Below are 264681 nucleotides of genomic sequence, written 5' to 3' on the forward strand. Positions count from 1 at the left end.
CCATACCCAGAGCAGTGAGACTGCAGGTGGTACTAGTGAGGTGGTAGAATGGCTTCAATAAAGCTGAGATGAGTTGGGGTCCTCGGTTGAAAACAATGTCCAGGGAGAACACATGTAGACAGACAACATGCTGGAGGATGAGCTTGGCAGTCATGGCGGAGGATGGGAGGCCAGGCAGGGTGACCAACTGGACGGCCTTGGATAACCAATTCACTATGGTCAGGATGGTGTTAAGGCCCTCTGCATCCCACAGACTAGTGATGAAATCTAGGGCGAGGTGGGACCAGGGGCGCAGAGGTATAGGTAGGGGCTGAAGAGGACCGATGGGTGGAGTGGTGGGATACTTGGCCTGGGCACAGACAGCACAGTCCACATAAGCCCAAACGCAAATGAAAGAGTTTTGGGTCAGACGTCTATGCGTCCCAGCCTTGTTTCTCCACGGACCAACAGGGAAGTACCATATTGCTTCTGGGCGGCAGGACAGGGGCAGGTTTTGAAGGGGTGGTAGTGATGAAAGCTGTCTTCCACACGTTGCCCACTCAGATGCAGTTCAGACAGTATGCCGAGCGAAAATCGAAATTTTCATCAAGGGCGGAGCATCAAGGGTGGTGTTGGTGAGGGGAAGAGGTGTCTGGTTCTTGACTGTGATTTTATTGAGACCGCGATAGTCAATGCAGGGCCTTAACCCACCATCCTTCTTACAGCAGAGAAGACACATCCTCTACACCATCCGGATGGTAAAATATGTTTTGGTTCATCTACAAATGCCTGGTAGGGTAGAGACTCAATGTTCGGTACACTTGACAGCTTGGCCGGCCAGCAGTGAGAGCAGAAGGGCGATCTGTGACCAGGAGGAAGGGTAATGGCTAGGCTGCAACCCAAAAATGAGAGACTGGGTGGTGAGCAAAGGTCCGCCATTCCCCTCAGTGCCGTTTCAGCACTCAAGGAGAGCCAAGCTGGGCTCCGGACCTGGAGAAGGAGGAAGAGGGAAGTGTGCCACTGCTTCTGCTCCTTGCATCATGTAAACGCTGCTGCAGGTGGGTCAGAACAATGTACAGTCAAGGATTATCCAATAGTCAAAGTTGAGGAACAGGCAGTTGGCGTGAGACAGGATCAATGACAGAAGAAATGACCTGCAGCAACGGAGATAAAGAACGATGAGCTTGCAGTGTCCAAGATGGCCGCCAGATATTTATGTCTGATACCCTGGCTTTGTCTACTTCGAGGTGGCCCTCCCCTCGAGCGTCTGCACACCCCCTGTGGGTCCGGGGGTGTGGAATATAGTTCATGTGATAAATATTTACTACCGGACCTCCGGTAGTAAGTTTTTATAAAGGGCAGGAATGGTAAGGAATGTTGGCTGTTTTCATACTTAACTTTCAACAAACAGTATGGTCTGTTATTATCTCTAATGTCATATATGACCACAGTGAGAATGTAATAAACCCCTTTGAGATTAAGAACCTAAAGTTCTGGTTTAATTCTTTGGACCTTTACCACATACTTTCACTACTAATTTACATGTTTGGGGCAAAGGGGATGCTTGCAGTTGCAGATATTTTTATAGTTGCATGTGATAATTGACACAGATAAGAGGGAAAGTAAGTAAAGAACAGGCATATGGGACAATTGATCCATGTGCGGCTCAGAAGGGAACAAAGAATTGTGTACTTGTAGTCAACAGAATTTTGATGGGGTGGATTGCGCTGATGAAGTCAGACACCTGAGACTGTTCACTAATCATCATTTTTTACATAATTTGGTTGGTATTGAGGCTGCATGTCAGGGGAGAGCTGGTTCAAAGCAATTCATTAATTGTATTACATTGAATCAAAGCCACTTTAGGCATTTCTTAAAACCAACAGCCTGCAGGACGACATGAATAGAGCCGTGGAGTGTGTAGAAGGAAAGACAGTGGTTCAGAAGCATAAACGTGATTACAGTGAGCAGCCATTGGAAGAGCCATTGCTATTTGAAAGCACTGGTGCAATTTACTTCGAAAACATATATTAATCGTTGTTGTTTCTGATGTACTGAGAAGGCAATCTGCAGAGCTCTTACATTTACATTTACAGCATTTATCAGACGCCCTTATCCAGAGCGACTTACAATCAGTAGTTACAGGGACAGTCCCCCTGGAGCAACTTAGGGTTAAGTGTCTTGCTCAGGGACACAATGGTTGTAAGTGGGATTCGAACCCGGGTCTTCTGGTTCATAGGTGTGTTACCCACTGGGCTACTACCACCCGCTTATGTGTATAAATTAATGCAGTTCAACTTTTCAGAGCCCTTGGTATTTGAAGTGAATAGTTTTCTGGTTGTTCAGAGAGGATCCATTAAACACAAGAGACATTGAAAGTGACATTAAAAATTATGAAGGTTCATAATGAGCTCAAGCAAGTTACGGATGTCCTTACCTCCTTATCCTTCTCCAGGCACTGGTGGGAGGTTTTACCCTGTTCAGGATAAAACATACAATGAGTCTGATTTAAAGAAAGATATAAGTGCTATATTTACATTAATGGCATTTAACAGATGGCCTTATCAGGATTGACTGACAATCCCCTTTTTTCCACAGTTGAAGGAAGGAGGAGGACATTTGTGTCACGTCCCACAACACCAATGGGCCCCCTCTGGTGCCTGGAGTTGTCCTTAAATGCTCCTGTCTGATCAGTTGATTGGCACACTGATGATGAGGGAATAGGTAGGCGGAACCATCAATCCCAAACTCCACCCAGCAAACATGTAAAAATGGAAACACACACCAAACACAGAGCACCCCCCCAAACCACTCTACGGCCCAAGGGACATAACAATTTGTCAGAAGAACAATGGCTGATAAAACCACAAGCACATTAACCACATCTTCCTTGACATCAGCTGTTCTTGGTGCTCATTCTTGCAATGCATGTAGCTATGATGCATAGTTCATATTTCAGACTGGTCACACTGAGAATTTTGTATATGAACCAGTCCAGAATGTGTGGGAGTCATGGAGTGATATATGGAGTGATGTATGGATTTGTTGCAGGTGCTCTCTGGGGCTGTGTGGGATGTTAACAGAAGGCGTCGCATTTGCATTGTTCTGATGGTGATGATGTATAGTCATCATCATCTCCTTCTTTTGAAAAGGAGAGTAAGGGCATCACCTTGAGTCTATAACTTTCCTATTCAACCCTCCCACTGTTCTTTAGTCCACATTAGGAACGTCTGTCCGTTTTTTTAGTTTTCAGCATTGTCTCTTCCTCAGCTAAATTCTAACGACTTATACCAAGTTCCTTTTGGAAACCCCATGCTCTTCAACAGACTCCCTCAGCACTGAAGCCCCTCCTCCTGTTCCGGTTGTCTTTTGTAGAATATCTGGCATTACCTCTGTGTGACCTTCAGAAAACCTACTGAGCATGTGGGTCTTGTGTTTAGCCGCTGATGCTTCCTGTCTTTCAATTCAGAATTCCCAATGGATAATCCTCACCATGAAATTTATGCTATTGTTATATATCCTGGATATAGAAGTTTAGAAGATGTTCAGTTAAGGTCTCATTAATTTCCAGGGATCTAAGTCGGGGTTGCAGATGTAATGATGTTACTCTGCATCTCCAAACGTTGTGGTGTCAGATAACTGGCTGCCTGCTCATTGTGTGGATAACCTTCCCCCAGGCTCACTCCTTCACACACTCACATGCACATATGGTGACCAAATATGCGTCCTTGTGACCGTGTGACATATCTGTCAAGGTGGATTTCTGTCAAACTTCAGTCCTCTGGTTCCTTTCGTCTTTTCTTCTGCACCCTCACCATAAATTACGTAGTGGGTCCCTATGCTGTGGGGGGAAATAACAACATGGTATGTGGTTGAACTGCGATGGATTTACATTACGAATCCATTTTATGGCTACATGCCACATGAAGGGGAAAAAAATCTTTGTCCATTGAGCAGTGTGTGGAGACGGTGCTTTTTGCTCAGTGGCACCTTGGCGGGTCAGGATTTGAACCGGCAACCTTCTGATTACGGGGCCACTTTCTGCCCCTATATTGCCTGCCTACTCTCACTGTCGAATTAAGAAAACTGACATACTTGGCTGCAACTCGAGGAATAAGAATGAAAATCTTCACCGAGACAGAAGACCATCCGCTGCCATTTTAAAAGCCACTGTATGAAAAAAAAAAGAATATTCAGTGTTTAGGTAGAATAAGTGTTGGTCTGTGGACTGTTGGAACAATGACATTATTTTTAATAAGCCTGCACTATTGATCAGACTATCCAGTGGCTCGAGGTTCTTCAAGGGATGCAGATGTTTGCATGCAATTTGTGAGCAAACGAGAGGAAAAATTATTGCCGACTAAGAAACATGTTTGTGAGATGGAACGTTTTCATCAGTCCGAGATGTGCGGTTGCTGGTATTTTTGGAATGCCATCACGGTTGCTGGCTCAGTTTCTGCTGAAACCAACGTCTTGTGTCTGCGTTTTTTGTCTTGCACTTTTTTCTTTTTGATGTTTTGGAACTTGGGGGGTGAAATTTGCACGTGTGCGTATCGGGGCAGGGGTGTGAATGCTGTTAGAATTCCGCCAGGTCCCCAAACGCAAATATGCATTTAGAAGCCGATGACGTGGCAAATGTTTAAGAACCCAAACAAGTAATAATAACTAGCCAGTCGGACATGTTCAGGGAAAAGAGGAGATCTGGTCACCCTAACTATGCTAACTCCACACAAGTAAACAGCTCTGGTGGCCAATCAGATTTCAAGGGTGGTTGGTGCCACCCCCCGGCCACCTCTGTGGACACGCCCCTGCACTTGAAAGCCTTTTGACAATAAATCCATCGCGTTAAACTAATCTCAACTTGAGGCAATGCAAATTAAGCGAGGAGTGTCGACCCCTTAGTTCCCTCTGAGTCGTTTGCTCTGTGGCTTCAGTTGATGATCCTCACACTCCACCAGGAGATGATTTCAGGACCTTCTCATCCACAGCCCCTCACCTCACTGCATAGCTCACTGTAGCTTTAAGAGAACGAAAGAGAGAGAGAGAGAGAGAGTGAGATAAGGGGAGAGGGAGGAGATAGAAGAATACAGGAGAATTACAGAAGCCTAGAGTGAGAGAGAGAGAGAGTGAGAGAGCACTGATCTAGCATGAGCTAATTTATATCACACATCCTTAGCCTGGTGTTGAGCATCTTCTCTCTGAGCACACCCCCCACAAGTCTGTGGGCTTACACACACACACACACACACACGCTCGGGAGTGGAGCCATCTCGTTCTTGTAAAGAGAGAGAGAGAGAGAGAGAGAGAGAGAGAGTGGCAGCAGGGGGAAAAAAGGGAGACAAAGGGAAGGGGCCGGGAGCAGGAGACGAGCGAATCGGAATCAGAGACGGCGCGAGGAGAGACAAGCACGGCACGAGGGAGAGAAGGAGAGAGGACAGGAGGGAGGAGAGAAAAAAAAGAGGAGGACCAGGAAATATCACTGTCGGCAGAATGGGGAACGCTCCATCACAAGGCAGGTCCAACCTCCGTCACTCTCCATACTGATGTAGCAGGTGGTCCTCCAGCAGGTCCTCCTGTGTTGCGGCGGCGGGTGTGATTGTTCCCTCTTTTTAATTCAGTTGAAGGGCGAACGTGGTGAGCAGCGATGCTGGGAGCTGGTGATGCGGGTGGGTAGAGAGAGGTGGTGGGAGAGATGGAAGGGAGAGATCTGCAGACCCAACATCTGCAGCTGTCACCGGCATCTGAAACCCTCTGAAGTGTGTGTATGTGCGAAAGAGAGAGAGAGAAAGACAGTTGTGTTGAACCAAACCCTCTACTGTTCCGCACTGGTCAACACTATATTATATTAAGTGTGTGTGTGTGCATGTGTGTGTGTGTGCTAAAGGGAGGGATGAAGAAAGAAATATAGCAGGATGGAGGCTGAGGAAATGATGGAGGAGGACGAGAGACATGCGCTGGTGAACATTTAGGAAGCAGAGCCTGGGTGGAGGAGAGCATAGGAGAATGCAGAAAGAGAACAAGGTCCTGGGCAGGTGTGTGTGTGTGTGTGTGTGTGTGTGTGTGTGTGTGTGTGTGAAGGCAAAAGAACGAATGTAGAATAACAGGTCCATGGAGCCTTATTAAGCAGGAGAGGCGGAATTCAAGAGCAGGTGGAGGGACGGAGGGTGCTGAAGAATGGAGGCGGTGAGAGGAAGAGGAGGCAGGGCTCTGAGAGAATAAGATGAAAGAGGAATGGAGGGGTGGAAGGAGTGGCAGGAAGATGAAAGCCAGATTGGGGGGGGTTGAGGAGGAGAGGTTAACTCTTGGAGGAGGAGATGCCGAAATGCTGATGCTGGTCTTCCTCTGGATTTGCATGTTGGGTGTATAAGAAGTTCAGGGTGTTGGTCTGGCGGGTGATGGATCCAGCATGGTGGGACGTGCTGATAAGTGCATCTGCCTGTGTGACGTGTATTAAGCGTGTCCAGAGATGGTTTCATTGAAATTGCCATGTACGTGAAAACTTGGAAAAGTGCAAAGTGAGTCTGATTTCAACTGGCAATCCTGAAATAATCAAATTACTACAAATCTGAAATGTCAATATTATTCCATAATGTAAAGCCTGAGACTAGAACTGTAAATATTGGCCTGAGCCTGGTCGAATTCTGTTCGATTACAGCTCTACCTGAGACCTTCTGACTTTACTGTCCTTACTGGCTGGGATAAAATCAGTATATTTATCGAGGTCGCATCTAGTTTCCACACAGGTACATCAACATGTAGTACAACATGTGGCTTAGTACTGTGCCACCTTCTGCCTTTTATAAATCAGCATTATCTCCAGAAATTGGACAAGTGTTGACTTAAGATCATTGGACCTTACGGAGGTTTTACAGTCAAGTGTGTGTCCATCGTTGGATTAAGACCGTAATGTCTGAAATGAATCATATTCTCCTTGCAGTGTTTTTTTTATTCGTCTGGCTCAACTTGATCCACTGGGTTCATCATATTTACATCAGTCCATCCGTGTTCCAGCAGCTGAATGTTGCTTGTGGATCAGTTACAGACATCTGAGATGCTTTCCGGACGTTCTGCTGCTTGGCCAAATAAATGCCCCGGTACAGTTCACACACACCTTCTGGAAGACCACACCCGGAGGCTTTCTGAGCCCTGCAGCCGTCAGGAAAGGAACCATTTGGTCTCAGTATGAGAAGAGTCCGCACTCAGTGTGCTTGGTGATAGAACAACTTCTGCGTTTAGAAGTGCCACACCCACTTGTGCCCTCAGCCGTTTTGGCGGGGTTGATCTTCGCAACTTGTCAGCTCGGGATATTGGCCCTGGGAGCTTAGAAAAAACATGTGTGTGTGTGTGTGTGTTAGATTCTACATTCCTCTTTACACATTAAATATTACGCATCGTTCAGAGAGCGCCGCCAGCCTGCCCAGTCACATCACATACATGGAATCTCCCATCGGTCCGGAAGGTTTGTGTGCGTGCACGTATATATGCGGGGATAAAACACCTATTGCAAGCACATGCGGCGTTATACGGACTGGACGCGTCTCATTTCACGTCAAACTGAGGGATTGCACCATGTGTGTGTGTGTGTAGGTTGACATGACTGCGGACTGCATAGATGATGGTTAATGCACCAGGTGCTGCGAGATAGTCACCGGAGCAGTAGACACACACACACACACACACACACACAAACCTGTAGTTGGGAGTGTGTGTGTCAGGCTGAGAGGGATTTGTATGATTTAGTAGCATTATTGCACCTCTGAGTGCCAGCTTTTTGAAATAAACTCATGTAGACTCAGGCAGCGGTGACTTACAGCACAGGCCCCTCCCCACAATCCCCTTCATTCGGATTTAAGTGGCGCAGACCGAACTCCGGATTTATTTTTTTTACATTCAATTAAAATGCCCGTAGTGCCTGTCGCAGGCTCTGCAAATTCACTTCAGTGCATTCCATCTGGTCAGCTGTTATCGGTCCAAGAAAGCATGAAACCTAGCCGTGGTGGCTTCATGTTTGGGTTCCGTTGCGGTGTTGTGAAGTCTCTGGATAGACTCGGTGATACAAGCGAATGGTTAATAATGCAATTAAAAAAAAAAAAAAAGATTACCTGTATAGCCGGAGCCCAGCAGCAGGGGAACTTTTCATATTCGACATGCGGCAGCACAGATTTTTCATGTGTGCAGACAGGCCAAGGGTGTTTATTGTCATACTGATATCATGCCGGCATTAGCTAACGGACTATTTTTTTCCAATATCTTGGCTATATTTCATTTTTCCATTTAATGTTGCCTTTATATTCATAGCAGTTTGGTTTCTTTTATTGTCCTGCTTGATAATATGGCTAAACAGTCCAAATGGTCCTGGGAGTGTGCAGTAGTTTACAATAAATGCCCCGCCCCCTTCCTCCATAGCCCACTGGTTTGCACATTCTGCATTTTTTTTAAAATATCTGCCATCACACCTGCGTCCCCTGTCATTCCCATGCTGATGTTTGCACAGGAGGGGCAGTATCTCCGATGCATGTGACTTTCACACATGCAAAACAACGGTAAGCTCCTCCCCCATCGCAGGACATTTGCATAAAAACGTCACTGCGGAACATAAACAGTCTGCTCAGTATTTTGCAAAATTTTGCATAAACTCTGATTTGCAAACCACTGACACTCCATTTAGATGTGTGTGCATTGTAATGAATATGTGTGTGTGTGTGTGTGTGTGTGTGAGTTTGGCCTTCTTCCTCAGTGTACATCTCCTTTGTTGTTTGGAGCATAAGAATCCCGTCTCATGATTGGCTGATGATGACATAATGGCTGCTGACAGCGCGTGGCTCTGATTGGACTGGAGGAATATCACCACAGAGTGTCACCTCTGTTACAGTAAACCGACTCGTACCTTGCCCGCCGGGCGCAGTGCACCATGGGATTCACAAGTCCTCCGGTGTCACACGGCGATTTTCAAGGTGATCCTTTGCTCTTCGCGTTTCTCCCGCTCTTCTCCCACATCTCCATCCCGTTCTGTCATGCACATGTGCACGCACACACACACACATGTATGCACACACACACCCACACACAGATGCACATCCATTCATTTTCCCCTTTGCACAGCTGTAGAAGGTAATACCAACTTCATAATTCACTGACCTCAGCAACTGTAAAGACCATACCTTAAGGCAATGTCAATGAGAACACACACACACGCACACACACCAAGAGCAGGGATTGATGACTCTGCAGTTCACCCGTCAAATTATCCCGGGAGAGATCGATGGGCCACTGCTGGGACTCCCCCTCTCCCCTGATCTTCAGCCCTGCCCTCCTCTCGTTCCCGGTACCAAGCGCTGTCAGGACGTTTCCGGCTGTGATATGACGTAACACAGAGGTAACTGACGTTTGGGGGCGGGGTCTCCTGTGCGAATCGGACTGCTCTTCACCTGGCCCAAGACACTATTCAGGCAGAAGCTCAAGCAGTAGAAGTCCTTGCAAGGTCAAACGGGAGGAGAATCAATTCTGGCAATCATGTCAGATTTCCACCTTGCATTTCAGTACAAGTTGTCAGATTTTCATTTATCGAGATCGAATGAATCGCTTGAAGCGTCAAGTGTGGGGGTGATAACTCTAGGGCCTGTCTCTATGTGATTATGGGCTTTATAAGAAATTAATGTTGTTGTTTGCCACCCGCTGTTTCTGAAAAGCCGATCGGACATTTCGCTCACTACACCTCCGGTTTTCGCTGCCGAGATCCCTCCTCAGGCCACCAGCAACTGACCCGCGGTTGTGCCTGCAAGGCGGCTTCCTGTTTTTCCCATGAATAATTGAACGCGTCGAGAATATTACACCCGCATATCTGACCCATAATGCACCGCGCATCTGCCGCCGACGGCGTCTCCCTGGCTTGACTTCGGGCCAATCGATGCGGCCGGTGCTCCTACCAGCGGCTGCGGCGGGTTTTTATTCTCCTTTAGTTTAGATGTAGGAGAGTCACTGTTGGGCTTTAGGAGAATGCTGGCGTGGAAATTAGTACTGTACATACAAATGCCGAGAAGGTCAAATGGATTTTTCAAGTCGTATATCAATATGAACTCAGTTTTTTCTGAACAGTCATCGTTTTATAAGACTCTCACTGTGCTTAGAGCCAGTTGAGATCATTTTTTATTTTCCATTTCATTTCATTAATTTTTTTTTTAGACTTGAATTATTTTTGCAGCTGCATCATTTCTTTCTGCTCATCTCCCCCCTCGTATCTCCTCCATCCTTCCCCTTCCTCTCACCATGGCACTCTCGTTGCAGCTGCATAGCCCCGCGGCCAAGCCCATCTGCCTTCGGCTGCAGTGATTGGCTTCTCTCTGTCGCCGCGGAAACTGCGAGCATTGGGAGGGGTCTGGGTGCTGTGGCAACCACCTGGCTTTGTTGTTTCTCCTGGCTGCTGGTGGCTCTGTGGCTTTTCTTGTTCTGCCGCTGGTCCACATGGCCGAGCAGGACGTGGTGTTTAGTATTTGGCATAAATGGTCCAATCAAGGTAAATGCAGCAAAGAAGACGAAGTAAAGAACTCGACTTGAGATTCAAATATACGGGCAGCATACATCAGTGCACTTTTTTTTCAAACTGGCACTAACTGCTGCTTGTTCATTAGTGCGGGACAAGGGGACCTCAGGATTTTCACGAATAGTGAAAACTTCTTCTGTGACGTTGTGCATGTGACGTACTGACAGGCGCAGGTTTAGGAGATGAGAATCATCAAATATCAGCCTTGTTCCATTTTTTTATCATGTTCATAACATGTTATTGAAGAGCATCAAATAGTTACACGCCTAGGAAACACACTTACAGAAAAAATACAGAGCAGTTCTTCAGTGTTTTATATAGTCGTGGAAATCCTGAGGCCACCTGACTAGCGAAAAAAAACAGCAGTTACCAAACAGGCAATCACAGTTCTGCAAAGATCAAGAAGCCTTCATGATGCACGTTTCAAACTGCACGCTTCATGTGAACTGCAGCATCACAGCTGCAAGACGGACCTGAAAAGTGCTTCTGTCCATCTTTTCTTCTTTACCCTGAAAACACCTTTAACCGTTCTCCCCAAAATAGAACCATTCTGCACGCTCTTAATCATTGGTTGTCTGGGAAATGGGTCAGACTCGTGCGTGCACGCTCCGTGTTGTTTGTTCGTACCGCATGCTTTCAAATGCTTTTCTGCTTTGACAACCTTGCACTCTTGAACTTGTATCTCTGCGTCGACCCACCGGGAGCTACCTTGGAATCTATCAGCTATAGATCTGTAAAAAGGTGTGTAATGAAACATGTAAAAACGGACTATTCACTGGGCCTTTTTAACACGTAATGGCCACCTTTAGTTTCAGCAGGCTGGTGCATTGTGGGACAGCTGAGGGCGACTGCCCCCTATAACTAGTGCCTGATGATTCAGCATATTTAGCATGTGGCATATGCTGCTTTCTCGGTATGAACTCACACTGCCCTGTTCGCGGCCTTGCGTTGAGGTGAGAGCGAATGCTAATTTCCCCGTAAATCGGCCAAACCTCGTCCTCCGCCTCCACCCACTTCCCCACTCGATCCGAGGAAGGTCAATGAGATCAGAATCTAAAGGAATGCTTCTGTTTTTCGCAATTACAGACAATCAATTATTTTAATGCCTAAAATAGGTGTATTCCGGTCCTCACTCAATGTCAAATATTTACCTTCTTCCTGGGACTTGGGAATTTGAACCGACCCTCCCTGTTTGCTCTACCAAAGTGGTGGGGCAGTGGTGGCCAGCCGGTTAAGGAAGCGGCCCCGTAATCAGAATGTTTCTGGTTGCTTGATCACTTTATTAACCCTTTCTGAGCCACAAAGTAGAATTTGAAGGTGCCCGGTGCCAATCTGGCAATAGCACACTGTCGTATATACCATTCTTTTAATGGTATGAGACAAAGGTTGGGCTGTTTTGCTCATATTCTATATGCCCTGTGCAGAAGAAACACCTCCAGACCTTTGACAGCATTGACCGCTACCTCCACAGCCTTGTGCTCTCCATCCACCTCCACCTCATTAGCAGCTTGAGCCCATAAAAGCCGAGGTCCAGTGCAGAGATGTAGTGCAGGCCCCCCTTTAACCTTGTGTAGGAGGCGAGGGAGCCGGCGTCCCAGAAGGAGAACAGCTCCGCCTCGTATCTCTGCACTGCAATGTCGGCATTGGGAACCTGCAGCTGAGTTCCACTGTTGTGAGCTCATAACCTGTCCGGAGGCTCGTTCTTCTTAATGATATCTCCTCTTAATAACAACATGGCTGCAGTTCAGGAGCAGGCAGGAGACTGGATGGCTTGGCCACTGGACAGAATTTCCCTGAAGGGTCCTGGTCCGACTGGAGCTGCTTGTCCCGCCACAGTGAAACCCCTGACCTGGAGTAAATTGGATATGAATGCATGGTGCTAGCGTAGATTATTATAACTGGCAAATCGGCGTGTGTGCCAGAGCCTCAGTACGCCCACTGGCGTAAAACTGCAGTGAAGATGCAGCCGCCAAAGCCTGTCCAATCAGAGATCAGCCTGTTAAACCCGCCCACAACCCAACACCCACTGCTGTCTGCAACATGCTAGACTCGTTTTCTGACCAGGTGTCTTCATCTGTGCTCCAGCAGATGTGACTTTCCCACCGAGCAGGTGTGATGTCATTACTGTTAGGTGAATGTTAATGTGATGAGAACACACACACATACAAACACACACATACACAAACAGAGACAAAAAAAACAAAACAAAAACGCTGGAGACAACTGACTGCATTTCATATATAAGAAAACACCTGGTTGTGTTCTTCTCTCTCTCTCTCTCTCTCTCTCTCTCTCCCACTTCATTATTACATAATTAGTCTGTGACCTGCTCTGCTCATGAGGACATCATTGATTGTGGAATTTGCATGACAACTCATCCATATTTGACCTTTTGTTTTCTTTGATGGCTCACTCTGAAACTTAGCTGTCCGCATTAACGCTCAAACTTTTTAATCCTTGATAAATCCTTGATGTATTTGGACAATTTAAATATGCTAATTATTTTGGAATATTTGATGGTTACACACCCGACAACCAACTCTACATGTTACACACCCGACATACAACTCTACATGTTACACACCCGACATTCAACTAAACATGTTACACACTCGACATCCAACTCTATATGTTACACAACCGACATTCAACTCTACACATTACACACCTGACATCCAACTCTACACATTACACACACAACATCCAACTCTACACGTTACACACCCGACATCCAACTCTACACGTTACACACCCGACATTCAAATCTACACGTTACACACCCGACATTCAAATCTACACATTACACACCCGACATCCAACTCTACATGTTACACACACAACATCCAACTCTACATGTTACACAACCGGCATCCAACTCTACACGATTCACAAGACATCAACTCTACACGTTACATACCCGACATCCAACTCCACACGTTACAGACCCGACATCCAACTCCACACGTTACACACCCGACATCCTACTCCACACGTTACACACCCGTCATCCAACTCTACACGTTACACACCCGACATCCAACTCCACACGTTACACACACAACATTCAACTACACACGTTACACACCCGACATCCAACTCTACATGTTACACACCCGACATCCAACTCCACACGTTACACAACCGACATCCAACTCCACACGTTACACACACAACATTTAACTACACACGTTACACACCCTACATCGAACTCTACACGTTACACACCCGACATCCAACTCTACACGTTACACACCCGACATCCATCTATACACGTTACACAACCGACATTCAACTCTACACGTTACACACTCGACATCCAACTCTACACGTTACACATGCGGCATTCAACTATACACGTTACACACCCGACATCCAACTCTACACGTTACACACACAACATCCAACTCTACATGTTACACACCCGGCATCCAACTCTACACGATACACAAGACATCAACTCTACACGTTACACACCCGACATCCAACTCTACACGTTACACACACAACATCCAACTCTACATGTTACACACCCGGCATCCAACTCTACACGATACACAAGACATCAACTCTACACGTTACACTCCCAAAGCAAAGGCTCCAACGGCCATACTTGCGAGTTGTCTACAGCAGAGATCGTGTTTGTGATCATGTTTGTCACACACAACTGTGCAATTTACAACAGACCCAACTGTTACTTTACACAACCAACATACTTTTAGGAGATGTGGCTGATTGAATAAACAAAGAAAATCTCAGATTCCTCAGCTTGACTGAGTTGAACTGGTGTGGGGACCTGTGAACTGACATGGTGCTGAGTGCTGTTACCATAGAAACATGCACTGCGATGCAGCCTGTGTCATATGGTTGGTACAGCCGTCACGGTGTGACTGATCTTCAGATGATCACCATGTGTTAAAAGAGAAGCTTTAAATCAGCATAGAGGGTCATGCTGTAAGTTAGATGTTCTGGAAATAATAGATTACTTTATTTCAGCTTTCTACATTGTGTTGAAAAGCAAATGACAAATTACTGTAAAAAATACAGATGGAATCTAAAGGTATTTTAGTAACTTCAGTAACCTTGTTAAGTGGACTAAATTCGTTTTCACTCCAAATCCAGCTGCATGTGCTTTTTCGTTTAACAAATTCTTCTGCTCTGCATTCTGGTGGGTTTAGTGCCCAATCGATTTGTTTCTCCACCCATCCCATCCCCCTCTCCCCTTCCTGCCTTTCTCGTTAACTCGCCCACCCTACACCCCAGTGGATTTCTCTTTTTTACATTTCATTTAATAATTCAGCATGCAGAATAGAATAAAATCTATGCATGCAGTCTATTGGCTTATAATGATTTTAAGTGATATTACCATTTTAACACATTCTTCATGTTTTCTTTGGCCAGCCATGTTCTCCATGACAGGACAGTGCATGACAGGCCGTTTGCATGTCTCTGACCTCTGTTCAGTTCTAATATGAATTCAGCCCTTCCCCTACAGCCGCTCTGCCAGATCTAGTGCCCAGCTTTAAGTCTTTAAGTATTCCGCCACTTCAAACTGTCACAGTAAATAACAATTACCAATACACTTATAAACGACCTTGTGATCAATCCTTCATTACTGCCTCTAAACGAGCTAAGACTGAAGGAGACATATGACAGTTCAGGCTCAAAACTCAGGCTAGGGACGCATATATAGGGGGTATGTGAAAAACGGCCATATTTTATCTCATATGATTTACTCTGTGGTTACGTTTGGACACCAACCTTGTGATACAACTTCCTTGACTGTCACTCTCTTGCTGTATCTCGCTCTATGTGTGTGTGTATGGTAGGGGGCAGGGCTGAGTGTTGTTCCACATCACTTGAAAAACCTGCCACACACACACGCACACACACACTTGTTTATATTGTCCTCCAAATAAAACCAGGAGGTGAATAGACAGAGATGAAGGGGGGTCGCCTCCTCCAGGGCTTATCAGCATTTATTCTCAGACTGAATAACCCTACGACCCAACAAGAGACATGTGGGCAGAGTCTGTGTACAATTGCATGTGCATTAAGTGTGTGTGTGTGTATGTGTGTAACTGTATTACATACTTGGTGTGTATATGTGTGTTTGAGTACAGGGCAGACTGGTCAGTGTGTTCTGAATCAGAGTTCTATCTTGTCCTTGAACAGTCGCGTGTGTGTTTTGAAAGTAGAATCAGGAGGACCTCCAGTTGATTGGTCTACAGTGGGAGCTGGAGGACATGCAACGCTCAGGAAGTAAGTCCCATTTTTTCCACGATGGCATCACAAAGGTCCTGGGGAAACGCTGCGGTCCCTTGTGAAAATTACGGCTGAGCTGATTGGCGGATTGAGAACGGGGGGGGTTGCGATTACACCTCTGTGCTGTACATCAGGGTTTCGGCTGACTGAATGTGTGTATGTGTGTCTGGGTTCTACATGCTTGTACATTTATTAAAGTTTCTATAAAAAAAAAAAAAAAACATGAATTTCCGGTAAAATCAAGGTCGCTCTATTAAAACTGTTATTAAAGACTTTCACCTCACACTATTTCCAGAAATGCGAGCATGTGAATAAGCAGAGAAATCATATCATGCTCAGGCATGACAATTAAAGTAAAAAAAAAAAAATGAACAAGACATGATCCTTTCACATTTGTTATTGAAGTGCAAACTGTGGAATTACTGAATAGCTGCAGGGTTCCCAGAATGCATTAGTCTGAAGTTGGTATTTAGCGGTAATTGAGATGATGATTCAAAGCACCAACTTGTTATGAGAAATGGAGACGACGATCCTTGCAAAACCTTATAAATATTAGATTTTATGCGATGAGTTGTTTGGATTTTCCCTAAATTTTATGTTGTGCTTTTAGATCAACCTAAAAAATACGAATGTTTTTTGTTTTATAAAAGCATTATTATATGATGTTCAGCTACCTAATAATTAGGTAGTCATGGCAGGCTGTTAATATATATAAATGGTTCATTTATTATTGTACTACGGACCTTTTCTAAATTTGTAGCACCCATAAAATGCATATATATGGTCCTATATATGCATATTTACATTATCCCACTTTTTATGTTTTTTATCAATAATTGATGATTAATAGTTTGTATGAATTGAATTAGGCTTAAAGCTGTGATTGGTGATTGATGATCACGATGAAATTCAGCTTGATGTTGGTGAGCAGCTTATAAACGACCTTGTGATCAATCCTTCATTACTGCCTCTTAATGAACTAAGACTGAAGGAGACATATGACGGTTAAAGCTCAAAACTCGGGGTAGGGATGCACATATGGGGGTATGTCAAAAACGGCCCTATTGTATAGTTTTTTTGCATCTTTTTTGCATCTTTTTTTAAAATGGAAATGGAATACAGAGGTACACTATAATGTGAAGTGGTTCACTGTCTGGTTCACCTTGTGGAGGCCACTGAAAGTCAATCTTTTATAGGTCCAAAAACTGTTTATCATCTCCGGTGTCTTAAATTTCTTAAAAATCATGGAATGTATATTGTGAACAATTTGTTTGCAATGTTGTCCAGCCATAGTCCCAACTGTTTATTTATGTCCTTCTGTGGGGTGATGTGGTGTCATTGGTCATTGGTCATAGTGCACTGTGATATTTTGACTTACAAAACTCGACATGAGCAGAATGTACAGGGATGCCGGGTTCCCAGCATGGAGCATCTTGTTTGCTCCTCTCCAGGCTAACAGATGTTTTAAGTTCTTCAGATGACGGCCCTCTGGCCCCGAACTGACCCCTGGTATCTGTTACATGCACCGCGGCGCCCTGTGGTAGATGTGAATCTGGCGGCGGCCGCGGCACAGGCTCACTGCCCCACAGCCGGGCCGCCATCTGTCAGCAGCAGCACCCGGATTCCCCTTCGTCCTGGAAGGCGGCGAGCTCCAGCTGCAGAGGCAGCAGTGGTGGATGCCTGCTGGTCATACAAATGTTTAACGTTTGCTCCCTGCTACTGAAACCTCTCGGAGCCTGGATCCCTCACAAACCACACACCGCTTGGTTCTGAAGTCGTGGCATCTGGATCACAGAAACGGCTCATAATCGAAGGATCACTCGAGGATTATGACCATTGTGAATAAATAGGGCCACCTTGGTGATTTGAGAGATTCTTGTTCTTCTGTCTCCGCCAACATCACCACACCCCCAAATGAGGGGACACCTTTGGGCCATCCCTGTAGTAGAGGAACACTCTGTAGAACCTGGAGCCATGAAGCAAAGGATCCAAGGGACATACTTACATACAGCAGAGATCTTGTTTGTGACGTCCATCTTGTGTAAAAAGGGTATCAGGAGCGTGGAGAATGGAGGGAAAGGGAGGAGAAATGGGTGGTAGTAGCCTAGTGGGTAACACACTCGCCTATGAACCAGAAGACCCAGGTTCAAATCCCACTTACTACCATTGTGTCCCTGAGCAAGACACTTAACCATAAATTGCTCCTGGGAGACTGTCCCTGTAACTACTGATTTGTAAGTCGCTCTGGATAAGGGCGTCTGATAAATACCGTAAATGTAAATGTAAATGTAAGAAAGGGAGGAGAGGAAATGGACATTGGGCTACACCTGGGCATGTGACGTATTAAATCATCCAGAATGAGGAAGTAGCGTGAGGCTGGAAACTTTTGCATTTTGCTTCCTCAAGTTCCTCTCGGCCTGCCTCGATGACGGATGGAGGCGATGAGGAGATTACGTGTCTTTGTTGGAAATGAAGGCGTGGCGGAGCGCTGACAGGGGTGTCTGAAAGAGAGGGGAAGGGCGCGATGGAGCGATATGGGCAGGGAGGCTGGGAGTGTGGCTGATGGAGATAAGGACATGGAAGAGCACACAGTGAACATCAGCCGACGACAGACACACAGAGGGGGAGAGAGGCAGCAGGAGAGCGGACGGAGAAAAATGACAGGAAGCTTCAGGCGCTGGAGGACAAATGAAGGACAGACCGGCAGAAAAACTGATATGCAGCGACCAGTTAAACCAGCAAATCACTGGTAACAGGATGGAACTGAGACAGATGAAGACATCTGTCTCAGTGGTTTCTCAATAGAAAATTTAATAAAACAAAATTACAAGCAGCGTTTTATACAAAAAGTATACATACAATAGACGGGTAGTTTGTGTTTGCTGATCCGAACTGACTAAATGGCCCAACAAACAGCTCTATGTTACATATACAGGGAGTGCAGAATTATTAGGCAAGTTGTATTTTTGAGGAATAATTTTATTTTTGAACAACAACCATGTTCTCAATGAACCCAAAAAACTCATTAATATCAAAGCTGAATGTTTTTGGAAGTAGTTTTTAGTTTGTTTTTATTTTTAGCTATTTTAGGGGGATATCTGTGTGTGCAGGTGACTATTACTGTGCATAATTATTAGGCAACTTAACAAAAAACAAATATATACCCATTTCAATTATTTATTTTTACCAGTGAAACCAATATAACATCTCCACATTCGCAAATATACATTTCTGACATTCAAAAACAAAACAAAAACAAATCAGCGACCAATATAGCCACCTTTCTTTGCAAGGACACTCAAAAGCCTGCCATCCATGGATTCTGTCAGTGTTTTGATCTGTTCACCATCAACATTGCGTGCAGCAGCAACCACAGCCTCCCAGACACTGTTCAGAGAGGTGTACTGTTTTCCCTCCTTGTAAATCTCACATTTGATGATGGACCACAGGATCTCAATGGGGTTCAGATCAGGTGAACAAGGAGGCCATGTCATTAGTTTTTCTTCTTTTATACCCTTTCTTGCCAGCCACGCTGTGGAGTACTTGGACGCGTGTGATGGAGCATTGTCCTGCATGAAAACCATGTTTTTCTTGAAGGATGCAGACTTCTTCCTGTACCACTGCTTGAAGAAGGTGTCTTCCAGAAACTGGCAGTAGGACTGGGAGTTGAGCCGAAAAGGCCCCACAGGCTCATCTTTGATGATACCAGCCCAAACCAGTACTCCACCTCCACCTTGCTGCTGGAGCTCTCTGCCCTTTACCAATCCAGCCACGGGCCCATCCATCTGGCCCATCAAGACTCACTCTCATTTCATCAGTCCGTAAAACCTTAGAAAAATCAGTCTTGAGATATTTCTTGGCCCAGTCTTGACGTTTCAGCTTGTGTGTCTTGTTCAGTGGTGGTCGTCTTTCAGCCTTTCTTACCTTGGCCATGTCTCTGAGTATTGCACACCTTGTGCTTTTGGGCACTCCAGTGATGTTGCAGCTCTGAAATATGGCCAAACTGGTGGCAAGTGGCATCTTGGCAGCTGCACGCTCGACTTTTCTCAGTTCATGGGCAGTTATTTTGCGCCTTGGTTTTTCCACACGCTTCTTGCGACCCTGTTGACTATTTTGAATGAAACGCTTGATTGTTCGATGATCACGCTTCAGAAGCTTTGCAATTTTAAGAGTGCTGCATCCCTCTGCAAGATATCTAACTATTTTTGACTTTTCTGAGCCTGTCAAGTCCTTCTTTTGACCCATTTTGCCAAAGGAAAGGAAGTTGCCTAATAATTATGCACACCTGATATAGGGTGTTGATGTCATTAGACCACACCCCTTCTCATTACAGAGATGCACATCACCTAATATGCTTAATTGGTAGTAGGCTTTCGAGCCTATACAGCTTGGAGTAAGACAACATGCATGAAGAGGACGATGTGGACAAAATACTCATTTGCCTAATAATTCTGCACTCCCTGTATACAAATATACATTTTGACGCAATGGTGGCCTAGCGGTTGAGGAAGCGGCCCCATAATCAGAAGGTTGCCGGTTCGAATCCCGATCCGCCAAGGTGCCACTGAGCAAAGTACCGTCCCCACACACTGCTCCCCGGGTGCCTTTCATGGCTGCCCACTTCTCACCAAGGCGATAGGTTGAATGCAGAGCACACATTTCACTTTGTGCTGTGCTGCTGTGTATCACAATGACAATCACTTCACTTTCACTTCACATTTACATGTTCACTGTCAGATTAGGAAGCACCCCTAGATGGCATCATAGCCTAATTGTGAATGTGTAATCAACTAGTGATCCAGGTAATTTAGGTAAAAGAAGGACAACTGAATGAACTCCTTGCAGTTTTTCCCTCGTTTGTGAGTCTGTCTGTTGTTGGTTCAACCTGATCTTCAACCTCCCCAAGTTCTCCCACACCTCCCCTCTGCTACGTTCCCTCCACTGGCTCCCAGTAGCTGAACGCATCAGATTCAAAATACTGATGCTGGCCTACAAAGCCAAACATGGAGTAGCACCATCCTACCTCACAGCCCTTATTACACCTCACACTGCACCTCGTATACTCCGAGCCTCCAGTACTGCTCGCCTGGTCCCTCCATCTCTGAAGGTAAAAGGAAGACGCTCATCTAGACTCTTCTCCGTCTTGGCCCCTCGGTGGTGGAATGAACTTCCCCTCGAGGTCAGAACAGCTCAGTCACTGAGCACCTTCAAACGGCAGCTCAAGACCTTCCTCTTTAAATAATATTTAGATGAACTTGTAACTTTCTTGTTGTCGAACTTGTGTACAGAATCTACAACAGAGTGAATAAAAAGATTGTATTCATAGTTGGGGGTCCTAGTGAACCGGAATTGATCTCTTCATCAATGGTAACTTGAAAGCACGTTGTAAGTCGCTCTGGATAAGGGCGTCTGCCAAATGCCGCAAATGTAAATGTAAATGTTGGTTGTGTGGCTGGATGGTCTGGATGCTCGTGGTTGTCTTGTTTCATATTTCTGGAGTGTTGTTTTTGGTGCTGATCATTACTGAGCAGCAGCAGCAGTATCATCAGCGCTCTCAGAAATCCCCTCCTTCATCTTTGACAAGTCACTTTCCTTCATGTCACCTGTCCCTTTGGCAATGTTTCCTTCATGTTCCTCACTAATTATTCATTAAACGTCTCTCCCCCTGTCTCTCACGATGCACAGTCTCCTCGTTTGTTCAGCTCCGGACTCTAACGCGGTGTTTGTTCCAGACTAAAAGCCGAGTAAATGTCAAATGGAAATCTGGCACACAAATGAAGATCAGACACACACACACACACACACACACACACACACAGGAAAGGAAAGTGAAATGGCTCGATATGTGTCTCATCAGAAACACAGAGCTCGCATCATGGAGCGTGGCAGAGTGGAAGAATGCTGAAAGGGATCAATAGCTCTGCGACTGGAATACAAAGTGACCAATAGAATGAAGAGCTGGGGCGAGGTCAGGAACTGGTGTGGGGAACATGTCTGAATATTTTATTGAATAGGATGACCATAGTTTAGAATTTTGCTATTTACAGTCATTTGGACGTTTTCCACGCGGAACTCCATCCACGGTCTGATCGGATTTGGAGGAGGGGTGTACGGCGTGTGGGGCAAGCTGCACAGTAGTGGAGGTGATGGACTCGTTCATGGAACATTTACCCACCAGTGGAACATCACACCATTGTGGCCTAGATGCCTGAAGACTGTGAAAAGGAAGTCCAAGGTGATGCCACCTTTGTCACGCAAGCAGACACACACACACACACACACATTAAAAGCAAGGTTAGTTACACAAGGTTAAATGTTAAGGAATCGTAAACATGGATATTTTAAAGCACTATTGCCATGGCGACACTTATCCTTAATTGTCGAACATTATGGCTGCCGCTGATGAATTGCTTCTGCAATCGACCAGTCTGTCGATTATTTGTGTTCCATTAGTCAAACATTATTCCCCTCGTGCATCCACCTCTGCTCCTCATGGGCGTGGCTCCTGTTCCAGACTACCGTTCCAGTGCAGTTACATTTACATTTAAGGCGTTTGGCAGATGCTCTTATCCAGAGCGACTTACAACGTGCTTCCATGTTACCATCGATGAAGTGATCAGTTCTGGTTCACTAGGACCCCCAACTATGAATACAATCTTTATTCACTCTGTTCTAGTTTCTATAGAAGGTTACAAGTTCATCTAAATATTCTCTAAAGAGGAAGGTCTTGAGCTGCCGTGTGAAAGTGCTCAGTGACTGAGCTGTTCTGACCTCGAGGGGAAGTTCATTGTGATGGGCTGATGGGCTGCCATCCAAGATGAGATGTCAGTTAGACATGCTCAGGGACATGATGGTAGTAAGTTGGATTTGAAAATGGGTCTTCTGGTTCATAGGCGATTGTGTTACCCACTAGGCTACTAACACCCCAACATTCTAACTAGTTTAACTGGATAATGTGAACTAGACAAGATTTTGTTGAAATTTTTTGGTTTTAAGTACATTTTTAAACTTTTGGTCCCCCTCCAGTGTGCCAGGTGATCTCCGCAATCAGCCAAAATGCCCAACCTGATGTGAATGGATATGGAAATGTTTCATTAGTTATTGCCTACATGAGATTGAATCTGTAGAGCCTGACATGCTCTCGTGCCTTGTTTGCTTAGTGCATGTAATTCATGGCGTCGGTCCACAAACGCCAAGATGTGAGTGAAGGGAGTCTTTTTTTGCTGCTGATTGGCTCTCTGACTGAATTCAGGGTTTTAATGGGGTTTGGGTATTAACAGTAATCAGACGATGGCCGATGAATGGTAGGGAATTTGAACGGCCACCTCTTCTTTTAGAAGACTTCTCATTTTAATATGGCAAAATCAGACCGTGGCAAAAGATCTCTCTTCCAGCTCTGACCATGTATTGGTCAATTGTGGGTGAAAGTGCTGACAGTTTTGATATTGTTTCGCTGTAATGGTATTTAGGTGATTGTTTTAATTGTAATGTGGTGGTGTGATCCCGTTAATGGTAATTGTGTTAGCTGGTGGTTAATGGTGCTAGCTGTAATGTGATGGTGTGATGGAGTTAAAGGAGATCAAGTGATATTGTTCGTGTGATTGTTTTAACTGCTATTTCATTGGGTTGTGTTAACAGGTTGTATAAATTAATGCAATAACCAATGTGACTTTGAAAAATTTATCATTTACACTTTACTTCACATTTCACAATATTCATCTCGTCAATACTTGCAATTAGAAGATGAGATCTATGATGAAGCTACCTGGAACTGTGATGATGTGATTTAACACTGCAGTTACTGTGATGGTGTGCCATTTTGCACGTTAAGAACAACGCACTAGTAATAGGTAATGGTTAAAAATGCATGTTTGAAAGTGTGAACTGTTTGTGTGCGAGTTACGAGCTGAAGCTGCCTGAATGGCTGATGCTGGTTTCGATTTCGCTTTCTGCTCACAGTGAGGTGTGTGTGTGTGTGTGTGTGTGTGTGTGTGTGTGTGTGTGTAGGTCTCTGTGAGATAAAAGGGAATGTCTGAGATCAGTAGGTTTGTAGGAACGGATGGTGGAGGAAGGGGAGAAGAACGGAATCTGAAACAGACAGTACCTGCTGTGGAGAACCAAATGAGCATCAGCAACCATCAGGATACTGGTGTTCACTCAGCTTCCTCCGTTCATTAAAATGATGAAAACTTATCATGGCATCCTCTGGTTCTGGGTTCTGATTTTCATTTATTTCAGATAAAGCGGTCCAGTCGAGCTCAGGACACTCGGGGGCTGCAGTTCGAGAACTTTGTATCAGGAACTCAGCAGATAAAATGAACCACACTACAGTGTTTGTTCAGTTCAGTGTTTGTTATTCCATGAAAAGCCTGAAGCGTTTCCCATCTGTACTTCAGAGCAGCGTTCGTCTCGCAGAACAAAAGCAGAACAATTTAAAACCAGCCTGCCGATGCTCCGCAATTAAATTCTAGTAAAAATTAATTAGTCACACAAAGTCAACATTTAGTTACCATGGGGTGCAAACGAGGCTTTCTCTGTTTCGTACAGGGAATGGATTTTCAGGGAGAAACAGCAGGACTGGAGCAAAATGGGGCCATGTGCTGCCCATTTTACAGACGATCCCATCGAGGGAACACACACACACACACACACACGGTGCTGAGAACACAGTACTGTAATGTTGTCATTTGGCTAGTTGTGTAATTGTTGCTGGCTTCAGTTTCCTTGTTGGGTGTAAATTCTGGGTTCGTTTTCTCTCTCTCTCTCACACACACACACACACACACACACACACACACACACACACACACACACACACACACACACACACATGGTGCTGAGAACACAGTACTGTAATGTTGTCAATTGGCTAGTTGTGTAATTGTCGTTGGCTTCAATTTCCTTGTTGGGTGTAAATTCTGGGTTCGTTTTCTCTCTCGCTCGCCCGCTCTCTCTCTGTGTGTTAATTGCCTGTGTAGACGGGTGCGTGTTGGGCTGCAGGATGTAGGTTAACACTAATGGTTTCCTGTTGTCTCTGGTTTGGGAGAGTAATGGCTCCTTGGCTACAGCCTCTCGCTGTAGAGCAGCGCCTGTCAAATTTAGATGTTTGTACAAGCATGAAATTACTGACGTGAGTGTGGAGGATTTCTAAATGTGTGTGTGTGTGTGTGTGTGTGTGTGTGTGCGCACGCTCTGAAGTGCAGGCCAAGTCTGAGCTTTTAGTTTTTTTGGATGTTCGCTGGAAACACTGGCTGAAGTGCCAGAAAAATGACTAGTACATCCACCGATATATATGCATGTATACACTTTCTCCAAAAATATTGTATTTTTGCGGATATGCAAATTCATGTGTTGGTCTGAATATGCAAATGAGGTTATACATTCTTAACCTTGAGTTCTCCAGAATTACTATTTTATTCCTGGTTATTTGCGAAGGAGAAGAAAGTCAGTCGTGACCTTTTTACTTTAAGCCAAATTAGATATGATGAATATTTTAGTTTTGTATGTGAAGTTAATGAGCACAAATGTCAGGTTTGACTGATGCCTGGATGGATCAATCACTGCAGGGATACCCGTGTCAGCAGCTGCCCTCACAACCTGTGCACCGAGGTCTTAATTAAGTACCGCTGTTACGTCTCCCATAGGCGTGATGTGACTCCGCCGCTGAATGTGATATGAGCTTCGTTCAGCATTCGCCCGCGTAGCTGCGTTAATCGGGGTCAGTGCTGAGCGTTTACACTGGAGTGGAAAACCGTCAGTTACCTAAAGACTTTCTTTACACATCCAGCACATTAAAATATATATATATATATATATATATATATATATATATATATATATATATATATATATATATATATATATATATATATATATATATATATATATATATATATATATATATATTACCAACATTTACACTACTGAATAAGAAAACAACACAATTATTTCATGATTTGCCACACATGTATGTATATCCAAATGTATTTCTATATCAAAATTAGAATTTAGTGGAGTAATGTAAAAAACAGTCCCCATAATTTAAAGTGATCCTAGAATTTTTTTAGAAAAATTGTCATATCAGGAAGCTCCACCAGATGGAGCTGCCTGCCTGTGAATTTTGTGATGAGATGATGCATGAAGAGGTGAGTACTTGAATGACGGTGAAATTTAAATTTCATGCGCCACTGGATATACATGATATTTTACAATTTTCCAAACTGACAAAAACTGAGATTTCTATCCGCAGACCATCAATATGAGCAGATTAACCCCTCATCTTTTTTCTGTCCCATGTCTGTGGGTAAGGAGAGGAATGAGGGAGTCTGAGAGACAGACAGAAAGGAACATGTGAACGGACAGAAAGAGAGAGAGAGAGAGAGAGTGAGAGAGAGACAGACTGGGAAGATTGGCAGCGCTGTCTGAGTCTCTCTCTCTCTCTCTCTCTCCCTCTCTCCCTCTCTCTCTCTCTCTGGGACCGGCTGAGTCAGAGTCAGTAGTGTCCTGGAACAAGGCACCGACAGACGGATGTACGTACAGCGTGATGGAGCGATAGAGCAGAGACACACGGCCGACAGAAGCTGGGGTCAGGGGAGTGGAGATGGAGAACGAGGAACCTGTGGCACCAGGTCGGCCGTTTCTTTCCTACTCCTAAATTTCCCATCGTCCCCCTCTTCTTCCCTGTGCTGCTGTGCTGCGTTCCAGCGCTTTGCTTCAAGTAGTCGGTGTTCTGGACTGTCAGTGCTGTACTTTCTCCTGTGCTTTGTGTGTGTGTGTGTGTGTATTACTACAAGGACGAAATCCCCCTGCTAGGGTGCTACTTTGTGTGAGTTTGTGACTGTGAGTGTGAAAGTATCTGCAATCTTGCAATTTTAACAATGAGTGTGTGTGTGTGCATTACAATCTGTGGCTGTAGATTTCATCAGTGTGTGTGTTTTGTTGTAGTCTCAGTTTGTTGTTGAGGTCATCTACACACGTTCTACATGCATGTGTGTTATATGCATGATTGTAGATGCCATTGCCGTGATTGTTAATATAAACCAGTGTGCTTTTTTGATGCAGTGTGTGAATTGTGGACCTGTGTGTGTGTGTGTGTGTGTGTGTTATTCTCCTCCCCTCTAGTACTGGAGTAGGTAGATGGAAATAAAAAACCTGCCCACCTGTCTGCTTATCCCATCCAAGACCTCCTGATGGTGAAGCGAGGGAGAAACAGACAGAAGGGATTTACATTTTCAAACAAAATTACATTTTAAAAAAAGCTCACACCTGTTTTTATATGAAGATGGCTTCCTGTGTGTGTGTGTGTGTGTGTGCACATGCATGTTAGTGTGTGTCTGTGTCTCCAGACGCAGGGAAGCAGAAAGGGAGATGGGCCCGTGAGCTGAATACTCCAGTCAGCCTTTCAGAAGAGCGAGCGAGAGAGAGAGAGAGAGAGAGAGAGAGAGAGAGTGGACGACAGGGAGAGGCAGAGAAATGGAGCGAGCGAGTGAGCGAGCGAGGAATAGATGGAGACGGGAGGATGTGGAAATCCTGGGAGGTCTCCGCTCAACTGTGAAGATTTATTCTGTACAAAAAACCAGCAGCACAAGCAGAAAGCTCCTCAGATGGAGGGAGAAGAGGCCAGTTTATTTAGAGAAGAATTAGGATTTATGGACGTTATGTGACATGGAACAAACAAACTGATCCGACTTGAATGCTGGCTTTACAGTAAGTTTAATGCAGGGTTCCTGCGCAGCGTCCTGGCCACCGATCTGCCTGCGTCCACGCAGTAGACATGCAGCCGGGCTCAAAATGCAAATTATTTTCACTGAGCAGCTGAACATATGCACAATACACACAATACACAGCAGAGTGGAGTCCAGAGCCAATAGATGGAGCTATAAATACACAATAACGGATGTGGCGATCACAGTGCCATAGAAGAAAGTACAAAAATGCTGTACGTAGCATAAAACAAGAATAAATAAATAAGTATAATAAAATAGATGTCAAAAATAGGAACTATATGTACAGTGTACAAGACAATATGAATATTAATGGAAATGCCGTGGACTACATATAAAACACAAGGGCTAACATAGCCAGCACCTATATAATTAGACATTTTTAGCTATATTGTATAATTCTACTGTATAATATGAAACAGTCTTATTGCAGTAATTGCATTGTTATCAGATAGTCCACCCCGGTGTCGTCTCCCGTTAATGCAGTCCCGGTGATGGTGCCTGTTTTAATTGCTGGCTGGTCGTGCCATCGCTGCGGCTATAACGAAGCTCTGGAGGACCTTCACTAATGAGGCCTAGCCGTGTAAGAATAGTCGGTTTACACCGTAGGTTTGGGGTCACTTGGCGTGGCACATGTTCATCATTTTTCAGCAGAATGTTGCTGATTTCATGCTGGCTGTTCCAAAGGACCGCGTACGGTGACATGTAGCATACATACATAAAACATACATTCAGACATTGTGACTCTTTACAAATGTGTTCATCACCATGATACAAGCTTTGATGTTTTTAATGATTAAATTACTGTGGTGTAGGTGAAATGAGCACTCGGTGCTTGATTGTGCATGACTGCGGGTGTCAGTGTGTTCATGTTTGACTATGCATGTCTGGTGGCGTTGAAACAGTTGTATATATAGTCGTGTGAATGTATATATACACACTCACACACACACACACACACACACACACACACACACACACACACAGTTCTGGTGTGTTACCTAGTGGGAAACACACCAGAAGTCCCAGGTTCAAATCCCACTTACTACCATTGTGTTCCTGAGCAGGACACTTAACCCTAAATTGCTCCAGGGGGGACTTGTCGTGCAAATTCTTTCCAGCACCGAGCGTCTGAGGAGCCACAATGAGAAACAGTTAAATTAATTTAGTCAGGCTTTATTTACATGCGCGCGTCAGAAGACTCGCTATAAGAATCTCCAAAGGTCTGAACACAGTGACGTGTGTGTGTGTGTGTGTGTGTGTGTGTGTGTGTGTGTGTGTGTATATATATATATATATATATATATGGTCAAGTGATTTCGCAACCAAAGCACTGGTGTTTTTTGAGTCTGCCGGTACTGTGGTCAAATTAGCTCACACATTCTTTAGAGATCAGACTGTTGACCACGATTAAGTTAAGTTAGCTTTGCATGAGAAACACTTAAGAAACACTTTTACAGTCCCTCCTGTAAACACTCAGGGTTAAGTGTCCTGCTCAGGGACACAATGGTAGTAAGTGGGATTTGAACCTGGGTCTTCTGGTTCATAGGTGAATGTGTTACCCACTAGGCTACATGATAAGATTGATATCTGTGTTTTTGGTGACGTTTTGTGTGATTACAGGCATCTGGTTGCTGGTTAGTGGACATTCGCCACAGAATGTGTGTAATCCTACGGGGCGGCCTCGTTAAGCAATTAGCCTCCCTCCACTTTACCTCCCTCCACCTCTGCCAGCCTTGTGCTAATCGTGGTGATTGGGGGCATCGTTGCTCGCAGTTTTTACCACAGCTGTCACACACACAGAGCTACACCATATAGGAGAGACAACTGACTCACACACCCACACACACATACACACACACACACAAACAAACAAGTGGGAGGAAAACGAGACAAAATGAGTTGTCAACTTGAAAGTTCTTCCTTGAATCCAGTCCCAGAAAGTGTGTGTGTGTGTGTGTGTGTGAGTTTAATTCCACCGACACCATCTGACTCACACGCAGGCAGCAACAGAAGTAAAAATGTAATCACAGCTCTTTCTCTCCGTCATCTCTCTCTCTCTTCCATAATTGCTGGTATTGCAGTAATTTGCGACGGAGGGGGGGGCGGGGCCAGGCCTGCATGCCAAACTCAGGTTGACGATTATTGGCACTTTGGGGACAGGCCACGGTTGCCAAGGTTACAAATGGCAGATTGTGCATCTGTTTTATTCTTCATTCGTTTTCATCGACCCTCATACAAGAAATTTTACTCTTAAAAAAAATTGCCCGTTGGTACCCAAGAGGGCACCAAGTGCACTTTTAATCCGAACGTCGGACAGTAGGTGTTGTCCACAAGGCTCAAAGTTGTCCCAGTGGTCCTACAAGGGTCTCAGTCACCGTTTTTACAGAGAGAACGGCGAGTTCCAGGCGTTGGCCTCATTCAGACCGGAATGCACCACATACTTTAATAACCACCCAGGTCAGGTATGCTGTGGCGCTGACTCACCTTCACGTCTGTGGAGGTAGCTGAGCTTGGGTTCCTGCTGAGACCCAGATCCAAACTATCCGATCTGTCACGCTCCACCTCGCACCTTGCGAAAATACGTCATGACGCCAAATTCATAGAGAGAGAATAAAGAGAGAAAAAAAAACTGCGCCGAAAAAAGCATTGTGGTAGAAATTCTCCTGATAATTGTGACCAGGACCTAATGGCCAACCTATTCATATTTCTAATTCTGGGATCGAGCATTTTTCTCGGCACAGATTTTTATTTTAATTAAATTGCCCAGCAAAAAAAAATGAATCACTCAATATGTTTTTTTTATGTACTTAAGCCTGCTGGTTTCCTAATTAAATTTTTTTTTTCAACCCAAATACTAATTTTTGGTGCTGAAAACAGCATTATAAAAAATATTTTAAAAAGTCGAACCGGCAGTCAACTTCATGTCGTGGCGTGTGTTTGAACAGTGCTGCGCTCGAGCTGCAGGTCAGAGGTCACACAGGCAGTAGGAAAGTTTCTGCGCCTCCCTGCACAGTGGGCGCGGTGAAACCCCAGCTGGGCGAGATTTAAAGAGTCTGGTTGAAAGGTTCATCGCAGCGGGGCCACAGGCGTTATGCAAATCAACAATATGTTGCGAGCGGCGCGCTGATGTTCACACTCCTGCGCTGGGCTCAACTTCCAGGAAGTGATGCGGCGTTTCTGAATAAATTAAACTGACTCCCAACGTGGCTGACGTCGGATCTTTGAGGATCACATGGGTTTTCGCTAACAGTACACACACACACACACACACACAAACTTCCATTTTTTCATCCATGTGGTGAGATTCCATCCCAGTCAGCTTCAATGGAGCCACAGAGCTTTCTTCATGCTGGAGCGTGAACCTCAACCTCAATAAACGTAAAACATAGAAACAAAGTACGCATGATTACACTGGACAGGACACACAGCACACACGCCCGAGGAAGACATGATGGGTCGTTTTACAAGGTCGTTTTATACAGACACCACCAGGCGAACACCCAGGAATTAATCCGGATCCAGAGCACCCCACTATGTCAGTCCACGGCAAGAGTAGAGTAGTTTCGGTTTTGGAGTTCAGTATGGTGATCACATTTTTCATGTACTGCAGTAAACCTTCGCTCAGGAGCCATGCAGAGCCATTAGGCATCACAAAAAACAAGCAAAAAAAAAAGAAAAAACTCTTAAAACATCATGCTGAGCTCAGAAAAGCCCCAGCAGAAGGTACCTTTATTGACCAAGTCCACATCGGTGGCGGGTGACAACGTGACGCCACATTATCTTAGCACCGCAATGCAAGTTTTGTGTCTTGACATTCCGATTTTTCATGCTTCCATGAATATTTCACTAGACCTGAAAACTGAATTCAGTTTTTTTTTATGTTGCGTCATTGGAATAAAGGAAATAATGGCCAAGATCAAAAATCATTTGAGATATTTCACAGTTTTTAAACTGAAATATATTAGTAATTGTTGAAAGTTCTAACACAATTTATGGAGAAGCATATGTTCCTGGCCTGCATGCTACAGTGGAGTGTCGTTTCCAACCTTTATGAACTGTTTTTCTTCCACATTTTGGCCAGTGATTGAATTAAGATACCCTGAATTTGTTAAGACTTTAGCGAAGTTGCCAAAGAACGAACTCCTGCAGGATGTGGCCCGCTGTTTGCCTTCTTTGTTAACCAAACCAGGCAAATGTTGCCGCCCACAAGCTTTGTCCAATTCCAGGGAATCCTGTTCCAGTTCCACACGCGTGGGTGTGATATTCAACTTCAGACCTGACATTAAGGAGACACGGTCATTTTGACATTGGAGGTGCGTTGTCATGGCAACAGGGACGTTGGCTTCATCCCTGTTTGGCTCATTCAATCCAGCTGGACGTTCTCTACGAAAACCCACCCAGGCAGCCCCGCCCTTCCTGGTCCCACAAACCAGTGCTGCAGGGATCCTTGCAGCAAAGAGAGAATTGAACATAGACATGTAAACATGGACGCCGCTTCACACACTAACTCCTACTGGATGGAAAACACGAAACACTGTGCAAGTCAATGGGATTGGTGGCTCTCAACCATTTGTCACATATATTGGCTTATATTGGGTTTTGGTTTTTATGTGTACGATTTAACACTGATCCTCACAGTCCCTTGGTCACTGTTGGCGACAATTAGTTTACTGAACTACATTAAACAGATTTTTTATGCAACAAATTAATTAACATTATGTATATGTATGTATGTATGTAAATACATACACAGACACACACACAGATTTTACACATTTTAACTGTCCATAAAAGAGTGCAAACGTAGTGTAGCTACAACAGCCTCCAGAGGTAATGTTTCATACAACTCCACGCAGCACAATATTCAGGCATTTTTATTGTAGTGAATGTTTGAGTGACTGTTCACAAATTTAACTATTGTGGCAACTCAGGATCCAGAGGGTGATGGCGTATGGCAAGAGCGGTAGTAGCCTAGTGGGTAACACATTCACCTATGAACCAGAAGACCCAGGTTCAAATCCCACTTACTACCATTGTGTCCCTGAACAGGACACTTAACCCTGAGTGTCTCCGGGGGGGGACTGTCCCTGTAACTACTGATTGTAAGTCTCTCTGGATGAGGGCGTCTGGTAAATGCTGTAAATGTAAAATGTAAATATCTTTGTAGTTTTGTGCCTCCCAGCTTGTTCATACTTACAGGATCATATTTCAGATCAGCCATTTTCCTTCCACTGCAAGGCCGTGGATACTAATGGTGTGCGTGACGCTAGAAATTCTGCCTCGTGCTAGAAACAAGTGGCTGTTGAGCACTTTAACTAGAAAAACCTGCTGATTTTGAGCAAAATTTTCATCCAATTGAAATTGAGAGCCCGTTTTCACCTCCCTGTTGAACTACAAGCAGCTCCCTGCACGCCCAACGCCCAGCTTCTCAGCGTCACATTAAATGTGTTTGTAATAATTCCTGCGGATGTGCACCCAGATGCTAATTTCACGTTCGTCTCAGGTATCGAGGAGCCTTATCGAGGACTTTTAAAAGCTCAACTTTCTTTTTAAAAACCACCCGAGACAGGGAAACTAGAGAGAGAGAGAGAGAGAGAGAGAGAGAGAGAATCTAAAGGTTGTGGCTGGAAACAGAATGGCCGACCTGTTGCCATGGAGACGGGGCGGCGGAGGCAGTGGAGGTATGTCATCGTTACAGGGGAGACTGATGAGCTCCTTCCGTCCTTTTTCCATTAAAAAGTTCCACCCAGCCTACAGGCTGCCGGCAAGGTGCGTTGGCCAAAATTGCTGCCTTCGTTTGATATGATTAAAGTGTGTGTTTGCTGTCTCTCACACACACACACACACACACACACACACACACACACACACACACACACACACAGAACTTTTCAGACCTTTATCTGGGCGAGACTGTGCCCCGCATTAGTCATTATAGACTCATAATTACAGAAAATGCTTCAAGCCCCCAAAACAGGTTTAATGGGTCACGCCGGCTTGTGTCGGATAAAATAATCGCGCACGGAACGTTAGTTCCGCTCAGAGATTAATTAAACCGGGGAGACCGGAATAAACGAAATAAAGAGAGCGGCCGCTGCTCGGAGCGGATCTCCACAACGGCAGTGTGGAGGGGATCGATTCTTCCAGGCTCGCTGTCAGGCCTGTCTAACCTGCACTGTGAAGAGGGAGGAGGAGGAGGAGGAGGAAGAGGAGGATCAGCGGTGCAAACTTCTTTACCTCTTGTCTCACACCAACACACACTCTCTCTCACACACTGTCAGCCACTTTCATCAATACGCCTCCACGTTGTTTTTCATCCCGTGTGTTAAGTGGTCTTTTTGTTTGTTTTGTTCTAATAGGTCACCCACGCAACCAATCCCACAATGCACTGCAGCCGTGCAGGCAGTTGGATCAAATGTGCACAAGGTTGGGCAAAGTACTTTGAAAAGGTTGTGATGAATACTCAAAGTCAACTTTATTGTCATCGCACCATATACAGGTACACAGAGAGGGACATGATGCACATAGAACAACACGCAACACAAAACACGACAATGGACATTGTGCACTGACCCATGATATAGCGCAGGTGGAGACAAACTAGACAAACCAGGTGGACAAGTAGCAGCAATAAGACAATAGTGAATGCAGAAATGTATTCTAACGAGATAGGTGATGAGCTACATCATTTTTTTTTATTTAGCGTTTTTATACATAATATGATACTGTGGATATCATTTGTTTGACGTCTCTCGTGGGTCTTGGAAACTTCCATGGATATCTCAGAAACGTGCGTGATTGTGCGTGAGCGCGTGTGCAATTGTGCATGTCAGGCGGTGAATTATTAATGATAACAGATGTGCTCCCTCATTATCGTGTTCGCTTTCTAGTCAACTTCTGCTACACACTCAGCTTCCATTGTGTGCGTGTGTGTGTGCGTGTGTTTGTGTAAGTAAAGAGACACTTCCTGTATGGATTATTCTGCCGCTGCCTGTGTGTTGAGACATCCTGATTCAGACACTCTGCCCTGTGAGTTGCTTTTTATTAAAAATGCCTTGTAATGGAATCTAAGGTCTATGCAGTGTATCCTGCATGTGTGTGTGTGTGTGTGTGTGTGTGTGTGCGCGTTATAAATTCTTGACTTTATGTGCCTGTATTCACGATCTTCTACACAAACACGTAGACTCTCTGTAGGACTCAGGATTCAGGAGGGTCACCAGACGTCCCAAATAGAACAGTCCTGGTTTTTCTATGCGTTGTGGGGCCACGCAACAGAGGAACAGTGTTGATGTTAACCAATGTGGCTGTGAATAACAATCCTGCGTGAATCTTTCTCTCATTTACTAAGGAAGCTGGACTGGCCCCACATCAAGCTTCTAACCCACACAAGGTTCATTCAGCAAAGCCTCACGTCCATCCTACCACAATGCATCACTTACCTGATCTAATATATAAAAAAAGGACATTTTATGTTAGAACATTTTAATAAAAACTGTATTTTGCACAGTTTATATGAGTGCATTTTCAGTCATCATTTGTCTGCAGTTTGATAAAAATTGTCACGAATTGTGCAAAAATTGTGCAATGGACTTAAAACCGTGAATCGTAAGGAACTGAGGTGAAAAATGCTTTAACATATTTTATTAGTGCTTACATGCTGTGTGCTTTCATATTTTGTGCATTATTGTATTTAGTAGATACTCCAGAGTGTTGCATCTTGTGTGTTTCCTTCGGGATAAAGGAAGTTTTGCCATCGGGCACGCCGCGTTCTCGTGTAGCTACCTGGCCTGGCATAAACGCTGCATCAGTCTGACGGTGCCCCACGGGGTTTGTTTCCAATCGCGGTCATCGTGCCGCCCTGTTCCATGCGGCCACTGCTGTTCCAGGTTACAGCCACCACATTAGATGCACACACACACACACACACACACACACACACACACACACACAGGCTGCTTTCTGGTACTCGTCTGCTGGGAACCAGCAGGCTGTTTATTCTGCACGGCTGACTGCGCTCCAGTCCGAAGCCTCCACAGTTCTCACGAAGACGAGGGAGGGAGGTGGTGGCGGCGGGGGGATGGGCAGGGATGGCGAGGGAGGACAGTGGGGACAAACACTTGTTTAGTTGAATTAAGTAGGAGTGTTTTCTCCTCACACGAGGATTGGACAGACTGAGTAGCAGCCTCCATCTGCAGAAGATCCTGTCAGGTTGTGTGTGTGTATGTGTGTGTGTGTGTGTTTATGCGTACATGCACATAATTAACTATTTCTGTGCCTGTGCTGCAGACGTACGATTGTGTGTGTGTGTGTGTGTGTGTGTGAGCATGTAAAGTGTGTGTCTTAATGGAGCTGCTGGAGAGAGTGCTGTTCCTCCATCAGCTGGACGGCTCCTGGGCAGAAGTAACAATCATCCCGCTGAGGGAGGGGGGTGGGGGTACAGACGGAGCGAGGGAGTTAAGTGGAAAGAGAGGGCAGGTGGGGACCAGGGACAGAGCACTAACCTGTTATGCATGTCTAGCATTGTGTTGGTGTGAATTATCATGCATTTTTCCTGCTGGTACACTGTCACCAGCACAAAGGTACTCGCCAGGAACTGAACTTTTTTTTTTTTTACTTTGCCTGTCAGTCATATAACCAGTTTGATACCAATGGCATGAAACAGAATATACGTTTGCTGGTAAGGCAGCAGATCCGTAATCAGAAAGTTGCTCGTCCCCACACACTGCTCCCCGGGCGCTGGTCATTGCTGCCCACTGCTCACTCAGGGTGATGGTTAAATGCACTCTATGAAAATTACTTCATTTTTATTTAGAAAAAAAAGTGAAGATGATTAAAATTCATCTCATGAAATTTAAATGATATTGGATATGCAGGCATTCTATATAAGACGTAAAGTTTTGGGGACGTTCAGGAACGTAAGGTAGCACTTCATGTTGGGTTTTGGCATCAGACGTGGTCCTGAGGTGATGACACCATAAACAAGTGGAATTACGAGAAAAGAAACCAGATGTAAACCGAGGAGCAGGGAGAAGAAAACCCCAATGTTGTGCGATTGGGGAGTTTTGAATTGAAAAATTTGGCAAAATTTGCTCAAATGCGGACACTGATGAACATTACTTATCAATGTATGTCTTATAAAATAATAAAAATCAATTAATCAATTAATACTATCTTATTAAAGCCTCAACCAATGACTCACATGTATAGTGGTGCTGGACAGAGCCCACCCAGTAGGGGGTACTCTAACGTTCACAGTGTCTTCAATTAGGTTAGAAAAAGAGACCAAATCGAGCGTTTACCTCTGACATCTCCGGCCGGCTGTCTGTCAAAGCTTGCAGGGTCAGGTGAAGGCCTGGAAGGGCAGAACGAGGATGAATGCAAGCCCGCAGGGTCTGATGTGCGTCTGGACTGTTCGCTGTTCTCTTCTTATGGGCTGCTGTAGCAACACATGACCCCCGTCGAGCTGTCTGCTGAGATGAGTGCTGTCAGTTTCTACTGAAGAGAGAAACGATGTTCGTTCCAGTCTGAGCCTTTTTATTATTATGCCTAAACGGGGGGATTTTCAAATTGGACTCACATTTGTGTTGTTTGAATAAATGGTAAATATAAAATGAAGTGATTGTCATTGTCATGACACAACGAAATGTGTCCTTTGTATTTAACCGTCACCCTTGGTGAGCAGTGGGCAGCCATGACAGGTGCCCGGGGAGCAGCGTGTGGGGACGGTGCTTTGCTCAGTGGCACCTTGGCAGATCGGGATTCGACCCGGCAACATTCTGATTACGGGGCCGCTTGTCCACCACTGCCTTATGAATATGAATTTGAGGCTATTCGTGCTTACTAAAATACTGCACATATTTTACTAATACCACTGTCATTGCGACACCATTGTAGCCTAATACAATAAATGACACATACGTCATACTCAGGGATTTGGCCTGGCAGCCGTGGTCATTTTTTCAACGAGGAAGACATATCTTCCAAAATCCTGAATTGCTTCTGAATTTTTCATTACAACTCGATAACATCAGTTTGAGATTCCTCTCCTTTTCTCCCTCTGCTCCATGTCAGTGTTCAGATCTTGAAATGTGTGTTCAGTAAAGGCTGCATCAAGCAAATAAAGTTTAAGATAAGATGGAGGTTGCGGGTCGGTGCCACCGTGCCTTCATGTTCCTCTAACAAGTCTAATGTCAGTACTAAAGATAGATCATTTTTATATATACAATGCACAGCCGGGCGGAGTCAAGACAGTGGAAGGCACAGTAGTAAAGGCAGTGCAGAGGAACAGTGATCACAGTGCAAGTGCAGAATACTGAAGCCATTATAAAATATACATTATACTATAAATGACATAATATAAATAGAACATTCCGTTGCATTCCATCGGCTGCTCCCGTTCAACCAGTTTGGCTGTGTGCACGATCGACTCGAATCGAAAGTTTCACGCAACCCTCCGTATCGCAGCGGGAAGCATTGTGCATTCATCATTACCGATGCGCGAGCATGTTCCCGCGTTCCCGCATGATGCGCGAGCTTGGAACGTCGTCGTTGAGGGATATTTGGGCGGGAATTGATTCGTGCCTCAGTGTTTACAGCTGCTCGGTGCCCGTGTGGGAGTCGGCATTGATTCCGCCTGTCAGGCTTTTATTAGCCGGTGAGTGGGAATGGATCACCGGTGTCGGCCGCCGTGTTTTAATCAGACCGGGTCGCGTTCTCCTGCCTCAGGGCTGTCCTGTCACTCTGGAAGTAGAGGCGCATCCGGGCACGGGCGGTTAATACGTCGCTAATTATGAATGCGGCTGAGCTTACGGGACGAATGAAACCCGTGACGCTCCCGCTTGCACCTTTCCGGCCATTCGGCCCCCCCTTCTTCGCGCCCCGTGGTCGGCAGCTTGAGGAAACTAGCAGAAAGGACGAGGGGGTGTGAGAGCAGTTTTACTTTAACGAGGCCTACTGGGGAGCCGCAATTCATCTGGGGGTCAAAGGTTAAAGATGCGCCAGTGGTGACGGCTGCCGCAACCGTTGCACCGCTCTGAGCTGTATGTCCCTTGACACCCCTTACCGTCTTTACGAAGGAAATTCTGTGAGCCTTAGATTTTAGATCGAATGCAGGATTTTAAACGCGGCGAATAAAGAACCACGTCCCCCCAGGATTTCCCTTTTTTCGGGGGGTGATGAAAATAACATATGTTGCGGCGATGTAAACTATGGTGGCCAACAAGTGCAAAGGGAGACCTTACATGATGCTTTGTGGGAATCTAGGATGACGAGATTTGACAAAGAAAAAGAGGACACATTAGTGTCAATCAAATAGTTTGTGGAGGGATTGTGATGCTGAATCCTGCTAAAATTATTCCCATAAAACATCAGATACGTAAATCCGGTCGATCGTACGTGCCCTTTCTCTTTTGAGTGTTTCAGTGGTCAGTAAAATGCTCTGCGCGTGCCACGAATTGATTAAATCCTGGACAATTCTAAAACCCTGGCAAGACGCAATTTCTGGGTCTCAAAAAGATGACATTTCTTGGGAAAAGAAGACGTTTGGACTTTCTTCTTCATTTAATATAAAAGTTCTCTGAATGGAAGGCAAATGGCGACGAGTTGAATTCTAAACTAGATCCATTTACATTTACAGCATTTACCAGACGCCCTTATCCAGAGCGACTTACAATCAGTAGTTACAGGGACAGTCTCCCTGGAGCAAGTTAGGGTTAAGTGTCTTGCTCAGGGACACAATGGTAGTAAGTGGGATTTGAACCCGGGTCTTCTGGTTCATAGGCGAGTGTGTTACCCACTAGGCTACTACCACCCCACAGATCCCAGACAAATTTGAAAGAATTCCCACAAGAATTCATATTCTACCCCGATTGTATAATAACGCAACATAGTAATGGATTGAGAGTGGACATTTACAGAACGTCCAGCTTGTTGCAGCCCATTTTTTCTGAACTTTTGCATTTCGTTTATGGTAAAACTCTCTTACTGTCAGCTGCCTGCAGCTCTGTTCACCACCAAATCTACTCCCTGTTATCGTGCAGTTTGACATTAACGCTGTCAGCCAGAGGTCATTATCAGTCCTCAGCCGTTTATTAGCAGTGCATTCAATGCTAACGATATTAAAGGAGTGGTCACACTGCTGATGTGTTTCAAGCTCATCCGTGTCCTTCATCCATTAAGTGCCGATGAGAAATGTCCCACAACAGTCCGGATAAAACAAGTAGATGTCACTTGCGACTGTCACCAGTGGAGATGCAGAGATGGCCAGGTGGGAGGGACTTGGACTTCAAATGGAGAAACTGCAGGCTTTGTGTGTCTAATGGAAGGAGTAAAAAATTCTTACTAATTGCAACATGTTAATCCTTCCCTAAAATTCACATTGTCTGAGCTGGATCATTGGATGAAAGCTGATCTTCAGCTATGTCAAATTAAAAATTTCATAAACCCTCAGGTTTAAAAGGGATTATGCCTTATACAATTGTAATTGAGAGAATTAAATTAAATCTATTTATGCTGCTCGAAACCTGAAGATGTTTCTGAACAGCTGCAGTTGGAATTGGGTTAGAAACCGAACACCTTTCACTGTGCACCATCATTAGCCAACGGACAGATAAAAATGTCACTGTTGCTCATCACTGGTTTGATGATGGACCTTTCGTTCTGGTCATGAAGATCCCCGAATTTGCTTGTTAGAATCAGGAGCATCTCATCAGCAGAGTGGTTATGGTTGGGAGATGTCCACCAGATTCACCTGTTGCATTGTTCGACCTGTTCGGGAGTAACGGGATTGGAAGCCCACATGGAGAAAGATCTACTCCATGGCCAAGAGTGCGTGTTGATGGAGGTCGTGTTGATGTGGACACGCTGCAAGGAGCATTAACACATCTCAGCCAGGAATACCCCTCCAGAGCTCGTGTAATTATGAAGCCCATTTGCGGCGTGGCCCCTGAGGGCTGGCGCTCTCTTCATTTGTTATCGATAGAAGAGGGGTGAATGGGGGGGGGGCGCTGTGCTAATAAACTAACTCGCAGGTTTAAGAGTCTCTTTGCACCGCGCGTATGGACGCCACCGTATGGAGTTTGCAGATTACAGTCGCTTAGTTGGGATTTCATGTGGCTGTTTGGTGTAGATCAGCCCGGGCTTTATTCTGCTTATTTTGTGCTCATGGGGATCTGCTGCAAGTGCTTTGATGGCGTATTAAATAGAGATTATTGCAGAATTCTTGTCCAGTGTTCAGTGTTTACAACAGATAAAGTGTGTTCTGTCGGCGGCAGATTGTTGCTTTTTTTGAAAGGTATTCTCTGAATCCTGGAGGGAAAAAGATCTGATTCATTTCTGATGATTTCATGATGCATTGAATCTTATTGTTGTGTTTCAGTATATTAACTTTGGCTGATGCTTCTTTTTCAGCCAACGCTGGGGCCTGCTATCCCAAACAAGGTAAAAGCCTGCGTCTCTGTCAGCCAATCACATTCTGTCGCTTATCGCCGTCACTGTAACGCTCCATTCGTCCCTCTGTGTGCTGTTTGTGTGTGTATCTCGTCGGTAATTAAACAACTCGATAGATGAACCGCGGCATTTGGCAAAAGCCAACATGTTGCACAAAGAGCGTAAAGCATTAAGCTTGCATGATCTCCTAAAGTGAAAAATGCAAAAATGTAAACCTTATATTCATTTTAAAAATCTGGAGACCTGTGCACCGCTCTGTAATTATTGTCGAATCGGCAGTGGGACCACTCATCGAATTCAGAATGAAGGTCCTGTCGCTACGATGGCCCCGAGGGCCATTTCAGGTGGCGGAAAAGGTAAAACCACATTTCGTGTTTGTGATTGGACAGTTCTCAACGTTGTCATTTCCTGGTCGTCCCTTTGCTTTCCTTGCATTTTGCATCGTTCGTTTTTGTGGGAAGAACGTTCTGTAATTCTGAAACCCTTCAGGGCCACCGCGTGTCACCCTGTTCTAACACCACATATTTTCCTTCCTCTAATCGGCCTCATGGAGCACGTGTATGAACAACGCCTTGTGTATTTACTGAGAATACGCATCGTAGTCTGAAACTCAGTCACGAAAAACCGCTCGATTCCACTTCGCGGCTTCTTCCTGCGGCGCCTCTTGACAGATGGACTGGGTGGGAAGCAGAGACGCAGAGGAATAGGGACGGGAGAGAAAGTGGAGATGGACGAATAGATGGATGGAAGTGCCGTGAGAGTAGTGATGGAGTAGCAGCGCTGCCAGCATTGTAGGTGCGGGGCTAAATGGATTTGATTTAAGCCGCGGTAATCTCTTCCCGTAGGCCCTGTTGAGTATTTTTACGCGCGCTCAGAGAGTGATGAACCGCGCTTCGGATGGAGAACAGGTGAAAAGAAATGAAATGTCCCGCTGAGACAATTTCTCTGCAGCAGAAATGTTCCGGGCTCTGGCTTTTTCTGCTGTTAAACTCCGGATCGATAATCCTCTCCTTCAAAACGTCTAACATCTCATCCGTCTCTCTCTCTTTCTCTCTCTCTGCCCATTGCTTTTCTGTGTTTGTATGTGTGTGTGTGTGTGTGTGTGTATGTGTGTGTGCTGACTGACCCATGCTCCTCATCCTGTTCCCACCCCTTAAAGATCCAGAACGCGGGGGTGGCAGTCACATGATCTCCACAGATGACCTGGAGTACCCGCGGGAGTACCGGACCCTGGGCAACGCCCGGCGCTTCTCCAACGTGGGCCTGGTGCACACGTCCGAGCACCGCCACACCGTCATGGCGGCCCAGAGCCTGGAGGCCCTGACCAACCTGCACAAGGCCGACATGGAGCGCAAGCGGGACGCCTTCATGGACCACCTGAAGAACAAGTACCCGCCACAGAGCTCCCTGCCGCCGTCGCCCTCGCCTTCACACTCCAGCATGAGGGGGGCACCAGAGAGGAGCGCCCGAGAACAGGTGAACACACACACACACACACACACACACAAACACACTAAACACAATCTTTGTTCTCTAGAATTTCCATCAATTTTTTATTTTAAGGGCTTAATCTGCCTCAAAGCTACAAAACTGACTAATGGGCTGTGTTTGTTTCATTATTCTGAAGAGAAAATAATGATTAGCAGCAATTAATTGCTTGACTTCAGGGTGTGATGCTCTAATAGGCCTGCATTAAAATAATCAGGGAATTTATCGAGGGAAAAATTATCAAAGTTTTGGTAAGTGGAAGCTTTTAATGACTCAGCTTCAGATCTTTCCCCGTGTTGAGAAACTAATATTTTTGAAAATTGTATCTGGAACCGCCTTTTAACCCAGAGGTGTGTTGATTAAGCTGCTCTTGTTAGAAACAGAGCCACAGCCAAGAAGCGTTATCTATTCATAGGAAATATTTATTAAAAAGAAGCCATGACTCAAGACAATTATTGAAAATCACACATAGCTGGATACCTGGGCACCATTGAACAGACTAAAAATTATAATCTGTTCACATATGCCATGGATGACTGTACCGGAACAGACAATAATATTTCTAAAGGACAGGAAATTAGTTCTGACGGTAGATGGGGGCTTTTGTTAATTAGTAAGGGGCAGTGGTGGCCTGGCGGCTGAGGAAACGGACTTTTTAATTAAAAAGGTGCGGCCTCAATCCCAACACAGTGCCCACTGCTCACTAAGGGTGATAGGTTAAATGCCAAGGTCAAACCGTATGCTGAGCTTGCTGTGTATCACAAGGACAATAATAACTTTGGCTTTTATTATATCAATTGTCATCTGGAAATTTGGGTGGACAAACTGAAATTTCTTTTGTATTCATCTGCACCTAAATTATTTTCATGAATCTCAGATGATGTATTACTTCTCTTGAAATATGGAAATGTACTGCACTACGCTGTCCCAGCAGGAGCCCGACTAATAATAAGAACAGTATAACCGAAAATAGAAGGGACTGGTTTTAACAACATCAGAGGGTCACCGGGAATGTGCTCCTTCTTGTGTGAGGAGCTTAAACTGGATATCTATCCTAACTAATGCTAATTCGCTTTTCAGCTGAGTGTAAGCAAAATAGTCCAAGGTCAAATAATATGGCAATCGTGACATTAATTCTTACTTGCTTTCTCACATTCCCACATACTTAACCAGCGTTGATGCACACTGACTAATGACTGCAAGCAGGCGAGCTAGTACATCAGAAACCCTACATTGTACTAAATACTTTATTTAGCCCTTGAAATAACTGAAATAGATTCATCTGTAATGACAAAAACATTATGATGCGACTTCTGTGACCTTGACAAAATTAACCCCAAAAAGTCAGGATGGCCAGCATAATCAGGGTTTTTGTGGATCTTAAATTTGATTTTCTGAGATAAAACTCCCGAACTAGTAATCTTTTAATGCAGAGTAAGATAAAATACAATTAATATTAATGAATAGAAGAGCATATGCCCCTCACAGTGTCTATCTACATAGGACAAATGTGTACACATTAATGCGGGGTCTTAAAATTGGTGAAAGGAGCCATAAAAGATCTTAAAAAGTCTTAAATTTGGCTTCCATAAACCTTCAGAAACCCTGATAATATGTGTATGCTAGTTGATGAGCAAGTTTGAGTTCGGAATGTTTCCACACTGGTCATACCATCTACAACCATCGAAATCCAGAACAAAGACTAGCGGCATATGTACATATGTACAGATTCATCTCTGGTCTTCAGTTTTACTGTGTACACTTTTAGACTTTAGGAAGCTTCACAAAGCTGTCCGTGGATTTCCCCAGATGGCAGGATGAATTTCTATAATTTATGGAGAGGAGTCTTTTTTTTGAAAGAGCAGCCGAGGCTCAACAGGTTCCAGCCACTGTTCCATCAGTAGGTTTTCATCCAGCCTGCCACACGGCTCCCACCTGAGAGCGTTTCTTCTCTTTCTTTCCACGTCTGTCTCTATGAAAATGCTTTAGGCACATGTATGCAAAGTGGGAGAATGAATGTGTGTGTATGTGTGTGTTAGAGAAGGGGAGGTAGGGACCGAGGGAGGGTGAAAGGCAGGTGGAGTCCGTAGTTGCTATGGCAACCTTTGCCTTATAAGGCTCGCGGTGATATCACGTATATCACATTGCAAAGGTCGGTCTACCGAGAGAGAGAGAGAGAGTGACGGCGATGGGGGAGGAAGAGAATGTGTAGAAGGAAGGAAGAGCCGGTAGACGGCATGAACGACCACTGAAGAGAAAATGGAGCAAGGCGGAGACAGAGGAGGACCGGAGGGTGGAGTGAACGCATGACAAAACGTGGAGGAGCGGCATCCAGGGAGCTAATTACGGCGGCAGCAGGGCAAGAGTTAACACCGGGGAGCGATGGTGTAATGAAATAAATAAAAGAGTTTCTGCCGTCACATGGGCTCGGGGAGAGAGGGAGAGGAGGGCAGGAGGAGGATTTGGTGCACCTGCCTGGTGTCTGCCCGGAGAAGGTGCATGCACACGGGCTCGGACACACACACTCGCACACTCACACACACACACACATGCAGTGGCATTGCAGGTGAGCCCATGCTTGAGGGATCCTGGAGGCTTTCGAGTGTGTGTTGTCGTGCATGTCAGTGTGTGTTTGTTGGTTTTTGGCTTGCAGTGTATTTGTTGTGGTGATGGTGGCAGGTGTGTGTGTGTGTGTGTGTGTGTGTGTGTTGTTGGCTGCTTAGTAAATGAATGACAGGGAGAGAGAGAGAGAGAGAGAGAGAGAGAGACCCAGAGAGCGGGACTGTTTTGCATGCGGGTCAGATGGTGTGTAGCTCCTTTCTGTCCTTCTGTCAGAACCCCTGTGCTGGGGGAATCATGGTTGTGTGTATCTGTGTGTGTCTGCATTGATCGGTCAGAGAGAAAGTGCAGGGGGGTGTGTGACCACGTTCGCGGCGGTCGTAAGCCGTGCACTGTACATTAGGGCTCCTGCAGCAGTTCATTTCCCATCATGCAGTCAAGCTGTCGATCTGCGCCGGGGTTGATGTGAATGAATGGAGATTTTATTCCATCTCATCCTGCGTGGAAAGTCAAATCACTTCCCCTGGTTGCTCTGGTGTTGGGGTGAGTGTGCAACAGCTGAACGAGCTGGAAATGGCTGGGAATATTTCATCTACTAAAAATTGCAGCATCAGCTGGCGACTCTTTAGGGATGTCTGTGTATAAACTACTGCTTTATTCACGTGTATAAATCTAAATCAATCAGTGAAGGGTTGGTTCCATTCACAAGATGGGCAAAAATGTCAGGTTTTAAAGTTGATATGGAAACATTTGAATTTCTCTTTTTAACATTCAAATGATTGGATGAGGGAGGGGTCACGACCTTATTAAGCAGTTGTGTTGCTCATATTGGCTGAAAGTTGTATTATGAATGAAGATGTAGCTGCAACATTCATAAATGGGTGGTTTGAACCCATTTATAAACCCATACTGTAATACTAAATGAACAAAATATAATGACCTTTAACGGCTACGTCAATACACTGGATCAAGGATCATTGGATCTTACAGTTGAATAATTTAATGTGGTGTTATACTGCTACATAAATTAAATCAGATTTAAATTGGCATCAGATATGGCTGAATTCTACACAACAGCACTTTTTGCTGAAGCCAATCTGTATGTGTTTGTGCTTTGCTGTACAGGGGTCAGAGGTCATTCTGCTTCCTTGCACTATTATAATCAGAACTTGCTTCTTAAATACTGATTTCTTGTGCATTAATACTGTGAGCAACATTAACAGTGTAATAAGGGGGAATGAAGAGATGCAACATTGGAGCGATGATCTCATGAGATGTTGTCATCATGATGCCAGGAAGTTATTTTGGTTTCATTCCAGCATTACTGTATCAGTTCAGAATAGAAACAAGAACTGAGAACTCTAGTAGACCAGGGTGTAGTTGAGGTGTGGCTCATGCGTTCATTCGAACGGTGAACTGATAAATAAAATCTAGTTACACCCAGCCAGTTTGCCCTGTGCTCACTAGGTACATAACTCTTTCTCATTTACCTTCACATCAGATCACAACACAGAGTCTGCTTCGTGCATAAGGGAAGAGGAAATAGAGACGTCCATGAGAGCTGTCTTGTTCATGGCGGGTTTAAATGCCAATATCACATTAAATTGTTGTGATTACTTAGCATTGAAATGAATTAACGTGCATTTTGCTTACTGTATGCTCACACACTGCATCAGTGTTTGATGTCTGCTGTGCAAGGAGCACACAATTGGCAACCAGTTGTCCACAACATTATAGCCCCATGAACTGCAATAAATCTGACTGTCTGGCCAACTTGTATTGGACAATTGCATGAATTGAATTGATTTGCTGGTGCTTAGTCTATGATTGATCCACCCCATTCCAAGTCACCCTTTGCTTTACACTAAAAGAGAATTTCAATGAAGTCCTCAATTCCAAAATGCTTTAAGAGTATGACTGAACAAAACACTGATCCATGAAGTTCGGTAGCTCCAACCTGGAAGACTATGGTTCAGAATACTCATATCCATAACTACAGGGCAGAAGAGCTGAATTCATTTAAAATTTACAGCATTTGGCAGGCGTTGATATATACTAAGCACTAATTTTCTCAATAAAAGTCAGTCAGACCCTAAATTGGGCCATATTTTCAGAGGCTTTTGTAAATCAAAAGTACAATAATTTAGTGGCCTAAAAAATAGCAATGCAGTTAATTTGCCTTTAAAAAACACCACAAAATTAATATTTTTGAGGATGCAGGGACATGTCCAGAAAGTGAACCACCAGAAAACGGTCAGAAAGCCCAATTAGAACAAAAGAATAGAGTCCTGTGTCTTTAAGGGGGAATTTATTGTCAAAGGTTAATCTCTGTCTACTTTTTATATCTACTCTTTATATGAGACTGTGTGTGTGTGTGTGTGTGTCTAGTCTACACAGTTCTGTGTAGTTGGTGTATTGAAAATATGGGCTTGTGTTGATAGGAGGTTATTTTCTCTGCTGCTGGGGCCATTTAACTGTAGATGAATGATAATGTTTCTATACCCCCACATTCAGGACACATACACACACATACACAAAGGAGAGAGAGATTCTAACCCTATTCTTCGTCTAGACCGAACTCATCAAATATTCAGCATGTGTGTGTGTGGTGGGGGGTGGCGGGGAATTATCAGGTTGCACAGAAACCCTGTATCTCTGTTGCGTGTGTTTTTTACCTGGCCTTGTGTGTGTTGTGAACGAAATGTTTCGCATCTGGTCGGGATGTAGTATAGCGTCTGATAACAGTTACTTAGATGTGGCTTCCCTTTGGAGGAAAGTTACCTGCACATGAGGCGAGAATGAGGAAGGGGGATTAACATTCATGAATTCGGCCCATTTTTCACCTTTCCCACCGGTCCTAGGTCCTGTGTGGGTGGGTGACGGAGCTCATTATTGGTCTCCCACCCAGCAGAAATGGGGAAGAAACAGATATTAGCCCCATTGTTCTGAGGCCGGGATGAAATGTCTGAAAAATTGGTCCGCGGAGAGATTGTGACCCACAGGGAGTTTAATTGAATTCCTTTCCATCTTATGTAGGCCTTTTTTGGAATGTGACACAAACGTGGCCGGTCACCATGGTGACCTGTTACACCAGTTGGCGTAATCTCTGAGTTAGCAATGATGGTCTAAAGGTCAAAAAATGCACTTTGAAATGAATTTGAACGTGCATGTGCGCACATGTGTGTATGTGATTGTAGAGAGAGTTTGTGTGTATATGTGTGTGAGAGTGAGTGAATGCTTTTAAGTATTAACAATAGTTTTTTTGTGTATTTTGTGTATGACCAACTCTCTCCTTTTCTATCCATAGCAACAAGCAAACTACTGGAGTTTTAAGGTCAGTACTGGATATTTCCCACAACTTTATGTGCTTTTAGAAAAAGCATTTTTGTCCTTGTGTTGCTGAAACCCTTTGTCACATGTCTCTGTGTGTCTATGAGTGTGTTTGTGTGTGTATTGTGAAATTTAACTCTACTGACTTTCCTTTAATCCCACTGGGCTCAATTACAAATAAACACACACACACACACACACACACACAAACACACACAAGGAAACATATTTGTTGGGAATATGTCATAATCTTCACTGGGACATTTTAAATTGTGAATATTTTTTTATATCAATGAATATAATGAATACCATGAAAATGTGACTTTGTGAGATAATTTAATATTAATACGAGTTCCCTGAGCCTGTCTACGATCCTGCAGTGGCTAGAAATGGCGATAGGTGTAAAGAGTGCTTTGGTCATTCTGTTTCGCCGTTCAGAGAGCAGCAGCTCAGACATGTCGGATCTGGAATTTTTCCACTTATGCCGTCATAAGGGGAAAGTGGCTGTAATTCTGTAAAGAGACTTAAGATACAGTATTAGGGGACGTTAAGACTTACATTGCAGACTTATTATTACGGTAAATACAGTTAATACTACATATACACCACATTGCATGCCTTAATGCATATGCAACATTGTGTGTGTGTGTCCATATGCCTGGTGAAAGTTTTGTAAACAGCACTGTGAAAGTGTGACCATCTGCCCACACGCTGAACAGTGCTGCACTGTCACTCTTCACTTATGATGCTGCCGTTTCGCCCTCTCATTGCCGGTCTCTTTTATCAGCGCTGCTATATTCACATTTTATAGACGAGCTGAGCATCTTCATCCATATCAGTGCATGCAGACAGGACCTTTTGACAAATTAACGGACTCTTAAACATTCCAATTTTTGTGTATGTCTATTACTGTTTTTTGTGTGGTGTGAAATTGACAAGGGAACTTCAGAACTACAAGTGAATGGGCCTTTAAAATACTTCACTTATTTCCTCATGAAAACCTTTTGATACCCTGGAGAATAAAGAACACCAAAAAGATATTCATTGGTATTAATTAATGTTATTAATATTGGTATCAGTTTTCAACCCAGAATTTCAGGACATCCTCTGATCTGATACTTGATTACTTTCTCTTTTTTTAAGAAACACATAGTGAATGAAAGAAAGTAAATGTCACTACTCTGCTTTATTTCACTGAACACTGGCAACAATAGAACTTCAAGATCCATCGAAATAAAAAGCAGTGCTGTTGAATTTGTTTTTTTTTTTGTGCCACTGATGGAAAGTTTAATGCCGTTAACACTGGTGACTTGTGGACGCTCAGGTCAGGAAATTGATCAATCTGGATCTTAAGTGAAACACAGATCCAATACAACTGATCCCATCCCCTTGGTGACAATGACAGATGATCTGGCCATGAACACCCTGTATTACAGAGCAATTAGCCATAAAAACAATGTCAATTGACTTTAGAATGATCTAAATGTTAAGTTTTCTTTGCGATTGCTGCGGATGGATTCAGAGCTCCTTGGATTTCTACTGAAGTGGTGTTGGGTTAAACCCAAGCTCTCAGACGTCAGTCTGTTTACGTGTGGGAATTGACCCTAACTGAGTTATCTACGGCCAAACCGAGTTGGTTTTCATCCACAGTAAATGGCTCTTTTCTTTAATCCGCATTACAGCTGGACTGGCATGATGCGTCCATCTTGTTCTCCTGAAACGCTCCCACAGCAGACATCAGCAAACCTGGTGCTATAAATTGGGCTCTTGAGGTGGAAAGAAGGTGGCCAAAGTGCATTATTAGAGAAACCAATTCCAAAAGGCTAACCAATCAGTCCAGAAGCCCAATTGGATGAACACATGTTGAGGTCAGGGCGGTGAGATTGCAGAACAATCAGGTTCTTAAAGCTGGGTAGCCAGGACATAGCCAGGACAGTGCAGAAAACAATCTTCAGACATCTTCAAACATTAATGTATAATTCAGGGTATGTTATTTGATACCTTATTGATAGTGGGAGGGGCAATAAATCAAAACATGTGCTGTTACCTTTGTGAAAAGCTGAACACAATATTTTCCATGCACTAATAAAGTGAAAATGTTTATAATGTTTTAAATTGCGGTTTAGTAATTTCAATGATCTCCTTGCTTATTTCATTTGCTGGATTCAGGCTGGTCCTGAACCGCAGTGGCATTATCCATAAACAGCCATTCTGGAAGAGACTACCGTCCCTTCCGATCAATTCAAATTACATGACAACCACTGCAGTAATTAACCAATTAAATAATAACCCAGGTGGTGACTTTAATGGTTGTGATCATATCATGTAGTGGTTCACTACCTTTAAAACCGCTGTTCCACCTGAGAACGGCTGTGTTTCGATTTATGGTCGCTGTCTGGCTGAATTCACGCTTTAGTCAGACATTGTTTTCACCCTGCCTGTAGTTTTAGCAACACCTTCACCATTTGTGCACGTTGCTGGGCTGCAGGCAGACAGTAATTGAACCATCAGTGTGTTCTTGGCTCTCAACTCTGGGCTGAATTAGATGGTCATCACACTGCTGTCAGCCAAAGCTTTTTTATTTTTGCACGTCGAGTTATTTTCCGTTCGCCTCGTTTGCGCGATGCTCCTCAATGCAGCTTCATCGTATCAAGCAGCACCGCTGGTCTCTCAGCCTTGAGACGATACTCATGAGTCCTCTTTACGGGAGATGTTCCCTGGAGTTGCATTATCGAGTCACCCATTTAGAGGGTTGGGGAGTAACGAGTTACGTTACTTAATTACAAATGTGATTGAAGTTCATTATGTTACTGTATGTAAAGGTGTAATTAAACTACAGTTACAAAAGTTACAGTTACAAGCTGTACAAAAGTCCGCGTGCTGTATCCACACAGCTCTATGTGTTTATCACAACTTTATATACTATGTGAGTGCCAAAGAAGGGCTGCTGCCCATTTTACAATTAAATGGACACACCAGAGTTGACACATGGAATTGTTGTCACTCGGTCGTCACCCTGTAAGGTAGTTTTCATCACAACTGATGGCGCTCCAGCGCACCAGTACTGCACCAGTACTGCATCAGTACTGCCTGAGTTGCATCCGAGTTGCTGACACTGCATCCATCAAACCTATTGCCAGCTACCTGTGTTCTCCACTTGGTGCCAGTACCCATGTGGATCGTATTGTCTCTGCAGTAGTAGCACTGTTCCACTTGGATGGCTCGGCTGTTGAGAATGAGAGTATCACACTGCAAAATGACATTGAACTGAAATCCAGGGCAACACCTGCATGAATGGAGAGTTCCAGACATATCCCAACCTGTATGGTATGGTACAGGTGTGTTTTGACAGAAACCACGACAAACCATAAAGCCTCACATTATTTTTTACCTAGAATTTTTATATACGCCGCCAGAAAAGCACCAAGCAACGGCATTATGATGTAATCAGTTATGTTCTGCATTGATTATAAAATTACTTTCAACACCTTCAATACTGTGCAAATTCTATGCATTATATGGGAACTAAGTGGTCAACTCCGTGACCCTTGTTGTGCTCTGGTAAGACCGACAGGTTTTCTGTACTGTAGGAGTTCAATGTCAGACATGGTTATATCATGACAGTAACAAAGAAACCCTTGACAGTACAAATAAGGGATATTTGGTCAGCCGGTGATGGCACTTCCATTTCTGTAAAATACAACCAGAATAGAGAGAGTGTGGTAATGCTGCATCACGTCACTTACAAGCACTGCAATGCAGAATGGACCAATCAAAATACAGTTAATCAATCAATATTTTAATAATATTGATCAAGCTCTAATTATGTGAATTCGTTCCTCACCATGTGACGTAGTACATGTTAACCGATTTGGTTCTTGGAGGACCAAGAGTGAGCCAACATTTCTGCAAGTTAAAAACTATCACATAGCCTCATCTAGGGCAGTGGTGACCTAGCAGGTAAGGAAGTGGCCTCGTAATCGGAATGTTGGCTGTTCGAGACTAAGGTGTCCTGGATCCAGACACCGTCCCCACACACTGCTCCCCAGTGCCTGTCATGGCTGCCCACTGCTAACTATGGGTGATGATAAAAAGCAGAGGACACATTTCGTTGTGTCACCGTATGCTGTGCTGCGGTGTTTTATTTTACAAAACACAAAAAGCCACACACACAGAGCCATATATGAAAATGGGAGAAAGAGATTTAGATTTGAATAAGAAAAAAGTGGGGACAGACTTGCATTTCACTGTGTGTGTGTGTGTGTATGTGTGTGTGTGTGTGGCTGCACTGCTTCTGTCCCCTCTGGTAATTAGAAATATGTCTGGCTGTCGCCGCTTTAGTGCTGCTGTAATAGGAGTGCATTTATCCAGCGGTGCTGCACAATTCATCACCCTGGCGCGTCACCTCACACACTCATGACGGCCCAAACACACACTTACACACTCATCAGCTACTCACCACCCCCCTGCTCTCCAGCCAGAGCCGCGTCAGGGTGGCTGAAGCAGAGCCAAACAGAGACAGGAACGCCCGTGCTCTGCATCTCTGACCTTTGACCTGCCAACCGTTCGTATTTCTGGATTTTGCACCAACTGACTCATTCAGTTCAGCCGTTTCTGCAGCTTCCCACAACCATAACGTCCCAGCTCAATGCCTCATGCATTATTCACAATGCTGCGTGGAGGACGCCGGGCTGCACCTGTTGTGTTCAGCATGTACCCGGCCCACTTAACGTGGCCCACGCGCCCCCAGGACACGTTTTCCCTCGGCCCCTCGGTGGAGTAAAGCGTTTCTGGAACAGGAAGCATCGTGGAACACAATTTCACCAGAAAAGTGTTGGACCTTCTGAAGTCTTGGTGACTGCTGCAGGCAAGATGGCTTGCGTTGTGTTGTGTTGTTCCTGTTCATGCAGGGTTTTTATTGGAATTGTGTCTTGTGTTTTTGTCGTGCTGCCGTGTTTAGTTTATTGCTGTGTTGTTTGTTCTTGTGTTGTCTAGTGTTGGGTTGTTGTCGTGTTGCTGTGTTTAGTTTATTGCTGTGTTGTTTGTTCTTGTGATGTCTAGTGTTGTGTTTTTGTCGTGTTGCTGAGTTTAGTTTTTACTGTGCTGTTTATTCTTGTGATGTCTCGTATTGTGTTGTTGTCGTGCTGCCGTGTGTAGTTTTTGCTGTGTTGTTTGTTCTTGTGATGTCTAGTGTTGGGTTGTTGTCATGTTGCTGTGTTTAGTTTATTGCTGTGTTGTTTGTTCTTGTGATGTCTCGTGTTGTTTTGTTGTTTTGTTTTCGTGTTTAGTTTATTGCTGTGTTGTTTGTTCTTGTGATGTCTAGTGTTGGGTTGTTGTCATGTTGCTGTGTTTAGTTTATTGCTGTGTTGTTTGTTCTTGTGATGTCTAGTGTTGTTTTGTTGTTTTGTTTTCGTGTTTAGTTTATTGCTGTGTTGTTTGTTCTTGTGATGTCTAGTGTTGGGTTGTTGTCGTGTTGCTGTGTTTAGTTTATTGCTGTTTTGTTGTTCTTGTGATGTCTAGTGTTGTGTTGTTGTCGTGCTGCCATGTTTAGTTTTTTGCTGTGTTGTTTGTTCTTGTGATGTCTAGTGTTGTGTTGTTGTCGTGTTGCTGAGTTTAGTTTTTACTGTGCTGTTTATTCTTGTGATGTCTCGTATTGTGTTGTTGTCGTGCTGCCGTGTTTAGTTTTTGCTGTGTTGTTTGTTCTTGTGATGTCTCGTGTTGTTTTGTTGTTTTGTTTTCGTGTTTAGTTTATTGCTGTGTTGTTTGTTCTTGTGATGTCTAGTGTTGTGTTGTTGTCGTGTTGCTGAGTTTAGTTTTTGCTGTGCTGTTTGTTCTTGTGATGTCTAGTGTTGTGTTGTTGTCGTGTTGCTGTGTTTAGTTTATTGCTGTGTTGTTTGTTCTTGTGATGTCTAGTGTTGTGTTTTTGTCATGCTGCCGTGTGTAGTTTTTGCTGTGTTGTTTGTTCTTGTGATGTCTAGTGTTGGGTTGTTGTCATGTTGCTGTGTTTAGTTTATTGCTGTGTTGTTTGTTCTTGTGATGTCTAGTGTTGGGTTGTTGTCGTGTTGCTGTGTTTAGTTTATTGCGGTTTTGTTGTTCTTGTGATGTCTAGTGTTGTGTTGTTGTCGTGCTGCCGTGTTTAGTTTTTTGCTGTGTTGTTTGTTCTTGTGATGTCTAGTGTTGTGTTGTTGTCGTGTTGCTGAGTTTAGTTTATTGCGGTTTTATTGTTCTTGTGATGTCTAGGGTTGTGTTGTTGTCGTGTTGCTGAGTTTAGTTTTTACTGTGCTGTTTATTCTTGTGATGTCTCGTATTGTGTTGTTGTCGTGCTGCCGTGTTTAGTTTTTGCTGTGTTGTTTGTTCTTGTGATGTCTAGTGTTGGGTTGTTGTCATGTTGCTGTGTTTAGTTTATTGCTGTGTTGTTTGTTCTTGTGATGTCTCGTGTTGTTTTGTTGTTTTGTTTTCGTGTTTAGTTTATTGCTGTGTTGTTTGTTCTTGTGATGTCTAGTGTTGGGTTGTTGTCATGTTGCTGTGTTTAGTTTATTGCTGTGTTGTTTGTTCTTGTGATGTCTAGTGTTGTTTTGTTGTTTTGTTTTCGTGTTTAGTTTATTGCTGTGTTGTTTGTTCTTGTGATGTCTAGTGTTGGGTTGTTGTCGTGTTGCTGAGTTTAGTTTTTGCTGTGCTGTTTGTTCTTGTGATGTCTAGTGTTGTGTTGTTGTCGTGTTGCTGAGTTTAGTTTATTGCGGTTTTATTGTTCTTGTGATGTCTAGGGTTGTGTTGTTGTCGTGTTGCTGAGTTTAGTTTTTACTGTGCTGTTTATTCTTGTGATGTCTCGTATTGTGTTGTTGTCGTGCTGCCGTGTTTAGTTTTTGCTGTGTTGTTTGTTCTTGTGATGTCTCGTGTTGTTTTGTTGTTTTGTTTTCGTGTTTAGTTTATTGCTGTGTTGTTTGTTCTTGTGATGTCTAGTGTTGTGTTGTTGTCGTGTTGCTGAGTTTAGTTTTTTGCTGTGCTGTTTGTTCTTGTGATGTCTAGTGTTGTGTTGTTGTCGTGTTGCTGTGTTTAGTTTATTGCTGTGTTGTTTGTTCTTGTGATGTCTAGTGTTGTGTTTTTGTCATGCTGCCGTGTGTAGTTTTTGCTGTGTTGTTTGTTCTTGTGATGTCTAGTGTTGGGTTGTTGTCATGTTGCTGTGTTTAGTTTATTGCTGTGTTGTTTGTTCTTGTGATGTCTAGTGTTGGGTTGTTGTCGTGTTGCTGTGTTTAGTTTATTGCGGTTTTGTTGTTCTTGTGATGTCTAGTGTTGTGTTGTTGTCGTGCTGCCGTGTTTAGTTTTTGCTGTGTTGTTTGTTCTTGTGATGTCTAGTGTTGTGTTGTTGTCGTGTTGCTGAGTTTAGTTTATTGCGGTTTTATTGTTCTTGTGATGTCTAGTGTTGTGTTGTTGTCGTGCTGCCGTGTTTAGTTTTTTGCTGTGTTGTTTGTTCTTATGATGTCTAGTGTTGTGTTGTTTTTGTTTTTTAGTTGTTTTTTTATTGTCATAATGTGTTTAGTATTATCTTGGTCTGCTTTGTGTTTTTACAGGCCAGTGTAGACTTGATTGCTGTTGTGTGTAGTGCTGTGCTGTACCCTTTAGTGTTTTGTTTATTCTTGTACTGTTCTTTGTGTTCGTTGTTATGTTGTTATTTAAAATCTTGAGGTTTGTGTGGTTGTGTTTAGTTTTGTGATGTTCATTGTTTTGTTGTGTTGTTTTTTTGTTGTGTTTTGCTGTGCTGATTGTGGCCATTGTTCACAATAAATGGTCTTATTAGAGGCACATAGTGGGGTAATCCATCACTGACACCCCCCCCCCCCCCCCCCCCCCCCCCACAGACACACACACACACACACACACATAGGAAAGAGAATCCAGTTTTTGCAACATATTCCTTAAAAACCTTCCTTGTCTGTCCCAGTCAAATCAAAGCAACATTTTCTGCCTCCTCGAGGTTTTCTATTTGCAGGGATCAATATCACTTTATCTGAACAATCAAATAAATCACTTATCAAATAACAGACCTGCTGATGGACCTCAGGGTTTTAATAAGCTGTAAATACAGAGGAGCGAGGCTTTTAAACGCAGCACTGCTCTGAACTCGATACGATCGTTGTGAAAAAGTGACACAGCACGCAGGTCGCCACAATGGTTCACACAAGAGCTACACAACATTGAACACACACCACCAAATACTCACCTCCGCACGTGTCACTTAATTCTTTACTTACAATTTTGTCATGATCGGACTGTCGTATTGTCGATGCTGTGCCCCTAATTGCCCTGATTGTGTCATACCTGGGTATGGTTATAAATGCGAGCCCGTCGGGTCATGGTCAGGCTCCGGCCCGTGTTCGTTGTACGTTGTCCATATGCGTCCGTCCATCACCACAGACATGCAGCATGAAAAACTCCTGCATGCATTAAAGGAGTCGGGAGGGTTTTTGTTGGCGTTTAGCCAAAAATTTCAGTGAATAATTTTTTGCAAATTAAAGTTTGTGAATAATCGCTTTATTATTTTAATATACACGTGGAGGAAGGTTGAGTTTTACGTTTTTGTTGTTCCTCTCTCCTTCAGAGCCGAAGTCCACGGCACTCCCAGTCCACCCAGTCTGGCTTGGCTGACCAGGCCACCAAGCTGTCGTTCGCCTCTGCCGAGTCGCTGGAGACCATGTCCGAGGCGGACATGCCGCTGGGCTTCAGCCGGACCAACCGCTTCCGCCAGAGCTTGCCGTTGTCCCGCTCCGCCAGCCAGGCCAAGATGCGCTCGCCAGGTCAGACACACACACTTCACCACACAAGGACACACAGGGGGCAGCGGTGGCCTAGAGGATCAGAAGGTTGCCGGTTCGAATCCCGATCCGCCAAGGTGCCACTGAGCAAAGCACCGTCCCCACACACTGCTCGCCGGGCGCCTGTCATGGTGCCCACTGCTCAGCAAGGGTGACGGTTAAAAGCAGAGGGCACATTTTGTTGTGTCACCGTGTGCTGTGCTGCAGTGTACAACAATGACAATCACTTCACCTTCACAAGAACACACAAGCGTGGACTCATCTTTTTGACTGCGCTGACCACGACTCCTCATCTGGGGTCAGTTTGGCTTCTTGTCTCGGTCAGTCCCCAATCAGGTAGATGGAGGCTGTCGTCACCTCTGCCTGGTCCAGCTGGGTCACCACAGGGACGCAGCAGGGAGACGTGGGTTTCCGACCGCACTGCTGAGTTCACGCATGGACCGTGACGGTACATGAAATACAGGAAATAAAGAGCTGTGGTGCTTGTAGGACATATATTTTTTATCATAGTTTTCAAAATAACAGTAATGAAAATATTACAGTATTACAACTTTAAAACCTTTTTAAATTAATATTTACATAGCCACAGCTTGTACTTTTTTTTTTGGACTAATCGAACCCTGGTTGGTGGTGGTATTCGTAGCGAATCGTGATCGGTCGCTCTCCTGACACATTCTCATCTAGTACAAGTTATTTTTTCATCTTTTACGTTCTAACCGCTAAACTGAAATCTACATTTACATTTACAGCATTTACCAGACGCCCCTTATCCACAGCGACTTACAATCAGTAGTTACAGGGACAGTCCCCCCCTGAAGACACTCAGGGTTAAGTGTCTTGCTCAGGGACACAACGGTAGTAAGTGGGATTTGAACCTGGGTCTTCTGGTTCATAGGCGAGTGTGTTACCCGCTAGGCTACTACCACCCATATATTATATATATATATTTTTTTTTTAAAACGCTTACGAAATAGCTTCAGAACTGAATATAATTATCAGGTTGTTATGTGTGTGAGCAGAACCACAAGTAGGTGTTGTGCTGTAAATTTATATACTTTTCTGGTGATCATTTGTTCATTTATTACATTTAATGTCTAATGTCCCAAGAGGGTTAAAGCTCAGTAGTCAGTTTAATGTCTGCTGATGTGGAGAACGTAATAAAGTTCCAGATTGTAATACGTCCTCTCCTCCTCTCTCTGTAGGCGTGCTGTTCCTGCAGTTCGGCGACGAGACGCGGCGCGTGCACATCACGCACGAGCTGAGCTCCATGGAGACGCTGCACGCGCTCATCCTGCACATGTTCCCGCAGAAGCTGACCGCCGGCATGCTCAAGTCCCCCAACACGGCCATCCTCATCAAGGACGAGGCGCGCAACGTCTTCTACGAGCTGGAGGACGTGCGCGACATCCAGGACCGCAGCATCATCAAGATCTACCGCAAGGAGCCCATCTACGCCTCCTACCCCGCCTCCCACCCCGCCTCCCACCTGGCCAATGGAGACCTGCGGGTGAGCTGGGGAGGGGCCGCTGGGACCAATAAGAGGCATTTACTGTAAAAGCGGTTCAAAAAAACATATTATAAAATAATAAATAGGCTGTAATAATGTGCAATCAAGGAATTATAGCTCATTAAAGCAATGCAGAAATGGTTTTAATAAAAGCAACAATACATGCTGGGACCCCAAAACCAGCCTGATGGAAGTCTGGCATGCTGGGGATTTTTGAGATTGAAGTGTACAAAATGCACAAACGTACCAAAACGTGGACGCACAAAAGCAGGACACGGTTGTATTCTGCTGTAAAATACTCAATCATCTTGCCATGACAAGCCGGTCGCATCTTCTCAGAGTGCTGGAACAGTGTCGCTGCAGCGCAGGTCCTCCGCTCTGGAATTAGCTGCACTTTCGGCTCCTTTCGGATGATTCAGAGGCGTAGTTCTGGGAAACCGTCCAGGGTCAGAGTTCAAACGGAACGTCTGGCCGCTCGCCTGTGTCGAGTCCCGGGTGGTCCGGGCCCCTGTTTGGAGGGATGGATTTTCGGATCGGCCAGTTAGCTTCTGGGTGTATTATGCTCCTCTCCTGCCATGCAGCATGAGACGAGGGCTGCGAAATGAAATGTGTGTTTGAAGCGGCTGTTTCGTTTTTCCCCAAAGCGCGACACTCCAGGCTTTAAACAAATATAATGAAGCACAAGCGTTCTCGCGACTTAAGGCGGCGCTTTGAAGAACATCAACGCGGCTCAGTGGCATCTTTGTTCTTATGGAGAGTAAAAGTGACGAACTCTGTCTGCTCTCTAGCTGCTCCTGCATGTGTGTGTGTGTGTGTGTGTGTGTGTGTGTTTATAGGCAAGTCTCTTATCTAAACCAGCGTTTAGCGCCTGGGCGGCCTTCTACATGCACAGCGTTGTGCTATAGGGATTTTCACTATGAGTTTCCTGGAAAAACTAATAAAGGTGCTATGTGGTCCACGTCCCTTTCCTGCGTGTCCAGGTCCAGTCATCACGCATGAAGGTTTGTCGCTTGTGTCTTGTGTCTTGCTCAGGGACACAATGGTAGTGGGGATTGAACCTGTGGCTTTGTGGTCTCCTGGTTTGTAATTGAGCTATTAAAAGAGTTAATTCGGCGTATTATAACCAGCACTGAGAGGCTATAAAGACTAGAGTGTGTTGAGAAGGATGGACAGCTGCAGCAGTTTTGGGCAACTTTTACAGCAACGGTTCAGATTGTAAGTGCTGCCAGTGTTCTCGGCCGAACCCAGAAACTGTGAAGTTAACAAAGCGCCGTTAAAGGCACCGGGAAAGGCGCGTCACCGCGGATTAATGGCGAAAAGAGCCTGAGGAGTGGCGACAAGCAGTAACGGGGAGCGAGTGGGAGCCGTGACAAACAGAAGAGGAGCGAGCGAGGCGGTGGAGGAGGGTAGACTTGAGTGGCGTGCACATAAAAGCGGCCCGAAACTCCCGGGACGAGGCAGATCCCTTCACAAAGGGCCAGCGAGAGAGGCGGGGATGGGGGCGCTTGAAAGGCGGCGTTCGCTGCTCGGGTGTGAGTTTCCTTCGGTTTGTGCCGATGAATAGAGGATGAATTGGGCTTAGAGTTCTGTCCTGCTTTCAGAGAGCCGGGGAGACGAGGGGACGTACGTGCACCGAGGCCGAGGAGCTCGGCTGAACGGTGCCTGTCATGTAATCCCGTGATACGCCCGTGGCTTTAAGTGGGCCGGCCGAGCGGGCGGGGCTGGGCTACAAGGAGCGAGGGAGGACTAAATGTCCAGGGCCTGGTTGCATTTTACTTCTGCCGAGATCAAAACCATCTCGAAATCCTGGAAAACAAAGAGATTGATCAAGTTTATCAAATCATTGGTGACCATTGATCACAATAGTAAGGAGGTCTTGGATCGATGCTTTTTCATTTACTTTATTGCACTACAAGATTTACTTTATTACTACAAGAAATCCTCGCTACGGTGCACATTTCTGATGAAAAGTCAATGCTGGAGAATAACGACTGTGTCACGGCCAACATACCACCTCCAGCCCACCAGAGGGAGCTAGATCAGCCGGGGAGACGGCAGCCCCGTTAGCGGAAGTGAGCTTTGTTGAATTTAATTCCCAGAGACGCTAGCCTTCTTTACAAACGCCTGAATGATTCTTTGACCACGACCTTTGCCTGTCCTCGACCTTGAGTTTGCCTGCCCGATACTATATGTTACACAACCTTCCTGCCACCCAAGACGCCCTCCCACCCAACCCATGCTCCCGGGCCGTCATCAAGAGTGCCGTTTTCCTGTTTTCCTCTGCCCCGGTCCACCCCAGCCTCATCCAGTGTCCCCTCTCCCTGTACGACGACTTGTCCCCCCGCTCCAAGCACGTCTGCAAGTGCGTCCCCGAACTTGCACGTTGACAGACTGTTTTAACTCACCAGTAAACTCTGCCAAACAAGGAAAGAGAGTGAAGTGATCGTCATTGTGATATACTGCAGCACAGCACATGGTGACACAATGAAATGTGTCTACTGTATTTGTCCATCACCCTTGGTGAGCAGTGTGCACCATGACAGGCGCCCGGGGAGCAGTGTGTGGGGACGGTGCTTTGCTCAGTGGCAACCTTCTCAAATAAAAATGTATTTGTCACATACATAGTCATACACGGTATGATATGCAGTGAAATGCTTTTAGCGGCTGCTACAGACCACAATATTGCAAATGTTGCAAGTATACAATGAAAACCAATATGCAAATATTGCAAACATAACCAAATATTACAACATAAAATATGTGTAACAGGTAGGGTGAAGGTGTGCAAATGAGTGAAAGTCAATGTATAAGATTAAAAAAAAAAAAGTGAAAAGAGCTGAGATTGTGCAAAGAGAAAAAAGCGCAAAGATTTTGTGCAAAGAGTCCAGAGCGATTGAAAGTGCTGGAGTGTATTGGAGTTTGATGTACTGTTGTTGTTGAGAGCTCGGATAGCCTGCAGGAAGAAGCTCCTCCTCATTCACTCTGTGTTGGACTTCATGGAGCGAAAGCGCATCCCTGATCGCAGCAGAGAGAAGAGTCCATTTTTGGGCGGCTGAGGTCCTTCACTATCTTCCTGGTCCAGCACCACTTGCTGTAGATGGATTGAAGCTCAGGGAGCTTGGTACAGATGATGCGTTCAGCTGATGGAACCACCCTCTGGAGTGTTACGAACCGGTCTAGGGGCTCCGGCCCGTAACAAAAGAAAGGACACAAACGTAACCCTACTATGACGAAACGGATAATTTTAACAAGTATTTTATTAACTACTAAATATATAAATAAAGAAGAAATACATACAAAACGAATTACAACGAATAACAGCAAACAAAACAGGAAAACAGAGAAAAACAAACAAACACCGAAGCAGGCCGACACAACAAGTTGCGTCGCCTCCTAAGGGGAAGCGCAGGGGAAACCGGAAGTGATGTCAAAGGGAAAGGGTAGAAAGGCGGGTGGGTGGATGGCACGGCAAGCGCAGCCCCGAAAAAGGAGACTGAGGCTCCTTTTATTCTGTCTGTCCCACAGCAGGTACAGGTGGGCTCAATTTACAATCACCAGGCACCTGCAAACAACACAAAACACAGAACAGAAACACACCCCAAAATACCAGGACGTAACAGGAGGGCTCGCCTGTCCTGCATGGTGCTGTTCCCGAACCAGGTTGAGATGTTTCCCATAGAGTTCTAAACAAAATCAAAACCCAAAAACAAAACCCTGGGGCGGGGCCGCCTCCTTAACCACTAGGCTACCACTGCCCCAGGTTTATAGTTGTGGAAGGGGGGTTAAAACAGCGTTTGGGATGTTCTCTGCATTTCCGTGTCGACACTGTTTAGAAACTGAAAACCTGCTTTAGACCAAAACGTTCTTGTGTGGATGCCATAAAACAAGTCGATAAAGGTGCCAAAAATCGACTCATAATAACAACAAATAGTAGCAGTTTCAGTATGTGTGTGTCCATGGTAACTGTGGGATGTTTTTGCAGAAGGAGATGGTGTACAGGTCACGTGATGCCTCCCCGACACGGCGGCTCAACACACTACCTAATTCCTCCAGCGGTGGGTCTCCAGCACGCTCACGCCTGTCCTATAGTGGCTCTGGACGGCCCCCGTCCTTCCCGCCTCACCATCACGGCCCTCGGCGGCCGCCGCAGCCGCCCAGGGCCTGTCGCCGTCCCCAAGTGCCATCCTGGAACGGCGGGACGTCAAGCCAGATGAGGAGGTGGCGGGGAAGGGCATGATGCTGCTGAAGAGTGAAGGCCTCTATGCCGATCCTTACAGCCTGGTGCACGAGGGTCGCCTCAGCATCGCCTCGACTCAGTCTCTGGCCGCCCTCGACCCCTTTGGCTTCCCCCCGTCAGGTGGAGGGGGCGGGAGTTTGTACCGCCGCGGTTCTGTGCGCTCACTCAGCACATACTCCGCAGCGGCTCTCCAGGGGGACCTGGACGATACGCTGTACAAGCCTGGTGCCGGGCCGCTCTACGCCGACACCTACGAACGCGCCTCCACGCTGGGCATGGGCTTCCGCCTGCCCCCGTCCTCGCCACAGAAGCTGAGCAGCGACGTTCAGCTGCGCGACCGGGACTCCTTCTCCGGCCCGCCGAGCCGGGCCTCTCCCGTGCGGCAGACTTTCCGCAAGGACTCCGCCTCCTCGTCTGTGTTCATGGACAGCCCCAAGTCCCGACCCGGATCCAGCTCAGAGCCCCTCGCCCTGCAGGGGAGCGTGGATGGGAGCAGGGGCTCCCCGCTGCCTGGCGCGGAGACAGAGACGCGGTGAGTGGCCCTAAGCATGTGTGGAGGCACGAAACGGAACGTTGATTCGTGTTCACTGAAACTAATGACTAGCTCTGCAATTAACGGTGTGTGTGCTCCACAGGGACCGTATGGAGGCCATGGAGAAACAGATTGCCAGCCTGACCGGTCTGGTTCAGAGTGTTCTGACCCGAGCGCCAGACAGCGACAGCACGTAAGAGGAACAACCCCATCCTAACACTAATCTAGCTCCTTAAACCGATCTGAAACATACCAATCTCTTCTAACAAGCCTTAAAGTCTACATTCAATCCTCCCACATAAAACATCTAATCTCATGTCTTCCCAGCCTTGTTTACCATTAATATCTACTAATCTGTCCTATCTCTCAGTCTAACCTTCTCATATTTTTTATGCATGCATTTAAATGCTATTTAACTATTATCTTACTTCAATGGCATCACAATTCTTCAATAATTTATTTTTTACCTTTATTTTTTAAATGTTCTTCAGGAAGAGTTTAAAAATAACTATTCTAATCTATTCATTCAAATATTAACAAATAGTACTTTTTGTTTCGAGGCAAGATGCAACGAAAATGCTGGTCATGTGATGAAAACTACAACAATTTATATAATGTAATATTGTTGACGAATAAAAAGTAGAGTAAATGTTGAAAACACATAATAAGAAGAAGAAAAGAGAATGTGTGGTCGAAAAACATCAGGAGAAATGCGGCCACTGGAACAGTAAGAGTATACTTGGGTCTATAAGATAACAATAACATGATAATAAGATAACCATGTTTTAATTGTGAAATGGGTTTGGCTACAAGAAAATTTTGTTTGTTCTAGGAAGTACTTGACTGGGTTAAATAAAATTACTTAAAAAAAAAAAAAACTAGACTAAAATGTCATCAGTTTTTGTTGAATAAGACTAGACTAAATTAGTCATGGATAATTTTGACTTAAATAAGACTAAAATGCTCAAACGTTTAGTCGACAGAAACTTGACTAGACTAAAATGAGTCTGGATGTGACTAAGACTAATAAAAACTAAAATTGACGCGAAGACTAGAATAGAACTATAATTTCGACAGGCCGCCCAAAACAACTACACGTGTTAGATATTTAAAATGAATAAATACAGTTAGCTGTACGCTGTATTCAGAGGTGGTGCGAGTACCGTGTTAGTACCAAGGTTATTATAGTTAACGAAAACGAACGATAAAACTAAAACTAGAATTGAAAAAGCATTTTCGTTAGCTGAAATAAAGAGTTAAAAAAAAAAACGAAAACTAACTGAAACTGTTTTGTGTGTATACAAAACGAACTTAAACGAACTATTATTATAGCAAAAACGTCCTTCGTTTTCGTCTTCGTAATAAGCCTTTTGGGTTGAATTAAAATCTATTTACTTCAAGCTGCCAGTTTTAAGCCAGGTTTTTGACCATTATGGTAACACGTGGTCTGTGACGTCACGTGTCCATAGTCGCCGGCTAGCGTGATGGCTGCAGCGAAAAGTCGGAAGAAAGCAGAAGAAAGTCCTATTTGGGATTTCTTTGATTATGACAGTGGCAAAAATAAAAGTAAGTGCCTTGTTGTAGAAGCAGGTGATACAATATGTGGAATACTTCTCAAGGGGAAAAACCCCACGAATCTGAAAGTCCATTTGAAAAGCTCAGGCAAAAAGGCGAACCAAGAGTACCTGAACAAGCTAGCCTCTCGCCTGCCCTCCCCCTAAAGAGAAGCGGTAGCCAGGCCAGGTAACATGGGAAAGGAACGTGATACTACAGCATCCATAATGGACCAAGTAGCTGCTGGCTAGTAAATACGCAGGAACACCACAAATGAGAAGAAGCATTGGTAAATATGTTTATTAAGACTGGAATGTCTACACGACTGTGTGACTCGATTACCTTCAAAAAGTTCACCACTTCACTCGAACCAAAATTCAAAACACCCGGAGCTGCAAGAGTCAATAACCTTATCTGAGCTAAGATGGATAAGGCTATTCTGGTGATTTTGATTCATGCACCTGACAAATATCCTAATTTACAAAAAAAAAAACTAAAACTAACACTGTAACTAATAAAAACTAAACTAAAACTAAGCAATTTCAAAATATCAAAACTAATAAAAACTAGTAAATCTGCCTCTAAAAACTAATTTAAACTAACTGAATTTGAAAAAAAAAAATCTAAACGAAATAAAAACTAAAACTAATGAAAAATCCAAAACTATTATAACTGTGGTTAGTACTACGGCTGTATGATCCTCAGATGCGGCCTGCTGCGTCTCTGCATGATGGCGGGCTGCCCTCCAGACCACCAGGGGGCGGACTTCTCACGGCCCTTCCCTTTCTCTTCCAGCGAGAAGACCGAATCCACCAGCGATGGCTCCGCCACAGGAAGTGAGTCACTGCCATGTGTGTTAACGGGAACACACTCCTAATACCTAACTTTTACCCAGGAGCTGCACACTGCCCTGCTGACTCTGATGGGCTTTATCAGTCTATCTATCTATGTATCTGTCTATCTATCTATCTTGCCTTGTGAAATCTTCAAAAGCTTTAATCTTCAAAATGAATTAAATATTTTAAGGTTGTGCGATAATACAGTTTAAATGCACTGTGAGTGTTAAGCGGTATTTAAATGTGTGCTAACTGATTTATCCATCTGATTTTCCTGGATGTTTTTGTGATGAGCCGACTGCTTCTGCATTGCAGCTGGCAGACGGAAAAAAGCAGGTAGCACTCTCTCCTGGGCTGGATGTACATGTCTACCACTCCTGTGTGTTTTTGTGTGTTTTTAGTCCCAGAGTGTGAAGGAGAATAGGTTATGTCTACTTTAATTCTACCATGGTTGAGTAGATCTCTTTTCCTGACATTCACTCAGCTGTACTCACCGAGTGTGTGCTTATCTCTCTCTCTCTCTCTCTCTCTCTCTCTCTCTCTTCTCTCTTTCTCTCTCTCTCTATATGTATATGTGTGTGTGTGTGTGTGTGTGTGTGTGTGTTAAAAAGAGAGATAGAGCTCTTCTCCTCAAATAGCATTTCCAGGACGTGTTCCCTATCTGTCTCTCTCTGCTGCATACTAATGCCCCCTGCTCGCCCCAGCGTGTCCACCCCTGTCCTCCACTCACTCAGAGACCGCAGCCCTGCCCCATACCCACTAATCCCGTCCACTCATTTTGGCATGGAGACCCGGTTACTAACCGATTTTGCTCTATGTTCAAGCCTTATGGTGCTTTTTTTCACGTGTATTGTTAGTTAGTTTGTCAAGTTGTCGAATATGGCATATTGACTAGCTGTTCATAGAATTTACCTTCAATTCTGGTAACACTGGACTCAATTTTTTCTGATGGCAATAATTTGTACAGACTTTCATTTTGTAACAAAATTTTCCATTTTTCTGCCAAAACCTTCAGTTCCACGTTTGACCACTAGTAGGATACTTAAAATATGCACACAGTTGAAAATAGGCTTTTTAAATAAAAAAAACTGCCCTTTTGTCCATCTGGAAGGGTAACAGAAGCAGCTGTAGCAAAAAAGTATATCCACTCCACTTGAGCTTTTCTCCGAATCAGAACATTAAGGTAAAGTCATCTAGAACCTCCATAGGTGATGGAAGTCCGGGAAGCCGACGATCTCTGTGCTTTGCTCTCTTGCTTCCGCTCACAGTGTACGCCGGCTGATGGATCACAAATATCTGAGCTTTGCCCTTTGACCCCTAATTTGCAGCTCTGACGCCGTCGGCTCCTCTGGCCCTGATGCCGCCGCCCCCCTCAGGTGTGAACCAGGCTACCACGGTAACCAGACTACAGATGCAGCTGCACCTGCATGACCTGCAGCAGAACGCCACCGACCTGCGCAAGCAGCTGAACCAGCTGCGCAAGATGCAGGTACCCTGACTGTTCGAATAATATCGATGAATAAGAAATTCCACATTGTTTTAAATAACGCTCTGCTAATATAATTAATAATAGACCAGTTTAAACTGGTTATTAATTGAGCACTTGACGCATTGTAATAATTCATGTAAGTTAAAAGAGAACTTATTAAAAATGTATTGCACATTTGGCAGTCGCATTAAAAGTCCATTAATAACTGAAGTGGCTTTAATGAGGAGGAACAGTTCGTAAGCGTGTTTGCTCATGATGTCGTCACATCTTGTTGTGAGACGGCATCTTCAGTCCTGCACCCGCAGACCTCCTGCTAGAATATTCTCAGTACAGCTCTGGAGTGTAATGACGTTATGCCGCATGTGACCGATGCGAAGGTTGAAATGAGAAGTGGCTGAATGGAGCCCAGTTATCATCCAGCCTACATTATGCCCAGCAATTCATCAGAGCAGTGAGAATTAAATTAGAACACAAAGAGGGAGAAGTGGAGAGCAGAACGGGCCAGATTAGTCCTCTCACAGAATGCCGAGGCCCAATCTTTGCCTTTTGACCTTACCATGGAGATAACCAGACCTATGAAATAATATGCTATATTCACGAATAGTGCAGCGTTATAAAGACATGTCTGTGTTGATGCATCAGTTCTGCATCTTTACAATAACTTGTCAAGAACCTTCTAGTCTGTGAATGTAGGACAACTCCACTTTTCCAGGCATATAAATATTTAATTGATCTTTAATTTTTATACATTCTATAAATTCAAATTTATTTAAACACTAAAGTTTATCAATGTAGAATTTCTCCTTTATATCATATACATATATACACACTGATTATCCATAACATTACACAAAACACTTAAACCTGAGTTGCTCCAGGTCGGGTTGCGTGGTCCCTGTGGAGGACATCGTTGCTGTGATGTTCTGCTGGGACATCATGTGGATGTTACTTTGACACGTACCAACTCCCAACATGGTCACTGACCAAGTGCATGCCTTTATGGAAACCATCTAGACCTTGACATGTCCGGGGTATGGTTGTGGCACGATGGGTTTACTCAGTATTAGGCAGATCGGCAAGACGGAATTGGGGTGCGTGTGCTTTTCAGCTGCAGAACCAGGACTCCCTTCGCTCCATGCTGAAGAGGACGGAGAACGAGATCACAGTCAGAGTGTGTGACGCCCTGCGGAAACAGGAAGACCCTCTTCAGAGGCAGCGTCTCCTAGTGGAGGAGGAGAGACTGAAGTACCTGAATGAGGAGGAGCTCATCATCCAGCAGCTCCAGTAAGTTACAGACAGTGTCAGATGATTTTGCTCCTGGGATTCATATGAAGTGTGTTTACAGCCTGAAGAGTCAAAAAACAAGACGTTTGTCCTTCTACAGTGACAGGGAATCCTTTTACCATATCTGCATTTATAAAATTGAAATATACACCAAAACCTGTAGCTCACAGTGATAATTAGGGTTGTTGAAATGAATCGTATAATTGATGCATTGTGTGTAGACGTACAGGATTCTTCACTGATGCAGTGCAGAAGATAATCGATAATGTCATAATCATGTTGCTCCAGGATGGAGATCAGCCTTGTCCACACGGATGTTCAACATGAACGGCATCTGAACACCATACGTGTGTTTTTTAAAATGAAAGTGATTGTCATTGTGAAACACTGCAGCACAGCACACGGTGGCGCAACAAAATGTGTCCTCTGCTTTTATCCGACAGAAGTTGACAGCGAGAAAACGTTGCATGCAGCGTTAATTTGACGTGTGTGAACGAGGCCTTAACTCTCATCTCACTGACATATTTGAAAACATAATGTGAAGTCATGTAGAAAAATGTATTGGATGCATCGTGATGCATCAATAATCAGGGTATTGATTATCGTAATCGAATTGCGAGACCAGTGACCTCTAGTGCTAATAGTAACACATTTCAGCAAACAGACCACTGTTTTATTCCCATGATGCTTTATGGCATTCACGGCCATTTTGTGAACTTGCAGCGACCTGGAGAAGTGCGTGGAGGAGATCCAGAAAGAGTCGTCCGTCAACCACAAGCTGGTGCCGGTGCAGGAGCTGGAGGAGAAGGCCTCGCTGCTGAGGAGGTTGGGGGAGACGCTGACTGAGCTCAAGGGTGAGCTGATGCACCCTGGGAAAATTGGTCGTGTGTAGCGAGGGTGTTACTGTGAAGCTTCTCCGTTCTTTACTCACACAAACACACACGCAAACCCAGACACACTGACATCCTTCTCATTCCCCTGAAGAACTCTCTGTAGATTTCCATGTTTTATCAACTGGATAAATGCCGCGTATTCGGGTTCAGTGGGGTGATGACTGAGGCGCCTTACCACGGCACAGGGTGGTTTTACTAATCTTCTTCATGATATAAAATGTCCCTCTGGGCTCTCCTGCTAACCGTGTCCTCATCTAAAGGTCAGTTTGGTATGAACCACGCCTTCGTCTATAGCGCAATGCTAGTCTGTAGGTCAGCCCTCTATTAGCCCTGCCCTTTTCTGAATGAACCCCACCCTCGTGTGCGGGTGAGTTTGGTAATAACCCCCACCCTCGTCGTAGGTCAGTTCCCGACGCTGCAGAGTAAGATGCGGGTGGTGCTGAGGGTGGAGGTGGAGGCGGTGAAGTTCCTGAAGGAGGAACCACACAGACTGGATGCCCTGCTGAAGCGCTGCAAAAGCATCACGGACACGCTGAGCTTGCTCCGCAGGTACGCGCACACACACACACACACACACACACACACACACATACCTACAGACGCACTAGTAGCCATGTGTTTTTCCCTATAGGCAAACCCAGGAGGGAATCTGGAGGAACCAGGACAGCATTTCTAGCCCCTCCCCCAAACTGAGCTCTGCCGTCACCGGCGGCGATGACTGCAAGAAGAGCAGCGAATTCGACACGCCCACGAGTCCGCCGCTACACATACATGATCTCGGAGGCGGGGTTAACAGTTTGTCTAATTGGAGCCCCCATTTGGGCTCGGCACACACCCACAGCCACGGGAATAGCTTGTCGTCAGGGCAACGTGAGCCGGACGCAAATACGGGCAGCAGCCTGAAGAGCAGAGCACTGGAGGAGCTGGGGGTTCGAGGAGTGGGGGACAAGAGTCTGTCTGTGGAGGTCCGGCTGGTAAAGATCCTTCCTCCTGGTTCCTAAAACATAAAAAACACTGTAAAACACCATGCATGTTGAAAACTATGAACAGACTAATCCTACTTCAGATCTGAAAATATGCATGTCTGAAAATAACAAAACTGCATAAAAAAGTATCTGGAGCATCCTTTTACCAAAAAAGCATTCATATTTTTTTTATCCTTGACACATAAAAAACAATGTTCTTTAATATGCATGAGTAAAATGCATGAATTATACATATCAGTTTAAATGTAGGGCTGTCAGTCACGATTATAGTTTTCTATACTATTTAAATCTATTACAGATAGTACAGTGTGGGAAAGAGGCTCAGGCCGTAATGTCTGCATAAAAGACACGCCCACTGTCAAGCGCAACAAGCAAACAAAATGCAGTTGTTCCTTTTATTTTAGCTCATTAAATAATTAAAACAAATTGCCAGGTGTAATAATTGTCTAATCGTGTTGTAATTGCTCGCTCAGGCCGCAGAGCGGGACTGGGAGGAGAAACGGGCCAGTCTGACCCAGTACAGCGCTCAGGACATCAACCGGCTTCTGGAGAAGACGCAGGCCGAACTCATGAAGGCCATTCCAGACCTGGACTTCGCCGCCAAGCAGATGAAGCCCGTCGGTGGCTCCACCCAGGGCACCCCGAGCAGCCCCGCCCCTGAGACCCGCTCGGCCAAACCCCAACACGTCGCACACAAGAGCTCCAGCAAAGAAAGCTCCTCAAGACGCGGGTCAGGTCAGTTCCGCGCATCACCCCGCCTTAATCTGCCATGGAGGCCTAGCGGCTAAGGGAAGGTTGTGAAAGGTCCAAATCTTGAATCGTCCCCACGCCCTGCTCCCTGGGCGCCTTTCATGGCAGCCCACTGCTCACTAAAAGTGATCCCTTTAACTAATCTCTTCGATGGAGCATGAGTGAAGACAGCTTGTCTTTTGGTCTTAGCTGCGTTTAAGGTGACACTTGTCACATGGTTGTCATGGGTCTCCCTCAGACGAACTGACTGTGGCGAGGTACCGCACAGAGAAGCCTTCAAAGTCGCCCCCGCCTCCTCCGCCCCGACGCAGTTTCCCATCATCCCCTGGGCTGACCACACGCAGCGGAGAGACCCTAGTGCCTGGCAAGAGCATGAAGGTGTGTAAGAAACTGTATATACATGTGTGTGTGTGTGTGTGTGTATGTATATATATATATATATATATGTATAGGTGTGTGTTACAAAAAGCTGTGTAAACCCGAGGAAATTATACAAGAACAAACACACATAGTTTGTGTGTATTTGGTTAGGTGTTAGTGGTAGTAGCACAGTGGGTAACACACCCACCTATAAACCAGAACAGCACAAAGTCCTAGCTTCAAACCCCACTTACTACCATTGTGTCCCTGAGCAGGACACTTAACCCTGAGTGTCTCCAAGGGGACTGTCCCTGTCACTACTTATGTGTAAGTCTATGTGTAAGCTGTGGACAGTGGCGTCTGATAAATGCTGTAAGTGTAAATGCAACTGTGTGCGCAGAAGTCAGAGTCGGAGGAGACAGACTCCCAGAAGCCCCATGTGAAGCTGAGGAGGAGTGTGTCGGAAGCCCAGCGGCCTGCCTCCACCCCGCCAACCATGGCTGGAGACAAGGAGGGAGGAGACAGCGAGCATCCGGCAGAGCTGGAGGTACATACACAGCCAGGACATGGACCTGATTACACATTTCTGATGATCACCAGTTGACCAATAAGAATGCTTGAATCAAAGCACTGGTGGCATGTTAACTGGGCGTGGTCAAAGCGTATTAGGTGGGGGTGACAGGAGGGGGTTTTAATGATCCAGAAACATTTACATTTATGGCATTTATCAGACGCCCTTATCCAGAGCGACTTACAATCAGTAGTGACAGGGACAGTCCCCCTGGAGCAACTTAGGGTTAAGTGTCTTGCTCAGGGACACAATGGTAGTAAGTGGGATTTGAACCTGTGACTCTGTAGTCTTCTGGTTCATAGGCACTAGGCTACTACCATCCCTTGGAGAGCTGGAGAGCTGTCTTTCAGCAATACTTACAAACCAATAAAAAGGGTTGGGTGAGTAGTCAGTTCTTCCTCTCCAACATACAGATAGCTAGCAAGCAGAAACTTCTTGTTTATTTCTGCAGAAAACATCTCCTAAAATCTCTTTAAATATAAAGAAGAAGTGAAGGAGAAGAGAGACGAATTAAAAATGAAGAGTTTCTTCCTTGACTGAGATGATTCAGTGTAAATGAGATAAATGTGCTGAATTATGTACACTGTTGTGGCTACACTGGCCCACAAGTGGACTCAGGGAGCAGCTGTGGAGGGCTTGTTAGGTCTCATCTGCGGACAGACTGCGTTCTTCTGGCTGACCGGGTGTTAGGGTCGACCAGCAGGGGCTGTGTTGCCCGGGGCATGACCACGCCCTCCACACGCTGTGGACCAACCAGCCTTGAACTGCAGCTCACGGTTAAAAGTAAGGTAATGAGGCCTGAACGTGTCTGTGTGTCTGAGAAGATGACGAGCTGACGGAGGCAGTGCGATGCTTTGTTCAGTGTTCTGGAGGGGAAGTGGAGGTGTGAACCTTCACTGGTCTCAAGCGAACACCAGTGAAACGCCAATCAAGCGGATCTACAATGAGCACCAAAAACGCTCAGAGGGCGTTTTTTTTTTTTTTTTTTTTTTTTTTTTTTTTTTTCAAACGTCTGTGTGGACGAGGCTGAACTCCTACCCATAGAGGCACTGGCACTGTTTTTACACCGCTGCCAGAAAACCACCAAGCAACGTTATTACAATGTAATCTATTATGTTCTGCACTGCACTGAATCGTCCACCTCTGCATCGCGATGCATCGATTATGAGATTCCTTTCAACACCCCTCTCAGCTTATAAGACTTGTACCAGATGACGTCTTGGTGCCAGATACTGGAGGACGTGGACAGAGGACTTGAGTAGACCTCACAGCTACTTTGCACAGTATTCAGTATGCAGCAGGTGGCGTTAGAGTTGCTTCTGACGGGTAAAGGCTTCCATAGCGTTAAATGCTTGTGTCAGTTGTGACTGGAGATCCCGGTGATTCACGGCGTGCTCCCTCACTCTCCCATATAATGGAGCTCTTGTGGACCGGTGTCAGGCTGCCGGCCAGCTGCCAGTTGGCAGAAGCAGATGCTTCTCAGCAGCCCTCGCAGTGGTTTCCACCGCTGTTTAAAGTCGAGTGTGAAACAGGAAGCACATAATGAATTGCCACCCAGCCCTCTCCAGACACCAAAACCATTCTAGCTGGTAACTTATCCAGATAGTGCCGCCCCTGGTGATGTAACAGACAGAAGAATGCTAATGAAGCCATGCCCCGCCCCCTATTTTACGCCATTTGTCCATGTTACATCCATTCTTTTCTTATGAATATCTCAAGGGAATTTCTTGTAATTCAATATAAACTCTACTGGAACTCAAATATGAGTTGAAAGGTCAAGGTTACAATGGCCTTATGTTCTTCTAAACGAATGCATCAAGGAAATTTCTTCACATTAGATACAAACTGATCAGTTTGGGGCTTGCAGTTTAAGGTCACATGACTATTCACATGACTGGGAATTTATCCGTGAGTTTAATCACAGGAATAATCCACCCATATAAACACATTTTGGTTTAATATAAACGCACTGCACTGGGCGTTTGGACTGGGTGTGGTGTGTTCATATGTTGTTATGATTCGGCATTGCAGGTATCGTACTCTACACACACTCTGCGGATTCCACACATAGTGCTGACTGCGTATGAATCAAGCCCCAGTGCTGCGGTGGAGGCTGTTCATAAACCAGTTCATCACAGATCAGCAGGAAGTGACATCATTACAGGAAATGCTGTGAGTTGTGGAGTCACGGCTGCCGGTCCAGTAGTCCCGAGGACATCAGACTTAACCAGAGGATCCCTATCACTCCATACCGGCATTCAGGCATCTGTCCCAAGCTTGTCCACAGGCTTCAAGACTGGGGACAGAATCATGAAACAGGCCTGGACAATGGAGCTCAGGGCTCAGCAGTGGTGTGAGGAGGAGGAGGAGGAGGAGGAGGCTGGTTCAGAATCCAGACCTAAAGCTCCAGCAGACATCCGCAGCCGGACTTACCAGAGACTGGACAGTCTGGAGGAGACCATCCGGGAGCTGGAGAACACCCTGCAGGAGATAGGTGCCCACCCCGGCATGGGACCTCTTCTTCCCCTCACCTTTTCAGCCGAGTCCCCATCTGGACAGACCCACGACACCTCAGCAAACCCAGGACATGCTGCCGGGGAGATGAAGAAGCCCCCAGTGCCACCAAAGCCCAAGGTCCAGCCCCACCCTCCAGCCGTCCTCTCTGTCCTCCTCCTGTATTTTTGGGCAGCGAGGACTCGGCTCCATCTGAATTTAGACCCCAAAGTTTCATATAAAATAACTTTAAACAAGTGCCAGTATGTGGTACACTATACATCATATTTTAAATTCCATTTTATAAGATTTGTTTTAGAGAATACATATAGATACGTGTACATTGGCATGTACATTGCATTGTTTAAGTTTTTATGCCTTTTTGACCATTTTGTAAGGCCCACATCATTTAAAAAATTTCAATCATGTTACTTACATTAAGAACTGAATTCAGATTGAGCAAAAGCTGACCGTACGAAACTGGTGGCATGGGTACATTATGTACTTTTTACAAAAATGAAGAAAGAATGTCATTGTTAACATTCTTTTGATTTGTTTTGTGCAGCCTGGGATTATTCAGTATGAGTTTAATCGAACGCGTTGCCTCAATCAGCAGCTGAGTTTGTTTTTGCCTGTTTTTTTTTTTTTAAACTCAAAATTAAACGTGCCTGCTCAAAAGAAAGATGTATTTGCTGATTATATTTGCTAAAGTAAAACCCATCTGCTGATTAACCTGTTAGAGTTGCTAAAGTGAAATCTGTCTGCTGATTGGCCAATTTCTACCTCAGTACCTACACCTCTTTGTTCTTATTGGTTCATTTTCTTCCTCAGGACGTAAACCTCTCTGCTTAATGAGCCCATTGCTGTCTGCTGATTGGCCCTTTTCTACCTCATAAGTTAAACGTGCCTGCTGATTTGTCCTCTTCTCTCTTAGCAAACACTGTCTGCTGATTGGCCCTGGTGTTCTGGCATTTCCTCACTGTAAACCGGGATCATTACTCTATCTCCCCAATAAACTGTCTTTTCCACCACTGCGCTTCATCTTCTTGTCTCTTTTGTCCCGCCTTGGTTCTGCTCTCTGTCTGGTTGTAACCTGTGATTTATGGCCTGTAGGACGAGTAGAATGAACAAGACTGGAGTTCTGGACCTGTGCCTTTTTTGCATGCATGAATTGATGTTAATATGAGAGGGGCAGTAATACCTGATCTTTCACTTCACTTCTTCTACTTCCCCCATTTGCCTGCACTCCTTCACTCCTGTTCTCTCCTCTCCTGTTGTAGAGTGGTAACATCGCCTCCTCTGGCGGGGGGAAGGTCATGCACTCGTCTGCAGCATCACGTCTTAAACACCTACAGCAGAGCAACAGTGAGAGGAGCAAACTGGCCAAACATTGTGAAGACCTGCTGAAGAACCAGGGCCAGGTATGTCCACAAATTCCCAAACTGTACACTTAAATGAGGCATAACAAACCAAACCAGCTTGAGGAACTCACCAAGAACAGGTATGTTCGAGACCATTAGCGTAAATCACGTTAGTCCAGCCTGCATGAGGACATTCTCGGGAACCAGGGCCAGGTATGATCATGCCAGTAAGTGCATGGGTTTTATTAGGAGCAGAATGTCTAGCAGAAATTGCCTTTCTTTAGCATTTACATCAAATTTGTTCTTGTGACAAATATATTGTGGACCCCGGATGCTCCTGCTGCTAAATAAGACTTGATGCATGTTTAAGGAAGCATCAAATGAAAATTTTTTAATATCGAGTTTTTTTTCTAGTGATTAGGGTGGTGCATTAAAGTAGATAATTACATCCTTGTCCATGTTAATTAGTGGCTCTATAAGTTGCTGGATGCATTACCCAGGGGTACCCAATGCTGTTTGTACACCCCTCACATATCTGTGAATGTTTGATTATATCTTTCCTTGGAACAACACTGAAGATATGACACTTTAGTTACAATATAACGTAGTCAGTGTGCAGCTTGTAAATTTACTGTCACTTCAAAATGAATATAAAACACAGCCATTAATGTCCAAATTCTCCCGCGCCGAATTAACTCCCTTGGGCGTGGCGTTCACTAGAACTTCAGAAAAGAAAGTGTGTGTTCGCGCGTATCACACACTACTTTATGTATAGTTTCATCTTTAGTTGCAGTAGAACAGGTTATTATAATGAAGAATCATTCCATTTCTGTGTGCGTTTAACTGTGACTGTGACTTCGGCATCAAAGGTAAAACTCTGGGGAGTCTGTGGCTCTTAAACGCTCCCAAGATGGCGATCATTGAAAGGCGTCCCGCAGGGCTGAGCAGGGATAAAAACAGATAGCGGCGATGCGGGAGCTCCAGGAGTCTGTGGTTCCAGCGCTAATTTCACACTTAACATAAGCAGCTCCATGGTAACGATGTGATGGGAGAAAAAGAACGTGCAGGCTTTTGAATATCTGACAGCTTCATGCGACAAAATGCAGAATAACACAAATGCATTCTGCAATATGTTTTATTAAGATGCAAGTGTGTGAGAAAAAACACACACATGCTTGAAAATACATCCATCACGTGTCACACGTGTGACCATATAGCCGTCTGGATTGATTCATCAGTCAAACAACTAAGAATCGATGATGTAATCGACTGATGTCAATATCAATATACTACTTCATTTTGACACTCATACCAGCCATGCTCCAGGGGTAAAATCCATATCCATTGAAATGAAAAGAATCTGCTTAGATTAATGCTAATTTCTACTCATGTTCACAACCTGGCAACCATTGTGTTGCTGAAATCACTTACTTGTAGATGCAGACAAATACATTCTAACATTTTGTACTCTTAGCCATGAATTTTAAAGGGATTTAAAGGGAGAATCATATGGGCTGGGCGTAAGTGAACTTTTTGGGTGAAATTGAGATATAGATCAACTCTGCCAAAAGGATTTGAATAGATTCTTAATTAAGTTAAAAATGGACTTAACATGGAACACACAGAAGTTGTTTTTGAACAAAATGATCCAAAAATGTTTTTTGAAAGTGATGTAAAATATTTTTACTGTGTGTACTGTTCTCCATGTATTTCAAAAAGTTTTTTTAAAGCAGTTAAGGAAGCAGCCCTTTAATCAGAAGGATGCCGGTTCGAATCCAAAGTACCGTCCCCGTCCCCTGTCATGGCTGTCCACTGCTTACTAAGTGTAATGGTTCAATGCAGAGGACACATTTCATCGTGTGCACCGTGTGATGTACTGCAGTGTATCACAGTGACAATCACTTTACTTTTACTTTACTTTACTTTATTTAGCAGACGCTTTTGTCCAAAGTGACTTACAATAGGAAGACACCAGCAATTCTCGTTCGATTTCTATAGAATATCGAGTCTACAAACTAAGAGCCCTGATAAGGCTTAGACTTGTCATTGAAGAGCATGCTCGGAGATTGTTGGGTGCTAGACTAAGAAAAATTATAATGTATTTATACATTTTGTATTTGTTTGTTCAATGTGTATGCATGTGCTTGTGTAAGTGTTAGATTTGTCTGTAATATTTTTGGAATAAGAGGGTTTTCACCTTCTTCTTAAAAGTGGTGATAGTCTCGGCTAGTCGTGTGGAGGAGGGCAGGTTGTTCCACCAGCCAGGGACAACAACGGAGAACAGACATGATTGGAATCGGAGACCCCGTGAAGAAGGAATTTTTTAGTCTCCTTTCGTTTGCCGATCTGAGAGAGCGTGCAGGAGTGTAGCTAGGTAGTAGTGTGTTGATGTAGGAGGGCGCAGTTCCATTTACAGCCCTGTAGGCAAGCATCAAGGATTTGAACTCAATGCGAGCAGCTACCGGGAGCCAGTGGAGGGAGGTAAGAAGAGGTGTAACATGGGTGTATTTTGGCTGATTGAAAATGAGACGGGCTGCCATATTTTGGATCATCTGGAGTGGTTTTATGGTGACTGCAGAGGCTCCAGCCAGGAGAGAGTTACAGTAGTTGAGTTTGGAGATGACCATTGCCTGGACAAGGAGCTGCGTAGCCTGTTGTGAGAGAAAAGGCCGAATCTTGCGAATGTTGTAGAGAGTGAACCTGCAGGATCTGGAGATCGCAGCAACATGATGGTTCAAACTCAGTTTGTTATCTATCCAAACCCCAAGGCTTTTTGCAGATGCCGTGGGTGTTAACAATAGCGATCCAATTTGAATTGAAAGGTTTTGCTGAGGAGAATTGTTGCCCGGAAAGATCAGAATCTCAGTTTTGGATAGGTTGAGTTGGAGGTGTCGCTCAGACATCCATGCCGATATGTCTGAGAGGCAGGCCGAAATTTTTGTTGCTATAGTAGCATCTTCTGGTGGGAATGACAGATAGAGCTGGGTGTCATCAGCATAAGAGTGATAGGAGAAGCCATGTGATTGGATGATGTGACCAAGTGAGCGAGTGTATATTGAGAACAGAAGGGGGCCAAGGACAGAGCCTTGTGGAACCCCTGTGGTTACCTTTCAAATTTATATCACTGCCGCATGTCAAATTGTGGGCTTTTTTCTGCTATTTGATCTTTGACTTAACATTTGAAGAGAACTGATGGGACCCAAGGAAGGTAGTAAGTGTGAAGTGTTTCGCAGCATGGCAGAATTTGAGGATTGCGATGCATCATTCTTCCGTATAAGCAAATTTATATCACTGCTGTGTGTCAAATTGTGGCCTTTTTCTTATCCTGTAAAGTTGGCTACATATCAATTATGCCCATTTTGTCTTCCCCCCATGAAAATGTCCAGTAACCATCTGACAAGTACTATATTAAAATTTTATTTGTCTCGTACACAGTCATAAACGGTATAATATGCAGTGAAATGTGAACTACTAGTGTTTGTTTCCAGGAATGCAGGAGTCGTTTTGAATATCATCTACAGGAAAAAACATGATAAGGATCAGTTAAATTCTCCATCTCCTCCTCCTCCACTTTTCTCTCCCTGTGTGGACGGAGCGACTTCTCTCACTCGCCCGCAGAGAGGAACATTAATCGCATTATTTCAGCACCCTCCACCCGCTCTGCCCCCCATCGGCCGTCCACTCCGCCCGCAGCTCACATCAGCGGGTTGTTTTCCTTAACATGCACATGGGCCGGCGTGGAAAAGGCCGACGTCCCTTCTCTTTAAAAGACACGCCGCAGAGCAGCTGGCGTGTGAGCGGAATGACAAGCGCGCCATGAAACCAGGGCAGCGCACGTCCCTTTCTTCTCCTTCCCCCTTTACCTCTGCGGTTGCTGGAATATTGATTTGAATAATAAGCAGATATTTGAGTTAAGACTCATTACTGCTGTCGTTGTCTGTTGGCACTCAGACTTGTCCTCGGTGGGTGTCGGCCCCACAGACGAAGGTAATCCTCCCTTTGTGTTTCGTCCTGTTTCTGAGGACTAATATCAGTATGTGACCTCTGACCTCCGACCTTCTGACCCCATGGCCCTCGTTTTGATGTGACTCCTCGTGAGCTGGATGCTGCAGGGGATGCGGGTGGAGGGGTCTCTGCGTATGCATGTGTGTTGATTGCTTTTTCATGTTGAAATGGGAATAGTTTTTGTATTGACCCAATTTCCCCATCATTCTCCTTTTCCCAGTGTCTTTAGCCCCACGGACATATTGTAACTTGAACCAAAATTAACACTATAATTTCATCACATCTTAAAATTCAGATTTTGTGTTATGTGGTGATATGTGTCAACTGATCACATGTTCATTTTGCCCCCAAGCCTTGTGGGCACTTGTATGTGTGCGTGGAGAGAGCTGGAATGTCGAACCCTCAGCATCCCGGTTACAGGTGTGCCGACCGGTCACTGCTCGCTTGGCCGATGCTCTATCCGTTCATAAAACGCGTTCAGCTGCGCTTGCACGAGGGAGGCCTTACTGACTCGGGTCTGCTCAATAGAGTCCTTTAAATAATGAAATGCAACAATCTACAGAATATGTGCTCTGGTCTGGATTTTGCTGCTTCTTTGCTCAATGTTGGCCCAAGCGATGTCGACTGAAACATGGAAAATATCGCTGCCGAAATTGTAAGGGAGGTTTTTGTGTATTTATTTGAACATTCAGTGTGTGGAGTCAGTGTGAGGGAAAGATGATGATGAATGGTAACCATGGCCCTGTGATAACACCGTGATGTCTCTCTCTCTCTCTCTCTCTGTCTATCTCCACACCACTCCTGGCGATGACCCGTTTGTGACCCTGTGACCTATGACCCCTGTGACCCGGTGGACCAGCAGCAGTGAGCCCTTCCCTCCTTTCTCTTGTTAACATGAACATCACTCAGTTGCCCCACTTCCCCGGTTCACACTACTAAAAAGTCCTGAAAGTGCATTTCTGTGTATGTGTGTGTGTTTATTTTATTTATTTGTCAGCCTTAAGTGTGTGTGTGTGTGTGTGTGTGTGTGTATGAGAGAGAGAGGGAGTGATAAATGAAACATTTATTAAATGACACACCCAGCATTTTCCAGATTTATTTTCTATCACATTCCCATTTTCTCTGGAACATTCCCACATTCCACCTCTCTCACCCTCCCTTCCTCCTCCACCTGTGACATTGGTGCCCATAGGCTCTGGGCAATGCCAGCTTCGCTGACCCGCTCCTGCGCCTGCCATCAAAATCCGCCCCACAGCGACCCCGCCAGGAGGGGGCGCTGTGCTTCGCGCTGAGTTCCCCTCCCAACTGGGCAAGGGCGCTGCTGGCCAGCCTGAGTCCTGAGGCCCTGCCTCTGCCCACCATCAGCGCCGTGTACCGCAGGAGCAGCCGAGGCGCCGAACCTCTGCCACGCCCACCCGTCGCCCCAGTGCCTCCACCCCAGCCTCGCCCTCCCCATCCGCCTTCGCCCTCTCCTCTCTGAGCCTCTGATCACGGCCTGCAGGGCACAGGGCACAGCAGCAAGGCCCCGCCCAACGCCATCTCCCCTGGCAACAGAAAGGAAGCAGGAGGACTGCCCTCATGCCAAAGAAAATGAAGAAGAAACCCGCTTTTCATTAACGAGCGTGAAACACGCCAGAGGAAGTGGACTTTTCGGTTCCATTTTTGTAGCACTTACTTCATTCTCCTCACTGTGTCATCGGCACGTTCCGGAGCGAGGCAGACCTCGGGTCCATCTGTGGTTCTGCCCCCCTGAGCCCAGCGCTGCCATGGCTGCCTGCCCGGCTGCATGCCGTCAGATGGGCTCCGCGCTCCGCCACCTGGCCGAGTTGGACTGAGTCACGCGGTGGAACCCGGGCCCTGTCCCCCATGCCAACATCCGTCAGTGTAAAGCCTAGACTGTGAACGACGTTATACCAAGTAGAGTTGCAATAATCACGATGTGAATAGTTTTTTGTGTGTACTCAGATTTTTATCACTCTTTACGAATATAACCATACTCACCTGACAGAATGTGAACAAACAGAAACATTAAACGGAACCAGTTATTACAGATGGTGGAACGGCAAAACTCTCCGAGAGCTCGTCTAGATGAAAAATGGTGCTATTGTTTTAAAATGTTTGTAATCAAAATTACCATATCTGACAACTTAAAGCCCAAAACATTCCATAACGTCATTCCTATGCCTGGTTGCCATAGTGACCCATGTGGAGGCTCCATTGGCTCCCTTCGACAATCATGATCTGCACAGACACAAACCCAGACAGCTTTTTGAATGCAGGACAGGGGAGTTGGGTAGAGAAGCACAAGTCCAAATGATTCATCATTACTTATTTTTAGCATTATTTTTTAATTATTCTCACTATCATTATGTTTTGCAAGCATTGTGCCCCGCAACTTGGTTTTTACATGAGGACCAGGAACAAACGCCACTTTCTACTGGTCTTATTATGATAGGGACTGAACGTTTTTTCTGAAGATTAAACCATTAAGCACAGTGTCCATATTGTCCCCCTATCATGAAAAATTCTCTTTGTGAGATGATTTAACATTAATACGAGTTCCCCACGAGCCTGTCTGCAGTGGCTAGAAATGCCGATAGGTGTAAATAGTGCTTTGACCTTCACTGCTCAGAGAGCGGTCGGATATGGAATTTGTCCCCTTATGTTCTCATAAAAGGAAATGTTACACGACTTCCTGTCTGCACCAAACATTGTGTTTGGTGAACGGTGTTGATGACGTCAATTCCGCGAATGCCCCCTCAACTTCTATAGGCCGCTGCAGTTCTGCACCACGGCTGAATTTTGGACGTCAAATACAATATAAGGGGACCAGCAAGACAGAAATAAAAGCAAAATAACATTTGATGTCAGGGGACCTTTAAACACACACGTCCCACTACGTCCCTTGTTTTTAGTCTTATGTTAAAAGTTTGCCTTTGGTGTTTGGTTTGCGAGATACAGAGTCTACAAAAATCTACAAGTATGGGGCAAGGGAGGGTGAGAGCCAGAGGAAAATGTAGAATTGAAAAAGGGAAGTGATTGAACTAAAATCAAATAATGTCCTGATCTCATGAAGGGGGAGACTCCCTTCCCACCTCTTTCACTAATTTTCTGTCAGCTAGACGTGAAAAATAGCCGCCATGGTTTTGTCACTTTCGTTTGTAGTAGGGCGTGCAAGTAATGTGTCAGCCTCCTCCGCATGCACGTTAGGTTCTGGTCTGGTTCCTCCTCGAGATTTGCAGCGGTGTTGCAGCAGCTTGTTCCACGTGAGCCCTTCCGCTATTCTGAGATCCGTGAGTGATGGACGGGGCGTCTTTGTTGGAGCCGCGGTTCTTTGTGACTCACTGGAGACGCTCGTGCTTGCATTGTGCTCCGTGATTGAGCGTCTTATCTGGCAGTTTGTCCGGTGGAGAGCGGCACAGATAATGACGGAGATGACAGCAACGTTCACTGCTCCAGCAGTCAGTCGTTTCTGAACAATAGTTGTGCAGAAAACTTTGTGGGTAAAAAAAAAACTTACATTTTTCACCAGGCCTGAAAGAGAAAGGTCCAAAGATGTTGGGGCCCAGCACTCCAGTCAGACGAGAGAAAAGCTCTTATTCATGCAACAGTAGACACGTCCACGTCCTTAAGCCCATAATTCCCAGAGCCCAGCCTGTCTTTACTCATCCTGCTCCGCTTCGCTGGGGATGCCAGGCTGCGCTGACCATGCCGGTTTTAGCCCTGCAGAAACAAGTGGACCTCTTTATTCTGTGTGGCGGAATTCTGCAGAGGTTTCTGGGTCTTCGTGTTCTAGGGGGACTCATAACTCTGCAACATAGCGAAGCCACATTAACAGAGTGAAACGCATTCATGTGCCTTCATGTGCGATCACATGGAAATGCAGGTAAAGACAGTCGTTCCCTTGATGACACCCAACATAGAAACATGGGCAGGGCAAGCTATCAAATTAAAAAATGACCATCATGTTCACTAGGTCCACTGAATAAACATATAGTTGGATAGTTGGAGGGTGGCCATTTTTTCAAAATATATCTCCGCAGTTAAACTTGAAGTCCATTCATGAACTGCCTGTAAATTACCCTGGGATGGTATGTTATCTCAAGGCTAGAACATGGTCTCTGGGCAACATTATGTCTCCTTTCTGTTGCTATGGGCTCTTGTGGCACACAGTGAGGCATCACAGCATGCTAAAAAAAAAAAACATTATGTCAAAAAATGTACCTTTATCTGGTTGTTGTGACCACCACCAATCAGTTTTTTTTATATTTAGCCAACGATATTATCGTTTTAGGACCTCTCATCTGGATAGTTAAGGTCATTTTATGTAAAAAGGTCAAGAATTCTGACAATGACACAATAAAGCACTTAAGAAACATCAAAAGTGCAAACACTTGGCAACAACTTACCAATGAACTGGACTCTGAAGTAAGCAAACAGAGTCTAATAAACATGTTTTGACCCATAATTTATTTTATCCATATTGCTGAGCCTTCTTTGTAAATATGCACTCTCTCTTTTTCTAACTCTGTAGAAATATATACAACACAGATCTTATTTATTCATGAGTAAAACTTTTATATTTAGTTAATCTATTTAATTTTCTGTACAGTGGAGTCATATACAGTATGTAAAATATAGTTGGATTTTTTATATTTTGCTTTTTTTATGAGATGAGTTTAAAAGTTGTATCCTGTGTGGGTTTGTCTCATTACGATTCAGTTCTGGAAATGCGCACTTGACAGCCTGACAAGCTGATGAGGATGTGACATCCAAATCTGTCAGTTCGTGCCTCCTCTGTGAGACGTAGGTCTTCTGCACACACTTGGCATGGCAATTAATAACATTGGTAATGTAGTGTGTAGCTCTGACAGCCTCAGCTGGGTTTGCTTTGCTCAGAATTTTGCTCTAGGGGGCCAAACACCAGCAAGAACAGTTTTTTTGGAGCAAAGCATGACTGCCAGTGTTTATGAATGAAGGAGCCCACATGGCAATTCTAGGAAATGACTTTTTTTTTTTTTTTTTTGGCATTTGAGGGCCTCTGGTGGTGTTCTATGGTGCTGCAGCAGTGTGCAGCCTCCGTGTTGGGGGCCTCTGGTGGTGTACGATGGTACTGCAGCAGTGTGTAGCCTCCGTGTTGGGGGCCTCTGGTGGTGTACGATGGTACTGCAGCAGTTTGCAGACCGGTCATTTCCATCTGAACACCTGTGAGATGTCACCCTCCATTAGAGACTAGAGGCTAAAGGTTCTGATACACCGCTGGTGTCTGGTCCTCCACAAGAAGAAACACGTGACTGAAAAGCTCACAGGCTCAGTTTTTCTTCCTCTGTGTTCTCCTCTTTAGCCAAAAGACAAAAATGACAAAAAAATAAAATGGAAAAACACAGTCAGATGTTGACATATATAATATGACCATAAATGAAATGTTTGGTTTGGTTCTGTACAATATTATTTGTGGAGGTGTTTACATGAATGTGTGGATATTAAGAACTGCATCACATTTTAAAAAATAATAAAAAACCTAAGCTAAAATTGTAATTTGTAAATAGACCAAGTAATTTTAGAAAGTTCTACAAAATGTTATGTCAAAAATAATGTTTTATTTAAGAAAAAAATATATATGATGGCATCAAAGGTATATATGACAAAAATTATAATAGAAATGCATGTATATTCTTAAGCAATCGCACGGTGCAGTTGAAAAAATGAAAAATGTCTACATGTTTTCTTCTAAAGAGAGGCTAGCTGAGAAAAGTGCAAGTGTCAAGGTTTACAGCTGTAGAGTAAAAAAAAATATATATATATATATATATCTAATAATAATTTAACAATTTAAATCTGGTAGTTCATGTGACGGGCATGTCCTGTTTTATTGTGTTGTGTGATGTGCTGACAGGGTCTGGGTGACGAGAACCGTACTGAACTTCAGAGGCTGTGCGCCTACCACGACTCCATCGAGCAGATAAACCTTTTTCCTATACAGTGATCCTCCACCATCTCTAGGCAAATGTGATGTACTGTATGTGAAAAGAAAACAAAGGAATTCATCCATATAAATGATCTAGAAATATATAAACGCCTGCAGATATGAGTGAGTGCAATGATTACTCTGTGAGACGTGTGTTGGTTTATTTATTTCTTTTTTCCTTTAATTCTCCCGTGCGTGCAGAGACGCCTCCTTTTGTACATATTGCTGTGGTTGTGTGTAATAAAGTGAGAAACTCTTGTACAGATCAGGCGTTTGTGTGTCCATTGGTCATCATTTTACAGACGGAAATGATGATAATTGCTAAAATATATATTTACATTCTGAGCAGTTGTAATATTGTTGAAATGTACAACACCGACTAGTGAATAATATGTATGTTTGATTGGGAGAAGTCTGGGGTTTTATGCTACATACAGTACTGGATAAGTTTCTCAGCTCCCCAAAGACATCAGAATACACATAAATATAAACCCAGAGAATGAAAATACAACCGATATGAAAATACCAATGTTCTGATCTCTGTTTTGGTGGAAATACTCTTTTTTTAACTCAGATTTTTTACTCAGTAATGTGGCGTTAATGTAATAATTGTGAAATTTGACAAAATACAAGACACAGGTGAGCGTGTGTTCATGTGTGTGTATGTGTGTACACGGTACAAAAGTTATATTACAACAGGTAATTAGAAAGAGTAAAGAGTATGTGCTGCAGAGTCAGGTATCCTGGCGCTGAGCCGCTCTGCGTCCATCTGTCCGTCGGTACGGTTGACTTCTCAGGTCTGGAACACAATCAGGATAATGTGACAGATTTAATAATAAATTAAATGCATGAATGTACCATCATTGTTAATCATGCCGACTTGTTATCATATGACGACTCATTGTGACAATAATTGTAGCCTTTGTGACTATTAGGTGCTGCTAAAAATCATCTTAATTCCCCTTAAATGACCATTTGTAATCCCTCATCTGCCGGTCTTCCTACCTGTAATGATGTCCTCGATGGCCCCATCTGTCACCGGCTGCTTCACCTGCCTCTTCTTTAGCTCAGCAAGGAAGTCCATCTGCGGCATCATGGGCCTCTGCAGGGCAGCATACAGCAAGCCAACATGGTTAAATGTATTCTTGTTAACATGGAGTGTGTGTGTGTGTGTGTGTGTGTGTGTGTGTGTATGTGTGCACGCAGGAACCTTTGGTCCAGCAGCCTCCTTCTTAGCTGGCGATGGATGAGCCTCCTGCTGCTTTTCCTCATTACTCTGCTGCTCGAGCTTCTTCTTCTGCTCATTGTCTTGTTCAGCTTGCTGTGTCACACACACACACACGTTTCAGTTAAATACAACAGACATCAAAACAACATTCAGATTTTTTTCTGAGCATTTCTCTCACCTTATAGGCTTTAATGAACCGAACGAACAGTGGGAAGAACATGGAGGGCTGTGTGGTCTTGGGGTTTTCACCAAAGTACTCCACCGCCTCTGCATACACCTCCTACAGATGAGGGGAGAGATGATGGATGCCTGTACACTCAATATTTCTACACACTGACCAAGGGTGGATAAAGCACATCTCCTGTGTTGCCCTTCCCCATTCCTGAAGTATGTGTGTCTGCTTTCTGACCTGCGCAGCTTTGGCATCTTTGGTGATGAAACTGATCACTTGGCCGTTGACCTTGTTGAACTCCTTCAGGACTGGGTTGTCATCCTGGACCAAGAACTCCTTCTGTGCTACCTCCATCCCACGGTCCAGAGTGCGAACGTCTTGTACCACACTGTCCAGAGACACTAAGAAACAAACAAATGCAAACACAGAAACATTTCATGTTAAAACACAGCAATTCTAATGATGCATATGAAAGACCAGCTTTACATTATATCCTAGCAGTGGTGGACAAAGTACACAAACCATCACTCCACTTAAACTACCACCTGACCTAACCACACTAAAGTAAAGGTAAAATATTACTCCACTTAAACTACCACCTGACCTAACCACACTATAGTAAAAGTAAAATATTACTCCACCTAAACTACCACTTGACCTAACCGCACTAAAGTAACGGTAAAATATCACATCACTTAAACTACCACTTGATCTAACCACGCCAAAGTAAAGGTAAAATATCACATCACTTAAACTAGCACCTGACCTAACCACACTAAAGTAAAGGTAAAATATCACATCACTTAAACTAGCACCTGACCTAACCACACTAAAGTTAAAGGTAAAAAAGGCCCCTTAAACTAGCACCTGACCTAACCACACTAAAGTAAAGGTAAAATATCACATCACTTAAACTAGCACCTGACCTAACCACACTAAAGTTAAAGGTAAAAAAGGCCCCTTAAACTACCACCTGACCTAACCACACTAAAGTAAAGGTAAAATATCACATCACTTAAACTAGCACCTGACCTAACCACACTAAAGTTAAAGGTAAAAAAGGCCCCTTAAACTACCACCTGACCTAACCACACTAAAGTAACGGTAAAATATCCCATCACTTAAACTACCACTTGATCTAACCACGCCGAAGTAAAGGTAAAATATCATATCACTTAAACTAGCACCTGACCTAACCGCACTAAAGTAAAGGTAAAATATTACTCCACTTAAACTACCACCTGACCTAACCACACTAAAGTAAAAGTAAAATATTACTCCACCTAAACTACCACCTGACCTAACCACACTAAAGTAACGGTAAAATATCCCATCACTTAAACTACCACCTGACCTAACCACACTAAAGTAACGGTAAAATATCCCATCACTTAAACTACCACTTGATCTAACCACGCCGAAGTAAAGGTAAAATATCACATCACTTAAACTAGCACCTGACCTAACCACACTAAAGTAAAGGTAAAATATCACATCACTTAAACTAGCACCTGACCTAACCGCACTAAAGTAAAGGTATTACCACCAGTCAGCCATAGCAACTATAATCACAACACCGTTTTCACCAATCAAACCTAGCCATGCAGTCACATGACCACATACAAACCATGGCGATTTATAGCAGCACAGTCTCATTTCAGAGAATGAAAATGGTCAGATGTGAATGTCTACTGTGCTAAAAAAAAGTTACAGAAAGAAATACAGAATCCCGGTCTTTCATATAAACACTTTAGCATTTGTAAACACTTTGTTAAAAGGTGCCATACTAGGTGCCTAAATGGACCACAATACATTTTCTGTAGAGGGATTAATTAACTGTTATTAAACACTTTCTTAAAATGATCATAATCAAAAAGCACTCTTTATACATATTATCCATTTATAGCTTTAGCCATGAGAATTAAAATGTAAAAGTCCCTCAAAATGCTTTTATAAAGCAACTTCTGTTCAGTAACAATAAACAGTTACTTAATTACTCCACCACTGAATCCTTAATTTAATAAAATGTCCATACCCAGAGCAGCCTTGTCCAGAAACTTGAGTTCTGAGTGGAAGGACACCAGGTCAGGGTACTTCTCCTGAACCATGTCAACAATGAAGTTGAGCAGAGTCTGAGAACGATCCGTGGACTTGGTGTCTAGCAGCTGCACACAACATGGGAGACAACAGATTGTTTATGGTCCACATCCGAGTGAAGAAAAGATGTCTGAAACTCCACTAAAGTGCAGTAAACGAGTCCAGTCCATGTTGATTGTGCAGTATATACTGGTTAATTGGTTCTAATTAGATGAGCCTCTCAGGAGCTCACCAGGTCCAGGCTCTGCAGACGGAATCCAGAGGCAGCACCTCGTTTGCTGCTGTTCATGTAGTTTCCAAAGGCGAGGATGATCTGTTGGTGACATGAACATCATTGTTCACACAGCTATGACAGAACAGCGCTCATGTGGCATCTGCATTCTCAGAGGTGTAGGGCTTTCTAGAATCACGCACCTCCAGGATCTTCTTAAGCTTGCTGGATGACTTCAGAGACGTGGATGCAGAGATGATGGCATCAAGTTGCTGTGAATTTAACATCAGCGAGATTTAAGTTGACTTAAAACTAAATCATCAATCATTAATCATCATCAATCATTAAAACTAAAGGGGAAAACCCCAAAATGTAAGAGAACCAATCAGACTTGGGGACATATTTTACCATAGCCTGTGGGCCTTTTCACTGATGTCACAGTATTTGTGTCTTCTGGGTTTATATAAATCCATAACTACCCATCCAGCCCTTTTTGCCTCGATTTCAGAAACCCATGAGACCAACTTTAATTATGCCTTTAGAAAACAAGTTTAAAAAGGGAGGAGCCTGTAGGCATGGCTTAAAGCTCTCTCACCCCAATGTCTTCTCTATAGACACCTCTGGACCACGTTCACTACCAAGACCTACATTTCCAGTGGGTGATCTTATAATGAGTGGACCACTGATGTCATAGTCATGCTAATCATGTAAAGGTGAAGGCTATGGGAGAACAGACCGGCTGCAGGCGTTTGATGGACTCTGGAAAGTTGCCCATGAAGGTGAGGGTGCTGATTCGCTGGGCCAGGCGAGGGATCTTCCCAAAGCGCATCATAAACTGGTCTTCTTCAGACAGATCTTCCAGCGGGCGGCCTTCGCGCTCGTAGTTCTGCAGCAGCTTCAGCTCATATTCCGATGGGATGAAGCGCTCCAGCAGTTCCAGGAAGTCTAGACTCAAAGCCTGCTGGTCGTACCTGAGGGAAGTGAAGAGAAGAAAAAGAAGAAAACGCTGGAGACTGACAGTCCTCCATTAAAGTCCATTAAATTTATTTCGAGGTTGTGCATACGTCTCAATGGCGGTGCAGATGTCTTGTGGGCTCATGCCCCCCTTGCGTAGGGTGATGGCGAGGTTTTTGGCCTTGTTGGTCTCCAGCAAGGACACTTTGCTTGGGGCCTGCTTTGCCACCTTCACCTTCAGCGTCGACAAGCTTGCCGCTGGACCCTGAGCCTTGGTCTTAAACTGTTCTGCAAATCTGTCCATGTTCAGCTCCTGTGACAAGTTACAGAATATATCTTGCATTGCACGTTATAGGTTTGTAGAGTTACCCAGCAGTACCAAGCTTGAGGAACATCCTTGTTCACACATCAGATGAAATGGCGAAGAGGTTCCTCTCACCTCTAGGATCTGCTCATCGTTGAGCTCGTTGAACACAGTGCCAGAGACCTGACTGGGCTTCAGCGCCTGCCAGTTCAGCACAGGCATCTGGAACTTCGTCTTGATTGGCCTGCGACTCGTACCACCTACGAGAGCAGGAAATGCTTCTGTAAAGCAACCTGTCCTGCACACACGCTTCATACGCAGTGCATGTGTTCAGGATGATTTTGGAGTTCTAGATGCAAGACCGATCAGAACTCATCAGAAGGAATGAAGCTGTCTGGTGGCGAATTGCACCGCATCAGACCGCGAGGCCCTACGTCTGACAATGAGGACAGCCGAGAAGAGTCTCTCTTCCCTCCATAATGGTCATTTAGCAAACAAGCTTGTGAAGGACTTTCCTCTTTGGACTGACACACACACACACACAAACACACATACTACCACTTTTATATTTAGAAAATATGATCTATCATTGCACTATTCCATTTTTGACAGCGGTATTTGCACTTTGCATCTTCATTATTCATTTCACCAGGTTAGCTCTGTATGTGTCTTCTTGTTTGTCACATGTTTTGTTATGCCTTTATATTATTTTTGTCCAATGTTTTTTGCACTGTATGTAGACGGTGCACACGTGCATTTTATGTCAGTACGTAACTGTGTTTAAATGTTAGATGTTTGTACTGTCCAACGTGTATGTAGCTGAAATGACAAAAGAGCTCAACTTGAAGTAGAACTTGAATGAAGAAATGCAACCAACCTGGACCTTCCCCACCAAGAACTCCAGGAACTCCAGGAGGCGGGGGTGGACCACCTCCAGGTGGTGGCGGAGGGGGCGGAGCCCCGGGAGGGGGAGGCGGGCCTCCAGAGACCGGTGGGCCGGGAGGTGGGGGAGGAGGGGGTGGAGGGGGTGGAACTGCGGCGTTTGGCAGGGGTGGAGGGGGCGGTGGAGGAGGGGGTGGAGGGACCATGCCTGGAGGAGGAGGTGGGACTGGAGGGGAACATTCGGCTGCAGCCTCTGTCAGAATTAAAAAATGTTTCTTTTTACTATGGACAATCATTCTCTCATAAGATGTTCAACAACATTTGGAGAATACATGGTAAGAAGCTCACCTGTGGCATTTGTGGAGGTCTTCTGAGAATTGGCCTGAATGATGGGAATGACGTGGATCTCTAGGCTCCCAGATGGGTGCCGTTCCAGTCGGATCAGCCCCTTGTCCTGCAGCTCCCTCACCCGGAGCTGCAGCTCCGATTCCTCCTGGGCCTGCCCCCTCTCCTCCTTCCCCTCCTGTGTGCTGCTCCGCTCGGACCTGGACGGCTTGGAGAGTCGCTCACGCTCCCGCTCCCGCTCCCTCTCCAGCTCTCGCTCTCGCTCCCTCTGCTGCAGCAAACTGACCTGAGCACACGACTCCTTCAGACTCTCCTGAGGGGTGAAGAGGAGAGGAGACAGCTTCACGGCCCCGTCCCGCCACTGACCCCAATCCATGTCATGCGTCTGCCTACGTTACCTTCAGAATGGCGATCTCCTTGGTGGCCTGCATGAACTGCTTCTCCAGCTGTGACAGCTTCTCCTCAGCTTCTCTTTCACACTCTTTTAGCCTCTCAGTCAGCTGTCCAACACACACACACACACACACAATCTCCTTCAATATTATTTCATTGACTCCTGTCCATGATCTTGTTTAGTTTGTGTTTTACCTGTTGGTTCTGCTCCTGCAGATCATCCACATGGTCCAGAATCCCTCCCCGGTTCTCTGCATCCTCCAGCAGGGTTCCCACATCAAACACGTTGTCCAGGTAGGCCAGGATCTGGACCTGCAGCTTCTCGCTCTCTGTGTTTTTCAGCGTCTGCTTGCAAGTGAAAAGGTTGTTGGTTGAGTGGTTGAGCCTCAGGCATGCTCATTTGCTAGCGGTGGCGTCAGCCGCTCACCTCCAGGTACGTGTCCAGTCCGAGCTGAGTGAACTCATATTGCAGATGCACTCTGAAGTTCATGTTCTCCACTGAGTGCACCACTATGTTAATGAACTGCATGCAGGCCACCTACGGGGCGAGAGCAACATGGCTTGCTGTTTGTTCAGTATAATGCCGAATGGGAACGCTGGCCGTTTGAATATTAAACAATGAAATGTGATACGAAGGCACCCCTCATTGTAGCACCGAAACGCAAAACCCCAAAATATCTCACAATCACATCAGCGTTTTTCTTGGCAGGGACGTCCAGTTTGTGCTCATCTCCGGGTTGTTGTGTGCGTGGGGTATTTGTACATATACGTGTGTTTGGGTTCTGACTCACCATGAAGTCGATGTTACTGTCGTCGTGTTGAAAATACTCCATCAGCTTCTCAAAGCGCTTCTTTTCTGCACTCACCTGGAGGGAGGTGACAAGAGAAGCACAGAGTGGCACGATGCTCCTGGCTGTCTGCGCCTGTGTTGCAAAACTAACCGGACCTCACGTATTTGATACAGTTCCAAAAGATTTCTGTGTATTATTCCCCATTCTATTATGTTGAAATTTGGAAAATGTCATGAGTAGAAAGTAGAAAGACAGCCAAAACGGGTTTGTACTTTTTTACGCTCAGAAAATATATATTTATTTTAATTTTGCCACTAATGTCACGTGATGTACATTATCTTGTGTTTTATGTATTTTGTTTTTTTATTCTACACACTTTTACAGAATTTATTGAATGTGTTGAATTCAGGTTTTTTTTTTAGCTGTTTCTTCACCTCTTTGAAGTTATCAAAGGCTGAGATGATGATGTCATGACCTCCCCTGACCAGACAGACTGCAGCCAACAGCTCCAGCACCAGAGCTTTAGTCCTGGAGGACGATTGAAGATGCCACATTTGCATCACACTCATAAATCATATTGCAATTTTAACACACACACAAGTTGTACACAGAGCATGTGGTACCTGGGGTTCTTGTTGTTAAGACTCAGGGTGATCTCATTGACGCAGCGAGGATGCGTCATGACCAGATTAAATCCAGACTGTGAACAGCAGAAGAGAGAAGAATTAATGAGGAGTCCCATCAGCCTCCCTCGACTTACAGGGAAAAGAAACCAGTGTGTGGCTTCCTGTGGCTGGCCCAAATTTATATGTATATGTTTTGCATGGCTATGATTTTCAGAGGAAAATGTATATTTGTCAGTAAGGTTGTGGATTGTATTCAGACACGTTTTTACAGTAACATTTCGGAATGACAGCCAGTGGTAAAGTGTGTGCATGGGTACCTGGTAGTTCATGATAGCACGAAGACACATGATGCAGACGTGAACGTCCTCCCTCTGACTGGCCAGGCGTGAGCTCCTTATCATCTTCCTACTGTTGGCCAGAGAGTTCAGCCTGGGACGAAGAGCAGGAGACTTGAGATTGCATTTACATTTCTTCTTCTTCGTCTTCTTCTTCAGTCACTTTCCTTCACTAAGCCCACGTCTATCACCATTTGGAACAGTGGAATTAACTTCTCCATTGACTTTTGGACTAGTTGATGGGAGTGCTACCCTCCTATTATTGTGATGAAAAAACAGCAAACATCAGCTCAGATGTTAAAACCCAACTGGTCGTTCAGATGCTCATCACACTAAAGATGTCGTGGTGGTTTGCCATATGAAGTTTAGTCTATGTCTAAATATCACTTTAGTCATATAGATGCTCAATACATGTGTTGGTGGGGGGGTTGCATGCTCATTGGCTGGGCTAAGTGTCATTGTGACAGAGGATGTTTGTGTATGCCCCGCCCACAATATTCAAAAAGGCTTGATTTGGGGAGACGAGTGTGTGTTGTTTGGAATTTCTCACCAATTAATTTATACATAGTTTAAACAAAAGGGTGTGGCTAGCTGTTGCTTTGGATGCTGTTTCCGGCATAAGATCATTTCCACACTACCAGTCAAAAGTTTCGATACACCTACTCATTTATGAGTCTTGCATTTTTTTACATTATAGAACAAATCTGAAGACACAGGACTGTAAAATAACATACGTGGTTTTATGTAATAAACAAAAAAACAGTTGAACATTTGCTTCCCACCAAATCATTTATCAGACGCCCTTATCCAGAGCGACTTACAATCAGTAGTTACAGGGACAGCCCCCCCGCCCCCACCCCCTGGAGCAACTAAGATGTTAAATGTCTTACTCAGGGACACAATGGTAGTAAGTGGAATTTGAACCTGTGTCTTCTGGATCATAGGGAGCTTTTTCTGTGATGATAGCATTTCACACTCATGTCTTCTGAGACACAATCTTAAATAAGACAACCGTGATGGTTTCCAACAGTCATGAAGGGTTATGTTGAACACTTTCTTATCATTCACTCATGTGAATGGCTTTTGATGATGACAATAGTAAACAAAGCAGCCATGAAGCAGCCATGGAGGTAAAAAGAGTGAACAGATTCATCACACAGATTCACTTTCTCCTGACACAACAAATACTAAATATGTTTCTTGCATTGGATTCTTAAAAAATGGCTCCATCTTAGTCTCCATACAACCCACAGAGTAGGTGCATCCAAACATTTGAGAGAAGAATGTGGCCAAGGTGACACTTACCCTGCAGTGACCCGTACAGTGAGGGCACGGGTCGCACGGGACATGCTATGGGTGGGCGATCGCCCGGTGGTCTTTGGCAGGTCCTCCAGAGACCGATCCATGCCCCGCCCCCTCTCAGAGATTGAGCCCCCATTCTCCACAGCCTCCCCATCACTTCTGAAAGACACACACATGCTCAAATGAACATTACATGCAATGATACTAAATTAATTTCATATCTTTGTACGATATTGCATGATTGCCAACTCCGGGCCAGGAGAGTGGAGGAGTTTAAGTATCTCGGGGTCTTGGGGGATTGGGGAACCGACCTGTCGTGGTGAAGAGGGAGATGAGCCGGATAGCAAGGCTCTCGATTTACCACTCGATCTACGTCCCAGTCCTCACCTATGGTCATGAGCTTTGGGTAATGACCGAAAGAACGAGATCGCGGATACAAGCGGCCGAAATGAGTTTCCTCCGTAGGGTGGCCGGGCGTGGCCTTAGACATAGGGTGAGGAGCTCGGACATTCGGGAGGGACTCCACATCGAAAGGTGGTTCGGGCATCTGATCAGGATGCCTACTGGACGCCTCCCTGGGGAGGTGTTTCGGGCATGTCCTACTGGCAGAAGGCCCCCGGGTCGACCCCGGACACGCTGGAGAAATTATATCTCCAGTCTGGTCTGGGAACGCCTTGGGGTCCTGCCGGAGAAGCTGGTGGAGGTGGCTGGGGAGAGGGCTGTCTGGGATTCCCTATTTGGGATGGACCCGGATAAGCGGAGGAAGACGAGGACGACGCCGATCTTTGTATGAATAAAAATAAACACAGTAAACCACTCACGGAATATCACACTGGGCATGGGACAGATAATCAACCAGCACATCAAGTCCGTGGTTCTGTTCATTCAGAAACTCCTGAGCCCAGCTGAAAGACAGTATCATGAAGGTATAGTGCAAAATATTAGGTTGCGCCTGAAAACGTGAAAATTGAGCAGGGTGGAGTTAGTTGTGCCTCTCACCCTATGTGATTGGTCCTCAAGGAGATCTCCAGCTCTCTCAGAACCTGAGTAGATTCCTGGATACGCCTTTTAAACTGGAGACAACGAGAAATTTTTTAATTGAAATATGTGAAATCGTGACCCAGGAACCCACATTGCCCCGCTGGACGAAACAGAAGGACACAAGCTGAAAACACACATGAGGGAAGTAGGGAGATGTTGGGGAATTGGGCCCTTTGTCACAGGAGAAATCTGCATCGGGTACCAGGATGCTTCTGCTGGTCCCCTTTAACCCACCAATCAGACGTCATGCCTGTGATTACGACACGTGATGAAATGAGAGGGTTGGGGAGAGGAACCGCTGGGAGGAAGTGAGAAGCTCGAACGAGGAGGGGGCCGCAGTTATCCACTCACCCGGCGCGCTACTCCACCCTGGTCTTGGTAGAAGCTCTTGATCTTGCCGACGTAGGCCGACGGAGGGTTCTTCACCTGAAAACGCTCCTGGGGGAGGAAGAATGTGCAGAAACGGCGACGTGGGTCACGTTGCCAGGGCAGCCACTGTGTAATTCTAAGAAAGGCATCAGGGCGTTGGCAACGGTTGCCACGGCGTTGAGTAAATATTGAGACAGGAAGCGTGAAGTCAGCACTTCATGCGGTTTCCTGGATCTGCTGCGTTCTTCTCCACCTGCTTCTCTTCATGCAAACTGTCCCCCGACTATCCCACAATTCCCCATTGTAACTGCTGCGAATGTCTAATTCCTTCGTGTGGGGGTTTGCCTCATTTTAATATTTATCACCATGGCATTTTCAAATAAACAAGGTTAATTCTGAAATAAAATAAAATTTTCTACGCTGGTCTGGATTCCAATAAGTGTCCATGAAAACCGCAGAATGCATGCTCAAACTGTGCTAGCCACGTGTTAGCGAGCTAATACTGAAGTAAAAGAGGTAACTCTGCATCTGGAGTCAAATTTCGTTGATGTCACATGTTATATATAATGTGTGTATAATATGTAAATGTAGTAATGTAGTAAGTAATGCTGTAGAGCTTAATTTAGCTCTCTTATAGCAAAAAGAGAAGAATGTGTGTTTCTATGTTGTCGGTTCTCTTGGTTAGCAGGTCTGCATGTTTTTAGCACTGAGCCACACCCATTAGCCCATTTCCTGTGAATTTAGGAGGCCGAACACCCCACCCTGATAACTCCTCACTTCCTGCTGTGTGGTTGAACCAGAGCAGAGGTCGGGTCACATCTACCACAAACCTTGTATAACCTGTATCATAATTATAAATCACACACTTCATCACACACTTCATCTCCATGCCGGCCCTCAACCTCTCATCACCATCTGGGCTCTTCCAGAAACTCATATAGAAACACACATAAAACCCCACTATACACCCCCACTTACCTGATCACAGATCAGCTCCCATTTCTTCTCACTGTCGTACTGACTGAGGAGCTTCATCTTATCCGGGGGCAGGTTCATGGAGTCCTGGGGACAGACGGACAGGTTTCTCAGCATATTTCAGGCAAGATGTTTGTGAGGTTGCTATTTCCTATAGCAGCGTTCACTCTACCAGCCAGTCTTTCTATTTAGAGCTAAACATCTCGCCCCATGTCTGTGGTGACTCTCTACATCTGTAGCTCTATCTGTGATCACAAACCTGCAGACGATGTGAATGTTCATAGGCCAGTGTTCTCACAATTCTCACATTATCTTTTATAATGACACGGTCACGGTCACCCCGTTATGTGGACGGTGATGCTTGGAAGCCGGTTGTGGTTTCCTTTCTCTAGATGAACACCCTGCACACTTCGGAAAGTGAGAACGGGGGCAGGGTGGAGAACCATGAACTGCTACAAATGTACACCCCACCCACCCCCACACACACACACACACACAAACTTTGAAACTTTGTTTCAGAGTCGTTGTTCTGTTGAATCAATAAGTAGATATTATGGCATGAAAACGTTTGGTTACCATTGCCAACAAAAATATCAGGAGATGATAAATCGATCGCCAAAAAGCATCACGTTTTAGTTTTTTTATGCAAGGCTTTCATATTATTTTGGTTTTGCACAATTGTAGAGTGAAAAAGGAAAAAACACCATGCAAAGGTTGGGTTACCTTCATTAGATAATGAAGCTGTGATTTCTTCCACAACCAAATCAGTAAGCATCTAACATGACTTGTGCAGACCCAGAATACAAGACAACATCATTTTTACAACGTTCCAGCCAAAGGTGGAGGGATGAATAAATGATCTCATGGTCGGCGCTAACTGTGGAATGAGCCCACGTAGACACCCCGCAGCACGTGAGCTCTTATTTGTTCTTTATTAGGTTCGTCTATTTCACGGCGGAGAAGAAAAGAAGAAGTGAACTCTGCTGACGAAAAGCAGAACTGATGTCAGTCTGTGAGAGATGCTCAGGTGGGAGAGTGTGACCGGAAAACTGTGATCTCTCACACGCTCACAAATGCATCTTTTTTTTAAAAAACTTGTGACGTTTTTGCGTTTAAGTATTGCGAAATACACACATTTACAGCATTTACCAGACGCCCTTATCCAGAGCACCTTACAGGCAGTAGTTACAGGGACAGTCCCCCCCTGGAGACACTCAGGGTTAAGTGTCTTGCTTGGGGACACCATGGTAGTAAGTGGGGTTTGAACCTGGGACTTTGTGACCTTGTGGCTACCTACGGACTTTCATTCCATCATAAATTAAACACAACCTGGCTGCCTGAAATTGGGAACCTCTCACTGAACCTCTCCACGGCCTAAATTTAGACCCTCGACCTCCCGACACACAGTTCTCGTGCCCTCGACAGATGCTCTCCAACACTAAACCCCCCAGAAGAAAGGCCCGAGTCGAAGGCCAAACCGTTAATGGAGTCTCATCACTCACCAGCACCACACTGAAGCGCTCCTCCAGCTCCTCCTCGGCAGGCATGGGGAGTTTGGGATGGGGCGAAGGCTTCTTCTTCTTCAGGGTCGGGGTCGGGGTGACCCCGCTGGCTGCGCTCCTGCTTTCCCGGCCTTCCGTCTGCTCCATGCCGCCCGCCGCATTACCCATGACACGCGGCCGGAGAAACGTCCACCACAGGCCACTTTCACCGAGGGCGGCGTTGAGCAACTGCACCAAACCCCAGCGTGGCGGAAGTGAGTGTGGACTTTTTGAGTGCTCAGTAATGTCCACCTGTCCACTGGAACGACAATGCGAGCAAATGTCCAGAGAGTCGGCTAGTTTCACTTTCAGCTGCTCAACCTGCCCGAAGCCAAAATTCCAGAACGTCCAATTCTTCTCCTGGGGTCACACACAACGTCTATTGAGCAACATCCTCCGTTTCAAAATGGAGGAAAAGTGTCACCGCAGCCGTCAAGCATCCCAGAGCAGTGAAGAAACGACCCTCTGCGCCCCGACGATCACCTCCGTTCGACAGCGCAGGCCTGGCCCGTGTAGGAGGCGGCATGGCGTGGCATCCTTCCTCACGCTCTGTCCATGAGGTTCTTTAGGAAATAAAAAGGTAGAATGCGCCAGATAAAAACGTCCTGCGAAGCTCTCGGTGTGAGAGGAACAGGGGGAGGGACGTTGGTTTTTTTACTCAACGTTCAGCGCTGCAAGTGCACAACCACAAAAGCAGAAGAAACAGCTTCCTGTATGCAAGTTAAAAACTAAACGGAAGAGGGGAGAAAGAGAGAGAGAGCGACAGTCTGAAGCCACCAAACCCAAAATGAGCCATGAGTTTTTTGGAGGGAAACGAATTGAGATGCCATCATAAAAACATTTTTTCTTTACGGTAGGGACGTTTCACTCTGCATCCACAGAGCTTTGTCAGTCTGAGGGAAGTTGGCTTGTGACCCCAAATTTATCCGCCAGGTTGGTTTCACCTCAGTCCCGCCTTGAATAGGCTCGACCCGCTTAATGGGTGCCAGGGCGGGGCTGTCACATCTACCCACCCCCCTCGCCCTTTCTTTGTTCCACATAACGAGCCTATTTGAGGCGGGAGTGGGGTGAAACCAACCTGGAGGTGGTCACAGGCCAACTTCAGGCCAAGTTCTGTGGATTGAGAATGAAACGTCTCTACATTAAAAAAGAAAGTCCAGTTGCCGCGACTCAACTTTCAGACAAATTCACCTGGATGAATCTTCACAGACATCATAATAAACAGTGACGTCAACCAGCATTGCAACTTTCTCAGCATCAGCAGGTCCTTCCTCAACACCAACGTCATTGGAGAAAATAGCATCCCCAGCTGCCATCCTTAAAAAGACGGAGCGTCCTGAAATAATGAATCGCTTTCTTCTCTCAGTGTCCAAACGCACAGGTTCATGGTAAAAAGGCGGTGCATCAGAAGAGCTGAAATACGAACTTAAACCTTGAATAAAACATACCAATTAGCTTAATAGGGCTACAGAACCGGTAATCACCACACTGGGGAGTTATTCACTTGACCAATCGTGTGGCTGGGGTGGGACAAAATATACCATAATCCTTCCTTTATACATGAATACATGTACACTTACGGCATTTAGTAGACGCCATTTATCCAGAGCAACTTACAACCAGGGGTTAAAAGTGCTGATGGTGATAATGATAACCGCATTCGGAATTCTTACACATTGCAGTTTTTTAATCACAGGTCTGTTGTGTGGGAGGTCTGTGATTGAACACACATGTACAGTACAGGCCAAAAGTTTGGACGCACCTTCTCATTCAATGTGTTTTCTTTTTTTCATGACCATTTACGTTGGTAGATTCTCACTGAAGGCATCAAAACTATGAATGAACACATGTGGAGTTCTGTACTTAACAAAAAGTGGAGACCTGGCCTCCAGTCACTGGACCTGAACCCAATCCAGATGGTTTGGGGTGAGCTGGACCAACAAGTGCTAAACACCTCTGGGAACTCCTTCAAGACTGTTGGAGAAGCATTTCAGGTGACGACCTCTTGAAGCTCATCGAGAGAATGCCAGGAGTGTTCAAAGCAGTAATCACCTTTTTTGTTAAGTAAAAAAAGGTGAAATAACTGAAAACATGTCCGGCTCACCCCAAACCATCTCGATTGGGTTCAGGTCCGGTGACTGTGGAGGCCAGGTCTCCACTTTTTGTTAAGTACATAACTCCACATGTGTTCATTCATAGTTTTGATGCCTTCAGTGAGAATCTACCAACGTAAATGGTCACTAAAATAAAGAAAACACATTGAATGAGAAGGTGTGTCCAAGCTATTGGCCTGTACTGTATGTTTTATATAGTTGTGCTTGAGAGGCACCACTGACCAGAACATAATTCAATAGAAATGAGTCAGGGGAGAATGGGAATCAAACTCTGGCCATTCAGGAAAAATAAGAAAATTAAAACAAAGCGTATAAATATTACAGCCAAGAGTATAAAACATATCACCACATACACTGTTTGTTATGTCAAGCTACCGGTGTTATAGTAGAATCAATATTTTTTGCCAAATGTTTCCTTTATTGTCCTGTTCAAACATGAAGCCATAAAGTACAATCAGACGACATCGTTCAGCTTTATTGTGACGATCATGGCGTGCACGTTGTCGCGATACCGCCGCGACTGGGGTCAGGCGGCAGTTCCCCGCTCTGTCCGCCAGGGGGCGACAGAGGGATTCTGCTCGTCCGCCTCCCGGCATGCCTTGCGCCGGCCGTGCGGCAACAACATGACGGAGAAAAGCGCCTCGCCGGAGGATCCGTGGAGCCGAGTGAGTTAAAGTGCGCAAACTAACTAGTTAAACTCCGCCAAACCGGCCGACGGTCCGGCCCGGAGTGGAACTCGGGTTGGAGTTGTCGTCGGGCGGACGGTCATCCGGTTTCTGTTTATGTTCTGGTGAAAAACAAAGAAAAAAAAAGAGCTAATGAGCTAACGGGCTAACAAACACAACGTTCCTTTGTCCCAGATTAAACTTTTTTTTTTATAGATATATTTTAAACACGTGTTACTCGTTTCTCTGGATAATTACCAGTTAATTACGATCTTTTTGGAAACCCCGAGGCTGTGCGCGGCGTTATTTAACCCCGCGACTTGCTCTGCAGGGTCTGCTGGAGGGAATAATTTGTTCATCACGCGAAGGTTAAGCGTTGTGGAGCCGGGCCGGGCGAGCTTTTAACGTTCAGGGGCCGCGCTGCCTTTTAAAACGTGTCGCACGGGTGACGTGGGGGTGGAGCGAGTGTCACTGTGGAACTCCTGACCATCACCCTTGGCGAGCGGTGTGTTGGGACGGTGCTTTGGCTCAGTGGCGCTTCGGGGATTCGAACCGGTCCGCTTCCTTGCCCGCTAGGCCGACCACGTGTGGAATAGAATAACTTTTGTTGTCACTACACGCATGTACAGTGAGGTTTAAAGCAGCTGCTTCGGTGCGGACATGAATGTAGTAAATCGAGCAAGAATATAGAAAGACTACAATAAGGGCCAGGCAGTACAAAGTGAAGTGACAGTGACAGCTATGTACGTATGGGAAGAATACATGAGTGCTTTTACATTTTAATTTAAAAGCATTTGGCAGACGCCCTTATCCAGAGCGACTTACAACGTGCTTCCGTGTTACCATGGATGAAGTTATCAGTTCTGGTTCACTAGGACCCCCAACCATGAATACAATCTTTTTATTCAGTCAGACAATAAGAAGGTTATAAATTAATCTAAATAATCTTTAAAGAGGAAGGTCTTGAGCTGCCGTTTGAAAGTGCTCAGTGACTGAGATGTTCTGACCTCGAGAAGCTCCTTCCACCACCGAGGGGCCAAGATGGAGAAGAGTCTAGATGAGCGTCTTCCTTTTACCTTCAGAGATGGAGGGACCAGGCGAGCAGTACTGGAGGCTCGGAGTATACGAGGTGCAGTGTGAGGTGTAATAAGGGCTGTGAGGTAGGATGGTGCTACTCCATGTTTGGCTTTGTAGGCCAGCATCAGTATTTTGAATGTGATGCGTGCAGCTACTGGGAGCCAGTGGAGGGAACGTAGCAGAGGGATGGTGTGGGAGAATTTGGGGAGGTGCTGCTGCATTTTGTATTAGTTGTAGAGGTCTGATTGGGCACCTAGTGTTTAAGGAACCGGCCCCGTAGTCAGAAGGTTGCCGGTTCGAATCCCGATCCGCCAAGGTGCCACTGAGCAAAGCACCGTCCCCACACACTGCTCCTCGGGAACCTGTCATGGCTGCCCACAAATTTCACTGTGTGCACCGTGTGCTGTGCTGCTGTGTATCACAAGTGACAATCACTTCACTTAAATTTTTTTTTTTTTTTAACATAGACGTAGACCAGCTAGAAAGGAGGTGCGTTTTATTTACAGTGTTTATTATATATAGTATGTTTGGGTTACATGTTATTGCACATTAGAACTAGTTCACATTGTATTCACAAGTATTCGCAGTACGTGGGAACCCGCAGTAAATGTCGATTTCAGCTTTCGCTTCGGAGGAAGGCCCTGCTGAACTAAGGAGGAAAAGGAAACGAGCGGGTTGGATGGAAATAGCTGAATGTTGCATGCTGAGGTGTGTGTTACACGGGCGTTAAGCACGGTTTGGCGTAGGCGGCAGAAATGTACATGCAGTTCACCAGGTCTGTATCCTGCAACCATCGCATCAATAATTAACGGAACGGATTTGGATGCAATACCTGCGTAATTGTACAGGGGCAGCGTTGCGAGATCCGCACTCAACAGATGACTGTTTTAAGATGCAGGTATTCATTCTTGTCTTTGGTTTGCGTCATTGACACTGACCCCTGGTGGTAAGGAGTATTACAGATTACAACGCATGGTACGGATGCACATGTATCAGCACAAAAGTTGATGTTTGTGCTGATATACTTGCGTTCATACTGTGCATTTTTGATTGCACAAAAACCGGCAAAAAGAATGCAGTATATGGGCCGCGGCTGTACGTACATACATATGTGCAACTGTGCACGGATACGCATGAGTAGCTCATAGCTAGGGTGGTAGTAGTGGGTATTACACTCGCCTATGAACCAGAAGACCCAGGTTCAAACCCCACTTACTACCATCGTGTCCCTGAGCAAGACCCTTAACCCTGAGTGTCTCCAGGGGGGGATCGTCCCTGTAACTACTGATTGTAAGTCGCTCTGCATAAGGGCGTCTGATAAATGCTGTAAATGTAAATGCCTGAGCAGCCATGCTAGTGGTATGTGATTAAGTAAAAAATGGGCGTACTTGACTACTGTCTTGTACAAATATAAATCTCTTATTCCAGGTGTTCAAAAGTTCGCAACATTATTCAAATGGGCGCATGCACACAGCTCTTTTACCTCGTCAAGAATATTTAATTTACACATTTATTAACATGATGGTCAAAGTTGTTCCACACCCCAGAAGGTGCCACCAAGACATAATCGCCAGAGGCTCGAGTCCGTTTCAACTCCGCACCTCCTCACAACAATCTCGCTGGTCGAGACGCATGACCTGCCTGCTCATTTAGTGAAAGCGAAGTGATTGCCATTGTGATACACAGCACAGCACACACAACAAAATGTGTCCTCTGCTTTTAACCATCACCCTTGGTGAGCAGTGGGCAGCCATGACAGACGCCCGGGGAGCAGTGTGTGGGGACGGTGTTTTGCTCAGTGACACCTTGGCGGATCGGGAACCTTCTGATTGCGGGACCGCTTCCTTAACCGCTAGGCCTATGCAAGTCAGTGTAAAAACCCATCAGGTTCAGGCCTTACAGAACGAGTTCAAATAAGAGAAGTCATAATTCTATACCAATCTTCAGCGGGCCAGATTAAAAAGACCAACTTTGTCCACCCGTGATTATATGATTCCACATAGTCCTTCTCAAGTCTTTTTTTTTTTTTTAACCTCTACTCATGGAAACTGGAAGTCAGCCGTTCAGTCGCACATTGCTAGATGAACGCTGTCCGACCCTAAATGACGGTATCAATATGGATGATGTTGAGTTTACGGGTGCCTCACATGATTTGCATCTCTTTCTTAGGAAGTGTTTTGCAGTTCTGTGAATGATTGGTGGAAGTTCGCCCTTTTTTGTTGAACTAGAAATCATTTGCTTTTTTTAGGGAACTCATTTAGTTCCTACTCCAGCGTTGGGATCTACACCACTATCTAGGAAGGGATGTGGGTTTCCGTCGATTGGCCGAATGCATGATGCAATAGTGGACTTTAAGATGCGCCTTCTGAAACGTCTCTTCGATGATGATGATGAAATAAGCATGAAACATTCACTAACTGGATCTAATACGGTTTTACATTTACTAACTGGATCTCTACAGTAGGCCTTTCATGATACTGAAATGTAAAAAAATGAAAGAAATGTATTTTAAGTTTTTGAGCCAAACAAAAAAAAAAGGCACTCCTTAGTTCTCATGCTGCAAAAGTGGAAAATACATTTGTTTTGAAATGACATGATTGTAAAATATGCAGACAGGAGGGAAAACATAGGCAATTTTACAGTTACCTTACTTATAAAAATATTCATATTACGTTTGAACATCAACTGTATTCCCCTCTCGTAACTCACGTATAATTTCGGAGTGATCGTCCGAGATTCTTCCATAGTCTTGTTTTACTTTTTCTAGCAAGCTTGGTGCTGCCGAATTAACGCCGGAGCTGCTTTCGCCCGCTGCCATATTTAAAGTTAGTCTCTCGCGTAAACATCGGGTCCTCCAGGTAGCCGAGCGAGGGGCTGCCCACAATGCCTGTTCAAAATTGTTTTAGTCTGCCGGAGATTTGCATTAACAGGCAGGCGCAAAACTGGCATTTAAGTATCTATACAAAATTGTAGCGTTGATTTGTATCTGAGAATCAATTTTTGACAACCGTACAGTACCTTTTACATGATTGGAGTGTTTGTAGGTGGGGAGGTGAGAGAGTGAGTGAGTGAGAGCGAGCGAGAGAGAGTGCCATTTTTCACAAATGCCTTGTGTGTGTTCTAATTTCTCGGCGGCTGCCCTGTTCACCATGACCCAGCAGGTAGAGGCGTCCTTCAGCGACAACGGCTTTGAGCACAGTGAGTAAATCCAGGACACTTGGTTAGCATGTAAGCAGTGGGTGTGGTTTTTTTTTTTTTTTTCTGGCCAGAATTCACCAACCTTAAAATGTTTATAGCATATATGTTATCAAGGATAAAATGTTTTTTTTTTTCTGTGTCCTCAGACTTCCTGGCTGAATGCGTCCGCAAAGGGACTGTCGTCTCCCGGGCCAACAGCATCGGCTCCACCAGCGCCTCCTCCGTGCCCAACACAGGCAAGATGTCCTGTCTTCATACTTGACTTGTTGCATCATGGTTTATAAAACCCATTTTTTTTGGATCATTGTCTCTCTTCATCTTCCAAAGGCTTTTTCTCTTCTCCTTTTTAAAGAAAAGGGCATGACTTTGATTGTCTTTAATGTTTTTAACACTTAAGAACCGTCCGGAACTTTGTTCATTTTTTCCCCTTGGTCCTTTTCAGATGATGAAGACAGTGACTACAGACATGAGCCCACCTATAAGGAGTCGTACAAAGACCGGAGGAGGCAGGCGCACACGCAAGCTGAACAGAAACGCAGAGACGCCATAAAGGCTAGTCAGAACAGGAATATGTGTGTGTGTTATTACTTGCATATCTTCCATATCTGTTCATATTATGTGCGTTTGCGTCCGTCAGAAAGGGTACGATGACCTGCAGTCCATAGTGCCCACCTGCCAGCAGCCGTCTGAGTTTGCCATGGGAACTCAGAAGATGAGCAAAGCCACAGTGTTGCAGAAAAGTGAGAACACACCACGCACACTTAAAGTACATACACAACTATCAGGTCCATCCATTTGAATTGGTGGGCATAGTAATTATTTATTAATTTATTTATTTCAATTGGTCCCACTAAACACAGTCTACAACTAGACTAAAATATTATTTATAATTTTTTTGATATGACATATGATAGTATGATTAATAATATCACTATTATATTGTTTTTAGATTATATACTGTATACACTATATATATACTAAATATACCCATAGACAGATATATTATGATATTGCTGCTACTTGTCCACCTGGTTTGCCTCATTCTGCTTTATATTATGGGTCGGTGTACAGTGTCCTTTGTAATGTTCTTCTGTCGTGTGTTATTTCCATTTGCATCGTGTCTTTTTGCACATTGTCTCTTCCGTGAATGGGCAAAGCTTCTCAATCTCGTCTCTCTGTGTGCTTGTATATGGTGAGATGACGGTGAATCAGAATCAGAATTAAGCTTTGTTGCCAGGTACGTTTACACATACAAGGAATTTGTTTTAGTGGCAGAACTGTACAGTGCAACAGAATGACAGTGACCAGACAAGATTGGCGAAGTTGACTTTCACTAATCTTTACCTACGAACAGGAAACTAGCCCCGTAGTGTTGAGTCATTTCCAACCTACAAGCAGCGTCCACATTGCGGGTGTCCAAAATACAGTTCAGCTAAAGCGGTTTTCTTTTTTTTTGTGTGTGTGGTTGTAGCCATTGACTACATTCAGTTCTTGCACAAGGAGAAGAGGAAACAGGAGGAGGAGGTTTCCACGCTGAGGAAGGAGGTGATGGCGTTGAAGATCATGAAGACGTATGAATATAAGAAAAATAAGAAAAATCCAACTTGTCACCATATTTGAAAGCACACTGGGATGTATAAATGTAAAAATGTGAATGACAGGAATTATGAGCACATCGTAAAAGCCCACCAGAGCAACCCGCAGCAGGGCGAGGATCACGTGTCGGACCAGGTGAAGTTCAGCGTCTTTCAGAGCATCATGGACTCCCTGTTCCAGTCCTTCAGCGCCTCGGTGTCCTTCAGCAGCTTCCAGGAGCTGTCCGCCTGCGTCTTCAGCTGGATTGAGGAGCACTGCAAGCCCCAGGTACCGAACCCACCCTCATCATCTCTCTCCGTCTCGCTCTTTTACCTTCCATCATGAATGACTAAATATTAGGCTGGTGTTGCATGATTGGAATATCCTTTCATCAAAATCCACTTCATTTGTATGTAAAAACATTTCCAGTATATATGTACTACATATGGCAGCTTTTTAATCACAATGAGAGTAAAACCTTTGTCGTTGTGACCCAACAGAATGTGGTCTCTGCATTTAACCATAACTTTTTAGTGGGCAGCCATGACAGGCACCCAAGGAGCAGTGTGTGGGGACAAAAACATTTATTTCTTATTTAGCCCATAATCACATACAGTATGTCTCAATGGGCTTTGACAGGCCCCACAGTTGACACACAACACACTCGACCCTGCTGCACACAAGGAAAAACTCTCGGAGAGAGAAAAAAAGAAAGGAAGAAACGTTGGGAAGGAGAGATACAGGGTAGAGTGAGCCTGCAAGTGGTGTCAGTGCCGGGTTGGTGATGGTTTGTCACAATAAGAGAAAAAGTTTTAGAGGTGGAGAAGTCCAGAGTGTAGTCCAGTGTCATGGTTATGATGCTGCTGGTCCATTCGAGAATCCCTGACGCTGTAGTTGTTACGGTGGTGGCGGCTGTGGTGACCCTCTGGTTCGTTTCTGGCGAGTCCTCGTTCAGCAGTTGCCAGGAACCAGGATTTATCTGCTGGTCTCTTCACTGGACGGTGCCTTGATGATTTGGGATTCGAACCCGGATTAGGAAGGTCTGTTGTAACCTGATGTCAGGCCACAAAGACTCAATGAGACGTCTGTTTAGTGCTTTGATGTTGGCATTGCTGCTTCCCCAAATGTGTGTGTATACATATACATACCTACACATATACGTGTGTGTGTGTGTGTGTGTGTGTGTATATATATATATATATATATATATATATATAGAAAATGATGGCATGCTGCATGAGAACAGGGTTGTTATGCACGTTTCTGTTTCTTCTATTCCAGACCCTAAAAGAGTTTGTGCTTGAGGTCCTCCGTCAGCTCAACACGCAGCTGTACTGATGCAGCATCAGGGTGGTGGTCCCACCCACTCAGCCTGTTTTCACAGCTCTGCTCTCAGCAGGAAGGACGCGACCCCATTTCTGTTCTACACGTGGTTTATCCAGGTTCCAGCTTTAACTGCTCTGCTGACTACGTTTCTGGGTCCCGAAGGAGCAGCGGTGATTAAAAATTCTTACCATAATCTTAGACCCATGCCATGGGATATATTCTTTTTTTTCTTGTTTTTTGGCCCATGTGACGTTTCATAGCTTCAGCATTGGTAGCCTGTTTATCTGGATTCGTAAAAACCTTTTATGCCTACGTATTTTCAAAGCTTGAGTTGTCAACACAGCGTTGATTTATGTAGTGATCAAGCTGTATATTTTGTGTGTGTATATTTTAAATGTCTGCAGAAACCACCCAGAATAAAAGTCATGTCCTCTCCCCAATTTATGTCCAAAAGAGAGCCACATAGAATTAACATATAATTAGCAAAAGGACAAAGGACAAGTCCTTTTTTAATATAATGATTTTTAACACATTTTCTACTGTGCCTTTAAGGACAAAAAAAAAAAAAAATACTCTTTAAGGCCTTCAGCGACTGGCAAAAGAATGTAGCAACACTGAAATAACCCTCAGACGAGGAACTGCTGCGGCACAGACATGCGCCGGGAATACCGACCGCATGCGATTTAAAAGTTTGAAATGCTGGAGGAAATTTTGTACGCATACATTTTGCAAACTGAAATAAACTATTCAACAGAACGTGTGCGCAGCGTCGACTTTTTACACACACACATGCGCCATCTGTACCGGGCCCGCTGGCCAGAACTGATTTGGGGTCAGTCGTCGGCTTCCATGGCAGCGAACAGCAGCCTGTGGGGTCAGAGGTCAGGCAGGGTCACTTTGCAGTCCTCGTCCGTCTCGACACCAGCCTCCTCCTGACAGAAACGGGGGTCGGGAGCAGGAGAGCGTGATTCATCCTAATAAAACCTTTTTAAATTTACGTAACGGGCCGATTCTTACGTTACTTACCAAAAACTGCTTCTTGCTCTTGGGATAGCCCTCCAAAATGGATCCAATCATGTCGGACACCTAAATGAACAAATGTAATTTATTTAAATTATCTAAAAAAAAAGAGGACAATAGGTTCAATTTAGAGTGAGTTATACAGTATGTGGGTACCAGCCGTTTTCTTTTCCTCCACTCTTTCACATACGTGTTCCTCTCCTTCAAAACCTGGTGGACAGAGAGGTCAGAGGTCAACTTAAAAAAAAAAAAAAAAAAAGTAGAGGTTCACTACTGACTCGTGTTTGAAACGAATAAGACCTTTTCCGTCTCCTCTGGAGTGACGTGATTTGCGGCAGACTTGATCTTCTGCAGGCGCGCCTGGCAGCCGTCGCACTCTTTCCTGAGCTCCGTTATCTCCACGGCCATCTCCTGCGTGGTGAGGGACCTGTTCAGCTCCTTCACGTCTGCGAGAGAAGAGCCCGCGAGAGAAGAGCCCGCGAGAGAAGAGCCCGCGTGATTACCGGTCACTTTCGGCAAGCCGCCCGCGGCCCGCGTGTTCATTACCCGCATCCAGCTGCCTGCAGGCCTGCGCGAGCGTCTGCAGCTGGCCGCTCAGCTCCGAGATGCGGCCGTCCATGGCCTTCAGGTCGGCGTCGCCGACGTCCGCGAACTGGGCCTGCGGGCGGACACGACGTAGTGCCGATTATACACACTTATACGCGCTCAAAAGCACGGGTTCTATTTCAACAAAGTTGTAAAAAAAAAAAAAAAAAAAAAAGTTTCCAATCTGCTGAAGTGCAAATGTCAGCGGCCAAACCAAACGGAACCGACCTGGTCTGCAAAGTAGATCTTCTGCTTGCCGTACAGCTTCTCCCTGATCTTCCCCTCCTGGGAGAGATGCTCCACAGCTTTGACCACTGCCTGCACGTCAGAGGACATCAAATCCTAGATCAACCCGAACCTTGGCCAGCTTTCAGTGGATCACTGCGCCCTTCTGTCTTTCCGTCCAGGCAGACGAGTTTGACGTTTCGGTCATCTTTACGTAGTTTGTATTAGAGTCAAGACCGGTTTATTGTCACAGTATAACGTGTATTTAAATAATGTTTCATGTATATATGTATATACACACAGCATTTACCAGACGCCCTTATCCAGACTGACTTACAATCAGTTGTCCCCCACTGGACACACTCAGGGACACAGTGGAAGTTAGTGGGACTTGAACCGGGGTCTTCTGGTTCACAGGCGAGTGTGTTACCCGCTAGGCTACTACCACCCTGTACGAGGGGAATAGGAGACCGAAGCTGGGAGTGTTCGAAAATATCAATACAGTTTATCGCACTATTTTACGTAATCGATACAGGGACATCAAATATCGATTTACTCCACAGCGATGAGTCAGCGTGCGCCTCCTGCAGGTGGCGCTGTAGGTACTGCTTGGCATCTCACAAAACGCGACAGACCGAATTTTCACATTTTCAGCGAACCGTAGAATACCGCAATACGTGCGATATATCGTGACATGATCGTAGCCTCGGGACGAATCTCCTGACCCCGAACCAACAGGCCTACCGCTTTCCCGAGGCCGTGCTGCTTCTGCAGGTTGCAGAAGACATCCTGGGCGCTGTAGGGTCTGTTCTTCTCGTTCAGGTAGGAGAGGACGAGGCCGGCGGCTGCAGGAAAAACACAACGACTCCATTACGTTAAATCGTCCTGGACACGGAGCGGACGGACGTCCTTTTACGGACCCGACGCGTCTTTCTTGCTCATCTTCCTTTGTTCTTCTTCTTCTTCTTCTTCTTCGAAGAAAACGTCTTGTTTGGGGACCGGTTCACGCCGCGGGACCCAGCGGATCCCCCGCAACTCTCGAGATTCGCGCGCCGCGCTGCATTCTGGGTAGCCGGTGCTGGGCCTATGGAAGGCCGACGGGGCCAAAACAAGTCATTTTAGATGCGGATTGTTACCATAGAAAGGGAATACCGTAAAAAAACCACACCTGCGACGTGACAAACCACCTTTACCAGTGCTGATGGTGGTCAATTTAATAATAAACCATGTTGCTTGTGTTTTATTTAGAAAGATACACTCCATACAACTATTATATTATAGATGGATCCATTGGATCAGTCAATTATATGAAATAAAATGAATGCATGAGGGCATAGAATAAACATATTTAATAGCAAACTGGAAATATTTCTTCAGGTATATTTGCTTCAGGCACCATTGCATAGCTGTCGTAATCAGAAGGTAGCTGGACCGAATCCCAGACCGCCAGGTACCTTCACACTGCTCCTTTGGTGATGCTGATAGCCGCCAACAGCTCACCAATGACTCCACTTCATTAGAAGATGCTCATTAACGTGAACGAACAAAAAGCAGCAGACCCGTTCTCAACATGTCCAAGTCAAGTTTGGTGGACAAACTACATCCGGCTCGTTGGTCTTTTTAATCCAGCACAATGAAGCTTGGTATAGAATTGGCAAAATAAAGTCATAATTATGAATGCTCACATTGGAATTAGTCCTGTAATGCCTGGCGTTCCACCAGGTGGTGCAATAGGCGCAGATGGAGCTGAAAGTGGGTTTTTACACTGACTTGAGCGGTAAATGAGCGGTCAGATTATGCGTAAACTGTGTTTAACCTCATATAAAACATCTCAACATGCAAAATTCAACTATTTACATCCAACCCGCTCATTTCCTTTTTCTTTCTTAGTTCAGCAAGCCTTTCTCTTAAGAAACACAGTTCCCACTAAAAGTGAATGTAAACATTGCCTTTTTAATATTCATGTCTGACATGTATGCATCTGGTGCTGGTCCCGAGTCAATGTGGCCCCTGAGTTTAAAAGTTTGCCCACCCCTGGCCTAGCCTAACACAGTCATTTTTACCACTGAAGTAAAAGAAAAATGAAGTACACAAAAAATTTATCCAGAATGAATCATTTACTAATTTTTGCACATCAAAACATATAAAAAAAAAACTGAGTAAAACAGAGGAAATTACACATTGCTTTACACAATTTTCAATCAGCACTCTTATAATGAGAGATTTTTTTTATTTGAATTAAAAACACAGCAGGGATGTATGCAGGTAAAACCCGTACACCTCCTTTTAACAGAAAACTCTGAAACTGTGACCTGAGGTCAATCGTTTCTACTGAACTGGGGCATTCTTCAGTTCCATAAACTACACTGTGCATAAAACTATACACACAAAAGAAAAACAAAATCACTTTCTTTACAACACAAGGGCTTTTTAAACTGGTATAAAGTGGCTCAATTGAAGTCCATTATAGGACCTTTTTCCAGAGTGCTCTCGTTTTATGCCTTCAATGTAAATGGGCAACAAAAAGGACACTGGCATTGGTTTTCCAGCTATGAAACGGTTATTTAAAAAAAAAATAATAATAATTCAAAGGACAAAAGAAAAACACTGCGCTCTTCATAAAAGACCAATTTCTGAGCTTCAATTTTGTCCTAAAATTGTGAGGTTTGCACCGGGCTCATTGTTCACCGTCCTCATTTCTAATAAGAGTCTGCTGTAAGGTGCAAAAGGTCATTATTTGGTCAAATTACATTTTCTGAATAACAGACTCAAAGCTTTCTTTGGGTGGCAAATATATAACTGATACAGCTCAAAATAAATGTTGGACATTAATATTTCTAAAATAATAAATAATTTTTTAAAATAGTGCCTAAACATCCAGTATGCTTCACAGGACCAAATGATGATGTCTGTGGTGCAACTAAACAAAGGGGTTCAGCAGGGTCAAACAGCTTCATGCATCGATTTAAAACCAGCAAAAAAAAAAAAAAAAAAAAAAAGCCCACAGCAAACCAGCTACGAAAAGAAAAACAGAACACCACACTAAGAACGAACGTGTGTGCGTATGTGATTTTAGAAAGAAAAAAAAAATAAATGCCTGAAGGCAGATTGACCATTTAAAAGAATTAATAAAAAGAACAAAAAAAAACAAACACAGTTCTGCAAACATCTCAGCAATTCTCATAAACACAACACCACAAATGTAAAGGTTTGAACGTGTGGAGTTTTGCTGTGGCTGTGAGGTAAGACCCGCCTTAATAATATCAGCGTTTAGAACACAGCTGAAGAAAAAGACCAAACTTCTCACATTCCTTACAAGCTCGCAGCTTCCTTTTCCTCTACTTCGGCTAATCTAAATCCAGCAACATTTCAGTCTCAGAACAACTGACAAGGTGTCGCAGCAACACGGTACAAAACAAGTGAGCGCGCCACTCAGGTCGCCATCCAAAGCACAAACGATAAATATGCCTCAGCACTGACCGCAGTCCTTTACAAACACACACTGACACTGGGAAGACTGGGGACCTCTACAGAGGGGCCATAAGGGGGGCCATTTATGGGTTTCTTATGTAACGGCCATAAGAAACCCATAAATCTCAAAGAACACCTTGTGGCGATTTAAAGGAAGTCGATTGAACAGTCATGTGACCGCCTGTCACCGCCGGCGTATCGGGGCTCACAGTTTGGTTGGAACAGCTCGGGGTGGGCGAGGTTATTGCTGTCATGTGCAGATTTGGAAGGCTGGACGCAGGAATGTTTCGTTTGGTCCCACGAAGGACGTGGACTTTTTTTCCACGACGGCGAAACCGGTTCGATCCCCTTAATAAAGTTCGGTTTATTAGGAGCTCTCCAGAAATGCAACTATCAATCAGGTCATGCAATCTGCGGTCATGTGACGGTACTGTTTTAAGACGTTGCTTTGTATTTGGGACCTTCATTCTGAGTGAAATAATGACAGAAAAGTAAACAGAATCAGAAATTTCACAGTGATGTCCAACTGTGTCCACACACACACACACACACACACACACACACACAGGTAAAGTTCTGCATCTCACACACATGTTGGGGTGTCGCGGAAGACATGTTCTGTCTCTACTGAGGTTTGCCCAGCAGGTTGGACAGAAAGCCAGAGTCCCGCTGGTGTGACCCGCCCCCGCGGCCCCCTGCCGACCCCCCAAACGGATCCATCTGGTTCAGCTCTGATTGGTCCAGCATCTCGAAATCCTCTCCGTCCAGATCGGTGTCCAGCTCGGAGCTGTCCTGTTGCCGGTAGGCGCGAGCGCGGTGGTCCCTGACTCGCGGCTGAACGGCGCTGGCCAGCGCGGCGTGGATCATCCCGGCGGCGATGTCGCCCGCCAGCCGGCCGCTGAGGTCGGCCGAGGCCTGCCGCAGCGCGCCCAGAGACAGATCCAGCTCCTCCTCGGGGTCCGAGTCCAGCAGGCCCGACTCCAGCTCCTGCAGGGTGGAGCGCCGGACGCCCGACAGCCGCGCCGAGCCCAGGCTGGGCAGACCCAAACTGGGGTCGTCGTCGTCCTCCATCAGGGTGGCGTCTGGGTTGATGGAGGGAAAGTCGGGCAGGTCACAGGCGAAGGACTCCTCTGGGTCACTGTGCCTGTCCAGGTCTGTGGAAAAACCAACCGGGTGGAATCTCCAACGAGAAGAAAAACGTTTTAATAAACAAGGGTGTTGTCTGACCTTCAGAGCCCTCAGTGAGGGGCGTCTGACCCCTGGAGAGATTGAAGGTTCCATTCTCCGTGTAGGAGACCTCGGCATCGGAGTGCTCGGAGTCAGAGATGTCCAGTTCCTTAGCAACCACGGCTTCATCAAACTGTAGAAAGGAGAAAAACAGAACACAGAGGAGATCACCACAGGTCACCAAAGATGGAACAGTCCCACCTACAGTCGTCTCTTCCTAATTACCGTGGGACAGAAGGCGGCGAGCTCCTCCTCGCTGTCACTGCAGTCAGCCGCGGCCCCTCCCGCGATGGGCTTCCGCAGGACTGGAACACGAGAGGTCAAAAAGGTCACGTTTAACCAACCGTCCAGAGGGCAAGCGGCCGGACACTCACACTGGTTGTCGATGGGCTTGGACATCATGTAGCCCCGGGGGCTGAAGTCCAGCCACCGCAGGGCCGGCTCCAGCCGCTGCCACAGGCGATGGTAGGCGGCCAGCGGAAACAGCAGAGCTGCCAGCACTGAGAGAGTAAGGAGATTAATTAATACGCTGCACTCGCTAAAATCACTGAACCATGTGGACTTCCTGTAAATAAAACAACGCTGAAAGGCCTCCGTCCAGCAGATAGCACCGTTTTGCATATAGTGTTTAATCTCTCTCCCTCGACGCAAACTAAATGGAACAAATTTCACGTGCTTTTGATGACACAATCTTGTCTCTTGTGATATAAGACCACGTCACATGACCGCTCCCCGCACGTCACGGTGGTCCAGAGCGTGGACTACGTTCTCCAGAGACAGCGGCCTTCGTCTACAACAGGGAGAGCAAGTCTCCACCATGGCTACGGGGAAGCTGAACGCGGGGGAACGGCGACGCGCTCGCCCGCCAGACACTTCCAAGCCCGAAAGGTCGACGTTGGGAGACTCTGCCGTGGAACAGAGGACCATGGCCTTCGACGGATCGTGGCAGATGTACACCCAGGAGAACCAGGAGGAATTTTTTAGAGCTGTGTGTGAGTAAAACCATTAAATAATTAAATGCCATTTAAAAAAAGCACTTGTTTTCACGGGTAATTAACCAGATTTGCATCCATAACGAATGTGCGACTAAGCAGATACAAGACTAATATCGGATAAAGATAAAACGACTGTATCTCGTTTTCACTGGGGATCCCAAGCTGTTCCCGATGCAGTTATCCGGATGATCCGAGACGTAAAACCTGTGACCGTGATCCAGCAGAAGGGGGACGACATTAAGGTGACCATGAAGACGCCAATCCGCTCCCAAACAAACACCCTCACCCTGGGCAAGGAGGTGCAGGTCACAACCATGGAAGGAAAGAAGGTCAAGGTGGGTCCAGAAAAGTTCCCGGTGAGACGACATTCAAATGATGCAAAGTTTAACCACAAAACGTCTGCGGTGGTGGTAACACTCCCACACCCACAGTGCACGAGCAGGATGGAGGAGGGGAAGATGATCTGCGAGACGGAGAAGTTCACCCACACGCGCGAAATCCTGGGTGACGAGATGGTGGAGGTCAGTCCGCATGAGATGCCACACAATTTCAGCCAAAATAATTCAAATCGAAATGACATCAAATGTGACAACTTTTATATTCATTAGATAGAATTAAAACCACCCGATTTCTGTAAACATGGATATATCACTCCAATGGAAGTTCTGGGCTGCTTCTGCAATTTTTTTACTTCCTCTCTGGCTTTTCAGACCCTCACTGCTGGATCTGTGACCCTCACCAGGCGAAGCCGGAGAATGTGAGAAGCTCCCTTATCAAAGTCATAAAACGTTTCCGTCCTTGATGACTCGACAATAAAAGCTAAATGACGGTAAAAGCGTTCGCGTTGTAGTCTGTGGATCAGGAAGCACGTGGAGTTCCAAGCACATCGGTACAACAGAGGCTGAAATCACCAGACTAGTCACGTCGCAAAGCTGCGTTGACGTATGGACCATCAGACCAGCTAACGCTGCACTAGGCAGGCTGTCCACTGCTTCATCCAGCACGAGGAAGACTGTTGGGACCGTCAACAAGCAACAGTATCCCAGGTGACACAAACATGGAACAGTACACACACACACACACACACACACACACACACGTAAACTGGAAATACAGAGAAGGATCATCCACAATTAGAAAAATAAAAGGGGTTTTATAGCATTTGATTAATAATGGAACTTCCTAAGCTTAAATAAAGCTTATTAGGTCAAAAAATGGTTTTCAAATCTTCAGCCACTATTAAACACAGGGGAAGGTCAATTTGCAATGAAAGTCTTCTTCACATTACTCACTTTGGAAAGCTGATAAATGGATATGTCTTATGGTAATGGAATTCTGGACTAATCTGAAATTAGCCATTTCCAAAATGGAATTGACACACACACACACACACACACACACACACACACACACACACACACAAGTTTAACATTTCCTCTCATTCAGTCCACCAAGTAAACTGCACTGGAACTGAACTTTTCCATCTTGGATTTTAAGACAGGGGGGAGGGCTCACCAGACGAGTAGAAGAGTAAAATTCCAGGGATGTAGCGCCCCACTATGGCCAAGAGCGTGAAGACTCCGGAGGTCAGCACACAAAACTGAAAAAAAAAAAAAAAAAAACAATTTCATTAGAGAAAAACAACAGATAATATGATGGTTTTAGGCAGAATGAAAGGAGAGCATTAAAATAAATAAATAGATAAAAACATTCCCAGGTAATAATAAAATGCCCACCTTCCCAGGACTTCGCTGTTTGAAGTGGATGAGCCCAGACGCACAGGAAGTGGCCGTAACCCACACCTCGGCCATGTGCTGGCAGAGCTCGGGCACGCTCAGCGTCCCAGGCTGAACCAGGCCCCAGCTGACGGGACCAAGACACCCAGTTAGTGACATCATCACCCCGCGACCTGACACTGATGACGAAATCCCACCTTACCTTTCAGCCCCGCTGTCGTGCAGTCTTTTCACTGCGGAGAGGCAAAGACGGCAAAACGCGCGGTGAAGTCTGGCTGCTCTTATTTATTCACGGATGCGATTCCATTATCCAAAATCAGAAAATTTGCACTGAAAAGGTGGGGCTCAACGCACCTTTGATCTCAGGCCAGATCTTGTTTCGCCAGGTGTCGACACACACGGCCAGCGCCAGGCCTGAAAAGAGGAGGAAGAACAGGCGCAGCGACGACAGGGCGAAGAACCTGCAGAACGGGCAGAGACCTTTACACACACCAGCTCATTTCAAACAAACCAGTGCTGAATAGTCCATTCATTGCGTTCCGAAGGCAACTGAGTTTGACAGTGAGAGGTGACGAGGACCCGTCTGTTGACCCCGGGGCCACCCGGCTTCTCAGGCTGGGAAAGCGCACTCGTGCAAAAGAGGACACTGGGAGTGACAGGTCTGGGCACGGGTACCATGAACATCTCACACAGCTGCTTCCAGTCGGGGGTGAATCAGAGTTACGATTCAACTTTACACACCACTCTGCATGACTGATGGTGCATCTAGGCGTAAAAATAGTTAATCGGCTAAACCTTCAGCCCCTAAACATGAGCAAACAGCCATAATTATCAGCATAAAACCTGTAATCTGCAAATTGGCAATTCTATTTTGGGCAAATATTTTTTAATTGATGCACTAGTATTTGCACAAGTTGAATAAGGCAGGTGACGTTATATGCAGAACATGATTCTCTCTCATTCCAGGTTTATCTGGAAGTGCTAGTAGCCTAGTCGGTAAGACACTCACCTAACTACCAGAAGACCCAGGTTCAAACCCCACGTACTACCATTGTGTCCCTGAGCAGGACACTTAACCCTCAGTGTGTCCAGGGGGACTGTCCCCGTCACTACTGATTGTAAGGCGCTCTGGATAATGTAATGTGTTCTGGTAGGTGCTCTTCACAGTGACAGAAATTTGAGGAAAATCAAGTAAAACCAAACCAGAATCCTGATTTTAATGCTGTGCGAGAAATAACGTGAAAATCGTGTGACCAGACTGAGAGAAATGGTAAGAACTGTGCCGACCCAGAGCTCCCTGGGGTCATTATTGCCCGTTGGCTTTGGCTTAAAAACCAGCGGGAGGTGCGAGTCGGCACCTGGCACCGGGATTTGTGTCTGAGAGTCGTGGAGGAGACCGACTTTACCAGACTTTATCATACCCACGCTGGTCAGATGATGAACGGGGTGGAGTCGGATCTAATTAGCTTCAGAGGACACGGGGGCAGGAGAACTGGGGCGGAGCAAGAACGGAAGGACAGCTGGGATAATCCAATAAAGACCGCATGCCTGAACTCCTCCAACTGGCCCTCAACTTCGACCAGCCTCGACAGTTAACTGTTTACTCAAATTTCAAAATACCATTATATAAAATCATAACTCTGATGCTAAAGAACATTAAAAAACAAATACGTTCTGTTGATTGTGCATTTATGTACTGGAACCTTGCAGGTTCAGCAGGGTCTGACTCAACAAGAATGAAACCATCAGCAGGCAGAAGGATCTATTTCCGGTGTAGCCCACCTCGGTGTCCGGTAGCAAGCGGTGAGTGGCATAGCCCAGATTCAATTGCTCTATATTCACCACCAGTTTATAAAAAAAAAAAAAAAAGGGGGGCCCTAAAATTTGGATTAAAAATTAAATTAATTCCCCCTCCTAAATCTTTCAGCTTTACTTAATGCTTTTAAGAGTGTCATTTAGTTCATTTAGTTGTGTATTGGCAAGGAGCTCACGATATGATACGCACCACGATACACAGGTCACAATACGACATATTGTGATATACTGTTACTGTAGATACCGTGATTGTTCACTGAAAATGTAAAAACTGCTGAAATACAAAATGCTCTGCCTGAAATGGCAAGTATCCAGCTGTGCAGCGCCATCTACAGGAGTGGAGGTTGTAGTCGCACACTGAAAAGCAGAACCATCTTTTGGCCAAAATTGGCATACTAAAATATTGATGTTTGATGCCCCTGTATTGATACAATATCGGCACATAAAATATGCCGATATGTCGCTGTATCGATATTTCCTAACATTTTTGTAAAACCTATATTGTAATCCATTATGATTGGCTCAAAGGAGTTCCAGGAGTAAAATGGGTGGTAGTAGCCTAGTGGGTAAGACACTCGCCTGTGAACCAGAAGACCTGGGTTCAAATCCCGCTTACTACCATTGTGTCCCTGAGCAAGACACTTAACCTCAAGTTGCTCCAGGGAGACTGTCCCTGTAACTACTGATTGTAAGTCGCTCTGGATAAGGGCGTCTGATAAATGCTGTATATGTAAATGTATATGTAAAACAATTGACCATACAAGTCATACTCATTCCAGGTGAAGGGATTTATTAAAGTAGCAATAACGGGCCCAAGCATGAACACCCAGTATACTATAATGATAGACTGGTAGATGTATAGTGGGCAACACACACTGTTCTGTGTCCCTAAAATCTCCAAAACCCTTCTGTCTAAAAGAGCCTGGGCCCTAATAAGGAGCCACAATATAAGTGACTGTTTTAAAGTGGACGGAAAACAAAGAGAGGCCGACTTAGTCTGGAACACAACAGAACAGTTTGTTCTTAATACTTTGAGACCTTTTGTTCTTAATAGTCATGGCCAAACTTCAGTTCAGCCATTCTGGCAGTCAATCTGAAGCTGACATTGTATGAGCCGAGAGGGCAGGACGACATTAACTGTGTCTTTACTTACCTGCTTGTGTGAGATGCGTAGAAAAGCTACAGCGTAAAATGATTAGCCCTTTCTATTTCATTTTACGGCACCATGGCCCTTTAAAAAAAGGGGGATTTGGGCTTAATCCGAGTCGGGGAAATAGTCCGATCCACCACTGGGCCACAACGCCGGTGATCTACATTTACGGCATTTATCAAGACGCCCTTATCCAGAGCGACTTACAATCAGCAGTTACAGGGACAGTCCCCCCCGGAGACGCTTTAAGTGTCTTGCCCAGGGACACAATGGTAGTAAGTGGGATTTGAACCTGGGTCTTCTGGTTACCCACTAGGCTACCACCACCTAATCTACTGGGGCACTTACCTGCCGACACCAAACTTGTCATTCTGAACTTTGTTCTTCCCTGACAACAACCATATTAACAACTTCGTCTGCTACATTATTATCTTCATATAAATATATATGATTGTTGTCGCACTGACCAGAACAGCGCGTTGACGGCCGCGTAGAGCAGCAGGCTGTGCAGCGGTCTCTCCCACACCAGGGCGGCCTGCAGGCACGTCGCCAGCCGCTCGTAGGGCCCCAGCGTCTCCTGGAGCCGCGCTCGGACCGCCCGGACCTGCGCGTCGCGGTCCTGGGAGCACGGGCGGCTGCGCAGGGCGCCCGCCGAGCCGCCGGCGTGGGTCATGGGGCCGAAAGTGGAATTAAAGTCCGAGGACAGCGGCGGCGAAACGTGGTCGAAAGGAGAGAAGAAGAAGAAGAAGAAGAACCAGACGGAGAAGTTACGAAGCCAGCAGGCTGCAACGCGTGGCCGCCGCCGTAATCATCGCAGCCTCATCGCAAGACACATCCGACCCGAGTCCGGCCACCGAGCGCCTGTTCGTCCTCCGACGGGCTGTAAAGCCAGAGGGCGGCGGGGCTGTGGAGATTAGTATCGGGTCACGGAAAAACAACAACAGCAGCAGCAGCTCAGCCGCGAAGACTCGCCCGGCGTCACGGACGGCGACTTCCCCTCGGCGCGTCCGAAGAAAACGGTTCACAGCTGAGCGCCGCCAACATGGCGCGACACCGACCGCCGCGACTCTCGCAGGTTTCGTGACTCGAATTCCGAACGAACCCGACCGACAGCCATATCCTCCGAGGACTCGGCCCGTCCAACCAGAAGCGTCGTCTCTTCTGGCGAGGCATTCTGACCAATCACGAATGCCGTGTCATGTGCCGCCCAATCGTCTGCGGCGTCTACGCTCACGACGGGCAAGATCCTGGATCAGATTTCATGACGCTAACAGCGTCAGAGAAAGCGGGGGTGACCTGATCTCAGATCAGCGACTTAGCGGGACAATTTGATTTGAACTGCATAGACATTCAGGTTAACTCATACAATCGCATGAAAGGGCGTTCTGACAGAAAAATACTAATAAAATACTAATAACTCTGAATAGATGGCTGACTTATGTGTTTTGTTAATGAAAATGTCAAAAAATGCTCAAATATATTTAATATTTTTAAGTTGTTCACAACCATCAGTTAAAAAAACGAACTTTTTTTTACAAGTCAACTGTATTTTGTATGTACACTTGTTTTCATTGTCCTTTCAAGTTTATATAAATTATCTGATTAAAAAGTGAAATTGGTGTTTTTAATGCCATGATTGTTTCACCAAGGAACGTTTTCTCACTAAATGTAATCTTTTTTTATTTGACTGTGAGCTGGTTTTGGGTTAATCCAATGTTCTTGAAATACCTTTCTTGCATGTTAACAAATATGACATTTTAATCGTAAAATGCAAATAAAATGTACTTTATTTACCATAAAAACATGATGAGTTAGCATGATTGGTGTGAAAGATCCCCCTTTATTCAGATTCAAGTTTTCAACATTTCTGTTAGCATGCCTGATGTCCCAGTTTGGCTACATAATACCTCAGTAGTTGAAATGGGATTCCAATTAAACTTTTGAGTAAGAACAAATTATGTTATGTAACATAAAAACCGAATTAGAAAAACTTTATTTTTCCTGGAGGAAATTGTTTGTGTGGTGAATGCCATATCACACAGACACAGAGAGACTCAGGGCAGTAGAATAATGCAACAATAGAGTAGGATAATTACAATAGTAAAAACTAAATAAATGAATTTAAATAAAATTTAAATCAGCGTAAACATATAACTTTAATATGACGAGTTATAATATTGCACATAAGATATAAACAGTAGGTTAAGCATGATATAGAAGACAGCATACGGTATTTTACATAATATTTGGTACATGGTGAAATTTAAATAAACTGAAGTACTGCACAGATTATTTTGTCGGTGAGTGTCTGAGGGAGGAGACACTATGGCAGATGGCGGATGGAAATAAGGCGGTCACTGGAGCGCCTTAAGATGGTCATCCTGTGGCTAAAGGTACTTCTTCTCAGATCATTTTCCACCCTGTGGAGTGGGTGGTCTACACTGCCTATGATAGACTGAAGTCTGGATGATGTTCTCCTTAAATTCCTTATTTTGCCATTTTCTGTTCTATTTTATTTCCTCTCTTATTTCATTATAAAACTTTTACTGTGCACAGTCAAAACAGGGTGGTTCAGGATGCATTTCACCTGAACATTTGAACGGGGCCCTTTGTGATCCTTTTTTTTCCCACTCCATAATCTGCATTTCTCAGTCTGAGACAGGTGAGGACTGCAGAAGGGGCAGTGGTGGCCTAGCAGTTAAGGAAGCGCCCCTGTAATCAGAAGGTTGCTGGTTCAAATCCCGATCTGCCAAGGTGCCACTGAGGTGCCACTGAGCAAAGCACCGTCCCCACACACTGCTCCCCGGGCGCCTGTCATGGCTGCCCAATGCTCACTCAGGGTGATGGGTTAAATGCAGAGGACAAATTTCACTGTGGGTCATTCTGTTAAATTGTTAACTGTTTAAATTTGTAAATTTGTACATATATACAGATATATATTTATGTTATTTTTTGCGATGCTATTACCTCTGTTTTTGCTGCTATTACCTTCTGCTTCTGTCCACTTTCTGCCGTGACAAGTGCAATTTCTAATAAAGGTTTATCTTATCTTATCTTATCTTATCTTATCTTATCTGTGGGGATGTGTGTAAGTGAAACCCTATTCAGTGTGTCCTCAGGGGGGCAGCGTTGCTCGTTTCATAAACTTTGATCCCCCTCTTTCAGAGTCAACAGGCCTGTCTGAATATTTAGTTATACTAATAGTTCATCTAATTCATGTTACACATCATATCTACATATATGTATGAAATGGGCCACAATTAAAGTTTCTTGAAAACATGAAAAATGTAAATAATGACGCCTCTTGGTTTTCCTTAAAAATTTATTTTAGAATATCTTAAAACCATTAAGGTAGGACACAGCAAATGAGTTGAGCACCACAGCTGAAATGACGTAAATACATTTTAATACATTGCATATGACATTTCCTGAAAAACTCAGCCAGTGAAACACCGCGAGTGGCATCATGAAGAGCAACTGTTCGAGACAGTTTTAAACAGTGCATTTAATACATTAAATCAGCAATATACTTAAACTGAAAGTCATTCCTTTCATTGTCAGATAGAAAGCGCACAGTTGCTTTCTGCCCTCTCGCTCTCTCTCGAGGGGTGTCGGGATGGTGCCACGGGAAACAGATGTCTCAGCCAGAACTGCAGAGGACAATGGCCGGAAACACGTTTTTAAAGGCTGTGCACATTTCTCCCCGTGGTGCCATTCAACTCTGACCCATCAGAGGAGCCCACGAGAGCCACGCCCGACACCCTTAACCTGTAGGCTTCAGAGTTGATGAATGATATTCCCACATCCTTCCCCAGAAGCCTCGGCATTTGAAATAATCCCCAAAGATGTCTCAGGCAGGACATGCTCCTAAGGCGTTTTAAATATATAACATGAATAACGTTACTTTAGCAATGGGTCATATTTATATTTGGCTTAATATTCATATTCAAAAGCAGAATGCCTTTGGTCTTAGCAAGTAACACAACTTTTGTCAACACAATCATGCCCTTCATATTCAAGTGCTACAAAGACTATAAAAAACAGATCTGAATTCTGCCTTCATCTAAAGGATGTGAGAGCCAACATATGGTTCCAGTTTCCCAGGCAGGATTGGCCTGCAAACCAAAGGAACTTTTACATCATGCGCGGCACAAAATAGCGTCAGCGAGCGCGGCCACGTGACCAGGCACAAACTGCAACCGGGTTCTGGTCCTGGTGCGCTCTGTCCTCCAGGCAAAATGTGAAACAGCGAAATGAGGACAAGAGGGCTCTAGACAGAGCGAGCATTTCAACAGGATATGTGGGAGGGGACTGCGCCTTGATGGGCGGGGCGAATGCAAAGTGAGAACGCGCGGCATCTATGAGCCAAAAGGGAGTGGATTTTAACAAAATGGTGCAGAAACCTTTTTTTTTTTAGCACTTAAAATTGCCTAAATGATATTTTCTGGGTTTGCCATGCATTATGTTATAGCATGTAAAATTTTAGAACATTGAAAAAGGAATATAAAATTAAGTTTATTCTTTGGGATGCCCTAGGAATACTGACAAAATCCTCTTCTGTAAGGTAAAAAAAAAAGGGTAAAGTGTCCAAGTGTCCATATGCAAATAATCCTCCACATTCTGTATAACCTACCAACTGTGGTCCTCATCACGACCTCCCATCTCCGTTCTTGGTCTTCAGCACCACGAGCAGCACCATAGCCGGGATGAGACAGATGGGGGTCATGGCCAGAGCAAAGACGATACTGGGGTCGGGGTCTTTCAGCTCCTCTGTGATGCACGTCTGAAAATAACTGGTGTGGATCTCGACAAAAACTTCCTCCACCATTGGATTTGGCCAGGGGATACGCAAACACTCTGCGATTCTCTCTGTGCACAGCGTGAACGTGTTGTAGAAGCTGAGGGAAAAGGAGAAGGAAAAAGAATGAACGACTAACCAAAAACGACATTGTAAAGGCGAACGCACCACAAACCTTTTGACTTCGTTCCACGTGCACTGGCCGGTGTGATTGAATGTTGCCATCTGCAGCTGAAAATCCAAGTAACAGGCGTGCTCGTGTAAATACTGGTAGCAGTTCATCACGCCCGTGATATTCAGACAAACGGACTTGACCTGCTGGCAGAATAAGTGCTCGTCGCTGGTGGCTGCGGGACGGACAACAACGGGCGGTCCGTTAGGCCCATGACACGAAACAACAAGGATGATCACAGTGCAGACGACTAGGCAATGCATTGATCAAATATCAGTATTCTGATGAAAACATGTATTTTTTGGAAACAAGTCACTTGTTCCTTTGGTCATAAAACAGACCCCATCCATGTTAATCCTGATCTGTGCTATTGCTTGCACATAGATATGAGAGAGAGGGAAAGAGAGAGCTATCCCATCATGCACCTTGTCCCCCTGAGGTCTGATGGACCAGCATCTGCAGCCTTGCGGTCACCAGCGCGTACGAAGCGCGCAGGGGCAAACCCCCCTGAGACGCCGCACGACTCCCACAATCCCCAGCGCGGCCTCGGCCCGAAACTTACCGGCCAGCAGCGGCAGGAAGACCCCGAGCAGGCCCGCGCTCCCCTTCATGTCCGCGGCGGCGAGTATCCGAGCCGGCCGAGCAGCGCGGGGCATTACGGGAAGGCGGACAGAGGCGTGGAGCCCGCGTTCCAGATGTGTCCGGGGCGCCCGTCCCGCCTCGTCTTTCCTGGGCGGGACCCCGGCCCCGGCCCCGGTTCCGACTCGTTCCGGCGAATTTGCGGCTTTTTTTTTTTTTTATTTTAAAGACCGAGGTTTGGGTTCGTTTCAAAACTAAAACGAGCCGATATTGGTTAACGGCACGAAACGCAAGAGACGTAGAACTTTGGCTTCCGCAATGAAAAATAGTTCCCGCCATGCTCTGGCCGTTTGCGTAGTTGCCAGGCAACAGCGCTTTGCGTTAAGGCGATCAATGAAGTCAATTGAACGGTTTTTGGTTAACGATTGACGGTTATTAAGCCCAAGTTGCCCGATTCATCTCCATTTTCAACAAGGCTTTAAACCAATCAAGAGTTTAGAGCTGGAAGCGAGGCGAAGCATGCCATGATTCTATAAAATACTAACACATCTGCTCTTAACCACCACCCTTGGTGAGGAGCGTGTGGGGACGGGACTCGAACCGGCAACCTTCCGATCACGGGGCTCAGAAAAAAACGAGATCAGCGATTTTAAACCACCGGACTTAGAATTTTCAAACGAACACCGCACGTTCTCCCGAGGAACCTCTAAGTGATGTTGAGAATGGGGTTCTGCTTCTTGTTCTGGCACACTTTTTTGTATCTTTGAGGCCTGCTGGTCCCAACCAGCAACACACTCTTATCATTTCTTCCCGAGTTCCAACATATATGCCCTCCGTGCAACTCGCTTCCCGTGCCAAGCTTTGTTTTATGTCTAATTTACGGGAAAAAAACGGGCCTCCTGTCCAGACTGAAATTAGGAGGGGTGCAGGCCTATCCCTTACACATTATGCACAGCTGGCCAGCAAACGCCCTCCAGATTTCTGCTGGACTTCAAAAAGATAATAATGTTCTGCTGTTCTTGGCAGCCAGCTCAATATCTGTTGTGTTTTTCTCAGCAAGAGGCCAAATTCACCTCTGAAACAATGTGTTTATTCTTCAGGGGCTCTGAAGTCTCCTGTGGATTGCTCAGATGGAGGATTTAGAGGAGAGACCAGATGTTGGGAAGTCATGGATACTGTAGAGGAGCAGGGGAAATATTCAAACCATCTCTCCTTAAGCTCTAGGACTGTAGAGGAGTAATTAGTGAAACGCAATTAACACATTTTAGTTCATTACCAGTATCAAATTTTGTTCATTACAACGGTGGCTGTAAGTCTGTCCTTTTGAGGTGAGACCCTAAATTAATGCAGTTCGGCAGCATATGCCTCATTTGCTAGACTTGTTTCGCCCTTAAACAAAACAGATCGCTACGCCACATTGTCATGGCAACAAAATGTGGAAAAAACGAAGGCCGCGCCTCATCTACATGCATTCCAGCCCGCTTTCCATCCATCCGCTCGTGTGTAAATTTATGAAAAATGCATTTGGGATCGTTGTTGTTGAAGGCTGGAGGCTGCAGAAGGGCGGAGGAAATGTGGAGTGGCTGAGTACACAAACATCGACTCCTCCTCTCAGCAGGTTTACATGAGTCCAGAACAAAAACAGGCGAACACTGCCCCAAACGATCGTGCAATGTGTCTTTTCCCCACTGAACAAATCATTTTAATATCTCTCTCTCTCTCTCTCTCTCCAGGGGGGACTGTCCCTGTAACTACTGATTGTAAGTCGCACTGGACAAGTGCATCTGATAAATGCTGTAAATGTTAAAAAATATATATACATACACACACACACACACACACACCTTCTCATTCACACACCTTCTCATTCAATGTGTTGTCTTTCTTTTCATGACCATTTACGTTGGTAGATTCTCACTGAAGGCATCAAAACTATGAATGAACACATGTGGAGTTATGTACTTAACAAAAAAAGGTGAAATAACTGAAAACATGTTTTATATTCTAGTTTCTTTGCTCTGATTACTGCTTTACACACTCTTGGCATTCTCTCGATGAGCTTCAAGAGGTCATCACCTGAAATGCTTTTCCAACAGTCTTGAAGGAGTTCCCAGAGGTGTTTAGCACTTGTTGGGGTCCAGCTCACCCCAAACCATCTGGATTGGGTTCAGGTCTGGTGACTGTGGAGGCCAGGTCTCCACTTTTTGTTAAGTACAGAACTCCACATGTGTTCATTCATAGTTTTGATCCCTTCAGTGAGAATCTACCAACGTAAATGGTCATGAAAATAAAGAAAAAACATTGAATGAGAAGGCGTGTCCAAACCTTTGGCCTGTACTGTATATATACACACACACCTGTATATTTTGTCTTCAAGCATCAAGGCAAGGCAAGCAGAGTCCATCATGGATCTGATCTTGGTCTTTTTTAATAATATGTGACTGTTCCTTCTGTAATGCTAATCTGCAATCTCGTGAATGTCCCTACAGCTGAAGACAGGTCCTTGTTGTTGGGAAAGATGTAGCGGAATATTTAGTCTCTCCTTTGAAGGCCACGAAACAAGTCAGAAATTGTTCGAAAAATTCAGAGAGCTGATTTCAGTTTTAGCGACCATTTTAGCCTTATATCTGTATGTCTGGGTCATACTGTTCACTGCTGAGGTTGCAGATTTGTATCTGCTCCGAATAGACAATGGAAGGATTTCTGAGGGATCACATTACACGAGCTCTCCTCAGTCCCGTCACTGGCTGCGAGCGCAGCGATCTGCATTCGATTGTCATTCATGTTCCAGATGTTCATGCAGTCCATTAGAATAAAAAGATAGACGGGACAAAGGCACACAATAAACAGGACACGCATCATGACTGCTTGCAACATTCCTCTTGTTCCTTCCTCATCCTTCAGCCTCATACTGTGACAGCAGGAAATGAGGTTTAATTCCTGAAGGTCTTTCCTTGCTCCAAAAAAGCTCCAAGATGGCCAAGATGACATGAATTGTTGCACTAATCTAAAAATGAACTACTTACCTTCAGTCAGTGTTGCATTTGAGGTGACGACGGTGGGTTTCATGGTGTAAGTCTGACATTTTGGAAGAGAAATGTAAATGATTCATAATAATATTATTAAAGGACCCAGAGTTAAAGTGGAAAAATATGAACAGGAGTGAATTTGGACTCTCACCTTCATGTCGTTTTCACTGACAATGGCCATTAGCTGCCCAAACAGCAAACCTGGGAGCGCCACTGCGAGGAAGGGACATCATCGTTTCATTAGTACGCATTCCGAAAAAATCTCCGTCAAGAATGCAGAATGTCAAAATCTTCACCCTGGCACAAGACCATACAGCCCGAGTACTTCAAAACAGGAGGAACCGTTGTGGGTAAGACACGTGACTATGAACCAGACGACCACAGAGTTCAAACCCCACTTACTACCATCGTGTCCCTGAGCGTCCCTGTAACTACTGCTCTGGAAAAGGCCGTCTGGTACACGTGGGGTCACGTAGCTCATCATGTTAGAAGACCACCTGCTTTCTGAATTGTAAATGGTTCTCCGCGACTCGTAAAACGCCATCCTGTTGATCTTGTTTGATTGTGGAAGATATTCTTCTTGTTGTAGAAACGTTTCGTAGAGGAAAGACAAGCCAGGAGGACAGAGAGGAAAAGAGCCGCATCCTCCATCCTCGCCTGTTCCTGTTCTACGCTTGTTTTTCATCCTGTTCATGCTTTTTAAAAAATTATCTGTAAGAGATCTGGCTGAACTTTCCCTAAAGTATGCTGGTGATGAAATTCCTGGAACTGGGAGACGGTGGGAAAGGATTCAAACTGATAATGGGTTTGAGGTGGCGATTTTTTCGAAACCCTTCCAGATTTAGGCTTAAGGGAACAGCAAATTTGTGACACAATTGGTTTGATAAGTCCATGTAACAAGTAATTTGTGCCTAAATAAACGTGTATGTATATATACACAGGCATGTATTTGGCACACATTACTTAATTCTGTCACAAACCTGATGTCCTAGTGAAGAATGTCTGTTTCATGGTTAAGGAGAGCAGTGGAGCACCTGACGTTACCCCAACCTGAGCTGTGATCAGAATTTTTATTACATTTTATCAGAAGTAGTTGACATGGTTGTGTCACTCGTTTCATGAAAAAATACTATAGCGACATAGAAATCTGTTTCTTTATGTATGAAATCTTTGCCTCTACAGATGAATGTAAAAATCAATAAAGCAAAATATTTCACGCCGCTCACTCACCGCAGAAGAGAAGCTCTGACGCAGGAGGCGAGTGCTTCATGTTCCCCGTCGCGGCGAAGCCTGAAGGTCGGGTGGAGTGTGAGCCCCTCGGCAGGACAGGCACATTTCCTCAGGTGGGTGTGTGAACACACACTGGCACTGCAGACCGGCAGCAGGGGGAGGGCCCATCTGTGCCCCGCCCCTCTCGTTTTCCCTATACACTCGTAATAATTTCATAATTCACTTCTGTCTGTATTGCATTATAGGCTTTAGGGCTCATCTTGCAGGTCATGTGACCTCAGATTTGGCGGGTAACATGTTTTATCAATTCATCTGTGTGTAAAAGTGTGAGATTTCTGTTGTTCCAGAGTGTTTCTTAATGGTGACGCTGAGCTGTCTGAGGAACATTTGTGTGAAGAATCATAACTGATGACATGTCCTCTCCCCACTGAGTCCCGGAGGAGCGTCCTTCCCAGATAATGACGTACACACAGCCCCATCCCACATACACACACACACACACACACACCCACACACATACACTCAATCACATACAGCCTTATTACACACACATACACAAATACACACACACTACAGACCCGCTCAACAACGTTCTTTCACACACTTTCAGACCCTCGTGCACTGACACACACACACAGTCAGTCATTCACTGACACACGTACACGACCCTGCGGCAGGGGTCCTGACACAAATACACAAAACACACACTGATATGTTGAGACACACACGTCCCTATCCACGCTGCTGACGCATGTTCAACGCAGCCGGGGGGATCTGGCACAGACACATATACACAAAACACTCACATCCACAGGGGAGGCAAAGGTACACACACACACACACACATAATCATACACAAACACAGCGATCACTCAGCATATTCATCTCCCCCTCAGCTGGGCTCGGGTCAGGCCCTCACGAAGATCTGAGAGACAAAAATGTTTCCACATTTTGTCCAGACCAGTGTTGAGTGTTTCCCGGCAGCTGTCTTTCTGTTGTTCTTTTTCCTTTTAACAGATTTAATTACATAAAGACACCAGTGAAGGGACAGGGGGGTAAATCCTGGATGACAAATGAAAGTGAATGAGTATTTTGAATCAGATGTGGGCTGCTACTGGAAACCACTGGAAGGAAAATGGAATTGGGTTGGCATGTGAGAACAAGTTGTGCAACGGCATTCTGGATCAGTTGGTGAAAAAATGGCACCGATCTGAACAAATAGCTTGTGTGGTGAGCCAACCCAACACAAAATCGTTACTTCCAAACCAACTCAAACAAAAACCCTTATCCCTCAATCTTACCCCATAACCCTTACCTCCCAACCAAACCCAACCCAGAACCCTTTTCACAAAAGCCAAGCCAACACAAAGCAAATTTCTTACCCTCAACCCAACCCAGCACCATAACCCTTACCTCCCAACCAAACCCAACCCAGAACCCTTATCACCTAAGCCAAGCCAAACCAAAGCAAAATTCTTACCCTCAACCCAACCCAGCACCATAACCCTTACCTCCCAACCAAACCCAACCCAGAACCCTTATCACCTAAGCCAAGCCAAACCAAAGCAAAATTCTTACCCTCAACCCAACCCAGCACCATAACCCTTACCTCCCAACCAAACCAAACCCAGAACCCTTATCACCTAAGCCAAGCCAAACCAAAGCAAAATTCTTACCTTCAACCCAACCCAGCACCATAACCCTTACCTCCCAACCAAACCCAACCCAGAACCCTTATCACCTAAGCCAAGCCAACCCAAAACCGTTACCCCAACCAAACCAAAACCATTACCACATAACACAAACTAATCTATGACCCTTTCTTTCTAGCCCATAAACCAAAATTAGCTCAACCCAAATTCATTTTGACTCCAGTAACATTATACTATTTTAACGCTGTTGCCAGAAAAATGAAATCAGTTAAATCAATTGAATAGTGAATTCTTAAACAAATCACAACTATTATATATGATATAGTTCTTAACTTATCAGTTGGGTAGACTAATTCTGACAAATCACTTCCTTTTTTAATAGATTCTTCATTGGTCGCTACCATGGTGCAATCTGATGTGAGTCAGGAACTGTTGGTCTCCAACAGAAAGTGGACAGAAAGTGCTCAACACATCTGCGAATAGTTTATCTCATTCACAGCTCCAAAGTCTGAGCAACAAAACATACTTTTTAATGTGTGGTGGGTTACATTAGCAAACTCACAAATTGCAAGTTACAAAATGCTTTATGCGTGGAAATAAATCTGAGTCCACAAAGTCCACAAAGCTGACCCTCACCCAGAAATCCAGCAGTGAGTTCACTTCTGCAGCCCAACTGAAAAAGATACAAGTCGGATGCATTTCAACATTTTTGTAAAATAAACCATTCTGAAATGTGAAACTTTTTAGGAAGCTATTTTTTCATGTTTCAACATCTATATTGAGTGAATTAATATGTTGGTATGATGATACATTAAACCAGATTTTCCAAACACAGTTAAAATTCACAGAGTGCTGGGAGACCTAAGATTGGTGAGTTGGACCAGAAAAAGATGTACTAAAGGGTCACTCAAAAAATCAGAACCATCAGAACCAAGCTAGAGGGACTGAGGAAAGACTCAAGTCATCAGTATACATCCTGGAGGAATTTCCTGCACAAAATGTATAGAAAGCATCTATGTTGAGGAGGAGCCTTCTGTAAGGGTCTATTGAGACAGACTGTTTGTGGTTTTGGGCTATGCAAGACAAAGTGCTATTTTTTTAATGCTCCAGAAACACACACACACACACACACACATATATACAGTACATGTTTGGACACACCTTCTCATTCAATGTGTTTTCTTTATTTTCATGACCATTTACGTCGGTGGATTCTCACTGAAGGCATAACACATGTGGAGTTATGAACTTAACAAAAAGTGGAGACCTGACCTCCACAGTCACCGGACCTGAACCCAATTGAGATGGCTTTGGGGTGAGCTGGACCCCAATAAGTGCTAAACACCTCTGGGAACTCCTTCAAGACTGTTGGAAAAGCATTTCAGGTGACGACCTCTTGAAGCTCATCAAGAGAATGCCAAGAGTGTGCAAAGCAGTAATCAGAGCAAAGGGCGGCTATTTTTTAAAAATTCCTTTTGAATATGATGCCACAAGCTTGTTCATTCATCTGCAGCACCACTGTATTTCACCATTTTAACATTTAAGCATTATGGAACTACTTTATTACTTTATTAAACTGACTCAATTGACACTTTTCTAAAATTATTTTCCAACATACTGCATGAAATGGGTCTCGGTTGTCGTCAGCGTTTCTGCCATCTACCGTTGGGCGGAGGAACTGCAGCTCCTCTCCGGCTCGGATTGAGGGAAACTCGTGTCTGTGGACTATTTCATGTCACATAATATTAATTGCGAAGGCTTATTCTGTATTGGGCTGAAGTCTAGGTTCATAAATTCAGCCATATGCAGGACATAAACAGGCTTTGATCAAAAGTTTGCCTGTGGCCTCCTCGGTTATACCGACATCGCCTGTATGGGTCGTCATCAAAGAAATGAAACTGAAAGCTGGTGCCTGTTTCAGAACCGAAGAGAGGAGTAGCTGGTGAGTTGGTCTTTTTAACGTCTGGACGTGAGAAGGTTTATTTAAACGGGGCCGATCTAATTAAACACACACACACAGTTAAACAAGCCCAACGAATTATTCAGGTGAAGTAGACGCAGCATTCGTTGCAGACGTTGCTCTCAAAAGTGAAAGAATCGAGGGGCCAGCGCTCGAATTAAAAGTTCATTACAGATTAAACCACAGTCGCGGGTTCTTGTGTCCTGTAGTTTATGTTCGGGACGAATTTTATAATTCTGTTTTTTTTACAGGCGTAGGTCGCGTAAAGTCTATTTTTCGAATCTTGTTCTACCTGTTAACTTGTTTACTTGGAACACCTTTAGTACAACAGAATGATGCACTTCCGCTTCTGATTATCGGGTAAAGGGTTCATTTGCATGCATCTGATTTTGTGTGAAATTGATTTGACATAATTAAAATATCACATATGACGTATTTGATACGAGTTTCCCTTGTCTTATCGAGTTATCTATATGTATATATATGTTTTTTAGTTTTACACCCGTTTCACAGGACAAGCGACGTCAATGTCGTCGGACGAGGTAAATAAGAACGGAAATAAACGCGACAGACGTCGTTCCAGCCACTAACTGCGCCTGCTGCTGCTTGCCGATTGCAGGATTTCTCCTTAATGGACCAGGACCCGCACTCCGAGCTGGACAGAATCAGGAAGGAAGTCGACAAGTTAAAGGTGCGCTGACGCAAGGCGCGCTGACGTCATTTGCGTGCGCGCCCCCGTCAGCGTCAGACGTGCCATCAGGCGCACAAATGGTTCCTAAATCTAAACAATCAATTACATAACACGTGGCACATGAACTGTGAATTTCATTACTGTAATTGAAACTGAATAGGATATTTGAGTTTAATATTATACATTTATGCTATGAAAATATGTGTGTGTGTGTGTGTGTGTGGGTGGCGTGAACTTTGACCCCCCTCCCCAGGCGCAGCATGACCGCGTTATTGGTGAGCAGCGTGACCTCAATGCTGCCCAGGAGTCCCTGCAGCACTACACCCAAGAGTTCAATCAGCGAGCAGCCAAAATCCGGGCGTCGCTGCAGGATGAGGAGAAGAAGAGGGGGGAGCATCTGGCAAATGAACAGGTCTCCTCATCTATTCAGACAAATCCACCCACTGGATTATCTTTTTGGTAAACAACTTGTGCACATCAGCCAGTATGAACATTAAGAACCATTCATGATTGCCCATGGATCATGGTCTTTAAACGTTTCTACACACCTTCCAGCCTTGTTGGGCAATACAGGAATTCATGACAGCTGAAAATGGGATATATTCATCTGAATTCTTTAATTCACCAAGTGTCAGATGAAGGAAACTGTAGGAGCCGAGAAGATTCCTGAACGTGGCCTTTGGTGTCTTCGCAGGGGAAAGTCGGTGCCCTTATGGAGGAGAACAGCCGACTGACCTCTGAGATCACAAGACTGCAGCAGGCGAGCAACCAGCTGGACCAGCAGAACCTCAAACTCAGGCAGCAGACGGAGGTGGGCTGACTGGTTTCCAGTATGGTGACCAGCTTGGTTAAAGTTGAACTTTATTGTCATTTCAGATACACACATGTTAGACGGTACATAGTGAAGCGAAACAACGTTTCTCCAGAACCTGGTGCTAAATGTTTAAAATACTGATGGTGGCCTACAAAGCCAAACATGGAGTAGCACCATCCTACCTCACAGCCCTTATTACATCTCACACTGCACCTCGTATACTCCGAGACTCCAGTACTGCTCGCCTGGTCCCTCCATCTCTGAAGGTAAAAGGAAGACATTCATCTAGACTCTTCTCCGTCTTGGCCCCTCGGTGGTGGAATGAACTTCCCCTCGAGGTCAGAACAGCTCAGTCACTGAGCACCTTCAAACGACAGCTCAAGACCTTCCTCTTTAAAGAATATTTAGATTAAATTGTAATTTTCTTGTTGTCGAACTTTGTGTACAGAATCTACAACAGAGTGAATAAAATAGATGTATTCATAGTTGGGGTCCTAGTGAACCGGAATTGATCTCTTCATCGATGGTAACTTCAGCACGTTGTAAGTCGCTCTGGATAAGGGCGTCTGCCAAATGCCGTAAATGTAAATGTAAATGGTGCTACATGTAACATTTAACCAACGTAACATACAACGTTACAAAGTTACATAAAGTGCACGTGTGTGACCCAGTCATTGAGACACGACACTGAAGACTTCTTCGATACATGTACGATGGTGGTGGCCTTGAGACATGTTGGAATAACGGTGGGGCTCAGTGAGATGTTGAAGATGTCTGTGAGAACATCTGCCAGCTGGTCTGCACATTCTCTGAGCATCTTCCAGGGATGTTTGGTCCAGCAGCTTTTCAAAGACTTTTCCTCACGTCCGAGTTTTCTGCCCATGTGCACGATTTGCTGCTCTAATGGCTCGAGACAGTTTATCCCTTGCTGATCTTAGGGCCACCTTGTCACACTTCCTGAAGGTGGAGTCTTGAGCTTTCAGCAGCTCACGTACAGATTCTGGTGAAGTTGCTGATGTAGTTACTCCTCCAAGTTGATGTTGTCGCCGTTGGTTGCAGCCTCCCTGAACATTTGCCAGTCAGTGCACTCAAAACCATCGTGGAGAGCAGAGATGGCTCCTGCCAGCCAGGTTCTCACCTGCTTCAGAACCAGCTTAGTGCGCCTGACGAGCATAACAGTATAACAGCAATGTGGTCTGATGGGCCGAGATCGGGGCGGGGCTCCGCCCGACACGCACTGGCGACGTTGGTGTATATGAGATCCAGTGTGTTTTGCATGGCCGAAATCTCCGGCGACAATGAACAGTCCGTCCAGCTGAATGGCACCTGTGAGCAATTCTAGAGCTAATGAGTGTGCGAACTCGCGGTGATGCCGGACGTTTGCTGCCCCAAGGTGTCCACGGCCGTGCCAGAGAAAAGAGTCGTGTTCACTGGAGAGGCGGCGCAGCCCGATAAGTCGAGGGAACAGAGGTTTGACATGAAGTCCAGGATCGTGTATCCTATGGAGGGAGGCTCCACACTCATCACTTTCGAAGATGACGCTGGTAGGTCAGGTGGTTGGGGACCCATCACTAGCTGACATACAATGTAATTATTCAAATACTTGCTAAAAGCAAACTGCCAGGCACTCTAAAACCCTTCCTTTTGTATTTCGCTTTCTTAAAATCTCATATTTAGTGCTTTAGAGCAAACATTTCATCTTTAGAAGACATTTATCATTCATGATTTCAGAAGACGAACACCTTCATAAAAGTTGCTCTCATCAGCCGTGCTATGCGGTAGTGAATTAGGTGAATCTGATATTTCACCACTTGTACATCGATCCTCCATCTCTTTTCCCCCCAGTGGCTCAGCACATACTGACCATGAAGCAGCACAAGGTCCCGCTGGATGGGAGCATCGCCCTCACGATGGAGGCGTCGCCCGTGTATATGCTGGTGCCCGACTTTGTGATGGTAACACAATAGGAAAATAATAATAAAAAAAAAACTTCATCTATACACACATGTAAGATTCAAATAGACATTGAATCTGCATTGGCAGTTATCATTTAAATGGCCGGTTCGAATCCCGATCCCCACACACTGCTCCCCAAGGGTGATGGTCAAAAGCAGAGGACACATTTCATTGTCTCACCATGTGCCATGCTGTGTATCACAATGATAATCAATGATAATATCAAACCATTAAAATTAAGGGAATGTTTGAAGAGAATAAAGTTCAATAGAATAGGAAGGGACCTTCATTGCCTAGTTATAAAGGGTTGCCAAGTTTTGAGAGTAATAATAAATAAAGATATATATATATTTTTTTGGTTTTGTCACAGTGAAAGTGACACATCTTTTGTGTTCCCATGTTCCCTTACACACTTCCTGTGTCCTGTTGCCTCAGATGGACACTCAGGTGTGTCCCCGCCGCATCCTGGTCTCCAGCCTGCCCAAGAGGGAGGAGGAGCGCACCATGGACAAACTGCAGATCCACTTCTCCAGGAAGAAGAATGGAGGCGGCGAGGTGGAAGATATCGACATGCTGCACGACTCCGGCAACGTGGTCATCACTTTCGTCGAGAGCGACAGTGGGTACCACATCATGGTTTACCTCTCCGCTCGGGTTTTAGCTAGTGTTATGACAAAGCTTAGCAGAATGTGAAATGTCCACATTATGAACAGTTGCCAGAGGTCTGACGGACAAGCAGGACCATGACGTGGAGTTTGAGAAGGGCAAGAAGTGGAAGGTTAAGGTGACGCCTTTCCTGAACGGTGAAATCACCAGCCTCAGGGTAGGAGGACAACATCTGATATGTCTGCTTTGTGGTCAGGCATTCCAAGTAAACTATCTATCCAAAAATGTTGCCTGTCAATCTTTTGGCTGCTTCAGATGCGAAACTCAATGTGCCAAAACACGGTTCTCCTGACGGGCATCCCTCCAATCATGGAGCCCGACAACCTGCAGGACCTGCTGGAGATCCACTTCCAGAAAACCAGCAGCGGTGGAGGAGAGGTGGACGCCATCCTCTACAACCCCATAGGACACAGGGCGCTGGCGGTCTTCGAGGACGCCTCCAAAGGGACCCAGAGCCAGTGAGATGTTCTTGGATGAGGAGTCCAGTTACCGTTTACTGGATGAAGTTGCCTTACGCAACCGCTCTTTTAAAATGTAAATATTCTTCACCTCCTTTTTAATTATCTGAACTCATCATTAATCCATTAGCGGTCATGAACTGTAAAAGTGCTTCTATTAAATTTCTTTAAAGGTTTGCATGTCTGTATCTGGAAGTTTCTCAGGAGAAAACAATGGATTTATATGGCTATTGTGACATTTAATAACTACATATATTATATACTGTTGCATGAGCTCCGGTCCCATTTTTTTATTCATCATGTCGTTTTTACTAGCCGTTTGATCTTTTGTCATGGCTTTGTGACATATATTCATGAAAAATTAAACAGAAATGACAACTTGGTCAACAGAAACGTTGAGAACAAGACCATCCACTCTGACTCATTCTGGATTTATTGCAAAAATACACGTAAAGGACAGAATGATATCACCACCATACATTATACCGCCATACGACAGCTAGCTGAAGCCCCCAGTGGAGACAGAAACCTTCAGCAATCCCACGAGGCACTTGCAGTGAAGAACAAAAAAATGTTTTTTACTGGAGGTAAATCAATAAATCGATAGGTTGAGATTACAGCTACACACAGAGAGACCTTAAACAGACCCTAAAAACAATGATAAGATTAAAAAAAACAAAAAACTAGAAGAATTCATGTCTGGGATGTAACACTTATTTGCTCCACCGAGCTGGTTCATTATTGTGCGTGCGAGTGTAACGCCACCTCTACGTTCTAAACACTTAAGAAGTGACCGCTTTTAATCCAGAGTAACGTGTGCATGCCGCACAGCGAGGCCCAGAGTCTGCTCTTTAATAAAGGAGTAGAATGACATCAGAACGACAGAATTCCTTTCATCCTGATGATCGGTGTGTTTTTGGTGCACAACATTCTAGCAACTTGCTGAGCACAGATCACGTTTTTTCCCCTTTTCTTTTACGTGCAAGAGGTGGATTTATTTGGAAAGATCTCTACAAAGATCTCCCGTTGGCTGGAGGACATCCGAGAAAAGGAAAAGCGCTCAGCTTTAAATGCACAAAATGTCACACGATTGTGACGACATATCCATGCACGCTCCAAAAAGTGGACATGCAGTGCTACAAGTGATTGTCGTCATTTGTTTAATTAAATATGAGCGATTTGGTGCTTCTATGTTGTGTTAGTCTACTGTCGTTGTGATCTCAGACTTCTGGAGCCCACCGCGCATGTTGCTCTACTGATGCGCGCGTCAGACGCCACCCAGTGGAAGACAAAGGAACTGAGACGCAATAATGGCTCAAGATTTATACAGACGGAACGCGAACGGCGTTAAAACGCGGCCTGATGGGTTGGTTAATTTTAACCCCATCAGGGCCTATAAATACCCTACTGTACACTTCAACACGAACTACGCGTCTACAGAACACGGAACAGCAACTTGTTCATTGTGCAATGGTTGTGCTTCATGGTGTGTGTGTGTGTGCAGGGGTTAGGAAAGCTCTGACACTTGTGCTACAATGATTCATATTTACAGGGAACGGAGTTCTCTGTAGGGGGCGGAGCTACAGATACATTCTATAAAGACGCGCACATGTTATATGTATATTTTTTCTGGAGGATTGTTTGTGAATATATATCTTACTGTTTAAAAACAAACTACACACATAAACACAAAGAAAGTTAACAAAAGAGTGGTCGCCAGAGAGTAGCCCCCTTCATCTCTGCCAACCAGCCAATCACAGACAGGGGAGGGGCCGTCTGGAAAGTACATTCATAGCCCATGTTTGAAGAGGAGTGGTCCCACGGGCGAGGTCAAACCACCAGTGGCGCCCAGTCCCTCAGGGTACGCCCATACTGGAGCAACAGGTGCGTGTCAGGGGGTGTAAGGGAGGAGAGTCGGAGTTAATTTAGGATCAAGATCTCAGCGTGACATGTGCAGGTCAGGAAGAGCGACAAACACCTGCCACCACATTCCACGTTTCCACCACAACTTCATGAAAATACAGCTCTTGTCCGTCTCTTACCTGAATGTCAGTGAGCTCCGTGTGGAACCTTTTAGCCAAGTCTGGTCCGTTCTGCATGGTGGGAATTTGGTACGTCTGGTGAAGAAGACAGGAAGAGGGGAAGCGGAAGGTAAAGAACCTCTGTCACAACATCTTCAAGTGAAAAAGTGAAAGTGAAGTGATTGGGAAACACTACAGCACACGGTGACACAACGAAACGTGTCCTCTGTATTTAACCATCGCCCTTGGTGAGCAGTGGACAGCCGTGACAGGCGCCCGGGGAGCAGTGTGTTTGAGATTCGGGATTGCTTTCTGATTACAGGTCCGCTTCCTTACCCACTAGGCCACCACTGCCAACTTCAAGTCACACATACACACACACACACACACACACACACAAACAGGGGAATGCTGTACAGGGTATATCTGCAGGTTTAAGGAAGCCAAATTTAAGAAGTTCCAGCATCAACTACACTTGTCAGTTTTTCTCGCAGACACAGTGAGGGCTCTTCTATAATATTAACAATATTAATTGCATTTTATCTTAAGTAATTAATTATTATTATTTGATCTAATTTACCTTCCATTTAAATTTTATTATCCATTTTTTGTTATTTTTCTTAACAGATTCATATTACCTGTAGCAAGCCACTAGGGGGCAACTGTGCAGAATGTCATGACCAGCGGATTACTGACAGACTGAAGGCTTGTTTAAGGATTTAGACAAAAAATATATGTAGGAATCTGATTCAGTAATATCAGAGAATTTCTTTATGTAAGAAGAACTCCAACTCTCAGAACACGTCCGCCGGTGAGAGCAGAATTTAGCAGTGTAGCACTGCATTATTTTTAAGACCTTTGAACACTGGATTTGTAATGTCATTTTGTAATTAGTCATTTGTAATTATATTTAAGGACTTCATTTTGGAAATTACAATTTAAGACTTTTTAAGGATCTGTCGAATTTATATATTACACACATGCGCACACACACACACTTCAGAAAGATAAGCACACACTGTAGACCTAATTAGACTTATTAATAATTACAAAGGAGCACCTTCTAATAACTTTCAGCACATTCAGAATTCATTTATCAGTAATACATTATTCATAATACTGTTCTGTCATAATTGTGGGTCATATACGTGTCCCATATATTCTCAGTGCATAAATTTGACGAATGAACACTCACCTGATGCAAAACCAAAGCAGAGTGAAGTCATATATAAAAACTAGAATTTTTATATACGACTTATTTTTTTTATTTTATTATTGTCATCACTTTACCTTTCCTTGGTACAGCAGGCTGCCAACGGGGCAAACAACACAGGCAGTTCCTGCACCGAACACCTCCAACACCCGCCCATCGGCAAGAGCGTCCAGCAGCTCCTTCATGGCGATGGTGCGTTCAGTCACCCGAAATTCACCCTGAAGGGAAACGCGATATCAGGAACCTTTCTCCAGACATTTCCTCATTCCACCCCCCTGCCTTACTCACCCACTCCCGCGCCAGGTCCAGCAGGGACTGTCTGGTGACTCCTGGGAGGATGATGCCGTCCAGGGGCGGAGTCACCAGCTCTTTCTCTGCAGGAACACAGAATCCATTTACTTTCCACAATGATGATGCTACAAACTTTCAATAAAGTAACAGAGTTAGTAACTTCATTTTAAAATTGTCTAGTTACCACGGAAAGTTTTTTAAAAATATGTAAAAAATGTGGCAGGCATGGGTCCGCCTCCTCCTTCGGAATCAACTTCCACGTTCTTGGGGGCATAGTGTACATTTAATCTTTTTTTTGTGAGTCCTTGTGCACAGACACACACCTCCACTCTTGGTGGTCCAGTAGATGAAGAGGTTCATGGTGCCGACCTCAGTGATCTCCTCCTGATCGCCATAGAGCCACAGGACCTGCTGACAGCCCTGCCTGATGGCCTCCTGTTGCACGGCGATGGTGGGACCGTAGTTTCTGCGGAGGCAGGGGGAAGAGACTGGACAATGAGCTTGGACAAAGACCCGTTTACGCTCTACAAGTCCGAACTCGCCTGTACTTGTGCACATTTTCAGAAAGCTTGCCAAACCGATCAGTACAGCTAGAAACATTTATTGATTTTTTTTCAATTGATTGACAGCTGTAGTGAAAAGTTTTATAAAGGGAGCACAAGTGAGCCTTAACACTACACAGACACACACGCACACACACAAAACACCCTCTTCTGCTTGGTCCAGATATTTACTAGTCACATGTCCAGGTGTTTTGCAGCGGCCTGTTGTCCCAGAGTGGACAGAACGGCCCATTCAGGACGCCCCGTGACTTTAAATAACGCTCCGGCTCAATGGCTGCCACGCCCCGCAAGGTTACGCAACACCCTGCAGCCGGACGGGGGGGCAGACTTTAAAGTGCTGAAGCGTGCCTCAAACTTTCCACCGCTTGCGCGGACACCCACCCCCGGTACCCAGCATGCTGTGCTGTCGGGCGCATTTATCTCGCTTTGACTGACAGCCTCTCAGCTTTCACTGCACCTTACAATGAACAATGAAAGAGAAGGAAGAAGCATGGACGGAAAGAGCCAAGTCATGTTTGACAAGGTCACGGGGACAGAAGACGAAAAAAAAACAAAACAAAAAAAGTTAAAAGACACCAAAGACATTTTAACCTTCAACTTCGCCTCGCACGGAGAAAGGCGGAGCGCATCGCTGCAACAGAAACACACAGGCGCCATCAGTGACGTTCTAACACAGAGACTTTGTTAAGGACCGCCTCACCGGTTAACACACGGACACTGAGCGCGCGACCTCTTACCCGACCGCCGGAGCGCCGCTCGCCGGGCTGGACTGCCTCACCGCCGATCATGCAAGACAAAGAGAGGACCGCTGACCGACACGCCGTTGATGGGCGCCTAATTATTTCCAAATGCTCATTACATGGGATCAGCACGTGATAATTGTGGGTCATGGATAATCCTTCTCAAATTCTCATCATCATCATCTTACAATTAAAAAACTTCCTGGTGTCACAAAACGGAAGTGTTCATAGTGACAACGTTCCAGACAGAACTAGGCTTGTCCTTCACACGTGGCACAGAGAAGTGAATTTCACCACAATCTTCCCGTAATAGGAATATCTGAACGAAACTCTCTCTTTCGTTCGTCGAGTTTGGAATTTTTGATCCTCAAAAATGTATTGGCCTGTGTTGTCACTGGTTTACATTTACATTTACGCCATTTACCAGACGCCCTTATCATGTAGATACAAGGACAGTCCCCCCCTGGAGACACTCACACGATGGGACATGATGGTAGTAAGTGGGGTTTGAACCTGGGTCTTCTGGTTCATAGGCGAGTGTGTTACCCGCTAGGCTTCTACCAGCCTTTGGTTAAAATGTCTGCCCGGTAACTGGGAGAACTGGAAGCTCCAGCAGGTCAACGTAGTGAAATAAACTAACGAAGACTCACCCTCCCATCTTGTACGACCCCACGCCTCCCCTCCAGGCGCGGACGTAGCTGGGGTCTGCCAGCAGGGACACCGGGTTAAAGGCCCCGGTGGTGAAGTAGGGTCCCACCGGCCCGACGATGACGAAGATGAGGGCGTGGCCGGCTCGCGCCACGCCCAGGGACGGCTGGGGGGGCGACGGGAGGTTATTTTTTTATTTATCAGGACAGCGTGCGCGTCAGTCTGCGAGGAGACGCCGGCGCAGGCCCACCTCGGTGCCGATGAACGTGGGTCTGATGTAGAGGCTGGCGTCGGTGGAGTACGGCACCCACTCCCTGTCCACCTCGATCAGCTTCTTAATGCACTCCAGCAGCTCCACCTTGTCAAAGTCCTGCAGAAACAGGGCGGGGTGATGATGGGAGCAGAGTTGTGGCCGGGGGACGCCGGAATGGGGTGGGGGACGGACTCACGGGAAGGCAGCTCCTCTCCGCCGAACGGTGCATGCGCTCCATGTTGAGCATCGGCCGGAACAGGCGGATCCGGTTATCCGCGCCGCGGAACGCCTTCATCCCTTCAAACAGCTGTGGAGGAATAAGACGGCGGATTTACGAACCGGGCCGGGCCCACAACTTCTCGTTTACTACGTTAACGGACGTTACTTTTAATGCTTCAATCGGCTCCGGTTCTGACTGGTCTCCACAGAGACAAACGTTTAAAGAGCAAATGACAGAACCAGAACCTGACCGGGCGGGCCTCACCTCGATGGAGTAGTGCAGCGCCGACGCCGCCGGGTGCAGGGACAGGTTCTGGAAGGGCTTGATCTGCGGCGCCTGCCAGCCGCCCTTCTCCGACCAGTTAACCGTCAGCATGTGGTCCGTGAACTGCTTGCCGAACAGCAGGGAGGCCGGGTCGGGCTTGGGCTTCAGTGCCGGACAGCGCTCGACGGTGAGGTCGGCGGCCTGAGAGGAGGAGGAGGAGACAGAGAGGAAGACGAGGAGGGAGGAAGACAGCAGCAGGTGAAAGCAGATTGCTGTTCATTATTATCGATTGCACTCATCAATTTTCTCGCTACAGTTAAGAGCTTTTAGTGGATTGGATTTGGCTGAATTTGTTAAGATGGAGGGAGCAGAGAGGGAGGAAAAGGAAACAGGGCAGACAGAATGGGTGGATGAAGGTCAGACGACGTTAAAAATGTGGCGTTAAGTGCAAGAATGTCCTTCTCTCCCCCCCGGGCACCAGCAGCGTGTCCAATCACGCAGAGACACCTCCGACACCCATCAAAGAGAAGAGGCGGAAGACCTGGACACACCTTGAAGGAGCTGGCGCACCTCAGCGGCCAACAGGAGAAGGGGCGGGGCCGAACGAAGCGCCCATGGAGACCCTGGGCGTAAAAGACACATAAAATGTGCACTAAATGACTTGAAATATACACAGAACAGACACATTTATAACAATTTCACATTTAACTTCATTTCAGTTCAAATAAACTGAAAAACCTATTTTTTCTCGAATGCAAATTTTGGGAATTGTGCATTTGCAGTAACTACAGTCCGAAAAACTCCCAGCGACTAAACTTTTCCAAACGAGTGAATAACTGCAGCAATGCAACGCATGAAACGTGGGATTCCAGTTATATATTATCTTTATTTATACAGAATAAATTAATTTTTCATTCCGGTTGAATTTCAGGGCTTGCGCGCGTCCGCAGTTTTTTAAAAGTGTTTTTTTTTTTTAAATCGCCCTCCGTTCTCCCGCCAGGTGGGGGAAAAAAAACGAGATAAACGCGTGTAAATGATTGACGCCGCAGGAGACACTCGGCCGGAGACGCTCTTTGGACTCACCGTCCTCAGCGCTGCCGCCATCGCCGCGGTGCTGCTGGAGCTGACGCGTGTCGCCGCTAAACCGTTCCGGCAGGAAGCAAGTGCCGCGAGGCGCGTTCCGGACGGCGGTTTCCGGTTTAGCGGTAAACTCCGCTTTCTGGGAGGAGGCTGGGGTGTTTTTTTTGGTGCCACCGATACATACAAGACCAGATATTCGAGTCTTGATCAGAGCGAACAATTTATCTCGTGGAAGGACGTGTCACATGATTACAATCCTCTCGATGCCGAGGGATCTAACGGGTTAACTGCATCGTTGTCAGGACACGTGTGAACTGCTGCATTACGACATTATACTTTTAACGCGTCTGTCATACGGGTTTTTTTCCCACCTTGACGGGCTTTCGCAGTTATATGAGGTGTGTCGCTATTTCCAAACCATTTTCAAAGTCAAATGCCGTGTTATTCGCACGCGCCCACGGGGTGGTGGGTGTGGCCCCTCCTCGCAACCTGATTGGTCGAGACATGCAGACCAACGTCAGCCAAAACAGACCGGGGTCATACGAGTTCACTCAGCTCAAAGCGGTTTATTCCTCTTCTCCTTCTTTCCCGTTAGATGGGGGAGGGAGGGGGGCATATGCCTCCTTCTCCCAGCATGCATAGCGCGTCCCCTCACTGTTGTGTGTTTGTGAGAAGTGAAATTACATTAAAAACCAGAGATGAAACCACTCCAAATACGGGACCGTTTCCTAAAATCCCGATGAAGCCAAACTCTCCCTTTGATGGGGGTAAAGTGGACTGTACCAGTTTAAAATTTATTTTTATTATTTTGTTCATTTGTTTTCTTTATTTATGTTTTATTATCATATCCCCCTTTCATAGTAAAGTTCTATTACTGACCACAAAATATTTGCTTTGTAATATTAAAACACAAAACTGGACGAATGAACTGTTTAATGTTTAATAAACATGTTTAATGAAGATGCATCGGTATTCGAACTCTACTCAATTTTTTTATATCATTGATCAATAAAAAGATTTGATTAACAGCGACATAACATAAAAAAAAAACAAAACAAAGAGGCATGGCACAACAAAGAGGCAAGTTACAAGAACAAATAGTTTCTTTTAACACGAGTAGATTACTATTGTAGTTACATGGAAATAATGAATGTAAAAATTGTACCAATGTTACCAAAATGAAAGAAAAGAGAAAGAGGGATAGAGGAAGAGTGAAAAAAGCCAGGAACCAGGCTTCAGAGAGGCGGCCTGGTCCTGGAGAAACAGGGGAAGAGAGAAAAGCCCAGAAGCTGGGAGAGATGGAGGAGGAAGAGACTGCATCCCACCAGAGAAAACTATTTTATACTCTGTCTTTGACACCTCTTGCTTGGGTTTGTCGGACAAAAGCACAAAATGGCACGGACCTGGAATTTCCCATCTTACAGACTCATCGTCAGATTTTTTAAAAGCAAGAGGCATACGCAACAACATACGTCGAACGAACTTCTAACTCGCAACAAGCTTTCTTACTTGGAATGAATCCTCATCGATGTTCCGGCATTGAAACGTCATCTCTGAAGCTCATAATTCCTCACACAACACCAGAGTGCAGATCAGCATGACGTGATTCATTCATTATTGAGTGTTTATTTGTGCATGAATGATGAAGTGAAATGATGAAAATGTTACATTTTGCTGAACCGGAGTTCAAATTCACATTTTCTGATTTGTAAACAGCTTGAGCCGGCGCGGTAGCGTTCAGGAGGGAACCTGGCTCTTGAAGCCGTAGTTCAGCTCTGCCCCTCCGCTCAGGAGCAGATCGATCCCGGTGCAGAAAGTGGCGTCTGCAGCCAGGAACAGGGCGGCCAGTCCACTCTCTTCCTCCGTCCCCATTCGGCCAATCAGCTGTTAGATGTCAGAGAACCACAGGTAAATATCATTCAAAGGCCATTTCCTTAGCTAAACGAATGACAGCTAGTTAAATTGTTAAAGTGAAAGTTAAAGTGAAGTGATTGTCACTTGTGATACACAGCAGCACAGCACACGGTGCACACAGTGAAATTTGTCCTCTGCATTTAACCCATCACCCGGATTGGGACGGTGCTTTGCTCAGTGGCACCTTGGCAGATCGGGGTTGAACCTTCTGATTACGGGGCCGCTTCCTTAACCGCTAGGCCACCACTGCCCCAAACTGATAAATGCAACCGAAACATTATGACGGTGGAGACTGGGGACGCCCTCCTGCCACATCTGATAAATAAACCGTAAACAGTCGTAGGCACCCCAGTTGTAGAACAGAAGCTCTATAAGAATGGCGATGGAAGGAAGGAAAGGAAGTGGAGAACTCGCCTGCGCATTCTCTCCGTCTTTGATGGTAGAAGACGGGCTGTCAGTCTGGCCAGCGAGTTCCTCCCACAGCGGCGTCATCACGTTGCCCGGTGAGATACTGTGGGATTAACAGGAAAAAGTACGCTTGCCCTGACATTGCACTTTTATTTATTTGGAGAACAGCGAGAGTTTGGTCGTCTTTGCTTGTGACCATAAGATAAATATGAAGGAAGATAGAAAACTTTTTTATTATCTCAGTCACAATGCAAACCCAAACAAATCAGAGGAACCTGGATGTAATGTAAGCACAGATTAAGAACCCTGGACCAAGGTCAGCCCGACTAAACGGGCCAGCGTACTAAATCCAGGTAATGAATGTCACCTTAGAGGCTTACAGGGACATTTGAGGTCAGAGGAGCTCACCAGTTCACTCGGACCCGATAGCGGCTCTCGTCCACAGCCATGGCCTTGGTCATGGAAATGATCGCCCCCTGGTGGACAACAGACCGAACGTCACCACACAATGTTCAATCGGCGCCGCTTGAGCAGACCTTCTGCTCACCTTGGTGGCCACGTATGGCGCAGCGTCCCTCTGACCAATCGTAGCAACTAGACTGGACAAGTTGATGATGTTTCCTTGTGTTTGTCGCAAGTAGGGCAGGGCATACTGCAGCAAATATTTACACAGTCACCACACTGACAGAGCCACGCCCAATACCAGCACGTTCACGTGTACAATTATTTACTTGATCATATTATCTCCATAATATAATTTTATCTCCAGGAATTCAGAGTTATAATGTATGTTATTGTTCTATTAATCCTACTATTTTCTTCTTCTCTAGTAATGAATCAAGAAATCAACACAATCTTTAATGCAGAAATCCTTCAGCGTTCATTTCTAATTCACCTTGGAGGCTAAGAAGTAGCTGACGAGGTTCAGATTGAGAAGGTCCCTGAACTCCTCTGCGCTGGTCTCATCAGTGGGTTTGTGCGGAGGGTCTGAAAGAGAGCGGTAAGGTGTTTGCACTGCATCTGCACCTCACCCTTCCACTGTGATTTGTGGAGTGTAACAAAAAAAAAAAAACTCTCTTAAAAGAGACTCACGCCAGCCAGCGTTGTTCACCAAGCAGTCGATGCGTCCAAATCGCTCTAAAGTCACGGAAATCAGACGCTGCGGAAAAAAAAAAAAACTTCATCGCTCATGTAAAAAGTTTTTTTTTACCCAGTATTTATTAGTTTATTTTTCATTTAGAATTTATTTGAACCGGCCTATACTGACTTCATACTTTAATTATATATTATACAGTACAGGCCAAAAGTTTGGACACACCTTCTCATTCAATGTGTTTCTTTATGTTCATGACCATTTACGTTGGTAGATTCTCACTAAAGGCATCAAAACTATGAATGAACATGTGGAGTTCTGTACTTAACAAAAAAAAAGGTGAAATAACTGAAAACATGTCCGGCTCACCCCAAACCATCTCGATTGGTTTCAGGTCCGGTGACTGTGGAGGTCAGGTCTCCACTTTTTGTTAAGTACATAACTCCACATGTGTTCATTCATAGTTTTGATGCCTTCAGTGAGAATCTACCAACGTAAATGGTCATGCAAATAAAGAAAACAAGTTGAATGGGACGGTGCGTCCCAACTTTTGGCCAGTACTGTACGTGAGCATGGAAGTCCTGCATCCACAGAAAAAAGATTAAGTAACGCAGCAGGAGAACACTGACTGTACACGTCTAAAGGTGAGTAAACGCCATGCCTTGATCTCTTCCTCTTTGGTCATGTCACAGGACACGAAGACACATGACCCCGGCCACGCCCTGTTCACTTCCGCCTCCAGAGCCTGGCCCGCGTCCGCTGCAGTCACATGATCCCAAGTAAACAGAACGTTACACAGAGTAGAACATAGATCACACACACACACACACACACACACACACACGCCACTAGGGAGTCGTTGTTAAAGCTCATGAACTAAATGTAAAAATGGCTGGGTACCCACCTCCTCTCGCGCAGAAAACAACTTTGGCCCCGTTTTCAACTGCAACACAAATTCGCGGTCAGACAGTTTGCAAACGGCTCCGGAGTTGCAAAATTAAAAAAGTTTCTCCTCACCGAAAACTTTCACGACGCCCCTGCCGATCCCCTTCGAGCCGCCTGTCACGATGGCGACTCTGTCGCGATACCGCTGCGCGCTGGACATGGCGACCTGTGCTCTCGGGTTCTCCTCTAAAATAATGAAGGCGAGAAAAGATATATATGTGTGTGTGTGTCTGTGTGTGTGTGTCCCGTGCGAAGCGCTCCTTCCGCCCTGGCCGGTTTCACTTCATTTTGCAGCGACCCGATTTTCCAGTCTGACAGGTCTCAAAGTTCGGGGACGTCACGCGACTCCGGCCTTTAAAATTTACATACACACACACCCTCATATATGCATACATATACACACACCACTCATACACACACACACCCTCATATATGCATACATATACACACACAGCACTCATACACACACACACTCATATATGCATACATACACACACACACACACGCACACACACACATCCTCATATATACATGAATGCACACACACACACACACATATATATACATACATACACACATACACACACACTCATATATGCATACATACACACACACGCACACACACTCACACATGCACACAAACACAGACTCACACCCCTCATACACACACACACACCACTCATTCACATACGAACACATGCCCCTCATACCCACACACACACACACACACACACACACACACACTGCCAGACTACAGTCACCACAAAAAGTGGCAATACCATATTATATTATAATATATTATAATATTATAAGTGAATAACGTTGGTTCAGGTAAAGCATTCTAGCATTTAATTCTGGAGATATGAAATTATAGTGTTGCTGTAAAATTGCTGAAAACAGTACAGGCTACAATATTTTTACATTCCATTTACGGCATTCACCTGGTGCCCTCGTCCAGAGCGACTTACAATCAGTAGTTACAGGGACAGTCCTCCCTGGAGACACTCAGGGTGTCCTGCTCAGGGACATGATGGTAGTAAGTGGGGTTTGAACCTGGGACTTCTGGTTCACAGGTGAGTTACCGACGAGGCTACTACTCTATGATAGACATATGATACAGTACGTGTGTGGAAATTTGTAAAAAAAAAAAAAAAAAATATATATATATATATATATATATATATATATATATATATATATATATTTCTATAATGTTTATATAATTCATTTTTTGTGAGTCATTTGTAGGGATTGTGTGAATTTTTTTTTTTTTATATTTGTGCTCTAGCATGGAAAGTAGGCTTGGAAGGAGGACGGTGGGCACCAAGCGCTGACATTTGAGGGGCTCCGCATGATGGCTATGCAGAAGTTGGGGTGTGGAGGAGGGGGAACTGCTGGATTGAATTTCGACCAGACAGCATTCAGGGAGGGCAAGGAGGCTGACCCGCACCCAGAAGCAACTCTATTAACCGCAGAGAGCGCCATCGGACACATGCGCTCACCCTTCGGCTCCTGAACCCAGGGTAAAGGGCGGGGGGCACGAGGCTCCCCCTGTTGGACGGAGGGGGGACGACAGCTGAGATGGAGACGGGCAGACGGACGTAGACCCGGCCGCCCCATGGTGTTTCGGCAAGTTAGTCTCACTTCCCACTAGCTGATTTACCAAAGGTGAGTTGGAGAACAGGACACACACACACACACGCACACACACACACACATTCTGCTCTTATACGTCTATGCTTGATGTCAACATTTCTACATTTTAAATTTGAAGCAAGACAGAAATATGAATAATTGCTGGCAGAAGGGGCAACAGCACATGTAATTCGATGAAGTGCTAGTTATTTGAATGTAGATAATCTATATTTCTGCACTGCACAAAACTATACTCTTTTCATCCATAGCATTATGACGGCATAAGTCATGGTAACGGAAATGATTTTGTCGTTGCGATGGCATCTGGTGATGGGTGTGATATATTGGACAAGCGAACATTTTCAGCAGGATAATGGCTCGAGGACGGTCGGAGACATGTTGTGGGATGTCTGTGGGACGTGCTGGAAAAAAAACAAATCTGATCCACGGAGGCACAACCTCACAACTTACCGGATCTGATATCGATGGACCGGGGCCAAACGCCACAGCAGATACCTTCAGGGGTCTAGATGAGTCCATGCCTGGATGGACGTTTATTGTATTGTGCTTTTTCCTTTTAGGCGAAGGAGAGAAGGGAGCCCGACTCGAGCGAGAAAAGCCTCGTCTGAGGATGGAGAGCCAAGAGAAAGCAGGCGAGGACGGCGGGAAGGCGGGCAGCGGCAAGGCCGGCGAGATCGCCAAGCTCAGCAAGGACCAACGCAACAAGGCGGAGAAGGGCGAGAAGAAGTGGCGGGGAGGCTGGGCCCTCAGCGAGCGCCTGGCCATCAACGTGTCCGGCATGCGCTACGAGACGCAGCTGCGCACGCTGGCCCAGTTCCCCGACTCGCTGCTGGGCGACCCGCGCCGCCGCCTGCGCTACTTCGACCCGCTCCGCAACGAGCTCTTCCTGGACCGGAACCGCTTCTGCTTCGACGCCATCCTGTACTTCTACCAATCAGGAGGACGCCTGAGGCGGCCAGCCAACGTGCCGCTGGACGTCTTCATGGACGAGTTGCGCTTCTATGAGTTTGGGGAAGACGTCATGACCCGCTTCAAGGAGGACGAGGGTTTCCCCAAGGAGGAACCCAATCCGCTGCCTGAAAACGAGATGCAGAAGAAGTTCTGGATGCTGTTTGAGCACCCGGAGTCGTCCAGCGGGGCCCGCATCATCGCCATCATCAGTGTCCTGGTCATCGTGGTGTCCATCCTCATCTTCTGCCTGGAGACGCTGCCGGACTTCAGGACCGAGAAGGAGCTGAGAGAGGTGAGAGAAGTCGGCGTGCGATAATGTCGGGATCAGGGGATAATGACAACCGGTGACAAAAGTCACACGGTGGCAGATAAACGCCGGCCTATTCCAGGTCTGTTGACAGGACCCCGGTCCTGGGAAGGCCAGGGGCCATGTAGAGCCGCAGCTTGTGGAAACAAAACCCCGAGGAGGTGAGGCCCGAGCCAGGGCTGACAGATGTGGGAACGAACGGGTCTCATTACTGAACACAATCCCAAACACTCACCCTGCCTCGTCTTAAATGTCAAATAATCCGAAATGCATGTGGTCATGTCTCCGTTTGAGACTCTATAATTTGATCAGGCCTTCCAACAATGTCACGTCACAACGGACGATGAATAAGGATGAATCTTAAACCGCCATGGCGGGGCATCTGTTCATATTCCATCTTCCTACGTTTTCTTTTTTTTTACCATATTGGCCAGAATATAAAATTACACCAAATGTAAGACAAAAAAACACACATACTAAAAAAAACTGTCATATTCGGGCAACTTTTAGGCAACATTTTCATCTAGAACGTCGAATACTTAATATCTAGAAACAAATATGAATAAGATTGATTATGGACAATGAATAATACTAAAGTGAACATCCATTAAAAACAAGGTTTTAAAAGTGTCTTTTCACCTAAAAACGTAGAGGCTGCTTGTTGGCACATGTGTTTACTGTCCGTCATGTGTCCATCATGTGTCCACCAACCCCCTTAAAATCGCAGGCCAGCACCTGTAGGAAAAGCGGGGAAGGGGAGCGGCAGGTTAACTTTATTTTTGCCCCGCCGTTAAATTTGATCCACACGGACCTAGGGCACGGTGCAGAGGGAGGGACAGGGAGGGAGCGGTGACAGAAGCCGGCAAAAGGAGGAGAAAAAAGGCGGCCTTGGAAGAGAAGTGATGACAAAATGGCTGCCGATGAATCAGTAGAGGGTCGGACGGAGATGGAGGAAGTGAGCGGTCAGGGCGTGGCCGGGGAGTTAAGCGAGTTTCCTACCTGCTGTCCAACTCTCCCGATCATTCCTGAATTCTGTCGGGGAGCGGCAGCCGCAGGGCAAGAGCTGATGGGGCAGATTTTGATGTCCCGCAGAAGAATCGCTGGCAGCGGGGAAGAGTAAGAAGAGCGGGAAGGCCGCATCTCAACTTACACCTTCGGGATCTAACGGGCTAAATTTAGAGGAAGGGCAACGCTGGGAGAACATCAACACATAAATGGTTCATATTAATAAACACATTGACTCACACGCTGAAAGTGGGATGGAAAAATGTGGTTAGGCACACCTATCTGATGCCTGAGCCAAGATGTCCTGACAAGGTGTGCGTGAGTGTATGTAGCACTGAAATATAGCCAGGATCAGATGGCGTTCCAAGTCAGCCAGATCATTAACTTAGACTGCTTTCCGGTCTTATCACGGATAACCGATGGTGCTATAAAATTACAACGACTGTAAGCAGATCCATCCTCAAATCTCATGAGCGTCATAAGCAATAGCCTCCAAGATTGTCAAATTCATCTTGGGGTTTATGGTCCTTTTCTACTCAAACTCACTGTAACTGCTTCGATCTTGATTGAGACGGAAGGGACATGTGGAAATTGAGCTGAACTTGTTTTCGCAGCGAATTTCCAGGACTCGTGCCCGAAACGGCACCTTTTACACAGAATTCACAGGTCACAAGTTCCTGTCTTGGTTTTGGTAAAGACGCTGTGCGGGTGTGCAGTTAAACCGAGGGCTCGGGTTCCTGAGGCATGCGCTGGTGTACTGTCACTTCCACACTTCCGACAACGCCACTCTTCTGAGAGCGGGTATATATAGAAGAGCACATTTCTACGCCTGGATGTGAAATCATTACAGATGAAAAGTTTACAGAAAAACATGACAGAATGATTGAATGAATAAATGACAGAATTCTGATTACTTTACCACTCATTTAGTTGGCCACAACGAGAGCAATAAACTCCCAGCCTTGTGATACTATTATATTGCAGGCCTTGTACACAAAGCTACCTTGGTAACATTCATTTAAAAAGGGTATTTCTGTTTGTATATTGAATGTTTCGTGTTGTTCAATACATATTTAGCCCAATATTTCATTATTTATTTTATTGTTTACTTATTAGCAATCGTTTGGGATTAATTCTTAAATTTGTATAATTGATTTTGATACATTAAATGAAATGCAGATATGGCAGTTCCATTTAATGGTGCCCCATTTTGTTACACCGATCAGCCTCAAATAATTATAATGGTGCATTTATAAATCAACAAGATTTGTTTAAATATTATCAGTAGTGGACAGTAACAAAGTAAATGTAATTCGTTACTGTACTTAAGTCATTTTTTGTGTATCTGTACGTTACTAAATATACATATTTGTACTATTTACATTTCTAGAGAGTTTTTACTTCAACTCCAGTACATTTCAATGTCAAATATCTTACTTTGTACTTAACTACTTTTTCCAAAGGCCATCCAGTTGTGTCAAAGCCAAGATACCCATGTCACTATTGATTGTAAGCTCTTCTGCATAAGGGTGTCTGATAAATGTCATAAATGTAAATATATGATCATTTTAACATTTATCAGTGGCGGAGTAATTGATGGTATTCCATAAAAAAGTGACAGATTCATTTGACCTAAAATGAATGGATTTAACCAGTAAATAAAAATGAGACATTAGAGCCACAATAAATCACTGTACTTTTACTTTTGATTACTTTTACATTTACTCAGCATCTGCTTTTCCTCCTTTCCTCTCACAGCAATATTATTTTCAGCCCCACCCTCCAAACTCCAACAGCACCCAAATGAGCCCACCATCATCTCCTTTCCAAGATCCCTTCTTCCTGGTGGAGACCACGTGCATCTGCTGGTTCTCCTTTGAGCTTGTCATGCGCTTTTTCTGCGCACCCAGCAAGATGTCCTTTTTCAAGGATGTGATGAACATCATCGACTTCTTCGCCATCATTCCGTACTTTGTCACGCTAGGCACAGAGATCGCAAGGTCGAGGGGCGGCGGCACGCCTACTATGAACCTGGCCATCATCCGCGTTATCCGTCTGGTGAGGGTTTTCAGGATCTTCAAGCTCTCCCGACACTCCAAGGGCCTGCAGATCCTGGGCCAGACGCTGAAGGCCAGTCTGCGTGAGCTTGCCCTGCTCATCTTCTTCCTCTTCATTGGAGTCATCCTCTTCTCCAGTGCCGTTTTCTTCGCTGAAGTGGACAGCCCAGGCACAGCCTTCACCAGCATCCCTGAAGCCTTCTGGTGGGCTGTGGTCTCCATGACGACAGTGGGCTACGGTGACATGTACCCGGTGACTGTGGGTGGGAAACTGGTGGGCTCCATGTGCGCCATCGCGGGTGTGCTGACCATCTCTCTGCCTGTCCCCGTCATCGTCTCCAACTTCAGCTACTTCTACCACCGAGAGATGGAGTGCGAGGACAGCACTGAGTACAGCCACGTCAGCACCTCTCTCTGGGAGGAGGAGGACGAGGACGAGGATGATGAAGAGGAGGAAAGTCCAGGTGGGGAGGGTGACTACGCCCCCTTGGAAGGGGGTGGTGGAAGCCCAGGGTGCACGGGCCTCTGTGGACCCGTGAATGGGACTCTGCTGGCGGGACTCTGCACTGGTCAGGGCCGAGAAGTGAAGGTGGGGAACATTTGCCTGCGGGAGCCACAGGTCACTCAGGTATGAGAGAGCGATGGAGCGATGAGAGAGGGAGTACAAGATGGTGGCCATCATAGCAGTAACGGAACCTGGAGAAAAGAAGAATGGAGAGAATGGAATGGACAGAAGGGTCCAGGAGGCTGGTATTTACATAATTGTACTTACGTACAATAATCCACGTTTGGATTAGATCCTAAAGAATGGAAGCGCCAGAATTACACATTTAAAAATGTGTTCATATGCCGTCTTAATGAAATCATAGCAAGTCTAGTATAATGTTCCAGATTTAATGTTGTTGTAGACTATTTAATATAATGTTACTAATACATATACCACAATATATTCTATTTGGGTATTTACTTTTTGTAAAGCTTAAAAACTGTTTGAGGGATGCTTGAAAGCTGATCTAGAATGGTGTAATATACCTTTTTAGCACTTGGGCATTGTAAAATATTTGAATGTGTAGGCTGTTGAAAGGGTCAGTATGCATATATCAGTATGCAGCAAAATATTAATGTGTACACTGTGACACACTAAGCTTTATATATATATTCTTAAATTTTAATGTTGAATGTGTTTCATCTATAATAAAAAAATATCCTGTTGTAAACCCGGAAAGGGAAGGTTGCATAGTACACTTTGGTGCTGAGCTTCTTCACAGCATCATATAATATATTATATATTATTATATGACAATAATACAAGAAGACAAAGACCATTCTTAATTAGCCTAACTTCCGGTTTGCAATAAAATTTCACGCCGTATTTGATTATATTATTAGTATAATTTATAGACTGCTTTAGTTTATCTAATAGGTAACAGTTTTGATGAACCTACTGACACAACAAAAAACACTGTCATATCTGAAATCTGATTGGCTTATCGCATTAAGATGTACCCTGAGGGGCCAAATTCTGTGTCCTAATCTGTCCCTTGCTGACTACCTTGCTGAAATATAATATGGATATTTTTTATTGCACGTCCCGAAGGTGGCAGATAAGCGTAATGGCAAAGGAAGTTTGTTCTTAAGAAGCATTTTACTAAAACGTTTCACTATTACATATAATATTACTTCAAATATTATTTAATCCTAAACAAAAGCTGTGAGGAGAAAAAATACACCGCTTGTATGGCAGCCATTTCATGTCTAACTTCAAGACGGAGAAGAGTCTAGATGAATGTTTTCCTTTTACCTTCAGAGATGGAGGGACCAGGCGAGCAGTACTGGAGGCTCGGAGTATACGAGGTGCAGTGTGAGGTGTAATAAGGGCTGTGAGGTAGGATGGGGCTACTCCATGTTCAAAATTTGCAATTCAAATGCTATCATCTGAATTGTTTACTGAGGCATATAAAGAAAGATTATTTTTTCAGAGCTGAATATAAAGACATTATAAATTATGATAACTGATAAAGCGAGACAACAATTACAAGACAGTAGATCAAAATAACAGTTTGTAACCAAGTGACCACGTCAGATGCCAGGTAACTACTGTCAGATGGCTTTAAGTAAAATGCTAAGTGTATTATTGCTAAACTTTGACTACAATCTGAAATGGATTTCTTCCTTAAGCAATAGCGGCTGTGTTTAGTTAAACAGCAGCAGAACGTCACCCCAGCTCAGCAGCTTGCTGGGTTTCATTTACTTCCATTGGTTTTTGTGGGTAGAAATGGTGAGCTGAAACAAAGATGTAAATCTAGAGCAGAAGTGACCGTCTTGTCCCCATTCACACTCCTTTCTATTTAACCGGGGGCAATACAGTATGTGGCCACTAGTGGGTAGGACGATACAGGTGGAGCCAGAACTTGAGATTCTTGTTAATGTGCAAGCTTCACACTGCGACGGAGCATTTCAATACAAGCACACACAGTACATGCTCGCTCACTTTTATGATTTAACTGGATTTTATGTTGAACAACACTGTAGTTGTTCAGATGATTCAAATGAAACTAAACTGCTTTTGTAGCTGATGAATTATCAGTCTGCTGGTCGCTGATCCGGTCAATTATTAATAGAATGCAATGATAATCTGGACAAGATTGCACTCTCAGGGTCATCTTTCCTTATAAGGCATGCTAACCTGCAACCCCTCTGTTCTCAATGACGTCCAGGGTCCCCTCACTAACGTCAGATCCCCTCATAATTACCCAGAGTGCTTCGCTTCCGTCTGGGAGGAATGAGAAGGACTGACGTCTTTCTGGCCATCTGCCGCCCCTCTCCCACCCTGTCCTTCCTTACACTGCCCTCTTTGCCTTCTTTGAGCGGATTAAAGGGAGTTGTGTTTCTCGCGGTGCTTTGTGGTGTTCAACAGCATGCAACCACAGAGAGATCTGAGCAAATGACAGATGCATAATCAATCAATCAAATCATCAATAAAAAAAAAATGAAGACACTAATGGAACCCAGTAAAACGCCAGTAATCAAAGGCTGTACATCTGTTATAAATTCAAATAAATCTCTTGGATTTTATTGCATACCGCACACACAAGCTAGAGCGGGAACAGCTGTGTTGACCTTCCATTGGAAATGAAGAGCATTTCAGACAGAAAGGAAACAGGAGAATATTAATTAGTTAGATAACTAAATAAATGCAAATACATACAATAAAAGAGCAACGAGAAAACAAGAATATTACCACATCAACTGATACCTGAAAAAAAATGACAAAAAAGTGCAGCTGAGAAATTAAAGAACAAGCCACCACCGTAGCATACACCACACAACAAGAACATAAGAATTTGCGATTATCAGCCAAATAATAATATTAACAACAGGTTTCACTGAGTCTATGTGAGTGGAAAAAACAAGGACGAAGCGAGATATCAAGAGAGGGTGAAGGTAATGCCCATCTCAGCAAACAACACATGGCAGTGGTTCATAAAACTGACCGTACTATTCTCTGCACATCCCAAGAAGATTGGGTCACATTGCACACGTCACCCAATGAGATTAGCTCAGCGTGAAAGAAAAGGATCAAGGATGGTGATTCTTTTGTTGCTAGCTTTCACCATTCTTCCCCTTAAAACTCGGGTGGGTCGGTGAAAAATCTGATCCTAACATTCTAACCACCTCTGCAATGGTGTAGTCATGGTAGCAGATGGTTAAATTCCATGGTTATCGAGCTCTTCCTGTGAATGTGCTAATTGCCTGGCACTTTCAGTAATCGTGCCTGATAAGATAAGTTGACAGGGAAGACCTGCGTGCCGACGGGAAGAGGCTTCCACTGAATGCAGTAAAAGGAGGTAAGGTGGAGGTAAAGGTGAGTAGCGGACACAAACACGGGGCTAAGGCTCCCAATCGATGAAGTTGTTGCTATGGTAACAGAGTGACAAGATGCCCAAATGACTAACATGCACCCACTGTGATTGCAATTCTCTCTCAGTCAGGACACTGCACGCCTGGCGCAGTGCGGAGTACACCGAGGGAAGTGTGGGAAACTGCCGCGGGCGGAGTCAGGGAAGGTCGCACGGTGGGATGGCGTGTCTCCGGTCGTAGGCGGTGTCATCGCTCTCTTCCCCGTCGCTGCCTTCGTCCAGCGCCCGCTCCTTCTCCTCATCCTCCTCCGTCTCGCTCTCTCGGTCCCTCTCCCTCCTGCGCAGCCGCTCCCGCTCTCTGTCTCTCTCCTTCTCCTTGTGCGCACGTGGGAGGGTGGGCATCTGCAGAAAGAAGAGCAAATCCACGCCACAGCGATCAGCCAAATGAAACCAAGACTGAAGAGCTCAACCCAGACCAGAGACTGAAAACGAAGAGCAAACCCACAGCGAATGATTCCAGACAGTTCAACCAAAACAGTTCAATACAGAAAGAACACTCAGGTGACCACAAAGCACGGGAACATGGCTTGTCTGGAGCTCGTACCTGATTGTCGTATGAAGGCAGGGCGCAGTACCCGGGCTCGTTCCGGCGCAGCAGCCGTGGAGAGGGCCTGTGGAACGGCCGGGGGGAATGGGAGCAGACGGACCTGGGGGACGGAGAGCGTCCGGACATTGTAGAGCGAGGCGACGGCGTGCGGATCGCGCGGACCACCGGGGAGTGTGAGGACGTGTGGTTGACTTTGGGGGGACGAGGAGAGCGCGGGGGCAGCTCGGGTGGCTTCATGGGGTCCACCAGGTCCATCTCAGTCAGAATGGGAGGAGGCGGATGGAACTCGCCCTCCTCTGTAAGTGGGATGTCGCCATCAATCTCAGCCAGCTCCGCTTGTGATAGGAAATTTACGATGCCGGCACCGAAGGAGTCTCCCACTACGTTGATGGAGGTGCGCATCCTGTCCCTGAAAGCATCAACACGTCATTGTCATTCACCACATTCATATACATCAATCAGCCACAACATGATGCGACCCATGACGTGAATAGCGCCTGCCAGTGGGTGGGGACTATTAGGCGAATTTGAGCAACATTTTGATGGCTAGATGTCTGGTCGTCGCATTTCCAAATCTGCAGCTCTTGTGGGATGTGTGGGATCATTATCGAGGTGTTCAGCGACCTGTCACCTGACAGTGTCTGGGCAAGCACTTTGACACAAGAACACGTTAAAATGTGACGGAGGGAAGTTAGTGTGGACGTGGCCCATAAACAAGTAAGGAACAGTCAAGTTCTATAGAAACGCTTGACCTGCAGAACCCAGTGAAAGATTAATTGAAAATCCCATTCTAAATTAGATTAATTGAAAATCCCATTCTAAATGTTTAAATTGCATTTGTACCGTTGCTTACATCCAACCACTGAATTACTAGAAAAGAAAAGTAAGTATCAGTGTGTGTGTGTGTGTGTGTGTGTGTGTGTGTATGAGCCGCTCACAGAAGCCAGTCCACTGCGATCAGCAGGCTGATGTCCTGTGTCGGAAGGCCTACGGCCGTCAGGATGAGCAGCATGGTGACCAGGCCTGCGCTCGGTATACTGGCGGCTCCTACACTCGCCAGCGTTGCCGTCATGCTGCGGGGAAACCGAGAGAAAATGTCAGGGACGAGGAACAGGAAAGTTGTGAGCAGATGTGATCGGCCGAGGAAAAAAACGACGCGGAGACCACACGAGGGAGAGTTTCATTTCTGCAGGAATGGTTCTGCACCATTAAGACTGAACTTGCCTGAGTTCTGTAATTAATTAGCCCTAGAACCCTGGAGTTATGGAATGTAATATGCTTCCCCTCTGTTAAACTCCATTCATATTAATCTGCAACATGACTGGGAATAGAGACTTGCTGATTAAAGGAAAGAATTAACAGGGCAAAGCTGTGCACTTCATCAGATGCTTTTAATTTTGAATCCAGAATAAATAATTGGGGTGTGTTACGCATTGGCATTGGCATTGGATGGATTTTTGAGACAAAGCAGGACTGGAAGACTGTTTCTCTCAGCCATAGATTGTTCTGAGCTGCTCACACATCACATCACAGCTCTCATTTCCACAATGTCTTTTGACGTTTCACTCATTAAAAGAGCATGAGAAGGCTTTAGACAACATGCAAATTCCACACAGAAAGAACCAAAGTCATCAGATCGTAGATTACCTCACTGTGGCGATCTGTCCTCCATCCAGGTCAATGCCGTTCATCTGGGCAATGAAGATGGCAGCCACCGCCTCATAGAGCGCCGTGCCATCCATGTTTATGGTGGCGCCAATAGGCAGCACGAATCGTGTCACCCGCTTATCGATCTTCAGGTTCTCTTCCAGGCACCGGAACGTGACAGGCAGTGTCCCGGCACTTCAACAGGCAAAGGGGTAGGCAGAGAGGAATCTGGTCTATATTCTTTGTCCACCATTGAACAGGTAGGTTGAACACTGAACAGGTAGTGTTGATCCCCTTGATCGAGGTACCGTCCCCGCACACACTGCCCCCCCGGGCGCCTTTCATGGCCGCCCACTGCTCACCAAGGGTGATGGTTAAATACAGAGTACACATTTCACAGTGTCACCGTGTGCTGTGCTGCAGTGTTTTACAATGACAATCACTTCACTTTCATTTCAAGCAGATGATGACTCCATCAGTAGTGATGGATCGGTAGAAGGATGCTACCATTCACTCCATTCATACTCTGCTGCAGACAGAGCTGTTCCAGGTCCAAGTTAACCCCAGGTCACAAAATAATTATAGAAAGAGTTGAAAGGATTACAGTTATCCCAGCGATGTGCCAAAATAACAGTTGGTTTGGCAATCCAGAAAGCGACGGACAGCATGTCTCATCAATGCTAATCCTGGGTGCCTGACATCTCTAACCTCAAACTGTGCAGCCGCGACAACAGCAGGCGGCAGATTCAGGGACGGCCAGGAGTTTAAGGAATTTTAAAGGTAACATCAACAATTTCCTCTGGGTCACTCAGCTTTATCTGATTAAACAAATGAAGTACACGATTTCAGGACACAATAAAAGCTAAAAAAAATAATAATAAAAGGATGACACAGTGGCTGTAACGTTGAACAGCATGCAAGCCATAGAGTACAAAACAAACACTAAATGCAAGGACAGGCTACATGATACTTCACTGTTCTTCACTGTCACATGCATTCATTTCCTGTAATGCAGGAGATGCAGGATGAACTTGACAGTGGATGCCACACGGTGCAGTGGCGGCCTAGCAGTTAATCAGATGGTTGCCGGTTCGAATCCCGAGCCGCCAAGGTGCCACTGAGCAAAGCTCACCAAGGGTGACATTTAAAAGCAGAGGACAAATTTCATTGTGCTGCCGTGTGCTGTGCTGCAGTGTTACAATTACTTCACTTTCACTTTCACACACAGCGACATTAAAATGCAACACCATGCAGAGATGCAGTATCTCTCTTACACACTCACACACCAGTGGCAGTATAAATCTGTAGGAATAATACGGTTTGCAGATATTCCTTGGGTCAATAAAAATTATTCTGAGAGGATTTTGAGAGTGTGTTGCCACAAGGGGGCGCTGTGTTCTCTGTTCAAAAAGGGGTTGCAGGGGTCTTACCAGATACAAATACGTTCATTGATTAATTTCATTGTATTTTCAAGGACGGACACACACCTGCTGGCTGTACCCAGGGCTGTTATCCAAGCCTGAAAGATGCCGGAGTAAAAAGTGAAGGGGTTCTTCCTGGTCACAGCGAAGAAAATGATTGGCAGGATGATGGCACCGTGAATGACGAGACCCACAATGACTGTGACCATGTACATGCCCAGCTGCCTGGCCACCATCTCCAGGTCTCCAATGGCAGCAATCTTTCCGCAGATCAGAGATGCGATGCCCAGAGGAGAGTACCTACAAGCACCGAGCATCAAGACAAAATCATGAACACCACATCGGAAATCACTTTACATAACACACACAATGCACAAAAATGCACAAGAGACAGAAACCCTAAGCAGAACCCCACAGCTGTGATTTGAAGGCGCCTAGAAGGAGAACATCTGACATCTTCCAGCAGCTGCTTCCAACAGCTGGTGTCATAATGACAAAAAGGGCTGATTCATGTGCCCAACAACTGAGTCCACAACAGCCCAAACATAAAAAAAAATGTTATTCTGGACACTTCCGAGAAGAACGTCTGAGTAGGACCGGTTCTGCCCTGCAGAGAAAAAAACCCCGAACCACAACCACACATCTTCTACCCACCACAAGACAAGCAAAGCATATTGTGGGTTGCCAGTTTTATTAAGAATGACAAATGACAGGGGATTAATTCCTGCAAATTTGGAGTGGAAAAAAAATAATACGTTGAGAAATGTGTGATGTTTATACTCCCATTTGTTCGTGCTAAAGAGATTAAACTGACACGGGTTGTCATCGCCTTGACGTGAGCGTTTTGCGGGCGCGGCTGTGCATGTAGGCATGTAGGTCGCAGTGACAGATGTGCAGCGCGACGCAGCTCAGAACCTTTCTGTAGGTTTAGCTCGTACTCGCTCGTACTCGTGCTTGGCAGCCGCTGGGCTGGACTGTGCTTAGTGTGTCATCGGGATGATTTATTTTCTGAGAGCAGAATACACAGTTCATGGGAACCGTGCTGGATGTATTCATCTGGCCTCTTTCTAAGACATCACACAGACATGCTTATTCTTCGTAAAAAAAATAGAAAAGAAAATACTAACTTTTCTAACCCTAAACCTAAACTAAAATGAACAAATCTGTTCATTTCTAACCTTAATCCTGAAAACTCTCCCCACATTTACTTAATCTGAATAAATTATAGACATTTGGTCCCCATTTCTATAATTTCTATAAACACCTGACACACAAACACACAAACATTTTACAATCTGCTCATCCTGCAAACCTTCAAGCTCCACATGGCCACAGCGAAACGTCCCTTCTCCTACTCCGTCTCCCTGCTGTCATTCGTCTCCGTGACCCTTGACCCAAACCCAGCAACAAAATCTTCAGCGATGTCAGATTTCACTCACACTTTTGAATGTTTTAGATCTTCCTGTGTCTTTTAAAAGATGGAACGTTGCAAGTTTAACTACTTTATAAAGCTTTTGGTGGATTTGGAGCTCTGTTCAATGTCACTGACTCATTTCTCCACTTTCCAGGATCTCCTGCGTTCACTTTCTTCTGTAGCAGGTAAACAATCTCCCAGCACAGCTTATAGCTTCAGGGTCAGAAAGAAACCAAGAAGAGAAATGTGCAGAGAGTAAAAATAGCACTGACCACATGATCATCGACACCATCTTCATGATGATCTCATTGAGGATGTTGAAGAAGTCCGACATGAGTTTCCCTCGCTCTCCCATTTTGCCCATGCACAGGCCGAATGTGATGAAGAACCCAATCAAGCCTTCGGAACACAAAGACGACCATTATAAAATGTCAGAGAAACACACATCATCCACCAAACTTATCAGAATTATGCACCAAGGCATTAAAGTCCATCATTTCATAGCATTCTACCTCATCACATTGTGATTGCTTAGGAATACCTAAATCAACTGCTTCTGGGCAAAAAATAAATATGTGGCCTTATAAGAACTGTCCATCATCATATACTGTATCAGCACTGGTCTGCTGAACCTTTAAGCTCATACCCCAAAAGATATTAGAGATGATAGCTCACGTACAGCACTCAGGTGTATTAAAACCTTATTAGTATAAATATTCCAAATATTCCTTTCACAGATACATCGTCAAGCACACCAAACTCATCTCCAGGGTAGGGCTTGTTGTTTATAGTCTTTCAGTGTATCAATGTCTGAAATCAGGATTATCAGGATTGCTGAGTTGCTTGATCCCTCAAAGCCTACATGATAGCCATGTTTTATTTTCCACTTTTCACCTAATAAGATCCAAGAGCCTCATGAAAAGATAAGGACGTGGAAACCAGACATGTTTTTCAGGAAGAGGAACTTCAATCCAAGTAATTTTTCTCCAGCCCAAGGAGCAACGGCCAAAGGAAACGAAAGAAACATTCCTGGAGATATCATCCCACATTTATCATCAGTGTTGGTGAAAGCCTCTGATTTCTCACCTAATACATTCATCCCCCATTTAAGCTCCAGCTTCTTCTTGTTGACATAGATCGGTTCTGACTGGTTCTGGGCCGGAACCGCCACAGACTTTAGTACAGTCTGGACCTGGATTGGGAAAGAGAGATGGATTGAAGATGCTGCTGAGATCTAACGGGCTACAGCAGCTGTACGCCCATGTAGCCCATCTGGAATAGCATGGTCTGTAGTCACAGGATGCTGCATTCAAGTGCATGTCAAGTTGTCAGTTCGGAAATCGTAATTACTGGAACACAGTGATCTCTCAAATTGTGTAGCCAGATCAGACAAATTTGGTGTATTGCCTGCTCCTGGGGTTTACTTTATTATGAACTCCTGGTTCTGTGGCCACTTTATTAGGAATGCTTGCTCCTGCTGCCAACGCAGGACTATTCATCTATTTAGACAGGACCATTAAAATTTCTCCTGGAATTTTGGTTTCTGGTTATTATTATTCTTATCATGTCATCAGTACATGATAACATACCATCTTATCATAAATTGATGTCTTGTTCTGGGCCATGTTTACATTTACATTTACAGCATTTACATCCAGAGCTACTTACAATCAGTAGTTATAGGGACAGTCCCCCTGGAGCAACTTAGGGTTAAGTGTCTTGCTCAGGGACACAATGGTAGTAAGCGGGATTTGAACCTGGGTCTTCTGGTTCATAGGTGAGTGTGTTACCCACTAGGCTACTAAAACCCCACAAGTGTGTTTCTACGTCAATTAGGGAATCAACAACAAAAATGAAAGGTTTCCCACTGAATTTCCCATGAATACAATTTTATTTTGTTTATACTGAATGGCAATATTTCTTAAAGCACTTGAACGCAGCATACCAGGTCACATGACCACATCCCTCCAAATGAACAGCAGGTCACATGACAGCAAGTGACTGTGTCAATAATGGAACTGAGACGAACACATTTCATTACGCTGAGTCTGACAACGTTGTCGTGTCTTTGACTGTACCTGTTGGAAGCAGGCCTGGACCAGGTTTTCGGGGAACAGGTTGCGTATGAGGTCCAGGAAGGCGTCCAAGCTGCTCACCTCCTGGTTCTTGGAGGCAGTGCTGACCTGTGCCTTCAGTTTGGGATTCCCAGGGTGGATCCCCAGGACAAGTATGACCCCCAGGACTGCAGCGATGACCGTGGTAGACAAGTAGTACACCATGGCCCTGGTGCCCATCCGGCCACTGGACCGGGCGTCCAAACCCGCCAGACCTACGCAAGAGAACACAAGTGTGTTCACACACTGCAGAACACAAGCGTAGAAGTGTTCAGAACGTTTGTAGGCATTACAATTCTTTTATTGTAGTAGAACACAAAGTGAAAAATATCCTTGCTGTGTGTGTGTGGGAAGTATCCGTCACAACACAAAAAACTCACCCTCATGTCACATTTTGCCACTTAAATTTACTGATTTGTGAGCCCTGAAATTAGGGCAAGTGGGTACTGAAATTCTTTGTTCTCACAAGCTGGCCGAAAACACGAAAATATCCTAAAAATGCATCACGTGATCATTCATGACCAGGTGGATGCATGTATGTGACTGACATGACATATAGCAGACAGTACATTCAGATTAGGACTGGCATTCAAGCTTGGCAAGTGTGCGACAAGTGTCACACTGAAGACACAGTGTGTGTAGCGTCAGACAAGAGTGACTGAAGTAAGTGACAGCAAGCATACGAGTAGGACAGGAGAACGGATCTGCAGACCTGTGATGAGGCTGGATATTATGAGAGGGAGGATGAGCATCTTCAACATCCTCATCAGGATGTCGCCTGGGAAGGACATCAGCATGAGGGAATTGGAGTCCAGGTTGGGGATGTAGCGCAGCAGCATTCCCAAAACCGATCCCGCCACGACACCTACAAGAGACAGCGGTATGATGACCTAGACCCTGTCCATGTGCGCAAAGCATCTCCTCTTTGAATAATTTCACTGAGAATATTGCAAAAGAATGTGGAGAAAGAAAAGAAACTGAGGGAGGGGATTAAAGTACTTCATCACGAAGAACAAGGACCACTGTGTAGCTTTTCTCAAAATCTGACAACGTCCTTAAGTTACTCTCGATGGACCCACACGATTTCTCACAGGCATCCTCTTGGAGTGAGTGTTTCTCTCGCTAAACGAATCAAGCTGGAGGATGGCCGCTGTGTGACAAGAGTGGTCCTGACGGGCAGAGCAGCCAGATAAGCAGAGATCGTGTTGAGATGCGATTTGTGAAAAAGAAAAAAAAAAAAAAAAACAGACTGGACTGGAGCAACAGCATCCACCAAATAATTCTTACAGTCAGAGTCAATATTTACAGTCAACTCATAACTCTTAGGCCATTCTGTCTATGGCCATCTATCTATCTATCTATCTATCTATCTAGATAATATGTTAGATTATGAATCAATTCACACCTTCAGATTGTATTGATTATATTGATTATGTGACCATTTTAATTTATTGTATATGTCATACTACGTCTTAGTTAAAGACCAAATATGCTTAAATATTTTATCCTACATAACACACCGAACACGGTGAGGGCCAGAAGCAGGTTGTGTGAGCTCAGGCCACAGCACTGATGCCCTTCATCTTTCACCGCAGGCTCGGCCCCCTCCTCAAAGTCCCGGCAGTCCTGCTTCACGCCCTGCTGGTTCGTCATCCTGCCTGCTGGAGAGAGAGGGAGAGAGAGAATTTGGTGTGTCGTCATAATGGGCATCTTCAGAGTGAGACTCTGCCAGGGAATGCAGCCTTATGAAGGTTCGTCCAATTCACAAGCAAATGTAATCGCAATATCACTGACAACTCACTGTCTAAAGGTCAGCTGCAGGTTCTTAGTAAATAAAAACCTTCCGTAAGGTGTGATTTTACTGCCGATGTTACGTTCCCATCCAACATGAGCATCAAAAGTTCAAACATGCAATAATTCCCAATGCTGTTATTATACACAGAGCTTATGTGAATAAACCCAGGAAACAAAACAGATGGGAGCCTTTTTCATTTCTGGCTGAAATACAAACTTCTCCAGACAGGTTTACATTCAGAACTAGGACTAAAGGACATGACTCAGCCAGATGTATTTGATGTGTGCCTTATTTAGCACAGCCTCTGTTCTTTTGCACTCTCCATGCCCCTAAATTGCTACATCGACTGGAACTACACTGGTCATACACATCATAGTTAATCATGGATCCTCCACATCTCGCAAATGTCCTAGCTGGACTCTTTCTTTCATTGATCCAAGGTCCAGTTCTGGTGCTCGGGACCTATCGGCATTGTCCATGGTCTCTTTGATCAGCCAAGACCACAAGCATAAAAATTACTTCCATATAATGATCACAATATATACCTCTAATCGAGTAAATGCAATTTACAAAACCAAAATATTGCACAACAATGCAGAAATCCTCTGAAATTTCAGCCATTTGAACTGAGAAGACCTGGGAAGTTCACTGTGTCGTGAAAGATGTCGTCTGTAATTGACCAGTGTGACCCAAACTCCTTTTCATCTAGCCACCTTTGAAAGGAGCCTGTAATCAGCGTCCAGCAGTAGAACAGGGCTTCGATTACTTACATCCTGAAGGTCTACAGATTAGTTTATTTGACAATCGCTTTCCATCCTCATCAGAGAAGAGCAGGTCCCTTAGACATTCACTTAATTGTTTCTATGTTCAGTCCTGCAAAGATCTCATTAACAGCAGAGGCCTACAGTCAACCTCCTGAGACCCTGCTAGCTTTTTATCCCGGATATGAAGGATCTCCAATGACTTCACTGAAAGCTGTGTTCAGACCCATTTTGTAGGTGAATGATAATGCACCACCGTTGCTCACTTCGGAGGGGTTTGCGGGAGGAAAAGGGGCTTCGCTCTCATACACAGAGCTTGGTGAACTCTGCCTGGAAAACAGACGGCATCTGGACTGTGTAGGCTCTTGTCAGCGCTCCACTACAGTGATATTAATGGTGCTCAGCAGGAATCCGAGTCGGATCATACTTTCCTAGTTTGCTGCTTAACAGGCTCATTAAATCAGATTACAGGGCTTCATTCAGATCATTTGTTCCCTTTGCAGGTCATTCACCAGAATAATGCTCTGGTCATAACTGCGCCGCACTGATAACACCAAATGATAATACAATGCAACTGTGTTGGTAATACATTTTGTAAGTGTAGAAATTGGCTAAAGGTCCCAGGATTCTTTAAAATTGATTTCTCGAGAAAACACGTTCAGCAGCACACATTTAAAAAAAAGTCAGACAGATTACTGCAAAACTGATTATGATCCTACAGACCCTCAACACTGCTCAAAAGGGTGTTATACTAATCACAAGTTACACAAACTAAAGCCAGTGTCTTACGTTCCGTATGCTCATGAGACTAGAGTTTGCAGAATGAGTCAACACCACACCGTCAAGGAGGAGGAGCAACATCAAGATGCTCCGGGATGGGGCGGAGTGGACTACTTGGATCTGGTCACATCGCAAAAATTCAAGTTCTGTCCCTTTCCCTGCTCTTCTCTGCCATTTACCTTACCACATCTTTATCCATCTGCGTCGCTGTCTCTCGCTCATCGGCTTGGGCTGATCTCAGATTTGAACTCGGCAGTTGCAGCTCAGACGTGGAGACAGATTGGCAGCGGACTCTGAAATGCCATTTTTGGAGGGGGATGGGAATCTCTTGCCAAGTTTCAATTGCAGATATAATCTCTGTTCAAAAGGAGATTGTGATGCAGATCGACAAGCAGGCAGACAGACAGACAGCCCCTTGGCAACTCCCATACTTGAAGGCCTAATCTGACCTTTGACCTTTTTTAAAAATGAGGTTGATCTAAGAAAAAACTAGAAAACAATTGTGTACGCATTAGAACATATTTCTATGCATAAGGGCAAATGACAGCCAATCGGATTGCAGCGTTTTCAGTAAGCAGAAGATAGAAAGCCATGTCACCACTTTGTGTGTGGCTTGTTGGCATTTCTCAACATCTGGTTCTCCCTGAATCACTATTTCAGAAATGTGGCAGAAATAAGGTCTGCGGTTCAGCGAACTTTCACATTTTGTTTTATGAGAAAGACCCTTTGTTGTTAGTGCCATTGCTCTAGGAAGCATAAGCATTTTGCTAATCTTGTTTAAGGAATTTACCATTTTAATATGGAAGTGTTTATTCCGAACGTCACCAAGCTAGCTGTCATTCTTCAATTTTCACTCGGAATTCGAACCGGCAACCTTCTGATTACGGGGCTGCTTCCTTAACCGCTAGGCCACCACTGCCAACATTGTTGTTATATTTCACCCTAATCTTGTATAGTTCTGCCATTTATTCTACAAATTTATTATTAAAATTTATTGAAGCAATGCTGGCAGAAGTTGCATAGTAGACATTTTATATTCTCATTTACATTTACATTTACAGCATTTACCAGACGCCCTTATCCAGAGCGACTTACAATCAGTAGTTACAGGGACAGTCCCCCCCTGGAGACACTCAGGGTTAAGTGTCTTGCTCAGGGACACAATGGTAGTAAGTGGGATTTGAAGCTGAGTCTTCTGGTTACCCACTAGGCTACTATTCTCTATCAGGAAACCAGAAAAGACGTTGAACTGAGTTTCATAGTCAAGGCCAATGATAAGAAAACAAAAAGGCCTGTTGGTGTTTTATTGCGCCATGTAACGCTCTTTGGTGGGTGGGTGACCACTGCCTTTTTCCCACCTCCCAGTGTACAAAGGAACATTTGTTTTGGGTAAGGCATGCGCCCATTGTACGCCATAGCCAAACATATCAGGGAATTCTTTTTTCGTTTATGGTGATTACTTGGGTTGTCTGTCAAACGAGTTTCACCATTTCAAAGGCTGACCCCTGGGGCAAAAGCAAGCACTGAGTTTTATTACTTCCGACACCTTTTGTCAAACGAGTCTGTAAAGAGGACGTGTCACCATCATCGTGTTTGTCCAGCCACCTTGTAAGAGGTGGCTGGACAAACGGAGGTAAACTAATGGCCTGACGGAGGTAAACTAATGGCCTGCATTGACGAGAAGTGTTTGAAATGTTAGCCTACTGACACTGAGTGCTTCTGCTTTCCCGCCAAGTCTCCATGCTATCATGTCTTTGTTCTCCGAATGTGTTGGAAAGTCAGAATGCTCAAGCTAAAATATATATTTGAGGTGCACAACTGTACTTCGCCATGTATGGCAGACTGGCAAACTTTGTGGAAAGTACAGTGAAGTGTGCGAAAACATCTCGAGCATCGACTCGATGTTTGCCCAGTGTGTTGCCTGCATTCAGTCCAGGGAGCTCGTGGTCTTCACAAGAAATGCTGCTCAGGAAAAAACGGCCAAACAACTTCATCCATTTAACCCTGAAAAGCGACATGCTTTGAGCAGCAAGGAAAGGCGCCCGCTAATGCGATTTGTGGCCGTTGGCTTCAGATGGGTATATGGGTAATAGGATTATGCCTGTCAGCCTAATGAGCAAAGTAAACTTTAGTCACGGGGTTTACAGTGGCAATCAGAGGTGGTCAACACCGGATTTGCAGGATGAGGGGGCTGGACTTTCACTGCTAGCAGATGGTCCTGAGGTCGAGTTGAAAGGGTATGGTAGACCTCAGCTAGCCACTGGTGTCAATATGGAAAAAAACCCATAAAGAACGTGTAAGTCAGATTCACATAGACAAATAATGAGCAACCAACAAACTGCAGGACCGCTGTGGAGACAGAGCTGAACCCCACCATGCAAAATTACGGTGATCAATGCTTCATGTAACATGTAGTCAATTGAAAAACGGGGTAATTTACAAGACCATTATGACTGAGCTGAGAACATCGCGTGAACAGGAACCGGGGAGCGTGTTCGCCACATCTGTTTGCATTTACTTAGCGGCCTTCTCCATTCCTGCCTGACTGCCCAGTAAATCCACCAGGCCGTACGAGCTAACATCCGCCTGAGATGTTGCATTCTAACATCTATGTGAAGAGCGTCTGGGCAACTCTCCTTCACGCAGTACACATTCTGTCACGCTAGCTTTTACGATGACTGTCAAAATCTGGGAATATGAAGTGAATCGCCTTATAATGCTGTTCCGGACATCTTCTGTTGAGCTACTGCACACCCTCCAGCTTTTCCTAAGATGCCTGTTATCTCAGTGCAGGCTTAAGTGGAGTCTTATTTAAACACTAAGGAAATCTACCGAAACACAACATGAGTTACATCGTCAAATGAAATGAAGATTTTCTTCCATCTTCGCAGTGAATGCATTTGAATGTTTAAAAATCATACGTTGGAAGAGAAGAACGACGATATCGAACAAAGATAAGGTTAAGAACGATTTTATGTTAGAATTTGCTTTATGCAACTTTAAAGGATTTCTGTTCTAGATCCAACCTACATTTGTTTGGCCACCGTCCACAGCTCACTTGCACTAATGCAACAGAAGCCGTCAGCTGACTGTCAAGCGAAATATCGATTACATCACCAAACACTCCACCACGACTGTATGTATTACGTTCTCTCTGCCTTCACAGACCAACCACATGTCAGATTTTCTCTCGTCCAATCAAGTGGTAAAATGGGCAGAGCATCTGCTTTAAGGGGGAGCGCGGTGTCACCGTATACGAACGTAGCTCTGGGGTTCCGCCAGCTCAAGATCCAGTTGTTTGCACACATTGCACAACATGACATTTGGTATGCAGTATGTATGCCGGCAAATATGCAAACTATTACCGCATACATTTGTGTGTGTGTGTGCATGCAACTGTTGTGCGGTTGTGTGCGTCCATGGGATTATTTGCCACGGCTGATTGTTTGGTGTGAGCTTTGCAAAGAGATAGAGATATAATCCTATAACCCCCCCCTTCAGGGATGGGGGTTGGGCTGGTGGGGTTAGAATAGGCTACTACACACTGGACAGAAGTACAAGCCACCAGCTGAGAGTTAAAGGTCTTCATTCTCCCACGAGTGTGTGGCGTGGATGTAGAAACACATACACACATGCACACACACGCACACCCTGCTTCATTCATTCATTAATTTGCCACTGGAATTCACACAGTAGCTGCCAATTTAACAATGTCCACACACCCAAAAAGAGTCAACAAAAGCCTAGAACCAACCACTCAGCAGACAGTGTGATAGCCGAGAGAAGGCAGGGTGTGTTCTGGTGTGTGTGTGTGTGTGTGTGTGTGGTCCCTTCTCACACACATATTCGTAATCAGATCTAATGGAGGCTCAGTGCAAATCAGATATAACCCGTCTGTCGTGTCGTATCACCGGGTCACTCAGTGATGGTGTGAATGTGTTTGTCCTCACATGTTGATTGAGGTTCTACCTAATGTGTGTTTCTGTAAGAAAATATCAAAGATAGAGGCTGCGGTAGTACATGAAGTTGTGCGCACACACACACACACACACACACACTCCTCCTCTGTCAGATGATAATCTGAGTGTATTAATCTGTTGTTTGAACTCCTTAAGCACAGACTGTCTATCACATCTGCTCTCTTCACCCTGATAAAGCTTCTCTCTCTCTATATATATATATAAATCCCCCATGGCCCCGCCCCGCCCCAGCCAGCCCCGCCCTCTCCTTTTTTCTCTCTGCATTTGTCCATTCTACACTTTCAGAGAATGTTCCTTTTCTCAGCAGTTCCGTGAATACGTCTCCTCCCTCTCCTTTTTAAATCGGAGATTGGCACCCTGCCCTGCGTGCATTCTCCCCCGTTCGCCCATCTCCGCCCTACCTGTCCAAGTCTCAACCTGCAGCACACCTTCACCTGTACGGGGGCAGTGCTGACGGTAATCCGGGTAAAAGTAAACAGTTGAACCTGTCGCCGAGCTGGCAAATGCTCCAGGAACGGCTGGCCAAGCGAGCACCGTAACCGTGACATCATTACGTAGAGGAGACTCTCGCGTGGGCTGCAGCCGATGCACACGGTGGACGGTTGGACGTGGGAAGAAGGGAGGGATGCGGGGGGGAGTGGATGTACACTCTGGTGAAGTTGCGGGGGGGAAGAGTTTGTTTGGGATTGTGTGGTCCTTACCTGTAGTGTCGCTCTGTCTCCCGTGCAGCAGCAGCCCGGCATCCGGGGGGAGACACAATAAGAGAAGACGGGATTGGGAAGAGATAGAAAGAGAGCGAGAGAGCGGGAGGGAGAGAGAGAGAGAGAGCGAAAGACAAGGGAGGGGGGTGCAAAAGTCACAGTCAGTCTTTGCGTCATCTGAGAAAATTCTCTGATTATTAAAATGGCTCTGAGCCTCTGTGCTCCCCCTCCCCCCCATTGACTCTTTCTTTTTCTGGATTTATGTGTACTATAATACTTCATGAAATTGCATTATTACAAGATAATAACAAAGTACCATTAATCAGGATTACGTTTGACTCTTATTGTTTTAAGTGAATGCAATTTTTCTGAGCTTTACATTATGTTATGTTATATTATATTCATATAATGCAATAGTGATTGTGATTCTCGGTAGAACATTATGTGAGTTTAATATTTTGGTAAATAATCTGTAATCAATTCAATTCTTTATTACTCCATAGGGAAAAAATGCATAATTTTAGAGCACAGCGCTATAAAAACTGCTGATTAATGACGTGACTGAATGTTGTGCAGCAGCTCAGCAATGCAATTACAGCAAGAAAAACTCCCGAGCCTGCTCACTAATGCGAAAACTCCAAATGACGTTTGGCTGAAGCGAGACGTTAACGGGCCAAAGGCAAAAACAGCACAAATCAGAAAAGTGACTTACAGGAGAAACATGGACACACGCAGACGTGCATGTGCAGAATTCGATTGTGTTGAGGCTGCACGACAGTAAAGAGATTACTGCTTGTGTTGTTGAAGGGATGTTAACCAGACATGCTTCCTCCTGCCGTAATTATGCCAGAGTTGGAAACGTCTGATGCTCCCCCCCCCTCCACTGGAGGGTGCTAAGGCTCTACTTGCTGTTTGGGGAAGAAAAGTAAAAAAAAAAAAAAAAAAAAATGAAATGAAAGTAAAGTTTGAATGGAATCTCTACAAACAGCTATGTTATGCTAAAGGTTTTAGTCGTCGGCTGAAGTTCTCGCAGCAGGAATGGAGACGCCCTTAGACTGGTTTGGCCGTTTGGGTGAAGAATAACTCAACATTGGAGCTGTTTGTCACTGTGTCACTCAGTGTCACTGTATCTTTCACCTGCAAGGTGTTTTCTATTCAAAAGCATATCAAGCTTTGTTACATACCTAAGGCAATGTTCACACACGCACACACACGCACACGGCTGGGCAAAATACTAAAAACATTAATGCTAGCTGAATACTGAACGCATTGACAGAAATTTCCTTTATGGCAAATATTTTACATAAAAAAGCAATGTATTCCGAATACTTTTAGAATACACATAAGATACACATAAATGCACATTTTGCTCAACTGTGCTCCATGTTTTTTTTTATTCGTGAATTGATTTTTGCATATTAGCATCAAAGTAATGATTCGTTTTTGCATGTAAACAAACATGTGCCCCTGTAAATAGTCACATGAGCTTCATTAAAATTTTTCTTTTGAAAATGGTGCAGATTAAATTTGAGAACACTCCTAACACATTTGGAAACTGGAATAACAGCATCAATATGTACAAAATATACATTTTGGTTTACTGTCATGTACATCCAAATTATAATTTTTTAAAAAATAAATGCATTCTAAATATTGCCTTGTGAAATGTAAAGTGGAATGAACACACATACCTCAAAGTGCCACAGTTACACAGGTAGAAGTCACGTGCATTTAGAAACACATAATTTATTCCAACATGTAACATGCGCCTGTAATGCATACAAATGCCTGCTGGTAATAACTGTTAAACAAATGCATTATAAATCTACAATAAACTATGTATGCATACAAAAACTCTAAGAGCATATTATGAAAAATTCAGAGTTTCTTTTCTCTTGGTAAGGTTGGTAGAAACACAAACACACACACACACACACACACACACAAACACAATTATTGATACATGCACAGAAACACAAACCGAAAAAGTGCAGCGTTTCATTGCTCTTTTGAAGAGCACATCACAAACACACCCGTCCCACAAGACTGACAGATGGACAGGGTTACAGCCAGAGCAGAGACAGAGGAACCAAACCGAGATGGTCTTTCTTTCTTTCTGTCTTTCTTTCTTCCTTTCTTTCTTTCTTTCTTTCTTTCTTTTGTCCTGCTGATGCACTGTAAGTCTATCCTCTGCTAATTGCCTGAGTGGGTCAAGCACAAAGTCTGCCACTGAAATCCTACACTACAGGGTGTCGCGCCGGGTAAAAACTACAACATGTAACATGGCCACTGCGGTGGTAGGAGAAAGGTGGACGGGCAGGGGTAAGAATGGATGGGGGCGGGGCGGGGACTTCAATACGTGCCTCCGCAAAAATGCCGTACAGCTATACACAAATGAGGCGCGCGGCATTCTGCAAACAAGCGGCGCGTTTCCGTAAACACTCGCCGCCTGGGAGCAGGCCGCGCTTAATGGACTTAATGTTTATAACACGCGCCGTCCCTGCGTCTTCGCTCGGTCCCCGTCAGAAAGGACGGACCTGCATGTGGCTTTCAGTAGCGATTCTTTTGGGATGCAGTCATAACAATGTACGGAAGTGCGTTAAATCACAAAGTTTGAATCCGGAGGTAAACACCCCAATCCGAGCGTTGCACCGTGAGACCTACCAGAGAGGCTGTTTTGTCTGTAAATCGACCTCGACCTCTTTGGTAAATTGGGCATTTTTCGTAAGCGGAGTTGGCTGGATGCAGCCCTGAAAAGGCTAACCTGAAACAGATTATTCCATATTCTGGGGGTGCTGACATTGCTACTGTGGCTTTGGCAGCGGTTTCTCCCGGCTCGGAATGGCACTAAAAGTCACAAGCCGCAGTCGCAGGGCGAGACGCATTTACCTCAAGAGAGGTACAGAGCCGAATGTGATCCAGACAGAACTACTGCACCACTTTCAGAGCACAAACAGAACCCTACGGAAGTCATACCTTCACGTTCCTCAAACAGAATCCCCAACAGAGTCTGGGTTCAACCCAAATTTTATGAATTGATAAATTGCAGTGTGGTTTGTGATGTTTTCGGTGCTTTATTAACACATGTAATCAGTAAAATCACTTTTGCAATCCTACAGACCCCGTTAAAGTGGGTGGGTCCCTGTGGAATATTAACAGCCGGGGAACATTTTTAATTGTGCCGATAGTTTGCCATATTAAATTGTGTGATTTGTATTATACGGGACAACAATGTACTCATTATTTTATTCTGTTTTAGCTGAGAGTTACACATCCCTTCTTAGCGAAATTTGTCCCCATGTGCAGGAAAAGAAGGTAAAACACAGACACATGCACAAATATAGACCACGTTATATCTGGAACTAGTGGCCTAGCGGTTAAGGAAGGGGCCCCATAATCGGAAGGTTGCTGGTTTGAATCCCGAACCGCCATGTTGTCCCCACACACTGCTCCCCTGGCGCCTGTCATGGCTGCCCACTGCTCACCAAGGGTGATGGGTGCCCGGGAAGCATTTTTAATTATTTTTTTTCATTACATTACCTCACGCATGTTATTTCACAGGCCCGTGTCTTCAGTTTTCTTCTGTAATGTAAAATAAGCTAAACCCATAAATTACTTGGTGCAGCCACAATTTTTAAATGTGGTGTATGTTCAACTGAATTTTTGCATCAGTGCAAAATGGTGATAATAAAAAAGCATTCCAATAAAGACATTACTTTCAACACATTCTTATATCGCCCTGGGAGAACATGAAAGACTTGCTAAATTAAATAAAGTTACTATGAAAGCAAGAAATGCTAGTTGTCAACATTCATAATTTAATTTGAGTTAAAATGTTGGTGCTGTCAGAGCGAGACAGCTCCTTCCTCCCGATCCTTCTCAATTTCAGTCAAACCCGTTTCTGATTAGAGAACGCTCTGTTTCCATAATTAAAGCTCTCCTCCAATCAGACGGTCCCCTTGAACCCCCCCCCGGCACCAGCCAGGGCCCTTATTTTCCAAAAGGTGAGCATTCCACGGATTTCAGACCACATCACATGTGTGACTGCTGTGGAAGCCAGAAGGTTCTTCAAGGCTGTGTGTGTTCCTATGGCTGTAGGAGCTTGCATGCGTGCGTGTGTATGCATGTAGGAGTACGAGTGTGTGTGAGTGTGTGTATGGGTGCGTGTGTGTCCTGCTCTTCACTCCACGATTTCTTTGACCGCTTCCTCGGCGTGAAAATCCAATTTCAGGCCCGAATGGCTTCACCCAGGCCAAGTTTGACACTACCTGAGCGAAGAAGCCGCCGTGACACCGGGCCTCTGGGCCGGTGAACTCTGACCCTGTGACCTTTCCGCTGGCTGCCACGGTGACTGCTCCTCAGGCCGGCACCAGCGTCTGTTACTGGCTCAGATTTTATATCAGGAATTGGAAACACATGCTTCATCCCCGTCTGGGAAGAGGAGGAAGAAGATGGGGGTGGATGGACGCCTGGGTGGCAGCCTGGATGCGGGTGTGCCGCCGTGGAAGAGGGAAAGTGTTCGGGCAAAGGATCGCGTGAGGGCCGAAAAGAGGCGGGCCAAACCGGAGAGAAAGGGAGCGACAGACGGAGCGAGGGAGACCGGCGGGGGGAGAGAAGGAGAGACAGGGACCAAATGAAAAGGCCGGAGAGAGAAAAGGAGAAAATGGTCTTAACGAAGGATTGACAGGGCCTGGGGACACTGATGATAAGTCCGATGACGGGTGGGCCCGGGCCGGTGTGCGAGTACGGTCGTTTTGACAGCCCCGCTATTTTCTGTAATTGCCATAATGGCCACATTGCTGGTCATAATTACGCCGATACGTAGAGCTGAGTTCGAAACGGCGCAGCGGAAAACGTCGGTTTCGTTGCAGAGCCTTTCCTGAACGACATGCTTGTATATGTGTGTGTGTGTGTGTATGCGTGAATGGGTCAAGTGTACGGCAACATCTTCACGTGCGGGTGTGAAAATGCACGAGGTGACGGAGAACGAGAAATGCTTATCCTATTCACTGCCGCTCATGCGCGCTTTTGTTAACTGTACAGAGTGAAGTGTGTGTGTGTGTGTGTGTGTGTGTGTGTGTGGGGGAGAGTCAGTAAGCTCACAGTGCCAACGAGCCTTTATTGAGCATGAAAAGCACTTTTGTGCCTCCGTTTATGTTTGGACTTCCCTGCGCCTCCGACGCCATTGTTCGCCTGTCATCCTCGCCGGTATCGAGCTCCTCTCCCACTCTGCATCTCGCTCCGGCACTTTCTTTCCCAAGATACCCCGGGGCAGAAATTTCTAAGTATGCACCGGGCAAGTCGAGACAGATGGGGGCGAGGGATCCCGGGTGCAGCTGAATGACATTAACAGGAGAGTGGAATGCTGGGACGGGACGTCGGGAGGATACAGGGAGGCGGGGGCATTTCCTAATGACAGTAATCACTTTCGGAGACGTGCGCTCGCACGAGGAGAAGCCGCGTTGCCACACTGGCGCTTCCCGCCCCGTCGGAACCGGGCCAGCGCCGGGATCATTCCCAACCCTCCTCTCGGTGCCACTTTCCCTCCGCTGCCTCCCTCGCTATCTCTCCCATCCCCAGACTCTTTCATGAGACTCTCTACGGGGCAGGGTGGCTGTAACACAACCCATCCCTCCTTTGTGCCCTTTCTTTCTCCTTATCCTTTCATCTTTTTCAAAGTTGGGGAGGTAAAAGGTTTTCGGCCAAAAAGGAGAGAAAGGGGGCAGAATTCATGTGTGAGTATGTGTGTGCGTGCGGATTTTCCTCACCGTCCCATCAGCGGAAACTCCGCGTGGACATCATGTTTCCGCCCTGCCATCAAGAGATCTGCCTGCACACCCCGACGCGCTTGTGGAACAATCAGGTGAAGGTTTTTCACATGGTCCGAGTGACTCTAATAGCCCAGCAGTCCTGATAAACTTGTCCACCTGCGCAAACTTGTCCATCCGTCCTGAATAATGAGCGTCTTCACTCCACTGCCAGGGCTATTAGATTCCCAAGTCCAATGTGTCACGGTCAAAGGGCACCCCATTGCTCTCAGATGGCAGAAGAAAAATAAAGGCCATTTTTAATTACATTAATATACAAATAACCACATGTAACAGCAGTACAAATTTTCGCAAATAAATCAAATGAGGGCACCTGATGTGTCCTGTTCAGAGACAATAATTTGTAGTCTGTGGCTAAATAATTACTAAAGACAATAGAGTATTAAAAACGCCAGGCCGGATTTTTACTCACAGTTAGAGTAAAACTTTTACCCTGTAAATGCAGAGATTTTGCAGCACCGTTCAGTGGTGGCCTAGCGGTTACGGAAGCGGCCCCGAAATCAGAAGCCCCGATCCGTCAAGGCGCCACTGAGGTGCCACTCAGCAAAGTCACCGTCCCCACACGCTGCTCCCCGGGCGCCTGCCATGGCCGCCCACTGCTCACCAAGGGTGATGGTTAAATGCAGAGGACACATTTCACTGTGTGCACCGTGCGCTGTGCTGCACTGTGTCGCTTAACTTAAAAGATGTCACACTAACGCTGGGCCGGAGACGGTGAATGAAAGGGGGAAAAAAACAAAATAACGGCACACGAACTACCGAACCTACGAGGAGAAAGTCATTAGAATTGTAGGTAGGGTGGTAGTAGCCTAGTGGGTAACACCTATGAACCAGTAGACCCAGGTTCAAACCCCACTTACTACCATCGTGTCCCTGAGCGGGACACTTAACCCTGAGTGTCTCCAGGGGGGACTGTCCCTGTCACTATTGATTGTAAGTTGCTCTGGATAAGGGTGTCCGGAAAATGCTGTAAATGTAATTACATTTCAATTTTTCATTATTTATCAGTCTTATCCCGACAGGGACAGTCCTGCTCGGGGACACCATGGGCAGTAAGTGGGGTTTGGAGCCACCACCCCTCCCTCCTGCCCGCTCCCCCTCTTTAAACCAGCCCCTTTCCCGCTGCGCGCCTCCGTCTGCTTCCTCCCTCGGTCGCTCGTTCGTGTCGGAGGCGGAGGGGAGAAAGTTTGCGGAACCGTCGGCGTGAACTTTACCTGGACGGGGGGGAGAAACCACGGACCCGGGAATCAATGTTGGGGTCACCTGAAAGGACGCGCGGTCCGAATCTCACCTAAACGGTAGGCGAGCGTCCGCCCTTCCAATTAAACAAGCAGGCACTTTACGTGCGTTCAAACGTAACCGAGCACTTTATTACGCTTTATTACACAAAACGCGGAATGCACACGAGTGGAATCGGCGTGAAATGCTTCTTCCTCCTTTATTCGCCGTTAATTGGCGTCTCGGGTGCAGGCGCGTCCTCCCCTGGACGCGGGGCCGCCCGAACGCGTCCTCAACTCGGGACAAACTGCGCGGAGCGGAGCGCAGCGCTCGGGGCGCGTTCGCCGACGTCGCGTACGCGGAGGGCCCGCAAGGTCGAACGTCCGGATCGCGGGGAGGAGGAACCGGCCCCCCCCCCCCCACCCAGCAGGCAAACTTCAATTACGCTTCTACCAACTCGCTTCCTGCTTCGGCGTCCCGGACGTTGCCAGACGCGCGATGGCTTTCGGCGCGCACGCATCCAAGAAGGTGCCAAAAGAGCCACGCTGGACATCACACGCAGGACTGGTGAACCTCGGTCACCACGAGCCACGAGAAACGTCCCCCTTGTGGTTCTGTGACCGTGCGCCGGGACAGCTGGCCAATTAGTGAGAGTGAGCAGAACATTTACATTTACCAGACGGCCTTATCCAGTAGTAACAGGGACAGTCCCCCCCTGGAGACACTCAGGGTTAAGTGTCCTGCTCAGGGACACAGTGGTAGTAAGCGTCACCCACTAGGCTACTACCGCCCAGAATTAACCCGACGGGAAATCTGGGAGCCCCTTGTGGCATGACAGCAATCCGGTGGCGAACCCGGGCGGCCAGCTGCCTTCACGCGGTGCGCAGGGGAAGTAGGCAATTACCCAATAATGTCGGGACGTCTTCTGCAGCCACCCCGCCATTAACGTGAAGCACGGCCGCGGTCGGCTGTCACGTCTGGACTTCGTCTCCCCGGTGGCTGCAGGTGCCGGACGGGCGGGGGGGGGTAATTGCGTTTCAGGCCTCCGCTCGGAGGGAGGGGAGCCGCCTCCGGCCCATCACTTTCTCTCCCCGAAGCGCATTGGGTGTCGGCGGGTTACTCTCGGTGTTCGTGTCACCGTTTCATCTCCAAGAGGTGCTTCTCGCGAGGCTGTAAAACTCTGATTAAGCTTCACCGAGCGTTTAATCCACCATTTATCATCCCGGCATTTTCGGCCTTTCGCATCGGGCGTGACCGCGAGTGTCCGAAGGGTGAAAGGGCACGCAGTCGAGGTCCCACGCGGGCTGCCAGGCCCCGGCCAGGCGCATCGTTGCAGTAAGCGGAGCGTGGGGCCCGGTGAACCACCGCGGCACCGTCCGCAGCGCGTGTGGGCGCCTGCCTGATCCCTCGGCTGCGAGTGATCCCCGTCCAAGAAAAACACGCTCCAGCGTTCTCGAGACCGCAAGACTGGCATCGCTTTTCTCACTGATCATTGCACGGAAGCAATCGGGGCGACTTGAGATGCGCCTCGGGCACCTCGGCTGCTCGTAAACATTCCCGAAATCCGACGGGCCCTGTCACCGCGTGCGATTTGCATAGTGCGGGATCACATTAGAGTTACACCTGGTGTCTTGGGGGAGGGTGTGCCCTAAACCGAAATTGAACGGCTGATGTGATTGATGGTTTCTTCTCGCTCAGCGGGCAGGCGTGCCCGCCAAAGCTCCCTCACGAAACTCCAGTAGTTTCTTTTATTTGGGGCTTCCTCTCATTCTCCAACTTTTTTTTTTTTTTTTTTTGGTGAGGGGGGTGTTGTTGTTCGGCCGATTCTCTGTCATGCTCCCTAAATCTGATTGGCCTGAGGGTGGGTGGTTGCTTGCTGACTCCACATCGTTGGCATTCTATGCATTCTCCCTTTAAGGGAAAAAGGGCCCTTTCATCTCTGTCACCTACCCATCTCTCTTATTCCAACCAGAAATTGACACCTGGCGTTACTTCTGGGCTTGGAAACGCGTCAGACTTTTGACTCATGGCTTGAACCCTTGACATTACAAAACAAACCGATGAAGTCTGGTGCAGGACCACACTGATTCAGAGCACCTCGCGTTCCTATAGACGCTCACTGGATACATCGACATTTCCGATGGAATTTGAGCCGGGGAACAGAATAAGATTATACCTTCTTTGAACTGCTCAGAGAGACAACTGGATGTGTGGTGGTGTCACTCTCCCCCTGGTGGTTACTTGGAGATGTGCATGTGCCAAAACCTTACAATCACATTTACATTTACAGCATTTACCAGACGCCCTTATCCAGAGCGACTTACAATCAGTAGTTACAGGGACAGTCCTCCCCTCTGGAGACACTCAGGGTTAAGTGTCTTGCTCAGGGACACAATTGTAGTAAGTGGGATTTGAACCTGGCTCTTCTGATTCGAGGCGAGTGTGTCACCCACTAGGCTACTACCACCCTACATTACATTCATTTGGCAGATGCTTTTATCAAGAGAGAGACACCGAGTTGCTCCCAGAAGGGTCTTGGAAGAGAGTTGGAGCGGCATTCTATTCAGGAGAGCTCGCGAGATAAAGAGAGACGCGTCCATTTTAACACTCTTTACAGGCAGCTGTAAACATTTTTAACCACCTCGACAGGAAAGACGTTGGCGCCGTTTTTAAATGCGATGCGTTTCGCTGGAAAGAATTCCGAAGCACGTGACCGAAATCACGGTGGTGGGAAAGAGTTTGGAGTTTTTTTTTTTTTAAATTGTCCTTTCGACAGTTCCCTGCTACGTTAAGAAACAGTTCCTTCAACTGGATGGTTATGGCTGTCCACATACCATGGTTGTTAGTGGTTTCTCTTTGATGTGGGACGAGGAGGCCAGCATGGATAATGAGTTTCACCAGGCTTGTCCATCTGGTGAAGCTCTCAGACCTTCAGAATGTTAAAAATTTGTGTAAAAGTAATTTCATTACACACCACAAGTATATTATCTGGTCTGTAATGCTGTTGATATATGTAGGCTGATTCAGTGGGAGAAAATGTCTGTAGAGACGACAAATAATAGCAGGACATTTTCACTCAAGATGGTTGAAAGGTCCATTAACCATGAATGTCTGTGAGAGCGATGAACTCACAGACATATCGGGCGCAATATCGGCTGGCGCTTCGGTCTCGGGTGGCAGTTCGTGGGTTGATCTGTGACGAGGAAACTGAACTGAGGCCCCGAGCAGTGATCTGCGGCTTCTGCGAGGTGTTTCGGGGAGTTCGTTTGAAAGGCGTTGGAGGATTCAGTGCAAACCCCCGAGTACTGGTTGAAAGTGGTCGAAAACATCGGGTTTAAAAACAATACCAAAAAGCCATCATCAGGGTCAAAGGGTAAACAGCATAGAACACAATGAATACGAAAAAAGGTAAATAAATTCAGTGTATGAGTTTGCAATGTTTGTTTGTTTGTTTTGGTCACCTTTTTATAGTGTTGTGTTTGGTGGTCGTGGTTGTTGGAGCACCCCCTGGTTCCCTGGCGGTGTATTGGCGGTCAAGACAATGTCGAAATGCCAGAAATGTCTTTTTTTCTTGAAATCATGACCCATTTTCATGCTACTGAACTACCCCTTTCACACATATAGTCTGGTTGTTGCTGTAACACTATTACATTTAAGAGATGCTGGACATTTCTACAACCAAAACACTTTCCAAGATGGACTTCTGGAACCCCTTTAGAGCGTCAGACTTTGTTGAGATCGTTTTGACTTTAAACTGTCCCTTTAAGCTCCATTACAAGCTTTACTTCACTCTGGCGCATATTTATTTTTTACGACTCTGCCGAGAATGAAATTGGCTTGGTCTTTGAAATCCAAATCTCATGATCTTTCTTTCTTTCTTTCTCTCATTCAGTTGATACGTCTTGGGAGTGATGCACTGGCTTCCCCTGGTTGCCATGGTGATTGCCTCGGCCTTGCCCTTCCCCCAAAGCCCTCAGGTCAGGATTGTTGCTGCGGAGACTGTCCAGAACTTTGACAATGGCAGCTCGGACATTAACAGCAGCCTTGTCAGAACTGACCGTGTGACTTTGGACTACAAATCTGAAAATGTTTCGAAAAAGGACTACAAACTGGTGGCTAGCGAGGAGACGTACAAGCCTCCTCCCACATCAGCAGGCCAGGCTAGCTACCCTGCTAAAAGCACGCCGGGAGACTACAGCTCCGGCTCCAGGACTCGGCAGGCGTTACACATGTACAAGGCGAAGCACCGGCAAGCTGGCATGAAATCAAAAAGCAGTTTGCTGGGCAGCACTGCAGACGTCCGCGACTCAGAGGAACAGGGCAGCAGTGCTGAAGACAGACTCAGAGATCCTCAGGACTACAAAATGCATAGCCACCAAAGCCTGGACAGCTACAACGACCACGACAACCACATCCTACTGGACTACAAATCCAAGCCTAGCGGGCTTAGCCAGCGAGATGGCACTGATGTCCCGACTCTCCAGCTGGAGGAGACAGATATAAGGACAGAAAAGGCTGAGTCAGGATTGGAAAAGGGTGAACTGGACAACAGTGTTTTCCCACTGAGTAGCCCAATAAGCAGTCCTGAGAGCAGCACAGACGGGGCGTGGCAGAGAGCACAGCCCCAGGGCGATACAGTAGACCGGACCTTGCAGGGAGGGCTGGGACTGCAGAAGGAACTGGGGGTGGATCTGGGCCTTGGGATAGGCCTGGGCAATGGAGGATTACAAGGCGGAGATGAGTTGTTGTTTCTGGATTCGCACCCGAGGGTTCTGTTCTCTTCGTCGCCTTCGCCGCCCAAACACCCGCCCCTGCTGCTCATGCTGGAGAAGGGCCTGCTGTCTGAGGAGGACGATGGCAGCGGAGAGGAAAAGCCAGCGGGTGCAGAGGGACGGAGCTCATATAAGAGCGTGCTGCTCGGCGTCACGGACGCACCCTCCACGGGCCACCGCTCTCAGCGCAAGCGGCGCAGTATACCACAGCACGGGACGCAGGGACGCGAGCGGGCGGTGTGCGAGGAGAGGAGCGACTGGGTGACAGACAAAACCAAAGCAGTGGATATCCACCTGCGTGTGGTGGACATTATGCCAGAGGTGATGACGCAGACGGGTCCTCTGAAGCAGTACTTCTACGAGACGAGTTGCACTAGCGAGGACCACAGCGAGGCGCGGGCCGATAAACCGGGCGGAGGCTGCCTTGGTGTGGACAAGCGCCAGTGGCTGAGCAAGTGTAAGACCAAGCACTCGTACGTGCGGGCGCTTACTTCCTACAAAGGCCGGAATGGCTGGCGCTGGATTCGCATCAACTCATCTTGTAGCTGTGTTCTTCTCGCACGGGCGAAAAGGCAGTAGGGAAGATGGAGGGAGCTGATGGGGAAGGAAGGGCGAAGTGATGGGGAGACAAGGGTGGAGTGTTCCAAATGAAAAGACAGAGGGTCTGTCTCAATACCCAGCCGCATATCTAAGCATTTTAACAGTTAGACAATCCAGTTGGATACCCCAACATATTACTTAGCTACATTATTGATCATGCTAAGGCAAACATTACAGGCACCTATGAAGACTCATACGTCCATTAGTGAACACCACACTCATCTGTGTGCTAGCTGCTAAATAGCTATTAAAAAAAAAACATTGAATTTGAGTGAGGTCTCAGAACCAGCCAGCATGATGACCTACCTTGGTTTTCCGAAAAATCCCAGTTTAGTATAAATAAATCAGTGATTACCACCTAAATGAAAGTTTTCCCAAAATTTTGGATCTGTTACCCGCCTAAAAAATTTGGGGAAGAAATGGCCTAAGGTGCGCTAGCATGCAAACCAATTAATAATTTAGCAAAACAAAAAAAAAGCCCACCGAATAAATCTATGAATTTCAACTCTTACTAACATAGAGTTGTTTTTGAAGGATCCTTGATTAAAACAAAAGTCTTTGTTTTAGGGGCTAGCTTGCGAAGATTTGGCCGAAAAATTACCTGAGGAGACATAACTAGCCTTCTTGAAAATAGCTAGCGGGCATGTTATCCTACCTTGGTGTTGCAAAAACGTTTATTGTACCTACCAAGATAAATACATTCTTTCGAAAACTGTGGGGCTCAAGCTAGCTAACATGCTAAACTACTGTGGGATCACAAAACTATAAACTAGAAATACATGTAAATAAGTAGATTGTCACCCATCTTGGACCTTGCTCAAACATGCCCTGTGATAACCTAAGAATGACTAGCATGCTAAATACGGATTTATCTTCTTAAAAAAATGCCTGTTGCATTGCATTGTGGGATTTCAGGCAGCTCATAGTGAGGCAGACCCAGACATGTAGGAAGAAAAAAAACATGACGAGTCCGACTCCCCTCCTATATAAGCTTATGTCCAGATGCCCTTACTTTTACCTCTGCAAAGCCCCTACAAATCATCTTTCCTTTCCACACTTGTGTGTATCCCGTTACAGTCTCAGTGTGCTTGACTACCAGAAAAAACAAGACAACCTCATCAGAAAGAAAATGTCTGACTCATATTGATTTTTAAGTTATTATTTGTTCATTAGTATGTTAGCATGGTATTTTGATATTAATATATGCATTTCCCTGTATATGGTATGTGAACGTTGTGCTATAACATGTGTAAGTATGTATCTATGTATATAAGGAGATGGTATGTGAATGTATGCGTAGATTATTTACCCTTGTTAATGTCCTGAAGTGAGATTTCCAGCAGTTTATTGAGCTCAAATGGAAAAACACAGGCCCGTGCTCCCTGAAGAAAGCATTTCTTGGTTTTTACTTGATTTCTGAACTTCTTGGGCAGTTGTTTTGTCATCTGAGCGAACAGGGACATAAAGGGTTAGCGCAATTTGTCTCAAATTTGGCTTAGTGCTGTGCTGAAATCTGCCGCCCTGCTCCTCCTCCTCCTCAGTCTGTTTAATTACAGGCGCGTTGAAATTTTGAAAGCAGACAAATGGCCGCCCTCGCATACAGGGGTAGCTGCCTGTCAAAAGACGGCAAAAAAGAAAAATGTGAATTCGGAGGACTTGAAAGCCGGCCCTTCGCGAAAAATCAGTCTGAACACGCGCGTCCCTCGGAGTGTAGGTACAGTACGGGAACGCACGGCCCACGAACTCACAAAGAAAAGGAAATCTGACCGGAAGGCGAATGTGGTTAAACATGAAGTGAAGTGAACATAAATGTCGATTTATAAGAGTATAAATAGTAGTATTTGGAAATGAGTATGAGGTCATGACCGTTGGAAAATATACGCCGGTGGAAATATACACCAACCGTGGCAGCAACAGACAGATTATGGACCTGAGCGGCTGCTGTTCCTGTCTCGGCCAAGTGGGGCATTGTATCTGATTTATAGAAATCGACTCTGTATGAAAAAATGGATTTCTCAGTATTGTTTTTATAAGTGGACTGATTTATTTGTTACCTAATTAAAGAGAAAAAAAACTATGTTAAAACACAGAGTCGTGTGTAATTTGTAATTTACTGGGTGGCGCCCCGCCCGCATTCACACCGGAAGAAGTAGCACCTGTACACCAGCTGTAGAACCATGTTGAAGCACTTTATTTTTATTGTAGACTCATTATCGTCATCATCATTGTTTATTTTGCAGGCGTCATTTTCAATTTTGAGTCGATGTCAATCCTGATCATTATTAACATTTTAAATCATAACACAATTTTTGTCCTCGAAATTTACACATACAAGTAGCATATTTTTAATGACCATGTTTTTTTAATATTTCATATTTTTTTAAACTAGATAAAATTAAATTACAGTCAAAAGTATTAAATGAAAAATGTACATACAGATATTCAATACATACATAAAGAAAATAAATATAGTTATCATAAAAATTAAAAAATAAAAATGAAAATACACACATTTTACAAATTGTTCCCAAGCTCATCTTTGTATCTTAGTTTATACATGTAAATATTAATATTCTTTTTTTTTTTTTAATTCACATTGTCTTTTTTCCACCAAAATGTAAATGTTTTTTCTTCATTGTCATCTTGGCTGTTTCACATGCATCACAACTCAGAATCTAAACCCCGCCTCTCGCTCACCTCTCTTCTCTATATTTCTCTGTCTGGTCCCTGTTGAACACGCATTTTTTTTCATAATATTTTGTCTTGTTATGGCTTGCATCGGTAGAATCAGTCTGTCCAACAGGACTCTGCGCTCTGCCAGGCCGCTCGGCCTGTTTTATCTCTCCCTCTCCAGAACCGGAACTTTCGTTTGTTCCTTCTCACTGTTTATTTAACTGCTACACAACCGAGCAACCGAGGAGGACACTCGCCTCGCCGACATGGCCGCCAGACTCACTTGCGCATGCAGGCCGACTTCACTGTTCGGTTTCCGCGTCTCCTCGGTCCAGGGTGGGGGGCCGGCATGGCTCTGCAGAGGGCCCGGCGGATGGAGGGCCCTGAGGCAGATGGGGGTGGAGGGGTAGGGGTTGGAGTTGGTGAGGGGGGCCACATGATTCAGCGCATCACCCGACCTGGTCCAGGGGCTCTGCTTTGTCACCCTTGTCGGGCCCACCCATCTTCTGCCCTCTCCAGCTCGAGCAAAATGGCTGCCGGTGAGGGGCACACTTTATTGCAGCACTCTGATGGATTCTAAAAAGTGAGCAATAAAAAAAAAAAAAAAAAAAACACAACTATGGCAGCACCATAGAAAGAAAAGTTCGAGCCACAATGGACGTCACTGGAGGTCATCAGCACAAACACAGATTGTGACAAAAGAACTACAGAGAGAAAGATAAAACAGTCGTTTTCATTCCGTCTCAGCATTCCCGAGTCGAATCACGCAATCTATTTCATACATTCTTCATGTCTTCTGTCCTTATTTTACATGTTTGATCTTCCAGCATTGCCAGCATCTTGTCTTCTTCCCTTCTCCCTCGGTTATTGCAGAATGGTCAGACCAGTAGATTTAATATTTATAAATATACTCATTGCTTTTCAGGTTTTTTTTTTCCACGAATGAATGAATGCAGAATGCAGGTGGTTCCCCAGGGTGATGTCGATCCCTGTGAAGGGGAAATAAAAAATAAGAAAAAGAGGTTACTATGACAGACACACACACACACACACACACGTACACACATAAGGCCTGGGGCTTTTCTTCACACCTGACACAGAAGACAAGCAGCTTTTAAAGCCGTCTAATGATATTCCAACCCTTCAAATCCTGAGAAACTGGAAGTGCAGTTGCCATTATGGCTCATTCAGGCCACAATGAATAATACAAGAAACCACAGCTTCAAAAACCAGACAGAGTTTTAACATTACAGCGAGTGATAATTGCACACAAATGAGACTCCCTGGGTATCCGGCTACTCCAATTCTGGCTCTCAGTTCCACGTTCTGGGCCAATGGCAAAGAACGACTCTTAAAATAAGTCATTATTTAACCCAACCGGCCTACAACTACCTTCCTGCACTTATCTACTGTGTATCTTGGGAAATAACAAAAATTGTTCCTGTTTCTTACTTCAGTCTGAATGAAAAGCAGTACGGCATGCAAAGATAATAAAAAATTTAGAAAATGGCGCTTGTTCTTGGAGACAAAGTTTCGAAAACTTGATCGTTCCTCTCACTCATGCAAATCTAGTCAAGCCCGCTGTTCTTAAAAATAAAAATATATTTTATTGCTTTCCAACATTTTCTGGGTGGTTTTGTTTTTCCACATTAGATGATGACTATGTTTCATTTATCATTCTGAAAAATTAATAAAAAGTATTACGTAAGTGATAAACTGCAACTGCTAACCAAACAATGCAGAGCAAAGGCAAAAATCAACTATTTATAATGTTCTCCCATTCAAGGACACTGATCCGTTCATTATAAAAGGACGATGCATGAAAGAGTCATGAGAGAGAATCAAGATCTCAATCCTGATCCAAAAATATTTGCGATTCCCGGTTGACAGGGAACGCTTTCCAGCTGCTTTAAGTGAAAAGAAAGTCCCAGCTCTATGTGGCGGGCGTGATGGGCGTGGCTCACCTTTCAGCATCTCAGCACGAGTACGTCCTCACCGACCCCGACTCCCCTCTGGGTCCGGAGTTCACTACAGACGGAGAGAGAGAGAGCGAGAGAGAGAGAGAGCATTACTTTGCCGACGCCGTCTACAACAAGGATAATGAAGTCTTATTGAATTAGAGTCGACTGGACCAGAGACTGAAAGCGTGCGTGTGAGAGAGCATAATTACGCTAATGACCTTAATGTAGGAAAAAGGTCTTGCCCACAAAGACCACAAATCTCACTGCACGCTGTGAGTTTTGTCTTGCTTACAACCAAGACGAACAGGGAGTGTAGCAACAACCCAACCGGAATAAACAAGATTCTTTTCTCCTGCGTTATAAAACCAAATTCAATGTCTGTTAAATACAATAATCTCTTTTTTTGTTGGTTTGCTTTAATTTAAAATGGTTTATAGGAAATGAGTTCTTGCATATTTCATAGTGAACTGCAACATGCACAACTTGAGGACTTGACACTGGTGGGACCCAATTTACACTGTGCTCATAGGCCAAATTGTAATGAATGGGAGCTAAAGTCTTTTTTTTTTTTGCAAAGTGGAGAGACCACCCGTCCGGTTGTGGTGGACCTCTGAGGTCAGAGGAATGTTGAGAGGTGGGCGTGTACTTCCTGGCACAGCTCTCGCTGCAGATACAGACCATCCTCCTCTGGGTCAGTGTGAATAAACAGAAGCCGGAGCGAGATGGCTCACCCTCGCTCTGGACCTTCCTCAGAGTGACGGAGGGCGTGGAGATTGCGGAGGCACGGAAGTTGGCGGGCAGCGTCTCCGACGAGTCCGACGTCACGCCGCGCAGGTCCTTTTCCCGGAACATCTTCCTCCACGACGGTGAACGGGTGAACGTCTTAGTGCCGTCCTGTGAGGGGGAGGGATGTGGGGATTGTTTAAGGAAAATTGTCAGGGCGAAGAGCCATGATGCTCACTTCCTGCCGCTATTCCCTCTGATTTCTATTACCTCATCTGGTCTTCGCTCCGTTCCCATGGCAATGAGTGAATTATATTCCTTCTCCAGCAGCTGTCGGGCCTGAAAGTAGGAGTTCAGCGAAAAGAGAGACCTTGTTATCACGCTCATTACGAGAGGCACCAAAATATCAACATCAGCAAGTTAATATTCCGTTCACCGATGTTCATCTGTTTTCTGGGTATGGTGGTTATGTTCAGCCTAAGTACAACACTAGCTGAACAAGCTTCTTCTTCAAAATAAATATGGGTCACGTGACAGCATGAATTAGGCTTATTTGTTGCCACCGATAACATTTCTGTGAATAGAAAACAGTTGTGCAGATATAACATACAAGTTTTACTACTGTAAAAAGTGCAATTCAAACCAAACTGGAGCTAATGGCTAGCAGGAACGTGTAATTAACTCATCAAGGACACGATGTGATTAGCAAGTGGCACTTCGTTTATGGGGCAGTGGTGGCCTAGCGGTTAAGGAATCGGCCCCGTAACCGTAAGGTAGCCGAATCAAGGGTGACGGTTAAATACAGAGGACACATTTCGCTGTGTCACCGTGCAGCTGTGCTGCGGTGTTTCACAATGACAATGATTTCGCTTTCATGTGTTTTAACAATTACTTTGTCACTGGTTCCATTTTGTAATCGTTTTCAATTTATTTCTTATTCAATGATCACGACTGAATAATAAAATAGTAACACATTAAAACATTCAAATCAGGAACAGAAACGTCCACAGCAGTGTTTCTTAAACCTTTCCTTGCTTGGTGAGTTTTGGTTAAGCGTCTCATCATGCAATACCTGCCATAGAAATAGACTTATTTCCCCCAGAGCTATATTTCGATTGTGATAGGTGAGTGGCGGGCGGAGACCTGTACCTGTGTGTTCTGATTGGGTATCTGCAGTAGCAGCGCGAGGTCGGTGTAGTCGAAGGTGTCGTCCAGGGCGAGCAGAGCACCGTGGACGCCGCTCTCCGTCAGGTTGTCGGCGTACTCCTTCAGGCCGATGCTCTGGACCCAGCACATGACGCGCTCGTTGGACCACACCATCACATCTGCCACGCAAACAGCCAGTCAGAAAGCCACAAACTCATAACAAGCGCCGTTGCTGAGCATTTAAAACTAATGGAACACTTGTTCTGCCATGTTCTGCAGGCTTATGGTGTCGTGTTCCATTCGTCTTTCCTAATTCACAAAGATCTTCCACTGGAACTAGTTTACATTTTAACAACTAATTAAAAGGAGCATGGGAATGGGGGACGGAGGGCTGAGGGGCGGAGGAGGACCTTTGTTCTGGTGCTGACTGTCGTCTCTCCTCCTCTCCAGCTCCTTGCGGTCGTAGTTCAGTCTCTTCAGGCACATGATGCCATAATGTAGGCTGACCCTGCGGGGCCAAGAGGTCAAACCAGGTCAGAGGGTTAAGAAAAGTCATTAAGGATTAAACACCCCCGGCCCTTGAGACACATACCTTCAGGAAATTTCCAACAACACACACACACACACACACACACACAAAACACACAGAGCAAGGTGAGAACAGGGTGAGAAAGTAAGTGGGAGGAGGAGAGAGAACAGCAGATGAGTGAAAGAAAGAGAAAAGGACGTGTGATGAATTCTACAGGAATAGAGGTGGATTAATAAACAGACAGACGGGTTGACAAGCAGCCTGTGACACAAACAGACAGATAGACAGTCAGACAGACAGCATGGATGAATGAAACAGGAAGCACATAGAGAAGTAAGTGTTTTTATTTTTTTTTTTTGGGGGGGGGGGGGGGGGGGGGGTATTATTGGGGTACATACTGGGGATTGTTTGAGCCGTTTTCTTTTTTGTAACCTTTTGAGAATATTGTTATTGCTCATGCTCTAATTCTAATAAACAAAATAAAAAAAAAAGTAGTGAGAGAGAGAGAGACAGAAAGGCAGCAAAGCTGCACAGGAACACAAACAGGCAAGCAGACGGACTGACAATCATTTACATTTAGAGCATTTACCAGACGCCCTTATCCAGAGTGACTTACAATCAGTAGTTACAGGGACATTACCCCCCCTGGAGCAACTTAGGGTTAAGTGTCTTGCTCAGGGACACAATGGTAGTAAGTGGGATTTGAACCTGGGTCTTCTGGTTCACAGGCGATTGTGTTAACCACTAGGCTGCTACCATCCTACACACACCCTAAAACACAGAGCAGACTCACAGGTAGAAAGGCAGAAAGACACAGACAGACAGCCAGGAAGTAGGCACCTGTGGAAGCTGTCCACCATCTTCAGCTGTCCTCGCAGCTCTTTCTTGGTCAGGTGGTCGAGCATTCGGGCGTCCACCAGCGACTCCATGAAGTAGCTCCGGTACTGTGGCAGGCCCAGGCTGGGCAGCCAGTCGTTCCCGACCCACTCGTGGTTCATGTCGCCATAGGCCAGGATCTGGCAACGAGGAGCACAGACGGACAGACAGACGTGAACGACGTCCTCCTGCATCACCACCTGTCACCCCAACCCACTGTCCCCAAGCTCAGACATTTTGTGACTGTTGAACTGCTGCAGGGGTTCGAGTGTTACATACAACAACAACACAGATGTAACAACGGAAGGTCAAGTTCCGTTCGTGTCGCATATTTTTCATACAATTATACAATTTTAACATCACGTTTCACGTGGGATCGCTTTGTGCCAACACCAGACCTTCATTACAGCTGGAAAAGTTCCCAGCGGACTGATATGATCCCCCTTGGTGCTTTTGTTCATTTTGGGAATGTCGTGCGGAGAACGTACCTGATCCCAGCTAATCTCTTTCAGCTCCTGGGGCGCAGTGGAGAGAAAAGGAGAGAAACGGAGAGAGAGAGAGAGAGAGAGAGGGAGGGAAAACGAGGGGAGCGAGGGTGCAGCGGCAGAGGGGGAGAGAGAGGGGGGAACAGTTTGTTAGTGAACGGGTTATTAGTCGGAAGCAGTTTACAGTGAAACAGAAAACCGAGGGGCAGAAGCGGAGGCTTGACAACATGGCCTATTAACACACACACACACACACACACACACACATACACACACACAGACAGGGTGAGGGAGAGAGAGAGAGAGAGAGAGAGACACATCGTCAGCTTCCCGTGCCGATGCACTGCGGCAACTCATCAGGATAACCCGTATTCCCAACATACACTTCCCATCACGGTGTCAGCAAGGTCCACACACACCCTAAAACACTTTCAACATGCTTTGTGTAAATGTTGAGTTCGAGTGTGTCAGAGACGCCTGAATCTAGAATGAAATGATTTCAATAAAAAGAAAACTAAACACAGTAGGCACTGTTTAGGACGTTTAGTAAATGAAACTATTTCATATCCACACAGAAAGAGAATTAGCCTTCTGCATGACATACACAAATATAGTTTTAAAAAAAAAGTGATATATACCATATATACATTACATGTACAAAAAGCCTAAGTTGTTTTACTTTAAGTGCATGTTTAATGTTCTTTTTTTCATTTTGTGTAATTCTTCTAGGTGCATCTGACCTTTTAAAATTCCATGGACAACAGATTAGCTATTTTGGTTATTTTTTAGTGGGCATCAGAATCAGAATCAGAATCGTATTTATTGGCCAAGTAAGTGCAAGCACATACAAGGAATTTGATTCCGGTAGATGGTGTCTCTCAAGTACAATGAAGGAAAAATTTGTTTGTGACACAAATGGTGTCACAAATGGTCACATTTGTGACGTCCACTGACACACCCTGTGTAAAAGGGGTATTAGGAGTGTAGAGAATGTAGGGAATTGGAGGAAAAAGGGAGGAGATGGATGTTGCGCTACACCGGGGCATGTCAAGTGATGACAGGATGGGTTTAAATCGTCCAGAATGAGGAAGTAGGGTGTGTGAGAGCTGTCAATCATGCCTACAGACTCCACCCTTTTTAAAAACGTATTAGAAAAACATCATTAAAATTCCTCTTCTGAAACTGATCAGACAGTTAGTTCAATAAATAAATTTGAACTTGAACTAGTTCCTCATCGCCAACATGCAAATAACTAGCAAGACGTCATATCTGTTTATTTCTGTATTTACACATCCCACCCTTTTTCATACACAGCAGAGCAGGAAAATATGGCATATGTGGTATTCTGTTAGTAGAAATACTAAACATTACATTTAATGAAAAATACTTGTCTTATTTACTAAAAGAAACTTTAAAGTCTATGACTGCTCCAGGATTGTGTGACCTTTATGTGACCTTTGACCCGTTTTGAACTCTTCGTTACACGTGAGCAGGTTGTAACTGTCGGTGGAATGGAGAAACTCACTGGTTTGGTGGCGGCAGTCAAAGACTCCATCTCGGCGTGAGTCATCCACACGTTACTGGTGGACTGCGGAGGTCGGGTGACAGGAGGGTTAGGCCAGTGGCATTCCGGAGGCGGGGAGACAAAAGCGCAGAATTGAGATGAGGGACGACTTAAAGATCAGAAGAATTATGAGAATCAGTTTCGCTTCAGAGCAGATTAACACCGTCATTGTCAGATAATGTGTGTGTTTATCCAGCCCGTGGGCATAAGCTGTGTACGTGTGTGTGTGTGTGGGGGTGTGTACCTGTTCAGACACGTAGTGTGTGTCTGAGACAGACTGGGTGGAATTTGTTGAGTGTTTTCTGTATAAATGTAATAATCTTTCTGGTTATGCGTGAGTATGTCTAAATACGCATGTTCATCTATAATTATATCGTGACCCATGTAACGTGATACATAACGTTTTGTGAGATCCTTGCCCCTACTGGACACCGTATAAAGAAAATCGCCAAAATGTACTTCACTTTCCCCACCTACATTTTCATTAGTCACAGGGACTCGAAAATGACAATGTTGAGTAAAAAAAAACTCACTAATTTGCGGTTTAAGGGTGTTCATTTTGTGTGAAAGTGCTGGCGGCTCACCGAGCGTGTGCTGGCCGGAGCGGAGGGGCTGGTCAGGGAAACCATTTCCTGGATGGCCAGGCGAAGTTTGAGGCGGTGAAGGGGGTTGCTGATGCCGATTTCTCTCTGGATCTCTGTGTCTGACAGGTTGGCCATGATTGCGCCGCTCTTCACGTTGGCGCGGCAGGCTGCCACGTACCAGGCGGGCATGCCCACCCAGAGCTGACAAAAAAAAACACAAATGCATTTAAAGAACAGGCTACAAATACATTTTTATTATTATTATTAGTAGTAGTTGTAATAGTCATAGTAGTAGTAGGGTTATATTGGTATCTTTTAATGGTTTCCATTCCTGTGCATCCTGCATGGCACCATTAAGTACTGATGTGATGCGCACACATAACAGTAGGATAAACAAATAAACTGTGTCCATTTATTTATATATAAATATTTGAAATAAATCACAGCTATTAACATTTTAACATTATTTTGACAGCCCTACTATTAAAAACTTGCACACTGTTTTTTTATTTACATTTACAGCATTTACCAGAGGCCCTTATCCAGAGCTCCTTACAATCAGTAGTTACAGGGACAGTCCCCCCCTGGAGACACTCAGGGTTAAGTGTCTTGCTCAGGGACACAATGGTAGTAAGTGGGGTTTGAACCTGGGACTTTGTGCTCTTCTGATTCAAAGGCAGGTGTGTCAGCCACAAGGCTTCTACCACCCCATGCTAATCACAGTAGCAATTGTGCCTTTATTGTGTGTTTAGTTTCACAGAACTTTGTACCCTGGAGCTAAACATCGGTGCAATTTCCTACAATTACAAGGCATTCCTCCACTGTTGTTACACTCCAACTGTCCTGCCGCAAAAGAACTCCTGAAAGGAGGAGGTGGGGCAGGAAGGGCAGAGATGTGGCCCAGACGTAAACAAACAAGATCAAAAGCAGCATCCCATGCAAATCGTGGTGAATCATGGCACTCAGGTGGCCACCGAGGAATGCAGCCTCACCTCCAGCCAGGAAACAACCGTGGGCCCATCCCAGGAGGCGAAGGGCAGGCCCTGGCGACAGGCCTCTTCTAGCAGTTCGTGCCTGAGATGGAGCGAGAAGCAAAGAAAATGAGCGTCTGAACATTCCATCCGTGCTTGTTCACATCAGGCTGCTGTGTCGTTCCTCAAAAGCAAACAGTGTTTTTAATGACTGCTGCTGTCCTTGATGCGGACTGAATGTGGGCAGTCGGTGAAACTCACTTCTTCTTGCTTCGTCGGTCCTTCTCCACAGTGCCCGTCATCTTGGCCAGGCCCAGTGGGTCCACTGTGCCCAGGTCATCTGAGGGTGTGGATGCTGATGGACAGACAGGAGGTCAAATGTCACAAAAACAGAAAATGAGTCAGAGAAGGAGTCCAAGAGTTGCAGATGTGTGACTCAGCTCAGGCTTATGATTCATTTTCAGGTTCAGAGATCTTCATAAAAAAATCAAACATGCTTTTTCTATCAATCAAAAACCAAAGAGCAGGTTTCCCAAAAGGTCAAGTTTACTCTGATTGAACTGCAAAATGAGATATTGTCTTCCGTTCATGGTCTACACAAAAGACACAATGCTGATGGATGCCACTATACATCATATTTTGTAAAAGGTGCTTTAATTAGTCTTTTTGAACTCATGGTTGTCTTATAACTGATGCTTAAGAGCACTTTGTCTGATTTTAGACGTTGAAAACACCCAAACGACAGCCTGTTTCAGGCTGCAGGAAAGCATCATGGCTGAGAGACTCAGTAGGAGTTTCTATACTCAGGCCATAACGATGCTGAACCAGGACGTGCCACCACCCTTCACCCATCACACCTGAGTGGTGACTGATGTCTGTTCATTTCACTACTACCCTGTCGTCTGCACCACCAATGCACAATGTACTTTAAATTGCAATCTCTGCACTGTAACTCCCTATTTTATTTGATTTGATTTTACTTAACATTACATCCTGCTACAGTGCGGTATCCATAGCCACCCCCCAGTAATGTCTGTCTGATGTTCAGATATGCCATGTTCTGATAGTCATGGCTGCCGTTACACCACCAGGCCCACATGGAGCGTGCACCCGCCCACAGGGCCGACGACCAAAAGGGAACAGCAACTATAAACATCCGGCGGCCATCTTGATTGACGTGAGCTCATCATTGTTTCCACTCTGTTGCTGCAAGCCATTTTCCCTGATTTCCTGCTCGGACCTTGATGTTGCCATCTATCGCCGCCCAACCATTCTTCATCCTGTCCCCTTCTGCTCCTCAAGCACCATGGTAACCACTGACTCTGATTATTCATCGTGTACAACTCTACGCTGAACTCTATCGCTCCAGCAAGCGTTCCCACTCCTGCTCCCCTTCTCTCACTGTGCTGCGCCCTGATGCCTGTTGTACTGCTGTAACTATGCATGTGATTAATAAATTTTTTTAATCTTGCATAACTCCTTGAACTCACCCAGAGAGGCAGACTCGCGCCCGGGCTGGCCTATCCTCCCTTTCTCCTTTTTCCCAAAGAGGCGGCCGATGGACGACTTGATGCTTTTCTTTTTGCTGGATTTGTGGAGGGAGTCCTGGCTGCTGTTGGAGCTGCTGCCGTCTGCGGACAGGCTGAGGGACGGAGCGAGAAGAGGCAGGTGATGAGATTTGCCCCCCTGGAGAAATAGTCATACGCACTGCGGTGAGATGTTTCACCTGCGAAATTCGCGGCTATCATCCAGCATCGCTCCTGGGTGGGTGTGGGTCATCCTGTCCAACCGCAGTGCACGTGGGGTGGGAGGAGGGGTGGAGTCAAGCAGGGCCAGGGACCTATCGTCATCCTTGTTGTTCTGTATGAGTGACAAAGCATTCCACTTTGTCCACAGTGACTGCCGCACTGACACCAATGCTAAACAGGCACACAAACGCACACACACACACACACACACACTACCTGTCTTTCAGTAGTCTCACGGGCAGGAGAGTGCGGCAGGCGGGGCGTAGAGTGGCCAGAGCTGGGCGGAGATGGTGAGGCCAGGGTGGATGAGGTTAGGGAAGGGGGGATGAAGCCTCGGCCGGTGCTGTCCCTTCCCAGGGAGGTAGGGGGCGCCGGAGGTCCATCCAGAGCTACGCTGCTAACGCGGCTCTCGATCTCCTCCGCCCGCAATTCTGTGCTTTCCTTCTCTTCCTGAATCAGCCTGAGAGGCAGACAAATAATGACTGATGAGTGTGGCACCCTCCGATATTCATCTTCTTTGGATATTGGCTGTCCTTTAATCTATAGGACATCATTGCACCTTTTTCGCACAGTTGCAAATGCAAACTGCACCCACAACCCAACCTTTACCAATGACATTTTTAACAGGGTAATTTGTGTAGATAAAACACCTAACTATGTATCCAGCACTGCAACAAATCCTCAGTTGGCAGCCATAACCCTTAAACAGATTTTATTGCCCATTTTGCAATTATGTCTTCTAGTGTTAGATTTGGCTTCACCAGAAGAATTCATATATTGAATGTTTTCTTGTGGAAGATCACCGAAATCCTAACTAACCCATTAAAGGTTACTGGTTTAATCCCATAAACCCTGTGGCAATTAAGATTTAATCCCCCCTACACCATTTGTCACTCAAATCCCTGTTAAAGCTCAAACACTTTAACGTCCAGTAAACCCTAAGCCTATGGCAACTGACTTAATTCTAACTAAACCTTGTGACAGCTCAGTTTTAGCCCTGATAAGATCAACAGGGTTTCTGTCTTGATCTTAACTGGACCCTGAAGGGTAGACCCTCCCTTAAAATCTAAATTAGGTGAGAAGAATCTGGCCAAAAAAACTCATGTAAAACTTCATAGTCTGTCACCAGCTGGCAAATTAGCTGTGAAATCATGGCTACAAACTTTTCACTTTTTGAGTGATTTAATTTAACCCTCAAACTTGACAAGATTTACGAATTTTGGTGTCATTGTGCCTGCTATGATTAGCCACAGTGCTAAAGGCCACCTTTTACGTGTAGGCAATTTTCAGGTCAAGAAGCCAGGAACATTTTTTTTAAGGTACAATGCAACAAACATAAAATTTCTTACAATATTACATCACCAAATAAGAAGCTACTGCTAAATTAGCTGCTGATAAGGATTAGTTAGGACAATCAAGCCACTTATTAACATATAACAACTAATTCCTCAAAATTTACATTTTACATTTACGGCATTTATCAGACGCCCTTATCCAGAGCGACTTACAATCAGTAGTTTCAGGGGACAGTCTCCCTGGAGCAATTTAGGGTTAAGTGTCTTGCTCAGGGACACAATGGTAGTAAGCGGGATTTGAACCCCATATATTTTTTTCTTTTAAAAGATCTTTTTCATTGACCTGTTTAAACATTCAGAACATGCTGTATTATAACTGGTTTGTTGGGGGGAAAGCAGGTTATTTGCCACACCTCCACTTAGCCATGATTGTGCAGAGGGACTCTGGGATACGAAGGAAATAGTAAATCAGAGTGTGTGTAGACTTGAAACACAGCCTCACTGTGTGACTGTTCCACTTTAGAATTCCAGAAGTAGGTAACCTTGTTCCAGAGGATCTTACTTGATCTCCTTGTTGATGGCCTCCAGCTGCTCCTGCAGCATGATGGCAAGGGTCTGTACGTCCGTCTGGCCACTGGGGGACAGAAGCTCTGAACCAAACAGAGTTTCGCGGTCCTCCTCGTCGTCAGAGCATCCACCATCCACCCCACCCTCAAAACCAGGGCCCAGCAGGGTGCCACTGTCCCAGTCACCGTACTGAACGAGAGAAGAGAAGAGGAGCTAAACACCTGAACAAAAAACTGAACGGCAACAGCCAAAAGAGTCTAGATTCTGAATAAGCGAGGAGACCTTGAGGTCAAAGGTCACCTTGCTTGTGTCTTCGCGTGCTGGACCCCATCGGCCACGGTGAGCCCGTCTGACCACACCCCCTGTGCCTGTGTTTCCGTAGTGATCCAAGTGGGTGGTGGAGCCAGCTGGGAGGGACCCACCCCCTTGGGAGTACCTCAGTTCAAGAGCACTTCCTGGAAGAGACCTAAGTACAGAGAGATACATGAGTGGCAAAGAACTAAATGAAGCAAGTTTCCTACGCTGTTCTGTCATCTTATGCAAACAGAGCTTCTCTACTTCTCTACTAATTTAGGTTCTTAATTACTTGAACATGGATCAGTGGTCACAATTCACTTCAGCATAACCATAAAAGGTCAATCATGATGCCATTTTTGAGTTCTAAACTTTTCACATCTGTAGAACCTGAACATATTGAGGGTGGAATTACCGGGAGTAGGAGGAGCCTGGCCTTCCTCTAAGCTGATCCAGCTCCAGCTGAAGTCTCTCGAGCTCAGCAATCAGCTGATCCTGAGGGAGGTAAAGATGGACAGTGGAAAAAATTAGAAAAGGCATATGCACGCATTTTGAAATGGTGCTTGACTTTTTTTAAAGAAGGACATTGGCACCTTGTTTGCTAAGAGATCATCCTGGATCTTCTTCATGTTGGCCAACTCCTCAGACAGCGCATTCTGCAGAGATCAGACACAGCGGGGTCAGCCTCACCAGGAATGTGTGAAGTGACATGAAAAGAGGGAGATTTAAACAAGCCAGGCCATTAAATGAAGGCCGGGTGGATAAAAAAAATAAATAAGCAGCAGATAAGACAGGGTGATGTACAGATTCCTGGGGCAACTGCCCAACATCAGCCTTCCAGAGACTTTGAAGGGGTGTCTGGTGAAGACTGGGGGATTGGCAGGATGAAAGCCTATCATTTCAGCCTTTTTATTAAAGGAATAACACTCTTGACCAGATGTTCCACTGAGAAGGATGTTGTAAACACACAACAGCTGGTTATCGGTTGCTGAAATGGCTGTACGAAACTGAAATCTGGTGGCCAAAAGCAGGAAAAACGCTCACTGGTCACTTTTTTGGTCAAATTGTCCAACACCGACGAAGACGTTCTACCACTCGATTGGTCTCAAGATGCATCTAAATGCCCCGGTGGCCGACTGCAGAGTACCTTTTGCCAACTAGACCCAGTGCCATGATTAAGGCTAACAAGATAACAAGGGGAGGCTAACAAGATGATGCTGCCTTCATGTGCTAGCTATTGGAAACATCTCCGTTACAGGACATGGTAAAAACAAGGTGGTATTTACTCGAGGGAAACTAGAGGGAGTTTTTTTAGCGAAGACTAACAAGTTTAACAGAGCTAACAAGCAGACGTAGCACATTGGCTCCGTTAGCCAGGTAGCTAGTGGCAGGACAGGAGGTTTGACGGAATGGGAATCTGGATCCGGCCGGTGGTTTGCCGGGAGCTTTGTGTGTTTTTTTTTATGGACGGGCACCTTCTCCTCCAGGGCAGCCATTCGCTCTTTGAGGTGGAGCTGCAGCCTCTCGTTGGACTCGGACAGGAGCTTGTCCACCGTGTCCGAGAGACGCTTGTTGTGTTCGTCGTTCATGCGCTCCCTCTGCCGCGCCTAGAAGAGGAACGGGAACGATGGAGAGAGACAGAAAGAGAGAGAAACAGGGCGAGGGGAAGGGTGAGAACCGAGTATTACGCTTGACTGGCAGTGAAGAAGAGGGAGAAAAGGAAGAAGGAAAGGGGAGAGGAGAGACATGAGAAAGGAGAAGAATAGGACGAGAGCAAAGGAACAAAAAAGTAATTTGAGATAACAAAAAAAAAAGACCAAAAAAATGAGTTAACTGATTTTAAAAACATGGGCAAGAAAGAAAGGAAGAAAAGAAGAACGAAAAAAGAAAAGAGAGTGGACGACATGATAAACAGGCCGTGACTCACTCTCTGTAACTCCTGGTTTTTCTCCTCCAGTTGTGCTTCCATCTGTCGCAGTCGCTCCTCGAAGTTGCCATGGCGCTCCTCCGCCTGACAGACGGAGAGAACGAGACGGTTTACCATCCCCTCGGTTCAACATGTAAACACACACACACACACACACACACACACACACACATACTACATATCACACACAGTGGCATCATGCACAGATACACACACGTTGCATTTACATTTACAGCATTTACCAGACGCCCTTATCCAGAGCAACTTACAACCAGTAGTTACAGGGACAGTCCCCCCCCCGGAGACACTCAGGGTTAAGTGTCTTGCTCAGGGACACGATGGTAGTAAATTGGATTTGAACCTGGGTCTTCTGGTTCATAGGCGAGTGTGTTACCCACTAGGCTACTACCACCCATTTCGCCAACCTTGTTGAGCGCTGCCACCCTCTGTGCCAGCTGGGCCTCGATCTCGGGCAGGGTCTCGGCCCTCTGCAGCGTCTGCTGCAGCTTCTGCTTGGCGTCGTCCAGCCGCTCCTGCAGCTGCCGGTTCTTCTCCTCGCTCTGCAGAACGGGGGAGGTGGGTGAGCTTTTGTGTGTGTGCACGGGTCTGCGCGTTTATACGTAAAATGAATTTCGTCTCTGTACGTGTGTCAATGAACAACGCCTCGATTCTCGATGCATCGCGATACGTCCCGGAAATTTTCGAAATGACTTCACATGATGTTTACAAGAATACAAGAGTTAAGGTCTCGTTGACCCGTGTGGACACTTTGATTTGCTCCAATGAGCAGAGAAACTGCCGTATTGCTTATTGGAGCAAATCTGAAGCCACTTTGTAGCGGAGTTGATGCTTCTTCTTAAAAAGCACAGAGTATGCCACAGGGCTCGGCGTGGTTTTACAAAACTCCTGGCTAGATGATAATGTCGTGTTGTAGCTCTCTGGACACTCAGAGACGGGGAAGATCAGATTTACCTCCATTCCCACCTTGTGTGTGATGCGTTTCGAGGAACAGACCAAACACTCGCCTGCTTCGATTCTGTTGGTAGCGTGAAGATACCCGAGCGGCACTCAGATCATACTTTTTAACTCGAACGTCACCAGAAAATCACCAAGCAACGCCATTATGATGCAATCTGCACCGCATCAATGCAGAATCGGCCACATCTGCATCACGATGCATCAATTCTAAGATTACTTTCAACATCTCTAGTGTTCCTGTGTTCATTTTTGGTTTGATAAGTATTTTTGCTTTGGGTTGATAAGTATTTTTGTGTGCCATAAGAACATCTCGCAGTGTCTGTCTGTCTAGGTGACATGGTGCCCCACCTGTCGGTATAGAGACTCTTTACTGGCCAGCTCGTTCTCCAGCTTGTCTTTGATGTCGTGGAGAGACGTCGCCTCCCGCTGTGCGCTGAGGTACCTGCAGGTGAAAGAGGGGAGACGGGAGGCAATGACACGGGGCGGGCGGGGCTCACGGACCTCGCACTTATATCTAAGACTGACAGAACGAACCTGCATACCTACCATACGTGGAAAACATACCTGCGTTCTAAAGTAGTGATTCTCTCCTCCATGTCCTCCCTCTGGCACAATGCCTGAGAGAAAGAGAAAGAGAGAGTGAAAGACTGAAAGTCTCCGTACCTCTGAGAGTCAGAATATACAAAACTTCTCGAGTTTTATCTTGAAAAATGCTCACTGCTCAATGAGAAATTACAAACTTCCAAGGTATATCGAAGGCAGTATAAAAACCAGCAGGTTTCGAAGGACCATATTACATCCCAACGAGTAACTTTCATACAATAATAGACACTTTTTAGAAGATAGATAGATAGATAGATAGATTTTTAGAAGATAGATAGATAGATAGATAGATAGATAGATAGATAGATAGATAGATAGATAGATAGATAGATAGATAGATAGATAGATAGATAGATAGATAGATAGATAGATAGATAGATAGATAGATAGATAGATAGTCTGGAAAAAGTATAAAATGATATAATAAATGGGTGTATACAGCTAAAAAGAAAATCTGAAATTGAATTTTGCTTCTTCGTTTTCACACAGTCACATGCATGATTGTTCACAAATTGCCCTAATTGCCTTGAACATCTGCCCGCTAAAGAATGTTAATATTTAGCTGCAGGGACTTTGTTTACTTCAGAACGAGTCGAAGCACAGGAGGGTGGAGCCTCTGCCGTCTATAACAGCCCTTCTGTTATTCTGAAGGAGAAGAGCAGGACCCGGAGAGGGCCTGTCAATCAAAAGGCAGCAAAAAAGATGTTCTGCGCGACGGATTCTTCCTGGCACCATATTTGGTTGGGTGCTCCAATCTGGCAACCGAGGAACAGGGAAAAAAAAACGCTTTCTAACGCGGGTCCTTGCTGAGGGAACGGGACCCTGAGGGACAGACCTACCTCCTTTACGTCCCTCTGAAGCTTCTGATTGGCCTCCTCTGTCTTTGTCACCTCCCTCCTGGCTGCAGCGAGCTGCTCCTCGATTTCACCAACCTGAAAAGAGACAAACAAGATCAATAAGACTCCACACTCCTGCTGACACCTCAAACGATATATGGACTCATTAACCCGGCTCCACACCGGCTTCATCCTCTGTTGCATCCTCCAGGTTTAGATGTCTCCCGGAAATAAACAGAATGGAATTACATTTTTTTTTTTTCAGATTTGTGTCGCACTTTGAGAGCAACTCCCGCTTACTTGAGAAATGCAAAACACATTCCACACGCGTGTCTTCACAGCACTGAACACAGACTCTGACACCTGGAAGACCAGACACCAGACGGTACCACAGGTAGGCTAGGACTGCAAATGAACGATGCATCCTACAGGGGGCCACAGACAGCATCATGACCAGATGCATCACTGCCAGGAATCGAAATTGCAAGGCATCTGACCAGGAGATCCAGCAGAGGACAGTCATAATCAGCGTTGTTCTAGTCCTGCAGCACTGCGGAGGGCATCCCTTCACCCCCCCGGCTGTACCACGGCCCGTCTGAACCCCATGGTCTGGCAGAAGGGTCTGTATTTGATTTTCGTGAAGGACTGCACTCGCATGACATGACCACCAGAGGGCAGCAGCGCCTTCTCCACCGCCCACTGCAGAGTTTCTTCAGGGCTTTATTGTGTAATTCTGGGTAATTTCGCTCTCTGCCCCATCCCCCAATTTGCTTGATTAATTTATTTCTCACCTCGTCCATTTTCCACCATGTCTTCTGTCTGTGGACTTGGTCGTTCTCACTCACCTGTCTGCACATGAGGGCCAGTCTCTCTCTCAACTGCGACAGTTCGGCCCTCTGCCGCTCGATTTCCCCTTCTCGCTGTCTGTCAATCTCGCCATCGTCCAGAATAGAGGGGCCGTTCGGCAACCGCTGGGAGGATGAAAAGTGAAGAGATGATTGCGAGATGAGACACATCCGCTCACGTGCGCTTACGCGCAAATTTAGCTAAATTTGCACTTTATAATCATGGTGCCTTTTGTGCCACTGCAATTACAACAATTAATGCAAATTCAAATGTATCCGTTGGTGATGCATTATGAATACACTGTATCGAAGCTTGTGTGTGACTTATGTTTACATTCTGCTTTTCAAATTTTGAAAAATTTTCACCGCATTGTAGACAACCGTCCTGCAACGTGCCGAGTGGCAGAATGTGAACAGCAACATTGTCTTGATTGTGTTGAATCGATATGGTACCATATCGTGGGTTTATATGTGTTTCAGCACACTCGATATGGCCGGCGGATTAAAGGGCAGCAGTACCGTCTCAGTAACAAATCCATCAGTCTTCATTATGCATGAAATCTACAGAAGGCTTAAAAGCATCTCCTTTTGAGATCAACTCAATCTGCATTCTGGTTGCCGTTCATGTGAAGTGTCTCGTCGTTATTACTGCTGCTGGAGAGAGAGGTGGATTGTGGGTCCTGCCAGCTGCTTCCTCACCTCCTTCCCATTGTCTACGCCCTGCTGACGCCTCTTAACCTGTTCTCGTAAAGACACCACCTGGAGACGGGGGATGGGACCAGGAGTTAGTAACGATGACGTCCGTTGTTTCCGGCAGACGAGGGCGGTGTGGTGGGGATGGGCGGATTTGGACTCACCTCTTGTGATGAAGACTCCAGCTCTTCCTCCAGCACAGCCACACGCTCCAGAGCCACACGCAGCCTCTCCCGCACCTGAGTGTGGGGCGTGGCAGACCAACGAGAGGATCAGAAAATGAGTGTGTGGATTGAGGCATTAGGTTTGAGCTGAGGGACACACACCTTCTCATCCAAGGCTTTGTGGTGCTCAAACAGGGACTTGAGGGCCTTCAGGACCTCCACTTCACTGGAGACACCAGCTGGAGACTGGGCCTGCCTCTTCACCACGGTCATCCTCAGCGAGCGTTCGTGTCGGGACACCAGACACTCCAGATGCTCCAGCAGCAGCTGGACAGAGAGAAAAGGTCTATACTGCTTGTGCTAATATAAATTCGTTCTAAATGCTGTAAACTAATGGAGACCTGGATGAGGAGCTCTGTGTAAAACACACACACACACACACACACACACACACACACAGACTGACCCGTGTGTTGTTCCTCTCGGCTTTGAGCTCAGCGATCTCCTCCTCCCTCTCCAGCAGTTGTTCTCGACACATGTTCAGCTCTTTGGTCAGCACTGCGAACTCCTGAAGACACAAAGCTTAGATGTGTTACGCCATTATTATTACGTTCACATATCCGTCCATCTCAGACGATGGGCCATCAACACGCCATTAAAACCAGTACACATTCGAGGTCGATATTCACACCCATACAACACATCACGATTCATGAGCAAGAGCTGGATTCCGTGTGGATATTTGGTCTAAACAAACAGCACAGCAGACTGCAACATGGCCTTCATCTCACACAAGCCGCCGGCATCGCGGAACATTACTCCACTTCCATACGCAGCAGCATATAAACAGAAGAATTCATACAGCAATATATAAACAGCAGGGTGTGCACAAGCATGTACCATACACAGCAGTAAACAACCACCAAGAATCCCATCTGAATCCATGTGATCAGTTAACATCTGCTCTTCTTAACTTAAAGGTCCCATGACATGAAATGTTATTTTGCTTTTATATCAGCCTCAGTTGGTCCCCTAATAATGTATCTGGAGTCTATTTCCAAGAATTACAGGCACTCTGATCCAGTCCCACAATGAGGTGTCCCAGGACGCACCGTTTCGGTGTCTGTAGCTTTAAATGCTAATGAGGAGGAAAGAGGCGGGACGAGGGAGAGAGCGGCCTATAGAAGTTGAGGGGGCATTCGCGGCAATGACGTCATCAACACCGTTCACCAACCACAATGCGTGCCACAAACAGGAAGTCGTGTTGCCGTTTTTCCAGAGAAAATAAACTTAACCCACCGGTTCTCCAGAGTCTCGCGTGATGGACATTTGTGCTCATTTTTACATCCAATCACCGAGCAACTGCAATGCTTTGCCCATTTTCAAGCCATGAAGGTCGGTAGAGATAATGTTTTAGGGGAGGAGGTAAACTTTCCCCCTTGTGACATCATAAGGGGAGAAATTCCAGATCCGACCGTGTGAATCTGCCGCTCTCTGAACGGTGAAGCAGAATGACCAAAGCACACTTTTCACCTATTGCCATTTCTAGCCACTACAGGACCATAGACGGGCTAGGGGAACTCTTATTAATGTTAAATTATCTCAGGGAACCTTTAATAATGTGCTTTTTATTTTAATATTCATATCTTATGAATGTGAACTAGGGGTGCGAACTAGGTCCGCCTTGAATGCATGGTCCAAGAAGCCCTTATGGACCATGGGATTCCGGTTTTGCCATTCATTTTGAAAGTGGTCCAGAAATGTCCAGTGACTGGACATTAACTCATGGGCAGGGCTTTCACCCATCGGTGCTTACGGTTTAACAGAAGCCTGGCGAAAAGCGAAAGCCCTCCCCATATTAATTAATCAGATGGCACTTCAGATAAACACACGAAAATAACCTGTGCATGTTCCTTTTGTCACGGATGAATTTCAGAAGTTTAACCAGCGTCCTGCTGGATTCTTTTCAGTGTTAACGAGGCCTCTGTTACAGGGTGGCTCCACTGTTAAAAAGACACCAAGTTTTGTGACCTGATGTAGAGATCATCCAGAGGAGCCGTATGTGCTGTAAATCCAGATGTTTCTATCATGCTACTGGTACAAAGCTGGATGAATATGGCCCATGTTGCTTCCCACACTTTTGTTTACATTGCAGATAAGTCCTGTCGCACGTGGTATAGATATAGTATGCATAGTGTAGTCTGACGGCGATGATGAAACTAATAGCAACCAACGTGTTGGGCTCTCAGGTTGTGCACCGTAAGCACTGAGAACCTGGGTGACGCACCATGCATATGAGGACAGATGCGTCCTGGGTCTGTGGAAACTGTGCTGGGACCACCACGGTCAGCCTCCTGTGGCTCGCCAGACAGACTGCTGTTTGCGGACTGATAGACCACACGTTCTGCATCTTGAAGCTTTTTTTTAAACTGTTCTCTATGGACACTGTCAGTTCACTCTGCACAGGTTGTGATCCATGTTGCACAGTGTTCGACTATTTAATACTCTTACACCTATTGGGCCATTCCCTTGGACAAATCAATACCCTGCTCTAACACCTCGTTTCTGAGGTGAGTCAAAGGGTCAAAGTGTGGGTTTCAAAGGTAGGGCCTGTCAAAGCCCATTTTGGTGATTTTGGGCAAAACAAGAACTAAATAGTGTTTAAGTTGTTTTTGTTTTGTCTGCACAAACACGTTAAGACTGTGCTCCTGTAAATGGTGTATTCTGTCTCCACAAATTCATTCATGTTTGGACATGGTGTTTGGGGTCCTTCAGAGGCCATTCTATTAAAAGTCATTCTTTTGACAAGGGTAGAGTGTGGACTGTGTTTGCTGTGCTCAAGACTGTGTGTGAGTGGCAGTTGAGGGGTGGTAATGTCAGGGTGGCAGTAGCCTATCGGGTAACACACTCGCCTATGACCCAGAATACCAGAAAGTCACAGGTTCAAACCCCACTTACTACCATTGTGTCCCTGAGCAAGACACTTAATGAGCAGTGGCTGCCTAGCGGGTAAGGACGTGGACTCATAACCAAAGGGGCAGTGGTGGCCTAGCGGTTAAGGATTTGGCCCTGTAATGAGAAGGTTGTCGGTTCAAATCCCAATCCGCCGAGGAGCCACTGCCCACCAAGGGTGATGTTAAATACAGAGGACACATTTCATTGTGCTGTGTATCACAATGAAAATCACTTCACTTAACAAATGGTTGAAATCCTGAACCGTAAAGGTGCCACCGAGGTACCTGGTGTAAGTTGCAGATTTAAGGCCTTGTTTTTCGCAATAATTGTGACAGTCGGCCGTGTTTGCTGTACCGTTTCTTTGTGACGTACATTGAATGCACTCACTGCCTGGACTGTCTTCTAGTAACCTCTGCACTCATCACAGATCGAGTCTGGGCGTATTATTTAGGCAGGGGTGGCCTGCTCCTGCTGCGTTACCACAGTGATTCTCTGCTGTTGTTGCAGGCGGTTGGCGTGACGCTGTATACTATGGCCGCGAATGCTTATCTGTGGGGCAGGCCGTCTCTGTGCGTGTTCACATTGTGTTCTCTGCGCTCTCTGGAGGCTGTGCTGGGTTGTGTAAGCTGACATATAGCCCATAGGCCGAGGCAGCGCCACATCCACCATCTTGGCACACATAAACACACGAATGCACACGCTTGTGCTCTGAAGTCACGTGCCCTCGTACAGAGCGCCTTTGAGGCCAGGCAGAGAGAAGGGATGGTGACGTGGGTGAAGGCACCATTGTCTCGAGTTTCCTTCAGCTCGTCAGGCCCTTTCGGTGCAAAAATAGCAGCGCCCGCTTCAAGCGGCGGGGCCTTGGAGCAGGGGGAGAGTCTGTCTGCGCCAGAAAGTGCGGAATCAGAACACATCCAACGCGGCGGCAATGGTGCCCAGACATTTCAAACACAGGAGCGGTCGCCATGGCAACACACACTTCACCAATCATGCAGCCAAATGCATTAACCCCAGCCTCAACTGTCCTCGCTGACAGCCTGTACACCAGCCAATGGCATCGCAGGCCACGGAAGGAGTCTCCGCCCAGCGGAGGGGTCAGAAAAAGATGGGGGGGTGGGGGGGTGCAGGGGCACATAGAAGTGGAAAAATAGAGAATGGAGGGAGAACGGAGAGAGAGATGGACAGATGGTGACACAGTGTGCCCATAGGAGTCCGGCATTCTGGGATTGTGTCTTGCTGAGAATGGGCTGGAATTCCGCTTGGCACCGACGTCCCACAATTCGGCGAGTATGTCCTCAGTCGTACGACAACATTGCTCTATTTCTCCCTCACCACCTCCTTACTGGCTCCTCCCCTTCCCCCTCTTCCCTCGCTTCCCACATCTACGGATTTTAACTGGCAAATCCGCAGTAGCCAATCAAGCTTTAGAACCCAGCAGTATGCAAATATGGCCGTACTGGTGCGATCACGTATCTGGTTCTCTCACTTCCTGTACATCCATCCCTCTCCCTCCCCTGCTCGGTAGGTCGGAGGAACTCGGCTGATGCTGTGTGTGAGTGTGTGTGTGTGTGTGTGTGTGTATTGATTGCCTTTTCCTGTGTGGTATTATCACTGTTAAAAGCCCAGGTTGTATTTGTTTGCTCTTTCAACACGTCCACGGTGGAAGAAGAGGGGACCGAACGCAGGGAAGCACAGCCGAAGACCCTTCACATCCTGACACAATCTGAAGCAGACAGATGGCAATGGAGATGGGGAACCGGGACGTACCGACTCAGAACCAGCCTATGATATGTCAGGAAGAGGAGAACGAGCTGATCGTGACGCTACATCACGGACTCGTTTCTCCATCCATCCGTTCACCCGACCTACATTTACGAACCAAGGCCTAACCTTCCATCCTCCGCCTCGCGTTACTGCTGCCCGCACACTAATGATGCATAAAATATTGTCCACAGATCGTTAACGCTGCAGGGATCATCACAGTATTCGTACCAATAAACGACGGACACGCGTCCTGGTGGAAGCGGCGCTGCGGGCCTTATCTCGGTTACAGTCGTCATAATTAACTTCGCAGCATCGGCAAACGTGACGAACACCTGCAGAAAAACGGCAGACGGGATACACCCGATAACGCAGACGCGCGGACAAAACGTGACTTCGTTTGGCGAAGTCGAGCCCATAGGCCCGAGGAAAGTGTGACGTGGCTTTTCACGTTTGCACTATACGTGTGTTAACATGTCGCAATAACATTGCAGGTCCCGTTACATTTGCCAGCATGATTTCGGAAGGGCGCATATTCATCAATATGCTAAAAAAATATTGCTTTTCATACTTACTTTGATCACAGAACCAAATCGGCAGCACAAAACGTGAAACGCAGATACAGAAATATATTTGTATGTCTCGACTGCACAAGCGCACATTGTTTACTTCCCAGGACACTTTTCCGGGGGAAAAAAATGTCTCTCTGCACTTAATTAGTTCATTAATTAATGGGGTGGTAGTAGCCTAGCGGGTAACACACTCGCCTGTGAACCAGAAGACCCGGGTTCAAACCCCACTTACTACCATTGTGTCCCTGAGCAAGACGCTTAACCCTGAGTGTCTCCAGGGGGGGACTGTCCCTGTAACTACTGATTGTAAGTCGCTCTGGATTAGCTGTGTAGTAGGCGCAATTCAAACTTTTGGTAATAATGTCAAAGGTCAAACGTTTGGGAAGCTTTAAGCCACTTGTCCCTAGACGTGATCGTGACATCGTGACAATCGTGGAAGGGACTGGTTTTTGCTGCATGAGGAAGCCACATAGCAGCTTTAAAATCTACTAAACATGGTGGTATAAAAACGAGCGCGTAAAGGCACATTAAAACGCACACGGACGGCGGGCGTGTCGGTACCTGTGGCAGGGCGATGGACAGCTGCCTCTGAAGGGAGTCCTTCTCGTGGCCGAGTTCTCGGAGGCGGAGCTGGGCGGTGCCCAGGCTGTCCTGGGTCTCCCTCAGGCTCTCCAGCAGGCGCTCGCGCTCCGTCAGCATGTTGACCATCAGGGACTCCAGGTTCCCGGTGCTGCCGCCCTCGTCGCCCCCGCGGGTCTCCCGGCCTCCGTAGCCGCCGCCCATGCCCCCCATGCCGCCGCCCATCCCGCCTCCGCTGCCGGCGGGCGAGGACGGGCCCCCGCCGCCTCCCCGGCCGTCCTCCGAGATGGTGGGCATCACCTCGCACATCATCTTCAGGCCGGGGACAGTGTGTTACGGTGTGTGTGAAGTGAGGTGTGGGCGGGGACGGTGTGTGTGGGAGGCGATCGTGAAGACTAATGAAGACCTCCTCCTGCCGTCTAAATTTCACTTTTTGCTTTAAAGAACATCCACGTGCCGTCTACTACCGTCTTGTTCGTGGCCGAGCTCCGCCCTGTTTTCAGCTCCACAAAAAAAAAAAAACCCAAAAAAAACCTTATTGTGTCTCCAACTTGATTGGTTCTCCTGGCTCTCTGGGCTCCTTGATTGGCTCTCCCGGGAACAGTCCCTCTCGACAGAGAAGCTGAGCGCAAGTGCTACTGGGAGTTTACGGGGCGTCGTCGGAGTGCTGTGGTGGAGGGGAGGGCGGGGCCTAAAGGGTCTGCGGTAGGAAAAAAAAAAAAAAAAAACTGGGCGGGTGCAAAGGGGCGACTCGGGTGTGTCTAAGGGTCCGGAAGGGGAGGGGCACAAGGGAAGGTGGGCATTAACGAGGCCCCTGGACCCTCTGGGTTTGATCCTCAGAGCGCGGCGTGAGAGAGCTGTTGAGAAGGGAACAAGAGAACAGAGAGAACCCGGGTTACTGTGACGGAACATCTGTTTCACAAAGGAAGAGGCAAATCCCCCCGCCGCGCCCGCATCTGTGTGCCCCCGTAACCCACGTTGACGCGGAGGTGGACCATCAACCCCATCTCCAGGATTCAGATTCGGAACGGACATAGAGGCCGCAAATCCGAATCCGAAGGACAGCACAGGTAGGACGAATCCAAGCCACGTGGAGCTCAGGCAGAGAACACACGCAAAAGAAAGATATTTTCCACCAAAAAACACCTAGAAGGTCAAACTCAAGACCAATGCATTCATTTTACTGATCCACCGTCGTCCTGAAGCCTTGAAAGGTGAGGAATCTGAAGTATTTGCCATGAAGGTTGCCATAGAGAAACATATTATGTGTATATCTGCATGCTGCTGCTGGTGGATGACGATGATGATGATGATGATGGAAGGCGGTCTACATTATGGGCCTCGGTGGCCTGAATCAGACAGGGCACCCTAACAAACCGGATCTAATTCCTCGACCACCACGTTCCACGCCCGTCAACTCCACCGGGCCTCCGCCGAGATGATGGAGGACCCCACACCAGTGCTCGGGGAGCGACGATCTGTCAATTCCCGAAATTCCACGCAAACACACGAGCAGTGTGGACGTGGTGGGGTGGGGGGACGCTGGGTGTTCTCCTGTAGGCGCCGCGGGAGGCGCGGAGCGGAGTAGGTGCGCCGTCGGTCCGCCAGCCGCCGGAACGGGAGGTGGGGGTGGGGGCTCGGAGAGAAAGTCCGGCGCTACAATGGATCCGGCGGGGAGCGGATCGATCGGACGGAGATTTTTTTTATATATATTTTTAAATCGGCGGAGGTCAGTAAAACGCCCCCCCCCCAAAAAAAAAATCATTATTATTATATTTATTACGTCGCCAGGCGCGTTCCCACGGCCCAGAGAATAAAAAAAAAAATCGCGGACGCGCATCGGAGACGCGGAAACGGGAGCCGCGGAGGGGTCTCTCCTCCACGCACAGACAGGCGGACAGACAGACATCCCGACGGCGAGCAGCACCCCCCCCCCCCATCCTGCCTAATGAAATATGCCTCATCTTTATTGTCGTTTCTTAAATGTATTTATGCCAAAACGCGCGCGACTGTGTCGCGAATAAAAGCGGGCGTTACATCTCCATCATCTCCGGCGTTTTTTTTTCTCCATGTCCTCCCAACCTGGCTTCCTTCCTCTCTTCTCCATCCATCCATCCATCCATCTATCTATCCATCCATCCCCCTCCCCGCGCAAGCACAGCTGGGTTATCACTCACACACACACACACACACACACACACACACACACAGGCTCTTCGGACGCGTCTCCTCACCCTTGTCATGGTCGGACGGAAGGAGACGACATCACAGCCGCGCTGACCCCGTCGGAGGGAGCGCCGGGCGGGTTCGGAGCTGCTGTCGGCCGCGGAGTCCCGGTGGTTCAGCCTCCCCCTTCCCTCGCTCCCTCTCCCTCCTCACGCGTGGAAACGGCGGAGCAGCGCGAGCGCGACGTTACACATCACCGTAGACAACTCCACCCCCCCCCTTCTCTCTCTCTCTCTCTCTCTCTCTCTCTCTGTCTCTCTGTCTCTCTCTCTCTCTCGGATGAAAAGGTGCTGGGCCGGGTTGCCAGATCGCGCGAAAGAAACGCGCAGGTGGAAACGAGCCCGAAAAAAAAAACACCCAAAACGCTCGAAATTTCACAAATAAATTAATAGTTCGTTATATAAATAATCATATAATAAAAAGTTCAACTGTCGACTCAACAATTTCAGTTTCTTTATTAAGGAATCTATGTAGGACTGCAAAACACCTGCAATTAGCAAAATCGCATATCGCGAGACTTGGAGCGCTGGTCACGTTGTGAGCGTTGTTAGTGCCCGATCCGTGGCGCCTGCGCACTGGAAAAGAACATGTGGAGTCGATCTGCCTCAGCCATGAAAGGCGGGGTGCAGCGTGTGTGGACGGGGGCTTGATCAAGTGGACCTCACTGGCACCTTGAACCTGCGACCCTCCGCTGCCTCGCCACCACTGCATGGCCATGCACCACTTGACTCGAAAAACAAACAAATTAAGTCCCACTAGTTATAAACTTGATTCCCTTGAACGTGATCTAGTTGGTTTTTATTTCACTAGTTTATGACTGAATTAGATTAGCTAGCGTGGACTGGCATATTCCTTCTAGAACACGCGGACCTGGCAACACGTCTGTTGGGTTTTTAAAGAGACAACCTCGCAGCTCCGAGGGTGCGCGTCCACGCGATTATACGCCTATAGGGACGCGCGCGCGCGCACGCACGCACGCACGCACGCACGCACGTCGTGGGTGTCGGGGCCAAACGCACACCGCCTGGCAACGCTGGTGTGATCTCCGTCGTCGGGAGGAGAGCACTGCGACACGCCAGACACCCCGAGACCCTCGTCGTCCCCAGCACGACCGCCGCAGCAGGAATTTTATAATTGCGTTATTAATTAAGGACCTTATCACCTGGGTGGTTTAATTACCCGCTGACCCCAGGGCTACCCTACACACACACACACACACACACACACACACACACTTAATGTAAAGACCGCTTTTCCCACCGTCGGCGTGTTTTATTTGAGATTTTCTGGAATGTCTGCTGTTGATAAATTCTGAAGTTTTGACGAGGGGGGAGCGGAAAAGCGAGCCCGTCCCAATGACGTATTCGCAGCGCCTGTGGAAACCAAATTACCCGCTGCTGCCCCGCGATACTCGGCCGCCCTCGTTTTAATGTGGGAAGCGGGCGGACGCGGAACCGGTGGACCAATGGCGACGGCCGGGCGCCCGGCGCCTCCGCCAATCGCGACGCGGCGGGGGCGGGCCGCCGCGCCGGGGCGAGCCAATGAGCGCCGCCCGGGTGGGGCCGCGAGTCGGGTCCCGAAAGGCATGACGTAATGTGTTTTCAGAAGGTGATGTCATCGGCACACACACACAAAAGCGGACCGAGCGCGGGAGCGCGCCGGGCGCGCGCGCGCTCTCGGGAGCCGGGACGCGGACGCGCGTCACCGCGCCGCGATGAAGCTGCAGTGACTCCGCGTTTATCTTTCATCACCACTCGCCCATCGCCGCCCACGGTTTACAAAAAAAAAAAAAAAAATGTCCGGCGAATCATGAATGGATCGTGGCTGCGGACCCCGTCGCATCCACTGCATGGTCACGTCAAACTTACCCACCAAAACTTGCGCCCTCCGCACACCATGCACCGATACGTGGAACACGTGACACAGACGTCTCCTGTATTATGTGGTATATTATATATACTGTCGTCAAGCATCACGGCTGGAACAGCCTTTCCGCTAAAATTCCAGGTTAAAGGTCCAGGCTGAAGTGAGTTGTGTTGTGAGGAACATCTGTGTCCAGGCCTTTAGTTCGGACCGGTGTCAGATGTAGGTGGTCGCCTGAACAATCTGAATCGATCGGTGCTGACGTGACAGGGATCCTCTGGATCACACAGAATGGTAGCAGCCTAGCGGGTAAGATACCTGAAGGCCACAAAGTCCCAGGTTCAAACCCCACTTATCACCATTGTGTCCCTGAGCAGGGCACTTAACCCTGAGTATCCCTGTCACGCTCTGGATAAGGGCGTGAATGTAAATGGTTAACGTCTTCAAAAGTGGACAGCTATCCAGTGACAATTACTTCTCTCCATGTGAGTTGTTCTTCTAGTCAGCGAGGGCCAAAAAATTTACATTTACAGCATTTACCAGACGCCCTTATCCAGAGCGACTTACAATCAGTAGTTACAGGGACAGTCAGGGTTAAGTGTCTTGCTCAGGGACACAATGGTAGTAAGTGGGATTCGAACCCGGGTCTTCTGGTTCATAGGCGAGTGTGTTACCCACTAGGCTACTACCAGTCCCCCTCCTGGGGACACTCGGGGTTAAGTGTCTTGCTCAGGGACACGATGGTAGTAAGGGGTATTTGAACCTGGGTCTTCTGGTTCATAGGCGAGTACCCGCTAGGCTACTTCCACCTTGTCTTAAAGATCAGAGAGTGACTCACTATACAGGTCAAAGACAGGTCAAAGTTCAAAGACAGGAGCCAGGTGGGTGTCACAGGCCCGCACAAGCCTGAGCAGGACACAAGTGGAGTGATGTTAGGAGGGTCTGTGCGGCCGTTTCCGGAGCCGAGGCGTTCGTTTATCTGGGGCGTTCGTGGCGGAGGGCGTACATCCCGTGCTGTGGTGACGGATGTGAGCGGCAGCATGAGCCAGGGCGACATGCTGACACCCCAGCAGATGCAGGACCGGATCGGCCTGATCGCACCGCCGCTGGCGCCCTCTGCCGTCGGACTCGGGCACCGCAGCATGCCCTAATTTCAGCCTGCTCTGATTGCCAGATACGGCTGATGGCGCTCGCATCGCACACCGATGATGCTTTAAACATGCAAATGGGTGATGCAAAAAAAAAGATAAACGAGAGAAAGAAAGATAGATAAATGGTAAGAAATCGAAAAGGATGAAAATAGTAAACACGGGCTAATGCAGGAACAATATGCATGTGCGTCTGAAGATGATGCACGCTGCTTCAGTTCTGCGGATGGCATTACTGGGTGCCTGTGCACTTTGACCCTGGCCATCAGACCTGCATGGGCTTCCGTATGGAAACAAGGAAAGAGAGGAGAGGGGGATCGGAAAACTAAAAAGGAGGAGGACATGCGTGCTGTAGGGAAATCAGCGCTTTGAGGGTCAGATGCGAGCCAGAAACATCCTGACACGCGCTCTACAAAAGGGCCGATGATTCACCAGCGAGCCCACACATCCACGTGACAGATTTGTCCTCTTTCACACAAACACATCGCTTCCTACAGACTGTGAATCATCCCCCCCCCCTCCACCTCACTCTCTCTCTCTGCTCTCAGCAGCGGGCTTCATGCTGCACTCGGCATGATGCACCAAGCGGCCGGCGTGAGGCGTTATCTTCTGCTGCTGAAGAACGCCGAGCTCGGGAGGGCCCGGCTCTGGAAACCGGGGAGGTTCGGGATAGGCTGTGGTTAGTATGGTCTGGAATGAAGGCAATACACAAACACACACACACACACACACACACGCTTTTAGGTGCAACAGAAGAAGTAGCAGATGTGTAAATATGTCCGGAATTTGGCCGCATGTCCTGGTTATTGATCAGAGCTCTGCATGATTGACAGGTGGCAGCTGTGTGGCCACCAGAGGGGGCATGAAGACGGTCAGCGAGAATGTGCTAATGAAGGATGAGGAATGCATTGTGGGTAAGGGAGCACATGGCCCAGGTGGTCAGCTTCAACACGTCACTCCAAAACCTAAACACAAGCATTCCAGCAAAAGGTTAAAGGTCATCATGCATTTTCTCCAGGGACATGAATCACGATATGAAACTGATCCATTGATCCAAGAGTAAAAAATACAATATAGTCAGTGCAGTTCAGACTTTATTGTACCTGATATTATTCTGATGACGCCACAGTTGATTAGTTTATTATTTATTTATTAACAAGACATTTTTACATTTTTCTGTACAAATTCTGTTACGACATAGTGAATCCCAGACCCAGCTGTTGCTAAGCAACATTATTCAGCAACAGCTGGTCATGTGACCCTGTGGCCATAAACACTATTATAAGTCTGAATGATATTTAAAAGACACTGGGCCCTTCCCAGGATTCCTCGCAGCCAATCAGAACACCAGGTTGGCATCAAATGTGGTTTATTGATTTATGATTAAATAAGACAGACACTTAATAATTATTGCACTTGAAAGTGAAGTGATTGTCATTGTGAAACACTGCAGCACAGCACACATTGACACAACGAAACGTGTCCTCTGCTTTTAACCATCACCCTTGGTGAGCAGTGGGCAGCCATGACAGGCGCCCGGGGAGCAGTGTGTGGGGACAGTGCTTTGCTCAGCGGCACCTTGGCAGTTCGGGATTCGAACGCGGAATCACCTTAACCGCTAGACCACCGCTGCCACTTCACATATACCACAGAATCGAATTTATCTTGCAAATATCGGTTAGATGAAAGTCAATAAACACCAGCATGTTTTTGATTATATATTGATACTTTATTAGGCTTTGGAAGTAAACCACAGATAAGAATATTCTTAGTGTGTGTGTGTGTGTGTGTGTGTGTCGGATCGTATTGTCTTTACACAATTTCTGCTTGGTTTAGTCTGCACACCTGCCAGCACCACAGCCCGCAAGAGAGGAACATCCACAAACGTGTGCTTTTCTTCAAAAGAACAAATACATAAAAAATAACACAAATCCCCTCAAATCATAAAGAACAATGTTCAAGTAACACTTTAAAAGTTATTACCATGAGAATATTGTACTAGAATCTCATGCAATTAAAAAACAAAAAGAAAAAAAGCATTAAAAGGCAGGGTGAGAGCTCAGAACCACACAGAGCATCCAGCACGCTGTTAGAACCGTTCTCAAGTTTCAGATTATACATAAAAAAAAGAAAAAACATTCAGATAAATTCCCGCGTTCCAAGTCTCTGCTTCAGAAAAGGCCTGATAGTTCCGTGCAAACCAGTAAGTCACACTTCAGAACGGTACACAGCGAGGGGCGTTTACACATTTTAGTGGGGCGGGGCGACAGAGGCCACGCGTTGTGTAGAGGTAGTATCAGGGTGCGTGTGTGTGGGAGTGTGTTTGCTGCACAGGTGGACCAGGGTGAAGAGGTTCTGAAGTGTGTGTGTGTGTGTGTGTGTGTGTGTGTGTGTGTTAGCTGGGTAGTTAGGACGTGTGAAGGGGCAGATTCTGTGGAGGTTCTGCAGGGAGGTGGCTCTGGACGTTGCCTTCACTCTCAACTGCCACTTTAATTTCTGAATGAAGAAAAAGAGACACCAAATTATGTACCAACTTTCCAAAACTAGTACTTAAAAAAGGTAAACCTTCAAAAACAGAAGCTCTTGCGTTGAATCAGACACCCTTTCACTGCTTCACTAGCCTTCCATCTTCCAACCAACATAATTTGGTTCTGGTCAAACTTTTACACTTGTCCATTTACTTCTCGAAATAAAAAAAGATATTCTAATTGTACACGGTGTACTAATGTGACAGACATCATCAGACATCCAGAACAGGTTCGACAACTGAAACTCACCCAGGTTCCCCTGCTCCTCCAGCTTCTTCATCTCCTGGTGAAACGGCTCTCCGTCGGCGGCCGCGGGCGGCGGCCCATCGGCTGCCTGCTGGTTCCTCTGCCTCTGGGACATTTCCAGAACCGCCTGACAATGAGCAGACATGAAACGGATATTATTCCTTTATTTCAACGTGCACAGTGAATGCGTATTAAAATGAAGAAAGAAAGACCTAGAAATCCCACTGCACGTTTTGCACAGGCACCGTTCCCGCCAAAATGGTTTTTACCTCCCACAACATCTGGCTGGAGGTCGTCTTTAAGAGCTCAGCGAAGTGTTCAGAGAAGCTGGGATTTTGTGTCCGTAATGACTAATGATTTACACCACGCCATCGCAGAACTCCCGGCAGACCGGGCTCGGGGTCAGACGATAACAGGGCGAATGGGGCGGGTCAAGGGCGGCAGCGAACAGATCCTACGTGGGGCTCAATAGAGCGGGCAGCCTGGCGACTGCAGCGGCGGTGTGAGAATATGTTAGCACCAGTGCGAGGTGACCGGGTACGCGGTGAATCAGAATATGGTTTCCATGGTAATCAGTTATGGATTCTAGCAACAGAGGCTGCTGAAGGTACAAATCCTGATTCCTGATGTCGATAGGAGTCCTAATCTGAGCCCTGGTCTACACAAGAACATTTTTCTCTAAAACACGTCCTACATACAACAATGGCGGATAACACGCTCGTGGTTGTGCAGCCACAAGAAATCCTCTCTGTGGCGCACATTTCTAACGGAAAAGACGAGCCTGGAGAACAGCGACGTGTTTAACTCACCACGGAGGCGAGTGGGGAGCTACAGGGGGGGGGGGGAGTAAAAAGTGTAAAACAGTGTCGTCCACAGTGCACCTGCTGATACTCTCGCTTCTGGGCCTCCAGGGCTTTGCCGCGTTCCTTCAGCAACTCCTGCTCCTGCCTCAACGTCTCGGCCCTCCTGCTGAGCTCCACCTCCTTGTCCCGGAGCTCCGCCTCAAATCGCAGAAGCTCCTCCTCTGTGTAGACAGGCTTGGTATCATCTAGTGTCTGAAAGTGAACAAAATGAATTTTTAAATTATTCACTCTCATTAAAACTCTAAGTTTATACAGTACAGTGAACCACTGTTCCATACCTCCCATTCTTTAGGATTATTGTACTCTTTCTTTTCAGTGGACTTGAGGAACTCATCCAGGCTAACCAAGCGGTCATGGTTGATGTCCACCTAGGCCAGAAACAGAAGAAACCTTTAATGGTCAACAGCCAATGGCCTTTCCAGGAACAAAAGAAAGCGAAGTTGTTCCTTACATTTTTCATCACATGTTCCCTCATTCTCAGCCTTTCTTCCTCCATCTCCATCATGTCATCCTCTTCATTACGCGGGTCGTAGACCTTCTCCAGCTGAGATAGAGTGAATGTGCAATTACGCTTACAAAGGAGATTCACGGATTCGCTGCATCCTTTCAATGTTTGGAAATAGTAACGTGTTACTAAAGACAATCAAATATTTCATGTTTCCTTGTACTGAAATGGGTCCCAGTCGGTGGATGTAGTGCAGGCATATACCTGTATTTATATAGAAGTAGGGTGGTAGTAGCCTAGTGGGTAACACACTCGCCTATGAACCAGGAGACCCAGGTTCAAATCCCGCTTACTACCATTGTGTCCCTGAGCAAGACACTTAACCCTAAGTTTCTCCAGGTTTGAACCCAGGTTCAAATCCCGCTTACTACCATTGTGTCCCTGAGCAAGACACTTAACCCTAAGTTTCTCCAGGGGGGGGGACTGTCCCTATAACTACTGATTGTAAGTCGCTTTGGATAAGGGCGTCTGGTAAATGCTGTAAATGTAAATTCTCAATATGTGTCCCCCAATATGAAATTTTAGAACATTTATCACAATCTCCAATTCTCTTCACATAGGCAACAGAACAACCAGCTCAACCTTTGACACCCTTACAAAACGTTTCTCCTGCTGCCCTGATTTGGGAACGTCAGAGATTGGATACAGCTGACAAAGCGCATCGCGTCCCATCCGTGTTCGACCATGCATGGTGTCTCACCGTGCGGGTAATTTACTGAGCGTCAGCTCTAAACGACTAAGAACTCGAGTCTTATGAGTTTATGAAGTTTACAGACTCGCGACTCGAGCAACGCTCTGTGTTTTTTGTTACCTCTTTGGTAAAAAGGGCTTCCAGCTCCTGCTCATCCAACACCCCGTCTCCATTGGTATCTGTTGCGAGGGAAACACGGCAAAACACAGCCGTGAAGAGACACGAGGCGACAGGTGATTGGGTGAAACGGACATGTGGACACGCACCGTGGAGCTTGAAAAAGGTTTTGGGGTTGAACTCCTGGGGGTCCAGGCCGTCCGTCTCTTGCCAGACCTCTCGCAGCTGAGCCACGCTGCCCTGAGATGAGATGAGAGAAGAAACCGGAGACAGACCAAGATTTCTCATTTCTGATGTGGACGACAAAGCGCGATAAATCTTTAGCTGTGAATAACTACAGCTAAGGATTCATTTATATGACTGTTGGCATGTTCATACAGGGCTACGCAAAAAAATTACACTATATATCTTACCTGCAAGCAATTAAGTTTTAGAAGAAAAAAAAAAAAAAAAAAAAGGTTTTTGATCAAATATTTATTTCAGCTAAGCAGCATAATTGCAGTTTTTTAAACTGACATTTCATGTAAAGATTAGAATAATAAAATAAAAATAAATCTCTCCACAGTCCTGTTATCGGAGCTGCAAATCAATAAAGTAAATCATTGCAATGGTGAATTATATATATGTGTGTGTGTGTGTGTGTGTGTGTGTGTGTGTGTGTGTGTGTGTGTGTGTGTGTGAAACCCTTTAGCTATATGCTGATGATTGTAGCTGATAAATTGACTTTCTGTAATATTACCTATGAACAACCGAAATATGAAATAAGTAATTTTTTCTCGATTTGAGTCAAGTCGGGGAGATGTTGTGATTTTCTCACTCACCGGGGCGTTGACTTTGGGGTGCTGCCGATGCTTCTCCTTCATCTCCTCCATCCTCTTCTCCTCCCTCTCCCTGTTCTCCTGATCCAGGCTCTTCAGATACTCCCGCCGCTCGTGCTCCTTCATCATCTCGTAGCGCTTGAACTCCTCGTGCCGCTCTGCGTCATAGTTCTCCAGATCTTTGGTGGCCTGTCAGGACAAACACTTTACACACTTCTAATCCCCCCCCTTCTACCAGACCTCAGAAAGCTGCTCTAAGATCTCTTTTCACCGTAGCAATGAGTAGCTCCAGATCTTTAGCCTCAAAAGTGTTCTGGTTGTGCGGGTCCAGATGCTCAAACTGCTTCAGCAAAGACACGTGGTCCATCTGGACACCTGCCGGTGACACGGATGAGCAGATACGGATGAGCAGGAGCAATATACACATGATCTGGGTTGACATGCTCTCTCTTACTCTGTGTGTTGGTACTGTCCAGTTTTGCCTTGAGCAACATTCTCAGCCTGGAGACCTCCTGCCTCTTCAGCTCATCCAGCCTGGTCCTGACATGGTGCCCCACCAGATCCAGCTCTTTACTCAACCTGCCACTCTGGGGACAAAACATGGCCTGTGAATCTCATTTAAACACACACACACACACACACACACACACACACACACACACACACACACACACACACACACACACACAGACTCAGAATCAGACTCAGACTCAGACTCAGACTCACTTTAATGTCTTCTGTGTTAGCTGTCTGCAGCTTCTCTCTGAAGTGAGGGTCTGTCTCCAGAACTTCAATAACTTCCCTCAAGTAGCGGTCGTAATACAGACCCGTGTCCTGGAAGAATGAAGTCATGTGACCAAATCAGGTGAAAACAACAGCACCGAGCACATTAGACGCTTTAGAGCACATTTACCTGATTCTCTTCCAGTTTCTCCTCCTGTGGAGGCTGAACCTCCTCGGCTTTTGGGTTTCGTTCGATGGGAATAGCCCTGATGGTCAACGCCAGGGATGACAGCAGCAGCAGAGGCCAGACGGAAGACATTGTCCTGCTTGGATGAAACATTGATCATGCATCTGTGTCCCGGGGTCTAATTACAGCGTTCTTACACATTTTAACTAAAGAATGTCCGGGACTTTTCAATTACTCCAAGGCAGTTTCTATGCAAATGTGGAGGGAAAAAAGGTAAAATTTACCAAAATATTGTTAAACTAAACGTATGACACCCATAAAAATCTTAACTTAAATGACAGTGTTTCTTCCTCCAAGCTCGCACAGTAAAGTAAAAGTAAATTGGACCCATCAGGTTCGGGCATCAGATCATCAGCTGTAATTTACTGTTTTTATAAGGAGGCACGTGGCTGCGGAGGTGCAACATGACGCGGTTCACTACGTGAAGCCAGCAAAGATACTATAGACCTGTGCTTTACGGGAACTGTGGACTTCAGGTTATACATTAATGTGCCAATCAGATTTCAATGACTTTTCCAGAACTTGTCATGTTTATTTCGTATTCCAAGCTTTTCAAAATTCTCTTTTCTGACTCCATGACTTTTCCAGGTTTTTAGTGACTGTAGGAAACCTGGAATTATCACCATACAGGCCATATAATCCTGTAGTGGCAGTGTAATGGCAGCCTAGCGGTTAAGGAAGCGGCCCTGTAATCAGAAGTTTGAATCCCGACCCGCCAAGGTGCCACTGAGAAAAGCACTGTCCCCACGCACTGCTCCCCGGGTGCCTGTCAAAGGGTGATGGTAAAAAGCAGAGGACACATTTTGCCGTATCACCGTGTGCTGCGCTGCAGTGTTTCACAATGACAATCACTTCACTTTCACTTTCACAGTGGTGTCATCTTGCGAAAAACACAAATATTTTCAGATGGAACCGCACCCTTAATTTAATTAGAACGAATGTGGGTTAATTTTCTTTTCAGCGAGCACCAGAGAAAAGACTGCAATGACACCGAGTTTCATTTTGAACTTTTCCTTCTACCAGAAAGTGGTTAATTGCATTAGAATTAGTTTCAGCATTAAGTCGTTATCGACAACTAGGACGCGCTTGGCGTTTAAAACACCTGGTCAGTAAAGTGAAGGGATTTCCACCGACTTTTATAAAAACGTGTCGCCGAACGACACGATCTACGAGACGGGAGTGAAATTTGAGCGGCGACGAGCGAGCAGTCGGTGGGCAGCAGCTTCAGCTTCAGCAGCAGCAGCCTGCCGCGTTTCCGGGTCTCCTCCCGATCACTCACCGTACGAGTCGCACCTCCGGCCACGGGGGTTCAGTGCAGCCGAGCCCGTCAGAAACGCACCAGTTCTCCGAAAACTACGCCGCGGCGGCGACTTTTCATCCGCCGTTTTCAATGCGATTCAAGGAGAGCCTGCCGGAGGACAGGAGGCAGCGAGCGGAGCGCAGCGTGACGTCATCGGCAAGCGCCGCAAGACCAGAGCCGCTGCGCATGCGCGGTACACCTGTCATTTCCAGAACGCCGTCATGCACAACATTTAACAGACAAAATATTTATTTCTCATTTTGGCATAATTATTGACAACACGTAGTCTCTCGCAAAAATAAAAAGAGAAAATAAAAAGTACAGGCACGTCTTATTTTATCAAATTAATTTCCTTTTCCATGAGTTTATCAGAACGATCGGTATAAAGTCTGTTCATGAAACACTTTCCGTTATCATAGTACATTGTTAAATATTTACAGGATTTAATCAACAAAATGCCACAAGGGAAAAACTATAAATAAATGAAATAAATAGTTAAATCACAGTTAACAACTCATAATAAATACACTGATGAAATAAATATCAAATATAAATTATATCATGTCACAGTCAGACAGTGCAACGGAAATAATAAATATGGCATAAGAAATAAACTTAAAAAAACATCCCAGAACAAATAAATAATTTTAAATTATAGGACTTGATAAATAGGCTAGTTTTCAAAACTCGGGACATTTTTTTCCCGGGAGTTTACATCAGTTTCACTGATCTGCGAAAGCGAGCGCTTTTTATTCATTTGCCATTTCAATCTTTTAGAGATCCACGTCCCTCAGGTCGGTGGGCGTCCCCGCTCTTTCGTCCTCGAAGCCCCCGTCCTTGTCCTCGGACTGCGACCCTCCGGCTCGGCCTCCGCCCCGCAGGCGATCTCGGAGGGCGCCCTCTATCAGCTGGCTGTAGTACTGCAGCACCACCTGACAACCACAGACAACCGTTCTCATTGCAATACACCGAATGCTCAGAAAACCCCCAGAAATACACCGCTGTCCTCCTCCAGTTCAACATTTCTTTTTAAGAGTGTGTTTTTTTTATCTTTAGATGGTCACAACTTATTATGAGCTAGATGCAAAAAACAAGAACTTTCACTACAAGCTAAAACTTTAGAAAGGTACTGTTTAATTTCCTTCAGTGAATTATAAAAGATAAAGAAAACTATACATTCTCCACTTAATAATAGGCATGCATTTGAGTGGATGGAGACTCACCATGTCTGTCTGACAAAGATCAGCTAGACACGCAGTCATGTGTCCCAGGTGTGCAGGGCTCTGATTGGTCAGTCCCCGCAGGGCAGAGTTCACGGTGGCCGCGGCGATCAGCGACGGTGGTGTGCCCAGGAAGTGAGAGTCACAGACGCACATGGCGACCAGAGTGTCGGCGTGCCGCCTGAGCGTGGAGAGCAGGTCTCCAGAGGCCGCGGCTCCTGAGCTCTGCTCCCCGAGCGAGGACAGGAAATGTGGCATGAAGTCCTGAGGGGTTACCGCGGCCACGTCCCACCTGAGCGTCGCCAGGACAATCCGCTCCATCTCCTGCGGCGGAGAACATGGAGATCAGCTCAGCATCATGCACACCCCATTCCCCGCATCTCACACAATCACATCACGCCGTGGGAAGAAGTCAGAGGCTCGACTCACCCTGAGGTTGCTGGGCATGAATTCGTACTCGGCCGCCGCGCACAGCGTGTCCGCCGTCACCGCCTCGCTCTCCGTCAGTTTGGAGGCCACCAGGACGCACGCCGCCGCCAGGCAGCAGGCCGAGACGGGCAGGGCCAGGGTGGCGGACAGGTAGAGGTCCAGCAGAGAGACGGACAGGGGGAAGACGGCCTCATCGCAGCCACTATCACAGCACACCTGAGGAGGCAGAAATTCCTCCATCATCGCAGGACAAACTGCGCCGAAACAACTCTGGACCTCGAGTCCACACCTCCAATGTATCGGCAGGTGACATTCTCATAAAGTGAAGCATTTGCGATTACCTCCAGGGTCCACTTGGCCAGCTCCTCCCGGCGCTGGGGCTCCCGCTGGATGAGGGAGGTGTAGAGGGCAGAGGGCAGGTACCGCTCCTCCGCCTGCAGCAGCCTCTGGACCACGCGCCGTCCCGACACGCTGGGGTCCCACTGGGCCCTGAGAGGGGACCCGCCAATGCCTGGCGAGCCCGGCGAGCCCGGCGAGCCCGTCTCCGTCTGGCCCTCTTCCTCCTTGCACCACAGAGACACGGACATGCTGCAGCGGTCGTTCAGTGGTGTGTGTGTGTGTGTGTGTGTGTAAGTGCAGTGTCCGTCGAGTATTTATACACCCCTGGCAAGGTGGAGGGCGAGCGCGAGAGATGGGCGTGTGAAAGAGAGGCGTGTCCCGTGCACTGAGTAAAACGATAAAAGGCCCAGAATGCCCTCTGCTCAACAATGGCATCAACAGGTGGAGAGAGGAGAGAGAGGCATGGGGAGAGAGCGAGGGGCGGGGCCCCAGTGCGCCGATAAGAAAAGGAGTGGCCCGGAGGGACCGGGTGACAGCTTGTCTCCGAAAAGGGAGCGAGCGAGTTAAAGGGTCATCTTCAGGCGGTGACAATGGGAGTGACTAACAATGAGTCACCCTGTTGACAATGACAATTCTTCTCCAATTAATGTCCACACGGCTCTTCACTCAAACCTAATTTAGATTTCAGGGTTGATTTTCAGGAAAGTGTCATGAACCACACCACAATTGATTTATTTATATTTTGATATCTTTGGGAAAACTTTGGACAAGTTTGGAGCTTTATCTGGAAAAGAAAACAAAAAGATTTTCAAATAAAGTACAGGTACATAAAATACACACAAATGTATTTATCGAGATCTTTGGGCAAAATCAAAAGTTTTTAAACAAAGTTATTGTGGAAAACTGCAGCACAGCACACAATGACACGGTGAAATGTGTCCTCTGCATTTAACCATCACCCTTGGTGAGCAGTGGGCAGCCATGACAGGCGCAGTGTAGGGGACGCAGTGTGTGGGGACCTCAGTGGGACCTCAGTGGAACCTGGCGGACCCGTAACCTTCTGATTACGGGTCCGTTTCCTTAACTGCTAAGCCATCACTGACCTTGCTTTACACCACAGACCTTGCTTTAAAAAAACCAAAAAGAGAAAGTTAAATATATAAATACATATTTATAAATTCGTTTTATGTACAAATATATTTTTTATTTTAAATTGTATTTACAAAATAAATACAGTTTTTTTGCCAAAAGCATAATAATAAATGACCATCAGTAATATGGAGATGCTGCACATAGCCTTTTTTGCTCATTTGATAAAAGGATGTGTCTGCACTCAGTCTGGGCTAAAGCAGGATCTATTAGTTCTAATGTCTAAATAATCTACTTTTTTGGAAGTTCTTGGAACAACATTGTTTGTCTGGTGATCATCTATAACCGTAAATGTAGTGAACAGTCTCACGAAAACATCTTTCTAAATGGTTCTGGATGTTTAAAAGCATCAATTACTTCTGTGTTGAATATGTGTATTACATTAAACAGTATAGCTTTACAGTGCACAATTATTTGTACAGAACAATCCATTATAAATCCATATAACTGTGAAAGAAGTAGAAATCTGCCTGCGTCTCTGTACAAATCTCTGGAATATTCTACATTTGGTGGTTGTGACCTGTTGCTGTATTGTTCCGCAGCGCAGCGCAGCGCAGCAGGAGCTGAGGATTCATTGTCCTCCTGCAAACTTTTGTTCCGGGGCAGTAAAGTCACACTCACTCGCGTGCCCCGACCCCTCCCTGCCCCGAGGAATCTCATTGTCAAAGCAACACAAGTCTCGGTCCCCCTTCCAACAGCTCCTCCCATGACTTGTGGCAATCTGGTGTGGCCCCGTTCAGGGAGGACGATCCAAAGGGGCGGCGGCAGGGGGACAGCGGGCAGCAGACAGTGGAGCCGGGCGGGTCACAGCTGCATTGTCTGCCTTTACAAATCTGTGTCAGACACCAGGCCTGGGCCGTATGTTCCACAGGACACACACACACACACACACACACACACACACAGAGCAGACAAACGCCCACTCCTGGGGGATTTGGCTCGTGGACACAACACTGCCGCTCTTTAAAGTGCGCCGCTCAGATTTCATCTGACATAGAAACCTCATGGCCTGACTAAGTAACCGTATTTATTTAATTATATATAACTGTGTGTGCATGTATCGTAAGAAATTTGGGGACAGCTCAAACTGTTTTGAATAAATATGTCACCTCAGCATCCTCTGAACTCAAGAAAACCAGACACTCAGTATGCATGTAAACACAGTGTGACCTGGCAACCAGCGATCCACAGTTAACATCCAAATCATGCCCAATAGGGGCAGTGGTGGCCTAGTGGTTAAGGAAGTGGCCCCGTAATCAGAAGGTTGCCGGTTCGAATCCCGATCTGTCAAGGTGCCACTGAGGTGCCACTGAGCAAAGCACCGTCCCCACACACTTCTCCCCGGGCGCTCAGGGTGATGGGTTAATGCAGAGGACAAATTTCACTGTGTGCTGTGCTGCTGTGTGTCACATGTGACAATCACTTCACTTCACTTTACTTACTTACTTACAATAATCATAATCATGTACATTCCTTACAGGGCCACTAGGGGCAGGTCCAATTTTAAAGTAGCTCACCAGGAGATAGCAGATCGTTTTTTTTTTTTTTTAGTCTCAAAATTTAACCACAGTTAGTTCTGACTTGACGTCCTTTTTTTATATTTATTGAGTTTTTAACATTCTGCACATACAGAACAGGTAAACTAACAACACAGACAGAACATTAACAAATAAATTAGGTCTTTCTTTGGAAATCGCTGCAGTATAGTGGACGAAAGTGCCGGCCCAATATTTTCAGGTACTGGTCCCATCATACATATTATATATTCATTAGGGATACAGCAATGATGATGATGATGTGACGTTCTAATTGGCTGACATGAATCTTCATTTATTTCTTATTAAACCCAAGACTGTTTATCACAGTCTTGGCCAGCACATGGCCAGCTGTGCTGCAATTTCATCACAAAATTTATAACTGAACATGAAACATGAAATATTCATTTAATAAATGTAGTGTCATAATGATAAAAAAACAGCAACTGATTGACAGGAGCATTTTTTTTGGTGAATATTGGCAGGGCCTTGTGGCATCTGATGAGCACCCAGTGACTAAATGAACACCACTGACATAAAACTTGTTTCCCTTCTCATCTGAGGCTGATTTTCTCACGGACGCCTGGCTTTGGCCTCGCCGAGAACAAATTGAGATTTAATGAAAGATTGATTTTCCTCTCGGTTTCAGGGTCAGCTGAATGTCAGCGTGCGGCAGGCTGTTTAAGCGCCGGTGCTAAATTCATACGTCCCAGCTGTATTCACGCTGGAAGGAGGTGTGAAAGGGAGGCCGAGGCCGAGGGCGAGGCAGAAAGAGCAGCACGACAGGGAGGAGTGTCTCTCCTCCCCTCATTTTCCGGCTCATTAGCCGGGACGGCGGGGAACAGCGACCCCCCCCCCCATTCACAGACACCTGCTGACGGGGAGGGACGATGGACGGCAGCAGGGAGGCGTGTGAAAGTTCCTGTATCACTTACACTTTCTCTTTTTTTAACGGTGTTAACCCCAGGACACACTTCTGTCAAATCACTGGTGGACACTGGCGCTTCACATCCAACCAAATGCGCCGTTTCCTGACATGACGTGATTAAGGGTCCCAAAAGGTGCCATTTAGGGTATTCTTACACATCTGAAAATATGGTGTAACAAACTCATCAGTCAAACAGTTTATTGAAAAATGTCCTTATTTTCGTGAAAGAATTACATGATGTCTGTTGTCCTCTGAGCAGCAATACAATATTGTTCTTCATCCGTAGACTTTTGCTTACAGGAGCTCATTCATTAGTTTGCAGAGTTGGGAGAGGTCTTCTAGCACATCTCTACATCTCACCATGAACATTAACACTTTTTAATGAGGATTATTTGCATGTCTTACACTTTAAAATAGTTCCTTCCTGACTATTTCAGAGCGAAGATGAAAACTGTTTCATTAGTTGCACAGTCGTCTTGTCTCCACCACCTTAAGTTGGACAACAGGGACGGTTTCAAACAGTCCTGAAGGTTCATGCTGAACACTGAACATCATTCACTCATATGATGATGACGAAAGTGAACAAAGCAGCCATGAAGGTAAAAAGATGTGACTCTGAAAAAACAGATTCATTAAACATACTTCACTTTCTCCTGATACAACAAATACTAAATATGTTTCTTGCATTGGATTCTTCAAAATGGCTCCATCTTATGCCACAACAGAGTAGGTGTGTTCAAAGTTTTAAATGTAAGTTTATTAATCAATATATGCCGTGCTGACATATATTTATGTTGAACTTGACATGATATCACAATACATGCTGTTTTATACTACAGTCTGTAATACAATATGATAATTAATTTTTGTAATATCAGAAATTATTACCCTCATCAATGCCTGTAATAATCAAACTTCACTTTTTTAGGAGATATTTAGAGACATTATTGAAAATACAGATTATATAAATAAAAAGGGTTGGGTGGCGTTTACATTTAACAGAAGGAAAAAATATACACAATATTTAGACCACAATTATATTTTTTATTTGTAATTAATGTTTTCTCATTATGAATTGTATTATAGGTGCTCTTTTTTTAGCTAATGAATGGCAGATTTTAGACAAGAAGTACACAACAGGTTATAAGGACAATAAACGACTATTAAATGCAGCTCATAGAACAAACCAACATAAGAACAGAACAGGTGCAATTAAAAGGGTGCATGATGCCATATGGACTTGCTGGGTGGGGGACGACTTCACATGGCAACAGCCAATCAACGTCATTTCACATCTCGACAGACGGACACGAGAGACAGCAACTAAAACTAAGACACGAATGAGCGATGAGCCCCCCTTCACCGCACCTCGCAGCCCCAGTGCTGGTCTGATTACAGGACAATAAGAGTCGGACCTACCCGCTTTCACTCACACACACTTCAATTCATCACGTCAGCTGCACTCCTGCCCTCTAGTGTTCACATACACGCCGCGTTACTACACTACACACACGAAGACATCAGGCAGAGGAGCTGTATGCAAAGGTCAAAGGTGAAAACTGAAACGTATACGCATATCATATATTTATAAAATCCCTTTGAACATGTCAGTTAAAGTTAACTTTTTCGTTTCATTCCATTCCAACATTCATTTAGAGTAATTTATACATGTAGCTGAGTAAAGCTGAGTAAATTTGAATATATATTTACACGCACGCAATCATGCTTCTCCGTACAGACCTACATTCTTCATAAAAACGAACATCCACCACAGTGTGGTTGTGCCCAGTTCTTCAATATCAGGGGTACGTGGGAGGCGGGCGGTGCACCGTCTGCCTGTTGTGTGACTGGCCAGCTGCCACAGCGCCGGCCTCCGATTGGTCAAGAAGACACTCGGTCTCCCTCGACTCAGAACTCGGGCTTTCCTCGTCTGAGCTGGAGGGCACGTAGAGGCCAAGAACTTCCTGGACCTTCACCGGCAGCTCCTGAAACCACAGGTCAAAAGGTGAGCGGACGAGACATTTCAAATCCTGCTGAGCTGCAGCGACTCTGTCCCCAGGCCTGTCCCCAGGTCTCACCTTACACTGGAACAACTGGAGGTATATGGCTTCGGCACCACACAACACCGAATGCAGGTCCAGTTTCATGGTCAGCTCATTGATGTGCTGTAGACACACACACACACACACACACACACACACACACATACACTGATTGACACTGACACACTGGTGCTGGTGCCCGGTTCTGATGCTCGGCCCAGCGCTGAACTAGGAACCAACCGAGGACCTGTCCGCATTTACACTACGCGGGAGCTTGGCGGGAGCCGCATGGTAATGCGTCACAGGCCACACCCACTAAACAGAAATCCCAGCACCGTCACAAGAGCCCCTTCTTTTTGTCCCTGTTATCGTTCTTCCGTGAATTTCTTGATTTCTGACTATTCGGTCGGCTGTTCGTGTGAAGTCTTCTTCCCTTATTCCTTCTTACACTTTCATCTAGTGCACGTTTTCATTTTTGAGGAATTTCTGTGGATGTCCATATTGCTAGAAGAGCTTGAATTTCTTCAACGCTCCGCATTACCACGTCAGGGGTTCTCGCTACGAGACCAGCATAGTTTAGGGGCCAGTTTGGCACTTGTCACCGAAACTGGGAGCCGGCACGAGAACCAGAGCAGTAGAGATATCAGTGGAAGAACATTTTTCATTCACCTTCAGAATTGTGTTGAAATCGTGGTTGGACCCGATCAGCTCCCCTCTCTGTGACTCCAGAATGGCTGAGGCCAGCAACAGGTGGAAGTTGTCACAAGGCAGACGGGTCCACAGAACCTTGAAATAAAAAAACAGGTGGTGGTGGCTGTGCGACTTTAATGGCACGACGGCTCCGTGCTGCTACGCGGCGTGGAAACACACCTCCCACAGAGACAGGATGTCTTCGAAGGCGAACTCGCGCTTGAACCAGATGAGCAGCCAGCGGAAGCAGAAGCAGAGGGAACCGCTGTCCTGCGAGTCTGCGGAAGGGAGAGACGGCGTTAGCGTGCCGCCGGAGCGCCGGTGGTGGCCCCGGAGTCGGATGTTCGGGTTACCCAGGTAGTCGCAGAGCTCCGGGTCCAGTGCCCGCAGCAGCAGGCTGAGCTGAAGGAGCTGCTGCTTCATGGCCTCCTGAGACTCCTCGAAATTCTGGTGCTGTGTGCGAGAAGCATCGGAATAAAACGAGGAATCGTATTTCGTCCTACTGTCACTGCTCATACTCGGTGTCGGACAAGAACGAATCGGACTGGAGAAAAGCCCATCGAGGGTTGAAACATGATGGGTTGTGGGGTATATTGGACCCCATCATTATGGGGTCACACCGTCAGGGGGGTGGACTTTTATAGCTCAGACCGTCAATGTGGGGGTTGGACGGCCAGACGCGGGACGAGTCGCAGCACTGCAAATGAGGCAAGCTGAAACTTTGACCTATGGCCTGAACTACTTCCACTACTTCACTCCGCAGAACACCAGATAAAGTAACGCTGACTAAAGTCATCCCACAGGCCCAGTGCCTTCACTGCACACCTCTCAGCTTTTGGATTTGGATTTGTTTTTTCATTATTACATAGAAAGGAAACTTTGCCATAATGCTATGTGTTGCTGGTTAGTGGCAACATATATATTACTGACTATTCAAATGAAAAAATGACCAATGAGAATACAGGATTTTATGGTGGTAATGTTATGTGGTGAGGGGAGGTTAGACCAATGGTAGCCCAGGCCAGACAGAATTTCAATATCAGCAGTGTTTATGCAGCGTTTACACGAACAACTAGCAGTATTTTCTCTTTACTTCCTCTGACCTCAGATTATAATGCCGAGATCAAGGAATTTGTTGTCCGTAAGCAAAATAAAAAAGTGCAGAAAAGAAATAAGCTTCAGTGGAGAACAGAGGACCTTTTCTTTCGACTAGGAGCTTAACCATAAAACACATTAATCTCAGCTGTGCTTGTCCAGAATACTGACCACCATGTCCATGAATCCCGTCAGACACCAGAAAGACTCCACCTCATTCTGGGTCACAAAAAGGATGGGAGAGAGCAGGTCACTCATCCCCTGGACGTAACCTGAGGAAGATGGACAGCATGAGGACAGACGTTGCCTAGTCTAGACCGAGTGCTGTACATACATTTACAGCATTTCCCAGATGCCCTTATCCAGAGCGCCTTACAATCAGTAGTTACAAGGACAGTCCCCCCCCCCCCCGGAACACTCAGGGTTAAGTGTCTTGCTCAGGGACACAATGGTAGTAAGTGGGATTTAAACATGAGGCTTCTGGTTCATAGATTACTCCACCCACACAGAACAGGTCCCATATATTCAGCATAAATATTCAAAGTTTGTTATTTAGGGCTACAGATAAAAGTTATTGTTGTTGAAACATTTTGTAGCAGAATTGCTTACCCAGGTCAAAGTTGTACATGCAGTAGGTCATAAGCACATCGTGAAGAAGGGCCAGGCCCGGGTTGTCATTACCGGAGAAGAACGGGTTCTGCCTGTCTGTCCGATTCACATCCCGCTCTGTCCAATCAAAGAAAAGCCACCCGTCAGACCTGGGAAACACACAACAGCGCCCAAAAACCTGCAAGAAAACGCGACGGACCAATGAGGCTGCGGTATCCCCTGAGGAGGGAGTTCCTCATCTCCTGCTCCTCGCTGACCGACTTCCACTGGACTTTCATTCGGAAATACTCATCTCTGTTAGGAGAAAAATAGAAGTAACGCTTGGGTCCATTACTGATCAATTACTTACGTACACACACACACACACACACACACAAAAAGAGAGAAACCCACGTTTTCACCCGGACTATGTCCTCCCTTTCCTTAGTAGTGCTGTTCCAGGGATAAAATCCCAACAAGAACTTCCACGCCTCCTTTCTCAAGGATGGAGTGATTCCCTGGGTAAAATAAAAAAATGATAAGGAGATGTTCTGTTATTTAATATTCAGGTTACATAGAGAGATTAATAATGCATATTATCTTTCCTCTTACCAAGCTTGTTAACATGTCAGTTTCTAGGATCATAAATCATACAGGTGGATTTTCCTGCTCACTTTCCAGACCATGACTGGACCAGCTGGTGACATATGGCCTTTCCTCCTATCATAGCTCTATGCTTCCTAATTTACAGCACGACCCTTGTTCTCAGACATGTATGTCCCAGATTTCTGTTCATGTGAAGCAGAAATGTTGGACAGAAAGTAAATATATTTTATATGAAGCATTTACATTTTCTTTTTACTTAAAAAACATAAGGAGTGCACAGGAAGTTACTGACTTTGTGGAAAAATACATTGCTAAAAGAAAGTACATTACAGGCCAAAAGTCTGGACACACCTTCTCATTCAATGTGTTTTTTTTATTTTCATGACCATTTACATTGGTAGATTCTCACTGAAGGCATCAAAACTATGAATGAACACATGTGGAGTTATGTACTTAACAAAAAGTGGAGACCTGACCTCCACAGTCACCAGACCTGAACCCAATCCAGATGGTTTGGGGTGAGCTGGACCCCAACAAGTGCTAAACACCTCTGGGAACTCCTTCAAGACTGTTGGAGAAGCATTTCATGTGACGACCTCTTGAAGCTCATCGAGAGAATGCCAAGAGTGTGTAAAGCAGTAATCAGAGCAAAGAAACTAGAATATAAAACATGTTTTCAGTGATTTCACCTTTTTTTGTTAAGTACATAACTCCACATGTGTTCATTCATAGTTTTGATGCCTTCAGTGAGAATCTACCAACGTAAATGGTCATGAAAATAAAGAAAACTCATGGAATGAGAAGGTGTGTCCAAACTTTTGGTCTGTACTGTATTTGCATTTGCAGTTGTGACTGACATGTGTCTTTCATTAGAATTCACTAGTTCCTATAATGGTCCAAGGCAGTTAATGTTTATTAAAGAAAGAGTCGTTAGACTGTAAATCACCATATTAGTTTACTTAATTTAAAACTTTTACTCAAGTGGAAGTTTAAAGGGAGAACTTAATGAAACTCATGAAATGAATCCACTTCTGACATTTAGGACCAACAGATAACTGGTGTCCCTATGACTCCACACAGGTTCACGTTCCAGACGTGGAGCCCACACCCACATATACAAAAATATTAAAATACCCCTCTGAAGATCAGCGCTTTGACCCGCCCCGGGTCTGTGACACGCCCCTCCGGGTCTAAAAACTCGTCCCACTTGTCCAAGGGCTGACCCCGGCTGACCTCTGGCCTGGGACCAAGCTCGGCCCCCTGTAAAACAAAACTTACGCATCAGACATGTCCGATGCTTCCAGTCAAAACTCATGAAGGTTGGACCCCCTAAAAGATTTCTAAAGTTTAGTAATGTAAAAACTATTTTAAACAGGCATATTTGCTGGATTCTCCATTTAAAATCAATAGAATCAACACTGCTGCTGTTACTCTTTTTAAAGATTGTTATCAGTAAAGCGAGGAATAATAAGATATGCACTCCAGTCCTCCAGAGACGGAGGGAGACAATTCATTTCCTTGTTGTCCCTTCTGAAACATAATAAAAGCTCAAGTCAGCTGTCGGCCTGCAGGGCTTGGCCCCGCCCTGTCCCTAGTGTCCCAGGGATATTACAGCGGCAAACTCACACAGGTAATGAGCTCGAACCCAGGCTCATCGTCAGCAGGGTGGCCAGCCTGTGTGTCATGAGGGCCATGTGCGTGAAGTGGAGACTCCGGCGGCCGCAGGGCGCCCCTGAAGAAGTTAGTGACCTTGGAGAAGCCCCCAAAAGTGGTGGCGTAGGGGTCTTGGATGAACCTCTAAACATGGAGGAGGGATACGAGGGTCAGCTACACACCAAGAGACAAGAGAAATACACAGGAAGGAAGCACCGACCGAGACGAGATCAGAGCCGTCATCGAACATCTGCAGCTCGTCGAACGACTGCGAGAGCGCGCCCGAGTCATGGGGGTACGCCAGGAACAGCCTCCCGTCCACCGGAGACCTGGTGCAGGGAGAGAGTGGCACTCAGCAGAAGGGATTGCTGGGAAGTTGCAGCGCCACGGCGGGGGAGCATGCACTCACGGCGCCAGGATGATGTAGCGCTGCAGGGCCCTCAGCAGCTCCCGGGTTCCCCCTCTGTGGAAGTGCAGGGGAGGAAGAGGGTGGCCCCCCCTGCTGGTCAGCACTAAAAAATTGCGCCCCAGGGAGAAGCGGGCGCGGCGCAGGGAGTAGAGCTCGGAGAGAGGTATTGAGAAGGCGCCCCACTGACCTGAGAGAAGCACGAACATGTAAACACCACAGCAGGTAGTCCAGTTCCATTTTAGACCTCACTATATTCCTGGCAAGACCCCCTCATTATGTCGACTTTGGTTGTTTATTTGGCAGACGCCCTTATCCAGAGCGACTTACAGCATTCTTATATGCAACCATCAATGAAGTGATCAATTCTGGTTCACTAGGACCCCCCCAACTATGAATACAATATGAAGGTTACCTATGTGTTCTTCTAACACATCTCTGCATATCAACTTGAATATAATTTCCACTTTAAGTCCCTTTTCAGACAGTACTGCACAAAGATACCAATGTATATTTTTTACTCAGATTAATTAACTTTCCTTGGATTTCATGGAGTGCTAAATGTTTACATATTAAATAAAAAAAAACCGAAGAGAATAACAAATAAAAAAGTATTGTTTTTAAAATTATTATTATTATTATTTTTTTATTATAAAAGAGTAGCAGAAGTGATTGTTGGAATCCTCTGGCCACTTGACAGCACAGAAAGTAAGTAAGGTAAGCCAAGTAAATTCATAAAGAGCCAAAGTTCACCGAGCCCACTGTTTACTGAACTGTCTCCATTCGCATCTCGAGCCTGCACGTCTGATAACGGTACCTGTCTCTCGCACCGGCGGGGGCTCACGCACATGATCACGCTTCACCGTGCTGATGACCGCCCAGTCCGGCTCGTAGCCGGGGTCAAAGTTGGTCTCCTCCTCTCCTCCATTCTCATCCTGACGAGATAAACACGAGATGAGCAAACAGAGACTAGATGAGTTTATAAAAAGCAGCGAGGAAAAGAATTAGAATCTTGCTGGAAGAAACATAATTATGATAAAAAACAATATATATCAAATTTTCCTCCTACTCCTTTGTAGGTGCATAAAATCCTTCTTTTTCACCTTCTTGGTATAAAAAACCGCTGGAGCATTTTTCCCTGCATCTTCTAATGGGCTCCATTCCAACGCAGGTTCTCCATCCTGGAAAAGGTCAGAGGACGGAGATCAGCCCAGAATCAAAGGACAAGGACCTGTGTAACGGGAAAGGGCCCATACCCTCTCAACGATTCGGATGAAGCCTGGGATCGTGGTGTCCTGGTTACTCCTCTTGGCGTTGGTGTGGAGGTACACACCCTCCTTCTCAAAGATCAGCTTGTGGGCAAGAGACAGGATGATTAAAAACAAGGGCTTATTAATTGATAGTAATAAGCTATAGAGTGAAGTGAAAGTAAAGTGATTGTGAAACACTGCAGCACAGCACACAGTGTTGTGTCCTCTGTATTTAACCAGCACCCTCGTGTGGGGATTCGGGATTCGAACCCACAACCTTCTGAGTCTGTTGTTTGGCAGTTGGTAGAGACAGAAAAGTCTCGGACTTTTTTGGATAATGAATTGCATACGTGGGGAAATGACTGGCGTTGCTGGAATTGTTCGTAGTTTCTCACTGGTGAGCTAAGCTGACGGTGTGAAAGGTGCCATATAAACAAAACTATTACCAGTTTAAAAACAATGCTACTAAAGGGCGGTGACTCACGCGTGACTGACGTCCTGAGCAGCCTGACCAATCAGGTCACTCTTAAAAACAACTTTAATGACAAGCATGAGTCCACTATAGCACTAGATTTTAGATTTTAGCAGTTCCTGAGCCTAACGTTATTTAAAGCAAAATAAGTTTATTGGCGAAGATGTTGGAAAATAAACAAAACGAACTGATGATGATGACGACGTATAACGAGTCGATATTATTGGGGCTATAATAAAAGATTCCCTTGTGAATATTAATTAATCATCAGTAAATGACTATGTTATCAGAAGAGATCAAAATAAACGTTCCTTTGATCTACACATCTGTGAGTCGTTTGCAACCAGGAAAAAAAACTGAACTGAACTAGGAAACAGTTGGCTGGACACTTTGCTAATTATTACGCATTATGAGAATAACAACTATAATGTCTTATCTTAACTAATCGAGACGTTTTTGTCGGCTCCGGGTGAAAAATCCACGGAACAAAGTGCAAGCCAGCGATCGCCTCACGGCTTACCTTGTGACTGCCAGCCTTGGACTCCATTCCTCCGTCACTGTACCGCAGCAACAACGTCCCACAACATCCAATTCTCGCGACACTTCCGCTTCCGCGCTGGTCCCGCCTCCTCTGACGCGGCTCCACCGCAGCCAATCAGAGCGTCGTGCGTGCCAACTCCCTTTAAAACGCGTGGCTGAAGCCGCACCGGTTCCGCTCGCCGCCAGTAGCCGACGTGAGCGCCCGAGGATGGGAGTGCCGCAGTCGCTTTCTGCTGCGTCGGTGAAGGTACGAACGGACAATCCAGTCGCGTCATCTCGTTCGAGCGCGGAGGTTCGGTGGTGGAGGTTTTGTTGGTTTCGTTCGTCTTATCGTCACGTACAGTTTTTGTGGTGCAGCGAAAGACTAACAGTCAATAGGGACTTTTGGGAAATAACACTAGCGACGCAGGACTACACGTTGATAAACGACACGAAAAAACACTGTGAAGGCGCGTTTGGTAAGAAAAAAATAAACTCCACGAAGCTGCTCCACCTCAGTCGCGTTTTTAGACCCGTTACCATACGCAATGCAGGGTGTCTTCCCCGACCCGATTTAAGGTACGGCTTTTGCGGACTCCGTGACCGCCCGGGAATTTAGACCAGGCACGTCCAAAGTCCGGCCCGAGGGGTCAGATGCCGTAAAAGCCCATGTCACGTAATAAACACGAACAGCGGTCTGTGCTTCACCTCGCTCAGCCACTAATCCGTACACAGGTTTATGTTTGAATGAGTTGACTGTGATTCACTGAAATATTTATTTTTTATTTATTTATTCTTCCCATTTATCTAGAGCTGCGCACAACAGCACGCTTCAGTGTAAACGTGTTTTTTCTTTTTTTAACAGACAATGCATAATGCACAGATTATCTCCAAAACCATGTATATGGAGAGCAATGAGTAATTTGCACAAAGAGCAGTGAGTGTTGATGAGGGAGGTTCCAAAATTTGCAATGTGTGCGTCCGTATGCAGGTCCAAATGGCTTCATTTGTTATTTAACATTAGGCCCGTGTGTCTTTAATTTGGGGGGTTTGTATTGGTAGTTTTCTACCTGGCCGTTTCCAGCAGTTCCGCGTTTTCGCGAAAGTGGGCGGGGCTGTTCCGGCCACGTGCGCAGCGTGCGTCAGCGCGTACAGCGAAAGCCCCGCCCTCCCGCGCCGTGCAGTAAACAGCGCTGCGCACGTCGCGTCACTGGAGTCTGGGGGAGAGCGGAGCGGAGAGCCGGACGGACGGACCGAGAGCCAGGGGGGGTAGCGGAGACCGAGCTGGCGGCTTGTGTGAGTGAAGTTGAGCCTGCGATGGCGGCTATTATTATTATTATCATTATTTATTTTAACCCGTACTGCGTCCCGGACTCCTCCTTCCAGCGGCTAAGGTCGCTAGCGTTAGCGCCGCCGCCGCTGCGACAATGGAGCGAAATGCGTCGGCCGAAGCTCGACGTGCGCGACGTCGTACCGACTATGGTGACACGGTGGTCGCCCTGCGGGCCTGCTCGCCTGCGAGGGTCCAGCGGGGCGCTGCAGGCGTGCGCAGCAAACGGCTCAGTCGCCGAGTATGAAGCGCGTTTCTAGTTCGCGGCGGAAAAGTTGGAAGCGGCTCCAGTAGCTTAAATCCCATTACTTGTCCCACCTCCTTATGCACCGTTACGTGATCCGCCCCGAGTCACCCACCAAGCCCGTGGCCTTGTTCCAAAAAAAAAAAAAAAAAAAAATTCCCCATGTAGCAAAAGAATAGTTTGTTCATGCATTTTTCAGAAGGAGCGGGGCTGGATAGTTCAGGAAGTCTCAAAAGAGATAACTAGTCTCAGCAGTGTCTGTGATTCTTATATTTAAGAGCGACTTGTAGGGGGTCGCCTGAACAATCTGAAGCGATCGGTGCTGAAGTGACAGGGATCCTCTGGATCACACAGAATGGTAGCAGCCTAGCGGGTAAGACACCCGAAGGCCACAAAGTCCCAGGTTCAAACCCCACTTATCACCATCGTGTCCCTGAGCAGGGAACTTAACCCTGACTGTCCCTGTCTCTACTGACTGAAAGTCGCTCTGGATAAGGGCGTGAATGTAAATGGTTCTCGTCTTCAAAAGTGGACAGCTGTCCAGTGACAATTTATTTTCTCCATGTGAGTTGTTCTTCTAGTCAGCGAGGGCCAAAAGCCGCTGATTTGGGGCTACGCAAGAAATGCCATAAATAGACGGAGCCTGTGCACCCGTGGTCCATCGTGAACCCCCATCGTGCCTGTGTCTTACATTACGGCATTTACCAGACGCCCTTATCCAGAGCGACTTCCAATCAGTAGTTACAGGGACAGTCCCCCGCTCAGGTTTAACTCAGGGTTAAGTGTCTTGCTCAGGGACACAATGGTAGTAAGTGGGATTTGAACCTTACCCACTAGGCTACTACCACACTAAATTCTTCGGTCCAACACTGTCCAACACTGCAGCATGTGTGAAGAATGAGCGACGTCTGCAGAATGAGTCAAATGTTGAACAGAAAAGAGATCCCGTCCCCTTTGTCTCGTCTGATCGGCGCGTCTTTTGGAATTCTGTCTCTGCAGGCAACATCGGAAGGTGGCGTCAGCCCAGCTCTCCCCTAGTTCTCTCACGCACGCAGACACGCCGACCCTGCTAACTCACTCGCCACGTTGTGCCTGATGCGGTCTCGTCGATGTTAACAAATGATACCAAAGAAACTAAAACCAAACAGGAAGATGTGGCGTTAACAGATAATAATTAAAAAAAGCTGGACACACCGACTTCTCTTGGTAGAGAAGTACATGCAAGGTGGGATTTATTTATTTTTTTAAATTGAAACCAATTTGGCCCTAAATACGTAAGAGAACCAACATGGCCTCCGTGACCCAGTCGGCTCACCCCGAGATCCCAGACAACCACAAGGAGAGCTGGCTGGCGTTGCTGGCGGCGGCAGAGGCTTACGGCCAAAAGTCTGGCTGTGACCTCGCCATCTTGACCGCCTGCAAGAAGTTCCGGTCTGCTGCGGCGGAGGGAGACGGCGCGAGGAGGCAGGGGGGCGGCACGCCGGCGCCCGCCACCAGGAGGTGGGACTACGCCTATCACGTGTGGGGGCAGGGGGCGCTGGCGGAGTCGTCGCGGCGGTACATCGACGACATTGCCGTGCTGCACTCCACCTCCGTGCTGACGGCGCAGCGACAGACGCGCCCCGGCGGGGGACAGGGCGGGGCCGCGCCAGGGGTGGACACGCCCTCCGAGGCTGGGTCAAGAATGGTGAGCGAATTCTTTTAAGTGAAAAAGTGAAGTGATTGTCACTTGTGATGCACAGCACACGGTGCACACAGTGAAATTTGTCTTCTGCATTTAACCATCACCCTGAGTGAGCAGTGGGCAGCCATGACAGGCGCCCGGGGAGCAGTGTGTGGGGACGGTGCTTTGCTCAGTGGCACCTCAGTAGTACCTTGGCGGATCGGGATTCGAACCGGCAACCTTCTGATTACGGGGCCGCTTCCTTAACCGCTAGGCCACCACTGCCCCAATTTTTATTATTTTTTTTTTTTAATTGTCCCTTCCCTCCTCTGTCAACAAGGTTGCCATGGCGACCAGCATTGCCGTTGGCCGGCCTTTATGGGAAGGATGTTACTTATTTTCTAGAGCAGCGGGAAGGAAGGTGGGATAAGTTTCTGTTTCCTTTGCAGGGATTGGCTGCTGACAGCGGGGCGGGGTCCGTCAGCCCCAGCGCTCACCTCTACTCGCAGAGCTATCCGTCTATCTACAACTCGAGCGTTTCCATCGGCCAGGCTGCGGTTCTGCATGGGAATGGTGAGAGAGAGAGGGGCGTCTTGGAGGAGGCCGAGCGAGCAAGGGAGAGGGCTGCGATCGGCGACTTGGAGGAAGAGGAGGAGGACGAGGAGGAGGAGGAAGAAGTTGATGGGGGGAGAGGGAATTTGAACGAGTCTGCAGGTGAGATGTGGCTGAAATCTTGCTTCCTATTGGCTGATGCACCATTTTATCACTGTTCTGAATCCACTGGAAGTCTGGGCTGTGAATGTGATTTCATTTTGATTTACGTTTTAGGAGTTTTCTCCATGGATGAGGACTCTCTGTCGCGGGACTGTGAGCCGTTTTTCGAGTCTGACGGGGAAGAGGAGAGCACTGATGGTGTGTGTGTGTGTGTGTGTTCTATGTCTCTGGTTCCTCAGAACATCAGTGTTCTCAGACCTTTCATGTGTTTGCCTGCCAGGCTCTCTGAGCGAGGACGCCCCTCCACCGGTCCGAGGCATGGCGGTGGGTCACCCGTCGTCACGCTCCTCTCACCCCATGGCCATGGCGCGGTCTCTGCCCGTCTCTGTGCCCGTGTGGGGCTACCGCGGCAACAGAGGCCCCCAGGGAGAGAGTCACAGCGGGGAACGGGTAAGATGGAATGGTACCGTGCTCACGCCTCACGAGCAGTCCACGCCGACTGTACGCGCGTCTTAATCCTCCGGCTCCGCCTCTCTCCCCCCCACAGGTGGGCTGTGCCGATCTGGAGCACATCGCCGCCAGCATGAAGGCCCTCCTGGCTCCTGGTGCCACAGACGGCACAGAGATGTTCGGTGCGCTGCCCCGCCCGCGCCTCAACACGGGCGACTTCTCTCTCAAGCATTGAGGGGTACACTGTGTGTGTGTGTGTGTGTGTGTTTGGGGGAGAGTTTATATGTTTGTGTGAGACTGGGTGGGGCATCACTGCCGAGTGTGTGTGTGTGTGTGTGTGTGTGTGTGTGTGAGAGAGAGGAAGAGAACCCGGAGTTTACCGATTAAGGGCTGTGTTTTAATGGCATTCGGCGTGTCACAGAGAAGCCTTACCAAAAATTCACAGACTGCACCTGAAGTCTGACTTGAACCGTAATTGAAATGAACCGTAGTGAAGAGTAAAGAGCGCATTTTACTCTTCAGTTGGCGGCACATGTGGAAACGCAGAAGATCCAGGGGAAAAAAAGGATCTGGATTGTGTGTGACGTGCGTGGACAAGATGCCCGGTGTGGCGCCGTTAAAATCCAGCCCGGTCTGAGACTGAAAACGTGGTGACTGGCCGACCGGTTGGGGGGCGGGGTGAGGTTCTAAAATGCTGCCGTGGTGGAAGAACACTTGACTGTGACACATTTACCATTTGAACACTAACAGTGGAGGGGGGGGGGCTTTTAAAATGCACCAGCGTAACACTAACTTCACACTACACTAACCTCAGTCGCCACCCAACACTACCACACCCACGCTTCACTACCAGTCAACTACAAATGGGTGCTTTTTTTTTTTTTTTTTCTCCTCCCCCCTTCTCCTCCCCCCTGCTTGTGTGTTTGTGCCATGTGTTTTTGACTGAACGTTCAGTGTGTTCTTCAGCACTGCCGTTTCTTTACAACCTTGCAACTGATGCAGCGCCAGTGTTGTTGATTGATGATGATGATGATGATGATTATGAATCAGGGAGTGATGGGCAACTTTTTTTTTTTTTTTTTTTTGCCAATGCTACAATCGGGAATTTCAGACTGAAAAGTGTTCAGAAGCATCTCAGATGTTCAGTGTATCAGCTGATGTTTTCTTTCAATAAACAAGTCATTGGTTGACTGTGTTCAGTTCATGTCTGCGTTAATGACCTTTCACGGTAAAATAGTCCCAGTAATTATCGTCAGAGTTACCGGTGAATTTATATAGAACAGTTGAACTAATCTGATTAGAGATATTTAGGATCTTTCAGTTTAAAAATATATATTTAGGATCTTTCAGTTTAAATATATATATATATATATAAATGAAACATCCAAAGAACTAAAGAATAACCATGAAAGACAAAACTAAACATTTAAATATTAGTTGTGCATCATACCTTTTGTAATGGTTAGTTTTCTCGATGGCCGCTAGGTGGCAGTCAGTAACTGACTGATGAAAGTCACACAAGTTGTTTTGATTGATCCATGAATTGAATATGTAACTAGCCATCTTTTACTGATCGGTCAAGGCAGTGGTATACTTCAATAGTGCATTGTCTACTAGATTTATTTCAAAATTTGCGTGTAATGAAGTAACAACCAAAACATTCAGTGAGTACATGATTTCTCTGCTGCAGGAAGACATGCAGTAACACATGAAATAAGATATAAAAGCAATACAGGAACTCCAAACGATCAACAGCAACTATTATGCTATGAAACACAACGCCATATAATTTTGACAATGTCTGAGCACAGTGCAAGTTTTAAATTTCTCACTGGACCTTTCATTAGAGACGAGCCTTTGTGGATGTAGCATGAGAGACTGCAGTCCAGCTGTGGATGTAGTGCCAAGGACATGCCAACCCTTGTGGACGGCAGCTCATCATTGAATGAAGGAGTTTCTAATAAAGTGGCCAAAGTAACTAATGCAAGTAAAGTGACATTCTGTAAATACTAGCTTTTCTGCTGAGTGGTAACGGATGGAATCTGATGATGGGAAAGATTACATTTATGAATCAGGCGAAAAGGCTACCACCACAACAGATGTTCTAAATAACTTTCACCTTTCCTTCCTTGTTCCTTAAATCATTTTTACCCTGTCCCACATCTTCATTCCACACCCTGTCCCATCACCACTTTCACCCTACTTCCGTTCTCTTCTACTCCTCCTTCTTCTGGATGTAGCAGTAGGACTGCCTCCCCACCCAAAAGCCAGGAAAGACCTTCTCTGTGAAGGTGGTCTTGAACTGGTGCAAGAACTTCACCTCTTTCTGCACTCCACTCTCCCCGCCTCCCTCCACAACAAAAAACTTGACTATGCCGGCTGGTTGGTCCAGGTAGATGCCTAGATTGGGAGAGGAGGGAGCCTGGACCTCCACGTTCACACCATTATGCCAAATGTGATAGCAGGACCCCGCCCAGCCCACAGCCCAGGACGATTCGTTTTCGCCAAGGCCGCAGGGGCCATCCTGCGCCCGGCGTCCAGCACTCTCATAGACTACCCCGATCACCACCCAACCAGCGTACTCCACCTCCCAGTAACCACGTGAGCCCAGCAGGCCCTCCTTACACAGCACCTGAAAGAAGAGAATCTGTGATTAGCAGGAGCGAAAAGGTTCATACTGGTGAGTTATTATAGATTTTATAAAGTTGATTGGCATATAAAGCAAGATGGAATAAAGGCTTTTGGAGACCAGAAGAGGGCGATATCTATAATCTTGCATACATCTGATTGTCTCATTTGCAGCAGACCTTCCCTTATTTTCCGAAAGCTCTGAAATACTCCCATACACGACTTTACGGCACAATCAAGTCTGAGCAGTGTTGTTCTGTATATACATAATGTGTATTAATGTGTTCATATAAAATATAAAAACTTGATGCATCCATATATTGCCTAGACTATAAATATATATTATATACACACAGTATATTTACATGACTGCCATTACAGGCTCAAAAACTATATATAACATAAATATATATAATATATACAACACAAACACTCTTAGAGGATTAGAATCATTAATGCAAAGTATAAAACAGTCATCAAAAAGAAAAAGGAAGGGGGCAAGAATAAGCCAAAAAAAAAGAAAGGCACAGCAAATCACAGATCAGAACAATTATGCTATCATGCAGCCTTCCTACAGATGTACAGGATGTCAGTTCCGCAAGAGAAAGGAAACCAAGAGAAAGACTGATATGATATTCACTTAAAAGAATGATTTATAATGTCAAAAACAGATGGATGTAGGATTTCCAGGTAAAAAGTATATGAAAAGGTTCAAACTATGGCACATTTTAGACCTTGAGTGATAACCGACAACGCATCAAAGTTCATGAGAAACGATCGAGCAGCAACATGACGGCTTTTGGAGTCTGCATACGTGGAACCGGTCAGGCAAGTGGAACCGATTGGGTTCTAACAAGGCCTTTAAGCTGATCACGGGTTCATTTATATGTCTGTGAAGATTCTCAGTCATCCAGGTGAATTTGTCTGAAACTGGACTTTCTTTCTTTAATGTAGAAATGTAGAATCTACATTAAAGAAAGAAAGTCCAGATGCCATGACTCATCTTTGAGACGGTTCATTTATATATTTATACCTAAAACTGCTGCTATATATCAGTCATAACATCAGTTTTGGTGCCTGAAAGTAGTGCCGAACCTACAGTTGCTTGGGTCCCATTCGAAATAAAAAAAAAACCATTTATCAGTGACCCAGCAGTAGCTTGAAGGTTGTCTTAAATGTATAAAATATAATGTAAAAGTAAAATATGTTTTTGATGAATAGCTTACCCCTCTGAGCTTTTTAAACACAGTGTTTAAACAGAGTACAGAGAGTGTACATTTGGGGAATCTGCGTACCCATTAGTCACGTATCCTTCATCTAAACAAAAGAAAGGAATACCTGGGGTGAATGCTCGTATCGTTCTGGTCTGTCCAAATACGGGCACATTTCGTCTGACATGCGGGACACCTTGGCCCCGCCCTCAGAGATCCACAGCATCTTCTGTGCCGTTCGGTCATCTAGGGAGATGGGGAGCCAGTCTGAGGGAAAGAGGCAGGCGGGCCGTGAGTGCTATGAGATTTCTTTACATAAAAAAAATAAATTGCGGTTATGATTTCTATGCGTACATTTCAGCAGGTCAGCCCTGGTCTGCGGCTCCGGGATGTTGGGCTCGTACTCTGGAAGCCTCTCTGGGATGCGTGAGGGAGACAGAATTCACAGAGACCTTTACATTCTTCCCTGCGATCAGTTAATCTGACTCAAGTGACAGCGCCTGGCCGGAGAATTTGCTCCACACGTGACGGCGTTGTGCCCGAATCCCACTGCCCATTCGCACTGAGAATGTTGTGCGGTGAAGGAGGAGGGAGCTCTGAATTACCCTTCAGAACCAAATTAGCCACAATTATCACTGCTGAAAGAGAATTAATAGAATCACAGCATGTCGTATGTGGTCCAGATAAGATGCTTATTATAAAGTCCAGCTGCCCGGAGTTTATAATGCATGATAACTGTAAAACATTCAAATCCATGTATGCAGGTCGAGGGCTGAGAGGGAGTGTAATGGACAAGCCTGTCTGTTTTCTACTGCTCCCGAGATGAAAAATTGTTTCAGCAGATTAATTTAAAAACTGAAACCCCCCCAAACAGCTTAATTTCCCCCCTTCTTGTGATCTATTTGGAAACTCTTAGAAATTATTGGTCCTCCACCCATCCTAATAAGTATAACTGTCCCAGCCATTATTTTGGCTTGGAAAGCCAAAATCTTTTTCTTCCACTTCTTCTTCTGATTTTTATTATTTCTGAGGGTTTTAGTGGGATTAGAAGCAGTGAATACACATCATAAAATTATGACTATCCATCTTTTTTTGCCTTTTGACATCCATGACGTGTGGATTCTACTCTGAGGATCCTGTAAGTAGTGAAGTGGATCCATCTCCATGGATTCGACTATCCTAGCACATTCCGTGGGCGCTGGATTGAAACCTGGAGATAGCAACACCACAGACTCACTGATGGGTCTGTTCAAATCATTTTTGAATTGGACTGTGCATTATTAATACTGTTTCTAGGAAGCAACAATGTTTAGGCGGGACGTTTCAAAGCATCATACTGCCTCTGCCGACTCCCATAATGCATCCTGGCAAGACGCCTGGCCATCAGACTAGGTGCCTTGAATCAGAGTTTTTCACTTCACCTGTCATAATGTTATGGCTGATCAGTGTATAATCATGAGTAATCGTTGGCTGTTAATAACACACAGAACATCTTTACCTTTAGATGCCGCTCCGGCCTTGGATCCCTTATTTCCTGTAAAGGAGAGGACATTATCAGCTGATCGCAGTCTCTCCTGCAACGTAACACCAGTTCACTCGGGTGGTTAGTGTGCTGGTGAAGTATACTTAACCTCGTTTATACTTAACCTCGTCTGAAGTTACCTACACACGTCCACACCACCTTCACTTATCACCGGGAAGCATCCCTGCAATGCTGCGTGTTGATGCTTAACAGAGATTCATGTAGAAAACACATGCCAAGCGCCTAAATTTACAGCCCTCAGACACACACACTCACACACATCGCAGGCACTGTCGCGGGCTTCTAAGAATACATGTTTGTTTTGCAGACACACATTTTAACCCTGCGACGGGAGGCATGTTTGCGTTTGACGCCCGCGGGTGCCGGGTACAATCTCCATTTCTGACCCCCATAGGGCCCCGGTTTCATGCCTTCTCCGGAAAACGAGAACATTAACCTTCGATTGGTTGCCACCGGATCTCTTTTTCATGTTGTTTACATTTACAGCGTTTACCAGACGCCCTTATCCAGAACGACTTACAATCAGTAGTTACAGGGACAGTCCCCCCCCTGGTGACACTCAGGGTTTAGTCTTACTCAGGGAGACAATGGTAGTAAGTGGGATTTGAACCCGGGCCTTCTGGTTTGTGGGTGAGTGTGTTACCCACTAGGCTACTACCACTCTATGTCATCAGCTGTTTTAATGAATTATGGGAAATGATTTAATGAATTAATGAATTATGGGAAATTTTTGTAATTAAATTAAAATAATTCATGTAAAATATGTTGAAAGGGCCCAAGAGAGCCTCAAAAACCACCTTCCCAAAATTGAAAAAGAGAAGCCATGACATGAGCTGCACCAGAACACATGATTATAGGGACACTCGTGTACCCCCAGATCAACGTCCTCACACACGGTCCCGCCACGCACCCCGAGAACTGTCATTTGATCGGCGCCGGTGGCGGTGTGGCGTGGGCAACGACCTGCCCGAAGGTGTGGTGCTGACATCCAGCCCAGCCTGCCCACCACTTCTCATTGATCATCGTCCTGCCACCTGCGTCACCGTGGAGCTGCACCTGTCCGGGGAAACCCGACCCTCCTGCCGAACAGCAGGAGACCCCGGTGACGAGCCACCGCACCTCCGGGGGAGAGGAGGTGCTTCGGCATCAGCCTTCAAAGATACTGTTGCAGCTCCGCCGAGTACTTTCTGAGATTGTAAAACAGTCAGCTGTCAAACTTTGCTGTAGAACAAAAAACGGATGTTCCCAGTTCGGAAATCTGAATGACTTTTCCACGCTGAACCTACAGGGTGGGCCATTTATATGGATACACCTTAATAAAATGGGAATGGTTGGTGATATTAATGTCCTGTTTGTGGCACATTAGTATATGTGAGGGGGCAAACTTTTCAAGATGGGTGGTGATCATAGTGGCCATTTTGAAGTCGGTCATCTTGGATACAACTTTTGTTTTTTTCAATAGGAAGAGGGTCACGCGACACATCCCATTTATTGGTAATTTCACAAGAAAAACTTAACTTTATTCTTTCATGAGTTATTTACAAGTTTCTGACCACTTATAAAATGTGTTCAATGTCACCAACCGTTCCCATTTTATCAAGGTGTATCCATATAAATGGCCCACCCTGTATTTTAAAGTTTATAACTTTTTTAGTTCCCCAAAAGCCTTGGCTTCCCCAGCCTTTCTATTGCTTTAACAGACCAACCATAAGCTGAGCTGCCATTACAGATTTGTGCAAATTCGTATTTTTGAAATGTCGATAATATGCATTTGCATTCATTGATGTTATGCAAGATTAAAGTGTTTGCACCTCAGGAGGTTAGTTGTTCCAAGAAACATGATGAGTGGTGAGGATCATGTCGACTCTGAAAACGCAGGACAGTGTGTTGAATGTTTATTTTATGGGAACATTTGCTCAAATCTCCATTACTGGAACGTCTTTGTCTCATTAGAATTAAGAAGACCTTTGTATCTGTATGTCCATATGTGCAAAATCATGTGACTGTTCAATCGTTTGTCAAAAGATTGCAACAGGTCATCCTGCCCGGACACGGTGACACAATGAAATGTGTCCTCTGCATTTAACCATCACCCTTGGTGAGCAGTGGGCAGCCATGACAGGCGCCCGGGGGGCAGCGTGTGGGGACTTTTGCTCAGTGGCACCTCAGTGTTACCTTGTCGGCTCGGGATACGAACTGGCAACATTCTGATTATGGGGTCTGCTTCCTTACCCGCTAGGACACCACTGCCCCCGTTGTGTGGAGAGATTGGTAGATGTGGTTGGGAGGGTGGGGCAGAAACGGTACAGCATGTCTCCAGCCACTCTTCGCGAGAGGACTGGTAGGGAGTGGGGTATGCTGGGATAGACACTCCTCATCAGCGGATCAGCTCTGCCGTCCGCCCTCCGTCGCCCGTAGCCGGTGAGATTTATAGGCCGGCAGAGAGATGGATAGAGACATTAAGAGAAACTGAGATTATGGGGCGGTGAGAGAGAAGATCGGGTGAAAATGCACCGCAAGGACACACTGATAGCCAGCAGAGGCCATTTGTCATGGTGTTTAATGAATAGTGACCATAGTTTGCAGGCGGTGCCTGGCGGGATGCAGTTCTCTGATGGCGCAGCCAAGCCTGGAATCCTTCGGATTCCTCAGAACGTATGCCATCCCATATAATCCAGTCATCACTTTGGTGACTGCATGTGCAGCCACGATGTTGACATCGGGGGCTCAGGCCACTCCTTGGATGGTGACCTTTGCAGTGACAGGAGTCTATTTGTTTTGGACGAGCTGATGCTGTGCCCCCGACTGGGCGTAGCCATGATATGGAGATGAATGAAACCTGGCAGGCGCAGATAGATGGGGTGTCACAAAACCCCAAGCTGTGCCACAGTTGCATGATGATGGCTTACATGAAACAGAGACGAATGGAAAAAAAGACAGATGGACAAGCAGAATGTATAGACATTAAAATTCAACTGCTGGACAAGATTCAATATGGCCGCCGAGAGTGACCCGCCCTACTTTTAATGCATCTTTTCTCTCATTCCCAGCTCTAGACAGTCTACTTTTTATCAAAAAAAAAAAAAGGGACTAAATGGACCACCAGCTCTCCGAGTGCGAAGACCCTGTCCATAAACCCAGCTGCCACCTGCTACTAAATATCATCTCATCAACACACAGCACAAGGTCAGGACGCGGTACATGTCCCTGTCAGCGAGGAATCCCAGATCAAACAGCAAAATCAAAACGCTATAAATAATACGAGGCGGCGGTGCAGCAGGCCGGGGGTTCGAGTTACCGCCGAACCCTTCACACTTCATTAGCACCGCTGTAAGGAGGTAGAGGAGGAGGATGACAGGGGAAAGAGGGACAAACGACTGATGGCGGACGCAGGGTTTATTTTTTCCTCAAAATCATGGATCCTTTAGAGTCTGTTTGCGTAAGACTGTGGGTGTTTTGTGAAGGACCAAGGTGTTTGGATGGGATTTGGTATCAGCTCATATCACTTCTTTACTTTACTTTACTTTACTTTATTTAGCAGATGCTTTTTTCCAAAGCAACTTACAGGAGGAAGACACCAGCAATTCTCGTTCGATTTCTATAGAATTTTGAGTTTACAAAAGTAAGAGCCCTGATAAGGCCTAACTTGTCAGCAAGGAGCATGCTCGGAGATTATAATATATATATTTTTGTTTTGTTTTGTGCAATGTGTACTCATGTGTGTGCGTAAGTGTTAGATTTGGTGAGAGAGAGAAGATCGGGGTCCTTCCTGGACTTTGAGAGACACACATGGTCTCCTGCAGATGTGTACATGGAGGTGAATCATTAAAGTAAAAAAAAAAAAAAGTTAAAAGAAAGTTTTTCACATACATGATGAATTAAGATGCTACCATTACAGTTAATGTTATACAGTTATACATAATTGTTCAGTTTAGACTTTGGAAGTTTCTGCGTAAAGTTTCATCTAGCGAAGATAACTGAAGTCTACGTGTACAGATCCTCTATGCTCCTCTACGTATTTTCTAATGTAAAAATGAACTTATTTTCACCTTACGTCCCTCTGAGGAATACATTAGAGGAATACATTGTTTTCGAGTGATAAGACCGGGGTCTTGCTGATGTCCTTCACTTGTGATGCCATGGCTCAAGACTAATTTTAAGTCAGAGGTCTTAGTTTGACCCGACAGCCGGTGGTAAAATCATGCATGTGAAGGGCAAGGTGCCCGTCTTCAGCATCCTGACCCATGGAGGACATGTGGAATCATGTGCATCCAGGGACCCCCGAGGGTTTGCAGGGTTCAGTCAGCCATTTTTAAACAGCCGGTCTAAAACAGATACGGTAACAGCCCTTTAAAATGAAGCATGAAGCTCGGCCAGAATTCCGGCACATTCTGTTCCAGTGTGACAGACCCCCCTTTTTAGTGGTTAATCTCCACCAAGACCCCCCTTTTTAGTGGTTAATCTCCACCAAGACCCCCCTTTTTAGTGGTTAATCACTGCTGCATGGACACATTTTGAAATATGTCAGTAGTGGATAACAAACCGATCAGGTTCAAAGCCCATTTACTCCCTGATTAGGAAACAGGAGGACTGATGTGTAATGTAAAGTAATGTCTTTTTTTTTAACATGGGTGAATTAAGGCCTTTTATTCATTTTAACATTGAAATCTAGTTTTTGTGTAAATTGTACTTATTTTTTTTACCACCATTAATTACCACATTTTCTTTCAATGCTAAAAACAGCGTGTGAAATTGCTGCATTCATGAACGTAGCTCATGAACTCAATATTTTGATACACACAATTCCATTCTAGGAAAAAATGTCTCTTGTCACATGCAAACCAAGTGACATTGAAATGTATGATAATTATTAAAGGTACAAAAGCAGAGCAGAATAAAAGTCGTGAATGGTTTCAGGAAGGCTTTCGCTACGGGACTCGGTTTATAGCCAAGCGTCAGAGCAAATCCCTCAGAATTGTCACTGTGGCTGCAGGTGCGATGGGCAGGGGAGCGCTTACCTTTCCTGGACTCAGGCATGATTCCGTTTTTGGTGGCGGGAGTGCTGGGCATGTCTCAGGGAGGGTGAGGTGGACAACTCGACCTGAAGCCCTCGGGCAGGGAGACCACACTCTTATCCGCTTGAACAAAAAGTGGGAGGCGTAAAAAAAGGAGGCTGGGGCGAGCGTTGCGGTGGCGGGGCGGTGTCACCTGAAACTCCTGTAACCCTAGTGTTCCTTTAAAAGAAGGACTAGGTTTGACGGGCGTAAGCATTCATGTTATGGTATATATACACACACAACACATGCTTACAGTAGCAATGAATAAGAATAAGAATAAGAATAATAATCAGTATTATTATAATGGTTTATGTCTAGCACCCTTTGAAAAATCAATAAGATGACCCCCTTGGGCCTTTTTCCTTTTGGCTGGTGTCCTCTAGTTATGATAACTTACTATGGCTGAGGAATTTTAATGGAGGACATCTGTGCGTTTAACACCGGTCTCCAGTTTTAGCACTCTAACGCTTTGTCAAGTGCTAATAAATTTTGCAGCCTTTGTGCTTTCATTCTGTCAGCTGCTGCTCCCCCACCCCGGGGCAAACTCCCGTCCTTCACCCCGACACTCAACCAGCGGACGACACGGGCCACTTTAAAAATACTGGTGTGTACCTGACGTGAGGGTCATTGTGAAACACTGCAGCACAGCACACGGTGACACAACGAAATGTGTCCTCTGCTTCTAGGATTGTAGGGTTTGCCGTAGCTGGTGTACCTCCACACGAGAATCTTCCCCCAAGGTCTGCAGGGACTAACTGGGAAGTTGTCATCGTTTGGCATGAGTTAGAGGGACTTGCCAGCCTGATCATGTCACCATGGAGAGTATCTCAGAATAAAAAGAACTGCGCATCCTGACATGATGTGTAATCCCCAACATGCGAGAGGTGCGATGCACCCCTGGGGAATTTTACTGCTGGGGGGTTGAGGCTTAAATGGAAACTTCCACTTTCGGATTGCATTGTTAGCATCCTAACATAGATTCTGAAAAAATCTATTCTGTCAATTCTGCCACATGTACAGGACAAACAGAGAATTGAAATTACGTTACTCTCAGACCCATGGTGCTTACAAGTAACATTAAATACAAAACAGTAACATTGAATACAAAGGTATAAATACAATTTAAAAAAACACAATATACAATTTTAAAAACACCATATACAAATAAGGGCACATGGTGGAGAGTGCAAAACCATGTAGTGCAACAGAGGTAAGTTTAAAGTGACGAAGTGACAAGTGAGGTAGAAAAGATGATGTGCAACGTCATGAAAGTCAGGATACTTTAAAAGATAGAACCTAAGCATTTTCATTTTAAAATGAGCAACCACTTTGTTTCACATTATCACCTATACTGTGTGTCTGGAGGTTTCATTACTTAAATCTACCCATTTTAAAAATGAGGGGGCACCCGGATTTGAACCGGGGACCTCTTGATCTGCAGTCAAATGCTCTACCACTGAGCTATACCCCCTGCTGCGAGGTGTTGGTGGCTAATTACTTAACAGCCTTCAATACACTATCTGGAGGACACGGAGTCACAGTCTCGCCCTCGGGTCAATATTGACTCAGCTGGAGGAGGTGCAGGGAAAGAACATGTTAAGAATTATGTAGGATGATTTATGAATTTCATTTTTGCTGGTTCTGTGTTGTTTCCTTAAAAAAATAGCTACTTGTGAATATTACACAGGTTTAAATAGCATTTATCCCCATTTATTCCCATTTTGGAATGTCTCAGGGAGACATGCAGTTTCATTGGGTGAAATGAACCAGCTCTTACTGCTGGAAAGAGCTCAGGGCTGTAGGGCAGGGTTGATGCTTTAAAACAAGACCCTACAAACCAGCTTGTATATTTGTATAAATTGTATATTTTGCATTTGTACTGAGCCACAACAAGTGTAGGGGAAATGACGTAATATTTTAGACGCAATACTGACCTCTGAGCACAGGAGGCGCTGTTAGTTACATCAGTCCCTGCAAGTGCTTCCTCCTATTCTGCTCTTCATTTGGCTATGTGGGAACATCTGAAGTCTAAAATCCCATCTTAAATATTAGATTTAAAATGTTTGTAATATAAACAATCTTAACCACTGTAAAAAAATGTATAGCAGTATCTATAAAAAGACTTTGCAATATTGATTGTTCTGTTTATGGCAAAAACATTTAAAGGCTAATGCGCAATGTGCAATAGTAGTACAATGACTATTTAAAACCGGTCCCCGTTTTTATGCATTTAGGCATGATTTATTTTGGGGTTTCTGTTCTGCTGAGGCTGACATGGTCACCATAGCAGCGAGCAGGTGATATGAGGTCCATATTAAGCACTGATATGCACAGATAAGCACAGCACGTTGATGCGACACCCTGCAGGGAGTAGGAATGTTTGTAGTCCTGTGGTGGGACTGTATGACTGAGCCGCCCCAGGTTACGGGATCGGTGTTATCTGGTCTGTAAACAGTGAGCGCTTTTTTATTCTCAAGGTCAGTAACTGGCGGGCCGCTGTGTCTGATCGGCCGCCGTGAATGATGATGTTGAGCTCGCCGGACAATGTGCAGAGTGGCAACGGGAGCTCTAAGCTGCTATAACAGAGCCGTCGCGGAGAAGCCCTAAATCACAGGGCATTAACATCACGCTGCTCCTGTTGACAACAGCTGTCATGGCAACGGAGCTAGTTCCCTAGTGACAGAGATGTAGGGGCTGCAGGGGACGTCCAGTGATTCCTCTTCACCTCTGATCTCTCGGTTGTTCAGCAATAAAGATCTCTAGTCTTTACTTCTCACCTATGAAGGTGAGAGGTCCCTGAAGTCACATCACTGCTGAACGAGTTGAGTGGCCTCTCACATGAAAGTGAAAGTAGTTGTCATTGTGATACACTGCAGCACGGAACATGGTGACACAACGAAATGTGTCCTCTGCTTTTAACCATCACCCTTACTGAGCAGTGGCAGCCATGACGGGCGCTGGGTGGAGCAGTGTGTGGGGATGGTGCTTTGCCCGAGTGGTGGTAGTAGCCTAGTGGGTTCAAACCCCACTTACTACCATTGTGTCCCTGAGCAAGACACTTAACCCTGAGTGTCTCCAGACTGTCCCTGTCACTACTGATTGTAAGTCGCTGTGGAAAAGGGCATCTGATAAATGCTGTAAATGAAATGCTGTTTATTTACTCACTAGGACACCTTTGTCTAGCAGAAAAAAATTGCTGCCAAACAAATTATTTCAGACATCTTTCCATTAAATAAAAAATGGCTTTTAGAATTTTAACAAAAATGTTGAACCCCCACCAGTCACTGAAATAAATTTGCATCAAGCCAACATCACATGCGTGAGTATGCATGCTTGTTCGCTAGTTAATATGGACTTTGAAATCCAAACTCTTCCTAGTGTAGCACTTGATTTAACATTAATCTGAATTCCACATTGATTTGGTCAATTTTAGCATCAGTACATTAGTATTGGTCAATATCAGCCTGGTTGTCTCTTGTGCCGGTTCTTTCTGACCCGGCTGCGGTTTCAGAGATCCAATAGGTGGCAGTATAGAGCAGCAGGTGAAGGATTAACGGAAACAAAGAAATGAACAAAAACAGTAAATTAAGTACAATAACTTCTACAATAATGTAGCCTGTGGAGCAAAATGAAATGCAGTTCTTTGTGGGGTTTTTAAACAAAAAATATAACTCCTGCTATACGCTTTCTAAACTTTCTCTATTAGGTAACAACCTAATTTGTGCTGTGTACTGGTGACTACAGCTCCTGTTAAATGTTAACAACGTTGGCATGATAAATAATTTGCATCTATTTACCTCTCTGTCATTAGCGCAGATCTAGTCATACAGCACCTTTAATGCAGCCTCTTCATGGCTGAAGAAGGCCCTTCATCATCTAACTTTAGTGAATAACGAGCTGAAATAAGCAAACGACACATTACAATTTATATTTCAAGTAATACATAATCAAAGGAGGGGCTGAACATTATTTCTAAAATAAAATGACTACTGTCACTGTCTAAAATTACTTTTAAAAGTTAACAATTGTAATTTAAAACAGTCCTAATCCTGTTAAGTGGGCAAGTGGGTGGTGCGGTCAATGAATTTGGCAAAAAAGACAAAAAAGCCCCCCCCAAAAAAACACAAAAAACGCAATTCACTATTAAGACTTTATTTACAGATTATATCTGTATCCTACACAAGACAAACAACCAAGCAAACAACAATGCTGTGCACAGCATATGGGCAAGTGTAATTTTTGTAAAAAATGTAAAAAAGTTGCAATATTTATATTGATGCTGGTGGTCTTCCACAGAATAAAAAAATGTGTTCCGGTGGTGATTCTCTGCCCTCAGGCCCACGACGTAGGCCTGACATCATTTCAGGTATTAGATGTTTTGCACGCGGTGTGCTTGTGAGGGGGTTACGCAACCCCAGAGAATTAGACCCCCCCCCTTTCCATATCGCCTTTCCCCTGCTTCCCAGTACAGAGGCATTTGTCAGGCTGCGTGTCGACAGGCCCGCTGAAAAAGCAGCCTCTTTACAGAGAAAGGGGGAAAGGCGCTGAATCGTGGAGCGTCCGTCAGCCATAAACACCCCGGACAGGATGGCTGTCGCCTTCTCTGGTGAGGTGAGCGGGCCGGATATGGAAGGATAACGTGGCGATGTAGCTGCACGCACATCGCCTCTCAGTGAATGAGCGTTTTCGTTCCCCGGTGCCCTCTTGTATCTCTTTACTGACTAATGGGCCCATCAGTCAACTCTCCTCTCCATCTCGGAATGTCCCCCTCAGCTGTTCCCTCGAGTTAACTGCATCGTGCCAAAAAGAGATCTGTGGTCTGGTGAGTATGACTTGGAAAATGGAGGAAAAGCCAGAGTCTCCGGGTCAGTCAGCGACCCAGGTCCAGCCAAAGCAAACATGGGTCACGGAAACACAGAGAATGACCCTGAACATTCTGTGACTCATGCAATCCGCATTTCAGGAGGCTGAAGCCCTTCCATTTTTGAAATGGTGATGTTCTGCACAGATAAAGAACAGTATTCAGTAACTGCACACTCTATTTGTGGCATTGTTTCTATAACCTTATGCAATGCAACGGTTTTGTGTTTATAATGGGAGATTAGAACAACTGCGTAACGACTTCTAGGATTTGTGACCATTCCACCTATCAATGCTGCTTGGACCAGCTGGATGAATGTCCAGGCCTAAACCCTAACCGAAGCACATGAACGGAACCGATTGGGTAAGTGGTACGGATTGGGCATTGACAATCAGGTACTCAGCTGACTTCATTTTATAATGTTGCTGGACCCTAACCTGACCAGCTGAAGCAACCCCAGATCATATCGTTGCCCCCACAGGCTTGTACAGTAGGGACTGTGCATGATGGGTTCTACTGTACAGTAAGGACTGTGCTTAATGGGTTCTACTGTACAGTATGGACTGGATTTGATGGGTTCTACTGTACACTAGGGACTGGGCTTGATGGGAT

At 45.8% G+C, this 264681-nt stretch overlaps 19 protein-coding genes across 37 annotated transcripts; 7 read left to right on the forward strand and 12 right to left on the reverse strand.

Annotated features, from left to right (window-relative positions):
• Positions 1 to 26293: 26293 nt before the first annotated feature.
• Positions 26294 to 86234, forward strand: srcin1a (SRC kinase signaling inhibitor 1a). The gene is given in 22 exon segments (XM_028986291.1): positions 26294 to 26409; positions 40915 to 40944; positions 42113 to 42429; positions 48308 to 48334; positions 56927 to 57122; positions 58343 to 58647; positions 62630 to 62774; positions 62777 to 63416; positions 63520 to 63609; positions 65676 to 65806; positions 66122 to 66142; positions 67135 to 67295; positions 68404 to 68579; positions 69303 to 69433; positions 69874 to 70021; positions 70104 to 70446; positions 70932 to 71193; positions 71447 to 71586; positions 71969 to 72115; positions 74171 to 74773; positions 75913 to 76053; positions 80861 to 86234. Coding segments are annotated over 22 exon segments (4188 nt in total). The 5' UTR covers positions 26294 to 26381; the 3' UTR covers positions 80867 to 86234.
• Positions 86235 to 86625: 391 nt separating this feature from the next.
• Positions 86626 to 100171, reverse strand: fmnl1a (formin-like 1a). Of its 2 annotated transcripts, none has more exons than XM_028986293.1 (26): positions 99494 to 100171; positions 97995 to 98078; positions 96999 to 97085; positions 96606 to 96679; positions 96428 to 96511; positions 95610 to 95762; positions 94287 to 94398; positions 93967 to 94043; positions 93778 to 93871; positions 93344 to 93418; positions 92980 to 93090; positions 92748 to 92897; positions 92558 to 92659; positions 92163 to 92472; positions 91810 to 92067; positions 91068 to 91192; positions 90739 to 90941; positions 90411 to 90645; positions 89878 to 89946; positions 89696 to 89776; positions 89402 to 89531; positions 87604 to 87767; positions 87373 to 87474; positions 87177 to 87287; positions 86972 to 87068; positions 86626 to 86765 (listed from the first exon to the last, which is right to left on the reverse strand). In XM_028986293.1, exons 1-26 carry the CDS (start codon positions 99659 to 99661, stop codon positions 86701 to 86703), a joined length of 3321 nt encoding a protein of 1106 aa, XP_028842126.1. In that variant the 5' UTR covers positions 99662 to 100171; the 3' UTR covers positions 86626 to 86700. The 2 variants fall into 2 exon arrangements, with proteins under 2 accessions (XP_028842126.1, XP_028842125.1); XM_028986292.1 differs by having other exon boundaries at positions 95610 to 95765.
• Positions 100172 to 102191: 2020 nt separating this feature from the next.
• mlx (MAX dimerization protein MLX) lies at positions 102192 to 110088 on the forward strand. 2 transcript variants are annotated; one of them, XM_028987620.1, is made up of 8 exons: positions 102192 to 102311; positions 106547 to 106586; positions 106733 to 106822; positions 107029 to 107138; positions 107224 to 107326; positions 108058 to 108157; positions 108248 to 108449; positions 109443 to 110088. In XM_028987620.1, the coding sequence occupies exons 1-8, from the start codon at positions 102270 to 102272 to the stop codon at positions 109497 to 109499; spliced, it is 744 nt and encodes a 247-aa protein (XP_028843453.1). In that variant the 5' UTR covers positions 102192 to 102269; the 3' UTR covers positions 109500 to 110088. The 2 variants fall into 2 exon arrangements, with proteins under 2 accessions (XP_028843453.1, XP_028843454.1); XM_028987621.1 differs by having other exon boundaries at positions 102208 to 102311; positions 106550 to 106586.
• On the reverse strand, positions 109916 to 112378 carry psmc3ip (PSMC3 interacting protein). Of its 2 annotated transcripts, none has more exons than XM_028987623.1 (8): positions 112238 to 112378; positions 112062 to 112162; positions 111321 to 111410; positions 111054 to 111165; positions 110808 to 110953; positions 110664 to 110717; positions 110514 to 110573; positions 109916 to 110419 (listed from the first exon to the last, which is right to left on the reverse strand). In XM_028987623.1, exons 1-8 carry the CDS (start codon positions 112257 to 112259, stop codon positions 110363 to 110365), a joined length of 642 nt encoding a protein of 213 aa, XP_028843456.1. In that variant the 5' UTR covers positions 112260 to 112378; the 3' UTR covers positions 109916 to 110362. The 2 variants fall into 2 exon arrangements, with proteins under 2 accessions (XP_028843456.1, XP_028843455.1); XM_028987622.1 differs by having other exon boundaries at positions 110651 to 110717.
• A 1037-nt stretch (positions 112379 to 113415) lies between these two features.
• retreg3 (reticulophagy regulator family member 3) lies at positions 113416 to 122865 on the reverse strand. Its single transcript, XM_028986462.1, has 9 exons — positions 122179 to 122865; positions 119101 to 119207; positions 118949 to 118979; positions 118747 to 118873; positions 118526 to 118610; positions 116390 to 116515; positions 116241 to 116320; positions 116016 to 116148; positions 113416 to 115942 (listed from the first exon to the last, which is right to left on the reverse strand). The coding sequence occupies exons 1-9, from the start codon at positions 122382 to 122384 to the stop codon at positions 115413 to 115415; spliced, it is 1425 nt and encodes a 474-aa protein (XP_028842295.1). The 5' UTR covers positions 122385 to 122865; the 3' UTR covers positions 113416 to 115412.
• LOC114794119 (fatty acid-binding protein, liver-like) lies at positions 116823 to 123213 on the forward strand. 4 transcript variants are annotated; one of them, XM_028986465.1, is made up of 8 exons: positions 116823 to 117007; positions 117173 to 117366; positions 117442 to 117531; positions 117721 to 117767; positions 117861 to 118056; positions 118508 to 118596; positions 118755 to 120549; positions 122182 to 123213. In XM_028986465.1, exons 1-5 carry the CDS (start codon positions 116833 to 116835, stop codon positions 117913 to 117915), a joined length of 561 nt encoding a protein of 186 aa, XP_028842298.1. In that variant the 5' UTR covers positions 116823 to 116832; the 3' UTR covers positions 117916 to 118056; positions 118508 to 118596; positions 118755 to 120549; positions 122182 to 123213. The 4 variants fall into 4 exon arrangements, with proteins under 4 accessions (XP_028842298.1, XP_028842299.1, XP_028842296.1 ...); XM_028986466.1 differs by having other exon boundaries at positions 117173 to 117345; XM_028986463.1 differs by having other exon boundaries at positions 117173 to 117531.
• Positions 123214 to 125015: 1802 nt separating this feature from the next.
• ramp2 (receptor (G protein-coupled) activity modifying protein 2) lies at positions 125016 to 132859 on the reverse strand. 2 transcript variants are annotated; one of them, XM_028987554.1, is made up of 5 exons: positions 131520 to 132859; positions 130441 to 130502; positions 130287 to 130338; positions 126685 to 126856; positions 125016 to 126609 (listed from the first exon to the last, which is right to left on the reverse strand). In XM_028987554.1, exons 1-5 carry the CDS (start codon positions 131557 to 131559, stop codon positions 126360 to 126362), a joined length of 576 nt encoding a protein of 191 aa, XP_028843387.1. In that variant the 5' UTR covers positions 131560 to 132859; the 3' UTR covers positions 125016 to 126359. The 2 variants fall into 2 exon arrangements, with proteins under 2 accessions (XP_028843387.1, XP_028843388.1); XM_028987555.1 differs by lacking the exons at positions 130287 to 130338; positions 130441 to 130502; positions 131520 to 132859 and adding an exon at positions 127244 to 129068.
• Positions 132860 to 134870: 2011 nt separating this feature from the next.
• On the forward strand, positions 134871 to 140130 carry ifi35 (interferon-induced protein 35). 3 transcript variants are annotated; one of them, XM_028986346.1, is made up of 10 exons: positions 134871 to 135113; positions 135626 to 135673; positions 135751 to 135822; positions 136076 to 136234; positions 136517 to 136633; positions 138030 to 138180; positions 138482 to 138591; positions 139028 to 139211; positions 139306 to 139415; positions 139514 to 140130. In XM_028986346.1, the coding sequence occupies exons 2-10, from the start codon at positions 135659 to 135661 to the stop codon at positions 139718 to 139720; spliced, it is 1125 nt and encodes a 374-aa protein (XP_028842179.1). In that variant the 5' UTR covers positions 134871 to 135113; positions 135626 to 135658; the 3' UTR covers positions 139721 to 140130. The 3 variants fall into 3 exon arrangements, with proteins under 3 accessions (XP_028842179.1, XP_028842180.1, XP_028842181.1); XM_028986347.1 differs by having other exon boundaries at positions 135645 to 135673; XM_028986348.1 differs by lacking the exon at positions 134871 to 135113 and adding an exon at positions 135122 to 135491.
• Positions 140129 to 147463, reverse strand: bcat2 (branched chain amino-acid transaminase 2, mitochondrial). Of its 2 annotated transcripts, none has more exons than XM_028986344.1 (11): positions 147013 to 147463; positions 146481 to 146552; positions 145930 to 146130; positions 145642 to 145752; positions 145443 to 145562; positions 145195 to 145358; positions 143565 to 143707; positions 143239 to 143324; positions 143028 to 143168; positions 141759 to 141833; positions 140129 to 141588 (listed from the first exon to the last, which is right to left on the reverse strand). In XM_028986344.1, the coding sequence occupies exons 1-11, from the start codon at positions 147031 to 147033 to the stop codon at positions 141547 to 141549; spliced, it is 1176 nt and encodes a 391-aa protein (XP_028842177.1). In that variant the 5' UTR covers positions 147034 to 147463; the 3' UTR covers positions 140129 to 141546. The 2 variants fall into 2 exon arrangements, with proteins under 2 accessions (XP_028842177.1, XP_028842178.1); XM_028986345.1 differs by having other exon boundaries at positions 145930 to 146273; positions 147013 to 147461.
• Positions 147464 to 147935: 472 nt separating this feature from the next.
• hsd17b14 (hydroxysteroid (17-beta) dehydrogenase 14) lies at positions 147936 to 151835 on the reverse strand. The gene is made up of 9 exons (XM_028986349.1): positions 151442 to 151835; positions 151329 to 151367; positions 151086 to 151183; positions 150424 to 150490; positions 150227 to 150318; positions 149879 to 149983; positions 149740 to 149807; positions 149338 to 149434; positions 147936 to 148893 (listed from the first exon to the last, which is right to left on the reverse strand). The coding sequence occupies exons 1-9, from the start codon at positions 151527 to 151529 to the stop codon at positions 148747 to 148749; spliced, it is 801 nt and encodes a 266-aa protein (XP_028842182.1). The 5' UTR covers positions 151530 to 151835; the 3' UTR covers positions 147936 to 148746.
• Positions 151836 to 152807: 972 nt separating this feature from the next.
• On the forward strand, positions 152808 to 158562 carry kcna7 (potassium voltage-gated channel, shaker-related subfamily, member 7). The gene is made up of 3 exons (XM_028986343.1): positions 152808 to 153037; positions 153586 to 154268; positions 157047 to 158562. Exons 2-3 carry the CDS (start codon positions 153636 to 153638, stop codon positions 157977 to 157979), a joined length of 1566 nt encoding a protein of 521 aa, XP_028842176.1. The 5' UTR covers positions 152808 to 153037; positions 153586 to 153635; the 3' UTR covers positions 157980 to 158562.
• Positions 158563 to 160392: 1830 nt separating this feature from the next.
• On the reverse strand, positions 160393 to 182270 carry slc1a9 (solute carrier family 1 member 9). 3 transcript variants are annotated; one of them, XM_028986340.1, is made up of 13 exons: positions 182194 to 182270; positions 177138 to 177333; positions 176426 to 176438; positions 169929 to 170069; positions 169121 to 169273; positions 168373 to 168623; positions 167381 to 167486; positions 166567 to 166693; positions 164947 to 165180; positions 163460 to 163654; positions 162751 to 162885; positions 161810 to 162221; positions 161404 to 161607 (listed from the first exon to the last, which is right to left on the reverse strand). In XM_028986340.1, the coding sequence occupies exons 4-13, from the start codon at positions 170059 to 170061 to the stop codon at positions 161404 to 161406; spliced, it is 1950 nt and encodes a 649-aa protein (XP_028842173.1). In that variant the 5' UTR covers positions 170062 to 170069; positions 176426 to 176438; positions 177138 to 177333; positions 182194 to 182270. The 3 variants fall into 3 exon arrangements, with proteins under 3 accessions (XP_028842175.1, XP_028842173.1, XP_028842174.1); XM_028986342.1 differs by lacking the exons at positions 177138 to 177333; positions 182194 to 182270 and having other exon boundaries at positions 160393 to 161607; positions 176426 to 176509; XM_028986341.1 differs by lacking the exons at positions 177138 to 177333; positions 182194 to 182270 and having other exon boundaries at positions 169929 to 170066; positions 176426 to 176500.
• Positions 182271 to 183405: 1135 nt separating this feature from the next.
• ntf4 (neurotrophin 4) lies at positions 183406 to 190922 on the forward strand. Its single transcript, XM_028986044.1, has 2 exons — positions 183406 to 183551; positions 187364 to 190922. The coding sequence occupies exon 2, from the start codon at positions 187383 to 187385 to the stop codon at positions 188820 to 188822; it is 1440 nt and encodes a 479-aa protein (XP_028841877.1). The 5' UTR covers positions 183406 to 183551; positions 187364 to 187382; the 3' UTR covers positions 188823 to 190922.
• Positions 190923 to 191011: 89 nt separating this feature from the next.
• ppfia3 (PTPRF interacting protein alpha 3) lies at positions 191012 to 218604 on the reverse strand. 3 transcript variants are annotated; one of them, XM_028986042.1, is made up of 32 exons: positions 218407 to 218604; positions 216155 to 217029; positions 210772 to 210873; positions 210468 to 210632; positions 210306 to 210380; positions 210148 to 210207; positions 209449 to 209574; positions 208607 to 208699; positions 207729 to 207781; positions 207513 to 207606; positions 206612 to 206746; positions 206187 to 206270; positions 205735 to 205866; positions 204853 to 204915; positions 204675 to 204754; positions 204266 to 204431; positions 203961 to 204154; positions 202320 to 202563; positions 202082 to 202215; positions 201846 to 201997; positions 200617 to 200710; positions 200377 to 200458; positions 199385 to 199585; positions 198762 to 198824; positions 197240 to 197266; positions 196716 to 196891; positions 195757 to 195854; positions 195350 to 195525; positions 194471 to 194539; positions 194209 to 194371; positions 193481 to 193544; positions 191012 to 192505 (listed from the first exon to the last, which is right to left on the reverse strand). In XM_028986042.1, the coding sequence occupies exons 2-31, from the start codon at positions 216482 to 216484 to the stop codon at positions 193492 to 193494; spliced, it is 3684 nt and encodes a 1227-aa protein (XP_028841875.1). In that variant the 5' UTR covers positions 216485 to 217029; positions 218407 to 218604; the 3' UTR covers positions 191012 to 192505; positions 193481 to 193491. The 3 variants fall into 3 exon arrangements, with proteins under 3 accessions (XP_028841875.1, XP_028841874.1, XP_028841876.1); XM_028986041.1 differs by having other exon boundaries at positions 204248 to 204431; XM_028986043.1 differs by lacking the exons at positions 191012 to 192505; positions 193481 to 193544; positions 194209 to 194371; ... (1 more) ...; positions 195350 to 195525; positions 195757 to 195854 and having other exon boundaries at positions 196751 to 196891; positions 197240 to 197468; positions 204248 to 204431.
• Positions 218605 to 223116: 4512 nt separating this feature from the next.
• On the reverse strand, positions 223117 to 229606 carry nucb1 (nucleobindin 1). Of its 2 annotated transcripts, none has more exons than XM_028986200.1 (13): positions 229427 to 229606; positions 228091 to 228223; positions 227904 to 228011; positions 227632 to 227764; positions 227449 to 227552; positions 227181 to 227366; positions 226509 to 226599; positions 226363 to 226421; positions 225498 to 225590; positions 225325 to 225414; positions 225065 to 225238; positions 224187 to 224310; positions 223117 to 223905 (listed from the first exon to the last, which is right to left on the reverse strand). In XM_028986200.1, exons 2-13 carry the CDS (start codon positions 228217 to 228219, stop codon positions 223817 to 223819), a joined length of 1380 nt encoding a protein of 459 aa, XP_028842033.1. In that variant the 5' UTR covers positions 228220 to 228223; positions 229427 to 229606; the 3' UTR covers positions 223117 to 223816. The 2 variants fall into 2 exon arrangements, with proteins under 2 accessions (XP_028842033.1, XP_028842034.1); XM_028986201.1 differs by having other exon boundaries at positions 228091 to 228226.
• Positions 229607 to 230220: 614 nt separating this feature from the next.
• ccndx (cyclin Dx) lies at positions 230221 to 231683 on the reverse strand. The gene is made up of 4 exons (XM_028987654.1): positions 231438 to 231683; positions 231097 to 231312; positions 230671 to 230991; positions 230221 to 230379 (listed from the first exon to the last, which is right to left on the reverse strand). Exons 1-4 carry the CDS (start codon positions 231681 to 231683, stop codon positions 230221 to 230223), a joined length of 942 nt encoding a protein of 313 aa, XP_028843487.1.
• Positions 231684 to 236070: 4387 nt separating this feature from the next.
• Positions 236071 to 244468, reverse strand: tbc1d17 (TBC1 domain family, member 17). The gene is made up of 17 exons (XM_028986204.1): positions 244370 to 244468; positions 243384 to 243479; positions 243231 to 243308; positions 242945 to 243062; positions 242131 to 242317; positions 241942 to 242050; positions 241695 to 241865; positions 241203 to 241328; positions 239877 to 239980; positions 239683 to 239777; positions 239484 to 239600; positions 239046 to 239146; positions 238133 to 238232; positions 237960 to 238057; positions 237759 to 237875; positions 237126 to 237212; positions 236071 to 237032 (listed from the first exon to the last, which is right to left on the reverse strand). The coding sequence occupies exons 1-17, from the start codon at positions 244394 to 244396 to the stop codon at positions 236847 to 236849; spliced, it is 1917 nt and encodes a 638-aa protein (XP_028842037.1). The 5' UTR covers positions 244397 to 244468; the 3' UTR covers positions 236071 to 236846.
• A 69-nt stretch (positions 244469 to 244537) lies between these two features.
• Positions 244538 to 249968, forward strand: akt1s1 (AKT1 substrate 1 (proline-rich)). 3 transcript variants are annotated; one of them, XM_028986998.1, is made up of 7 exons: positions 245518 to 245664; positions 246942 to 247629; positions 248055 to 248319; positions 248434 to 248517; positions 248600 to 248769; positions 248867 to 249007; positions 249292 to 249968. In XM_028986998.1, exons 2-6 carry the CDS (start codon positions 247231 to 247233, stop codon positions 249002 to 249004), a joined length of 1056 nt encoding a protein of 351 aa, XP_028842831.1. In that variant the 5' UTR covers positions 245518 to 245664; positions 246942 to 247230; the 3' UTR covers positions 249005 to 249007; positions 249292 to 249968. The 3 variants fall into 3 exon arrangements, with proteins under 3 accessions (XP_028842832.1, XP_028842831.1, XP_028842829.1); XM_028986999.1 differs by lacking the exon at positions 245518 to 245664 and adding an exon at positions 244538 to 244636 and having other exon boundaries at positions 248867 to 249968; XM_028986996.1 differs by having other exon boundaries at positions 248867 to 249968.
• Positions 249969 to 250382: 414 nt separating this feature from the next.
• On the reverse strand, positions 250383 to 259301 carry LOC114794694 (stonustoxin subunit beta). Of its 2 annotated transcripts, XM_028987415.1 has the most exons (5): positions 259170 to 259301; positions 254107 to 254142; positions 252963 to 253025; positions 252736 to 252875; positions 250383 to 251401 (listed from the first exon to the last, which is right to left on the reverse strand). In XM_028987415.1, exons 1-5 carry the CDS (start codon positions 259219 to 259221, stop codon positions 250985 to 250987), a joined length of 708 nt encoding a protein of 235 aa, XP_028843248.1. In that variant the 5' UTR covers positions 259222 to 259301; the 3' UTR covers positions 250383 to 250984. The 2 variants fall into 2 exon arrangements, with proteins under 2 accessions (XP_028843248.1, XP_028843249.1); XM_028987416.1 differs by lacking the exon at positions 254107 to 254142 and having other exon boundaries at positions 259170 to 259280.
• Between the last annotated feature and the right edge of the window lie 5380 nt (positions 259302 to 264681).

The sequence above is a fragment of the Denticeps clupeoides genome, chromosome 7, assembly GCF_900700375.1.
Source record: "Denticeps clupeoides chromosome 7, fDenClu1.1, whole genome shotgun sequence".
Lineage (NCBI taxonomy): Eukaryota > Metazoa > Chordata > Actinopteri > Clupeiformes > Denticipitidae > Denticeps > Denticeps clupeoides.

Bases quoted from the DNA above. Each gene is read 5' to 3' on its own strand.
- LOC114794119 (XM_028986463.1), top strand. From the start codon at position 116,833: ATGGCTACGGGGAAGCTGAACGCGGGGGAACGGCGACGCGCTCGCCCG. The intron at 117,008-117,172 runs GTGAGTAAAACC...GGGGATCCCAAG, and splicing joins GGAATTTTTTAGAGCTGTGT to CTGTTCCCGATGCAGTTATC. The intron at 117,532-117,720 runs GTCAGTCCGCAT...CTGGCTTTTCAG, and splicing joins TGGGTGACGAGATGGTGGAG to ACCCTCACTGCTGGATCTGT.
- slc1a9 (XM_028986342.1), bottom strand. From the start codon at position 170,061: ATGACGAACCAGCAGGGCGTGAAGCAGGACTGCCGGGACTTTGAGGAG. The intron at 166,694-167,380 runs GTGAGAAATCAG...TGTGTTCCGAAG, and splicing joins ATGGGGGATGAATGTATTAG to GCTTGATTGGGTTCTTCATC. The intron at 165,181-166,566 runs GTCAGTGCTATT...CGGTGCTTGTAG, and splicing joins ATGGTGTCGATGATCATGTG to GTACTCTCCTCTGGGCATCG.
- LOC114794694 (XM_028987415.1), bottom strand. From the start codon at position 259,221: ATGCCCAGCACTCCCGCCACCAAAAACGGAATCATGCCTGAGTCCAGG. The intron at 254,143-259,169 runs GTAAGCGCTCCC...TCTCCTTTACAG, and splicing joins CATGCCTGAGTCCAGGAAAG to GAAATAAGGGATCCAAGGCC. The intron at 252,876-252,962 runs GTACGCATAGAA...TCTTTCCCTCAG, and splicing joins CAGGGCTGACCTGCTGAAAT to ACTGGCTCCCCATCTCCCTA.
- ccndx (XM_028987654.1), bottom strand. From the start codon at position 231,683: ATGTCCGTGTCTCTGTGGTGCAAGGAGGAAGAGGGCCAGACGGAGACG. The intron at 231,313-231,437 runs GTAATCGCAAAT...CTGCCTCCTCAG, and splicing joins TGGCCAAGTGGACCCTGGAG to GTGTGCTGTGATAGTGGCTG. The intron at 230,992-231,096 runs GTGAGTCGAGCC...TCTCCGCCGCAG, and splicing joins TCATGCCCAGCAACCTCAGG to GAGATGGAGCGGATTGTCCT.
- kcna7 (XM_028986343.1), top strand. From the start codon at position 153,636: ATGGAGAGCCAAGAGAAAGCAGGCGAGGACGGCGGGAAGGCGGGCAGC. The intron at 154,269-157,046 runs GTGAGAGAAGTC...TTCCTCTCACAG, and splicing joins CCGAGAAGGAGCTGAGAGAG to CAATATTATTTTCAGCCCCA.
- mlx (XM_028987620.1), top strand. From the start codon at position 102,270: ATGACGGAGAAAAGCGCCTCGCCGGAGGATCCGTGGAGCCGA. The intron at 106,587-106,732 runs GTGAGTAAATCC...CTGTGTCCTCAG, and splicing joins CGACAACGGCTTTGAGCACA to ACTTCCTGGCTGAATGCGTC. The intron at 106,823-107,028 runs GCAAGATGTCCT...GGTCCTTTTCAG, and splicing joins CTCCTCCGTGCCCAACACAG to ATGATGAAGACAGTGACTAC.
- ntf4 (XM_028986044.1), top strand. From the start codon at position 187,383: ATGCACTGGCTTCCCCTGGTTGCCATGGTGATTGCCTCGGCCTTGCCC.
- ppfia3 (XM_028986041.1), bottom strand. From the start codon at position 216,484: ATGATGTGCGAGGTGATGCCCACCATCTCGGAGGACGGCCGGGGAGGC. The intron at 205,867-206,186 runs GTGAGTCACGGC...TTCCTCTTCTAG, and splicing joins AAAACCAGGAGTTACAGAGA to GCGCGGCAGAGGGAGCGCAT. The intron at 204,916-205,734 runs GTGCCCGTCCAT...TGATCTCTGCAG, and splicing joins TGGCTGCCCTGGAGGAGAAG to AATGCGCTGTCTGAGGAGTT.
- psmc3ip (XM_028987622.1), bottom strand. From the start codon at position 112,259: ATGAGCAAGAAAGACGCGTCGG. The intron at 111,411-112,061 runs GTAGGCCTGTTG...TCTGACGTGCAG, and splicing joins AGCACGGCCTCGGGAAAGCG to GCAGTGGTCAAAGCTGTGGA. The intron at 110,574-110,650 runs GTATAACTCACT...TTGTTCATTTAG, and splicing joins ACGGCTGGTACCCACATACT to GTGTCCGACATGATTGGATC.
- ifi35 (XM_028986346.1), top strand. The intron at 138,181-138,481 runs GTAGGTCAGGTG...TTTTCCCCCCAG, and splicing joins CACTTTCGAAGATGACGCTG to TGGCTCAGCACATACTGACC. The intron at 139,416-139,513 runs GTAGGAGGACAA...TGGCTGCTTCAG, and splicing joins GTGAAATCACCAGCCTCAGG to ATGCGAAACTCAATGTGCCA.
- nucb1 (XM_028986200.1), bottom strand. From the start codon at position 228,219: ATGTCTTCCGTCTGGCCTCTGCTGCTGCTGTCATCCCTGGCGTTGACC. The intron at 225,591-226,362 runs GTAACAAAAAAC...ACTCTATCTCAG, and splicing joins AAGCCCTTTTTACCAAAGAG to CTGGAGAAGGTCTACGACCC. The intron at 224,311-225,064 runs GTGCACTGTGGA...GCTCATTGTCAG, and splicing joins AGAAGCGAGAGTATCAGCAG to GCGGTTCTGGAAATGTCCCA.
- retreg3 (XM_028986462.1), bottom strand. From the start codon at position 122,384: ATGACCCACGCCGGCGGCTCGGCGGGCGCCCTGCGCAGCCGCCCGTGC. The intron at 118,874-118,948 runs GTAAGGTGGGAT...TGGTCCCGTCAG, and splicing joins CACGACAGCGGGGCTGAAAG to CTGGGGCCTGGTTCAGCCTG. The intron at 116,321-116,389 runs GTGAGTGTCCGG...CTCGTGTTCCAG, and splicing joins CAAGCCCATCGACAACCAGT to TCCTGCGGAAGCCCATCGCG.
- akt1s1 (XM_028986999.1), top strand. From the start codon at position 247,231: ATGGCCTCCGTGACCCAGTCGGCTCACCCCGAGATCCCAGACAACCAC. The intron at 248,320-248,433 runs GTGAGATGTGGC...TTTACGTTTTAG, and splicing joins GAATTTGAACGAGTCTGCAG to GAGTTTTCTCCATGGATGAG. The intron at 248,770-248,866 runs GTAAGATGGAAT...TCCCCCCCACAG, and splicing joins AGAGTCACAGCGGGGAACGG to GTGGGCTGTGCCGATCTGGA.
- hsd17b14 (XM_028986349.1), bottom strand. From the start codon at position 151,529: ATGTCCAGCGCGCAGCGGTATCGCGACAGAGTCGCCATCGTGACAGGC. The intron at 151,184-151,328 runs GTGGGTACCCAG...ATGTGACTGCAG, and splicing joins TGTTTTCTGCGCGAGAGGAG to CGGACGCGGGCCAGGCTCTG. The intron at 150,491-151,085 runs GCATGGCGTTTA...TTTTTTCCGCAG, and splicing joins CCAAAGAGGAAGAGATCAAG to CGTCTGATTTCCGTGACTTT.
- ramp2 (XM_028987554.1), bottom strand. From the start codon at position 131,559: ATGAAGCACTCGCCTCCTGCGTCAGAGCTTCTCTTCTGCG. The intron at 130,503-131,519 runs GTGAGTGAGCGG...CCTTCCTCGCAG, and splicing joins GTCAGAGCTTCTCTTCTGCG to TGGCGCTCCCAGGTTTGCTG. The intron at 126,610-126,684 runs GTTTGTGGTGCG...CTTTTCCCTCAG, and splicing joins ACGTGGAACGAAGTCAAAAG to CTTCTACAACACGTTCACGC.
- fmnl1a (XM_028986292.1), bottom strand. From the start codon at position 99,661: ATGGGTAATGCGGCGGGCGGCATGGAGCAGACGGAAGGCCGGGAAAGC. The intron at 96,512-96,605 runs GTGAGAGGCACA...ACTGTCTTTCAG, and splicing joins TTGAGGACCAATCACATAGG to CTGGGCTCAGGAGTTTCTGA. The intron at 89,777-89,877 runs GTGCGTGATTCT...TGTCACCAACAG, and splicing joins AGCTTAAGAAGATCCTGGAG to ATCATCCTCGCCTTTGGAAA.
- tbc1d17 (XM_028986204.1), bottom strand. From the start codon at position 244,396: ATGGAGTCCAAGGCTGGCAGTCACAAG. The intron at 241,329-241,694 runs GTGAGTTTGCCG...TTTGTTTTACAG, and splicing joins GGTTCGAGCTCATTACCTGT to GGGGCCGAGCTTGGTCCCAG. The intron at 237,033-237,125 runs GTGAGACCTGGG...CTGTGGTTTCAG, and splicing joins TCCAGTTGTTCCAGTGTAAG to GAGCTGCCGGTGAAGGTCCA.
- bcat2 (XM_028986344.1), bottom strand. From the start codon at position 147,033: ATGGCGGCAGCGCTGAGGACG. The intron at 145,359-145,442 runs GTGGGCCTGCGC...TCGCCCCCCCAG, and splicing joins CCACGTTCATCGGCACCGAG to CCGTCCCTGGGCGTGGCGCG. The intron at 143,708-145,194 runs GTGAGTCTTCGT...CTGCCTCCGCAG, and splicing joins GGGTCGTACAAGATGGGAGG to AAACTACGGTCCCACCATCG.